The sequence below is a fragment of the Cricetulus griseus genome, assembly GCF_003668045.3.
Source record: "Cricetulus griseus strain 17A/GY chromosome 1 unlocalized genomic scaffold, alternate assembly CriGri-PICRH-1.0 chr1_0, whole genome shotgun sequence".
Taxonomy (NCBI): domain Eukaryota; kingdom Metazoa; phylum Chordata; class Mammalia; order Rodentia; family Cricetidae; genus Cricetulus; species Cricetulus griseus.
Window position 1 is genome coordinate 65,026,181 of NW_023276806.1, and position 276,124 is coordinate 65,302,304.

Here is a 276,124-nt window from a genome sequence, read left to right on the forward strand (position 1 = left end):
TTTATTTCTTTTTTATTCTGGGGAAAATGGAGTGGAGCAGAGAGGGGAGGGAAGGAGGGAAGTAGCAGGAACTGGCAAACACATCAAGGCAGAGTGTAATTAATTGGTGCGTTAAGCTGCTGGGTTATGCTTTAGTACGAGTGAGCCTTGGAGGAAAAAAGGCGATTTCTCAGAAGGGATTCTTTAATGCTCCCTAACACAGAGTCTGCAAATTAGACACACAGTGTATGGGGGATGTCCCTACAAAGGGAAGCAGAGAAGGGATTCTCACAGGACCAAGCAAGAGAACCATGGGAAGTTAGGGTGTTCCATGTAACTAAGCAAAGGAAACCTCTCTCTCTCTCTCTCTCTCTCTCTCTCTCTCTCTCTCTCTCTCTCTCTCTCTCTCTCTCTCTCTCTCTCTCTCTCCTACATACTCCTTTTGTTGAAGGTATAAAGAGAAACCACAGCCCTACCTTTGAGTACAAACCCCAAGACAGTTCGGTCTCTATCACCATAACAACAATTCCAAACATCCCAAAAATCAGAGCATAGTCACTCAGTCGCTTTCTCTTTTCAAACAGGGCCCTCCTGTGTCCCAGCTTATAGCCAATGTTTTGGTTTTTCCGCTTGTTGGCTTTGGGGAAGGTGGTGCTGCCGGCAGTGGTGCCGGCATGCTGGTGGTTGTGGGTAGCGTTGGGGTGATGGAGCAGAGTCTGGTGGGCATGGTTATCCTCCCTGGAGGAGATGACAATCTCTGGGGGGTTGCTGGGACTGAAGAGCTGGAGGGGCTGGCCCTCAGGCTCGGCCTCGATAAGGTTTCTCCGAGAGGCGCTGAGGCGGCTGAGGGGCTTCATGACCCCACCGCTGTATTTGCAGGAGCTCATAGCTATCTCCGTGAAGGGATTGCTATCCCGCCGGTGCACCAGGGGGCTGGCCTGCCGGTGCCGGCTGCCTCCACCAGGCCCACTTGTGGCTGTGGAACTTGGAGAGTGGCCAAGCAAGTGGTCATTGAGATTTAGCTGGCTGCCTTGCCTGGAGGAAGGGTGGAGGATGGCGGTGGAGTTGGCCGAAGTGGGAGCCCTGAAAGCCGTGGGAGAGGAGTGCAACAGACCAGGATGGACAAGCTGGCTCTGGAGTTGGGCAAGCTGAGGCAGGGGATGCAGTGGAGCCTGCTGCTGCTGCTGCTGCTGCTGCTGCTGCGGCTGCTGCTGTTGCTGCTGAAGCTGCGGAGGCTGAGGCTGCAGCAAGGGTCCTGGAGGCTGCTGGGGGACTGCTGGTGGCGCGGACGGTGGTGGCGGTTGCTGTTGCTGCTGTTGCTCATCCCCAGAGGATGGACAGGGACACTTAGGGTCTTCATCCAGGTCCCCCACCCCCGAGTCATGGAAGTGCCCAGAAGTGTCCATCTTGGGGCCTGGCTGGGTTCCCTGCAGCACGACCCTCCACCCCAAAGCCACCCTTGTTCCAAAGATGACCTCAAAGAAAGCCAGGCATCCAAGCTTCCCCACCAGAAGTGTCTTGGCTCCAGTCCTCTCTCTCTCTTTGGTTTGCTTCAGTTCTCTGGGGCTGCCACTCGAGTATGCATTGTATTGGGCGGGTAGAAAGGCCAGGAGAGGAGCTGGGAGAAGGAGGAAGGGGCGAAAAGAACTCTATTCTGGAGGCGGTCCTCTAGGAGTGTATGAGGCAGACTCCGCTTCACTCCTCGCTGGCTCAATAGCTCCGCTCTCCTCCTCCTGACACTGTTATATGGCAAGCCAAGCCCACTTATTAGCCAGCGGTTTCATTGGCTTGGTTTAACTCTCCAACCCTCCTAACTCCGCCTCCCTCCCAGGCTCCGCCTCCTAGAAGGGGCCTGCCATCCTCCGCTCCCCGCAGGGTGGCAGCGCAACGAGGGCTGGGAACTGTAGTTTTTGTTCCAAGACCCCCACCCCCCAACCGCTCCACACCCCCATCCCCGAGCCGAGCAGCTGCCCTCTTTCCTCGGGAGGTATGGCTAGGATCCTGAACCCCCGATCGGGGCTCGACGCTGGCGCTGGGACAGTGGAAAGAAGAAAACAGAGGGTATCCTAAAGGGGAAGCTGTCCCCATGCTTGGGAGACCGGGAACGGAGAACAAACGTTGATTAATGGCCAGGATCTGTGACAGGTTGTTGGATACACAGGATTCCAGGTACACCTTCCCAAAGCCCAAGGGGAGGGGAGCTGTGCTCTCATTTTACAAATAAGAAAATTAACACTCAGAGACGTTGAGTAAGAACCGCCAGAAGTGGAAGGGACCCACTTGTCCTGACAGGGAGAAACTCACCTACCACTGCCAGAGCACCTGCGCTGTGTGCAGGAGCCTCTGTTATTTCTAAACCTCACGTCAACCCTATGAAATGACGTCATCATTCTAAAAAAGAAAAGAAAAAAAAAAAAAGCCCACTCAGGCACAGATAAGAAATATGTGTCTTGTAATTAAAGGCACTAGGGTTTGAACGCAGACCCCACTGCTCCACCGCTGTTACACAGAATGCCTTTCTCCTATGCTGCTCAGCACAACGTGGCTGTTCAATAAATAGTGTCCACATGATGGATGGGAAAGAGCCAAAGAGAATCTGTCAAGGAAGAGCCAACTTCCCCTAAACAGGATGTGTGAAATAACCTGGACCCAGTTTCTTCCGGAACAGCTGGGCCTGGAGTCACCCCAGGGTCTGGAAGGAAGACTGGAGATCCTGGTAGCTCCATGTCTGATCTCTTCAGTGGGTCCCCGAGAGTCAGAGCTGGAAACAGCTGCTGGCTTCCCTGGTTCAGAATCCTCCTCATAAAGTATTTAATAAGGTCCCACTGCGTGCAGAAGAGGTTCCAAAGGGACAAGACCAGAGATGACTTTATCTCCATTGCTAACTGCAGCAGCAGCCTTAGTGGCCAGAGGGGAAGAGAATGCTACAGAATTGCTCTAGGCACACCTGGAGCCTTGAGGGGGAGACGCCTTCCTGTCGATTTCCCAGTTCCCCACCATCCTCGGGCTTCCATCCAGTGCCTTCTCTAGATGAGTATGGAAATAGTAGGAAATCCAGGAACACATAGATGTATATGTGTAGGCATGCCCGTGCACAGGTGTGAGCATACACTAGCCCATGCACACCTGTACACATGCCCAGTGTGCTTCCAACACATTTCTTCTGAATGGTGAGCAGCAAATGGCCAGGTCAGAGAGAGTGGCAGCATTCCCACCAACTGAGCTCAGGGTCCTCCTCTGCATATCAGTTCTCATCTCTGTAGGCTGCTGTCAACCCAGAAGACTGAGAGTTGAACTACTTGCACTATAAGTCACACCCCCAGGGACCTGATAATAACAACCACTCTTGCACAAGATGTCATCAATGATGATGGAGCAATTTGTACACACACATGCACACGCATGCATACAAACACACTGAGTCACAGCATCAGGGCACAAGTGCAAGCCTAGGGTCTCATTCATTTTTCCGTGACCAGATGGGCCTTCAGGATCCAACCTTACCTTCCCGAATGCCCAGCCTGCCCAGTCTGTTCTCACCTTCCTCCTTCATCTTCCTCCCTCCTCAATCCCCAGATAGAGTCACCCGTTTGGCTCAAGGCTCCAGATCATGTGACTGAGTTTAATAACCATTAATAAATGATTGCTAATACAATGTTAGGAGCAAAAATGTGTTGTTAGTCCTGGAGCTTTGTGACAGGTACAGATTCTGTGCTGTGGAAAATTCATTGCTAGGCCTGGAAATTTCTTTGCCTAAGATACCCACACATTGCCTTCTGCCTCCACTAACTTTTCTGAGCCGGTTATTCCGAATGGGACAACAACAGGAGCCAAGTAGAAGCAGCTATGTCACCTTCATGGACAGGGTTTCTCTACAGCCAAAGCTGGGAGTGGTCTAAGATTGGCACCACAGTGACAGCTCCCACCCTGGGTCCAGCAATTCTGTCTGGAAAGAAGCCAGATGAGATGTGCTCGGTGCTGGAGTCCTGACTGCCATGGATGGCCATTTGGCACAAACAAGATGCCATTCTGGTCTTCAGCTTCCTACTCTGTAAAATAGATAAAATAAGGGTCCCTGTCCTGTGAGTCACTAGGATCCTATTCCACCATACATAGTAACCCTTACCCTCCACAGCGTTTTGGAGCTGGCCAGTAGTGGTTGACTGGTTGGTGGGTGGGTTGGTTGGTTTGAGACAGGGTTTCTCTATGTGGCCCTGGCTATCCTGGGTCTTGATATGTAGACCAGGCTGGCCTCAAATTCACAAGACTCCACCTGCCACTACCTCCCAAGTGCTGAGATCAAAGGTGTGTGCCACCATGTCTGGCAGCACTGGTCTCTAAAAGCCACCTCTGACAGCCCTCCCCACTCCAGATCACCAGTGTCACACTGGCAGCTTGAAGTCATTCATAGTGGGAGTGTTTACACCACAGACTAGACAGACCTACTAGCTTCATTCCCACCAAGTAGTAACTTGAAAGTGTGTGAATCAGGCAGGATCTGTGCATCCACAGAGCCTGAGAATAAATAACAGCCTTCCATCTACCCCAGGGCAGCATGGCACACCCCACTGCCTCTCCGAGTATAAGAAGCTCCTAGTGCTTCCCCAGAGCCCCCAGCTCATGTCTACACTCAACAACCCATGAGTTGGGAGCATCATGAGACAATTAAGGCATTAGGCAGGTTTTTTAAACTTGCCTGTAGCTACTAACCAGACAGAAAACAAATGTCAATGAGTACCCAAGAAGTTAGAGTTAAGAGCAGAGGGCAGTCAACAGAGGTTAAGCACACTTGTTGCTTTTATAGAGGATCTGGGTTTAATTCCCAGCACCCACACAGTGGTTCACAAACATCCATAACTCCAATTCCAAGAGATCTAATGCCCTCTTCTGACCTCTGCGTGCACTAAGCACATACAGGGTGCACACACACTCAAATGAAATACTCACACAAAAAGAGAATAAATCTAATAAATAAAATGTTTTAATATGCCGGGCGTTGGTGGCGCACGCCTTTAATCCCAGCACTCGGGAGGCAGAGGCAGGCAGATCTCTGTGAGTTCGAGACCAGCCTGGTCTACAAGAGCTAGTTCCAGGACAGCCTCCAAAGCCACAGAGAAACCCTGTCTCAAAAAAAAAAAAATGTTTTAATAGAGAGGCTTCATAGCGGCTGGAGAGATGTCTCGATGGCCACAAGCACTGGCTGCTTTCCAGAGAATCCAGGTTTGATTCCCAGCACCCACATGGCAACTCACAACTGGCTGTAACTCCAGTTCCTTTGTGTCCGATGCCCTCTTCTGGCCTTCATAGGAACTGCATGCAATTGGTACACAGATAAAAATGCAGGCAAAACACGTGGAGATGATAGATCTGGAGTCACTGAGTCTTTACACTGCCCTAGAACAAAAGGATGGAACATTGGGCCTCTCCTGACTGTAAAGATGAGGGGCAGAGGTGTAATGAAGTATCTTACCTCAAGGAGAGTGAGTGAGGGCCGATTCCCTGAACTCAGGAAGGGTGGCCACAGACCAACAGCTCCACTCCAGGCATGCTTTCTGCCTACGCTGCTCTCTCCACAGACTCTCTCCTCACCACCCCCAACTTGAGCTTCAGCTTTGCCTGAGTCATGGCATTTCACACCTCCATGCCTCAACTCACTCTGCCCCTTCTGCTCGCCCTGCCTTTCCCCCAAATACATTTCTCCTTGACCTTCAAGGCATGGCCCAAAGGCCTTTTCCAGAAAAATCCCTCCTCCCATGAACTCCCCAAATGCAAACCAGGGAGGGCCCTTCTCCTCTACCTTTGGGGACTCCATCAAGCACACTCGTCATCACTGTGTGTCCTTCTTCCTACACTGTAACCTTCTGGAGGGCAGGCTGATGTCTTTGTCTAGGTATCTGCCCTCTTCCACTGAGCTGGGCATACAGCAGAGAGCCAATCGAATGAAGCAATGGCCTCAAAATCAGGGAGAGAGCGTCTGGGGTGAAGAAGAAAGAGTCAAGACACCCTCCTCCAAGAACAAGCAGTTTCCCATGTGGTAAATTGTGTGCAGCAGATAAATGGTTTCCGGGGTAGTCTGGCTTTGGAACCGTCTGCTCTGCAGCCCTCACTGCCTATAAACAGAACTGACTGAAAAGAAATAGGTGACTCGGGGCTCATGTGCATCCCTTCCCTTGGGAGCAAAAGGCTCTAACTTGGTGCTATGTTGCCAGCGCCAAGTAGAGAATCTGATCCTGTATGTGCTTCTTAAACGTTAATTGGCTGGGTGGGTGGGTGGGTGAAAAATACAATGACAAATAATAATGGGATATCTAGAAAAGACAGGGACGTGAGGGATCTTCTTAGGCATCCAGCAAGGGTCAACCACACATTCCTCAGATGGTTGGGTTGGAGACAGCTCTGGACTGAAGAACTTGCTCACTGATCTACCCAGATTCAGTCTGCATTGTATTTGTATCTAAGAACTTTGGTATTAGATTAATTGGCACTGTGATCATCAAAACAGCTGTAATTACATAGCCCTTTATAGTTTTCACTAGACTACTTTATTTACACACCCTGGAAGCCCTAGAGGTGCAAGACCTATTGCTCCCACTCTCATAAACTAAGGTTAGAAAGGTCTCAATGACTCTCTTGAGGTCACCAGTTAGCTATGGAATTATGGGGGATGTCTTTCTGTATACTGTGAATATATGCTTCTCTTGATGAATAAAGCTGTTTTGTCCAATGGACAGGCAGGACCTAGCAAGGCAAGAAATCCAAACAGGGATAGAGAAAGGTAGTAGGCAGAGTCAAGGAGACACCATGTAGCTACCAGAAAGGTAGGATGCTCGGGCATTCTCCAGTAAGATAAGACCACATGGAGATACATAGATTAATAAAATGCATTAACAATTAAGAAAGAACTAGCCTGAGCCACAGCCCAACAGTTTACAATTAATAAGACTCTGTGTGTTTATTTGGAACCAGGAAGGACAGAAAATTCGGTCTACAATGGAACCTTGTCCCTTCTGCTTGTCATGCCTTCCTGCCTCCTCTCGCCCTATGTCCAGCTGTCCTGGATATAAAGAGCAGGGACCTTCTCAGGGTCCTCTGTGTTCTCCCCAACTTGGACACCCTCTCTCACTTCTGAATCCCTTGCCATTTCATTTGTTGTCTCTAGAGACATTTTCCATCTCTTCTTGTCTTGGCTTTGTCAACGAGCATGTCTTTTCTCTACGGCATCTAATTTGTACCATAATTCCTTCAGACTCTGGGATGAGGTGTGTTAAAACTTAACTATACCCTATGTACCACCTAAAGAGTAAGGTTTGACTATAGTGCCTTCCTCTGGCCACCAGGCCACACACTAACAACTCCTAGACACCTATGCATTGCCAAGGGGTCACACAGCATCCTGCTTTGCTGAAGAAAAAAACAGAACTGTTGGTTTAAGTATCACTGTGAAGGGGACAGAGTTCTATAGCCTCCCCACACCTTGAGTACTATTCTGTGCATATGTAGGACCAACGGCCAGGGTTAGATCAGTATACCCATTCTACAGTTAGAAAAATAAGTCAAGTTTCAGTGACAGCAATCAGCTAGCTCGCACTCACAGAGGAGGCAAGAGGCCCAGCCAGTAACCAAAACAGTCATATCATGTCCACTCTGCCTTACCACTGGGCCCCTTCCTCCTGAGGGAAGGTGTCTCTTTATGCTTGCCACTCCTACCTCAGGTCCTCACAGGAGCTGCCCTGGTGACTGGAGAGGCTCTGGGGAGGCAGTGAGTCTGCCCTCGGCTGTGAAAGCCCAGCTGGTCCTTCCCTGGTGAAAAGACAGGACAGGATATCTGGGCAGTGCGCTGGAAGCCACCATGGGCTGGGAGCCCACCCCTCCAGCTGCCATCCTTTTGCCAGTGCTCATGACGAGAACATCTTACCACTTAGCCTGTAAAACCAGGCCCTTCATGTCTCCTTCCACAGCTGGCTAGGGAAAGCTAGAGGCAGTATTAAATGCTTCTCATGACCCCTTCTTAAGGGCTTTGGTGTTGAGAACTTACTGTTCTGGACAGATGAGTCATTCTGGATGGAAACATTTGTCTGGGGGGTCAAGGTCAAATGAAAGGTACCAACACTGTGATGGGAAAGATGCCTGTCTAGGAAAGAAGCAAGGGAAACAGACAGAGTGCCAAGATTCTGTCCCCATGATGCCCTGCTGGGTTCCCAGTGGTAGCACACATACTCTGTAAATGGGGCCACCCGTGTCGACTGGGAAAACATGAGGACAGATGGCTGCTGGAGGACCCACCTAGGCTCTGGACTGGGGGGGCGGAGGGGGGCTTCATCTCAGAACCTAGAACTATCTAAAATGTTGGTTTCTTGAAGACAAAACACAGAGTGAGCCCTTCACCTGCCAGACTGGCTGTTTTGTAGGCAGTGAGGCTTTCCTCACCTAGGCAGCATCTACAATAGTGCCCGCCACAGAGATGCTCTTATTAAAATATATTGAATAAATTGACTTCTTGGCCCTTAACCCAAAATGATTAAAGAAGAAGTCTCTACCTGGACACATGGGGAAGGGCCTAGGCCTGGCCCAGGATGATGTGGTAGACTTTGGGGAGCCCCTTTTGAGGGCTTAACCCTGCCTGGGGAGTGGAGGGTGGATGGCTAGGAGCAGGTGGGATGTTGGGGGGAGGGAAGGGGGAGGGAAAAGGGATTGACATCTGAAGCAAGCTTGTTCCTAATTTGAACTAATAAAATAAAATAAAAATTAAAAGAAAGAAAGAAAAAAGAAGTCTCTAGCAGTTTCCCAACATAAAGCAGGCCCCAGAACCTCCCAAGGTGAGAGCCAGAGCCAGGTATACAAGGCTCTGACAGGAAAAGAGGGCATAGCCACTCCGGAGCCTGGGGAACAAGTCTCCTGCAGGGAGAGTAAGAAGCAACTGTGGAACCTGACTGGGGTTCTGACCTGAACCCACTGAGCCCACCACATCAGACCTGTCAGCTAAAGAGAGAAGGACCTGGGGACCCACACACCGGATACACCTTTGAGACCTGGTCCTATAGGCTCCGATTTGTTCTGCTCATCCACCTAGGGCACAGCAACCTGTGGAGGACTTGTGAGGAGTATGGTGCCCTCTGCTGGTGGCACATGCACATAGTCTTGCACTCAAGGAAGCCTGGGAGACACACACACACACACACACACATACACACACACACACACACACACACACACACACACACAGAGGAACAGAACCTGAACTTGCCAACTCAACATTCAACCTCTTTCCACAAAGACCCAGGAACTAGAGTTGGTGCCATGAACCCTTGTGATACTTTGAAAAGTGATATATTGATATTTGGGAGTGTGGGGGAAGCCCTATGTAGCCCCACTGTGTAGCGCTAGTTGGCTAGAAACTTGCTGTGTAGATAACGTTGGCCTCAAACAGCACAGAGGTGGCTTCTATCTGTCAAGCTTCCCTGGAGTTTCCTGGCACCTGGCAGGAAAGGCACATGCCCTGCTAAGCCTTGTGAGGACAGCACAGTGCTTCTGAGTGCCAAGGCTGGACAAATGCACAGAGCTGCCTCAGGCCCACCCTTATGTGCAAGTAAACAAGCTGGGAGGTGACTTCATAAACTCATACACCTTGAGGACAAGCTGGGTGCCCCAGGTCTCTTTGACATGCCCTGTCCCCCTTTATCGGTTCCAGTTGGACATAGCAGCAGCCTACTTTAGTACCTCCCACTCTGTCACCCTTATAAGCTCAGTCACAGCCTCAGCTCCACAGAGTGCCACTGTCAAGTAAGGAGAGACAACCCGGCCCCCCTCACTGCTTCCAAGGACACACCCAGGACCAAGGCCCCAGACCTAGCGCTTTGCCCAGATGCAGGCCACCCTTTTCCTTGTCTATCCTTTCCCTTGTCTCCTTCCACTCCTGGTAAAGGTGAAAGCCAGAGGGTTGCTATGGACACACGGCTGCGCTCTCCCTCCTCAGCAATAATCCCAAGCTGTCCTCCCTGCAGGAGACCGGGTCTCTAATTGCCAAGCCTGGGAGGCAGCCTGGATGCTTCACAGGAGGGACTGGCCAGCTGAGAGCCTGAGGATGAGATGGGCTGTGGAAGGAACGAGACTGACAAGATGGAAATCACCTGAAATTGGAAGCAACAAGCTTGACCTGTGTCGGGAGACTGACAAAACCAATGTCGATTTAGCTGGAATTAGAAAAGCAGTAGTGTCTAAACAGGCTCCCGTCAAATCGGACACCTATTCACTCACTCGGCCAGGGTCCCACAACAGGACGCTGGGAGGAAGAGAGGGCTGGGAAGCCGTGCAGCGAGGGTCTGAGCAGGGTCTGTAGCAAGACCGTTCATGGCCCTTTTGCTTACGAGGGACAGCGATAGGCCCAAGCGAGGTTTTTGATTCCAGGCCACTATGGGTAGAAGTACCCCAAATCCCCACATGCCCCCTCATTTGTACAACTGAAAATCAGCTCATTATCATCACTGCTAGTCACTCTCCCCCAAACATGGACTCAGAAAATATACCCTGCAGTGGGCCCTCACTGTATGACAAAAGTTGTCACCTTTAATATCGCCACTTACCATGAGACCAGAGCACATCACTATTCTGAAAATCTTCTGTAGGGCATTGGGATGTTGTCACTCTGTTCTGTTCCCTGCATTAAGATCAGAGGTCATTCTCCACAATGACGTCGCCGCAGCTACCACCTATGCTTGGGACCTGGACAACAAGACCTCTCCTGGTCCCATGGCAAGCATCCCACCAGAGACTCCTGCTGCTGGACAGGACCAAGCGGCTTCATGCTTCAGAACCTTTCAGGAGAGGGCATGGAGGAAAACATGTTGACCCTAAAAGTCTCTGGGCATGAATTTCAGAGCGGCCTTGTGGAAGCCACGCTTGTCTCACTCAGAGCCTATGATAAGTGACTCAGCATAGACACAAAGAGTACAAAGCCAGCTTTTTATGCTTACCACCCCTCCCCCATGGCTCCTAGAAGAATGTGACCAGGCTGGGGATCCTTGAGAGGGACAGATAGAAACAGGAGGAAGAACAAGATTATATGTGTGTGCATACAAATAAAAAAAATGTGTATAAAGGAATTGCAACAACATAGAGGAAGGGCCCTAATACTTTTCTGACTGGTCCATTTGCCAGTGTCTCTGCATGAGGTCATTCTGGTCATAGTGACACTGGGACCCAGGCCTGGGAACCTTCTCCAGATTCAGTACTGAGTCCAGTCTCAGGCCTAGCACCCTTGTCTTTCTCCTTCCTGTCTGGCATTCAAAAAGGGTGCACACCTTTAATCCCACCACTCAGGAGGCAGAGGCAAGTAGATCTCACAGGTTCGAGGCCAGTCTGGCCTACAGAACTAATTCTAGGACAGTCAAGGCTACACAAAGAAACCCTGTCTGGGGGATGGGGGGAGTTGCAGAACAGAATGGGTGTAAGTAGGGCTGTGCATCTCAGAAAGAATATTACCAAGTAAAAGCCATTATTCTAGCAGGAGAGGGGAGTTTTTCTCCTATCATTAGGAACCCTTGCCTGCTCTGACTGTTTCCTAAGCTGTGTTCCCAGGCCGGTTTTTATGACAAATTGCTGCTCCCACAATGCTGTGACAACCCCCCCCCCCATCCCAGGAACTCCGAGATAGCCTGCTGAGTGCTAATCCTCTTTTCTTAGTGTGGTGTTTTCTTCCTTCTACACACCTAGTGACTGAGCCTCCTGGTGCCCCCCAGGAACTGGAAAATGTGAGACCCCTAGAGCAAGAGAGGCCAATAATTTGGAGCATCATTCCTTTTTCATTCTAGCCAAAGGAGCTAGAGAAGGGGCAAGAAGAGAACCCTGGGCAAACACCTGCCAGATCCCAGTGCCCATCACCAGTGTCTACTGTAGTCATTCCCGGCAACACCAGCCTTGGCTCTGGCCAGTGGGGTACTTCAATGCCTCCCAATAAGGGCCAGACGGGCCATCAGCTTCCCCATGCCCGTGGAGAGGTTCAGGCTACCCAGTGCCCCAAGCCAGGAAGCTCAGCTGATCAAAACTCTATTGTAGAGAAGAGGCTGGCAAGAGACCCTGAATTTAGGTTTAGGAAGTAGGTTTGGGCGTCACTGGCAGCAGACGCAAGAGAGGAGCAAATGACTCTCAGGCTAGCCAGCCAGAAGAGACTGGCTCCCTAGAAGTAATGAATGTGGTGTTACTAGGGACCTGGTAAGGTTTTGTTTTCTTTCTCACTTTCCATCTCATGCCGCTGGGGATGGAACCCAGAGCCTTGCACAGATGAGGCAGACATTTTCCCACTGAGTTACACTTACCCACCCCTTTTCACTTTCTTCACTAAGTTGCCCAGACTACTCTCAAACTCATGGTCCTCCTGCCTCAGTAACTCCTGAGTAGCTATGATTATACATCGATAGATGTCACCAGGCCTGGCTTCTCATCCCTCTTGTCTGAATCAAAACTTCAAAAGCTCTGCCCCTGTGTGAGAGAAAGATGGGGAGAGGAGTGATTTCTGTTTCCAAGGAATGTGATGTCTATGGAAGGGTCTCAGAACATCTATGTAGTTGACTGTGAGCACCCAAAGAGAGAAGTTGGGCATCTCTGAGCCCATCCCCCTGAGGCTTCCCAACTGACCCTCTAGATTAGCAGTTCTCAACTTCTGGTTTTCAAACCCTTTGGGGGTCAAATGACCCTTTCACAGGGGTCATATATCAGACATCCTCCATATCCGATACTTACATTATGATCCATAACAATTGAGAAATTGCAGTTATGCAGCAGCAACAAAAATAGTTTTAAGTTTGGGGGTCACCACGACATGAGGAACTGTATTACAGGGTCTTGACATTAGGAAGGTTAAGAACCACTGAGCTCAGCCATATAGCCCAACTCAAAGCACATGAAGTTTCCAGGCCTCGTGCTTCTCCTCTGCCACCTTACCCTGGGCCGTTTTAAGGCAAGTCAGTAGCTTTGCCAAGAGACACACAGAGAAGCAGGAGAGGAGAAACGTGCATCCGTGTGGCAGTTTGTCAGCTGCGCTGAAAAAAAAAAAAAAAAAACGACACTGGGGGAGGCAATGGAAGCCAGTGACTCAAAGCAGGTTCGGGGATTATCTGCTGTTTTCAGTTATCCACGGCCCTCGTCACCATAGAGAATGGAGAATCGGGTGTATCCTCCTCCCCCTCAACTCTGTTGCTGGCATTAGAGATGGGATTTGTACTTTGAACAACTGTGGGTAAAGGACTCAGAACGATCTCTGTGTAAAATTTCCCCAGCCCTGAAATGTCATTAAATAGCTCCCTGCACCTGGCACCTCTTGGTCCCTTTAAAAATAGCTAGAAGATAAACACATCTGAGGAGGAGAGAACTGACGATTGCTGAGCATTTGTGTGTACTCGGTACTCGTTCTGAGCCCAGGAAGCATCATCTCAGAGAAAGGTGCTGCTCTCCCACGATTCCTCTCTGTGATGGGCCACAAACCTGGTGCTCCAACATGGAGACCATTAGACTCCAAGGTTTCCTCCTCCCCTCATCCCAGTGAACTTGAGCCTCCCTTATAAATCATGAGGAGGATATCCTGGGCCTCTCTGTATCTGCTAAGATGCTTTTAATTACAGGAAAAAAACAAGAACAATTCAAGTACAGCTGTTGTCGCCCAGCCTGGGAACTAGAAGTCTCATTAATTGGTAGCTTGTATGACCAGAACATGGTTCTTTTTGAGTTTCTGCTCCTCCATTCCCAGGATGCCGACCACAACACATGCAGGCATCCCATCTGGGTTTGGAGACAACCAGGGAATAGCGACCCTGTGTGGATCTCCACTTAATAACAGAGGAAAATGTCCCAGAAGCCCATAGACTTTCTTTCCCATCTCACAAAATGGCTCACATACTCAGACCTAAATCACTCATTGGCAAGGGGTAGGGGTGTCACTGTGTTGCAGGGGGCTGACTTCAAGAGCCGATGTTGGCCCAGAAGTTGGGCTCTAGAACATGGCAGTTATTCCTGGCTCCAGGACAGGCAGGCGCTGGGTCACCAAGGCCACCAGGTGACTTAGTATATACTTCTTTATAGGAGTTCTTCCCCTGGGGCAGCTCTGCAGTCTGGACCTAGAAGACATGCGCAAGCTCAGTGTCCTTGCAGTTCAGATAGGAAGGAGTGAGGCAGCGGCTTGCACCCAAATGAGAGCCTGCCAGCCCTGTGAAATACATAGAGGACACACACGACTGACTTTATTAGAGAGATTTGGGGAAGAAATCTCATTAAAGATTTGTTCTATCACATACCAGGAAAACAAAGCCTTTTGTGAAACAGAAGCAAGCAATACAAACATCTGCATGGTGCTGGGGTCTTTAATATCCTGGAGGAAGCCTGATGATTATCTTCCTGGATGTGTTTCAGCCTGGTAGAGACAAGTGAGTGCAGGGGAAGGAGCCCTCTGTGTTCCTGCATACGAATCCAGACTCTTTAGAAGACCGTGTGGAAGGACAGCAGCCAGGTTCAACAAACCCCAGCTCTGCCCTCTCCGAATGCCCTTAAAGACAAGCTATAGGGACCTTGAGGGTTACCCCCAAGGGGAACAAGAGATATGGGAAAGAAAGCAGGGTGAGGAGAGTCCAAGAAAGATAGATCTGCAGGGCAGTGGTGGCACACACCTTTAGTTGAGTCCCAGGCAGATCTCTGTGAGTTTGAGGCCAACCTGGTCTACACAGTGAGTTCCAGGACAGCCAGGGCTACAGAGAGTCCCTGTCTCAAAAAAGCCAAAAAGACCGACAGATTAGAGTGAGAGCAAGGAGATGGGAGAAAGAAGGAAAAGGCAAGGAATGCAGGAGATGACAAGCAGCTTGGGAAGCAGGACAGAAGGAGGAAACCTGAATGAGGGAAGGAAAGGACAGCAGGGAACAGAAAGTGCCCAACGAGCCCTCCTGTCAAGCTGTCCCTTAACATCTCCTGCTCTGGGTTCCCTCTGGGAGCATCCTTGCTTCGGCATGAGGATGGAAATCCAGGACTCACGCATGTTCTCCTAGCCCAGCAGGATCCAGACATTTCCAGTTCCTGCATCTAGTGGCCCTGCTGGGCAGAGAGGTCATGATACAGATGACTTGCACATTATTTCGAGGCAGAGCAAAAAAAAAGAGCCAGGCCTCAAAGGGGTTTTGTCACTGCAAGCTCAGACCTTTGAACCCCATTCCTCACCCTGATTTCCTGGCTGGGAAGAAAACAGCAGTCTATAAATAATCTACACACTCTGGTTTCCTTATAGAACGTGTGTCTCCAAAACTATTTCCCAGAGGCTCCATCTCTCTCTGTTTCCTGGCTAGCGAACACTGATTCATCCCTCAAGACCCTGTTGAAATGATGCTCATACAGAAGACTTCCCTGGCCTCCACATCCCCAAACTGGGCTGTCCCACATCACATACGGAGTTTATGTACCCCAGCATCTGGGACAGTGCCAGGTGCATAGGAGGAACTCCATAACGTCGGTTAAATGAATGGATACATAAATAAGTAAGTTTGCCTCCCCACTAGATTGAGAAACTGCTCAACTTATATGGAACTAAACTGACTCACAGAACTTCTAAGCAAAGGGATGCTAAGCGCCCACCTTGTATGGTTAATTACACGATGGCCAAAGGTCATTACATTTTCCTTATATCCCTTGAGATACTTTTCTAACTTATGGTGTGGTGGTTTGAAAGAAAATGGCCCCCAAAGGGAGTGGCCCTATTAGGAGGTGTAGGTGCTTTATTGGGGTAGGTGTGGTCTTGTTGGAGGAAGTGTGTCACTATGGGGGTGGGCTTTGAGGTCTCTTTTGCTCAAGCTTCCCTCGGTGTAACACTGTTGCCTTCCGATCAAGATGCTGTCAGCACCATGTCTGCCTGCAGGCCACCATGCCCCACCCCCACCCCACTGATAATGGACTGAACTGCTGAAACTGTAAGTGAGCCACCCTAATTAAATGTTTCCGTGATCATGGTGTCTCTTCCCAGTAATAGAAACCCTAACTAAGACATATGCCAATATACAGATACAAAAGGGGGTTGGTTTTGTTTTGGTGTGGACGTACGTATATGTATGCCTCTGTGTGTGCATTGGGCAGAAGATGGAAATGTTGAGACAATCTCGCTATACATCCCAGGCTAGCCTGGAGCTCACAATGTAGCCCAGGCTGGCTTAAACTCAAGACCCTCCTGCCTCTGCCTCCTGAGTGCTAGCAGCTCTTGTGCCCAGAGGGTTCTAGTGAACTTGCCTCTCTGAGTTTTCATAGAAAATATTTTTTCATTATAAAAATGTTGAAAAGGGAACTGGGCATGGTGTCTCATACCTGTAAGCCTAGCACTCAGGAGGGAGGAAGTTTCGACAAATTCAAGGCCAGCCTGGACTATGCATTAAGTTCCAAGCTAGCAAGATTTTGAGACAGAGAAATAGGCAAAGAAAGAAAGAGCCCAGAGGCCAGCAGATGGCTCTGTGGTGAAGTGATGCTGCAAACGCCCTATGACCTTACTCTGATCCCCAGAGCCACCCTACAACAGTGTCTTCCAACCCCTGTAAGTGCACTATGGCACTCACAAGTAATGATAATTTTTAATTCGTAAAAAGGGAAAATAAGGGAAATAAATACATGGAAGTTCTCTGGAAGCAGCAAGATCAAGTGCAGTGCGACCCCTGCATCCCAAACAGCCTCACCAATGCACTGTGTAACGCGGGGGCTTGCTCCACACGGCACCTCTGGATCTGCGTGCACATGGAGCCTGTGAGTCCAAGGGGCTGTTCTTCATGCAGAGCCAGCAAGGGGCCTGACATGGGACCAGTGCTCAGACACCTCAACACATGACTGCAGCCTCCTTCTTGTGTGTGTTAAATTCCCTGGCTTCAGACCTTTGGGGAAATCTGAGAATTCCCTGTCAGTGTTGGACAAATAGCCCAAGTCCTTGGAAAAAGGTGACACTTGCAGTCACATTATGCCCCCAGGCAAGAGAGAAACATCAATGAATGGTGGTGGACTACTGAGTACACACACCCCTCCCTTCTAGTCAGGCCTCCCCAACCCCCCCAACCTGTGCCCTGACCCCAGTCCCCCACCACACACACACACACACACACACACACACACACACACACACACACACACACACACACACACGTTGACTCTGTACTTGCGTTCCTCTGCTGCTGGGACAGGTGGAGCCACTTGTAAACACCTCAACAGTAGCTCCCTTTCATCACAGACAACAACCCATGTGCTAGCTGCCCAAACTACAGAACACCTCAGAAAGCCCAGATGTCTTGTCCCCACTGTCTCTGCAGACATTGCCAGGCCTCTGCTGTACCCACACAAAAATTACAGGTGGATAGTGTGGGTGTCCACCTTGAGGAGTCACTTTCGTGTCTCAAACACACTTGGTCTGTCTCCACAAACAGGCGAGCCATCAGTCCTCAGTGATGGGTGCCATCCCGGGCACCTGCCACCCCTCTCTGTTGACCCGACCTCCAGAATACTCTTGGATGAAAATACTCTCATTTTCTTCTCATGGCTAGTAGTCCACATCACTGCACAGTTCCCCTCTAACCCTCAAATTCCTGCTCCATGTCAGCTAAGAATCTTCTGGAAATGAAAATCTGGACTCCTCTGCTAAAACCCCACAGTGGCTTTCCAGAGCCATCAGGACAATCCCCTAGGTATCACTCCCCACTCCCCCACCTAACACCCCACCTCCTTCCAGTTCCTCCACCACAGCCTCTGCATCGGTTCCTGCCCTGACTTCCCTCAGTGATGGAGCTTGACCTGAGAGTTGCAAGCTAAAGAAAATTCTTTTCTCCCTGGGTTGCTTTTGGTTGTGGTGTTTTAGCATAGCAACAGGAACTCTCAGACAATGACACTCATCAAGAGCCACAGATAAGACTGACATAAAATGGACTGTCTGCTGCCATAATAAAACACTGACTAAATCCAGCCTAGGGAGGAAAGGGCTTTTGTCAACTTACACAGCTGAGGGAAGAAGCTGGAAGCAGAAACAGAAACATAGAAGTGGGAACTGGAGCAGAGACTGGTGAAGAACGTGCTTACTGGCTTGTTTCCTTGTGACAAAGCACCCTGAAACATAACGGTTTATTCAGCAAGTGTCCATTATCAATCTTCTCTTTTTTTTTAGATTCATTTATTTTTATCTTATGTGTATAAATGTTTTTTAAAGATTTTATTTATTTATTTATTTATTTATTTATTATGTATACAACATTCTGCTTCCATGTATATCTGCACACCAGAAGAGGGCACCAGATCTCATAACGGATGGTTGTGAGCCACCATATAGTTGCTGGGAATTGAACTCAGGACCTCTGGAAGAGCAGTCAGTGCTCTTAACCTCTGAGCCATCTCTCCAGCCCATGTATAAATGTTTTAACTGCGTGTATTTCTGTGCACCATGTGCATGCCTGGCGTCTGAAGAGACCAGAAGAGAGCGTTGGATTCCCTGGAACTGGAGTTACAGATGGTTGGGAACCACCATGTAGGTGCTAGGAATTGAACCCAGGTAATCTGGAAGAGCATGCAGTGCCCCTAACCACTGAGCCACCTCTTTAGCCTATCAACCTTTGGGGGTAAGGAATCAGGGTACAGCATGCCTGGTTGTTCTGGTCCACTGCCTTGTTCAGCTGGAAACCATAGCTCACAGCTGTAATTCCAGCCCTCCAGAGGTAGAGACAGGAAGATCAAGGTCATTCTCAAGTTACAGGATAATAAAGAAATACTTGGGGCCAGTGAAGTGGCTCAACAGACAAAGATGCTGCCAAGCCCGACAACTGAGTTCCAGCCCCAGGATCTGCACGGTGGAAGGCAAGACCTGACCCCTGCAACTTGTCCTCCGACCTCCACATGTGTGCTAATGTACTCACACCACCCCACACACAATAATAAATATATAACTTAGGAAAAACATAAACACTTTTGTGTCAATGAATATATGAAACAGATCTATTTCTTTAAAGATACAAACTACAAGATTGAGGTAGGAGAAGCCATCAACACAGCCTTGAGCCTGAGCAATATCCTAATAGCAAGACCTATCTCAAAAAAAAAAAAAAAAAAAAAAAAAAAAAAAAAAACAGAGCTGGAGAAATGGCTGGGGAGCTGCAAACACTCATTCTTGCAGAGGACCCAGGTTCCATTCTTGGTACCCACACTGTAGCTCACAACTGTCCTTGACTCTAGCTCCAGGGCATCTGTCACCATCTTCTAACCTCCTCCAGCACTGCCCATACATACATGCAGACAAAACACCCATACACATAAAATAAATCAATTTGCCACACTAACAAGCTAAATATATGTCTCCCTGTGTGTGTGTGTGTGTGTGTGTGTGTGTGTGTGTGTGTGTATGATAGATTGATTGATAAAGACATTCAACAAATTCAAAACATATTCCTGATTTTAAAACCTTTAAACTAAGAATAAAATAAACATACTCAACCTGATAAAGAGAAATTATTTAAAAAAAAAAAAAACTATGAGGATGGAGAGATGGCTCAGAGGTTAAGAGCACTGGCCTGCTCTTCCAGAGGTCCTGAGTTCAATTCCCCCAACAATCTGTAATAAGATCCAGTGCCCTCTTCTGGCCTGCAGGGGATACATGCAGACAGAACACTGTATACATAATAAATAAATAAGATCTTTCTTTAAATTTTTTTTAAAAAAAATATGGTAGCTCTTTAATCCTAGCACTGGGAGGCCAAGGCAGGTGGACCTCTGAGTTTGAAGCCAGCCTGGTCTACAGAGAGAGTTTCAGGACAGACAAGGCACACAGAGAAACTCTGTGTCAGAAAAAAAAAAATCAAAAAAGAAAAGAAAAAAAAGGCCACTATCACTGACAACACATTTGAATAAATCATCCTTTAATAGTGATAAAAGCCTGAGGTAAACGCCTTGAGAGGAAAGATTCATTGTGGCTCATGGTTTCAGTCCATTATTCCCAGGGACTGTGGAGAAGTGTGATATGGAAAGCTACACACGTCAGGCAATGGAGAAGCAGAGGGAGAAACTGGAAGAGACAGGGATAAAATGTAGTCTTCAACCGCACATGCACTGGAGAGATGGCTCAGCAGAGAAGAGCACTGGCTGCTCTTCCAGAGGATCCAGGTTCAGTTCCCAGCACCCACATGGCAGCTCACAACTGTCTGTAACTCCAGTCTCAAGGGATCTGATTCCCTATTATGGCCTCTGTGGGCATTGGACACACAAGGTGCACAAACACACGTGCAGGCAAAGCACCATATACATAAAATTTAAAAATTAAATAAAGTACACCTGAAGCCTACAAAAGTATACCCACAGTAACCTGCCTCCTCCAGCTAGACTCCACCTCCTAATAGCCCAGTTGGCTATGAACTCATCAAGGGATCAATTGTTATTGATGAGGTAGTACCCTCATGATCCCGTCACTTCTCAGGATGCCTCCTCCTAAGCCTTCAGTGCATGAATGTTTGGGCTGGGAGAACGCTTCCGAACAAACTACTGCATGAGTAAAACATTAAGTTCTTCCTCCTGAAACTGAGAACAAGTCATGGCCTCTCTGTGTCAATCTGCTGCACTGACGACTTCAGCCAGCCCCTCTCTCTGTCCATCTACTGCACTGACAGTTACAGCCACACAACACAAGAAAAGGCAGCTGAGGATACAGAAGCAGATACATACTACAGAGAGTAAGCACAAGCTGAGTGCGGGAGGCAGAGAAAGAGGACAGGAGGGAAGGAGGAAGAGATGGAGGGAGGAAGGAAAGTAAAATGTCCCCAAAATTCTGTGGAAATTTTACCTATGTGGGAATTTTTATGAAATCGTACAAAAGATTGCTGTGGAATATTTCTATGCAAAGATATGTTACATTTGTTTATGCTGTGGAATATTACTTTAATTGTGTAAAGATGTGTTGCTTTTTTTATGCTGCATTTGTTTTTTTTTATTTTATGGGGTTTTGTTTTGGTTTGGTTTGGTTTGGTTTTGGTTTTCTGAGAAAGGGTTTCTCTGTATTGCTTTGGAGACTGTCCTGGAACTTACTCTGCAGACCAGGCTGGCCTCGAACTCACAGAGATCCACCTGCCTCTGCAGTGCTGGGATTAAAGGTGTGTGCCATCAACGTCCGGCCGCATTTGTTTAATTATTGTTGCTGTTTCACCTTGCCTGCCTGAGGCACATGATTGGTCTAATAAAAAGTTGAACAGTCAATAGCTAGGCAGAAGAGGGATAGGCCGGGCAGAGAGAATAAATAGGAGAAATCTAGGCTCAAAAGATAAGAAGAGAACAAGGGAGAAAGAGAGGGGCAGGCCCCAGGTCAGCCAGGCAGCCCCAGACAAACACTGAAGAAGCAAGAAAAGTAGAACATGCAGAAAGAAAAAGTAAAAGGCTCTGAGGTAAAAGGTAGATAAAGAAAAACCCTGCTACGAAAGATACTAGAATTGATGTGTTAAATTCAGCATGGTTGAAAGATACCAGGTCAATGTACAAAAACTGGAGTAAGACCAAGAACAGTGATACTATATCTGTAATCCCAGGATGCAGGAGGCAGAGGCAGGTGGATCTCTAAGTTCAAGGCCAGTTTGATCTATAGATGGAGTTCCAAATTAGCCAAGAGAGAGAGAGAGAGAGAGAGAGAGAGAGAGAGAGAGAGAGAGAGAGAGAGAGAGAGAGAGGGAGAGAGAGAGAGAGAGAGACCCTGTCTCAAAACTCAAGTAATGTCACAGACAAGAACTTCAAAAATATAAAATGGATAAATTTGATTTTTAAGCACATTAATGTCCCTTTAGGACCATATGTTTAAACACTTGCTCCCCTAATGGTGGCAAAATTTGGAAAAGTTTTAAAACCTTTAGAACAGTGTTTCTTGACCTGTCATGACCCCCCTTGCAAAACCTCTATCTCCAAAAACATTCACATTACAATTCATAACAGTATCCAAATTACAGTTGTGAAGTAGTAATGGAAATAATTTTGTGGTTGGGGGTCACCACAGCAGAAGAAGCTGAATTAAAGGGTCACAGCATCAGGAAGGTTGAGAACCACTGCTCTAGAAGGTGGAGCCAGAAGCACTTCTTCCCACTGTGGTTTCTCTTAGTTAGGGTTTCTATTGCTGTGATAAAACACCATGACCAAAAGCAACTTGGGGAGGAAAGCCATTTCCTTTCATTTCATCTTACATCTTATAGTCATCACCCAGGGAGGTCAGGGCAGGAACCTGGAAGCAGGAGCTGACACAGAGGCATGGAGGAGTGCTGCTTACTGGCTTGCTCATCATAGTTTGCTTTTCGATAGCACCCAGAAACCCTGGTCTAGGGGTGGCACCACCCACTCTGAGCTGAACCCTCCCATATCTATCATCAATCAAGAAGATACACCACAGGCAAGTCCACCAGCCAGTCCGGTGGGTGTGTGTAGGGAGACACCCTAGGCCCGCCCTTATGGACGAGTCCCGGTTCCACCTGGCACCTGTCCGGGTTGCTATTGGGCGGGGCTAGGGTGTCTCCCTACAGGTGTGTCTCCTCATTTGAGGTTCCCTCTTCCTGAACGACTTCAGCTTGTGTCGAGACGACATGAAACTGAGCAGCACAGGTTCTATAACCTGACTGATAGCACTCCTGTTAGCACCCTGCTTCCAGGCTATTGACCTAATGAGACAGTTGGCCTGGTGCTCCTGCTGCCATGTCTTGGGTGCTATGATGGACTATAGCCCTCTGGAACTGTGAGCCAAAATAACCCTTTCTTCCCAAAGTTGCTTTTTGTGTTATTTTATCACAGCAGGAACTAAACTGAAACACATCCTAAGCTGGTCTGTAGATTCAGTGCAATTCTAATTGAAATCTCAATGGACTTTTTTGTGGAAATGCACAAGATTATTCTAAAGACTATATAGAAGTGCAAAGGATTGGGCTGGAGAGATGGCTCAGTGGTTAAGAGCACTGGCTGCTCTTCCAGAGGACCTGAGTTCAATTGCCAGCAACCACATGGTGGCTCACAACCATCTGTAATGATAGCTGGTGCCCTCTTTTGGCCTGCAGGGATCCTTGCAGGCAGAACACTGTATACATAATAAATAAAATTAAAAAAAAAAAAAAAAAAGGCCGAGCGTTGGTGGCGCACGCCTTTAATCCCAGCACTTGGGAGGCAGAGGCAGGCGGATCTCTGTGAGTTTGAGGCCAGCCTGGTCTCCAGAGCGAGTGCAGGATAGATTCCAAAGCTACACAGGTAAACCCTGTCTCAAAAAAAAAATAAATAAATAAAAAATAAAGAGAGAAAGAAATCATGATAAACGTGATTTTATCAACATGAAAAACTGCAGAAACAAACACAGATGCTATGACTTTGGTGCACAAATGTCTTGGAGTACAGTAGGCAAGGGCTGATTGCACTCAACAGCCTTTGCCCTCTTCTTCTGCATAAAAGTATCCCCTGGGGCTGGAGAGCTGGCTCGGTGGTTAAAGTGGGAACTGCTCTTACAGTGCACCCACGTTTAGTTCCCAGCACCCACTTCCTGTGGCTCACAATTACCTGTAACTCCAGCTCCAGGGGATCCAGTGCCACCTTCTGGCCTCTGAAAACACCTGCGCACACGTCCCCATAACACACACATTATACAGAAATAGGAGTAAAAGAAATCTTGTGGGGAGGAGAATCTTCCCTTTGGAGCCACACACGGAAGTCCACCCTGCAACCCCAGAACCCCACAGGCTGAGGTTGGGGGTGGGGGTCATAGCAAGTTCCAGGCTAACATGGTGTACATGTTGCATTCCAGGCCAGCCAGGTTACACACCTGTCTCTAAATAGTTAGTTGGTTAGTTGGTTGGTTAGTTAGTTAGTTAGTTAGTTAGTTAGTTAGTTAGTTAGTTAGGATCCACCTCACTTGCATATGTAGCAGGCTTACGTTTTCATGAGACAGACTCCACCTCTGTTTCAGGGTGAAATCATGCTCCACACAATCTCATCGTTTGTTCCTATACTGGCTGATGATTCAGGAAGGAATGGTGATACCAGCCTAAGCTGTCAGCACATGGATTCCCTGAGGCAGGGCGGATAGTTTCATACTTGAGGCATCTGCTCCTTCTCTATCCATTAACTGCAAGGATGAATGTACTCCCTGTTGCTGGTGGTACTCCTCTGGCCTCCCACATAGAAACCAGCCCAAGGATAAGGTTAACACAGAAGAGAATGGATGTGTTCAAAGGCGCAAGAAAACAGCCAGAAGCCTGGTCCAACCATGTCTGAGCTAATGGCAGTTCTGATACTGTCGGTTGCCTAAGGTATAGATTCTCCTTATTGTTTAAATCCACTTGAATTGATTTTTCTCTGTTCTTTGCAACCAAAACTAACCTATTAATGTAGGAACACAGTGCACCAGCCAAGATGACTCAGCAGGGAAAGGGGCTTGCCACCAAGTCTAACAACCTGAGTTCGGTTCCCAGGACCCAAACGGACATGGCAAGTGAATGTGCAGGCAGGCATACACACACAATAAATTGTTAGACCCCCGAAAACTCAAGTATCCGGGGTCCCAGGCCATGTTCGTGGTCACCCCAATCACCAGGCGGATTCGAGAGCTTGCTGCAAACTGCACGAGGCTTTATTGTAATTTAAGGAGCTAACCCCATGTTAGCTCGGGTCTTTCACCCATCCGCCATGGCGGATGGCTAGAAAAGATGGCTCCTAGGGGCTCCCGAGAGATCTTATAGGGAGCGTAAGGGGAGTGTCTACGGGTACGCACAGGCTTACGCACAGGCTCACGATTGGTGTGCTTCCAGGCTTGGAGGGCTTGCCCTGTGTTGATTGGTCAACTGGTTGTTATGGCCCATAGGCCCTCCCAGGGTGGTTGCTATGCTCTCTACGTCATTGCTGTGCGCTTGTCCGTAAAGCACACCCAGGGTCGTAAAGCATAGCGCCACCAGCTAACTTCCGATTGGCTCCTTGTCACGAGACAGGCATCTGACCTCTAAGTGACCAAGGCAGGTTTATGGCAAGCACGTGTTCGGCTGTTATGGCTGCCAAAAGGGAAGCCGGTTCCTTCAAAATAAATAATGAAAATGATCTTTTTTAAAAGATTTTATTTATTTATTATGTAAACAACATTCTGCTTCCATGTATATCTGCACACCAGAAGAGGGCACCAGATCTCATAATGGATGGTTGTGAGCCACCATGTGGTTGCTGGGAATTGAACTCAGGACCTCTGGAAGAGCAGTCAGTGCTCTTAACTTCTGAGCCATCTCTCCAGCCCCAAATAATGAAAATGATCTTAATGCATGAGCACAGAGGGTCTTGATTGACAGGTAAGAGACCCTCAGTAAGCAAGAGGAATGGGAAAGTGTAGGGAAAATGCCTGTTAGAGGCTGGCTACAGGTGTGCCTGACCACACCTGTCAAGGCGTGGTCAAGGTGAGGTCAGGATGACTCGGCATGGGCTCTTTCTTTTTATTATTCTTTTATTAGTTCAAATTAGGAACAAGCTTGCTTCACATGTCAATCCCTTCTCCCTCCCCCTCCCCTCCCCCCAACATCCCACCTGCCCCTAGCCATCTCCCCTCCACTCCCCAGGCAGGGTAAGGTCCTCAAAAGGGGCTCCCCAAAATCTACCACATCATCTTGGGCCAGGCCTAGGCCCTTCCCCATGTGTCCAGGCCACGGCATGGGCTCTTAAGGGGCCGCAGAGCGCATGGAAGCCCCTTCTCCTACCCTTTCTCCCTGGCCTTGCTGCTCGGCTGCACCTGGCACGCTCTAGTTTGCGTTTGGCTGTTATTTATCTGAATAAAGGTATCTTGAACCTACAAGCTCTCCCTTCAGGAAAAGTCAGAGGTTAGATCTCTCGGGCATCTATCTGGGCAGGCGCTCCATAACCCTGGGGGACTCCCAGGAGGACCCCCAGGCCGGATCATGGCTCCTCTCTCTGGGGCTCTCCCTTCAGCACTTTCTCATCTCTATTACCTGGTGCTTCAGGGAGATACTAAGAACAACGCGTTCTGCCCAGAACTGGACAGAGCCCTGGGGACTTCGCTAGAGCAAACCTGTTAGGCAGCAGAACATACCCAGCTGCCAGGGTCAGCTTTGGCATTTAAATCACACAGTGCCTCCAGAGTGGCATTTCCAGCCTGTGAAGGTGCTCCACTCCACTGGAGCCCTGGACACCAGCAGGTTTGGAATTTTCCCAGCTGGGCAACACCTCATCCCTCCCTCAGGGTGCTGAGATTTTCATAACAATTCCATAACAAAATCCTTATCCTCTGGAAATGGTGTTTGTTCTGAAAGCCGTCCTCTGCTCTTGGGCTCACATGGAATCCGGCCTTTGACGTGACCTGCTGGCTGCCTTCTTTTACAGCCTTTCTTTTCTACACGGCTTGCTCAGTCGTGAGCTAATACCTAGAAGAGGCAAGACTCAAGCACAGACCTTTGAGGCCCATTTCTGGACCCCCGTGCTACCTCTACCTTCATACAAAAGCTGAGAAAACCATCTTTACCCAGCCTTCCCAGCTTCCGTGTGAATGGCAGACCCCAGCACAGGTGTGTTGCCCCCATCTGGGGATGTGATGATCCACCGCCACCAAAGTCATTCATGTGGGCCTCAAAACCCTGCCTGTGAAACGGCCAACAGCTGCCTCACCAGCAACTGAATCAAGTATGAACAGGTTGGCCTTCACTTTCCTGCCAACTGGGAGCCACGTGGTGTGAAACAGCCCTCCCCCATACACACACACACACACACACACACACACACACACACACACACACACTGGGACCAAGTGGAATAGGCATGAGAGCTGAAGGGTCTAGCCAACCCCAGCTGGGACCACAAAAAAAGCTACTCATGGAAGAAAGGGTTCAGGGGAAGTGCAGCTTCCTACCTGCTCCCTGGGAAACAGAGCATAACCTCCCCAGGGTCGAAACCTGTGCACCATACTCAGAGTTTCCATCCTTCTCACAGGCTCACAGTAGCCACACTTCCTTTCCCACGCTGGTATCATGGCCCAACACCTACCACCAGCTTCAACAGAACAATAGAACCAAGAGGCCTCCTAAAATTAGCCAGCCTGCCTCTGATCCTGCCAGGGCAGGTCCAGCTAGGCCCTCGTGCCACTGCCCAGGGCTACCAGAGGACTTCCTGAGCCAGGAGTGAGAAGTCCCTCTCTTGGCCTACCTTCTTCATCTCTGAGTCAGTCCCCACAAAGAGCATAGACATCAGTGAGCAGGAGTGTGGGGGTGGGGAAGGCGGCTTGCCAGAAGAATGGAAGGCATCCTTCCGAGAAAAGCTGGAGATACTCCAAATCTGTCCCCAGTGATGCCACTGCAACCTCTGAGGAACAAACATTTCTCCAGTCCCCAAAGTCTCAAGTCTGTTCCTTCTTCAGAGCGCCTTTGTTTCCCCGACACACCTGACAGTGTCATATTGATGGCCTTGCTTCATAATTATAAGCAGGAGCTCCCCCAACCCTCCCTGCCACCAAACCTTCAATAAACACATATCAAAGCCACCTCTTCAGGCGGCAGGATGTCTCCCTGCACTTGGGTGCCTGAGACTATATAGCAAGTCCCCTAGCAACCTAGGATACAGAGAGAGACCCTATCTCAAACCAACAAGCAAAGCCACTATGATGGTTTGAATGAAACTGTCTCCTCTGTTTGTATCTGAACACTTGATCCCCTGGTGGTGGCACTGTTTGGGGGAGGTTTAGGTAGTACAACCTCGATGGAAGAAGTATGTCACCCAGGGTGGGGTTTATGATTCAAAAAGCCAGGGCTGGAGAGATGGCTCAGCAGTTAAGAGGACTGGCTGCTCTTCCAGAGGACCTGGGTTCAATTCCCAGAAACCATATGGTGACTCACAACCATCCATAATGAGATCCAGTGTCCTCTTCTGGGCAGCAGGCATACAGCCAGGCAGAACAGTGTATACATAATAAATAAATAGATCTTTAAAAAAAATTGTAAACCTTCACCTACTTCCAGTTTGCTCTCTGTACTTCCTGCTTGCAGATCAAGATGTGAGCTTTCACAGTCCTTCTCCTGTCATCATGCCTGCTGCCTGTGAGTCATTTTTGGAATTTAAATCGTACTTTCTGGAACTGTAAGCCAAAATAAACTCTTTCTTCTACAAGAAGATTTTATCATATCAACAGAAAAGCAGCCAATATAGCCTCTCCTTCTGTTCCCTCCTAGGTTAACAGTTCCACTCGGGCCCAGACCCCATCCCTCCCCTTCTCAAGGACATGGCTCCTACCCATGTCCCTTCTCCTGTAATCAAGTGCTCCTACCTCACAAATCTGATATCCGTATGCAAATGCTCACCAGGGTCTTTCTAGCTTCAGAAGCCCTCCCTGAGTGCCAAATCTCCTTCCAGCACCTACCACCACAGCCACCATCACCACCCCCACCATTTCCACCCCCACCACTTCCACCACCACCCACCCCCCACGACCACCACCACCATCACCACATCCACCACCCCTGAGGCTCTCCTCCTGCCCACAGTGAAACCAAAGGAGAGCCAAGAGTCTGGGTTCCCACCTCCATCATCCCAGGCCCTCTCTGCAACACACTCCATCTACTGAGACTGCTCAGTCAGAGAGTTGGGACCCTGTGTCTCAGATCAGAGATGACCCCACCTTCACACCTTGTCTCTCGGTGCCCCTATTCTCTTCTAAGCCCTTCTCTGTCCACAACTCCTGAACACGCCCAATCTCAGCTAGGCCCTTCTTGCTCATTTGACCTTTACAGGTTGGAGGACCTTCACACTCTTCCCAGGACCCTTCTTACCTGTCACTCTCCCCAGGGGATCACCTGTCCCGAGGCCTTAAATGCCCTGTCCTTGCTGGTGGCTCCAGACCTACACTGACAGTGCCAGCCTCTGTGCCTCCTTGGAGTCCTGTGCTTGTCTACCTGGCAGCTACCAGATGTGTGACTGATCTGTCCGCATCTCAGACATCATCTTGGGAGCATCAGAACCCTGGCTTTCCTAAACCCAGACCTCCCTGAGTCTCTCTTGTCTCCAATAATACTCCCATTGACCTAGCTACACCATCCAAAATCTGCCCTGCATTAGCCCTGGCCAGCCACCATGAACTCTCCAAATGGGTCTCTCTGGGCTTCCTCTCTTGTCTGGCTCAGTTCCCTTTCTGTCCAGTGAGAATGCTCTCCTAAAAAGGTAGCCGAAAGTCCATGATTAAATTCTCCAAGCTTCCCAGCTCATGAAAACTCAGCCCTCAGGCCCTGGCTATGCCTCTATTCCCATCCCACTCCACAACACTGCCCTCTCCATCCTACTCGTGCAGTTCAGCCTTTGACTGGTTTACCTTTGCCAATTGTTTGCTTCCTTGAATCCTGGAGGCTCATCACAGGGCTGCATTTGCTCCACAGGAGTTTGTTTTTTTTTTTTTTTTGTTTTTTTTTTTCCTTGACCACCCAACCTCCTGGTAACTACTGTATGTTGCTATTTTAGTTTTCAGAATATCACTTATAATAGTTTGGTGGGATTTTTTTCTTCTTCTTCTTTGTTTCTGGTCTGTTTCCCAGGATGAGACTCAAACTCTGCAACAGCAGAGACATGTCGCTCTTGTTCAGTGCTATGACCCCAGTGCTTAGGACTGCACTGGCACAGCACTAATAGTCACCAACTGTTTGTGGATTGGATAAATAAGAGTCCAGGACCGAGGGGCTGGAGAGATGGCTCAGAGGATAAGAGCACTGCCTGCTCTTCCAGAGATCCTGAGTTCAATTCCCAGCAACCACATGGTGGCTCATAACCATCTGCAATGAGATCTGTGCCCTCTCTGACCTGCAGGCCTACATGTCGGCAGAACACTGTATACATAATAAATAAATAAATCTTTAAAAAAAAAGAGTCCAGGACGGTCAGTTTGTCCAAAGAGTTTATTTGCTTTGTGGTTCTGAGAATCAAACCCAAGACTTGGAACATGCTAGGAAGCTGCTAATGAGCCACCTCCTACAGCACTTAACATTTTTTCGTTGGTTTGTTTGTTTGTTTGTTTAATTGGCAGGATCAAAATTAGAATTTAGTATGGAAATGATAAGCACCTAAAATTAGATAAAATGGTGTGGAGGGAACTTCCAAAAGGTGATCCAGCAAACAGGGATGGAGAGCCTGCTGCTCAGAATAATGAAGATGGCAAAAACCCACCAACCACCAGCACTCTGAGGGTTAGCCCAGCATCCTCAGGAGCCTACGAAAACCCTCTGACCTTCTGGTGAGCCTTTGCATCCACAAATGGGACACCTTCATAGCTATCCTGGGATAAAAGCAGCCAATGGGCTTCAGGTCAGGCACATCTGGCTGTATTACCCTTTTGGAAGGGGATTTAGTACAAGTCAGAAACACGTGAGACTGGAAAGGTTTCCCACACGGTTGCCCACGTAAAATAAAGGTAACCTTAGCTGATAGCTTCACCCAGCTGCCTGTTGTTATTGCTGTTTGAGACAGGGTGTCGCAATCCTGGAACTCACTCTGCAGACCAGGCTGGCCTCGAACTCACAGAGATCTGACCACCTCTGCTGGGATGCAAGATATGTGTTGCCACCACCTGTGTGCTTTGATGGCACCCTGCCCATGAGGTCCATTTGGAATTTTCCGCTTGTGGCATCGTGTTGAGCCTCAAAAGGTTTTGATTTTTGAGTTCTTAGGATTCCGGGTTTTGAGAATGAAGATGCTAAACCTGTAGTTTAGTGTTTGCCAAGCATAGTGTTGCAAGCCTGTGATCCCAGCACTTGGAAGGCTGAGGCAGGATTACAAGTTCAAGGTCAGCCTGCACTATGAACCCCGAGTCAGCTTTGGCTATACAGCAAAGCCCTGTCCTACAAAATCCAAACTAAACTAAAATACTCCACATTTCCACATCTGGAAGTTTATTCTGGAAAGCTCTCCCAGAAGCATGAAGAGATAAGTATACAGAAACACTCTTGCAGCATTCCTTATGAGGGCAGGAACTTGGAAAGGATCCAAATGTCCATAAATAGGGGACTGGTTACATAAACAATTACACAGCCCCACCACAGGCCGTATACTGCCACAGAAGAGAATGCCACAGATGTGCACACATTTCCAGAAAGAAGCCTACTGCACTGGGGGGTCGGAGGAAGAAGCTGCAGAGTGAGAAGCATGCACATCTTTGTTTTAAAACAGAAATAATACGGATGTGTATATAATTTTTCTAGGCAACATGCACCAAACTGTTGATAGTTGCCTCTGGAGGATGTGGTATGGGGGCGAGGCGGGGGGCGGGGGGGAGGGGACACCTCACTTGCAGTGCTTTATATTTCTGCAGTGTTGGTGTTTGTGTGTCTGTGCGTCACTTATGTGATCTGACAGCACAAGGAGCAGACAGGGTAATGAACACTACCAGGTCAAGCAAGAACAGTGGGAAAGGAGCGAGGAGGCAGGTGTAGAGGCTGTGGGTGCTGCAATTCACAAATGTGCACAGAGAGAAGTACAGGCCCCGGCTTGGAGGGGGATGGTGGGTCTACGAGAATGAGTGCCTTGCCATAAAGTGAGGTCCCATCTCATTTCAACCCCCGAACTGTGACAGGTCTTCTCCCTAGTGGCAGGCCCTACTCTGACCCTCTTTCTGGCCTTTCAGCTCCAGGATGACTAAAGCTCCTTTTTGTCATTCCCACTGCATAGCCAAGGTCTGCCGGTGACCCTGTGAGCCGGAGCAAAGGTAAAAGCAAAGCCAAAGTCAAAGAAAGATTAATTTGTGATCCTTTTAAACAGCACGACATATCCCTTTCTGAGGTCATTTTCCTGCCACTCTTGTGGTTGGTCATGGCTGTGTGCATATTGCTGAGTTAGCAGAGTGTGCTCAATAGCTGCTCACGGTGAGTGGACCATCACTGTGCAATCACTGCCTGGTACTCTGGTACTCTTAGGTCTGTGCGCATGCGGGTCTGGATGAAAATGCAAAAAGCCTGGTCCTGCTTCTTCCCACCGACTGCCAGGTGAACTCGAGACACTGAACTCTAGAACTGGGAATAGTTCCAGCCTTGCATGTGGTAAGATTGAAAATCTCATGAAATAAAATTTCAAACATTGGCTCTATGCACAAACTTCGCTCCAACTTTTCTATGCTTAATCATCAGTGATTTGCTTTTTTTTTTTTTTTTTTTTTGAAGAGATAAGTTGATGTCTTAAGCTGGTAACAAAATGCCTTAGATTTACTTTTAAATGGGCAAATTTACCAACTAGGGAAACTGAGGACTCGAGATTGTAGAGGCTGAGATATCCACAAGTAAGGGAATAATGAAGGCTTATTCCTTTGTGTAGTGAAGAGGGACTGCCCGGCAAAGTGCCACTGAGATGTCTGTGTCCCGCCTCTGTCACCTTCATTTGATTTCATTTCTTTCATTCACTCTAGCCTCAGACTCACAGAAATCCACCTGCCTCTGCCTCCCAAATTTTGGGATTAAAGGCATGACACACCATACCCAGCTCTCTCTTCTTTTTAGTGACATTTATTTGTTCGTTTCGTGTGTTTTGGTGTGTGACATCAGAATACAGCTTGCTGGAGCTGGTTTTCTCTTTCCACCATCTGGATCCCTGACTCGAGTTTCATGTTGAGCCCCGTTACCACTGAGCCCTGTCCTGCTGTCTCTTAGACAACTAACACCAACACAACACAAATTAAGTGAACTTTTTTTTACAAGATAATCTGTGTTTTGTTAAAATAATGACAAGAGAAATTAGTTTTATTGAAAACTATATAATTTATTGATGACATTTGTCTTTATTGCTTATCCACTCTTTCCTAGTCCATTAAAAAAACATGCAGCGTGTGTAATAACAATATATCAGTTTTGATATGATGGTTAACTTTATGCTGGTTACTTGATAATTTTGTCATTATAAAAGCATATTTACCAAGGTCAACTTGTTCTATTTAACTATTTGTAGCATATTTATAGCTTTAAGATGTGCAGAAGTCTAGCATGCAAATCTTCAAAAGTGTGAGGCAGGTGCCTTCCACCTTCCCCAAGGGGAAAGAAAGGAAAGCAGTTCAGAGGGAAGCTTCCTTCCACCAGCTGCCAGAGACAGCACCCCTGCCTCCAGGACCGTCTTCCAGCAAGGTGCCAGAACCCTGGAGAAACCTGGGAGAAACCAGGTTCCTGACCCTGCCCACTCTTCCCAGGGCAACCAGTCCTGCTGAAGAAACCTGGCCCTGCCAACAGGGGGCGGTCTTACTCCATGGCCCTAAGCACAGTGTCCGCGCTGTTCATCAGGCCACCCTAGCTGGGAACAGTGTGAAGGAGTCGCTGGACAAGCACCGCCCCACCTCATGCTGCCCAACATTCCTGAGAGACTGAAGCGAGGCAGTACTAAGTCCAGGTGGCTCCCGCATGAGTAGCTCTCCCGGAGTGAGGTGTGGCCTGGGCCTTGGGTCCTGCCAAAGTCAGCTTCCACCTCTATTCCCCACAAACTACTGACTACACAAGAGCACTCAAATCCACAAGTTCAAACAGCTTGGACTCCTCAAAATTCAAAACTTCAGAAATAGTTCTCCTTCACACAATCCCTCAGGTGACACGGTCTGGGAAACAGAACTGTCTCAACTGTACACAGGGTGATGATGTCACCAACACACATCTGGATCAAAACCAAGACACTCAAAGAACTGGGACTGCACTTTCCCAAGAAGAAAGTACAAACGCAGACCTTAGCCATGTGTCATGAAAGGGTCCCTGCTCACTGTTCCCAAAGCAAAGGGACTGCCAGAACTGGAAGGGAATTAAGCACAGCATCTGTTTGTCTGTCTGTTTGGGTGGGTGTTCTTCATGTTTGTTTGTTTGAGACAAGCTCCCATGTAGCCCAGGCTTACCTTAAATACCTGATGAGGCCATCATTTCTAAAGGGACTTGTTTAAAACAATGTGTAGGTGTGTGCATGTCTGCAAACAGGTGTGTGCATCAGTGTAGGTGCCCACAGAGGCCAGAGTCATCAGATCCCCTGGGGCTGACTTTGCAGAGGGTTGTGAGCCTCCTGACATGGGGGCTGGGAACCAAACTCTGGCCTTCTGGGAGAGCAGCAAGTGTTCTTAACCACAGGCCAGCTCTCCAGCCCCATATGCTACCATTTCTAAATTTTAAAAGTTCTTTCCAGTTCACATTTTTTCCTTGTATTTATTATTAGTGGGTGGATGATTGAGGGGGGAGGGAGGAAGGAATGGGGGAGGGAGAAAGTGTATATACAGGCAGAGGACAACTTTTAGGAGTCAGTTCTCTTCTGCATTGCTGGGATAGAGTCTCCCTTCCTGGTTGGGCTACACCCAGTACTCCAGGCTAAAAGGCTCAGGTAATTCTGTCTCCACCACAAATAGCTATTTTTATTTTTTAAATCTATTTTCATTATTATTGGTGTGTGTGTGTGTGTGTGTGTGTGTGTGTGTGTGTGTGTCTGTCTGTCTGTCTGTCTGTCTGTCTGTGTGAGTAATACACACTTTGTGTACTGGAGCCTGGGGAGGTCAGAAGAGGGTGTCTGACCCCTTGGGGCAGAAGTTACAGGCATTTGTGAACCTCCCAATGTGAGTGCTGGGATTCAGATCTGGTCTCATGACAGGAAAACAACTGTTCTTAACCAGAGTGGGCTCTCCAGCCCCAGCAGCCAGCTTTTTAAAAGTGGGTTTTAATTCTGGGCCTGGTGGTGCTCACCTTTAATCCCAGCACTCAGGAGGTAGAGGCAGGTAGATCGCTGAGTTTGAGGCCAGCCTGATCTGCAGAGCGAGTTCCAGGACAGCCAGGGCTACACAGAGAACCCTGTCTCAAAACCCCACTAAATAATAATATGATAATGAACAAAACAGTAAAAATAAAGTGGTTCCAGTGCTGGGCATGGTGGCACACACCTTTAACCCAGCACTCGGAAAACTGAGGCAGGTGGATCTCTATGAGTTTAAGGCCAGCCTGATCTACATAGTGAACGCTAAGCTATCCAGCCAGGATTACATAGTAAAACAATATCTCAGCAACAATAAAAACAATAAAAATCAAATAAGAGAGAGAGACCCTGAACTGGCTGTGCTGACTCATACTTGAAATCCCTGCATTCTGGAAGCTGAGGCAGGAGGATTGCTGAAAGTTTGAGGCTAGTTTTGGTTATATAGAGAACCCCAAGTCATCCAAGCCTGGAGATACACAGCAACAGCTTTCCTAAAATAACAACCCTAATGTGGGGTCTGTAAAGAAAGTCTGATTTAAAGTAGAGAAGGGTGGAGAAACTTGACAGGAGACTGATAGTTGGAGCCAATGCACCGGGAGAGTCAGCCTGGGAGAGCCTGGAGCAGTCTCCACCACAGAGACAGCAGGAGCTGAGGAGGATGGAATTAAGAGGAGAGACAGGGGCATGGGCTGAGGTTTAGCTGCTCTGACTTCTGTCACTTGCCTATGCCGGGACAAGAAATGACATGGTCCCACCATGTACCTGAAAGATCTGAGTGAAGGGGCTCATTTGCCCCAAACAAATGGTCATTTCATGATCATGGGCCTCTGGCCACTCTCTAGTCCACCTACTACCTTCTCAGAACTAAGAGGGCCATGGGAGAAATGCTTAGAGTTTCAGAGAGGTGGTAAGAGTTTAGACAGCTAGTGCCGTGGACTTCCACAGTGAGGAAACTTCATGAGGAAGAAATAAAATCAAAGAAGGAAGTGGTACAAAAGCAGAGAGCCAAAGCCAGATGAAGAGTGGGGCAGAGAACGTCATGGGTGAGAGTGGTTGGAGCAGAGAGTGCAGAGCTACAAGAGAAGGAAGGGAAATAAGAGTTCCAGGAAACAGAACCAAAAAGCTCAGGGTGAGCAGGTCTATAGTCCCGACACCGAGGCAGCACTGAGGTTAGAGGGTGTGGGGGGAAGAGGCAGCAAGAGCATCTGAGCCACAGAGTGAAGGAATTCAGTGAGATTTTTGTCTCAAAAGAACAAACTAGGGCCAATGAAATTTCTCAGCAGGTAAAGACACTTGCTACCAAGCCTGACCTGAGTTCCATCCCTAGGCCCACATGGTAGAGAGAACTGACTCCCAAACATTGTTCTCTGACATATGCTATGAAACATTTGCATGTACACACACACACACACACACACACACACACTTTAAATTAAATATAATTTTAATTTTTTTTTTAAAGAACAAAACTATGGGGCTAGAGAAATGACTCAAAAGTTAAGAGCGCTGGATACTCTTTCCAAAGTTCTAAGTTCAATTGCCAGCACCCACATGGTGGCTCACAACTGTCTATTACTGTAAATGGGATTTGATGCCCTCTTGTGGTGTGTACACATACAGACAAAATGCCCATATACATAAAAATACATTTAAAAAGAAAAACAAACCATAAAGGAGTTCAGGACAGGTAGGGTGCCAAAGTGGTCATCAGGTGGATGGACATATTTCACATCTAAAAGTCTCCCTCCCCCAAACTTGGAAAGTACCTAATTATACCAACAGTCCTCCAGAGGTCATTATATTCTGAGCTGAAAACAACTGACTAGAAGTCATAACCCTTGAAGCAGTTAGCGGGGATCGGCAGGAGTTCCTGAATGCTGTGGTGGATCCCAGGGAATCTCAGTAACAAGATGTGAAAATGACCATTTGTCTAGCCAGGTCTGGGCCTTCCCGAGGACAAAAACAGGTGAGACCCCAGCACCCCGAGGAAGAGGATGGGAGAATCAGGGCATCCACAGAGAGATGCTACTTGGCATGCCAAGCTCCCTGCATCTCCCCTCATGCCTGGAGAAAAATGTCTTCCTACATGGTTTTCAGGAGTCGGAACAGCCAGCTCCATAGGCTGGAAATCATTGTCCCACCACCCATCCTCCAGCTGCTGAAGGCAATGCCATAGGTAAAATCTTTTACATTAGCAGTAGTACACACTCATTGCCTCTCCAGCTTATTTGTAACCTTGACAAAGGGAAGAGCTGGGTTTTGTTCGGATTTACAGATCTTGGTTCATGCCCAGTGGGTGGGTCCTTTAACCATCCATCCATCAATGTAGGGCTGACTCCCAGAGCAGCAGAAGTGCTTGGCCCTGAAAGGCCTGCTTGTGGAGCAAGTCTGGGCTAGAATGCTGAGGGACAAGGGGACGTGAACAGAGGAAGTTGTCCCTGGCAGTGTTACACGGATTTCTCATTACATTGACTACCTTTTCCAGAAAGTACCTACTGTGTTCACATGTATCAAAGAATAAGGCACAAAACACACACTCACACACACACATCTGAGCATAATAGTGTGCATCTGTAATCCCAGGATTTGGGAGGCTAAAGCAAGAGGATGAACTCATATTCCAGACTGAGCTGTGTGACAAGAGGCTGTATCAAAAATAAAGGGGGGTAGGCCTGGAGAAATGACTCAGCAGTTAAGAGCACTGGTCGCTTTTTCAGAGGTCTAGGGTTCAATCCCCAGCATCTGCAGTAACTTCAGTTCCATGAAATCTAATGCCCTCTTCCGGCTTCTTCAAGCACTACACACATGCAAGCAAACACCTATACACATAAAATAAAAATAAATAAATCTCAAAAAAATCAACAAAATAGAGGGAAGAGAGAGCTGGCAAGATGGACCAGTGGGTAAAGGCACATACTGTCAACCTAACAGCCTGAGTTCAATCCCCAGAACCTGCCTAGTGGAAGAAAAGAATGACCTCCCACAAACTGACTTCCACAATGTATGGTAATATGTCATATGCCAAATACACACACACACACACACACACACACACACACACACACACACACACACGTGAAAAAAGAAAACTATGAAAACTGCTCTATGGTCTACTCCCCCAGGTTATCTTCTGACCTGCACACATACACATACACATGCGCACACACACACCATGGCATGCATATACACACATACAAAATAGTTAGAAAAGTACTTAAACTGGAATAGACAAGGAATCCACTTCCAAGTCCAACCCCCTGACTGTATGATTCAACGGGAAAGAAAATGGTCCCATGGAGCAGATGTTTACACTGTACATCATGCCCCATGCGTGGCAATGTCCCTAGTTCATAAGTGGGACCCAAGACTCAATAATTTGCTCAGAATCCTACAAGTACTGACAGGTGACAATCCAGCCCAATTGCACAAGGCCATGAACAAAGCCACTTCACCTGTCTGTGTCCCTATCGATTCAGTTTTAAATGGGAACAAGATTATAGCTATCACTACATATGGAGCAAAGCACATAGGAAAACATAAAGTATGCCATCCATGCCAATGTCTTCTGTGCCCACTGTGCCCCCATCAACCCTGCCAGCAAGGTTCTGAGTCCCTTTCTTTTCTCTGAGAGAGGACAGGTGCTGACAATGACTTTGCCAAAAGGACTCAAGACCTTGGCTTACTGCCCTTGCCTGGCTTGCTTGGCCAATACTCAACAGGATTTATAACACAGTTCCTGGAACATCCAGGATCTGCTAGGACAATGCCAATCAGAGCCAGCTGTCCAGAAGCCTTCCATGCCTGCTGCAAGACCAGCCAGCCCTTGTGGAGACTTGGAGGGGCATTGGCTCTGATCTAGGAGTGCCTGGAAGCTTACCAGAAGCAGACGGACATTGCTGGGAATGTCCCCACTCAGCAGACACTATGCACACCCAGATGGCTGGCAGCCATGGTGAAGGGTGGAACTCCAGCTCAATCATCCTAGCCTCTCCCTCAGAAGAGCAGCAGATCCAAGGCTGTGCCCATCTTTCATGCCAGCCTCCCCCAACACAGTGGCTCATTCCCTTCAGGGAAGTGACTCTGTGAATTCTTCATTTGGGTGCCACTTGATTCATCTAATCAGGACAGGTGGCATGGGTAAGTGGCCTGGGTCTCCTGTGGGAAAACTGGAAAATTCCAGAAAACAAGGATGGCTCCAACTCCCAGAAACTCGGCTTGGGCATTCTCTGCCATCCTCAGAGGCATAGGTTTGTCGCCTCCCCACCCCCAGTGATACCATCATGGCCGAAGGACTCTGAGTGAGGGAGGAGTCAAGAGCCCTGGGGCCAAGCCCTGTCATCACCACTAATTACTGCCTGTCCTTGACCACTTCCCACCCTGGGCTTCGGTTTCATAGCCCAAGGAGCAAGGGGATTGAAGCCAAAAGGTAGAGGTCAGCCATGATGCTTGGGACCAGTGGCCTCATGTCCAGGTGGGGCCAGAAGCTAGTAACTGTTACAGAGAGAATTACAGAGTAGGAAGCAGGTGACAGGGCCACCTCACAGCTGTCACTGCAGTAGACTGAGCTCCCAGGGAACTTACATTGGGCTGGGTGCTCCCAAGACTTACCTGAAAGGAAAGGGTTAAACCAAAAAACTGCAAAGGGAGGCCTCACCAAGACACTTGGCTATCACACAAAAGGGACTATTCAGATCCAGAATTAGGCCATGAAAATGACAGCAACTGATCCCATATAATAAAAGTCGCTAAATGTCTCAAGTGAACAAGACAAATGCCAGCATTCACCAGTGTCACTGCCAGCAGGGTTGCTTCAGTGAGTGCACGAGTTGGTGAGGATCAGGACCCTCAGGTCCTTCAATGCCAGAGAACAGTAACCTGGGCAAAGCAAGCATCTCTCCTGCCCCTTGAGCTGTGACACTTCAAGCAGGGAACTACAGCCAGACACCAAAGCCAGGCATAGAAAGAAAAGCTTGACACCTTGGTCTCTAGACCTTGTAAGATGAGGATTAAAGTAAACATCAGATGTTCACAGGGGTTAAATGCACATTACACAGACTCATGCAGTACGGACAGTAAAAGGTCACCCTGTGAAATAGATAATGGAGTTTTATAGTGGTGGGCTGGGCGAGCTCAAGCTGGCTTCTGTTGTTTGCTAGCACAGGTTTTCAAGTGTTCAGGAATTTTTCTAGCCAGTCGATATCAAGCTGAGAGCTTGAATTTTCCCTCAGTAAACTGAGCCTAGTGCTGTAGACCTATAATTCCAATTACTTGGGTGATTGAGGCAGGAGGATCTCAAATTCAAGGCCTGTCTGGACTAGAATAAACTCAAGGTCAGTCTGAGTCTCTCTCCCTCCTTTCTTCCCTCCCTTAAAAAAAAAAAAAAAAAAAAAAAAAAAAAAAAAAAAGGTAGGGTATCAGTGTCTGAGCACTATCTAGTGAGCACATGGTCCCAGGATCACCAGCAGCACATACATACATACATACATACATACATACATACATACATACATACATACATACATACATACGGGCCCAGGGTGATGGCTTAGTGGCAGAGGCTCTGGCCACCAAGCCTGAAGACCTGAGTCTGATCCTTGAAAGCTACATAGTAAAAGGAGAGAACCCATTCCCACAAACTGTCATCTGGCCTCCACTCCACTCCCCAGAATCAAGAAATAAATGTAATAACAATTTGTTTAAAAAAGAAAGAGAGGCTGGAGAGATGGCTTAATGGTTAAGAGCACTGACTGCTCTCCCAGAGGACCCAGGTTCAATTCCCAGCACCTACAAGGCAGCTTACAACTGTCTGTAATTTTAGTTCCAGGGGACAAAACACCAATGCACATAAAATAAATAATTTTTTAAAAAAGAGAGAGAAAGTTTAGCCTTACTAGCAGTATTTCTATCATACACAAGTCCTGGCTCTAGGGCTTTTGTTGTTTCTTGGAGAGCTGACTGTAAACATTTACAGTGTATACATAAGACATCCAGTCAGCCAGATGTTGCTTCAAACCCCAGAACTTGCTAAGCCCCGTTGAGAGTGGCTTCCATCCTATTGTTTTCCCATTTTGACAAACATTTATTGAGACCTATTATGTACTAGGACCAAAAACTCAAAAGAAAACAAAGACATCCCTTAATTGCTTCCAGGGGGTGCAATGAAGAGGGGGTGTCATTGCTCTCTTTGAGTCATGGGGTTCCAAACCAAAGCCTCCCGGAGGGGCACTACAGTCAGAACAACAGCGATAGTGTGGCATGTGGTGGCTAAGGAGTGGTGCTGTGCTGTGTTCTGCTAAGATAATGAACTGGTAACCCAGACTGGCCTTAAACTCTTTCATGGTGATTCTTCTGCCTCATTTTCCAGAGTGCTCGTATTGCAGGCCTCAACCACACCAGGATAAAGGCAACTTTTTAATTGCCTCTCTATGCCAGGCATGCCATACATGCCTGTTATTCAGGTACTTAGGCAGTATGGCCAGGAGGGTTGAGAGAGTTCAATTGCCAACCTCCTCTACATATCAAGTTAGATGCTAGCCTGGGCCACATTAGACCCTGTCTCAAAAAACTAACTAAATAAAAATCCTTGTCTAAGCCCAACAAGATGGTAAATATAGTTGTAAACCCAGCACTTTGAAAACAGAAGCAGGAAGATTGAGAGTCAAGAGTTAGAAGTCAACTGTGGCTACATAGTGAGATTCTGATGATGATGATGATGATGATGATTAATAATAATAATAATAATAATAATAATAATAATAATAATAATAAAAGACCTTGTTTCAAAAACTTATCACTGGTAAAGCATTTCCCTAACCATATACAGAGCCTCGATTTGATCTCTAGCAAAGAAAGAAAGAGGAAAGAAGGGCTGGGGATAAAGGGGAGGGAAGGGAAGAGAGCCTAGGGATTTAATCGTGTTACATTACAGACAGACCAAAATGTACATCAGCCCTCCCCCTTCACTAGAATTTAGCACCAAATTTCCTTTTGCTTCCAAAGCCCAAACCTACACAAGGGAAAAGGGAACTTGTAACATCACTGAAGCCAAGTTTTCAAGTCAAAACGGAGCTCTCAAAGACATTTGAAGAACGGCCCGAAAAGTCAATGTGACAGATTCCGGGCCATTTAAACTTCCATCTCATTACTCACTAATGCGTTCCTGGGGACACCAAGCAGCCAATGTTTTCCTCCTTTTTTAATACATGCCCATGCTCTTTCTACCGTGGAGAATGCCAGGATTCGAATCTCAAAAATGAAAGAACAAGAAATCCAAAAGCATCCTGGCAGGGAAATGGGGTTACCTTCAAAAGAACAAAAGTCAATGTGTCCTTAGACCCTAAGACATGCATTAGCAGACAATGGAACCAGGTCATGAGTCCCATGCCAGCCAAGTCACCGTGCCCATGCAGATCCAACAGAATGCCATTCTTTCACGTGCATGGGTTATAAAGTCCTGTCACCCCATGCTAGTTGCATCTATTTTTTACGTGTGTGTATGCCCATGAGCACGTAAAGGTTGGAGAACAGCTTGTGGGGGTCCGTTCTCTCCTTCCACTGCATGAGTGCCAGAGAGTGAACTTAGGCCATCAGGCCTGACAAGAGCCTTTACCCTCGGAGACATCTCAATGCCCTATTTTAATTTTCTATTGTTCATTAATAACAAATATAAATACACGGTTTTTTGGAAACAGGGTCTTATGCAGCCTATGCTGCTCTCCATAGAGATCTTCCTGACTCTGGCTCACGGTGTTAGGACATGTGCCCTCTTGCCCAGCTTTATAACTGATTTTTGTTTGTGAGAGAGTTTCAATACGTGGCTCAGGTTGGCCTCAAACACGTGGCAATCCTCCACTTAACTTCCTAAGGGTTCATGTACTGATTCAAGTACCTTCTTTTGGCTATTCCATCAAATTTTCTTTCTTATTTTCTGTATGTGTCTGTAGGCCAGAGGTTGATCTGGGGTATCTTTCTCATTTGCTCTTCATCTTATTGTTTTTCCTGCTGTTATGTGGATAATATGTGCACTTGCCAGATGTGGTGGTGAACACCTTTAACCCCAGGACTCAGGAAACAAAGGCAGGCAAAAAAGGTCTCTGTGAGTTCAAGTCCAGCCTAGTCTACATAGTGAATTTCAGGACAGCAAGAGCTACAAAGTGAGACCCTGTCTTGGTGTGGGGGCAGGGGTGATGAAGAGATGGCTCAGTGGTTAAGAGCACTGGCTGACCATGCAGAGGACCCAGGTTCAATTCAAACCCTACATGGTGGCTCACAACCATCTGTAACTCTAGGGGTCCAACACCCTCTTCATCCTCTTTTGGCACTGCATGTACCAGATGCACAGACACACATGCAGGCAAACATTCACACACATTGAATGAATAAATATTTGGGGGGAGCTTTTTTTTTCAAGACAGGGTTTCTCTGTGTAGCTTTGGAGCCTATCCTGGCACTCGCTCCGTAGACCAGGCTGGCCTCGAACTCACAGAGATCCGCCTGCCTCTGCCTCCCAAGTGCTGGGATTAATCAATGCCCAGCAATTTGTCTTGTCTTACAGCACTATCTAGAGCAGTGGTTCTCAACCTTCCCAATGCTGCTATCCTTTAATACAGATCCTCATGCTGTGATGACCCCAACCATAAAATTATTTTCATTGCTACTTCATAACTGTAATTTTGCTATTGTTGTAATGTAAATATCTGATATGCAGGATATATGATATTCAACCCCTGTGAAAGGGTAGGTTGGCCTGTTATCTGCAGGTTTGGAGATTTTGTCTTTATCTGCTAGAAGTTCTGAGTATTTTTTTAAAGAATTTATTTATTTATTGTGTATACAACATTCTGCTTCCATATATATCTGCACACCAAAAGAGGGCACCAGATCTCATAATGGATGGTTGTGAGCCACCATGTGGTTGCTGGGAATTGAACTCAGGACCTCTGGAAGAGCAGTCAGTGCTCTTAACCTCTGAGCCATCTCTCCAGCCCAAGTTCTAAGTATTTTGTTATTAATTTTTGGGTTTTGTTTTGTCTGGTTTGGGGGGGTTGTTTTTGTTTTGGGTTTTTTGGTTGCTTTTGTGATTGTTGTTGTTGTTGTTGTTGTTGTTTGGGAATATTGTTTTTTTAAGGAGTCCAGGCAGACCTAGAACTCACTGTGTAGCATAGCAGGCATGGTGGCACACATCTTTAATCCTGGCACTTGGCACTCAGGAGGCAGATACAGGTGGATCTCTCTGAGTTCTGGCTAGCTTGATCTACTGAGTGAGTTATCATAAAGAGACCCTGTCTCCTGGAGAGCAGAAAGGGGATGGGATAGGGGGCTGGTGGGAGACAGGGGAGGAGGATTGACATATAAAACAAGTTTGTTTCTAATTTAAGTTTAAAAAAAAAAAAGGAAAAAAAAGGCCCTGTCTCAAAAAAAAAAAAAAAAAAAGCAAAGAAAAGAAAAAACTATGTATCCAAGGCTAACCTTGAACTCCTAACCTTCCTGCTCCACCTCCTGTGTGATGTGTCTGCAGGCATGGGCCATAACACCTAGTATTTCAGTAAAAGGCTATTGTCAGGCTAAGAACATTCCATTCTATATCTAGTTACCCAGAGATTTCATCAAATATGAACATACAAATAAGATGCCAGTGAGGTCCTCTTTTCTGGCTGGAACTATGCAGGCTTCACAGAGGAGAAAAAGAATGTTCCTGCTGTGCCAGGCCTTTAGCAAAAGCAAAAGGATTTTGCAGAGTTGAAGGTCAAGTGCCTGTAAAAGAAATTTCCTCAAAGGTTGCTTCAAAAGACAAGGTGGGAGGGAGTTTACCATGGGGGGAGGGGGAAACCTAAGCACAGGGCTGGAGAGATGGCTCAGTGGTTAAGAGCTCTGGCTGCCCTTCCAGAGGACCTGGGTTCAATTCCCAGCACCCACATGATGACTCACAATTCTGGTTCTAGGGAATCTGATGACTTCTTCTGGCTTCCACAGACACCAGGCACACACATGGTGCACACACACACACACACACACACACACACACACACACACACACACACAGGCAAATTACCCAGGCACACAAATTAAATTAAAAGAAAAAAGAAAAGAAAAGAAAGCCTAAGCGCTATCACAAGGGACACAGACAAGTGTACAGAATTGAGATTTGAAGGGCCAAGATGACAAGAAATGCTGATAGCGTCTACATACCTACTGAACCCAGACTGGCCTCTGTCACCAGAGGGTTAGGGTTACGGTTACGGTTAGGGTACCAGTCACGTGAGCCCAGAGGTCTGAGAAATGTCACAGCTTCTTCATTTGTGTTTGATCATCTTTATCCAGCTCAACAGTGCTCCAATCAAAAAGCTGAGAATTATGGAGCCACCCATTGCATGGGGTACTCCAACTGGAAGTCAGTAAACGAACTCATCTGCAAGCGGGGTTGCGGTAAACTCAATAAGCAAACTGCCTTGACAGATGCATCAGATTGCTTGGTTTCTGGGTAAATGTGCCATGGTCTTCACGGAGGATCTCGTTCATAAGATCTAGCTAGCCTGTTAGAAATGCTTCAAGGAACCAAGGAAATTACTGTGGCCCTGCCAGTTACTTTCTCCAGGAAGTGGAACAAAGAAAAAGGCAACATTGCAGAAGGTGGAGAGGCTGGCAGCCGGGAGGAGCAGGGCAGCAGGCTCCCGGGAAGGATGAACTAAGTATCTCCCACAGTGCTTTTGTAATCTGGTCAGTTAATTAACAATGGAGGAGCATGTCAGTGAAATACCCTACTAGATGCTAGAATGGCTATGGGCATGGCGGTGCATATGTGTAATCCCAGCACCTGAGTGGTAGAGGCAGGAGGAGGGATGGTTAAGGATAGCCTCAGCTATGTAGAAAGGAGGCTCCAGCACACACCTTCACACTGAAGGATGCCCCTGTGATGGGGAATGTACTTCTGTGTATGTTCATCTTATTGATTGTTGAATAAAGTACTGTTTGGCCAATGAGGCAGCAAGTTAGGCAGGACTAGGAGTCAAAGAGGATTCTGGGAAATGTAGTAAAGAAGTGGTGATCCAGGCAGGAAGTGACATAGGAGGGAGACTCATATTTAAGGAAGGACAAGCAGGAAATGGTCCCCTTTCCCCTCCTCTCTTCCTCCAGATTCTCTATGTGATCCTCCAGCAAGGGAGGACGCCAACGGAAGGTGTCAGATAAGATAAGTCCTTTAAAATATATAGATTTATGATAAATAAGACTGAGCTAACAGATGAGAATCCTAGTCATTGGCCAAGCATCATTTGTGCATAACAGAAGTCTCTGTGTACTATTTGGGGCCCTCACTCAGGTGGGCGGCTGTCGTAAAGCGCACACATGGCAGTGGCGCTCAGTGGCTTTTGGTGGAAAAATTTATCTTAACACCCCTGTGGACAGCAGTAAGCATGTGCCTGAGGTCTCTTGGTGCCCAGGTTCTATTCTATCTGCCCTGTCCAATTTGTCTTCCTGGGCTTCACTGGAGAACAAATTTCCTGATGGCAGAGCCCATGCTACGCTAACAGTTGCATCCGAGCTCCTGGATCCACACTGGCCTACGTGGACTCAGGAGAAGTTCACAGAGTAAAATACACAAGGCTGGGCTACACATGCCAGGCTGAGTCAAGTTAATCCGATCGTACAGTAGGTGCTTCTCGCCCCTGACCAATGGGAGGGCCGAATCAGCTACCTCCATCTACTATGCAGACATCTCGGCTCTCCCCAACTTTTACTTCTTGCTTAGAACCTTATGACAGCCTCTTAGCTGGTCAATTGGCATGTGTTCCCTGTACTCATCAAGACCATCAATGCTGCCCCTCCCATCTGTAGTTAGATACTCAGTCTTCCCTCTTAGGTCTACTGCCCCACCCCAACCCCCATCCCGTGCCTTTCTCCCATCCCATCACAATTACTGGCTGGTGCCATCCATGGGAGCCACTCCTCCCCCATATCTCAGACCGTGTTGGAGAGTCAAGCAACTGTGTCATCCCAGAAGCACTGCCCCCTCTGCCTTCCAAAGACCTTTCTGCCTCCCTTAGACGGTGCCCCATGGGAGAGGGGAACTCCTTATGGACAGGAAGTACTACTGACCCATCATGCTAAGAGAACTGACATTTGTGCTGAAAAGACTTTTCTCAATGAAAAGTGCCAGTGTTAAGTCCAATTAAGGGTGTCTGAAGTGGCCGCCCAGGCCAGAGGGTAGGGTATGGACTCCCAAAGAAGGTACCAGGACCTATAGCAATTGCGGGCCTTACAACAGGACACTCCAGCTGGGTGCAAACCCCAGTTCTCACAGTTAGCAAGAGTGGTCCCCATCGTGTGTGGTCTGTTTGCTCATCTTTAAAATGAGGGGAGGGATATAAAAATACCAGTCTGCAGAAAGTAGGTGCCCTTAAGGGGGTCCTTGTTTCAGGCCATGGTTGCAATGGGTGCCCCTGTCAACTCAAGGCTTCTGCTCAAGGGTTCCTCCCAGCCAGATGATGTACCCCTCCACCCTCTGACTGCTTTAGATGGTCCCAGTAGGTGACTCAGAAACTTTACCTCCCACACTGGAGGACCGAACCCTAGGACTCTGGGTCATTTCTGTAGCTGGGACTCTAATGCCAAGCTGCTCCTGATGCCAAGAAAGAGTCCCACACAGTGGGGACCATTCTGGCCTGTCCTCATCAGGCTTCGACAGGCTCTCTGGTGCCTGGCACCCCGGGAGACACATGTCTGTCTTTTAAGCAGAGGACTGTGAAAAGTAGACCCTGTCCTGCTCACCTTCATGGCCTCCCCACTGCTGCCCAGTAAAGGTGGTAGCTGAGGCAGGTAAGATGGAGGCAGGAGTGAGCCAAGGTTATCTGGGTTGAAGCATCAGCTGCTTCTCTCATCTCCTTACTTGTGAGAAACCAATCTATGGGGAAATGAAGCCAGGATGCGCCCAAGGTTGTAGAGCAGTGGTTCTCAACCTTCCTAATGCTGAGACTTTAATACAGCGCCTCATGTTACAGTGACCGCCAACTATAAAGTTCTTTTCCTTGCTACTTCATAACTGATTTTGCTGCCATTATGAATTGTAATGTAAATATGTTTCCAGATAGTTTCAGGTGACAACCAAAAGGGGTCACGACCCACAGGTTGAGAACCACTGATGTAGAAGCTTGACCTGGAGAGAGCAAAGAGCCACAGGACTTCATGTCATTCACAGGATGTGGAGAAGACGTTGGCCAGGCATTAGCCATTTCACATTCTACTGTGAGCCTGGATGCTTACTAACCTGTTAGCCCTGGGCCAGGCATTTCACTTGAGTTCCTGGCATCCAATAAATGTACACGGAGGTTACTTTCCTTTCCCATTTCTTACAGAGCCCGTGAAGAGCCCAGAAGCTAAGAAATCATGAACAGCCGTATAGACGCAAGAGGCTGGTGTACTAGTGTCTACTCCTGGGGAACACTGAGCCTTTCTAAGGGCCATCCCGGGACAAGAACCACAGACCCCAATCTCACCTGTGACACAATCCCACCTGCCCCACTCTGGGTGTTGGTGGCGCACACCTTTAATCTCAGCACTCGGGAGGCAGAGGCAGGCGGATCTCTGTGGGTTTGAGGCCAGCCTGGTCTACAAAGTGAGTTCCAGGACAGCCAGGACTGTCACATAGAGAAACCTGTCAAAAGAGAGGATGGGGAGAGGGAGGGAAAGGAGGGGGGAGATAGAGGAGGGAGAGAGAGCTGCCCCAGGCTTTAGGCTCAGGTCAACCTCTACAGGATTCACTCCAGCCAGGTGCAAGGCAGAGCAAGTACCCACACCTACCCTAACACCCCAACTTCTCTAAGATATCAGGGAAACAAGAGGACTGTAGATTTGAGCTGTGTTCCAAGGAGGTTTATTAGGATTCCAGGGCCGGGAACATACACAGGGACGCAAAACCATCACAGCTCAGCAGACCTGGCCACCCAGGGGCATGGTAATGCTCCTGCCTCAAACAAAACTAATGCACCTTCCTTTGTCCTGTAAGTGTCCTGAAGAGGCAGGGCGTCCTCTCCAGGGAAGACAAGCACACCAGAGGATTCTAAACTTGCCCACTGCCTGTGAGCATCCTCCCTACACCTCTGGAAATCTAGAGCCAGTCCACCTGCTCTGACCTCAGCCAGGACTGGGGAGCCACATCTGACAGAACCAGTATCCGCCCCAGTGAAGCAGTCTCTGCTCAGCCCTGAAGCCTGATCACTAAAGTGTGGCACGAATAAATTCCAGAAGGTTCTCCAACTGATCTTCCAAGCTCTGCTCGTCTCCATGGTTCTCAATGACCCAGTCAAAGTTCCCAAAGTTGTCCAGGCCACACTCTGACTCAGCATCATCCACTCCTGGGAGAAAGAGGAGAGTAGTCAGGCCTCCCCATACCAGGCATCCACCCTGTCCCTCCCCTCTGAGAACCTCTGTGGTGCGGCCGTGGCCTCCCACCACCATCTGAGCTCCCAGGCAGGCCCTGGAGAAATCACTCTGCCCTTGCTATTGCCTACAGAGAGTAGACTAAGTGGACTGAAAGGGTTTTACACTGTTGGGGCAGGCTGGCATGTGCAGGACTGGGGCCTGCTGGGAGGCTGTGTTCCCAGGGATGGAAGCAGGGTGACAGTGTGGCTGCCTCCTCCCACTTCTCATAGCCTTGAGAAAGAGACTTGACCTTTCTGGGCCCTCATCTGCCATGAGTACAGGAATAGCAGCATCCTTATGGCAGTTATAAAGCAATGAGTATGTAAGGGGAAATGTATAAAGCACCAAACATAGCCAGGTGGCGGCGCACGCCTCTAGTCCCAGCACTCGGAAGGCAGAGGCAGGCGGATCTTGTGAGTTCGAGGCCAGCCTGGTCTCCAGAGGGAGTGCCAGGATAGGCTCCACAGAGAAACCCTGTCTCAAAAATAATAATAATAATAATAATAATAATAATAATAATAATAATAAATAAAAAAGGGAGAAAAACAAACAAATGGGGGGGGCTGGAGAGATGGCTCAGCAGTTAAGAGCACTGACTGTTTTTCCAGAGGTCCTGAGTTCAATTCCTAGCAACTACATGGTAGCTCACAACCACCTTGAATGAGATCGGGTGCCCACTGTTGGCATGCAGGCAGAAGACTGTATACATAATAAATAAAATCTTTTTTAAAAAAAAAAAATAAATAAATAAATAAATAATCTGAGTGTATCCAAAAAACCACCCCTGAACTGCACTTCACAAATGCCTGCAAAGCAGGTCCTAAGCTGGCACCACTGAGGCCCTGGAAAACTTCCTGTCTGGTTCCCTGATTTGTCAATCAAACAGTGTTGTTTGGCTTGCTCACAGCCACTGTCAACCCCCACCAGGTTAGACAGCAAAGTCTAAAGGGCCACAAGAATGGAGCCTGGCCAGAGAAGTCCACTGGCCTTAAGACAGTCAAAAAAAAATACCCTAGGAACTTGACCTTCTACCAACCCATCCTTCAGGCCTTAAATCCCCCTTTACAACCTCTCACTCTCTCTCCCTAGGCCTGCTGGGGAACAAGCAGGAGACCTAGTGCACGGAGGTGGCTGAGCTGTGCACTGAGCTTTGGGATGTCATTTGCAGCCTACCTGGTGTGAACACCCAGCCCCGCTGCTGTCGGCTCTGCTCCGAGGCTACTACCCGGACTGTCTGTGTCACAGGCCCATAGGCCTCCTGAAACCACTGGATATCAGACACCCTCCGTGTGTCACTCACCAGCTGCAGAGAAGAGACACAAACAGGTGACTATTAGGACAAAGTGCTATGGGGAAGGGAAGTTGGGAGAGGTGGGGGCAAGTGCTATAGAAGCCAGGGAAATGGAGCAGCTCACTAAACAAACACCTCTAAGTATGGCCACTCAGCTGTGGCGCTAAGTAAGGGATGTTGTGAGCACTTACTGTGCACTGGCACCATGCCAAGCATTGAGGATGGAGTCATAAACAAAACACACCTGGCCCTGCTCTCTTGGTACTGGAATACACCATACAGCAGGAGAGACCCAAGATATACAGCAGCTTCTCCAATAACCAGGGCTACAGTAGGAACTGACAAATGTCAGCCCAGAATGGCCAAAACATAGTTTCTCAGCTCCTGATCTCCCCAATCCTGACCCTTTCTGTCTCAGAAAATGGCTTGTCCAGCTGCTCAGAACTAAATCCTTGTCCTTCTACCCCATAACCAACTCATCACCCACTCAACTTCTGCTGGCTCTATCCTTAAAATCCATGTAAAACTGACTCCTTCCCAAGTCTCTCACAGCCCTGAGCTCCAGCCAGTTGCTGGCCGTCACCTAGGACCCTCCACCAGGTCTCTCTGCTTCAGCTCTTACCTGCCCTCCAGCAGCCAGAGCAAGCTGGTTAAATCCTTTGGTTTTGAGACAAAGTCTCACTCTGTAGCCCTGGCTGGCCTCAAACTTGCTACACAGCTAAGGCTGACCTTCACTAACCCTGCCTTTGACTGCTTAGTGCTGGGATTACAGACATGCATACCACATCTATAATCCCAGGGGTGTGTGTGTGTGTGTGTGTGTGTGTGTGTGAGAGAGAGAGAGAGAGAGAGAGAGAGAGAGAGAGAGAGAGAGAGAGAGGATAATCGAAGGAGTCAGTTTTCTCCTTCACCATATGGGTCCTGGCAATCAAACGCAGGTCTTCGGGTTTGGCAACAAATGCCTTTACCTATTAAGATACTGCCCCAGCTCCTTGCTGGCTTTTTTATGCGGGTTCTGGGGATCAGAACTTCAGGACTTTATACACTGGGCCATCTCCCCAGTCTCAGGTTCTCAACCACACTCCTACCAAGAACTATCTCCAGATTCTAAAACATGCTCAACCATTGGTCTACAGCCCTAGCTGTCTTTTAATTCCTAAGCTGTGTCTGTCCTCTTCTCAGAACTCCCCCAGTGACTTCCAAAACCTTACAAGGTCTGCCCTTAACCTCCCACAGCCACCACAGAAAATGGCTGTTTCTCAAACATCCAGGAACAGGCCCCTCTCCAGCCTTCACATTCTGGCCTCTCTTTCCAGAAAGCTACTTTCCCAACTACCCAGTCAGCTCACGCCTTCATTTCCTTCAGGTCAACCTCACCTGCTGAATGAGGCCTTTTCTGAGGCCTTTAAACCGAAGTCCTTCCCCAGCCTGCCCACACCTCCACCTGTCTTGTTCTGTTCCACCTGGCACCATCTTCGCTTACTCGGTACCTGTCTCCCCTACTCCTAGCCAGAACATTAAATTCCTTGAAGGTAGAGTCTTCATTGCATTTTGCACCAACACATCCTCAGAACCTGGGGAGGTGCCTGGCACAAGGACACACTCAGCAGTTAGCACAAGAATGCATAAGGATGGCCCAGCATGGGGGCTGTGGGATAGTTAAGACCTGGAGAGGTAGAAGCAAGAGGCTCAAGGGCTCAAGGTCATTTTGCTACATGGGAGATTCAAGGCCAGCCTGGGCTACATGAGACATTGTCTGGGGGGGGGTGATGGCTATCCAGGAAGCCTTCCCCATGGAGGTGACATGAAAATTGTTGGAGTAAACCAGATAAAAAGGACAGGAAAGGGCAACCAGGCAGGGCTGGAGAGATGGCTTGGAGGTTAAGAGCACTGACTGCTCTTCCAGAGGTCCTGAGTTCAATTCCCAGCAACCACATGGTGGCTCACAACTATCTGTAATGAGATCTGGTGCCCTCTTCTGGCGTGCAGGCATATATGGAGGCAGAATGTTGTATATATAATAAATAAATAAATAAATCTTAAAAAAAAAAAAGTGTGATCCACCAAGTGCGGTGATACATAAATTTAATCCCAGCACCTGGGAGGCCCAGGCAGGTGGATCTCTGAGTCTGTGGCCATCCTGGTCTACAAAATAAGCTCCAGGCCAGCCAAGACTACAGAGCGAGACCTTGTCTAAACAAAAAAAAAAAAAAAAAAAAAAAGAAGGGGGGGTGGGCGGTGGTGGCACACACCTTCAATCCCAGCACTCAGGAGGCAGAGGCAGGCGGATCTCTGCAAGTTGGAGACCAGCCTGGTCTACAAGAGCTAGTTCCAGGATCGCCTCCAAAGCCACAGAGAAACCCTGTCCCAAAAAACCAAAAAAACAAAACAAGAAGGAGAAAAATAAGCAAAAGCATGACTGCACGATCGATGTAAGAGAAGCTGGTGACTCTAGCTGTTAGGAGGGGAAAGGATGTAGGAGCTGCCTCAAGGCCCCAGAAGTTACATCACAGCATGGACTTTGCTCATGGGAGTGGTGGGGAGCCACCAGTGCACTCCAGATATGCCAGTAATATATGACTTACTTTTTAAAAAGTCACTCTGGCTTCTGAACAGAAATGGCTCACAGAGGCACATCAAGAGGACTACTGAGATGTTAGAGACTTGGACACAAGGTGGCAGTGAAGATGAGAAATGGCCGCAGGAGAGGGCTGGGAAGACAGATTTTGTCAGTCATGGCTGAGCCCTTACCCAGATAGGCTGGGACACGCCTTCCACAATCTTCCGGCAGAAGAAGCCTGGATCGGCACAGCGTTTCTCCTCCCCCCAGCAGATCATGTCCCTCCGATAGGCCTCCTTGTAGGTGCTGGCATCCAGGAGTCTCTGGAAGTCCAAGCCATGCTCCTATCCAAAACACAGTCCATCTATGACACAGTCCTTCCTAAAATGGAAAGTACCAGCCCTGCCTGGCACCACCTCCCTTCATAGGCACTAAGCATTTGGAGCATGGCAAAGGCTGCAAGGAAGAAAGAAGGGCTAGACTTGAGACACACAACGCTGGGAGATCTTTGGATAATTTCAGAAATGGCTTGAAATATGGTTTGTCTTTTCTCTTCTGAGGGTTTCATCTTCCCAATTGTTTCTGGCTTAAACTAATCTTGAAATTAGTTTGTATTCCCTGGGCACAGCCTTAGCCTTCAACCAAAGTGGGAAATTTGAAAAACTAAAGCAAAACTGCATTCCAGTCAGAAGTCCTGTATCCTTCTGGCATCATTTGCCTCCATTGCAAACCCCAGAGATATATCTGCCCCTTCCTTCTCCATCCCCAAGGTCCTGGCACTTGGCTGAAACAGCATCATTTGGCCTGGCATTCCTAGGGCCTTGTACACCCAGAGGACCCCATAGGCAGGAGGGACTACTCTGACCCCCAGGGAAGTGCTTCTAGACATGCCCTTCCCTTTCCAGAGACAATGACAAGCAAATGATCCATCCAGATGGCTCCAGAACAGGAAGGGATTCTCAAAAATTATCACCCATAGCCAGGTGGTGGTGGCATACACCTTTTTTTTTTTTTCTTAGCCATTTCTTAGTTACACCTTTAAGCCCAGTACTCAGGAGGCAGAGGCAGGCAGGTCTCCAAGTTCGAGGCCAGCCTGGTCTTCAGAGCAAGTTCCAGGACAGACAGGGCTACATAAAGAAACCCTGCCTAGGAAAAAAACAGAAGAAGAAAAAAATAAAATGGCCCAGAGGCTGGAGGGATGGTTCAGTCGTTAAGAGCACTAACTGCTCTTGCAGAAGACCTGGGTTCAATTTCTCACTCCCACATGGTGACTCACAAACATCTGTAATTAAAATTCCAGTTAATTCAATGCCCTCTGCTGGCCTCTGAGAACACCAGACACCAAGTGGTACACAGATACACATTAGGAAAAATACTTATACATATAAAATAAATTTTAATTTAAAAAAAATCACCCAGTTCATGTTCTAGTTCCCTACTAACTCGATGAGGAGAAATCTCCTCTCCTGGGCTCTCGGTGTCCTGGCCCTCAGCTGCAGACCCTGTTCAGAGAGCAGATAAGCAGCCCTACTTGTGAGCTGTTTATTCTCCAGGGGCATCCTGGCCCTCATGGACAGTGGTGTTTCCTAACAACCGAAGTAATCAATGTGTCAAGAGATTCCTTTTGGGGTTCAAGTTGCTGAGGTGGGAGGCACCACTGGAATGGTGCTGGACTGTCAAACATCAAGGACCAACAGGCCATCTGGATCCCTGTGGAGGTTTTAAAAACGCCAACTCCTGAGTCTGGCGAAGTGGGTCAGTGGTAGATTACAGCACTTGCCTAGTGTTTCTGGGGTCAAAGGCTCTATCTCTAGCACTAAAGAAAAATAAAATAAAATAAAATAAAATAAACTCCCTCTCCTCCAGCCCCCACTGTCAACAGGACTGGGACAGAGCCTAGCTTGGGAACTTCAGAAGCAGGTGATGGGTTTGAAACTACGCCTCAGGCCCGACTAAGGAGGGCTGCATCCTCCCTCTGCCTTCTTTCCCACCATGGGCTTGAGGAACTCCTCCATGCAGCTTCACTCGGGAAGAAGTCTCCCTAAGAAAATGCAGGGCCTCTGGTCTCCTTACCCCGTGGTCCCTCAGGCTGCTACTCTAAGGCAGATCAGCCAAGCTGGTAGAAATCTGAGGAGCCACCGGGCGCCTTTAATCGTAGCATTCGGGAGGCAGAGGCAGGTGGATCTCTGTGAGTTCGAGGCCAGCCTGGTCTACAGAGTGAGTGCCAGGACAGCCAAAGCTACATAGAGAAACCCTGTCTCGAAAAAGCTGAGAGAGAGAGGAGAGAGAGAGAGAGAGAGAGAGGAGAGAGGAGGAGGAGGAGGAGGAGAAGAAGAAGAAGAAGAAGAAGAAGAAGAAGAAGAAGAAGAAGAGAGAGAGAGAGAAGAAGAAGAGAAGAAGAAGAAGAAGAAGAAGAAGAAGAAGAAGAAGAAGAAGAAGAAGAAGAAGAAGAAGAAGAAGAAGAAGAAGAAGAAGAAGAAGAAGAAATAATCTGAGGGCCAGGGCTAAGGACACCTGAGTGAGAGGAGGTGAGCACAGGCCCTTCCAGGGTGCACTAGGATCAGCAACAAACACGGTGACCAAAGGTGGTTCAGGTGTGAAAACCTGACCTTGCCTCTGTGTTCTTTCCCTGAGTCTAAGATGCTGGGAGTTTCTAGTTATAGTTTTTTAATCCTATTTTAATAGTCAATAATCTTATGTTTTCTATCCATATGATTTAAAATTCAAAAGAGGTCAGACTTGGCGGTGTACATCTTTAATCCCAGCACTTAGGAGGCAGAGGCAAGTGGATTTCTGTGAGTTTGAGACCAGCCTGGTCTTCAAAGAGAGTTCCAGGACAACCAGAGAAATAACAATAATAATAACAATAGTAAAATAACAACAACCCAAATTCAAGAGATGTGTTCATTACAATAAAAATCTTTTCCTCCTTCCCTCCCCTCCCTGAGGCAGCCAACACTACAGTTCCCACGGTGTCTTTTCCAGCAGCCAAGGTTTTCATCCCTCATAGCTGGAACAGTGCCAAAAGGGCAAGCACCTCATATGTACCTGAAGAAGAGCTGGATATGTGAGCACATATACTTACAATGACTGGCTTTCTAAACAGTGTCTCACTCTGTAACCCTGGCTGGCCTAGAACTCTCTCAGTAGAACAGGCTGGCCTCAAATTCACAGAGATCCAGCTGCCTCTGCCTTCCGAGTACTGAGATTAAATGCACGCACCATCATGTATGACTCTAATTCAAAGTCATTAGTATGGTTTGTCCCCAACAAAATCTCCTGTTCAGCCTTGTTCCCAGTATGGTGGCATTAGAATAGGGTGTCCCTGAGGTATTTTGACTCTCAGGGAGGATTAATGAGTTCCCACTCTTGTGGGAATGGATTGGTCACCCTAAATGTAGGTTATTATAAAAGGATTCGGACCTCTCCCCTCAGTCCCTCTTAGTACATGATCTTTCTTTTGTCCACTGTCCTTCCACCATAAAGCTCTTTCCAGAAGCTAAATGGATACCAACACCATGTTCATGGACCTTCAGAATTTGAGTTATAAATCCTTTGTCTGTATAAAGCACCCAGCCTCAGGTACTGTGTTACACCAAAACAAAACTGACTAGGACATTGACATACTGCTCTGCATCTCGGCATCTATCTTGACAAGACACGTGACTAAATTTCTGTGGGAGAAGAGTTATGTGTATGTGCAATCATATGCAGGTCAGATGTAGACCTCAGGTGCTGCTCCATGCACCTTGGGGTTTTATTTTGTTTTTGAGATAAGGTTTCTCACTGGGACCTGGAGCTGACCAATTAAGCTCAGCTGGTTGGCCAGCAAGCCTCAGAGATCTGCCTGTCTCTGCCTTCCCCGTGTTGGGATTACAAGTGTGCATAGCCATGCTTGGCTTTTTATGTAGGTACTAGGGACTCAGGTCACAGCAAGCATTTTACCAACTGTACTATCTCCCCAACCCCTGAGAATTCTAGGGTTGCATCAGGTCAGCTGGGTGGGAGACAATGGTGGCATGTCATAGTTTTGAGTAAGAGGAAGACAATACAGATCCTTATTAGTACGGCAGGCCAGTCTCACAATAGATGACTTGTCTGACTACAGATCCATATTAGTTACGTAGCTCAGCACTGCCAACTCAAGCATCTACGGCTTACCCTGGACCCCTTCTCTTTTCTTTTTTGTTCGTTCCTTCTAAAGATAGGGCCTCATATCTAGAGTCTTGGGTCACTGGGACCATGCCAGTGACTCAGGCGGCAGCCACAGCTCCAAAAAACCAACAAGAGCAGGTTCCTCCCAGCCCTCCAGATGCCACAAGCCACCACCTACCCGAGCATACTGCTCCTTGAGTGGACCAGAGAGCCGCAGGACAGCACAGATGTTACCTCCAAGTCTATGGGACAGGGAATCAGAACCCAGTTAGCCCTAAGCTGCCAAGAGTCTCCGGTGTCTAGAAGAGGAGTTCAGTGCCTCTGTCACTCATTTTTACTATAGGAATCTAGCTGGCAGGTCTCCCCTTCCCTGATCCTCTTTGCTTAACTATAAAATAAAAATAATGAGATAACTTTGTCTGCCCTATCACTCACACAGGAATAGAGGAGCCCCCAAACAAACAAGTAGAACCCAAAATAAGTATCATGGGAAACCCCATGCCTGTCGATATTCTGGCTGGATCAGGTTACTACTGGGACCCTAAACTCACTCTCTCAGAGCCACAGAGACCTTGGTATAAATTGACCTGGTCACCATAACTTTAATAATCCGCCCTTTCAATTACTCACTGTACTTATCAACCATATACTAGGTGCTATACTTGGACCCAAGTGATACCAACATAAGAGTCACAATTTCCACCTGGCATTGAGATGTAAACAGGTATACATAAGCACCTCCATGGTGAAATAGTGCTTTGCCTCCTCCCTCTTTTTAGTGTGTGTGTGTGTGTGTGTGTGTGTGTGTGTGTGTGTGTAGGTCAAAGGGCAACTTTCAAAAGTCGGTTCCCTTCTTCCATCGTGTGAGTACCAAATCAGGCTTGACAGCAAGGGCCTTTCCCTGCTAAACCACCTCACTAGCCCACGTTTCATGTTCCAGATGAAGAAACTGAGGTTGAGTGAAGAAAGTTAGCTAAAAGTAACAACTGTTGGTAAGGAAAACGGTAAATAAAAATAGTCAACATTTTAGTCCTGGCTAAGAATCATTCTAATTCATGTATTAATTCATTTAATCCCTCTAAGTATCCTATATAATGTCCATTTAGCATTAGGCAAAATTGGAGTAGACCAGGTAAGAAGTCTGTAGCAGGTCATATACTAATGCCAGCTCCCAGGCTTCTGACTTTCTATCTGACTACGTTTGGAGCTAAGGACTGATGATATTTAGAAGTTTATGGTGATTGTTTAGTGATAAAGGATTTGGGTAATGGCCTCTCAGGGCTCCCCTGAACCTCTTAGAACAACTGGGTCCCTAAAACTTGGTGCCACCACCACATTGGTCTTTGAGAAGAGCCCCACTTTTCTTCTTTCTCCCCATTCTGTACTCTCCTAGCCCAAGCCCCAGCCCCCCCCCAAAAAAAAGCTGAATATCTTACCACTTAAGAAAACTACAGGGCTGGGGAATGGCTAGCCGCATAAGCCTGATGACCTTGGTTCAATCCTCAGAACCCATGTTTTTAAAAAGCTGGATGTGGGCCAGGCATAGTGGCACAGACCTCAAATCCCATCACCTGCTGTTCTTGAAGACCAAGGTTCCATTCCCAGAACCCACACGAAGACTCACAACTGTCTTCCAGTTCTGGGGAATCAGATGCCCTCTTTTGGCCTCCAAGCACACCTGCACACACCATGCAGACACACTCAAGAACAAAAACATACCCATAAAGTAAATACATCTTTAAAAACAAGTAACTAGAAAGGAAGGACAGAGTGAGTGGAAAGGATTATTTGGAGGCAGACAAAACTAAATTTGAACCCTGAATTTGCTACTTTATGACCCTGGTAAATTGTAGCATTTTCTTTTTGTTTGGTTTGTTTGTTTGTTGAGACAATGTTTCTCTGTGTAGTCCTGGCTGTCCTGATACTCAGAAATCCACCTGTGTCTGCCTCCCAAGTGCTGGGATTAAAAGCGTGCACCACCACTACCCAGCTCTTAACATTTTTTTTTTTTTTTTAGTAGTCAAAATCTCATCATGTTGTCCACTCTGGCTTGAACTCCTAGGTTCAAGTGGTCCTCCTGCATCAGCCTTCCCTGGAGCTGGACGACACACACACACACACACACACACACACACACACACACACCAGGCCCCTTCTTCTGCATCTGTGACCTGGAATTGCTAATATATAACACTACTTAACAAAGAAGCTATGTGGGTTAAATAAAATTATATAGATGCACAGTGTCTGGCATAAAACATTCAATAAATCCGTGCTATTACAGAACAGTAACGACACATTGAAGATGCCTGGGTAGTAATCGTAATTCATGTTTCTTGAAGAGAGACCTACAGCTCCAGAGTTCTGCAGAGGCAGTCCCCTTGTTCTCTGAGGAGGTCGTGTGCAGGCTGCTGTTTTACTGGCGGTGAGGATCTACCTTCTCCTGCCCTGAGTCATCCCGCTCTGCCCCTCCTGCTCCCTCCATCAAGCCCACCACTTGCGGTAGCGCTTCCCTGCACCCGCGGACACCTGCTCTGCAGCGCCTCGGTCACGAAGTCCTTCCCGGATTTCCTCTTCCCGCTAAACAGCAGCACCAGCCGCGGGGCGCCTCCGAGTGGGGCCATGGAGCCACCACGCTTCACCAAGCCTAAAGCTGACACCTCGGACTCCTCAATTCCAGCCAAGCACGAAGTGGACGCTTCCAGTAGGAACAGAAAGGAGGAGGGACCCCGCCCCTTCTCCACACCACATAGCGCAAGTCGAAACCAGCGCGCAGAGAAAGGCCGAGAGAAACCGGAAGGCAAAGAGCCTTACATCCTCGTCTCTAAGGAGTCCCCCCACGCCGGCTCGCACTTAGAACAGTCCAGTCCCGCCCAGAAACGACGTCACGACCCCGCCTTCTCGGCTGACACTCTGAGCCGAGATAGACTGCGTGGGAAGACCCGCCTCACGTTCCCCTCCACACAACCCTGCAAAACATAAAGAAAAAGAAAAACAGTAATGTTGAAGGCACTTTCAAATCTGCCTTTTTATTTATGCATTATATATGTATGCTCTAAAGCAAGCATGTGCTTGCCCCACACTAAAAATATCTTTTCCCAAAGTAACCAGACAATGACATGATAGGGTGTGTTTCGTGACGTCATGGCGAGGGAGGGGTTTAGTAGAACTCAAGCTATTTCATTGCAGAACAGGTTTTGTAACTGCAGAGGCCGCCAGCAAGAGCTAAGTAATCTCTTTTTCAGCCACATTCTCCTTTCCAAAGGTTTTTGGAACGTCGTTGACATCAGTGGTATAGGTTAAGAAGGGGCTTTGATGCCACCCTGAACAGATTACTCAATTTCCTCCGGAGACCAACATCCAACCAGGAGTTGAGAGACAGAATAAGAGATGCTCTGACACCCACTTGCTGTTGTCCTGTAGATATAATTTACTGCCCGACATTTTTCTAAGCTTGTCAAAATAGAGCCTGCAACCCATGATTGCCTCCATTTCACGGACTCCGTAAAGTCTTGAGAAGACCGAACCTTCCCAGTGTGTTGGAAAGAGGCACAGAGCTGGAGAGATAAATCAGCAGTTAAGAGCACTGGCTGCTCTTGCAGAGTGCCCTCCTGGCTGCTCATAACCAGCTGTTACTCCAGTTCCAGGGGACCCGACGCCCTCTTCTAGACTCTGGGAACTGGATGCATTTGGTACACAGACACATAAAAATAAACAAATCCCAGCCCTTGGGAGGTAGACGTAGGAGGATCTCAGTGAGTTCGAGGCCAGCCTGATCTATAAAGTGAGTTCTAGGACAGTCAGAACTGTTACACAGAGAAACTGTCTCGAACAAACAAAAACAAAGTAAAAAAAAATCATTTTAAAATAAAGAGGAACGGGAGTAATCAAATGCAGAAAGAACAGATTCAGGATGGTTCGTCAGAGCAGCACTCATGGGCGGGGGATGCCCCTGAGTTGGTGGAGTGCTTGCCTAGTGCTTGCCTAAGTGAGTTGGAAGCCCTGATGCCCAACACTAAATACTGGGTTTGGTGGCATGTGCCTGTAATTGCCACTAGCACTGGAGATGGGAGCAGTCAAGTTCCAGGCCAGACTGGGCACAAACTAAAGTAAAATACAAAAGAGAAGGAAGTGAGAGAGAGGCTAGGGAAGAGGTAAGTGGAAAGACGTGGCACTACAACAAAACACTTTGTAAATTTTTAAGTATCCAATCACTGGTGTGCTGTTTTACTTATTTTAAGCACTTAGTAATTTCAGTTTGTAATTCAACACATTTTGCAGCCCATCTTCAATAAACATTTCTCTGGACCCCACTGAAAGCCAGCTTTTGCCAAGCTAGCAAAGCCTACACAAGGTTAAGTCATTTCTGGTCCTCTGGCTCACTATGTCATCACTCAAAAGAAGTCACAACTTCCACCCAGAGTTCAAATTTGCCTGACATCACGACTTCTTCCTCCAGCCCCACCCTGAAATCAAGCCTCCCATGAATTGTCTGTCCCAATCACCAAACTTCCCACATTGCCTAGCCTCTTCTTTTTTGTTTGTTGTTTTGTTTTTCAAAACAGGGTTCTCTGTGTAGCCTTGGCTGTCCTAGAATTCACTTTGTAGACCAGGCTGGCCTCGAACTCACAAGAGATCCACCTGCCTCTCCACCTGCTCCTCCCTAGTGCTGGGATTAAAGGCGTGAGCCACCACTGCCCAGCAGCCTCTCCCTCATTCTTATCACCCACCCATCCCACAACAAAATTATTACCTCAAGTTAGTGAGTTGCTCTCTTCAATTCCATTCAAATATAATTCCACACGAACGACCCAGGAGGCAAAGCCAGCTAATTCCTCTTAACTGCTTTTGTAAAAGTAGTCCTTCCCTTTCGCTCTTAGGGGTATCCTCCCTCTCTCTGCCTCTCCTCCTCCCTCTCCTCCTTCCTCTCCCCCTCCCCTCTTTCTCCCCCTCCCTCTCCCCATCTCTCCCTCCCTCCCTCCCCCCCCCTCCCTCCCTCCCCCTTGTCTCCCTCTCCCTCTTCCTCCCCTTCCTCTCCCCTCCCCCTTCCTTTTCCCCCTCCTCCTCCCCTTCTCCTCCCCTCCCTCTCCCCCTCCCTCTCCCCATCTCTCTCAAGCTAGCTTGGACTACATAGTAAGACTCTGTCAAAATTTTTATAGCAATTCTGGCCTGGTAAATACTATTTTTCCCCAAGACTTCTCTGTGTAGCCCTGGCTGTCCTGGAACTCATGATGTAGACAAAGCTTGCCTTAAACTCAGAGATCCACCTGCCTCTGACTCCCAAATGCTGAGATTAAAAGCATGGGCTGCTACCCCCACCACAATTTGGTAAATACTTTTATGCCCATGCCTTATACTGGTGGTTCCTACAACAGAATGGTTCACAGAAATGGAGAGGTCTGCTTCAGGTTGAGACAGGGACAGGCCTGTTTAAAGGAGGTCTGGCTATATTCACACACTCTACAGTGTGAACCAGCCGATCTCACTGCACAAAGCCCACAGAATGGAGCAGCTGCATTGTGTTCCCTTGGCCTGAACCACTCTTCCCATCATTCCTGTATGTAACAAACTCCTATCCCTACTACTATACCTGGCATGTCTTCTCTCTGCCTCTCTGAAGTTTACTTCCTAACCTCTCTGACTAACCACTTTGGTTTTTTGTTTCATTTTATTTATTTATTTTGATTTTTGGAGATGGAGTCCTGTCATGGAATTTCTGTCACCATCCACTAGCCAAAGGAGAGGAGCATTTTTGTTCCAAGGGGCAGAGTTTTCTCTGGGAACGGAGGTGAAGGAAAGAAACGGTTGGGCCGAGGGATGCATGACACTTTCGAACCTGGACAAGCAGCAGATGCAGCTGGTGACTCAGCTCAGATTCCCATTTGTCTTGTGATATTTGTGCATGGATTTCCCTTGTTAATAAATGGTAAAGCAATCTGTGTCCCAAGCTGCCCTCCAACTGAAGTCCTCCCATCTCAGTGTTCTGGAATTAAAGGCAGGTGTAACCACACCCAGCTGATACCCTTCATTTCTTCTTTTCTTTTTTTTACATGCATGGCTGTTTTGCCTGCATGTATGTCTGTGCACCATGTGTTTGCCTGGAGTCCTCAGAGAACAGAAGGAGGCATCAGATACCTAGGGTCTGTGGACAGTTGTGAGCCACCATGTGGGTGCTGGGAATTGAACCCAGCCTTTTGGAAGACTAGCCAGTTCTTAACCCCTGATCTCTCTGGTCCCTGATACTCATTTCCCAAATTCCTGATCCATCCTATATTTGCCAACATCACTGTATTTATTTAATAACTATTATTTTACTCATATTCATATTTACTCATATCCAGGCAGCTATTACTTCATATTTATTGAACACTTACTGTGTGCTAGATCATTTATCATCTAATCAAAAGAGGGGCTGAGGACTGGAGAGATGGCTCAGCAGTTAAGAGCACTGAGTTACAGAGGGCCTTGATTGGATTCCTGGCACCCACGTGGTGGTTCACAGCCATCTCTAACTCAGGTCCAGGGACTCTCTCAGCCTCTCTGGCTCCACAGGTATTGTGGACACATGGTGCACAAGCATCCATGCAGACAAAACACTCAGACACGTAAAGTGAAATAAGAGGCTGAGACACGTCTCAAGGTTCTACACCTCTAAATAATGGGACCAGCTCTGTCTGGCTCCAAAGCCAGGTGTTTTCCAAGTCAGGGAAGCCTCCTGGACATACCTGTCCAGGCTTCACAGGCAGGGCCTTCCTCTTCCCTCTGCTTCTTCACCCCAGACCACATTCAATGCTTTCCCCAACTGCTTGAAAACATTTCATGTGGTACCAAGGCAAGGCCTGGCATGATTCAGGGTGGAGCGGCATCGGATGCTAAATGACTGATTAAGAAATAAAGGACCACCAGGCACACGCCTTTAGTCCCAGCACTCAAGAGGCAGAGGTAGGCAGTGAGTTCAGGACTACCTGGTCTACAGAGTTAATTTCAGGACACTCAGAGCTGCTTAGAGATACCCTGTCTCGAAAAACAACAAAACCAAACAAAGAAACGAAGAAGCAAAAGAACAGGTGCTCCATGGAGGAGACTGGGAGGCTCAGCCTTTCTCCCTGAGGTTAGAAGGGACTTCTGTGGATATACCCAAGTAGGACTGCACAACCCCATACTTAATTGCTCAAAATCCTGGAGCAGCCCCATGAGGCCCCTTCTTCCTTCTCTCCCTGCCTCCATCCTAGTCCAGTCCTGAGCAGATCCAGTCTCTAGCCTGTCCTGCTGCTGCCCCGCTGGTCACAACCACACTTCTCTGTAGAGTTAGCTGTGAGGGACAAAGATGAGCAGGAGGCTGACCTGTATGTAGGGCCCAGCTCTTCCTTAGTTCAGAACCGAAATTCAAAGCTCAGTGTGTGTGTGTGTGTGTGTGTGTGTGTGTGTGTGTGTGTGTGTGAGAGAGAGAGAGAGAGAGACAGAGAGACAGAGAGACAGAGAGACAGAGAGAGACAGAGAGACAGAGAGAGAGAGAGAGACAGAGACGGAGACAGAGGCAGAGGCAGAGAGACAGAGAGAATGGTCAGGCAGGAGTGGGAGTGCGCTGAGGGAGGGCAGGAAGGAGGTATAGGAGCACACTCACACCCGGGATCCTGGTCCAACTCTGTCTTAGCAAACTTTGGAAGCCTTCATAAGTTGCTCCTCTCTGGGCCTCACTCCACCTCTGAATGGACGCTTAGTAAAGGCTCTTCCAGAGCTGACCTCTTACCCACAAGCCAGTGAGATGGCAGCTGGTAGACAGAGGTAATGCTTCCTGAATTAGGAGCCCAGGGAGCAGGGAGCAGAATCTCCATTTTCTTCACCAAGTGGCAAATAGGATGCATAGACCTAGGGAGAGGAGCCAGAGACAGCACAGTAGGGCTGAATGAAGCTCGAGAGGAGCAATGGCCTAGAAGGCCAAGGCCCTGGGTTCTAGCCCAGACCCCTGAAAAATAACAGTAATAACCACACAGTGTAAATTCAGATCTGGCTGCATTCTTGACTTTGTGTGAGATGGGGAGGGCCAGCACTGCTGTTTAAATGCTGCCTAGGCCACTGCTCTCCCACTGCCACCCCTGACTCATGTAAAACCATAGCCAACTCTTAATATTCTCTCTCTCTCCCTTATTAAGATAATCTTACCTCCTTCAGCATCAATTTCTTTTTTTGTTGTTTGTTTTTGTTTTTGTTTTTTGAGACAGGGTTTCTCTGTGTAGCTTTGGAGCCTATACTGGCACTCGCTCTGGAGACCAGGCTGGCCTCGAACCCAAAGAGATCCTCCTGCCTCTGCCTCCCGAGTCCTGGGACTAAAGGCATGCGCCACCACCGCCTGGCCAGCATCAATTTCTCAGTGTGTTAAAAAGTACAGAAATGAGCCAGGCGGTGGTTGTGCACTCCTTTAATCCCAGCACTCGGGAGGCAGAGACAGGTGGATCTCTGTGAGTCCGAGACCAGACTGGTCTACAAGAGCTAGTTCCAGGACACAGAGAAACCCTGTCTCGAAAAAAAAAAGTACAGAAATGACTTGACAAGTCAATGGCCTCTGCTAGCCCCTCCCTACAAAGATGCCTGGGTAAGGACCAACAGCCACACTCCAGAGAAGGCAACCCTAGTCAACCTGGCCTTCCAGCACTTTCCTCTCCACCCCAAAGCCATATGGCTTCAGGTTTCTGCCTGTCCTCTTGACTCATAACAGAGTCTCAGGGGGTGGCTCAGTCTGGGTGCCCCCAACCCCGGTCAGTGAAGGTTAGTGTCCTGGGTTGGTAACATTGTCTACCAAGGACATGTCCTCCCACTCCACACCCTCCTAGAGAAATGAAGGGCAGGGTGATGTCATGGTCTACAGGCAGAGCTTCAAAAACTTGGAGGCAGAGCTTGGCCAGCCCTATTCCTAGGCCCATATATCATAAAATCAAGCTGAGTACCACCACACCCATCCCACCCCACCCAACCTACCCCACCAAACCAGCTTTTGCTTTCCCTCCTTTCCCAACTTGCGTAAAGGCATAGTCATCCACTTGTCCCAAGGCTGGGAAACCAAGTGTCCTTGATTTCTCCTTGTCCCCATCCAGGCTAGCCCATGCTAATTCACAGCCTAACACAAGCACTGGTCAGCTCTGCCCATTTCTCATTTCCATACTCATCCTTTAGGTTCCCAACCTCCCTGAATGCTCACCCATCTTTCCTTGCCCTCCAAAGCCTTTGGGGCACCCCTCGACGTTCTTTTTTTTTTTTTTTAATGGAGGGCATCTTGCTGACTGATCTCAATTTAGGTATATGACCACCAACTTAAGAGAGAGGAGTAAAAGAAAGTACACGGACCGGATCTTACCTCATCCACCCATCCATCCAACTGATGTAGCACTTAGTGCAAACGGGGAAAAATTATACAGAAGGTGTAGGTAGGTAGGGGTGTGTGTGTGTGTGTGTGTGTGTGTGTGTGTGTGTGTGTGTGTGTGTGTTGCATGAAGGATTGACAAAAGGCACCATTCCTAAGGGAGAACAATTAGAAAAGTAACCTTTCCCCAAAACTAAAAATGGTCCTAGGACCATTTGCCTGGTGGGTAAAGCATGGACTAGGCTTTAGCTCTCACCAGTCCTACCTCTACTCTGCAGTCCTTGCCGTTCTTATATGGAAGAGTCCCCTTGGACCCACAGACAGGCTTCTGACGCCTCTGCCATAGCATGTTCCTTCCTCCTCCATCACCAAGATCTTACAGTCACCAGCTGGCTCATAAACCACTCTCCAGGCCCTCTCCATGGGTCAGCAGAGGCTTCCTGGCAGCATTAATCAAGTTCTGTTAGCATTTTGCTTCTGTTAAACTAATCCAGTTAGCCTAAAAGGCAAGAACCAAGGGCTGTGGCCGGCTCAACCACTGGCTTTTGTTTTGGGTTTACTTTGAAGTTACAGGTGACTGTGAGGCACCCTGGGAATTGAATCCTGGTCCCCTGGAAGAGCAGCCAGTGCTTTTATCAGCTGAGCCATCTCTCCAGCCCCAACAGCAGTTTAGTTGGCCCTCTTTATCAATCAGTGAGCTCCAATCTATGGAGTCAGCCCACTCCTCAGAAAAATATTTGAACAGTAGGCTTGATGATGTGAACCTATAATCCCATAAGCAGGGCACTGAAGGAAGAGGAGCCTGACTTCCAGGTCAGCCAGCTTGGGCCAATGAGATGGCTCAGCAGGCAAAAGCACTTGCCATCAAGCCTGACAACTGTTCAGCCATCCAAGCCCGCATGGTAGAAGAACCAACTCTTATGCAAGTTGTCCTCTGATGTCTACACACAATGTAGCATCTGTATGCCACACACACAGATAAATAATAAAGAGGGAGGAAGGAAGGGAGGCAGAAAGGACAGGAGGGAGGAAGGGAGAATGTGAGAGAGGGGGAGGGAAGGAGAGGTAAAAATAAAGGAAGGTAACTTTAAAATTAAAAAAAAAAATGAGGCAGAGTGTGGTGGTGCACATCTTTGATCCCAGCACTCAGGAGGCAGATACAAATAGATGTCTATGAGTTCAAGGCCAGCCTGGTCTACATAGTGAGTTCCAGGATAGCCAGGACTATGTAGAGAGAACCTGTCTCAAAAAATAGAAAGAAAAATGGCACAGAGTCAGGTGAATCTCTGTGAGTTTGAGACATAGCAAATTCTAGGACATCCAGGACTACACAGTGAGACACTGTCTCAAAACATCAACAACAAAATAGTGTGTGTGTGTGTGTGTGTGTGTGTGTGTGTGTGTGTGTGTGTGTGTCAGCACATGCCTTTAATCCCAGGTGGATCTCTAAGTTTGAGGCCACTGGTCTAGAGAGTGAGTTCCAGGACAGCCAAGACTGTTACACAGAGAAACCCTGTCTTAACACTTCCCCAAAAAACCAGAATACTCCCCTCAAAAACAAAAAAAAAAAAAAAAAAAAAAAAAAAATGGGAAAGGAAGAAGCAGCAGCCACCCTGTGGCTCATGCTATAACCCAGCAGCTGGGGACAAGGCAACCCAAGGCCAACCTGAACCTGTTGTAAAATAACCACAAAGAGGGGGGCTGGAGAGATGGCTCAGAGGTTAAGAGCACTGGCTGCTCTTCCAGAGGTCCTCAGTTCAATTCCCAGCAACCACATAGTGGCTCACAACCATCCATTATGAGATCTGGTGCCCTCTTCTGGTGTGCAGATATACCTGGAAGCAAAATGTTGTATACATAATAAATAAATAAATAAAATTTAAAAAAAATCAAAAAAGAAAATAAAAGAACAAACAAACAACAAAAACAGAAATGAAGCAGAAGAAAAATGTCTGAGTATATGCAGGCCTTTCCCCCCTGTTATTCCCTAAGCAATGCGGTATAACAAATACTTAGCATTCACAACATTTTGGGTGTCATCATAAGTAATCTAGAGATGTTTTAACTGCACAGGGGGCTATAAGTGGGGAATTTGCAAACACTGCACCCTTTTATACAAGGGCCTGGAGCATCACCCATGGGTCCTAGAAGGAACTCCCAGTATACAGCCACTAATGACTGTACTCTCCAGGTTGAAGAGGCCCTGTCATTGATCTCACGATGACTCACTGAAGTGAGGTACTGCCTTTCGTTCCCACTTTCATGAGCAACTGGCTGAGCCCTAAGGGAGTATGGACGTCTCATCCAGGGCTGTGGCAAATCAAGTCAGAAACCTGACACACTAGGTTTTCTGACCCCAAAATTACTCGGGCCAAAGTTCTAGTTAAGTCACCTGGCCCAGGAGAAGTGTGACAGTGATGGAAAAGGAAGTCATCCCAGAGGGAGGGGCCCAGGTACATGGGAGGGTCTGGTCAGAAATCTAAGTGGGATTCTGTGGCTCGGGCAAGTCAAAAATGAAGCAATAAGGCTGGGAGACACACCTGGTGTGTCTGGATTTAGGACATTTCTGCAGGCCAATGGGGAGCCATCTAGGTCTTTGTTGTAAGCATATGACAGGACCAGACACATCTGTGGCCTAGAACAAGGCTGAATATATAGAGCTCCTGCATTTGGGTGCCTTTGAGGTTCCCATGGCAACAGCTAGCTCATCTGTGGTCTGTCCTTGGACCCAGCCAGCAAAGGAGATTGGGAGCAGCTCTCAAGTGTACTACTTCCCCTAAGTCTGAGGAACTAATAGGGGCATACAGGACCAGAGGTGACTCACTCCACTCCACTTGTCATTCTATCACAAGTGTCGGGTGGAAGAGAGTGGGGCCTGGAGGCCGCAGGAGGCAGAGAGAGAGAGGCAGGCCATAGGCGGTAAAAGGCTGGGCATGAGGGGAACCTGGAAACACAGTGGGAGAAGAATAAGAAATAAGAACAGAAGAGAGAAATGACAGATCGCGGCCCTTGGGGAAGCAGTTTTGGGGACTGGCTAAAGAAAAAAATAAGTTTTCCACTTAAAAGTAGAAGGCCCAGGAAAGAATGTGGTAGTATAGGACTGTAGTCCCAGGACTTGGGCACCAGGGCAGGACTGAAAGTTTGAGGCCAGCCAGGGACATACAGCAATGTTCTGTTTCAAAATAAAAATAGCGAGAGGTGCCACTCAGTGATAAAGCCTCTGCCTAACACACTGGGAGCCTGGGTTAACTCCAAAGAGAAGAAAAGAGGAGATGGGGGAGGGGAGGGGAGAGGAGTGGGTGAGAGGAGGGGTGAGGCCCAAGACCATCCTCAGCTCCAGTGACACCCTCACTCTGAGGGCAGCAAAACCCTCCTGGGAAACTCTGAAAGAAAGGACTGGAAGCCAAGCCAAACACCCAGCCCCTAGAGAGCCAACAGGGACCAGTGGCAGCATAGGATCGGCCCTCGGTGCTGTTCCCAAGTTCTCTAGAGCAGCGGAAAGGGAGCAGGATCATCAGCCCGGCCTCCCCTTCCCAAAGCTTCACCTCCATACACTGGCCCCACAGTCAGAGCAGCTCCCAAGGTCACTCTTCAGTGTTGCTGTGGGTTGTGGAGGTGACAGAGAGATACCCTCCTCCCACGGGGCCCCAATGTACCTGGTTCCCCAGCCTTTCCCAACATGGCCCTTGGGTTAATGGCTCTTCTTTTCTTCCTAACTTGGCGGTTTCAGACCCTGCAGTTCAGTTTACAAAGGCTTGAGTGTGCAGGAAGAGGAAGGGCCTTGAGAGGCCCCCAGACTTCTAAATGTGTTATCCAACAGAAATAAGCCCTTGTCATGGAAACAAGAGGCCAGAGAACCCCATACCAACATTCTCTAGGAAACCAAAGAAGACCTGTGTATCCCCACCGCTAGGCCCAGCACCCTGGCAGACAAGGAACCCTGCCTGCCTCTGGCCTTGAGCTCTCTCCCAGCCACCAGGGTTACCTCAGCTGTTTAGGCAAGTGGTCTTTGAGCACCCACAGGTGAGCAGCATAAGCAGGGCTAAATCTGGCTTCTTCCTGAGGGATAGTGGTCCAGAGAGACACGGAATCTAATTTGCCATTCAAGAAATGGAAGGTTCCTTCCTGAAGGACCAACCTATATTGCTGACCTGTGTAAGGCAAGGCTCCTTCTTAAGTCTAATCAAAATTCTTCCTACTGCAGATCATATTCACACTAAAGGGTCTATGTTCCTAGGACCTCACTGGTTCTGGTACAATATACAATAGACTTTTTCAAAAAATGTATATGGGTGCACTATGTGTTTGCCTGGTGCCCAGGAGGCCAGAAGAGAGCATTGGATCCTTGAGGACTAGAGTTACAGACAGTGGTGAGCCAACATGTGGGTGCTGGAAATCAAACTTGGGTCCTCTGGAAGACCAGCCAATGCTCTCAACAGCTGGGCCGTCTCTCCAGCCCCACACAATAGACTTTACAAATGTTTGTGGAATGAGCCAACCTTGTCTCATTTCTACCTGTCTTGTCTAGCACCAGAATTGAACAAGCCAGTGCACTTCAAAACCTTTACACAGAAGCATAAAAATATTGCTAAATAATACAGAGATCAATCACAACACCGTTCTAGAGTCTATAGTCCCTACTCCCCACTTTAACTGACCTGGCCTGAGTAGCCACTCTACCCACAAGCCTCTGCCCACTGCAGTTCCTGGGAGATTTCCAAGAGTAATCTAGAAGCCCAGTGTGCTGCCAATAAGATAGAGGCTAGAACTCAGGGGGACGTCCTGCAGAATAGCCAGGAGCATTCTGGGAGTACTTGAAGGCTTGTCAGTGGGTAGGGATCTGAGATGGGGGGTGATGACCAGGGGCAAGAGGTAGGCAGTATGAAAAAAATGTGGAGACAGAGTGCCACCTAGTGGCTCCCTCACATCTGCAGACCCAGGCACCAGGCTAGGGTGTTCCCAGGCCTCCATAGCACGCTCCAAAGAAGGAACAACTGTGTAGCAGAAGCAGGGTGTTTGTTTCAGTGCTTTATTTACTCGGTTTCTCAGCCCTCAGTCCTTTCCTAGGATACGATGACCTGGCCTGAGGCCACCCAGCCTGGACTGGAGCCCAGGGCTCCACAGGGGTTCAGTCAGGGCAACTGTGAGATAATTGGTGGATGGCTAGGCTCCTTGGGAAAGGAGGGTGAGGATGGGGGTGGGCCTACAAGACGGAAGGCTGAGATCAGAGGGGAAGGCTGAGTGCAGTGGATAGGTTATATCTAACCACTGGACCACCTCAAAGTGGCAGCTCAGGTGAGGGTGGCAAAAGCCACAAGAGAAGCATGATGAGAGGGGACTTGTTGCTCCAAAGCTAACAAAAGCCCAGGGCAAGTCTGGAGCTGTGTCTCTAACCAGCAGCTCCAGTGAAGGGTTGCAGGTACTGCTGTGGCCCTGGGGCAGCCACTAAAATGGAGAACAGCTCTCTGGCTTCAGAATCAGAATACTCCCCAGCAGGCCCCTACACACTCGGTACCCGGGGCCTTTAGCTTTTGTATGTATTTGCACACAAAGGCGGTTTAGCAGAACCAACTATGGCCTTTTTGTAGCAAAAGTGGTACCAGTGCAGGGCCAAGTGCTTTGCTCTCTTCTGTGAAGTACATTCAAGGACTTGCTGGACAGTGGGAGCACAGCTTCTAAGGTCACATAATTCCAGGGATCTTGAGCTGGGTATGTGCCAAGGCCATTTGTTACAGCAGGGGCAGGGATTAGCCATGGTAGTAGTGGTGGGGATGGCGGTCATGCTCTTCCCTGGGCCCCACAACTCTGTGGTTCCAGGAATGCTTCTCCTTCCTCCTTGATCTGTGGGGAGACAGGGAACAAGGCAGGGAAAGGCCTTTAGGAAATAATACCACTGAGATGGGAAAGCCCTATTCTTCTGAGGTAAGCCAATTCAGGCTGCTGTCACCAAACATGGGGGAGACCTGGGCTTCCAGGAGGGATCCACTGGGGGAGGCAGGAAGGTGGAAAAAGAGGGCCCTAGCTCTAAAGGGGACCCCTCAGGACTACTGTAGCCCTTCATGAGAAGACAGAAAATGTACCCAGATGCCTTCTCTAAGGCCTGGGAATCAGAAATGAAGAGAAGGACTCAAGCTAGGGACCTCTTCCATTCAGGGTCCCAATGCCTTTAAATCCCTCCCAGCTATTAACACCACTCCCCAGATCCCCACCTCTTCTTCAGTGCCTTGTCTCCAAAGAAGTGACTGAAGATGAAATCCTCAAAGTCATCTACTTCATCGTCATCACCCATCTGTTTCAATGCTGCCTCCTCCAGGCTGTCCTCCAGGGCATCCACAAAGTCCCGGAAGCGAAGACGGTCATGCCTGAAGATGCCATCTTCTCCAAAGTAAGCAGGTAAGAGGGGCAGCTCTTTGGTCAGTTGCCCAGCCCAGGGCAGCCTCTCCAAGTATGTTCTCAGCACAGAGGCCAGTTCCTGTAGCCGTACAGGGGCTAGCTCCGTGCCAAAAAAGGTCAGGCCCTCCTGCCTGGCACAGTCATCTACACCTGAGCAGCCCTGAGGGGGCCGGTACTTGCGCTTCAGCAGCTCCTCCCAGGAGGACAGGGGGTCAGGGCTGTTGTCTTTCCCCCAAGAAGGCTTCTGCCTTTCTCCAGAGTGGGAGTCCCCACTTTTCCTAGGGTACACCTTGAAGTCCTGTCGCTTGCCATCCTTTCTGTTCCCCAATTCTTCTACCCTTGGCTTGTCTTCCTTCCACACTCCTGTTGCTTCCCCATTCCCATCCCTCCAGCTCCGCTTCCTCTTCCGGCCAGACTCCTCCTTCCTATGCTTCCAGTGCTCATCCTGGCCAGACTCCTCCTTCCTATGCTTCCAGTGCTCATCCCGGCCAGACTCCTCCTTCCTATGCTTCCAGTGCTCATCCCGGCCAGACTCCTCCTTCCTATGCTTCCAGTGCTCATCCCGGCCAGACTCCTCCTTCCTATGCTTCCAGTGCTCATCCCGGCCAGACTCCTCCTTCCCATGCTTCCAGTGCTCATCCTGGCCAGACTCCTCCTTCCCATGCTTCCAGTGCTCAGCCTTCTGGTGCCTCGGCCCACCATGCCATTTCTCCTTTCTGCTCCACTCCCTGGAATTCTGGAAGTGAGGCTTCTTCTGGTACCAGGCCTCTGAGTCATTGGCAGGAATGCCATTGTTATGACCCCAGTTCTCTAGGCCCTGCAATGTCTGGGCCAACATGTGACCAAGTTCAGCCAGACCAGCATGAGCGGGGGCTCCTTGGCCCGCATTCTGCAAGCCCCTCTGTAAGTCTCGGTGCACAGACCCCAGCAGCTGCCACTGCCTTTGCAACTCCTGCCTTAGGGCCTGTGCTTCAGCCTCTAGCCGCTTATGCTGCTCTAATAAGCTGGGGTCTGGCTCCTGCCCCTTGTGGCCTTGCTCCTTGGTGGCTTTGTCACTTGGGCCTCCACCCCAGTTGAGACACACCCCATCTGCACCCCGGACACAGTTAGCTTCTAGGCCTTGGAGTCGGGCCCTTAGCTGCTGTAGTTCTAACTCTAGGGCCTGATGGGAGGTCTTGCCCTGCTGCAGGGCCTCCCGGAGCCGGGCATTCTCCTCTTCCAGCCCTTGGGGCTGGTGCAAGAGGTTCTGAAGCTCTTCTTTCTGAGCCTAGAATGTAGTTAGGAACAAAAGAAAACAGGAATCCTTGTCAGAGTGGGCACAATGCCTTCTACCCCAACTCTATTGTATTAGAATGGGCAGGGGCTAGTTCTGTTGGTAGAGGGAATGCTGGGTGTATGCAAGGCCCAGGACTTGCGGCCCGGTGCTGCCTTGGACAGCCAGATGGGTTCCCCCTCTTCTTCACCCCTTCATCTGAGCCAGTTCCTGAGATGGTCAATTTCCACCCCAGCATCTATGTCCTTCACAAGCACATACTTTTTAGATCTACCACAGCCAATAGCTAGCTTTCCTATTCCCACTTCCACAGCCTATATCTAGAACAGGCCCTGTCCATTGATCCTAGCACTTGGCATGAGCTGTGGCATGTTCTCCAAATGCTCCAGGAAGATCATAGCCATCAATCAGAGAGGCAACCTGCCATGTAAAGAGGCACACCAGCCCTGACAGTCCTTAGCACGAGGGAGGTAAACAGACCAAGAAGACACCCTGACCACAGTGGTAAAAGGGTCAGATGAATAAGGAAAACTCCTTCTGAGGGAACCCCACTAGGACATATACCTGGAAAAGGTGAGCAGATGAACCCCCTCCCTCTTGCTAGGGCCCACCTGCAGCTGGGCCTGAAGCAGCCGGATATCCTGGTTCTCCTTGGCCAGCTTGTCCAGCAAAAGCCCCATGCTCTGCAGGCTGGGGCCACTGTCTGGTAGTACTGAGGCCTGCAGCTGCTCTAGCTCATCCTGAGGGCAGAAGAGCAGCCACTTCATGCTCCCTCCCAGGAAGTGCAATCCAGCTTCTCCCCACCAGGCCCCACACACCTAGAGAAAACCCATACATACCTTCCTGTTCCCTACAGTATCTACCAACTCAGTCTCCAGCCCAGTATCTGGGAAGACCTGCAACTCTGCTTCTTCCATGGACCCTGTGGGTAAGGGAGCCTCTGAATCCAGCCCCATGATCCATAGAGCCCATCACCCCTCTCCCAGTCACCCCTCCTTCCCCAAACACACCCCATGCCTCATAGGTCTGCCGAGCTAAGGGACAAAAGTCACCCTGAACAGGTGACAATGTCAACAACTGAGAAATAATACGCAACCCTGAACACCTTACCCGAGGACCATGCCCCACACAGACTCCCATCACCACCAACAGAGAAAGCAAGCCAGGGCCTCTACTACTCACCAGTCTCAGGCTCCAGCAACCCACCTGAAGATGAAGACAGTTTGATGAGGCCCTCGGGGAAGCAAGGAGAGCTAAGGACAGGGCAGGGCAGCAAGGCAGTACCAGAGGACAGACTGGAGTCCCTAGCCAGGAATACTACTCACCAGAGAACAGGAGGATCCCCAGGCCGAGAAGAACCAGGGTCCCCAGGAGACACATGTTGAGAGAGATGCCCAGCTCGCCTCCTACACCCTCGCCCTTGGCCTGGTCCTCCGCATCCATGGGTGTGGCGGGCTGGGCGGGGCTGGGCTCCCGGCCCCTCCGTCTCCGCAGACCCTCCACATCCACATCAGTGTCATCGTCACTGCTGGAGCAGTGGCACTCTTTCCATACTGGAGGAAGGGCAGGGGACAGGGCGGGAAGGCAAGGGGAGTCAAGCACAAGAGAGCAGTGATGAGGAGGAAGGCACAAGAAGCTCCAGCCCAGGCCACAGACAAGGCATGTGAGGACTGCCCCATAGCCTGGGTGCTGACTGACTGCCCTGTCCAGTCTAGAAGCAAAAGAACTGTCCTTTGGATGGGGGGGGTGTCCTTCTGTATGCTGTGAATATATGTTTCTTTTATTGGTTGATGAATAAAGCTGTTTCAGCCAATGGACAGGAAGGATTTAGCCAGGTGGGAAGTCCAAACAGGGATAGAGAAAGGTAGTGGGCAGAGTCAGGGATACGCTATGTAGCTGCAGAGGAAGCAAGAGGTCCGGGCATCACCGGTAAACCAAGACCACAGGAAGATACACGGATTAATAGGAATGGGTTAATAATTAAGAGAGAGCTAGCCAGCTGGGCGTTGATGGCGCACGCCTTTAATCCCAGCACTTGGGAGGCAGAGGCAGGTGGATCTCTGTGAGTTCGAGGCCAGCCTGGTCTCCAGAGCGAGTGCCAGGATAGGCTCCAAAGCTACACAGAGAAACTGTGTCTCAAAAAACCAAGAGAGAGAGAGAAAGAGAGAGAGAGAGAGAGAGAGAGAGAGAGAGAGAGAGAGAGAGCACTAGCCAATAGGAAGTCTGAGCTGTTGGGCAAACAGTTTATAATTAATAAAAGCCTCTGTGTGTTTATTTGGGACTAAATGGCTACTGGACCAGGAGGGACAGAAATTTCCATCTACATCCATTCATCAACAAGCACAGAACCACTTCCATTCTAAAGCCATTCTCCTCCTTCCAGTGTGTGCCTCAACTCAAGTTTCCTCACAGGACGCCCCCTCTTGAGTCCCCTTTGAATTCTGTGGCCATCATGCTGCTTTGGCTTTGTCCTGACCTAAAGTTACCAATTTCCCTAGTACCTTCTTTCCCTTCCCACAAGGTCAAAATCTCTCACCCACACCACTGACCTCCCCTCTGTGGCCTCCACGGTGACCCAGGCTTGCCTATCTGACTGTAGGTCCTCTAGCCACATTCTTCTGGGTGCCCCAAGGGGAGGAAAACATTCAACATACTACCCTCCAAATTCATCTTTCCTAGTGTGTCCCCATGCTGCTGCCTTTCTGGTTAACTTCAGTCTTCCCTGTCTGTCCCACATCAGACAGTTGGACAGTTCTCCACGTGACAGCCTCCATAGTTTACTCTCTTCACAGGCTTGTAGTCTCTGCCTTAAGCCCTACCTCTCCCTGACTCCTACAGCTGTCCCCTTAATGGCCCCAGGCCCCAACCTCTTCCTCCCCTGGCCATCTTCAATCGATGGAGAGCAGGAGGAGGTGTGTCACCTCTGCCACTGCCTAGGACAGACCTTGGATTAGCCCCTCTTCTGCTGATGCCAAAGCTTTGTTTTCTCCTGACCTACTCTATGCTCAAGACTCTTCTCAAATGGTACCTCCAACTACATCCCGGCCTGCTGTGGAATAATCCTCTTGAACACTGTAAAGATTTGTCACTGGAATTGGTTAAATAAAAGGATGATTGGCCAGTAGCCAGACAGAAAGTATAGGTGGGGTGACCAAACTAAGGCTGATGGGAAGGAGAAGGGGCCGAGGCTGGAGTCACCAGTCACACACAGAAAGAACAAGATGGGCATGCCATACTGAGAAAAAGGTATCATATGGCACAGCACAAATAAGGAATATGGGTTAATTTAAATGAAAGACCTAGTAACAAGCCTGAGCATTTATAAGTCTCAGTGTGTTTAATTGGAAGTTGCTGGCAGGACGGAAACTTCTACCAATACCTGCCTATCACTCATTCTTTTTTGGGGGAGGGGCGGGGGGTTGAGACAGGGTCTCTTTGTGTAGCCCTGGCTGGCCTGGAACTCACTTTGTAATTTTGCAGTTATGAAATAGCAACAAAATAATTTTATAACCCCATGGTGGTGGATCTCTGTGAGTTCAAGGCCGGCCTGGTCTACAGAGAGAGTTCCAGGACAGCCAGGGCTATACAGAGAAACCCTGTCTTGAAATAACAACAACAACAACAATAATAATAATAATATAATGATTGGAGGTAACCACAACACAAAGAACTGTATTAAAGGGCTGCAGAATTAGGAAGGTTAAGAACCACTGTTCTGGAAGCAAGAAAAGAGTGCACACGGAAGAGAGGACACAATCAACCAGATATAGGCCATCACTCAAGCTACCTAACTCCACTGAGCCTCAGTGTCATCAGGGATGATAATGAGGAAAGAAAGTAGGAGGTGCCTGAAGCTCCTCATAAACTCAGTAGTGAGGCCCACACCTTCTATTTATTTTTTAAATTTTATAGTTATTTATTTTTATTTTATGTGCACTGGTGTTTTGCCTGCATGAATGTCTGTGTGAGGGTATCAGATCTTGGAGTTACAGACAGTTGTAAACCATCATGTGGGTGCTGGGACTGAACCCAGGTCCTCTGGAAGAGCAGCCAATGCTCTCAATTGCTGAGCCATCTTTCCAGTCCCTATTTTTTGTTTTTGTTTTGTTTTGTTGTTTGTTTGTTTGTTTTTGTTTTTCGAGACAGGGTTTCTCTGTGTAGCTTTGGAGCCTATCCTGGCACTAACACTGTAGACCAGGCTGGTCTCGAACTCACAGAGATCCGCCTGCCTCTGCCTCCTGAGTGCTGGGATTAAAGGCGTGCGCCACCAACACCCAGCCAGTCCCAATTTTACACTTGTTTGTATATGTTTATTTATCAAATGTATGAATGTTTTGCCTGCTTGTATGTCTGTACACCATGTGCATGCCCGTGGAGGTCAGAATGGGGCATCAGGTCTGCAGGAACTGGAGTTACAGTGTGAGCTGCCATAAGGGTGCTGGAAATTGAACACAGCCAGTGCTCTCAACTGATGAGCCATCTCTAGACAACACACACACACACACACGCACGCACGCACGCACGTACGCACACACGCACACACGCATGCATCATACTTTCTAAAAGGTGAGAAACAGGAGACAAAAAGGGACCTAACCTGCTTTGGGACTTGAGGGCAGGTTCTGTGGAGGGCTCTCGTTTTCCAGGTCCTGTGTGTCTGGTCCCAGGCTTGTCGCCACAGGAGTCTCTTGCAAATCTTCCTGGATAAATGTGTCTCCAGGGGGCTCCATCCCATGGCCATCACATCCCAGAGTGCCCTGATGTGGATACAGCTATGAGAAGTGCTCTCCCCACTTTCTTCCCTGTACCAGTGAAGCACCTCACCTTGGCCTTCATCTCCTCAGGCAGAGTAGCACTTTCATTCCAGGAACCTTCTGTCTGGAAAAGCTTCCCTGTGGTGGAAGAGAAAGTCCAGGAAAAACCCACAGCCCCAACCTGAACTTCACTGCAGCCCTTTAGCACCCACAGACCCCAACCACTTTGGAGTGCTGCAGCTCATAAACCAAGATTAGCAAGCAAATAGCCTAGGTGATTGCCCTTCCCCCAACTAAAAGGAAGCCCCCAGAGACAAGATAGTGTATGCCCAACCCTCCACAAGGCCCCATTACCTTCTCCATCCAAGGTCCCAGTTAGTTCTTCGCCATCTGCCTTGGAGGGGTCTGAAAGGGCCTGAGAGGCTCCCACAGATTCTGGGTCCATCCTGGGTTCTGGGCCCAGAGTCTCCACAGGCAGGTTCTATGGGAAGGGAGGTGAGCACTAGGATACTTTGTCAGGACATAGGACAAAACCGGGAGCAAGGATCTGGGACCAGGGGATTAGTCTAGCAGTGCCTGGGGGAGGCCAATGGCACCTGGGGTACCCCCCAACCCCCGTCATTAGTGCTGCCCTCCCCACGAGCCAACAACCCAATCTGGACACAGACCCAGGTCACAGTTATGTTCTGTCTTCTGCCCAGCCACACATCCATCTTCTGAGTTCTCTGGCCTTTCCCATTGGCCTACACTCCCCTGACAGCCATCTCCCAGCAACTACTGGCAGAAACCCAACTACCCCTAGCCACATGCAGCCTGACCCCCATGGTGCTTGGCTCACAGCCTGGCCCTTTAGCTCTGACTACTCAGCCTGGCCAACTTTTTTCTGCATATAACTCCTTGGCAGCCTGCCACCTGCCCACCTCATCTAGGATTCCACTCTTCCTCTCTAGGTTTTTTTTTTTTTTTTTTTTTTTTTTTTTTTTTTTTTTTTTTTTTTTTGGTTTTTTGAGACAGGGTTTCTCTGTGTAGCTTTGGAGCCTGTCCTGGCACTCGCTCTGGAGACCAGGCTGGCCTCAAACTCACAGAGATCCGCCTGCCTCTGCCTCTGCCTCTGCCTCCCGAGTGCTGGGATTAAAGGCATGCGCCACCAATGCCCAGCTCTCTCTTGGTTTTAATCTCACTCTGTCTCTTAATCTCTGTGTGTGCTCACACACACCTATGCAGGCAAACGCACATACCACAGTATGAGCATGGGGGCACGAAGTCAGCCTCAGCTAGGTGTGGTGGTGCAGGCCTTTAATTCCGGCACTCAGGAGGCGGAGGCAGATGAATTTCTGCAAATTTCAGGCCAGCCTGATCTATATAGCAAGTTCCAGGTCAGTCAGGGCTACATGGCAAGACTTTTTCTCGAAGAGAAAGGCTAACTTCGATGTCAGCCCTCCCCTACCACCTCTTTTGAGATGAATCTTTTTACTTTCTCTCTATTTGCAGACTAGCTAGCCCTCAGACTCTAAGGATTCTCCTGTTTCCAACTCCTATCTCATCATAGGAGCACCAAGATTACAAAACTGTACTACCAGCGTTAGTAGGTTTGGGGGGGTCTGAACTCAGGGCCTCATGTTTATGTGACAAGTGCTTTACTCACTGAACCATCTCCCCTAACCCTCCAAAAATGAATAGATGATAGACAGATACACAGACAGACAGATAGATGGGAGCAGGGCATCTCTACATAGCCCTGGGCTGTCCTGGAACTCACTCTGTAGACCAGGTTGGCCTCAGCCTCACAGAGAGCCACCTGCTTGTACCTCCTGAGAACTGGGATTAAAGGTATACACCACCATACCCAGCTCAAGAATAATTTTAATCTCAATATATTTCTTTGCAATTTACAAATCACATTTTCTCAGAGTCACCCCTGCAAGGCAAGGATTACAATTCTGGTTTATAATGAAGGATGGACAGACAGATGAAACACTTGGCCCAGGTCCCCAGCTGTCAACAAAGGCACCATGACAGGAGACTGGGACTGACTGAGCACAGATCCTATTTGAATCCCTGCCAGTGAGCAATGGTCCACGGTCATTGCTGAGGTCAACCCCTCACCCCCAGCTGGGCTCCTAAAAAGCAACTCAAATTCAACATGTCTAAATGGAGTTCTGTGACCTCTCTACTGTTTTTTATTTAATTCATTGATTTGTTGATACCAGGTTTTATGTATCCTGAACTCCTGATCCTCCTGCCTCCATCTCCCAAGTAGCAGGATCATAGCTTGTTCCACCATGTCCAGTCCTTCTAAGGAAGTCCCTTTGACACACCCTCATCATACCTCTCTAGCTATTAGTTCCAGTTTACAGTCCTCCTTCTTGGTGGCATCAGGAGCCCTCTGGTTTCCTGTCCTACCAAATGCCACCTGGTAGGCTGCAAAAGTTTTGGAAACACTATCCCTGTTCCCACCCTGCCACACAGAGGCTTGGTCCCCTGCTAACAACATTGAGTGTTGGGCTACTCTCCAACTCAGCAGCTCTGCACTGTTTCCTCATCAGATGACACCTGTGCTGGCTAACTTTATCTCAACTTGACATAGGTTAGAGTTATTAAGGAGGAGAGAACCCCAACTGAGAATATGCCTCCATAAGAGCAGACTGTAGGCAAGCCTGTAGAGCATTGTCTAAACTAGTGATTGACGGGAGGGCCCAGCCCATCATGGGTGGTGCCATCCCTGGGCTGGTGGTTGTAGGTTCTATAAGAAATGGTCTGAGAAGTCATGGAAAGCAAGCCAGTAAGCAGCATGCCTCCATGGCCTCTGCATCAGCTCCTGCTTCCGAGTTCCTGCCCTGTTTGAGTTCCTACCCTGACTTCCTCAATGACCTACTTATACCTGCAGTATAAGCTGAAACATAAACCCTTTTGTCCCCAAGTTGCTTTCTTTGGTCATGGTGTTTCATCACAGCAATAGTAACTCTAAAGCAACACCTGATGTCTCCTCAGGTCCTTCGAGGTTCTTCTGAGGTTCCTAGGCTCTAGCTTGCAGCATTCCAATATGGATTCTAGCAGGTCTCCACCATACCCTAAGGCTCTTCAGTCTCCTCAAGATGGCTCTCCTTTGTCACCTCATGACCTTGCTCTTGCTGGTCTCACACCTGAAGTCCCTCTCTTCTCTCAGCTTACCCAACTGGTCCCTTCTTCCCATGTATGGCCTAAGCCCTAACACAGAGCTCTGTGCCAGGTCTCCTCCCTGCCATGGGAACCCCATAAAAGCCAACAGAAGCAATTCAGGTGACCATCAGGACCAAGAGAACAGGACAGATCCAGAAAACAGTGCTGGGAGCCAGACCAACCCAAGACTTTCTCAGAGGCCCTCATGAAAGAACAAAGGGAGCTTTAGTTCTATGTCCTTGTCCATGAGCAGACTAGGAAAGGTTGGTCTAGGGCTAGAGCCAGTTCCTCGAAGGAGTCAAGGTTGTATTCTTGTGACATGACTCTTCCCCCTGGACTATGGTTATCAATCCTAAGGCTGAGGTATTCTGTATTCTTTGCCAATGTTGTCTGATATAGCTCTCTGCTGACTTTGGCCATTTTCCCTTGTAGATAGTATGTAAGATGCTGTACTTCCTAATAAATTTATTTGGCATAAGTCATCAGCTTGTACAAGACCTCCTAGTCCCAGCTATTGCTTTTGTCTTCTTTATCCCTCAATCCCTGACACTCCCACTAAACACCTCACCATTTGGGACCCTTATTCCTGCAGGTTCCGGTTCAAAGCAGTCCACTCCTGTGGAAGTCCCCCCTCCCACGTAGTTCCCAGGCCCACTGTTCCTACCTCAGAGCCAGCAAGCACCCAGCTATTATCTGAGTCTGGGCAGGAGGAGGTCATAGTTGTGGCAGTCCAGGGTTGCTAGAGTGGCCACCTGCAGGGAAAAGCTCTCTTAAGAATTGGAGTCCCTGGGCTGGAGAGATGGCTCAGCAGTTAACAGCACTGGCTAAGGTTCAATTCCCAGCACCCACATGGCAGCTCACAACTGTCTGTAACTCCAGTTCCAGAGGATCTGACACCCTCACTCAGACACACATGCAGGCAAAACACGACACCAATCTACATAAAATAAAAATAAATCTTAAAAATAAATAAATAAAAATTTTTATAGAGGAGGAAGAGGGGAGGGAACTCCCATCAGGGGAGGCAGACAGCAGAAGTAGGACTCCAGGCATCAAAAGCAGGGCAGTAATCTCCAAAACCCAGGCCAGTTCAGTCCTTCTGCCCTAATCCCATGCTTTCCTGGAAGTATTCTTGCTAGAAGCCACAGGGAAGCTGCCTCTTCCAAGGATCCACAGGGCCTTGGGAAACTGCACTGACCTTGAAAGGTCAAAGAGGCCAAAGGCTGAAAAGTCCAACCCCCTGGTGTTCTGGTCAGTGGGGAGGCATCACAGAGAGGCTGACTGACTGGAGAGAGGGAAATAACCTGGGTCCCTTTCACAATACCTGGGTCCTCCATAGTCCCTAGCGTCCTCCCACAGAACCCAAAGAGAAGACCCACCAGTCTCCTTAAGGCCCAAGTGTCCCAGCACCCATCTGTCCATCAACCCTCCACTCTTGGTTTAGGCGAGTGGTTCTCAACCCGTGGGCCACACCCCTCTGTCAGCTATTTATATTACATTCATACAGTAGTAAAATTACACTTAAGAAGTAGCAACAAAATAACTTTATGGCTGGGGGTCACCACAACATGAGGAACTGTATGTATTAAAGGGTCACAGCGTTAGGAAGGTTGAGAACTTCTGGTTTACTGGTTCTCAGCACTGGCTTTGCAAGGCTCAGTTAAGACTGCCATTGACGTGAGTGGAATCAGGCCAGGCAGGAAGCTTTCTGATACTGCAGGGCCCAGCAGGCCTGGGAGAGTTAAGTCCTCCTGGGTGTACATTTAGTCAGGCTCCTTTTCGCTTTCTCTCCACTGTAAATTCTACAGAGTTTGATCTCAGGGATCTTGATCTCAGGGACTGGAGAGAAGGATTTGTGGCGATTACCATCCATAAATCACATTACAATTTACAACAAAAAGGGGTGGGGGACTGGGACTCTGGTCCTGTCCCTTGCTAATCAGCTTGAAGGACAACCAGGGTTAAGGTATGACTCCCCCCCCCCCACACACACACACATTAAGCAAGGCTGTGCCCTTGGGCTATGGAGTTGCATCTGGGATCAGGCATGAGGATGGAGTGACAGACAAGCTGACCCACAGAGTCTTGGACTGTGGTCAGAGACAGAAAAGTCACTGCCTTCCCCGGTAGCAGAAAAGGCAGAAGGTGAAGATGACTGAAGAACACTGAGAAGGGAAAATGGGGTGGGGGAGTCTGGAAGTTCTACCTTCAAAACCAGCCAATGCTTCCTATCTATCTACTCCAGCTAGGGTTAAGCCCTTCATGGTTACCTTATAAACTTCTGTGGCTCTGGCCAGTCAAGATTCAAGTCCAAGATAGGTGATAAAGGACGTCTAATGGTGTCTTTCTGAGTGCCAGTGAGACACCAGCACCCAACCCACAGGGAGACAGAATGATTTCGGTAAGTTCTCTATACCAGGTCCCAAAAAACCTCCCTACGCCCCCCTTCCTCTAGTGACACACACACACACACACACACACACACACACACACACACACAGCCATCCTTGTCCAGCTCTCTGGTCTCACCCCTCCCTCTACTGCCCTGTCCCAATCCCAGCTGCTGTGTGTGACTGTTAACAGGTGACAGGAGGAAGGAAGCAGCAGCAGCTTGAGCAGAAGTCCCCGGTTCATCCCTGGCTGTTTACAGCCTGCTCAGGTCCTCCAGAACTAAGCACCATGGCAACCAGGGTGATGTCAGACCTACTGTCTCCATGGAAACCAGCAATGGTACGGTATTTGGGTCAACAAGACAAACCTTCTGAAACCTAAGCAGCGGACTTCCTGGAACTCCTGCACTCAGGGTCCCAAACCCTGCTACCAGAACGCATCCCTGCTCTCCTAGGCTAGCACATCGATGCCTTATTAGGAAGCCCTCTAAGAAATTGTGCCGCTGCTTAGCTGCCATCCTTCTCAGCTGTGTTTTCAGGACTCTTTGACCTCTAGGAAGAAAACCAGCTCCCTACGCTCCCCTTTTCACTCAAACGGGGTACAACATCTTGTCAGGATTGTCTCTGACTCCTGCTGTTTCTAAAAAACAGTGCTCCTACTCTGCACAAAGCTGTGAAGTCTGGTTTGGTGCACACTTCCCTCTAACAGACTTCTCTGACCTTTAAAGGGAAGGACCTGGGACCACAAGAACTTGCCTGAGTTCCTGCTTCGGATTCATCCGTCTCCCTCCTTCCCCGCCCTTAGGTCCTGTGTTAGGCAGTGTGTGGACCCGGGGCGGGGGCGGGGGGGGGGTGCCCACTCCTTTTATACAGCTCTGCCCTCCTTTTTTATAGGGGGATAAAGTGGGGGTCTGCCGGCCCATTCCAGCTAGGGATTTACCTGACCCAGCTCTCGCTTCTGTCTTCAGTTTAACTTCTTGCAACCTCCCCAGGTTTCCAGCCCAGGAAGGGGAAAAAAAGGGGGGGGAGTCACGTGGCTGGTGTTTGACCAGTGAAAAGTCGCCTTCTCCGCACGGGTGGGAGGGTAGGGGGAACTTTTGACCAATAAAAGGTGGACTTGATCTCCTGGGCGGGGCGCGGGTAGGGGTAGAAGATGTAAGCAGTACTTTCCCTCTTGGTTTATCTCTTGGTGGGCGAATGTGATCCCCAACAAACTAATTTTTTTTTGAGGTGGGGAACCTCGCTCCTTTTCGAAATGTTTAGTGTCTAATAGGAAGATCTAAAACTGAAAGGTGCTGTCTGATGAGATAGCAAGGACCAGGTGCCATGTTGGCCCCAGGATAGACAGAGACAGCTGTAGTATGGGGGATGGGTCCGGTGCTAGTTGTGGGTTTAGAAATAGCACTCCTGCCTTCCTGCGGGCAGACTGAAGGTGCCACTGCTTTGAAAATGGAATGGAGGGCGGCCAAACGTGGTGGTGCACGCCCTTAACTCCAGCTCTTGGGAGGCCGAGACAGGTGTATCTCTATAGTTCGAGATCAGCCAGTTCTACATAGTGAGTTCCGGACCAGCTAGGGCTATATAGTGAGACTCCGCCTCACAAACAAACAGCAACAACAACAAAGAGAGGCCAGCCAGTGGGATGGCTCGGTGCGGTGAAACCTCCACAGGTGCACTGTGCACGTGCCTGCCTTCAACACATTAAAAAAAAAAAAAAAAAAAAGGAGGTGCTATAATCCCTGTGCTAAGAGACTGAAACAAGAGGGTGATTAAGGCCAGTGTTGTGATCTTGTTTAAAGACTCGAGCTAGGGAACGTGAACCAGGAGATACATTAACCATGGAGTTTATTAAGGGGGGGGGAGCGAGAGAGCGAGAGAGAGACAGAGACAGAGAGGAGAGAGAGACAGAGAGACACACACAGAGAGAGAGAGAGAGAGAGAGAGAGAGAGAGAGAGAGAGAGAGAGAGAGAGAGAGAGAGAGAGAGAGAGCGCCAAGAGGGTGTAGTAGAAGAGAGCATAAGTGAGCAGGGGGTCTGTCTTTTAAAGGGGTCCTTTACACCTCCCTGCAGACTTAGTTCTCATGGAACCCTGGGCTGACCAGAGTACTGCCTGAGTGGATTCTGCCAGGTAGCCAGGCCAGCTTTATGCCTGCACCTTTCATTCCCACCTTTTCTTATTATTAAAAAGGTGGGGTGTTAGACATGGCAGGTTAGGGAATAAGGGCGTAGAGTTCTTTTTTTTTTTTTTTTTTTTTTTTTTTTTTTGGTTTTACAAGACAGGGTTTCTCTGTGGCTTTGGAGGCTGTCCTGGAACTAGCTCTTGTAGACCAGGCTGGTCTTGAACTCACAGAGATCCGCCTGCCTCTGCCTCCCGAATGCTGGGATTAAAGGTGTGCACCACCACCGCCGGGCAGGGCATAGAGTTCTTAAGAATGCTTTCTGCTGACCTAGTGGGCGTTGACCATCTTTGGGGGACCTGAGAAAGCTGGGGTGCTGCCATGTCCTGGGCTTCCTGGGGTAACTGTTGCTTCATCACAGCCCAGGCTGTATGGAACTCTGGTGCCTCTGAGACCTGGCAAGATGTTGGCAGAGCAGAGGATAAGGTTAAGTTTAGGAAAAACTTTTTTCTTAGGTCCTGATACTTGAGGGGAGGATTGTAAGATGAGGGAGGGGTTCCCGAGGGGTCCCAAGATGAGGGAAGGGGATTCTCCTACTCTCATGCCCTCTTCTCTTTGCTCTCCTCTCTTCTCTTACACACTCCTCTCTTTGCTCTCTCTTGCCCTCTCTCTCTTCTCTTACTCTCTTTGCTTGCTCTCTCGAGCTTTAATAAACTCCATGGTTAATATATCTCCTGGTTCATGTCCCATAGCTCTCATCTTTAAGAAAGGTCACAACAGCCAGCCTAGGCTACAAAGCAAGACTTTCAACAAATCCCAAACCAAAACCAAACTAAACCAAACAAAAATGTTAGAACCGAGGCAGAAAAGCATCCACAAATGAAAATTCTGGGCTGGATGTGACTCACTGGAGAAGCACTGTTATCTCCAACATGCAAAGTGAAACATTTAAACATATTTTTAAGATTATTTATTATGTTTACAATGTTCTGCCTACATGTAGGCCTACAGGTCAGAGAGGGCACCAGATCTCATTACAGATAGTTGTAAGCCACCACGTGGTTGCTGGGAATTGAACTCAGGACCTCTGGAGGAGCAGACAGTGATCTTATTCTCTGAGCCATCTCTCCAGGCCCCATTTAAACATTTAAAAGTTTTTATGTATATGGGTGTTTTGCCTGCATGTCTGTAGTATTTAATCCTCTGGTACTAGAGTTACAGATGGTTGCAAGTTGCCATTGAGTGCTGGGAATTGAATCTGGGTCCTTGGCAAGAACAGCAAGTGCTCTTAACTGCTGGGCATCTCTCCAGCCCCCAAACTCAATTTTTAAAAGTGTATTATTTGTGTGGGGGTGCACACCTGCCTTGGCACATGTGTCATTTAAAGGACAAGTTACCAAGTCAGTTCTCTTATTCCATTACATGGGTTTGGGGGAGTGAACTCAAGTGCCCAGGTTTGGCCAAAAGCATCTTTACCTGCTGATTGATCTGTGTGCCCCCAAAACAAAATTTTGAAAAAAAAAAAAAAAAAACCACTGAAGGTAGGGGAACTGAAAGATGGGGAACACCGGATGAAACCAAGCTCAGCACTGATGCCAGAGGCCTTGGCTCCAACTTTGTCTGGCTTCCAGCCTAGCCCAAGTATTGCTCCAAAAGCAAGGGTTCCCACATCAAGGACACAAGGTGGAGGCGGGAAACTGGGGACTTCTCAGCTTAACAATTTATAGCAGGGGAGCTGGGGGGTGGAGAGCAGGGATGGCCTTGCCCTCTAGGCATCCTCCTAGCAGACACACCACCTGATTAGCCCAATATTGGTTTTGCAGATTAACAAAGGAGTCCTTGTTTGGATTTTCAAGTCATTTTATTAGTCCAACCATATAAAAAAGATCCTGTAACCACATCTCTGCCAACCCACCTTCTTCCAAAAAGTAGCAGAGAGGAACATGGGGATGAACCCTCCCCAGGAGCATTTTACAAACCATGAAGACAACACAAAAGTAGCAACAGGTAATAGGGGTAAACAGAACCACAACACAATACAAAGGTGAGCAAAGGCTGCCACATACAAAGTTTAGGAGTTGGGGACAAAGTAGGAAGCAGGTCCACCCTTCTCCTCAGCTTCAAAGGCTTCAACTTCATCAGTGTCTTGTCTTATCCATGTGCAGGGAGCATAACAAGCAGGGCAGGACAGTATCATGCCTAGTGCTGGGCACTGAGATTTCACCCAAAGGGGCCACACCCAAGCTTGCTTTCCTCACCCATATAAGGAATGGGCACACAGGCTAGCTGGAAAGGTTAAGAGAAGCTAAGGGAGCTAGCTCCTGACGAGGCCCCAGTCTCATCACCGGCAGGGAATGCTACAAAAATAAAAATAAACCAAGCCTAGTTGCTGGATCACCAGGCCCAGATGATAAAAAAAGGGTGAAGCAGTGAAGTTCAGGTTCTAGCTTTTAGTACCATGGCTTTGAGGATCCTGCTGCCCACCCCAACCCCTCAAAGCCACAGCAGGGCCTCACTTGGATCCTTTTATTAGGGAAGGAATGAGGTATAAGGGCTTCATGCCTTTCCAAACTTTCCCGAGGCAGAGAAAGTGGGGCACCAAGAGTTGAAGAACAGCTACCACAATGTGCAGTAGCAGGGGGGAATGAAGGGGTTAATATCTCCAGTCCAGACTTCCAGGGGGAGCCCAAACTTCAAATATTCTGGTCAGACCGACCACATATCCCAAACTTTTGGCAAAAACATGGTCACTGAGAGAAAAGCACAGAGAAGCTGAGAAAGGACCAGTGACTTTGGTGTGAGGAAGATGTATTCTCAGCATCTTGTATCTACAGTCTTGACCCCCAGACAAGCAACTGCCAAGTCAGGAATGCTGCTTCTTCAAGGTATTTGGTGTTGTGAGGAGAAAGCAGTAAGATGGGTCCAGGGGAAGCAAAGAGAGAGATCACCATTTGTTTCCAGAACCCACAAAAAGGACTACATCTCAGGGAGTGAAGAAACCTTGAACATGTGACTCCAAAAGTTACAGTTGTAGCTCTGGAGCTATGTAGGCATCATAGGCACCGGTGTTAGGGTCATCCGTCATCTGCAGGCAGGACATCCTTGCCATCTGGAACTTCCTCTAGTCCCTTTTCTCTTGCAGCCTCCAGCAAGACTCTAGGAATGGCTCCCTGCTCAGCAGGGATTGGGCTTCCTGCATCTCCAAAGGTCTCAATGCACAAGTTCCCAGGAAAAACAAAAACAAAAACAAACAAGCAATCGAGGTTCTTCTGCCTGCCCGCTTCAGTTCCTCTTCTGCTTCCAGGAACCGTGTGTTTCTGCTCCATGTGGATGGGAAGCCAGTGAAAAACGAGGAGTGAGAGCCACGTAATTACTCTGCAAGAGCACAATAAGAAATGTGCACTTCCCCAGGCCACCCCACTGGAGTCACCCATCGTTAGCAGCCACCAACTGCCCCATGCCCTCTCGGATGTAGACAGACTGGATCTCCTTGGTCTTGAGACACAGATCACAGGCCCAGACTGCAGAGGCTTCGGTGGTTAGCAACCCATAGGCGCTTTCTGTCATTCCAGTACACTCTCGGTGAAACCACTTCTGGCAGGAGGCCTCACACAGAATGGCATCCTGGTCATCATTCACCTCACTCCGACAGGCACCACAAGGGTACACCAGGCCTGGGGGAGGCTGGGGCCCTGAGCCTCCACCTGCCTTGCCTGGGGGTGCCAGGCTGTTGGCATCTGGAGTGCCCCCGCCTCGACCACTGCTGCTTGGGGGGAAACTAGGCTGGTTCCCATTAACAGCTGCAGCCGGGGAGCCTGAGTGGGGCTCCTGGGGAAAAGCAGTGGGAGCAGGTGGGTTCAAGGGCTTTCCCCCATCCTCACCGCCAGGGCCTGGAAAACCAGGGTCTGGACCAGGGAAGGGACTTGTGTTAGGAGGCAGGCTGGGGAGTCCCTGACCAGGTCTCTGAAGGGAAGGACCAAAAGGAGCTCCTGGTTGGGCAAAGCGTTGGGGGAGAGGAGGAGGACCCAGCTCCCCTCTAGGAGGCTGTCCCATGGTGGGTGAGATCATGGGACCAAATCCCCCCACTGGGCCCGGCATCATCTGCCCACCAGGTGGGCTAAAGTTTTGGCCCAGAGACTGGTTGAAGGGTTGACTGGGAAAGTTCATGTTGCCTGGGGGTGGATAGCCAGGGCCCTGAGGAGGCATATTAAAAGCTGGGCCCATAGGGTTGGGAGGGAAAGGAGGGGGCTGTCGACGAAGTGGCTGGGGACCCCCTCCTCCTCCAGTGCCATAGCCTGGGGGTACCTGGCCTGCCATGCCCCCCTGTACACGAAAGCCTCCAAAGGGCACAGGACTGCCAAGGAATGGAGGGCCTGCACCCCCCACCTTAGGGGCTCCGAAGTCATCCTCAAAAGGGTTAGAGGCAACCAGATGATCCACCATGGGAGTCGGGGGTGGTGCAAACTCTGTCAGATGTGAGTATGCAGGACCCTGGTAGAAACAGGAAGATGTTATGAGACACAGAACCGAGCTGGGATAACACCATACACTCTTTTGAAGACTGACACAGCTCAGATCGAAAACTGTGACATGACAGCAGTGCAAGGCGGAGCCCACAGTGCAATAGCACTGTTTTTAAAAAACAAAATAAAAACCTGGCAGATAGGGCTGGAGAGTTAGCTCACTAGTTAAGAGCATGAGTTTGATTTCCAGCACCCATGTTAGAGGGCTCAATGGCCTACAACTCCAGAGGTGTAACATCTTTGGCTTCTTTCAGCACTTGCATTCACATGGATATAGAGACCCATATGTATACATATAATTAAACATAATAAAATAATTGAGCATATAAAAATATATAAACCATACCAAAACCCAGGACTGACCCCAAAGCAGTTAATTAATCTTGCCCCCGCCAGACAGTGTCTTATATATAACCCAGACTGCATTCAAGCTCAGTTTGCAGCTGAAGATAACTTTGAAATCGTTATCCCCATCATCCTGCCTCATTCTTTGGAGTACTGGGACAGAAATGAACCACTTCGTCTCGTTTATGAAGTACTGGGGCTAAAACTCAGGGCTTTGTACAAGCTAACTAGGCAAACACTCAGCACTGAATATTTAACTTTTTAAAAGTCTCCTATTTTCTCAACTTTTCTAATAGGAACAACTAATAAAGCACTGTAGCATTATTATGACCCCTAGGAAAGACTCAGCAAGCTGGGGCTGGTGAGACATGCCAACAATGCCAGCATTTCGGAGAGTGAAGCAGGCAAGCTAAGAGATCAAAGCCAAGCCGGGCACCTTGTCTCAAAATAGTGAGAGTACAGGCTGGAGAAATGGCTCACTGGTTTAAGAGCACTTACTGCTCTTACAGAAGCCCTGGGTTCTGTTCCCAGCACCCACGTGGCTGCTCACAACTAACTGACAACTACCTGTACCTCCAGTTCTGGGAACTCTGACCGTCTCTTCTGGCCTCTGAGGGCACCTAGCCCTGGTCCTTGGGTCCCCAGCACTGCAGAAAACAAGTATGGTGATGTACATCTGTAATCTCACCACTTTAGAAGAGAAAGCAGGAGGATCATAGATTCAAAGTCATCCTTGGCTACACAGCAAATATAAAGTCAGTCTGGGATACATGAGACCTTGTCTCAAAAAGGAAGAATGTGAAAGGAGAAAGGCGAGGCTGGGCTGGGCTAAATGCTGTCACAGAACTAGGACCTGAGAGGGAAAGGAGAGAAGAGTATTTCTGCTTTTTCTCACCACTACTCCCTCCACCTGGAGGACAGTACAAGAGGGCAGCCAGGTAGACAAACAAGACAAAGCAGGGAGGGATTCCTAGGAATACTCCCACCACGGTTTCCCATTTACCTGAGTGTTGGACTTTCTTCGTTTCTTTTCAGGGCTCTTCATTTGCAGACCTGGAAGAGCAGCAATAGGCAGACGAGGCAAGTTTTCCTGAGGTTCTACTGTCTCCTTCCTCCCAGCCACTTTCCAGACTCTAACTTCCACGTACACTTGCTTACTTATTTAAGAAACAGGGGTGAAATATGAAAAATGACTAGTAGGGCTGCACTCTAAGCTACATCCTACATCTTCCTTGAAATCAAAGCTACCCGGCTCCAAAACCTGAAGCGATCTGTGACATCTGCCCCCAACCAAACTCTTCTCACCTGAGGCTACCTCCAGCCCCTAGACAACCTCCCCAGCCCCCAACCCTTCCATCCGAGGGTCCAGGATCCTGGGCCTCGACAGCCCCCGCCCCTCTCTGCGCTCTCACCGGCCTTGCCCTGCTTCCTCCCGGTGCTGGGCGGCGCGGGGGGCGGTGCGGGGCCGCTGCCTCCCTCCAGCTTGTCCGGTGGGGGCGGCGCCGAGGCGGCCATGGATTGGGGGACCCGAGTCAGCGTCGGCGGGGGATGGAAGCGTCCTCAGGCCGCACCATCGCCCGGAGGGGAGTCAGGGGCAGCGCAGCACCCCCGAGCTGAAGCAAGCCCTACGCACGCCGAGGAGTCGCAGAGCCAGAGCACCAACTGCACGCCTGCTCCAGACTCACCGCCCGCCCACGGCCACAGCAACCGGAACCGGAACTCCAATGGGTCGCCACCACCAGAGCGGTAGGGAGGGGAAGATGGGAAGGGCCCAGATGCCGCACCCAGGAAGGCTGGGCCTCGCCACGCCACTCCTCCGAAGTGCGGCTAAGGCCGCCCGAGCTGGCCCCGCAGCTGTATGGGGTGCACCACACGACAGCAGGCGCGCGAGCTCCCCGTGAGCCTGGGGGCGGTCCGGACACGCCCCTTCCCACCGCGAACCAATCGCCTTTCAGATACGTCCCTACCGCGCAGTCTCACTGGCCCCCAAATCCTGCCACGGACAGGCGCTGGCTTTGAGCCCAATCGACTTAGCCCAGGTCGGGTCCGTCGCCAACTCCCACTGACGCCCCCATCAATCAGACTTTCCAGAGGCTTTGAGAGGCCGAGGTAGAAGAAATACGAACTTTAATGAAGACTATTTCCCTTTGGTATAAGGCATCCAAACCAAAAGTAGGCGATGGCCAAGATTGAAAACCAGTCTTACACTCCCACCCCTTGTCCACAAGGCCTACAGGTGAGCTTCCAAGGTTTCTTTCTGTCTGGCTTCATAGGCAAGGCCCGCAAGCAGAAGGTAGGGTCTGAAATACAAGCTTTCACATCATGACCCCACAATACTGTTTAACCAAACTTCTGCTCAGGTCTCTTGAGGAAGAAAAAGGAATCCTGTCCTAGTTATTTTTAGGCCAGAGAGAGAGTAAAATCCCAACAGTTGTGTTAAAAAAAAAGTTTGGGAAACTCAACGAGGTGATATATAAATGTAATCGACTATCATAATTTGTGCTCAAAAGTAAGCAACAGAAACAAAACCAGGAAAATAAATCTACAGCCCTAAAATATATTCGTGTTAACAACAACAAAAAGAGTGCAGTTCCAGACCTACAGATGGCATTGGGGATTGTCCACTGCTTCAGTCTCAATGCCTCCGCAAAACCCACCTCGAGGTTAACTCTACACACACTGGAGGCACATGTCAGTCATACACACCCCTCCCAAAAGTGGGAGACAGATGGGGCTGCAGGGAGAAGGGCTATGCTTTGGCTGTAGACTGTAACACACATGCAGACGTGGGAGGGGCAGGCTTAGAAATGTATAGACCCCTTGGAGAATAGAGATCAAGGCCAGGAGGCACTGAGCAAGGCAGGGATCCGATCCTGCCCCCAGGAGCTCTCTCTGTCTCTTTTTGGTTTTTGGAGTCAGGGCCTCTCTACATAGCCCTGGCTGTCCTGGAACTCACTCTGGTGTAGACCAGCCTGGCCTTACAAATCCTCGTCTCTGCCTCCTGAGTGCTGTGATTAAAGGCATGTGCCACCAAGCCCAGCTTGGGACACTCTCTTAAGGGCTGCACAACCAAAAGGCAGAGGAGATAGCTGCCACTCCTGCCCCCATTCTTCCCAAACACAGAGAGAGGTGCTGAGCATGACAGGGTTCCAGAAGCCAAGGTGTCAGCAACCCCTATCCACAATGAAGGGCCTGAGAACTCTGCAGAGAGTACCTACAGACCTAGGAGACAGTCAAAGGCACAAAGTTGCATAGGGAGTAGGATATGTTATGAGGGATCTGGGGTACCCTGCAGACCAGGGGTAAACCAGAGGTATGATTGTTTCCCTTCCCCCAAAGGGCAATTGCTCCACTGGGCCTATCACCCCAGCACATTTCCATTGTAAGAACCTACCCTTTGGGGGAAAGGGCATCAGGTTGGCACAGACAGGGCCCAGGCAAGAGACCACTCTGTACATTAATACTTTGGTGAGGTTTGGGCAGAAGCAGGATGCTACCCCAGGTTCCTAACTAAAACCCCCTCTCTCAGGTGGGCACTAAGCCCAGTGGCCACACTGCTTCCAGCTCCCACCCAAGGCCAGCCCTACAGAACAGAGGTCCCAGGAGTTAGAGAACATGGTAGAAAGGGATGGAAGGCATCCAGGAAAGAAGAGGTCACGCCTTCCGATCCACGGGTTGCTGTAGACACAGTTCGCTGCCCGCAGAGATGATGGGCAAGTGATTGTCCATGTGGTAGCTAATGAGGTGACTGACACTCTCAAAGCGGTGATCCTTTGTCCGAACCTGGGAAGGTGGGAAATAAGAGGATCAGTTCAAGTGAAGAGTTCAGTAAGACCTTAGCCCTCAAGACTAAGGAAGATGGGGGGTAGGGGAGCAGGTCAGCCATGATTATTGAGGCTTCTTTACAGAGAAGATTTTCACACACATGGGAGTCAGTAAACTCAGAGAATGGGAAGCTGATAAACAGTGAAACTTGTGACTTGAAGGAACTGGTATGTCTCAATGGAGGATACATTTCCCACACAGTACAAAAACAGTGTGGGAAAGAGGCTGAGAAAAGAAAAGAAACCAAGGTTGTATGAAGGGCCTGAGAACTGCAGAGAGTTCCTACAGATCTAGGAGACAGTCGAAGGCACAAAGCTGTAAGGGGATGCATAGGGAGTAGGATATGTTATGAGGGATCTGGGGTTAGGGTTAGGTAAGGCAGGTCAGTTGTTTGTTTGTTTGTTTTTGTTTTTTTGTTTTTTCAAGACAGAGTTCCTCTGTGTAGCTTTGGAACCTGTCTGGAACTCACTCTGGAGACTGGCCTCAAACTCACAGAGATCTGCCTGCCTCTGCCTCCCAAGTGCTGGGACTAAAGCTACAGAAAAATCTTGCCTCAAAAAAAAAAAAAAAAAAAATAAGGAGAGGAAAGGTAGCTTTTTCTACCACCCGCCACATACACCTCTGCCACTTACCACACCTTCAGGATCCACCAGAAGCAGGTGCTTGGGCTGCCCACTCTGCAGACCAGTGAGCACATACTGGCCAGGTGTGGTTGTGCTCTCTCGAACCAAGAAGTCACCGTTGAGCTGCAGCAGTGCTTCTGCCTCCCGCCGGCTCAGCTTCCCATGGAACCAGGACTCCCCTTGGAGCTGCTCAGCCATGGACATGGTCTGAGGAGGTGGAGGCACCCGAAGGGCATCTTCAAAGGGCTCTAAGGGTGTAGAGAGATGGCTAGTAGAATTGGCCCAACATACACCCAAGACTCAGACTCTAGGAAGTCAGTAGGTAAGAACAAATAGGCAGAAAAGGAGGAACAAAGGAAGGCAGGGCTACAAGAGACTCACTCACTCATGTCAAAGAGGTCTCGGGGTGCACTGCCATTAATGGAAGGATTGGGAGGCCCAGCCCCAACCCCAGCTTGCCGGGCCTTGTCTAGATTCTGGATGTTGACATAGGAAGGGTCATCGAAGAGTTCTCTGCCTGTTAAGGAAAGACACAGACTACGTCAATCCCAGCCCTACCTTCTGTAATCATCTCTGTCCCATTTAGCAAACTGTTACTACCTGGGCAAGGTGGTGGAGGCAACATCTGTTTACGGACTTCAGGGTCTCCTGCAGCATGCTGCCCTATAGGCTGTAAAAAAAATTATAATGAGGTGAGACCAAGGCCCTAGCCAGCCATCCCCACCCTGGACTGAGATCTCCATCCTCGAAGCTTACCAGTGTAGCTCCCAAGTGGCTGGGCATCTGGCCAGTGGGCAGAGTGGGTCGAGCAGCTCCTTCTCGAAGCCTCATGTCTACCACCCCACCGAGAGGGGGTTCCTTCCCTGGGAAGTCATTATAGTACTGATGGTCAGGTGGTTCTTCTTCCTCCTCATCCCAAGCTGAGCCATCAAAGCCAGCCATCCTGAAAAGGGAAGGATGGAGTGAGATGGGTGTAAATATGTGGTGGCCTAGGGTCCAAGGAAGGGAAAAGAACTAGGCATATATTATGGGTCAGACCTGAGGCTTGGTGTTATAACCCTGTAAGGCTGGTATTCCTTCCAAAATTTTAAAAATAAAAATCAGGGTTGGAGAGATTTACACAAGGTCTCTCAACTGAAAGGAGGTAGAGTTGAGATTTAATTTGGTTTAAAACCAAAAACTCTCACTTTTGACAGCTATGGTATCTCCTAAATAGCTCAGTGGCTAAGGTGTGAGGGTCAGAGTTCAGATCACCAGAACCCATGTACAAGACAGGCCACCTGTACAAGAATGGTGGCCACCTATAACCCCAGGACTCTGGAGGCAGAGACAGGATCCAGAGCAAGCTGGTTGCTCTAGCCGTATCTGGCAAGCTCCAGGTCAGCGAAAGATCCTGACCTTCAATAAACAAAGTATAGAAGAAGACATCTGATATCAATTTCAGACATCTCTATAAGCATACATATGTGAATACATTTGGACACACAACACATGCCCCAACACATGCAAATACATATACACATACAGAAAAAAAAGTATTTTCTCAATCTAGATTATTTTTTTTTCTCTTTTTTTAAAATTTTTTTGAGACAGGGTTTCTCTGAGTAGCCCTGGCTGTCTTGGAATTCATTCTGTAGACTAGACTGGCCTCAAACTCAGGGATCCACCAGCCTCTGCCTCCTGAGTGCTGGAATTAAAGCCATGTGCCACCACCACCTAGCTAAAATCTAAATTCTTAATAATGTTCAGAGGCAGGAAAGCACAGAACAATGAATGGGGGAGTATGGTGCAGAGGACCCAGGTTTGGTTCCCAGCACTCACATGGCAGCTCACAACCACCTTTAATTCCAGTTCCAGGGGATCCAGTGACCTCTTTTGGCTTCCACAGGCACTGTATGCACTTACATACATGCAGTAAAACACACATACACATAAAATAAAAAATCTTTGGGGGCCAGGCATTGGTGGCTCACACCTTTAATCCCAGCACTCAGGAGGCAGAGGCAGGTGGATCTCTGTGAGTTTGACACCAGCCTGATTACAGAGCAAGTTCCAGGACAACTTCCAAAGCAATACAGAGAAACCCATTTCGAAAAAACAAAACAAAAAACCCCCCAAAACAAGGGGGGGAGGGTCCTGTTCCAGGACAGCCAGGGCTGCTACACAGACAAACCCTGTCTCAAAAAACCATAAATAACAATAACAATAATAAACCACAGAGGGATAGGCTAAAAATGAGGAACCTGAGCCAGAGTCCATCAGGCTAGAAAAGGCAAGCTAGTGGGAGGTGCTGGAATATAACCCCACCCTAAGCAAAAAAAAAGGAAGAAACTATCTCTGCAGCAGGCATGGCCCTCACAGATTTCCTGCTGAGCCACTGGAGACCTAACACAGTAGGAAGGAGGAGGCAGGGTCACATAGGTCACTACCTTTTCTGAACCCTGGGAACTCAAACTTGGGAAAAGAAAACTACTCCCAATCCCAGCCTGAGGCTCAAGAGCCGCCTCACACTCTTTATACCAGCTCACCTGTCATGGGGGGTGACCAGCTTAGGTGGATTCCTGAGATACTGTTTGAAGCGCAACTCAAAGGCCTGACCGATGGTGCTGATGACATCCTGAGCAAGCCCTTCAGGACACTCCAGGATATGGCAGGCTGGGGGCACAGTAGAAACTGCCAGTGAGCGCTGAGGTAGGGTGTTGGGAGGACCCAACCCCAATCCTCAGCAGGATAGCCCCATCAAGTATAACTGGTGAGAGTAGGGGAGAGAGGTCCCACTTGCTTCTCAGACAATTGGCCCTACCCAGTGTCACTCAAAAGCCTCACCTCTCTGATTTACGGGGTCTTTGGCAACATAGGCAACATACTCAGCTGTGTCCTATGGATAGATTCAGAAGAGACCGGTTAGCTAAATTCTACAACTCCATCTTATTTGACCCCTAAGACTGTCCTTTTCAGTTATTCCCACAATCCTCTCTCTCCCCCACAGTTTTTTGAAAAAGGATTTCTCTGGCCGTCCTGGAAGTTAGAGGTGCTGGAATTAAAGGCATATGCCACCACGCCCATCCTCTAGCCAATACCACCTTTTTGTTGTTGTTGTTAGTCAGTATCTTCTTAACCCCTAGTCTCTCATTCCCCACCTCCATCCTTTCTGTTCCCCAACTCACCGGATCCCCACCAGACGCGAACGAGATGGACTGCATGTGATGGTTGGCAATGATCTGATGCGGGCAGGGGATGGAGAAGGAAGGGAACAATCAAGGTCAGCAGCCTCAGGGTCCCGTGTACCCTCACCCCAGCTATGACCTTGGCACCCACTCTCATTCTCTCATGTGGGCAGGGGATGGAGAAGGAAGGGAGTGGTCAAGATCCCGCGTGTCCTCACCCCAGCTATGACCTTGGCGCCCAGTCTTTCTCTCGGCTTCTAATCCTACACTCTTCTAATTTTGTTCTATTTGGCGGGGGTGGGGGGAGTGGGGGGGTGTAACAGGGATGCAGGGTCTCACTGTATAGTTGGAACTCAAACACCTGCCTCTGCCTCTGGAGTACTGGGATTAAATTTGTCACTATACCCAAGCCCTCTAATTTCTTCCTTCTCTACTCTCCAGTTGCTCCTGAGGACTCCAGGTTTTTGGCCTCCAGATCCCCCCACCCCATCATCCCATAACTACCCCCGTCCCTTTCAGCAGCCCCACCCACCTGTTTGCAGTCGGCTGCCATGAGGTTAAGGCTGCTGGTAGACACAGTGAGAGTGATTGGCATTCCAGCAAACTTCAGGTTACTCCTCCCCAGGATAGAGCTGAGTGGGCGGCTACAGGGCTAGGAAAGGCCCCAAGTCTCAGAACCTGAGCACTGGCAACACCAGGAGACACTTCTGTCTCCTCCCCTTGTGCCTGCGGTTGCCTTCCCCCTGCCCACCACAACCACACATACCTTTCTCCTCCTTGTGGCTCCTTTGGCACCAGGCACGGCTTCACACACCAAACTGATGGCCTCCCTAGAGAAACAGGGGTACTCAGACCTACTCCTGGCCTCCCACTGCCTGGGGCTGCCACAAAGCTGGGGGAGGGGAAGAGCAGGCCAGATTCTCAGAGCACTCCAGGCTCTTTGTCGTGGTGGATTGAATTAAGGGCCTTTAATATTTGATGACACTGAGGGGCTGCTTCCTGGCTGATTGGGTTAGGGCCTCAATGGTTATAGCCCCACCTCTTCCCAGTTACCAAATTTGCCATTCCCTTCCCAAAAGCAGCCTTTTGTAATCCATCGTCCCACAGTCTCCCAGGCTGCGTGGGTAAGGTGGTGCTCCAGACCAGAGCTGGCTCTTTGCAGTCAGACACACTGGTGTAACTTTCAGGTCTCTTAGCCACCCCATGAGAAGTCACCATCAGCACCACCACCAAATGCCCACCTTTCCTCCTCCTCCATACAAGACTCCAACAATACACCTGCCTCTCCACTAACCTGGTGACCTGAGTCCGGGTATTGAAGTCAAGGGCTCGCATTGACTGCAGGACCTCCACACAACCCATGTACTGTGGGGGAAGGAGGCAAGGATGGATCAGCTGCCCCCTCCCCGCAATACCCCACCCTTTGCAGAAGGTTCTAGGACTGTGCCCTATGTAGTCCCTAAGGGAAGTAAAGGTAAAGTAGCCTTCCTACTTCCTGGGGCCACCACCCCATAGTGAAGAAGGGCCACCAAAGAGGACCTTCATGCACTGTGGAGAGATTGTGAGAGGAGTTGTAGGCACTGGGTGGGATGGAGTGACAGCTATGGAAAAGGGAGGAGTCTAGAGGGAAGAACCCAGAAGTCATTTTTCATTCAACACTTACTAAAAGCCTCTGATGTGCTTGACCATTGTGTAAGCTGGGGGTAGGGATCAAAGGAAAGGGGACCTAGGCAGAAGACTCCCAGGCTAGAACAGAAGGCATAGAACTGGAGAAGGGATGTGGCAGGCAGGGTTAAGAACTAGGGGAATGCCACAGATGTTGGGGGAAGAGCAGGAAGTCCCAGCAAATCTGGAGTGAGCAGAGGAACTGGATGGGGAATGGGAGGGGGCAGAAAGGAGGATGTACACTCACCCGAACCAAGTAGGAAACCCCAGGTCCCATGACTTTGTCGTTGGGATGCAGCCAGCCTCGTGTGGGCTTATTGACAAAGCTCCCGTGTCTGGTCCACTCCTCGCCCCCCAGCTGGCCCCCTTCTACCCGAGTCCTGCGCCCGCCGCCTCCACTCAGCTTGTTCATGTCCTGGAGGAGGGGCAAGAGGCCTGAGTCCCGAAGGGCTGCCCCTGCATTCCCTTCCCCATCTTCAGCAGCCTTTCCTGGCTCTCCCTTAGGCCCCAGGCGCCCCCCAGCAGGATTGGCCAGCTTCAGGTTGCTCATCCGGGGAAAGAAGGAACACAGAGTAGTCGGACTATCATCCCCCGGCAGAGGAGGCAGAATGGGTCCCAGGGATGAGGCTGACGGGGAAGGCAGCTCTTCTGTGGGGGTAGACCCTGAAGCCCCCTCCTCCAGCGATGACAGAGACTCATTTCGAAGTGGGTTGTACTTCGGCTTGGGGGGTAGAAGATCCATGGCTGGGGTGAGAAGGGGGGCTGCTGCCTGGCCCGGCCTGGCCCCCCTGCCAAATTCAGGCAAGGGGGCCAGGCAGGGGGCATCCCCAGGCCCTTAGCCTGGTCTGACCTCTGCAGCCTGGTGATAACAGAGGACCTAGGGAAGCGAAGGACAAGTGGCCTCTGCTCTCCCACGTCAGACCAAGACAGTTTCAGGCCACATCCTTGCCCAGCCCTGCGAGGAAGCCTCTTATGGCTGAGGAGTACAGGCTGGACCCAGAGCTGACTGGCTCCTCCCCAGGGGCGGGGAACCAAGGGGAGAGACCAATCCCAAGGACAATGCTGACTCACAGGCTCAGAGGGGCAGAGACACCTCCTCACACAATGTGTGCTAGCCAGGCCACTCTCCCTTACCCAATACAAACAACTAGGGTCTGTCTGGGGAGGATGAAGGTGCCAGGTAGGAGAGAAAGATGGAAGAATAAGAAAAAGAGGAAAGAAGGAAAGGAAGGAGTTAAGAGGAACTCTGGATTAATCCAAACTGACATGGGCTAGCCAAAGAGAGCAGGAAGCCCGGAAGGTTAGGAGGGATAAAGGAGGAAACAGAAGCTGCTGAGGGAGGAAAGGGGGGGGGGTGATCTAGAGTTTAGTATTTCTCTTACAGCCTAGACCATCCCCACCCCCCACCATACAGTAAGTGAGGTGGCAGCCCCAGGGAACCTGGGCCATTAGCATCCTCAGCCACAACAGCTGTGGACAAGAGCAAGGAACCAGGAAGAGAAAGTTGTCCCAGTGGGTGTAGATCGAGGCCAAGAGGGAAGCAAAGCTGAAACAGGAGGAATAAGGCCAATTTGGGCGGTGGTCTGGGAGCTACTAGGCAAGAGCTAGAGCAAGCCTGTCCCTTAGGCTTGTTACCTACCAAGGACCAATGGACTTCCTGGACCCCTTTCCAGAGGATGTAGAGACAATCAGGCTACCTTTAGACCTACAGACATATTTCTCTCCTTACAGGCTGTAAGGTCCACCCAACAGTGTCCCTCACACTAGTAGAGGAGTTGGCCTTGGAGGTCTGAAAATGAAACAAACAGAACTGGTGCCTACAAGCCACAAAGGGATAATAGGGCCATAAACAAATCAGTGTTAATAAAGACAGGAAGAAGAAAGGGATACCAGAGGTTGGGATCTGGCCATAAGTGCATAATAACACCAAGCCCATATTCCTTTGCCCACAGCTTCCTGCCACAGCTCTGCTAAAGGCCATCAGGAAGTTAAAGAAAGTGACCAATCAGCATTACTCCAGAATAAACTATCACTTATTTCCTTTAAAAAAAGAAAAAGGGGGGGGGGGAGAGGCAAATACAAGAAGTAAAAGGTAGTTTCTTTACAGGCTCACCTCCAAACTACCTTTAGGTTTAGTTTGGAGAATTAAAAACTGTATGATTGTGATTAACAATACCGGAACTTAAAACGGGTTAAATATCATTCTTCCGATTTTTCACCTGCCCTTAGTCCCCATCCCAGGAGAGCTGTTACTGAATATCGAACTTCTTCCTGAAAAGAAACTCTGTCATCCCGTCTACTAAGTAAGACCTCAGCTCTTAGAGGAGGAAAAATTCTGCCACAGCCATACACTTCCAAACACACACAATGATTCTTCATCTTGAGAGATGGCTTTCTCTAGGAGCGTTCATATCCAGAGGCAAGGAATGACCAAGAGTATGCACATTTGGAAGAAAAGGAAGCATGAGCCTTTAAATCTGCTTAAAGAGATGGGAGATTATCTACCGGACCAAAGCTAGGTAGTGGCAGCTGGGGGAGAGCCGTGTTTTGTACCTCAGCCCAGCAGGGAGGAAGCTGGAAGGGTAGGAAATAGCAGGAAATGGCGAAAGCCTCAGGAATGTTTCCAGCAGGGAAGGTTGGGCAAGTGGGGTCAGGATGAAGGCCAAACAGGAGTTATCTGGTTAGGGGGAGGGGTCTTTTAAAAACAACGGGAAAGGCACTAACCCCTACTCCTGACTCCAAAACAAGTTTTTCTTCTGATGGCAACAAACTTTCACTCCTGTTAGGTTCACACAAATCCAAACTTAGTGCAGTCCAGCCACAGGAAGGTACCACCTATGGCTGTCTCAGGAATAGGGGCTGACCCAGGAAGGAGTGGGATCAAGCCACTCTCTAAGCCACTCTCTCATCCATTCTACGGCCGAAAAACGAAAGCCAGCCGCTTCAACTTAATTCACAGTCAGAGAAGGTTACAGGGGAAAGAAACCACGCTGCCAATAATCTCCTTACAATCACAAATTTCAACCCCCCCCCCCCGATGGAGCACGACAGCTCAGGAAAACTAACCCCAAGGCTTAAAGAAAGGAGAGGGATATAAAAGCAGATGAAGCGTCCGGAACTTAAGATCGGGGCTTTGAGGCACTAGACCCAAGCTCGGCATGGAAAAGTCTCCTGAGGGGACCTGGTCCCTTACGAGGAATGCGCCACATTCCGGGACCAGACGTGGACAGTGGAAGGGGCGGGGCTCAGAAGGGGCGGGCCCCCAGAGAGGCGTCGCTTCTACAAAGCCGAACCGTTCTTTCAAAAGCAAGGTTTGGCCCGTTTTGGAAGCCAGGCTTTTGAGAAACTAGGTTTAGTCGGGAGTCCTGAGAAGGCGGTTTCAGAGAGATGAAACGACTGATCTTCCAGAGCTAGGAAAGCCTATCTGGGGGTAGGAATTCCAGGGAAGGGACGACAGGGTGTGGTCGCCACATTAAGAGACTAGGGGTTCGGGGAGCCCCTTGAAGTTGGAAGGTGGGACTTCCGGGGAGAGGGTCTCGGGGGCGGGACTTCTACAACACGACCGGAAGTGGGGTCCAGGGAGAGGGTTCCGGGGTGGAGGAGGATTGGGTCAGCCGCAGAGAGAAAGTCTACACTCACCAGGGTCGCATGGAGTCTCCGCACCGGACCGCGGGCCGATCTGGTTCCGGATCACGTAACTGTCGGCTTAAGTCACCGCCCCAACTTTCTGCCCCGGCCCCAGCCTCCCCAGACAAACTTTATTACACTCACTTCCGGCCTCACTAACCCCTGACCCCCTACCTCGCCGTCCCTCCTTTACCCGTCTGCTTTCCGAAGCCGGCCAATGGCTGCACGAGCAGACGCACGGGCTCAGGGGGAGCCAATGAGAGTCCTAGCTTTGATCCAGCTCATTCTTCAGAAACCTGAGCACGGCACTCCATTTACCACTCGCGGAGACACCAACGCGAGCCAATCGGGGGCTTCAAAATGGAGCTGTCCCGCCCCCTGCCGGGGAGACCAATCGGAGGTGCGGGCGGTGTGTTTGAAAGCGAGGCCAAAGAGGGTGGGAGCGCGTGCTGCTGGGAGTCGTCGGGAGGCCGGCGGCGCGGGGCTGAGGGCCCTCGGGCTGAGCAGTCATGTCGCACAAACAGATTTACTATTCGGACAAATACGACGACGAGGAGTTCGAGTACCGGTTAGTACCGGCGCGGGGACTACAGCCGAGTTGTGCGCCTCGACAAATGGAGCACACAAGGAGTTAGTGACCGAGGCCGGGGGCGGCAGGGGCTGGGGGGCAGGGAGCAGAGCCGGCGCGTGCGCAAGAGGTTTGTTATTTTTTTTTGAAGGCGGGGGGGGGGGGAGATGCACTACCAAGGCGCATGCGCGAAAGGTAGACGGAGTCCGTAAAACAATGAAAGGGAATTTGGAGTTGGCTGGTTGTTAAATAGAAGCGTGTTAGGAGTTTTGATCGGTTCTACCGTTGGGAATTTTCACATCACTCGCATAACGTTGTTGGTGCAGGTTAATTTTCCTAATTAGAACTGCTCGCTTTACTGAAATTCCAAAGTCTACTGAAGAAAGAAGGTAGCCAAAGCAGAGCTGAAAGTTTCGTGTTCTCAGTGAAAGGACAGTTCCGTAAGACCTTCAGTGTTGGTTATTAGTTTATGAAAAAATAACAGGAGCGTGGTTGTCAGCCCTGTGTTAGAGGGCTTACAGGACTTGGAGTGGCATGAAGACTGGGCGTAGGTAGATACCCTTCAAATACTTGAGCATTTATGGCGTGCACACAGGTTTCGAATGTTCTTATTAAGGTACAAGGTAAGCTGGTACGGTAGCGCACACCTTTAATCTCAGCATTCTAGAAAGTGAGGCTACAGGATTATCGCAAGTTCCAGCCAGCCTGGACCCTATCTCGAGACAACAAAGTACAAAGTAATACATGGCGGACTTAAAAATCCATGGACTACGCTGAGACTCCATAGAAAAGTAACTTCTGTTGTGCTAGAGCTGAGTACAGGTGTGAGGAGAGCATGATATAGATGAAGGGGAAGGCTGAAATAACATGAGAGTCTAAAATACTGGTTGTCTGCTAAGGATTGTAAAGACATCCCTTGCCCTGAATGGGCAAGCATTTGGATGTGATAGTACCAAGTCCGTTAATTTAAATTGAAAATGAGAGAAGATGAAGTTCTACAAAGGTTGGTATTACACTGGTCTGTATCATTACACTGGTCTGTATCGGTTGTAATACTTAAAGCAACTTTCTAATTTGTATCATCGCTCCTTAACTAGAGAACATACAATGAAAATTAGCTTTCCTGTATCTCATCACTTGTCCTACAAGGCTTCTGAGCAGTCTGGAAAATTGGTGTATATTGATAAATATATATAACTTTTTTTTTTTTTTTTGGTCAAGAAAAACCCCACACCATTTTACTGGGTCTCAGGAACTAAGCAGGGTCCAACTGGCTTGTTACTTGGATGGAATAAACACCCCATCTTTCTTGGATCCAATTAACTTTTGTTCTCAGCTGTTCCCCATGGCTGTAAATAAAACATCTTTCCTTTTTTAAAAGATTTATGTATGTATAGGAGTGTTCTGTCTTGTATTTCTGCATGACAGAAGAGGGCATCAGACCCATAGATGGTTGTGCTTGCTGGGAATTGAATTCAAGACCTCTGGAAGAGCAGCCAGTGCTCTTAACTAATGAGCTACCTCTCCAGACCATTAAACATCTTTCTTACATTTTCATGCCTGGGAAGAAATCAGTGGCTTCATTCCCAAGAAGATGTAACTTTTAGCTTAGTGGTAGCATTTTTGTTGGGGGGGGGGTTGGTCCTATGCATTGAAGTTACAGTTTTGTGCCCGGGACTTACTAGAGTGTGAATTCTTTTCAGACATGGCTTAGAATTATGGGGCCAGGGCTCTTGATATTACTACAAAGGGAGCATTTAGTAAATTTTCATTGAGCTTGATAAACTTCCTGAGGTGGTCTTGAGTCAAGTCAGATGACTTTTTTGCCATTGGCCTTTGGTTAGGGAAGCATGGGATTTCCCAAGTGTCATATACTACATCTTTTAAGGGTTGGAAAACTAGCCATGCAGTGGTGGTGCACGCCTTTAATCCCAGCACCCTGGAGGCCGAGGCAGACAGATAGATTTCTGTGAGTTCGAGTCCAACCTGGTCTCTACAAATTTAAGTTACAGGACTGTTACACAGAAAAAAGGGGGAGAAAAAAAAAAGGTTAGAAAACAAATTCAGTATAAACATTTAAAAGTTTTCTTTTATACCTGTTCCATACCCCACTCTATAATAGACCTTCCCTCTCCACAAAGTGACTTCTTCCTTAATCAGTCCTAGAGTGGGTAAAATGGGTAATCAGCTAGAAGATGGTAAGGCCTGTAAAATCAGAAAATACAAATATCATCAGTGTCTTGATATCCAGGAATTCATTCAAATTGTTCATTTGTATTTTTATTCTCACACAAATTCATAAAAACCCATGTTTCTAGCTGCCTCTGTTGTACAATATTCCACAGTAAGGTTATACAAATCCCAGATATTAGGAACTAGTTGCTGCTTAAGTTTTCTTTCTTTTGGTTTTGTTGTTGTTTGTTGTTGTTGTTGTTGTTGCTGGTTGGTTTTTTGCTTTTCCCCTGAGACAGGGTTTCTGTGTAGCCTGGAACATGTAGACCAAGCTGGCGTAGAGCTCAAGAGATCCACCTAACTCAGCCTTCCAAGTGCTGGGATTAAAGGCTTGCATCACCATGCCCAGCTACTTGCTTGTTTTCAGATTCTCTGTAGCCCAGAATAGCCTCAAACTCCTGTAATCTTCCAGCCAGACCCCTGTGAGTGTCAGCATTACACGTGTGAGCCACCACACTCAGCATGTTTCTCCTCTGCTTGTCTTTGTATGTAGGTCAGTGTCCCCCCTATTAACACAAATTCTTCACATCCCCATGTTTCTGTTACAGGCATGTCATGTTGCCCAAGGACATAGCCAAGCTGGTCCCTAAAACGCATTTGATGTCTGAATCTGAATGGAGAAATCTTGGCGTTCAGCAGAGTCAGGGATGGGTCCATTATATGATCCATGAACCAGGTCAGTGCAACGTAAGGAAGCTTCATTCTGTCTGAAGGAAGAAGATTACAAACCAAAGCAACAGAGGAAGGGGGGCATCATTTATAGGATTCTGTCCCCCGTTCACTATGCAAAGAAACTAGAGTGACAAAAATTAGAGTTAAAAACATCTAGGAAGATCAGGGACAACCTTACTCAAAACAAAACAAAAAACCCGGCAGTCTTTAATTGAGCTGAAGGGTACTCTTCAAGACCACATACACCCTGATTATGACCTCTGCAAGTAACTGGATGTATTCCAAGCAAACATACGCAATTCTGTTTCTTGTTAAGACACCAGACACCCAGCTGCCAGGCAGAACTAATAAAGGACACCCCAGGGCTGTACAGACAACAGAAGAAAAAAATTCTGTCCATGGCAAAAAGGCCAGACTTCAGGGGTGCTTCTAAGGCAGTATGCTTATGTCTAATTTGGTTATGAAGCTTGAATGGGTATGGCTGGGGTGGGTGACACTGGTAGAATACACTACAGACTGCTTGAATGGTGTGAGTTTCCTTCTTAGATTTCACTAATTCTTTCAGAACCTCACATCTTACTCTTCCGGCGGCCACTACCCAAGAAGCCAAAGAAATGAAGCTGTTGACCCACCTTTCAGCCTCAAGCTTTACACAGCTGTCCTTCCTACACCTTCTGATAGCATGATTATGTTGCTTTCTTATTTCTCACTTTGATATTTAAAGGATGTTTGTTCAAAACACTGTTTGAATGTGTTGGTACCTGCTTTGCTTCTTGAGCTGAGCCACCAATGCCACAACCTGTCAGATGAGTGTGACCTCAAAGACCTAGTGTGCTCTTTATCCAGCAGGCATATCCATACTTGCCATCTCTGGGAAGCATGTGAAAATCAGATCATGGCTGTTACAGGGATAGTGTGAATTTGCTGTTGTAGTTTTTACTATTGGGTATTGTATTTATGGTGACTTACCGATTTATGTTTCAATATATTGGAAACTTTCCATTTTATATGACAAATCTCTTCTATGTTACAAGCCTTGATTAAAGGAAGTTTTTATAATCTAAAGCTGTGGTTGGTTATAAGGTTGTCCTATCCCTATGACATTGTGTGTGCCCCACCCACCCACCCTCCATCGCCTCCCAACCACCCGCCCATCCTGGAACCATTCTGATTCTGGGCCTTTCTGGTGGATGGCGGAAACTTGGCTCTTTGCAGTAATGAGGTTTAGTTGGATATTGCAATAACTAATTTATAATCTATTTTAATTGGACTTACTGTAAAGACATTTGTTGAGGGGCTGGGGAGATGGCTCAGCAATTAAGAGCACTGGCTGCTCTTCCAAAATACCCAGGTTCACTTCCCAACACCCACATGGTGGCTCAGCTGTCTATAACCCCAGTTCCAAGGGATCTGACACCCTCGAACAGACATACATGCAGGCAAAACCCCTACAATGTACATTAAATAAATAAAACTTTTAAAAAAAATTTTGCTGAAGTGTAATTCACTCTTGATTACTAGCCTGAGATAATGGTTTTACTGGGACAACCTTGTCTGTCTCATCAGAGGAAATTAACTGTTTCCTACAGTCAGAAGTTGTCATTTACATATTTATAACATTTGAAGAGCTTGTGAAGATGGGGACAGGGGTGGAGTGTTAATGCTGTTCCGTTGCTATAGTACCTGCATAGGACTCCTGCTCCTGTGGCTTGTCAGCTGAGGCTAATGGCTGGAGCCGCATTTCAAATATGGTTGAGTATTAGAACTATCTGAACAGTTTCAAGTACTGATACCCAACAAAGTAATTCTTTGGAGTAGCTGAAACATGTCCCAGCTCTTGGGGAGGTGGGTCTCCAAAGTTCAAGGCCAGCCTGGTCTGCAGAGTAAGTTCCAGGACAGCCAGGGCAACACTGAGAAACCCTGCCTGGAAAAAAACAAGAGGCAATGTCTTTTGATGCCAATACCAGCCCCTGACCCTTTAGTCTAGAATTAGCCTTAGCTAAAGAAAACAGTAATGAGCCTACAAAAGTGAGAATGTTGGTAAGGTGTGGTAGCATACGCCTTGAATCCCAGCACTCCGTAGGAAGAGGCAGAGTTCGAGGCCAGACTGATCTATATAAATTAGTTCCAGGCCTATACAGTGAGATCCTGCCTAAATGTTTTTATTATTTGAACGAAACAGAATCAGACTTTAATTTCCTTCCAGTACTAGAAAGCAGCACCCAACAATCCTTAAAGAATCTCCCAGTAAGATCCATTCCCGTCTCAAACGCTAAGTCCCGCCCTCCATGGGCAAAGGCCGGCCCCTATTTTTATTTCCGGGCAGTGATGACCACGTGGTGTTGCCAATAACAACTTAGCGTTTCCTTCAGCGCCTAGCTAAAACCCGTAAACGACAGCCAGAATAACCAATCAGCATGAGGTATTGTAAGGCGGGACTGTGACTACGGAAGCTGCCGTAGGACACGCGGAAAGGAACGAGAAGGACCCTGTGAAGGGGCAAAATAGGCAGGTGGGATGACACGAGGTCAATGATTGAATCCTGTTGAGATAAACAGACTTCGGGCAAGAAAGGGTGCAGAGGTAGGTTGAGTTCTAGCCGGTGGCGGGCGCGGGGAAGGAATGCATTTAAAGGGGCCCGAGGCCCAGAATAAGACATTTAAAGGGACAGGTGACCTGAAGACAAGAGACATTTAAAGGTGCAGATACTACAGACAGAGAAAATTCCAGACCTGCTGGGCAGACGGAGATATCTAAAGTGGTAGGTTTTGAAAGAACATGGCACTTCCAGGGAATAGGAATCGAGACGCTTTTAGGAGCCTGGGGCTTGGGAATACGTTAAGGATGCTGGAGTGAAGGAAACATTTCTAAAGGTGATGACTAGAGAAGACAGCCTTCCTCTAAGGGAGGTACGTTCCTGCCCTCTCCCATTGTCTTTTCTGGCTCTTCCAGGTTCCCTTGACCCCCGACTCTGTACTCAGGCTATGGCCCCCAGTATCCTGTAGACCTGGCGGCCCCTCAGTGCTTACGGCCCCTGTTTGGGGGACTGAGAGGGTACTGGAGAGCCTTACAAAAGAGCAGACAGGGCAAGACCATGGCGTCTAGGGCCTCTGAACTTCCTCCAGGACGCAGTGTGACGGCGGGCATCATCATTGTTGGAGATGAGATCCTTAAGGTGTGTCTAGAACTAGAGGGGAAGGGCGTGTTATTCTTTTACTGTGGGCATTCTTGCCGGTGAAAGGTGGTGAACCGGGGTGGGAATCCTCTTGCTTGCCGAAGTAGGACCCTATAGCGAGTCCCAACATTCTGGAGGAAAAGTGACCCTCCTGTTATTAAGTGTTTCTGTTGAAAGATGGGTAGCAATTCATACAACAATTACACAAGAAACAGTAAGTAGAGGAAGCACAGGTGTAATTAATGTGTACCCAGCCTATTTGGAAGTTATTTGAGGAGCTCAGCAGACTGGATAGGCAAGCTAGAAGGAAGGTACTAGAAGAGAGGACTCTATTCTAGATGATCACGGATGTTACTAGAGGATATGGCAGGCATAGGTTTGTAACAGTAATTTTGACCCTGGTCTTTTTTAGTGTTTAAGGAGACTGGCTGTACATTATTATATCACATGTGGCCTTACAAATTCTAAGTCCATGAAGTTGGGGTTTTTTATTACAAATCTCAATAGATTATGAAACAGCCTCAAAAAGAAGTTTGCCCAAGGTCACAAGCCTACAAAGTGCTAGGAACATGATGGTGCACACCTACAGTCCCAGCACTTGGAAAACAGAAGCAGGTGGATTTCTGTGAGTTTGAGGCCAGCCTGATCTACGGAGTGAGTTCCAGGACAGCAGGACTACACAGAGAAACCCCACCTCAAAATAAATAAAAGGAAGAAAATGGTAGAGATGGAATTCTAGCCCAACCCTTCCTTACTCCAGAGCACAAACTTTCTGAGACAGGAACTGACTGAGTAGCCCTGGCTGTCCTGGAACTTAGTAGACCAGGCTGGCCTTGAACTCACAAAGGTCCACCTGCCTCTGCCTCCTGAGGGCTGGGATTAAAGATGTGTGTCACCATGCCAGGCTTAAAGGTTTTTTATTTTATGTTTATGTGTCTGTGTGTGTATCTGGGAATGCCCACAGAGACCAAAGGAAGGTATAAAATTCCCTAGAGTGGGACTTAAGGTTATTGTGAGCTGCCCAGTGCCAATACTAAAAACCAGACTCTGGAAAAGCAGCAAGCATTCTTCAACTCTAGAACACAAATGTTTTCATTTATTTTATTTTGAGACAGGTTCCAACACAAATTCTTTTTCTTTTTTTTTCCAACACAAATTCTTAACTACTCATCCCTCCATAAAGAAGTAGAAGTTAAAGGTAGGAGAGAAGACAAAGAACACAACATAGCCAGCCTTTAATGATTGCAAAAGAATTTGAACTTTATCCTGTATGCATTTGGAACCAGAACACATGTTTTTGAGCACAGAGTGATTTAGTGATCACAGTGACACATTAGAAAGGTTACATAGAAGACAGGGAGCAGAGCATAGTGGCTGGAGGCTGGGAGCTGCCCAAGAGTTTGTCAGCATTGTCCAGGTGAAAGGCATTAAGACCTATCCTAAAGGAAGTGAAAATAGTAAAGAGAAGATGGTGAGATTTTTCAGAAGTGGAGCTAAGAAAATTAAAGGTCTAACTGACCATGGACAGGTCTGGAGTGCCCCTGAGCAAAATGACAATAACCAGGGATGTGGTGAGACTGCGCAATGGGTACTTGTAGCCAGGGACTAAAATTGAAACTGCTGGGGTTGGTGACAAGTCAAAGAGCCACAATGAGTTAATGATTGAGTCTATAAATATAGGTGAGGTCGAGATCAAACTGCAGACTTGACAACCAAATCCATAAATGCAAGTGAGGTCGGGATGAATGGGTAGCAAAGCAGCCCCAAGGAGGATCCCCTCTTCTCTTCATTCAGATGGGTATTCCCATTCCAGGCTCTTGGCAGCCTAAGGTACCCCCCAAAACAGGACACCCCATCACTAACAAAATGTAGCTATCTCCCCCTCTCCCTTCATCCCCCCAGCACTGACAGTCTTGTCCTTCCTCCAATTCCTAGGGACACACTCAAGACACCAACACTTACTTTCTCTGCCGGACACTGCGGTCCCTGGGGGTCCAGGTTTGCCGAGTCTCTGTTGTACCTGATGAGGTAGCCACCATTGCAGCTGAGGTCACCTCATTCTCCAGCCGCTTCACTCATGTCCTCACTGCAGGGGGCATCGGCCCCACTCATGACGATGTAACATTTGAGGCAGTGGCACAGGCCTTTGGGGAGGAGCTCAAACCACACCCTGAGCTCCAAGCAGCCATCAAAACCCTAGGAGGGGTGGGTTGGGAGAAGCTGTCTCTGGTGCCCTCCTCTGCCAGCCTGCATTATGGCACAGATCCTCGCACTGGCCAGCCCTTCACGTTCCCGCTGGTCTCTGTCCGAAATGTCTACCTCTTCCCAGGGATCCCGGAGCTGCTGCGGCGAGCGATGGAGGGACTGAAAGGACTGTTCCAAAACACAGCTGTGCAATTCCACGTGAAGGAGTTGTATGTGGCAGCTCCTGAGGGTTCTATTGCCTCCATCCTAACTGAGGCCCAGGCTCACTTTGGGCGTAGGCTTAGCCTGGGTTCCTACCCTGATTGGGGCAGCAACTACTATCAGGTGAAGCTGATTCTAGACTCTGAGGAAAAAGAGCCCTTGGAGGAATGTCTGGCTTACCTAACTGCTCGTCTGCCTCAGGGATCATTGGTCCCCTACCTGCCCAATGCTGTTGAGCAGGCTGGTGAGGCTGTATACAAACTCGCTCAGTCAGGTAGGAATCTCCTTGGAGAAGGCAATGTGGGCCAAAGTCTGGGTTCTCCTCTAGATGTGGTAATGCTGCAGAGGGTTCCCCATAGATGCAGGGAAAGTACAAGAGATTTGCTACTGAGCGATTCATTCTTCCAATAACTACTGACCACCTCCGTTCAGCAGCACTGTGCTGGGACTGGGGTAGTTATCACTTATCAGAACAGATGTACTCTACCTTGAGAAGGAATGGGTTAGCTGCTAAACAGATGACCATGGATGAGATGTGAGTCTGAAGTGGATTTCACCCCAAGATAGCAGCTTTGATCTGGGGTCAGAGAAAGGTTCTCTGAACAAATGACAAAACCTGAGCGATAAAGATTTGGTTGGACCCGGAGGTGACTGGAAGGAAGCAGATGGAGCTGCAGAGGATGGAAGGAAACCCAAGCACCCCATACTCCCACCCCCCAATCCCTGCCCCAGAGAAGAGATTACAACCAAGTTCGTGTGAGGTGGGGTTGGGTAGCAGGCGGGGAGACAGACAGTGCAGGGCAGCTTGAAAGAGTGGACTTAGCTGGGCGTTGGTGGCGCACACCTTTAATCCCAGCACTTGGGAGGCAGGAGTAGGTGGATCTCTGTGAGTTCGAGACCAGCCTGGTCTACAAGAGCTAGTTCTAGGACAGCCTCCAAAGCCACAGAGAAACCATGTCTTGAAAAAAACCAAAAAAAAAAAAAAAAAAAAAAAAAGAGTGGACTTAATTCCAGAACACAGGGGAGATAGTGAAAAGTTTTAAGCAAGGGTATCATGACTTCTTTGACAGCCATATATACCTAGTTGACATTCTCTTCCCTGCCTGCATGGCAGGATCTTGTCTGGGGAAAAAGGTAGCAAGCGCCCTACAGACCATTGAGACTGCCCTCGATCAGTACCACCTCTCCAAGCTCTGTGTGGGCTTCAATGGTGGCAAGGACTGCACTGCCCTCCTACACCTCTTCCATGCAGCTGTGCAGAGGTAAGCCTACCCCCAGAAGAAGCTACTCAAAACCTCTCCATCTCCCAGTCTCAGAAAGGGTGCATAGTGGGCTTGGAAGGAAGGTAGCTGGGTGGTCAAGCAGTGCCGTCCCCACCATATTTATTGAACATCTGTATAGTCCACCATCCCCCACCACAGGGAAGTCAGTCCAGCTGTTCAGGTGAGATTTACCAGAAATCATATGAGCTGGCATGGTAACAGTCCCAGCAGTCAGAGGAGGGGGAATGACGATGCCTCATCTGAACTCAGGAACTAGAGGCTTGCCTAGGGAGTGTTTGGTATGGTATGCACCTCATTTGAGCCTTGGTCAGAAGAGTGTTGGATTCTCAGGGCTGGGAGTTACAGATGGGTTGTGGGTTACTGTGTGGGTTCTGGGAATGGAACCCAGGTCCTCTCCAAGAGCAATAAGTGCTTTTAATTGCTGGCCTAATTTTTTTTTTCTTTTTCTTTCTTTTTTTTTTTTTTTTTTTTTTGGTTTTTCAAGACAGGGTTTCTTGGTGTAGCTTTGGAGCCTATCCTGGCACTCCCTTTGGAGACCAGGCTGGCCTTGAACTCTTAAAGATCCGCCTGCCTCTGCCTCTGCCTCCCTAGTGCTAGGATTAAAGGTGTGCACCACCAACGCCCGGCTTTTTGTTTGTTTGTTTGTTTGTTTTTTGAGACAGAGTTTCTCTGTGGCTTTGGAGGTCGTCCTGGAACTCGATCTATAGACTAGGCTGGTCTCAAACTCACAGAGATCCGCCTGCCTCTGCCTCCTGAGTGCTGGGATTAAAGGCATGCACCACCACCGCCGCCGGGCAGCCCTTGAGTTTTTTAAACCTCTGTCTTAAAAACAGTCTCAGCTGGGTGTGGTGGTGAATGTCTTTAATCACAACAGAGAGGCAGTGGGGACTGCTATGATTTGAGGCTAGCCTGGTCTATAAAGTGAGTTCCAGGCCAATCTGTGAAACCCAGTTTTTTGTTTGTTTTTTTGTTTTGTTTTTTTTTTTTAAGATTTTATTTATTTATTATGTATACAACATTCTGCTTCCATGTATATCTGCACACCAGAAGAGGGCACCAGATCTCATAAGGGATGGTTGTGAGTCACCATGTGGTTGCTAGGAATTGAACTCAGGACCTCTGGAAGAGCAGTAAGTGCTCTTAACCTCTGAGTCATCTCTCCAGCCCCTAAACCCAGTTTTTTTTGTTGTTGTTTTGCATGCTTAGTTTGAGAATGGAATGAAACAGGCAAACTGGCACATACCTGTAACCCCAGCCCTCGGGATGTTAAAAGCAGGGTTGCAAAGCTTAAGGCCAGCTGCTACATAGTGAATTATAGGACAGCCTGGGCTACACAGAAAGACCCTGTCTCAAAACAAGGATAAGAGATCAGAGTGAGCTTCTCAGAGGAAGTGGGTCTGGGTTTGCTGAAAGGGTTAAGAGTGTCTGGCAGTGGTGACACACAGCTTGATCCCAGCACTCAGGAGGCAGAAGTAGGCAGATCTCTGTGAGTTCAGGTCTGAGTACCAGTACAGCCAGGGCTACACAGAGAAACCCTGTCTGGAAAAAAACAAAACAAAAAAAGTGTGTGTGTGGGGGAAGTGTGGGTGTTGATTCTAGTAGCCAAACAGAATACTGAGCTCTCTGGAGAGCAGTTTTCCTGTCCACCCTGGCAAGTCTGGATCCTTACTCTCCCCAGGAAATTTCCTGATGTTCCAAAACCTCTCCAGATCCTGTACATCCGTAGCATCTCACCTTTCCCTGAGTTGGAACAGTTTCTACAAGACACCATCAAGAGGTATTGGGACCTGAAGATTTGGGCTCCACGAGGGTCTGGGCAGAACTTGCCCTGATGCTCATCTCTGTTCTCTTCCTCCCTAAGGTATAATCTGCAGGTATTAGAAGCTGAGGGCAACATGAAGCAGGCCCTGGGTGAGCTTCAGGAAAAGCACCCTCAGCTGGAGGCTGTCCTAATGGGCACCCGTCGGACTGACCCCTACTCCTGTAGCCTTAGCCATTTCAGTCCCACCGACCCTGGCTGGCCTTCATTCATGCGCATCAACCCGCTGCTGGTAATGCAACAGAATCGTCTGCCTCAGTTCCCTGTACCTTCCCCTTGCCCACTGGGAGGAGGCTAGAGCCCAGAGGCTCTGTCTCTCAAGGGAGGCAGTGCTATTTGTTCATTCATCCTTTTAACCAATATTGAGCACTAATTCAGTGACAGGCATTGTGCTTTTCACTGTGGTCAAAACAGTGACCTGGACCTATGATAGCAGTCAGGCTGGAGACACGACTCAGTGGTTAAGTGCACTGGCTGCTCATCCCCAGAACCCGGGTTAAATTCCTAACACCCACATGGCAGCTCACAGCTATCTGTAACTCCAGTTCCAGGGGATCTGACACCCTCACACCAATATGATAGTAGTCATGTGTTCATACTTGAATTGAAATTGAAGTGAAATATAGGGCTGGAGAGGTGGCTCAGAGGTTAAGAGCACTGACTGCTCTTCCAGAGAACCCAGATTCAGTTCCCAGCACTCATATGACAACTCCTAGATCTGACACCCTCACACATACATGCAGGCAAAGCACCAATGCACATAAAATAAATTATTTAAAAGAAAGAAAGGAAATATAGATCATGGGGCTGAGGATGTAGCTCATTTGATACAGTGCTCGCCCAGCACACCTGAAAATCATGAACAGTGGCTCATGCCTGTGATTCCAGCCTCAGGAGAGTTACAAGTTCAAGGCCAGAGCTGGCAAGATGGCTCCGACATTAAAGGCACTTGCTGCCAAATCTGATCAAAGATGACCTCACTTTGATCTCCAGGACACAGATGGTAGAAGAAAAGAACTGACTCCCACAGCTTGCCCTTTGACCTCACACATTCCCTGTGTGGGCGAGTACACAAAGACACTCACACAAATACATACAATTTTTTTAAGGTTCAAGGTAAGCCTTGACTACATTGTGAATTTGAGACCAGACTAGGCATATCAGACTCTGTTTCAAAAATAGAAAAGAAAAAGATACTAATGATTAAGACTAAGAGGCTGAGGAAAAAGGGTTATGTGACTTCAAACCCAGCCTGGCCTACACAGTGTCTTCTAGGCCAGCCTGGGTGAAATCCTGTCTAAAGAAAACAAAAGCCCTGGACTATTTACTTTCAAAGGGTGAAATTTATGGCATGTGATTCATAATGTCTTTTTTTTTTACTTAAATAAAATTTAAAAATAAGTTAATAGGGCTGGGGAAGAGCTCAGTTGGTAGAGTACTTGCCTAGCTTGTACAAAGTTCTAGGTTCAATCCCCAGTACCACATAAAAGCAGTGTGGAGCTCAGTTGGTAGTGTGCTCCCCTGGATACACAGAGTCCTGGGTTCAGTCTGTAGCACCATACTTACACAAGCCTGCCCATTCCCCACTTGCCCTGTTTCACCAATCTAGGTGCATATCACTGGGGACTTGGGAGTGGCAGGAGGAACAGAAGTTCAAGGTCATTCCCAGCTGTATAGAAAGAGCCTAAGATGTGTAAGACATACCTAGTGGTGAATACCTCAGCTCCCAGCAGGTGGAGAGATAAGGCAGGAGGATGGCCATCTTGAGAACTGCATGAGCTAGCTACATAGTAAGACTCTGCCAGGAGGAAAGGAAAGAAAAAAAAAAACAAAACACTTTTTAAACAAATAGTTTATGCGTATGGGTGTTTTGCCTGAATGTATGTTTGAGTACCATGTGCACACCAGGTGCTTGAGGAAGTTAAAAGAGGATGTCAGAGTCCCTGGAACTAGAGTTACATATGGTTGTGAGCTGCCATGTGGATGCTAGGAATTGAACCTGGGTCCTCTGGAAGAACAATCAGTGCTTTTAATCCCTAAGCCATTTCTCCAGCCCTAAAAGTCACTTCTTAAGTTATACTAGCCACATTTCAAATGCCCATGGGGATAGACACTTCCACCATGGCAGAAAGCTCTAGACTTAAACACATAGTCGGTCATTCCCCATCCTCCTGAAGCTTCTACCACAGGGGCAGTGGCTGGGGAGTGGAAGCTGACAGGGGTAAGGACTTTCCCTACCTCTCTATTTAGCCCACACAGGGCAAGGTACAGCAGCCATCCAGATAGCAGCAAGCCTTCCCCAAGGCCAGGGGAACAAAAGTACCTCTGATGGGTCTATCCCCAGGATGGCAGTGGTGGGTGTGGTGAGGAGACTTCTAGTGACTGATTGTCATTTCCCAGGACTGGACCTACAGAAACATCTGGGATTTTCTTCGTCAGCTGTTTGTCCCCTACTGTATACTATATGACCGAGGGTAAGGTTGGTGTGTGTGTGTGGGGGGAGGTGGGGTGAGAGGATGCTGGAGATATAAGGAGGGATAACGAGAGCCCAGCTATCATTTACATGCTCCTGTTTCAACCCTCCAGGTACACATCACTGGGGAGTCGGGAGAACACGATGCAGAACCCAGCCCTGAAGTGCCTGAGCCCAGGAGGACACCCTGTCTACCGTCCAGCATACCTACTGGAGAATGAAGATGAGGAAAGGAACTCCCGCACATGATCTCACACACTCTGGACAAGACTGAGGGACGGGGCTGGCATGGGGTGTAACCTGTCACGTCAGTAAACTGTACCTCACACACCATTGTTGGTGCCTGTTGCTCTGGCCATGCCTTCCTGCTTTAAGGTCAAGGGAAGCAGAAGTGGACCAAGGCTGCCAGCTCTGAGCCAGCAGCGCTCACTCGGGGGCCCAGGGATGGGCTAGAACATACTAGACAGGGAACTAGGGATGCTCTCTGTCAGCCTTAGCCAGAGCCACCAAACGGGAGGAGGCAACCAGACAGAACTTCTGCTTTGAAGGGAAGTTAAGCTCTCTTGGCTGTAGAGGGTGAAAGATGGAGTGGCCACGCCCTCCCTTCTAACCACCAGCACCCCTGTCTATAGGGCTGACTCAGCCTGTTCCAAGGCCCAGAACCTTCTTTTGCTAGACCCTAGAGCCTTTGTCTTTAGTCATGAGGCCTGGTGGGGTGGGGACAGTAGATAAAAGGCCCCAAAGGCAGCATCCACACCCTTCCACTGAACTGCTGTCCACATGAAGCCACCAATGCAACCCCTAGCCCAGGCCCTGCCCTTCTCTCTTGGAAATGTTCTTCGAGGTGCAGGTCTCCAGGTGCCTGTCATTAAGATGGGCACGCGGTGGGAGAGCTTACAGCAAACTCTGAAGGAAGTTGCCTACATGGCCCTGTGCTGCTGGTGTATCAAGGAACTGCTGGATTAGTGGTGACAGGGAAACCTGTCACCCACACCAAGACCTGAATCACTCAGGTGGGGTGGGGTGGGGTGGGGTGGGGAGGGCAGGGCAGATATCAGGAGGTGTGGCTACAGCTTCTGTGGTGGAACCTGCAGCCTAGCTCTCCCATCTTTTCTATAGCTCTAAGATTCCCAGAGGCAGCTGGCCTTCACCAAGGATGGACCACCAACACGTGAAGAGTAAATTATGGACCCTGCTTTGAGTTGTCCATCTGTCTGACTTGCCTCATCCTAGGGCATCCTGTCTCTGGTGTACTTCTGGTAGGCATGAGCTTGGCTTGCTGGCTAAGACTCCAATGAAACTGCAGCAGGATGTAGTACTCCTCCAAAATTGGCACCGTGAGCCTCTACCAACCCAGATGACTGATCTGGCCATGTACTTGAAGAACCAGGAATGGACTGGCCCTAAAATCTCTGGTAATCATTGAACTACACATATAATAAATAGGCCTTGAGGCCAGAATTTCTAAATGTCTAAAGGGGACTGAGGACATGTGTGCTTGGAAAGGGCTTTAGAGCAAGAGTACAGGCAGGCCAAGGAAGGATAGATCTCTGGAGAAGTGAAACTGAAAACCAAGTTTGTTGACTGGTGCTGGGATAGAAGAGCAAAACAGAAAGGCCAGGTTCCTCCCAGACTCTGTGTTAATATGGACAGAATGGATAAAAGTGTAGAGCCATACTCTGTGAGGCCCAGGGTGCTAGGACAGGGATCCAAAGACTCAACCTTTTTCCAAATAGGAGATGTGACCTGGGAAGCTCCCTGTCTCTAAGGAACATGGGGAGCATACTGAGCCAGTCCCCAGCTTGCGGGAAGAGTCCCAGTTCAGACACAGCTATATGGTCACAGCAGCCCTTCCAGCCTATCACAGCACACCTCTATCAGGACACACAGTCTGAGTGAGAAGATGGGCTCCTCACTTCCCCTTGGCAGCTACCAACATACACTTTCCTTGAATCAACAGCATTATATGTGTATCAACTTGTTCATACATATCACACCCTCACCCAAGCCCCAAGCCCCAAGCCCCCCCTTCCTCTTGATTATCACTCTGGCCTAGCCATTGCCCACCTCTTTCTACAACACTGACCTGGAGGTAGGGTTTTTTTTTTTTTTTTTGGTTTTTCGAGACAGGGTTTCCCTGTGGCTTTGGAGGCTGTCCTGGAACTAGCTCTTGTAGACTAGGCTGGTCTCGAACTCACAGAGATCCTCTGCCTCTGCCTCTGCCTCTGCCTCAAGTGCTGAAATTAAAGACGTGCATCACCAGTCTGGGTGCTTTGGATAAACAGGAAACCCTATTCCTACCAGTGGAGCTTGTATTCTAATAGGCAGGAAGGAAACCTCATCAAACTGTGAAGTATGTGGATATTCTTTGCTGATGGAGAAACAAGAAAATGATTTGGAGGTAAATATATGTCAGGTCTTGCAGGGTAAGTTAGAGCTTGGGCCTTTGCTTGTTTGTTCTGTTTTTTTTTTAAGATTAATTTATTTATTTATTGTGTATGCAGTATTCTGTCTGCACGGAGGCCAGAAGAGGGCACCAGATGTCATTATAGATGGCTGTGAGCCATCACGTGGCTCCTGGGAATTGAACTCAAGACCTCTGGAAGACCATCTGGTGTTCTTAACTACTGAGCCACATCTCTCTAGCTCCTTGTTTTTGTTTTTAATTATGTGTATTCAGTCTTGTGTGTGGGTATATGGTACAGAGGCTAGAAGAACTGGATCCCCAGGGAAGTGGACCTGCAGGCAGAACTGCCCAATATAAGTGCTGGGAATCAAACTCAGATCCTCTTCAAGAGTATGTAGCTGGGGAGTGGTGGGGCACGCCTTTAATCCTAACATGTAGGAGGCAGAGGCAGTCGGATCTCTGTGAGTTTGAGGCCAGCCTGGTCTACAGATCAAGCTCCATAACAGCCAGGGCTACAGAGAAAAACCCTGTCTTGAGAAAAAAAAAAAAATCAGAACAGAATTAACAACACACACCATGCTGTATGTGCTTTTGACCACTGAGCCTTGTAACTTGAGCTTTTATGCTGGTTAGAATGAAGGAGAGCAAGGTGAACATGAGCCGATTTGAGAATAGACTTTATGGAGTAAGGGCACAATATGAGCCCCGTTAGGAAGTAATCAGTAGAAGAATGTAGGTCATCCATATTGGTGGCTCAGGTCAGACCTGAAATGAGAAAAGTAGGCTGGATTCTCTGTGTGGTTTAGGTTTGGTTTGGTTTGGTTCTTTTGAGACAGGGTCTTACTATGTAGCCCAGACTGGCCTTGAATGTAACAGCCATCCCCTCTGCCTCAGCCTCCTGTAAACTGGAACTACAGGCGTGTCCACCATGACTGGCTTTTGAACTGACATATTTATATGGTTGGTTGACATACTAGATGTGTGAGCTTTGTACAGGACATCTTAACATTTAGTGCTTCCTTCCTTTTTCTTTTTGAAACTTCCAGAGTGCTGGGATTACAGATACGTGCTTCCCCCCCCCCCCTTTTTCTTTTTCAAAAAGAAAGGATTATTTACTAGTGTACTGTGGCGCCAGCAGCGATCGTAGAGCAGGCAATAACAGAACAGCCTGCTGCCCATCTGCTGCAGTGGGCCTGGAACTCTGCATTATTAGAAATCACCACTGCTTTTTATGGCTTGCCGAACAGTGCCCTTTTCTTGCTTTCTTTCTTTGGTTTGATTTGTGAGTCAAGCTCTCACTCTGTAATCCTAGTTGCCCTCAAACTTGTGGCAATCCTCCTGCCTCAGCCTCCCCAGTCCTGGGATTGGAAGAGAAGGATAAGCCACCATACCTGCTCAGTACCTCTCTAAACACCCAAACATGAAGGTCAGAACTGCTGCCTGCTTCCTTCCAAGTCTTCCCTCTCCACCCCAGCCCTGCAGAAAGAGAAATTTCTGGTGCATGGAGAAATTTCTGGTGCGTGCTTGCATGTGGGCAGGCAGCGTACACCTTCCCATTGAACCTAGGGCTCTCCTTTCTCTAGAGCCTGTACTCTGCCTAGGTAGCTCCTACCCTCCCTAATTCAGCCCTGGCCTGCTGCCTTTTTTTTTTTTTTTTTTTTTTTTTTTTTTTTTTTTTTTTTTCTTTCGAGACAGGGCTTCTGGGTAGCTTTGAAGCTTATCCTGGAACTCGCAGAGATCCAACTGCCTCTGCTTCCGGAATGTGGGACTAAAGGTGTGCACCACCCAGCCCTGCTGCCTTCTTTTTCCTTAAGTCCTACTCAGATTAAGCTGGGCAGAGTGCCTAGAAGTGGACCCCAGAGTCTGGCAACAGAGCACAAAGACTTTTGCCAGAGCGGAGGATACTTGGCAAAGACTACTAGGGAAGTGGCAGATAGAGGAAGTAGAGGCCAACCAGGGCTGTGCACTGTGGTGGGATAGGTAGTGGATTGCTGCTCGAAGGAAATCAGAATAAAGACTGACAGAGGCCCAAGGAGAGCAGTAACTCATGCTTTTAATCCAGTACCTGGGAGGTGAAAACAAGAGGATTGCCTCCAGTTTGGGACTAGCCTGTGTTACATAGTAAATTCAAAACCAGCTTGGGCTAAAGAGTAACCCACCCTGTCTCAAAACAAAATAATTGTTTGTTGCTGTTGTTGTTTGTATCTTGGTTTCTCAAGACAGCGTTTCTCTAGGTAGCCCTGGCTGTCCTGGAACTTACTCTATAGACCAGGCTGGCCTTGAACTCACAAAGATCCACCTGCCTCTGCCTCCTGAGTGCTAGGAATGAAGGCGTGCACCACTACTGCCCGGCTGACAAAATAATTAAAAAAAAATTTCAATATGTAGCTTTGTCTAGCCTGGAATTCACTATGTAGATGAGGCTGACCTCAAACTCAGAGATCCTCTTTGCCTCCTGAGTGCCTGGCTCAAGTATTTTTTTAAAGTATACTTTAGGGCTCAGTGGATAAAGGTACTTGCTGTCAAGCCTGATATATTCAATCCCCAGGACTCACATGATGGAAGGAGAGAACGAACTCCTGCTAGCTGTCCTCCGACTTCCCACGTGTGTCTGTGTGCTCTGGAGCAAAAATACACCAAAAAGTAAGCAGGCTTGAGTGAGGTGAAACCCTATCTCAGAACCAAACAACAAACAAAACATGCACACATACACACACACAACAAAAGTAGGCAAGATAGTGATAAAGGTAACTGTATCACATGAATTTGAATAAACAGGCCCAAAGAGGTGAAGTGATTCATCCCAAGGTCAGAAGGACAATGTTCATCTTCAGTGTACCCACATTTTTGGATCTCAACTTTAGGGCTTGCCAAGCTGGTGGCACACATCTATTTCCCCCTAGCTGTTCTGGAGGCTGACTCTGGAGCTGATTGTTTGATCCTAGGAGTTGGAGTACAGCATGGGCAATATAAAGACTCCTGTCTAAGTAAAAAAGAAAAGAGAATCAAAACCAGGGCTCCTTGTTAACCTGCCTTCCTCTTCTGATAGAAATGGTTTAATTGCTCTAGGAGGCAGAGCCAGTGGTATGGAGGCATCCCTCCTAAGCTGCACCTGTTTCCCATTGAAGCTCTAGGCGCACTGTGTCCTTTGCTCCTTGGATCAACCTAAGGTTCCATCTAAATGCCTGTTGTTTAATTCATCCAAACTAGAATAGTTTTCCTGACGGAAAGCGTCTCCATTCTTCTAGAAGGGAAAAGGAAATGTGGCAACTTCTCTCTCCCAAAAAGAGCTGCTCAGGCCGGGCATTGGTGGCACTCGCCTTTAATCCCAGCACTCGGGAGGCAGAGGCAGGCGGATCTTTGTGAGTTCGAGGCCAGCCTGGTCTCCAGAGCAAGTGCCAGGATAGGCTCCAAAGATACACAGGGAAACCCTGTCTCGAAAAAAAAAAAACAAACAAAAAAACAAGCAAACAAACAAAAAGCTACTCAGGTCTTGAACACTCAAACTATTGCTTCAAGAGCTCATGCCAGGATTAGGGTGGGGGGGGGGAAGCAAGAAAGATACCAAGACAGAGAGGGGAATTACCGCTTATCCCTGGGCTCCTTGGGGCCCTCTAGCAGCCATAAGGAGTAGGGGATAGTTGGAGTTGAAACGGAACAGACCAGACCAATAAGCTAAAAGTGACCTTCAAGTATCACAGCAAGAGAAAAGCTCTTCTGTAGATTACATCCCATTTGGAACCTTGGGTGGAGGGTGAGAGACAGAGATGGAGCCGGGACACACAGAGGTAACAAAGGGGTTACAATAAAATGAGTTTGAGGGCTGAGGGGGCTAGTTCCACATTTTCACAGCAGACAAAAGAGACACCTGGAAAGGAGAAGCTGGCAATCACTGGAGGCACCAGGGCACTGACACCTCTCCGGAGGAGTAATGACATTCTCATTTGCATTTCGTTTACATATGAGTTATTTCTGCATCCATATGCAGAAGCCCTCTGACCCCTTTTCTAGGTAGCCATCCACAGCTCCTTATCCACCCCATCTGGCTTTCAGGGTCGCTACCTACACCCTTAGCTGGCTGGGATTTGAGAGCCTTGCGCCACCTGGTGGCGAATAGGAAGCAGGCTGCGCGCAGAGGGGTTCTGTTTTGCCTGCTCTGGGACAAGGAGTTTTGGAAAATGTTCCCCGGAGCTTCCTGAAGCTAAATTTACCTTCCTCGGCCCTGGGGGGCGCAGAGATCCCAGCGGCGATTAGCACAGCGCTGCTGCGGGCTCCAGTCGAGAGGCCCAGAATAGGCGCGCAGTTATAAATAGTGCTACCCGCAGGTGTGGGGGGAGTCGGCGGGAGGGAGTACCCCTGGCAGCCACCGCCCCTTCAGGTGGGTTGGGCGGTCGCGGCAGAGGTTCTGGGGGGCGGCGGCAGGGAGGGGGCTGCGGTCTGAGCGCCCCCAGTGGTTTCCTGGGCGGCGGGTTTTTCGAGGGAAGCGGAGGCAGCCGCGGGAAAGGGGCGGGGGAGCAGAGAACTAGGTGGGCGCCTGATGCTGGCGGAGGAGCTGCTTTCAGCTCAACCCCCCACGACCAGAAACGGGCCCCCAGACTCACTGCAGGACCCTGCCAAGAAGAGCCTCCAGCAGCCAACTGCACCCTTCCTCCAGGACTCTGCAAGCTTTGCAACTGCTCAGCAACCACACTCTTCAGTGAACTTGGACCAGTCTCGTAACCAGGCCGCCACTCAAGAGTCGCTGTCCCCAGCCTTAGGTATAAAGTCCTTCTTGCTAGGGCTTTTATCCTCGTCAGGACAAACACCTCACTCTCGGGGTATTTACTCACTACTTTCCTCATACATTAAACTCTAGAATCTAGAAAGTTGCTTGAAGATTTAAGTCTGGGAGTGAGGACGGAGTATGTGTGTGTGTGTGGGGGGGGGTGACGCTCACCAGGAGACCCTGCAGGCCCCACACTTGTCCTCCAGTTCCCAGGACCAGTTCAGGTGTATGGGAGATTGGGATGGGGGCAGGCTCCATACAAGGGGGCGGGGTCCCACAGCTCTTCTCGGCCTTCTCTTATCCCTGGTTTGGCAGTTAGGACCCAAAGTCGGTGCCCCCACAACATGAAAGAGAACTATTTGTACCACAAGAAAAAAAAAAAAACATGGAAAAGAGCCACCGAGGAACTAACAGATTTCCCAGGACGGCTGGAGAGCGGCAATCCCGCCACAGAAAGATCCGGGTTGTGTCCAGTCAGACGCAACTCCAGTGGCAGAGGAGGGGGACAGCAGAGATGTGTTGCGTCTGGGTTCCGAGAAGCTGGCGACAAGACCCTCGCCCTTCTGGAGACCTGGGCCACTTTCCCACCCTCTCCCAAACCCTTTCCCTAGGTCTTGTACCCCCTCTCGTGAAGGCAGTTTCCCCTCCATTTTACTTAGGCATCTTAGCCGCCTTGCCCCTGCCACGGCCCATTCCCTGGTCAGCGAGACCCTGACAGCAAGGCAGGGGAAAAAACCCAGTCCAGACACATCTTGCTCGGAATCCTCCCGACTAGAAACAGTACGGCGGGCCGCTAAGAAAACCTGGAGCAAAGATCAGACTTGACGGGGGGTGGGGGGGGTGAACACAGGGGCGACAAGACAGAAACGATAGGAAAACCCGGAACGGATTACTTGAGCCAGAGCTCCAAGCCTACTGCCATCCACTGGTCCCTATTGCCCCCCTAATTCTCCAGTGAGATAATGTCTGGGATGGGGGGCTGTTTGGTTTGGCCTCGGCGCTCCGGGGCGCCTCACACTTTCCGCCCCTGGCTGAGGGGCAGAGCAGCGGCCTCGAGGCTGAGTCACGTCAGGGGGAGAGCGAGAAAGAGGGAGGGAAGGACGGACTCCGCCCCTCCCCCTGCTCGGGGATCCCGGGTCAGCCCGGGTGAGGGCCAGGGGCCCCCTGGCGCCGCCCATTGTGGTCCAACAGGTTGAGCTGGTGTCCTGCGGAGCCACCTGCTGGAAAGGGAGGGCGGCCCCCTGCGGAGGGGGCTGGGAAGGGAGAACAAGTCCGGCCCGGTTCGGCCTGGCCCGCTGATGAGAAGCCGAACCTGGCCCTAAAGAGCGGGATTTGATTCCGTTTGAAACCAGTGGGAGGGGCCCTTCTGGGGTACGCAGCACCGCCGGGCCTGCTGGAAGCGTCCCTGAGAGGCTACCTTTCTCTGTTGACACTGAAATACGAATGCTGATCCTTCCCGAATACTCACAGGCAGACATCCTAAGACACTCAGGCCTCTATCGCCACCTGGATGTCTGAGAGAAACTGCGTCAAGGCATCCCCTGCACTACGGGGGTCTCGGTTTCTCCGCTAAAAGAACAAACAGGACGGAGGCAGAGAGCCGGAGCCCCGGAGGGAGCGCACCTCCCCCTTCCCCTTCCCAGACTCGGTCCCTCCCCTCTGAAAATGCCAAGGCAGCAACGCGCACTGGCGAGAGCGCAGAGGCTCCTTGCCCCGGGCACTGTTCCCTCCCCGCGGGGCGCCGTCACGCGTGGGGAGGGACACAGAGTGCCAGCAACCTCAACTCCTCTGCTCCCTCTGAGGCGGGGGATGGGCCCAGGGGCCGCAGCGCAACGTCTAGTGGCCTTCTCCCCTTCCCTCCTGGGGCCCTGACCTGATTAAAGGCCCTAGCGGGACCCCACTATTTCTAAATCCTAGGTCTTCGTCCCCACGCAGCCTATCCGTAACCTCTTATACCCTTCCTCTCCCAGGTGCTGACCCCACAGAAGCCCCTCTCGAAGGAGAGGAAGTCCCCGAGGGGGCTGCTCCATTCCCTGGCCACTGCGGACACTGTCTTCGGCCTCCCTCCCCTTCTGGTTTCAGGCCAGCCCCAAGCTCCACCCCCTCCCTGGATGAACCCTAGGCGCGTCCCAAATGGGATAGGCGGGCGTTCAGGCCAATGGGCGGGCAGGGCGGTGGCGTGCAGGGGGTGGAGCTGGACAGCAGCAGAGGGCTGGCCGGGGGTCGGAGGCGGAGCTCCAGTTAAGGTGGACTGGAGGAGATATTGGTAGAAAGCAGAGAGGGAGAGGGATCGCGGCAGGTGAAGGGAGAGAGAAGGAAAGAAGGGAAAGGAAAAGGGTGGGAAAGGCTCTGGGAGCGAAGTAGGAGCTCGGAGGAAGGGGGCGAAAAGGAGGGAGGGACCCATATGCTCCCTGCTGGAACCAGCTGTTGGAAGAGGTGGAAGTTTATGTCCTTATTGGGCGGAGGGAGGGGGTGCCTGGGGGGGGGCGGATGAAAAACCAGGAAGTGACAGAGGGTGTTGCTAAGGGTGGGGGGGAGTTTGGGGGTGGCAGGGGCGGGGAGGGAGGGGAGGGATGGGGGGAAAGCAAGCGGGAGGACAGGTGAGACAGCAGGACAGGTGAGGCGGGCCCTGGGGGGGCGGGTGGGAGCCAGGTGAATGTACGGCTCTCCGCGGCCAAGGGGGGGGCGGGCAGCAGGAGGAGGCAAAGGGTGGCGGAGGAGGAGCCCCCCAGCAACGAGCGGCGAGCCACTGACCGCGGCCTTCTGACCAGGACCGGAGCAGGGCCCCAAGCCCCCGGGCCTGGCGGGGGACGCGCTACTTCCCACACCCTGTGCCTCTGCAGCTCCAGCGAGCTGACCCGACGGCTGAGAGGTAAGTGAACCCCACTTTTTGTCCCTTGGCTCGGGGTCCACTAGACTCGAGCCTACTGCAGTGTCCTTCGTGCGTCCTGGGAGACCCCTGTACACACACACACACACACACACACACACACACACACACACACACACACACACACATGCCGACCAGGTTTCAACCAGTCGCATTCCCTGTAGCTTCCCTGGGTCTTTGGTTTTAACTTGGAGGAAAGGTAGAGAACTACGGCCTCCCCCCAACTCTGGGCGAAGGGTCTCCAGAAACTTTCTTTGCACTTCCAATATAAGACTGTGAGCTACGGGATGGAGAGGGGGTGAGCTGCGCTGAACTTCCCTCCCAGCCGCCTTCGTGACTTAGGGGGAAGACCCCAAGCCCGACCCAATGGAGGGAATGGAAACGCTGACGGACTCTAACTAGGACAACGCGTGTCCGTCCCCCCTCCCTTGCTCCGCGCCCCCCTGGCGCGGTGGGCTGGACCCAGGCCAGTGGCATGGGGGCTGGGGGGCGGCAGGAGGAACCGCGGCTTGGGGGAAAGTTACCGGCTGGACTATTCGGTTTCTTGCGCTCCCAGAGCCGCGTCGTCTCTCCAGCGGTAGCGCGGCTCAGCAGAACGACTCTCTGCCCCTCCCGCTCCGCAATCACATTCCCTTCTCTCAAGCTGCAGCCCCACCGCCACCTTTTCAAAGTCAGCTCTCACAACTCCAGTGCGAGGGTGGGTGATAAGAACTCTACCTACCACCGGTCTTGCCGCCGGCGCCGGCGCACCTGCCCTAACCGGAGCGGGGGTCGCCGAGTGGTGGAAACCTAGTGCGCGCCGCTGCCAGAGGCAGAGGGTGGCCATTCAAATGGGGTGGGGGGCGCTGCTTTCCAGTCCCAGCTTTCTCTCCCCTCCTCCCACCCCACCCAAGTCAGAGAGCGACGTGTCCTGGCCAGAGCGAGGGGGGGTGGGAGTGGGGGGGCAGCGTGGGCAGCGGGTTGTGCCCGGACACGTGCCTGCCCAGGCGCCCCGGCCCTGCTAGTGTTTGGAGAGAGGGCGGGTCCCCTGCCCCCCACCCCGCACAACCCCCATGTATCAAAGGGCGGCTGAGACGTGGTGAGACCTCGGGGCGCCCTGGGGGGGCGGGGGGTAAGGCGGGGAGCCTGGGTCCGGAGCAGGGGAGGGGCAGAGGCGCCGGTGCTAGATGACCCACAGGAAACGAGCACTGCTGACCTAGTTTGGGACACCGGAAGTGGGTGCTGGGGAGAGGGGGAGACCGGCAAGCTGTCCTGGCTTCCGGGCCAGGTGGAGGGCGTTCTTGAATTGACCCCCGCCTGAATGCCTTGGAGACCCCCCTAACTGCAGCTGAGACTGGGAATGAGTCAGCGCAGCTATTTCTCCTTCCCCCAACTTATTCCTAGAGGAGGGGACCGTTTATCAAGGGTTAGGGGAGCCAGATTGGGAAGTAAGGAGTTAAACCAAGATATGAACTCTCTGTTCCCCAAGGGAGTGTGTGTTTTGGGGGGGGGCGCTAAGGCCTGGAGAATTATGGGGTTGCGTTTTGCTACCCCCCACACACCAACTGGTTTGGTCACCCCTGTACCCTCCTGGCACTGTTTATAGAGCTGGCATAGAGTGGACATTAGATTGGGAGGAGATACTGGGCATAGGAAGTATTGTGCTGGGCTGGAGAAGGGCATATTTGTGACTGGGTTTGGATGGTAGTTAGTGTTCCTCCTTAGTGGTAACTGGGGAGAAGGACAGGGGGCTCCCCCTGGAGCAGCTGATGAAACAAGGAGAAATCTCTGCCAGTGCCTCCTGTCCCTGGCCCCCGGGACCCCAGCTCCCCCAGCGTGCTTCTGTTAACATGGTTGCTGTAGGCACGCTGCTGCCTGCTGACACCCCCAGACACTGTCCCCTCCCTCGGGTACCACCACCCTCAGCTTGGGGTCAGGAAGGGGTTAATACCACCAGAAAGGGGCTCTGGGGAAGAAAGAAAGCAGTGCCCACTAAGCTCAGGTGTCAAGGAGACAGGCCTGCTCTAATGGGGCCCTGTCACCACTACTCAGCCCAGGTGATATGACCCCAGTGTCTGGGAGACAGGTGCTGGCCTCTCCCGCTTCCCCATGGTGCCCCCTGGCACCCACCGCCCCCAGCTCCTCCTTGGCCTAGTGCCTGCCCCAGGAGGGCGCGGCGGGCAGCGGGGGCTGGGCTAACAATGCACCATCGGGCCCTTTGTGTGCTTGCACTTGGCACCCTGGGGAAGAGTGGGGGAGGGGACCCAGCAGGCAGGGGGGGTGGAGCACCTCTGGGGTGGGGACAGTGAAGGCTTGGGGAGAGAAGCGAAGAGTGAAAACAGGTGGGGAGGAAAGGGAAGTAGGTCAGATAGAGTGCTGGCCCCCCATTCCAAGCCAAGGCTAAGATGAATGGGATCCTGAATGGCATCATGGTGGTACCCGAGGCCCAGCCCAGGAGTGGACATTTGGGGTCAGAAGTTACTAGACCAGCAGACTGCTCAGGTGGGGGAGGCAAGGCCCTCTTTTAGATGGCTGAGAGACACAGTTCTTTTGGCCCAAGGCCAAGGACCTAAGATGGAGAATAAATGGGCTCCAGGCAGGGCAGTGCCCTCTGATAGAAGCCTCTGGGCCTGCTTCAGGGCTTCCTGCCTCCAGCCTGCTTGGCTCTCTGACCTTCCTGAGAGTTAAGACAGCCCTGCCACCAGGCCTTGGGGCTTGTGCCTGTTTTGGCCTAGGGCTGAAAAGGAGGGTGGGGGAGGAAGGTGGAGACAGGCAGATGGATAGGACCCTGGCATGGGGTGTGCCTGCTCTGGCCTCTCCCCCTCCTTCTCCTGAGTAAACTCGTGAGTAAACTTGACGTTTTGCCCGGACAGTTTGAAGTTGCCTTGCTGCCCCCCCCTCCAGTCCTGCCAACACAGAAGCGGCCAGGTGCCAATGCAGGCCTGGGGGACTGGGGAGAAGGATAGAATAACTGATCCACCGTCAAGGACTGGCGGGTCAAGAGAGACCCCACTGCCACCACCACTTAGCCAAGCTCAGGTCTTGGCAGTAATCTTGTGGCCTGTCAGCATTTGTCACAGGACTTTAGGAAACCTAGGGAAAAAGTGTCCTCAGAACTGTTCTCTTGCCCATCTCTGACCTCCATCTCTACCAGGGAAAGACACCCAATTGCCATCTGGCTCCCTGAGAAGCCATCTTTTATGTTCACAGGCCACTAGTCTAGGAGGAAATCTACCTTTAGAAATGCCTCCACGAGGCCAGAGAAGGTTTCCCTCTTTTGGCCCACAGCCTGAGATGGGTGGGAAGCAGGTGGCCCAGAGACATGATCTCTGTCTTCCCTGAGCCTTCTGGCCTCTGTGGTCTGTCCTGCCCTTACCCTGACTTCACACCTGGACCCGACCCCACACCCCCACAGCAGCCTTCACTGTGCTAATCATCAATCCCTTCCTTACCCCAACTCTTCCTCTGCATTTTAGCTTTCCTAGAACCTTCGGGGGTTCCTAACTAGCAAATACCTATACCACATCCATAGTTTGAGTGTGCCCATGGCAAAAGAGGACTGATGGCAGGCAAATGGAACCAGTGATTCCCCACACACACATACATTAATTTGATACCATTTAACATCACTAATTCCTCTTATGCCTTCCCAGGTCACCAAAATGGTAGGAGAAATGTCTTCCCAGTCTCTGCCACGCCTCAGAGTGGGGCTCCCCCAAGACCTTGCTTTCGACTTCATGTCTCTGGCTTCAGTTTCCTTCCTGTTTCCACCCGCCCCCCCAGCTCCTCCCCACCCATACGCCCCTTTCAACAGACATCCTCTCCTCCTTCCTTCCTCCTTTCTTCCCCCTTGGCCTGGAGCAAGGGGGTCTTCTCTCCCCACTATGGACCTCCTAGCCTGCCTTACTCTTCTTAAATAGTGTTGCACTTAGAGATTTCTGTGATCAGTCTCTCCCTAACCTATCAGCTAAACCCTTGGGAAGAGAACCCAGGGCCTCTTAAGGGAACTACAACTCCCAAGGTACATGCAAAGCAGTTGTGGTGCACACTGGGAGTTGTAGTCCTCCTTGAGCTCTCAATTTCGTGGAGTCTAAAAGTGTTTGTGAGTAAGGGTAAAAGTCAGTACTGGCATGGGTTGCAACATAGAGACCATCTGTATTCTCCTTACTTTGTTCTTGCCATTACATTCCCATATGACACCATGTATTGACATCCATCTGTCATGCTAAGACATACTACCCATCCTCACCTTAGGGTGAGCCCCACCCAAGAGATGCCCACACCCTGCCCTGATGCCCCTGGCAGGGGAAATGAGGGGCCCCATGAACTTCTTCCCTACCCCCTGCCCTCCAGGCTAGTTCCCTCCCTTTATGGGGATCAAAGGGCAGGGAGCAGCCTCACCCTACTCCCTCACAAGCTATAGGCATTAGACTGGGGCTCTTAGGAATTGCGGGGACTTTGGTGCCCGAGCATTTGCAGGGGGAATGCTGGGAGATTGGCGCCTGGTGACAGGAGAGACATTGGTCCCACCTTGGGCGTGGATCTTTCAGTAACTGCTCATAGGTCTATCCGTGCTCTGTATCAGCCCTGAGCAATGTGCTTGCTTCCTCTTAAGGAGGTGGCTTAAGGACAGGGTCTTGGGGCTTATCTATAGGACCTCAGGGGCCTGGGCCCGCCTGCCTGGCACCAGGCATAGAAGTGACCCTCCCCCACCCCAGGCCCACAGTTGGCATAGGGCACTGCGAGCAGGGGGTAGGAGGGAGAGGCGGGCAGGACTGCCAGCATCCTGGTGGGTAGCTGCCAGCCAGGCCGGGAGCCGGTGAGGAGCAGCAGGCCAGCGGCACTGAGCCAGCAGCTGTTGGGGGTAACAGGGAGGGGGTATCTTAGGGGACATTTCTGTGATTCTTCCTGAGCCTAGCAGGACCTGGGATGGTCTACTGTCTGGAGGACACTGGGGTACCTTTCACTCCAAGAATAAGAAATCCCAGGAGTTTCATGAGATTTTGTAGCCACTCATCTCAGAGCCTTCCTGAGTTGCCCCTCAGGCCCAGGCGGGTCCCACCCAACCAGCCAGGGTAGCAGTAGTTTGCGCAAGGGGTGGGGCTAGGAGCTTCCCAGCAGATGCCCCCCTCCCAGCTCCTTCCTCTTTCGGTGCCTACAGCTCCCCCAGTATGTCTACCCCTCCTCAGCCAGCTCTGTCCCCCTGGTCACTGGGGTCTGGCATGAGTGCTGCCCCCTGGCCTGGTTGGCAGGGCTGGCGCCCTGGCGAAGAACTGTGGTATGTGAGTGGGTTTGGGGTGAGGCTATGAGGAGGGCGGGTGCCGCCTTGCCCAGCCCCTGAGGGCCCCAGCCTGATACAAGGTGAAGAGAATCCGGACAGCTCCCAGCAAGGGGCAAAGGCTTACTAGGGTCTCCTTAAGTTCCCTTAATTCTACATACCCTGAGGGGCTGGGACCTGGGCACCTGTCACCCCTGGCATTGACTGTCCAGAGTTCCCCTCCTCCCAATTTGGCCACTGCTGTCTTCTGTCCCCTCCCCTCCCTTCTTCCTTCTCCTGGTCCCACCTCCAACAACCTCTCCCGTTGCTCCTCCTCACCTCTGTCCTCCTGGACTGGCCTAGCTCCTACCTTTCCTACCCTCACCTTTTTCCCCTTTTAGGACTGAGTAAGGACAGGCGGGGGTGGGGACAGCTGGGACTTTGGGCACTGAAGGCTCTGGGCCCTCTCCCACGCTGCCAGCCCTTCTGTAACCCCTCCCTCCAAGCTGGGGGAAGGGGGCAGCACCCAGAGGGTTAAGGCTGTAGGGGGAGGGACTGGGCCAGGTCGTAGGCGGCCCCTTTGAAGGAGGGAGCTAGAGTGGGGAACAGTCACCCCCCCCCAGTTATCCCTCCCCCACCCCTTCCAACGTGCTGCCCCCAGGGGCCAGGAGGAGTTGCCGGCAAGGCCCCTCAGCGTTCAGGTGAGTAGGCCCTGCTCTGGCTCAGGAGGTCAGGCCCCAGGGGAGGCTCCGAGGCCTAGAATTGGCTAAGGGTCAGAGGAGGACTGAAAAACAGGCTAGGAAGAGGGTGCCCAGATTTCACTGGAGGCTTTAGGGAGCGGAGGAGCTGAGGCACTGGAGTGTGGGGAGGTTTCAGAGTCTTAGGATCCAAGAGGACCAAGAAAGGCAGAAGAAGGGTCCTACGGAAGCTGTGCTTGCTGGGCCAGGCCAGGAGGTTGGACAGGCTGGCAGGGAGCTGGGCTCTGGGGACCCGGCTGGGGTGTCTTCTGGGGCTTGGGGGGGGCTCAGGTTTCTGCCTGCGGCTAAGCGGGTGTGGGGTTACCAGCCAGCTTGGTTACCCAGCCAAAGATATGGCTGGGGGGGAGGGGGTACAGGGTAGACCCTGGTACTTTGGGCAGTCTCCTTAGCCTTAAGAAGAGCTGGCACTGCCCAGCCAGACTCTGCTGGGAACCCTGATGACCAGGGTCTGTATGAGTGAATGGTTACCTGGCTCAGGGTGGGCACTCTCTGGGGAAAGTCCAGTAGCTTCAAGGCTGGAAACTCTGACGCCTGGGCAGAGAGGCGCCCGCTGTCCCCCTTTCCCCACATCCGCTCTCACTGCACACCCTACCTCTCCCACCTCTTTTCTCCAAGTGGCTCCCAAAATTTGGTCTTCTCCGATTCCTCCAGAAGGCAGGTATGGGTACCCAAAACTAAGCCATTTCTTCATAAGACGAGCCTTTGTAGGTAGAACAAGCCCTGGTCTTGATTTGGGTCCTCTGCTATGTCTACCCGACTCAGACCTGGAAGGATACTTGGAGCACGGCAGATGTTGGGCTCAGGAGAGGGTTCAGTGAGAGAAGTGATAGGAAGAGGGAAAGGAGATCTCTGAGGATGGTTCCTAGCAGCAGGCCTAGGGACAGGCATGATAGATGAGAAAGCTCGTAAAAGCTAAGGAAGGGAACCAAAGTTCAGTATTGTGCTGGGAAGACAAGGGCCACAGGCATAGGAAGAGAGCGGAAAGAGTAAAAGAGAAGTCCAAGCAAGAAAGACTGGGAGTGAGGGGCTGCTGATTAGCTAGGGTTCCCAGAGGTGGAGAAGCTGGGCTGGGAAAGCGTTGCCCCATTCCTTCCTCCGCCATCTTTATCTCCTTCCATTTTCCTTGATGGGCTAAAGGGTTGTGTGCTGGAGCTGATGTTACAGAAAGAAAAGGAACACTTCAGTGTCCCTCCATCAGGAGCCCCTGCACTGATCAGGAGCCCCTGCACCAGGATCACAACCTGGTGGGAGCTTAACCCCCACAGCACCGGGAAGCAGCCAACTCCCCTCGCCTCCTTCCCCCTTCGTGGCTTGCGGTCTCTCTTCCCCGCCTCGGCCCCCAGGAAGTGTGAGTGCTGGGGGTGGTGAGGTTAGGAGGGGGGAAGCGTCACATGGGGGATGGGAAGGCATGTTCAAGTTTGGAGGGGCTGGAGGGGAGAGCTCCGCAAGTGTCTGGCATTCCTGGCCTCGGACCTGTCTTTTGGCCCTCTCTGTGGTAGTTCTTCCAATCCTCCAGTGTGGCCTGCCACCTCACCTGCCTGAAACTGGGCAGTTCAGATGTCAGTGGCCCTTTGGCCCCAGAAGGATGGAGGGAACCATGGAATAAGGATTCCTGGGTCTCTAAGTACTTTGGACTGGCTGTCCAATTTTTCCCTACCCCTCTGGTCCAGCCACAGGCCAAAGCCCTAGCTTCGTGCAAACTGGGTTCCAAAAAAACAGGAAGAGAACCTGAGGCTGGAGCTGGGGTTGGGGGTGGGGGCAGAAAGGAGAAAGAAGGGGGAGGGGTGGCCAGTCCAGGCACTAGGAACACTGGGCAGAGCCTTGGGTCTCAGTCATCCCTAGCAGGAAGGTGTTTCAGCCTGATCCTTACCCTCTTGGCCTCTGAGCTGCTGCTCCAGAAAAAGCCAAGCCAGGCCCCTCTCTGGTTCCCTGGCAGAGCTGGGAGAAGGGGCCTTGGAATGGGTGTGTGTGTGTGTGTGTGTGTGTGATGCTCTGTGCTCCTGTGTATCAGCCCACATCTATTTTCTACGACACTAATCCTGGTTCTGCTGGCTGCCCCCAACACTAAGCCTCGGTCCCCTAATCCCCAAGGTGGGGAGAAGGGGGGCCAGCGTTACTCAGCTGCCCCGTTCAGGGCCTCCTATGCCTGCCCTTCAGCTGGCTCAGACCAGCATGGAGCCCCTCAGCTGGAAGCCGCCACCGTCAGCACCTGGAAGATCCTAGTTGCCTTTGTCTTCCTCAGTCGGCCAGTACCCTCTGCCTTTTGGTTGTTTGGTAGACAGACTCTGGCAGGTGCCTCTAGTAGGTACTGATGGGTAGGTGATAGGGACTCCCAACTTTGTCACCCCTTACCATTGTCACCCTGGAGTTTTCCCCCACCAGAGATGGTGCAGGCTTGACACAGGGCCCGGTTTCAAGAAAGCTGCCCACTGGCTTGGCCGGTCTAGCAGGCCTGACAATGAGGGGAGCCTGGGGGGGTGGCAAGAAAGAGGGGAGTGATGGGGCGGGGCCCCCAGTTCTTTCCCCTACCAGGCAAACAGACCAAACAGACCTTGCCTGGTTCCCTGGCACAGCTGCCCCCCCAACCACCACACACACCCATGCCCACAAGGTCTTAGCAAGAGGGGGCATGCCAGGCTGGGTGGGGATGGGCTGCCTACATGGGGCGTCAAGGGGACTGGGCCCTCTGGGATACAGGTGTGGGAAGGGTGCCCAAGGTGGGGTGGGCATACTGGCACCAGTGCTCCACCCTGTTAGAAAGAAGGGGAGGCCTCCACCCCACCAACTCCTCCCATATGATAGAGCTAGGAGTGCCCCCTTGGCCTGGTTGGCATCAACATAGTTCCAGGTGGCACCTCAGTTGGTATGGGTGCCAGGGCTAGGGGATTTCCCAGAACACCCTCTCCTCCCCTGTATGCCATCTGCTTCTCTAGTCCTTCCTCGGTACCTTGTGGCCATAGGCATTGGATTTGGGCCTAAGGAGTTAAACACCCAACCTTGCCCAAGCCCTGTGTGAGTTGGTGGTGAACCACTCTGAGCCTGTGACCTGACAGCAAGCTCAGCCAATCAGTACACCTGCCATACCAAGTTGCCACAGAGATCAGCCCTGGGGTGGGAGAAAGGAGGCAGGTTTACCAACGGGAATGGGTGGGGTGGGGAGGGAAGGAGGGTGAAGGATGGGGTGAGCCCTGAGCCTCCAGGTGCCCAGCTACCAGCCAATGGACAGCAAGGCTAGCTCCACCCGTGCCCCTTAGGAGGAACATGATGCACTCGGGCCCGGGAGGGTGCCCGCTGCTGTTTAAGTGGCAGCCACTGCTGCTGCTTCTACTCCTGCTGCCCACCTGATTTTTGTTTGTTCTTAAGTCCTGGGGCCATTTGCCTCTCAACCAGACATAAAGTACTTGGGGAGGAGGAAAAGTGATTTGGGAACTTAAGGTGGGAACAGGTGAGCTATCCAAGGATTCCCAGGTGTAGCTTCCAAAGAGACAAGTGGGTGCCACTCACTCAGCGCTCCCATGCAGGCGCTCAGACTTTGCAGTGAAGGTGGCCAGCAAATAGGCCATTGAGACAGTGCAATTGCTGTGTCCTAAAGAGGAAATGTGTAGCCCCTGACACCCCCACCCCCCAAACTCTCATAGATGGCTAGGTTTGATCAGCTGTTGGAGAATCAAAGAGGACACAGAAAATGCCAGTAGGACTTGCTCTGCGGATGTCAGGATTCATCTTTACTAGTACAGATAGGAGGAATAGGCCTCCTCAGAAAGGAAGTGACTTGTCCAAGGTCAGGTAGCTCCCTAGTAACCTGGCTCCCTCAGGGTACATTCAGGGAGGAAAGAGGCAGACCTGTCTTGCAGTAGTTCTCTCAGCAGAGGCCATGTGTGCACTGGAATCTGCCCTGAGGCCAGACTACTGACTGAGCCCCTACTGTGCGTTAGGCATTATGCCACACCTGGCTTCACTTACCCCTCACCACAACCCCTGGAGTCAGCTGGAATTATCCAGTGTTACAGATGAGGAAAGAGGTGCAGAGATAAAAATCACTTGCTTAAGCTGAGACTTCAAAATCAAGCCTGGTTGAGCACAGTTCTGTCCAAGCCTAGCACTGTCCCAGTCTCTATTAGGTCTAGACCACTGGTTCTCAACCTTCCTAATGCTGCATTCGTCCCTTTAAAAGTTCCTCATGTTGCTGGGCAGTGGTGGCACCCACCTTTAATCCCAGCACTCAGGAGGCAGGCAGATCTTTGTGAGTTCGAGTCCAGCATGGTCTACAGAGCAAATTCCAGGACAGGCTCCAGAGAAACCCTGGCCTGAAAAACAAAACACATAAACAAAAAGTTCCTCATGTTGCGGTGACCCTCAACCATAAAATTATTTTCATCGCTACTTCACAACTGTAATTTTGCTGCTGTTAATGAATCATGGCAAATGTCTGTGTTTTCCCATGGTCTTAGGTGACCCCTGTGAAAGGGTCATTCACACCCAGAGAGGTCAAGACCCACAGGTTGAGAACCGATATTCTTGACTGACAATGTCAGGGCTGATGGGTGGAGCTTTTGTAGCTTTTCTTCCCAGCCCGTTTGTTTTTTTTGTTTTGTTTTGTTTTGAAACAGGGTCTCTCTACAGAGCCCTGGCTTTCCTGGAGCGTAACTCTCTCTCTCTCTCTCTATATATATATATATATATATATCAGGCTGACCTTGAACTCAGAGATCCACCTGCCTCTGCCAAGTGTTGGTATTTAAGGCATGTGCCACCACTCCCAGTGTCCCCAACCCCTTCTTGTCTAACAGGACAGTATAGACCACTGACTGAGCCCTTACTGTGTGTTAGGCACTGTCGGTGCCACACCTGGCTTCTTCCACCCCTCACCACAATGACTTGTTCAAGGTCATTCAACTAGGCCACTCTTCAATTCTTGCCCTCCCCGCCCCTGCAGAAACAAACACTAAGGATGCTTCTGGAGAGGCAGGGTCCTCTGGAATGGGGAGAGAAAGATGGTATAGTTTAAGGGGGAAGGCAGAGGTGGGACTTGGTTGGCCTTTCGGCAGTAGGGGTGATGCTTATCTGTGGAGGGGGGCAGGAAGTAACTACATCAGTGACACCCCAGCATCAGGTAGCTGCTCCTTGGCCCATGAAGGGAGGAGGATGTGGGGAGTGGGGATCTTGAAGGAAAGATGAACTTTGGGTGGCTTTGGGGGTAGTGGCGCTTTTTCTTTCTATCTTTTTTCTTTCTTTTTTTTTGTTTTTGTTTTGTTTTGTTTTATAAGACAATTTCTCTGTAGCCCTGGCTGTCCTAGAACTTACTCTGTAGACCATGCTGGCCTTGAACTCACAGAGATCTGCCTGCCTCCACCTCCTAGGATTAAAGGTGTGCTGGAATTAAACAGGTGACAGGTGACACCACCACCTGTCAAGGACGGCTCCTTTTGTTTGTAGAATATACTATACTTGTGACAGAAAGAAGACATACCTGACTTGCCAACTTTGGTCTGATGTCAGTCTGAAGTCTCCTTGGCCTCTACCAGAGCTATGGAGAGGCTCTGTCATAGACCATTACTCAAGTTTTCAGTTGTCTGAAGCCGAAACCAGGACTCTGGTATCTTATCTCCCAGTGCAGTGCTTCTAAAGAGATAGGGAGTGGGAAGGTGAAGTGCAAGTGTGTTTGGAAACTAACAGAGAGGCAGGAACTCCAACAGAAGCAGACCAGAGCAGTACCAGTACTGGGAAGGGGAAGGTGGCTCTGGGCCTGGCGGGAGGCCCTGCTCACTTGGGACTTCACCTGGAAAGCAGGTTGCTTCATCTCTTCCAACTGCAGTTCCTTTGTACTTGACATGGAAGGACACTTTGGAAGGGTATGGAACACTAACTAACTAACATAAAGCACTTAGAAAAGTGTCCAGAAGGCTGGGTGATGATGGTGGCACATGCCTTTGATCCCAGCACTCGGGAGGCAGAGGCAGGCAGATCTTTGTGAGTTCGAGGCCAGCCTGGTCTACAAAGCAAGTTCCAGGACAGGGTCAAAAAAAAGTGTCCAGCCGGGCGTTGGTGGTGCACGCCTTTAATCCCAGCACTCAGGAGGCAGAGGCAGGTGGATCTTTGTGAGTTCAAGGCCAGCCTGGTCTACAGTACGAGTGCCAGGACAGGCTCCCGGCATGTGACCCTCCTTCAGTAAGTGAGCCAACATTGGAAGGGGTCCTCAGCCCCTCTTACAAGAGTAAGTGTCCTAACTTCACCTTCTACTTGACTCTGCAGGAGAAGATGGGGAGCCCTGAGGATGACCTGATTGGAATTCCATTCCCAGACCACAGCAGTGAGCTTCTGAGTTGCCTCAATGAGCAGCGCCAGCTGGGCCATCTATGTGACCTTACCATCAGGACGCAGGGTCTTGAGTACCGCACCCACAGGGCTGTGCTAGCTGCCTGCAGCCACTACTTCAAGAAGCTCTTCACCGAGGGTGGGGGGGGTGCTGTTATGGGAACAGGGGGTGGCGGGACAGCTGCTGGAGGAGCAGGGGCCGGTGTGTGTGAGCTGGACTTTGTAGGGCCAGAGGCCCTGGGTGCCCTGCTCGAATTTGCCTACACAGCCACACTGACCACCAGCAGCGCCAACATGCCGGCTGTACTCCAAGCTGCCCGGCTATTGGAAATCCCCTGTGTTATTGCTGCCTGCATGGAGATTCTACAAGGCAGTGGGCTAGAAGCCCCTAGCCCAGATGAGGATGACTGTGAGCGAGCCCGACAATACCTGGAGGCTTTTGCTACTGCCACCACCTCAGCCTCAACCTCAGGAGTGCCCAATGGTGAAGATAGCCCTCCACAGGTGCCCCTCCTCCTACCACCACCACCACCACCTCGACCCGTCGCCCGCCGCAGCCGCAAGCCCCGAAAAGCTTTTCTTCAAACCAAGGGGGCCCGGGCAAACCATCTGGTCCCTGAGGCACCCACGGTACTCTCCCATCCTCTGACCTTCGAAGAAGAAGGGATGGTTGCTAGAGTGGGCAACAGTGGAGGCAGTGGGCTTGGGGACAACTACAGTCCTCCCACAAGCGCTGCCTCACCTCCTGAGGGGCCCCTGAACTATGAGGTCTGTGAGGGTGAGGAAGAAGAGGAGGAGCTGGCATATCCCCCAGCTTATGGGTTAGCACAGAGCAACGAGCCCTCACTGTCACCAGAGGAGCTGGGTTCAGATGAAGACACCATCGATCCCGACCTGATGGCCTACCTAAGTTCCCTGCACCAGGACGCCCTGGCACCAGGCCTGGATGGCCAAGACAAGCTGGTGCGTAAACGCCGTTCACAGATGCCCCAAGAGTGCCCAGTCTGTCACAAGATAATCCATGGGGCAGGCAAACTGCCACGCCACATGAGGACCCATACCGGTGAGAAGCCCTTTGCCTGTGAGGTTTGCGGCGTCCGCTTCACCAGGTGAGCACCATGTGGGCCAGGGCCCAGAATGGACTGAGGGTGGGTGAGTGTGAGACGTGAGGTCTGAGTGAAAGCAGGTGGTTCTAGTGGGGACCAGCTCTCTTGTGGGTTCCTGGGAGGCCAAAAGGCAACCAAGGGGGGCTGAGTGTAAATGGTCTAAAGGCAACCAAGGGGGGCTGAGTGTAAATGGTCTAAAGGCAACCAAGGGGGACTGAGTGTAAATGGTCTAGAGCCTAAGAAGAGAGAGGAGCAGATGGTGGCAGGGCCCGTTAAGCTGAAGGCCAATCAAAAAGGGCACCCTGGGGCTGTAATGGGGACATAATGAGGAGTGAGAGGGGGACAAGGCCTGGGGGTGGCCAGGAGTCCTGAATGTTTACGCCTTTCCCCCTGCCTGTCTCCAGGAATGACAAGCTGAAGATCCATATGCGGAAACACACAGGAGAGCGCCCCTATTCGTGCCCACACTGCCCAGCCCGCTTCCTGCATAGCTATGACCTCAAGAACCACATGCACCTGCACACTGGGGACCGGCCCTATGAGTGCCACCTGTGCCACAAGGCTTTCGCCAAGGAGGACCACCTGCAGCGCCATCTCAAAGGCCAGAACTGCCTGGAGGTGCGCACCCGAAGGCGCCGCAAGGATGATGCACCACCTCACTACCCCCCACCCCCGACCTCCGCCCCGTCCCCTGCTGGCCTTGACCTCTCCAATGGCCACCTGGACACCTTCCGCCTCACTCTGGCCCGATTCTGGGAGCAGTCAGCTCCCACAGGACCCCCAGTCACTACTCAAGGGCCCCCTGAGGAGGAGGAGGAGGAGGGGACACCTGCCACACCACAGGCTGAAGGTGCCATGGAGTCCTCTTAAAAGAGGGATGAATGGCCAGGCTGGAGCAGCACAAGTCCCGGGATGCCATGCCAAGCAATGGGGAGCACATAAGACAAGTGGATACTGAGCCTTGTTGGCTTCAGACTCAACCCCTTTCCCCAGAGCCTTCATTCCAATTCCAAGCTGAGGTTTTGGGGCACAAGCTCTCTAGATTGGTGTGATCGCCCAAGGAGTTATATATGAAATATGTGTGTGTGTGTGTGTGTGTGTGTGTGTGTGTGTCACACACGTTGCACATACATACATACATACATATATATATATATATATATATATATATATACACACACACACACACACACACAGCAAAGGTGGGGTCCCTGTCTCCAGCTGCTACTGGGGAATTGAAGCAATAATCTATCTCTGATTTGTGGGGTCCCACTTCGGCTATGCGGGTTTCTAGGAGACTGGGGCTTGGGACCAAAGCCTTGCCCCACTCCCATGCCCCCTGGGTTTTGGCTGTGTGTGAGGGGGTGGACTGCCCCTCCCTTCCGAGACCCCTTCCTGGTTTCTGTTCCCTTTTCCTGGCAGTAAATTATGCAAAGGGGGGTGGCAAAGGAAGGGTAAGTGAGGGGAAACAAGGTGGAAGCTTGAAAGCCTGGAGGGGGGGACTGGGCCTGTAAGGACGGAGCCATCCCAGTCCCCCCTCCACCCAGTTCCAATGCTGAGTCATGGGGTCCTGGAGAAGGGGGCAGGGTGGCTTGATTGGCTCGCCCGCCCCTGGGGGTAGCAGAAGGGCTCCGCCCAACTAAGGGAGCTCTCCACCTCTCCCCTCCCGCGTCCTGGGGCAGGGAATGTCTTGTTCCTGGCGCTCCCTCCCTGAGGCCAGAGGGCAGGGCGGGCCGGGCGTCTTACCCTCTTCTCCTCCCTACCTCCCCGCCCAGGTGCAAGCCAGAGCCGCCTCTGCCGCATGCTGCCCCTGACTCACGCCGCCCCCGGGCTGGCGGGTGCTGGGTGTGGGATGGGGTGACGGGTTGAGGTAGCCTTGCGGGGAGCGGGCGAGCCAGCGCCATCTGGTGGCCATGCCCTGAAAGGGCGAGCGCCCCCCAGTGACCACTTTAGTGAGTTAGTGTCACACCCAGCCATCCTGGCCTGTGAACGGGTGCCCCCACTTGTCCCTGGGAAAAGTGAGCTGCGGAGCGGATCTAGAGGAAAGGACTCTTTTTTCCTGAGACCTTGCTTGTCACTCTTAAGGACTGAGTCCACCCCCATTCTGTACATAGCCTCTTCTGATGGTCTTGTTGAAATCCAATTTCACATTTTAAACTACCAATTCTCCTGGGGTGGAGAAGAATCTTCAATCCTACCCCTTCCTCGCTGGGTGCTGGACCCCCATTGCGGCCTGGGCTCTGCCTTGCACTATTTTCCCCCTTTGGCCTGGTGGCCCTTCCCCCTCCTTAAAAGGGGCAGGTTCAGGGGCCCGGTGCTCTCCTCTCCCCATGCACCTCCATGCCCATTTGCACAGCTGCCCAGGTACCCCCAACAGTGGGGAGGGGTCAAACAGGGAGGGGTGGCGGGACCAGTCCCTGTATCTATTTAAAAGTGATGATGTAATATATTAGGAGGGAGGTCGGGTGCCTTGGGCCTCATCTTAGCATTTCAGGTGATAGGGGAGCCCAGGGCTGGAGAAACCTGGGGCTTAGTCCCAGAAAGTGGGGACAGTGTGGCCTCCATCTCTACTTGTGGCTCTCCCACTCAGTGCCTTAGTGGGGGAAAGCATTTCCCCCCTCTCCCGTTCCCTTCATCTACCCCTGCCCCCACCTCGGGTGTAAGTGACAGGAAGAAATAATAATAATTTAAGATTAATACTTGTGTCCACTTTTGGCTCCTTTATTTTGGGGGTGAGTGGGAGGGACCAGGAGGTTCGGAGGTTGCTTTGGGGGGACAGTGGATTTCTGAGGTCACTGGGTTTCAGGTGGTGCAAGAAGGCCTGATGAGCTGGGAAATGCTGCCGGAGCTTCCTTTAAGGCGTCCTGGTCCCTGGGAGGAGAGGAAAGCCAGTTAAGCTCAAAAATCCCTGGTGGGCAACCATCATCCCTGCTCAGCTTGGCCACTGCCCTCTTGTCCATCTACGTATTTGTTATTGGTTTTATTTTATTTGGTTTTTCCAGACAGGGTTTCTCTGTATTGCTTTTGGAGCCTGTCCTGGAACTCACTCTGCAGACCAGGCTGGCCTTGAACTCACAGAGATCCGCCTGCCTCTGCCTCCCAAGTGCTGGGATTAAAGGTGTGCACCACCACCACCCGGCTCTGGCCTATCTCTTAACAACCTCTCTTCTCTGGAACCCTAGTCCAGGGCTAGGGATTGACCCCAGGGCCTTGTGCATGTTAAACAGGTGCTCTACCACGGCTCTACATTCCCAGGCCTTAATGCTCTGGTTTCCATGTCCTAAATGTGCTAGAATGTAGAAACATCTGGTACTATGTCCCTTGTGTGTAAAACCAATTCTTTATCATCAAGCTTCCTTTCTTAGAGCCAAGCATGGTGAAACATACCTTTCCTTCTATGGAGACTGAGGTAGAAGGGTTACAAGTTCAAGGCCAGCTTAGACGATATAGTAAAATCATTCTAAAAATAAGTAAATGAATAAAGCTGGATGGCACACACCTTTCATCCCAGCACTCCTGGGATGAAAGTTCAAGGTCAGCCTGGTACACACAAATGCCAGGTCAGCCAGGCTTAGTGAGACCCTGTCACAGAAATAGATAATATAATTAAATAAGCCCTCTATTTTTAGTCACAAAAGTTATATTAAAGGGATCTTAAACCATCTCCCTCATACAGAACCCACATACCCCATTTCTGAGTTGTCTTTGTCAGTTGCTACCTGATCTGGTTTTAGCCATCCTGACGCCATGAAAAATGTTCCCGCAAACCACACCATATAAATATATATGAGTGTTGTGCTTGTTTGTATGTACAAGTGCTGCATGCATGTCTGGTAGCCAGAGTCCAGACGAGGATGTTGGATCCCCTGAAACAGGAGTTATAGATCTCTGTGAGCTGCCACGTGGGTACTGGGAACTGAACCTGGGTCCCCTAAAAGAACAGCTAGTGTTCTTTTTGTTTGTTTGTTTTTGTTTTTCAAGACAGAGTTTCTCTGTGTAGCCCTGGCTGTCCTGGAACTCACTCTGCTTGAACACCTCCCAAATTCTGGGATTAAAGGCTTGCACCACCACTGCCTGGTTTGTAAGTGTTCTTAACCGCAAAGCTGTCTGTCTAGCCCTGCTCCTTCCTTTTGTCTTTCTGGTGTTGCCAAAATGACCTGGTTAGCATGGAACTCACTCACTCTGTAGCCTTCAATGTGTGTGTTTGTTGAGACAGGGTCTCACTGTGTAGTCCTGACTGGCCTGGAATTCATTATGTAGATCAAACTGGCCTCACTTCCCCATACACACATCTTTGAAGACCACAAGGTTTATGAACCAACTAGGTAATCCCAGCCCTAGGGAATGGGGTTCAAGGCCATCCTTGGCAACATAGAAAAATCCTATTTCAACAAAAAGAACTCAAGCTGTGGTGTGTGGAGAGAGAGAGAGAATATGGTCTGGTGATAAAGAGTGAACACCTTTAATTTCAGCATTCCAGGTAAACCAGGGCTACATAGTGAGACCCTGTCTCAAAGAAGAAAAAAGCTATTCCCTGCATGTGCCAGGCTCCAGGTTAGACTCCAACACCACAAAGGAAAAAGAAGAGGAAGAAAAAGTAAGGGAGGGGAATGAAGAAAAGAAAGAAATAGGCACAGTAGCATATGTCTGTAATCTCAGCACTCTAAAGGAAGGACTGTAAACAGCCAAGGCCAGGGAGGTTCTGCACACCTTTACAACTCAGCACTCAGGAGGCAGAGGCAGATGACTTCTCTGTAAATTGGAGGCCAGCCTGGTCTACAGAGCTCAAGGACTGCAAGAACTACATATCAAGAGTCTGGCTCAAAACAAACAAACAGATAAATGTGAATGCATCCATCCTTTACCACCTGAGATCTTCAGATGGCCAATGCCGCCCCCCCCCCTCGACTCTACCTCTAACATTCTCTGAGGTCCACACTCAAGCACACACACACACACTCTCTCTCTCTCTCATACACACACACACACACACACACACACACACACACACACACACACACTTAGGTTTTATTTACCCTCCTGAATGTTTTACATTCTCCAAACTCACACAGGCCACAGCTTCCTCACCCCCGCCCAGTATGTGCCTAACAAACCCCCAACACCCAGCTCATTCTTCCCCCTTTCAGTGAAACTTTTGTTTTGTTTTTCCCTCTAGACAGGGTTTCTAGCCCTGGCTGTTCTGGAATTCGCCCTAATTCACAGATCTGCCTGCCTCTGCCTCCGAGTGTGGGGACTAATGGCATGCTACACCATGCCCGACTGTGAAGTGTGTTTTACTATCTTCTCATCACAGCAGTATCACCCCTTTATCAGGAGCTCTGCACAGGACTGCTTGTGACAGACAGTCTGTCTTGTGACAGCACTCGCCCCCACCATCACCACACTGCATGCTGGGTTGGGCAGGCACTGGGCAAGGCAAACCTCAGTTTCTCTGCCTCCAGTCCCTGCAGAGGGGCAGGCACTTGGAGAGCCTGTGAGGTGTGACACAACACACTCCCAGTTCCCAGATGCCATCCCCACTGCTTCCTGCTCACCTGAACTCTGAGTGGGACGAGTCTGATGTGTCTGAGAGGCTCTTGTCCAGTGCTTCCTGGAGCTGTTGTCTAAGTTCCAGCTCCTGCTCAGGGGACCTTCTGTGAACTGCAGCCAGCCATAGCTGAGGACCCTCCTCATCATCACTGGAGTCCCTGGAGAAGCCTACTATCTCAGTGGTCCACAGATATCCTAGGATAAGGGCATTATTCCCACTGCTCACACATTCTTCAGCCTTCCCCATCACAGAAAGACTCACAGCTCCAGGTCCAGGTGTCCCGGGATGGAGAGGGGGGATGCACACAGAGTACAGGTGTTATCCAGGAGACTGAAACAGGCAGGGCAATAGAGACCTAGAGAAGGCCAGGAAGGAGAGGAAGCTTGAGCTAAGCCTTCACATCCTGTGGTCCCTAGTTTTGGGCCTTGCCTCCCCACCCTTCCCCTGGAAGAAGTATGCACATTAGGGAACTGCTGCAGTACCCCCCTTGCACCCAGGAGAATCAAGGAGATTCTGGGGAAGGAGCTATGTGAGAAGATGGGTAGTAATGGAGGGGTACGGACATACAGAGGCACAGGAAAATTCCCTAAAGGAAGAACCATGGTTGATTGTCAAGTGCAAACATCACGAGTCCTTCAGGGAGAGGGGTACTCACCTTTGCAGCCTGGGGTACTGCAGGACACAAAGTTCTCCATGCTCCCTGTGTCTTCAGGCTGCCCACAGCCCAGGCAGTAGCGCGGATGCAGCAAAAATTGGCTGAGCCAAGGACTTAGGCAAGAGCACCTTATAAGAAAGGTCACGGATGTCAAGCTCAGTTCGCCTAAGCTTTCCTATCCACACCAACCTCCAAATTCAAGGGAGACCTTCCAGTGCCCTAGCCTCATCTTTCTGACTGTAACAACTCTTACTTCATTGTCCTACTCCCCTCCCTTCGTCTCTCCTCACTCCCCACTCTCAAGGATCTTTAGTGGGGCTGGAGAAATGGCTCAGTGATTAAAATCACTTGTTGCTCTTGCAGAGAACCTGGGCTTGGTTCCCAAGACCTACGACCGTGATGACTCAAATCATCCATAGCTCCAATTTATCCAGGGGATCCAATATTTTCTTTTGGTCTCCACAGGCACCAGGCATGTACTTGGTATATATACATCCATGTAGGTAAAACACTCTTTCACATAAATCAATCTTTAAAAAAAATTTTATCCTTGAAGCTGGAAAGATGGCTCAAGCAGTTAAGACCACAGGCTGCTCTTTGAGAGGACCTAGCTTCAATTCCTAGGACCCACATAGCTGTTCACAGCATCTGGAACGCCAGTCCAAAGGGATCTGACACCCCCTTCTGGCCTCTGTGGGCACTGCATGCACACAGTGCACAGATGTGTGCGCAGGCAGAGATCACCTATACACATAATAAAAATAAATAAAACTTTTTTAAATAAAATCTTTAGCCAGGCATGGTGGCGCACATCTTTAATCTCAGCCCTTGGGGGGGCAGAGGCAAGTGGATCTCTATGATTTTGAGGACAGCCTTGACTATAAAGCGAATTCCAGGACAGTCAGGACACAGAGAAATGTTGTCTTGAAAAAACAATAATAATAATAATAAAATTCTTGTCCTTAATTCTTCCTCCAGGACATAAAAGGTATGAGTTGGATACCCTCTTCAACCAAACTTGTCTTTTGGGAAGCACAGGGATCCATTCCTGGCCTCTGGCTCTTTCTCTGTCCATTCTCACCCCATCCCTATAGGGAGACACCATAGACTCACCTGATGGCCAGCACTTGGAGGACACTCATGTGGCCCTGGTCAGCCGCCCGTCGAGTCACCGCACGATGAACTGCAGCCAGAATGTTGGTTCGACGACTCAGAAGCACGTTGTAGAGGTAAGAGATCCTTTCCTGGAGGGGTGGAACGGATGGGAACAGGTGATCCTGGTCCATCTGTCTTGGCATGCCTTACACTACCCCCACTCCTCTCCTGCCTTTTCCTTCTAACTCCTGCAAACTCTTCAAGGCTTAGCTCAGACGACTGTTCCTCCAGGAAGCCTCGGGACCTCCCCAAGCAAAGTAAGCCGTTCCTCCTCTGGCTTTCCATATCTCTTTATTGATCCCTTAGTAAGACTTTTTTTTTAATTTTTATTTTATATACATTGGTGTTTTGCCTGCATGTATGTCTGGGTAGGGGTGTTGGGACCCCTGGAACTGGAGTTACAAACAGCTGTGAGCCATCATGCGGGTGCTAGGAATTGAACCCAGGTCCTCTGGTAGGGCAGTCAGTGCTCTCAACTACTCAGCCATCTCTCCAGCCCCTCTGTTTTTTTTTTTTTTAAGTTATGAAGTTTCATTAAAAGCCTTTCTTCTGCTGGGTTGTAGTAGTGCACACCTTTAATCCTAGCACTCAGGAGGCAGAGGCAGGAGGAGCTCTGTGAGTTCGAGGCCAGTCTGGTCTACAGAGCTAGTTCCAGGCCAGGGCTACACAAAAAAACCCTGTCTCAAAGAAAAAAAAAAAAAAGCCCTTCTTCCTGGGGCAGGAGAGATGGCTTAGCAGTTAAGAATCTATATTACTCTTCTAGAGGACCACAGTTCAATTCCCAGCACCCACATCAGGCAGCTCACAACTGGTTGTAACTCTCGTTCTAGGGGATCCAAGACCTCTGGCCTCTGTGGGCGCCTACAAATACATGGAATATACTTACACAGACAAAAAGAATATAGGAATGATTAAAAATTTAAAAAACAAACTGGGCGTTGTTTTAATCCCAGCACTCGGGAGGCAGAGGCAGGTGGATTTCTGTGAGTTCGAGACCAGCCTGGTCTACAAGAGCAAGTTCCAGGACAGCCTCCAAAGCCACAGAGTAACAAAAGAAGTAGCCAGTGGTGGCATACGCCTTTAATCCCAGCACTTGGGAGGCAGAGGCAGGTGGATCTCTGTGAGTTTGAGGCCAGCCTGGCCTACAGAGTGAGTTCCAGGCCTGTTATACAGAGAAACCCTGTCTGGGGGGGGGGGCAGGGAGAAGTTAATCTACTTTAAGTGCCTGTCAGTCTAACTAGACCATCTCATCTTGCCTCCTAGGAGAGTCCTTGCACCGCAGCTGTCATACGGTACAGCTCAGTGTGTCACACTACCCTACCACAGGTTTTGGAAAAGCCTTGGAGGCCACATATGCCTCAGGAAGCCTTGGCTAAAAGGACCTTGTTCCTCCTGGCTCCACCTGAGGGCCAGGTCTATGCTCTAGGCTCCAGCAGGACTAGGCCACCAAAGGCTTCAGTATCCTTAAAACTGTGGGCACACAGCTTAGCATCAGGGCCGTAGCAAAGAGCTACAGGATATGGCCCCCCTCACCTGTTCTCTGAATGGGTAATAGGAGGCACAAATGACTCGCCGCAGCCTACTGACATAGCTGCCAAACAGAGTGACGAAGAAGCACAGGCCATACATGGTACCTGGAAACACAGCACACAGTCAGCACTGCCTGCCACCCAAGGCACTAGCCACACTCCTGGTCCACAAGCTCCCCTCACTCTTAGGGGACATGAATACCGATAACAATGTAACCAGTAGCGTCTGGTTCGGAGGGATGCAGGAGGCAGCGCCGGGACAATATACTGATGTTGCCTTGTTGCAGAATGTCAAAAGCTGACACCAGGTCTCGGAAAATACTCCCCGAATAGCCGGTCCCTTCCACCGTTATAGACACTAGCACAGGGCCTGGCACAAAGACACTGTGAGGGTTATGGATGGCGATGGCCCAGTTTCCACCACCTTCTGTGCAGGGTGCAAAGTAGAGTCAGGCAAGTCATAGGCATGAGCCACACACTTATCCAGGACCTTTGATGCTCAAGTACCTCTCAAGGTACACTGAGGCCTGGCCTCTGTCCCAACACCATGATCCAGCTGGCTGGCACTGCCATAATCTCCATGACCATCCTGGAAGCATTTAGTATTGGCGAAAGGCTGATAATTTCTTCCTTGGTTTTTAGCGACAAGGTCTCACTGTGTGGTCTAGTCACCTAATCTTACTGTCTCAGCCTCCCAAGCGCTGGGGTCACAGGTGAGTACCGCCACTCCCTGGTTTATTGTTGTGTTTTAACTGTCTTGAGTTTTCTTTTCTTTTTCATTTATTTATTATTAGTGTGTGCACGTGTGTATGTGTGGTTGGGCGGGGACATGTACCACAGCACGTGTGTGGAGGAGGTCAGAGGACAACTTGGTGGAGTCAGTTCTCTCCTTGCACATTTTCAAGGGTTTTGAGGATTGAGCTCATGTCAAACCTTCGTGACAAGCACTTTACTCCCTGAGCAATCTGTCTCTGTTTTTTGTTTTGTTTGTTTGTTTCTCTTCTGTTCTTTGTGTCCTGACTCACAAATTAATAAATTCAAGTTAATTATATTCCTTGGCTTGTAACACAGTCTCAATCATGGGTCACTGAGGAGCTAAACAAAACTAGTTTCACTTCTTACAGTGACCCAGAGAACAGCCATTGCTCCATTATTCAGATGAGCAAACTGAAACTGTGAGAAGTTAAGCAATTTGTCTTTGTGTATATGGGTTGTGTGTGTGCTTGGCGCTGATCCTGGGGCACTTTGCATGGGGCTCTGACCCCAGCCCCCAAGAAACTTACTTAAAATCATCTCCTGACAAAGGACATGGCTGGATTTGAACCAAGCCAGTTTGGCTTACAGCTTGTGCCTTAGCTATCCTGCCATGCTGTATCCTTAGCCCAGCTAGGAGGCAGAGGCTAGTGAATGATGGTGACACGAAGCTATCCAAAGAGTTCCCCAGGAGAAGGTCCCAGGGAGGATGGTGATGCATGGGATGGGTGGGCACAGGTCGGGGTGGGGCACACTCACTGCGGGCTACAATCTCGCCCTGGAGGTGGTACCGGGCCAGGTCAAGTACCCAGAAGACAGCATAGTCCAGAAAGACCAGCAGGAACATGAGGAGGAGGTGACGAGCGAAGCCAAAGGTCTCCAACATATAAAAAAATTGCTCCCATCGAGATAGGAAGATGGAACCTGAAGGAGTAGGTGGCCAGGAGTGTGTTCCCCACTTCTCCTGCCCTCAGATCCCAACTCTTGAGAAGATGCCCATGCTTATCAAGTTCAGCTTAACTGCTCACCCAGAGGGCAAAAAGAGGCTATGAGGACTGTGGCAAAGGCAGGGAGCACTCTCAGGGTAGGGGCTTGGTGGAAAAGCCTTGCAGCTTTACCTGGAACCAGTGGTTCATCCCTGGGCCCCCTCTGCCCTTGCCTGACTCCTACCTCCTAGGCAGTCTTCATTCCCTATTAACACTGATCCACCCTCTTGCCCTCACAATAGAAAGCCTCCCCAACCTCTCAGCCCTTGTTCCATGTTGCTCCCTTTGTCTGCCACTCAGCCTGAGGTTATCTCTCTTCCCTCTAGTCCCTATGCTTCAAAACAGGGTCAGGGATTTGGGACTGAGGAAGGCTCCCGCTGCCCCAGAGCCCTTCTTTTCCATCCTCAGGACCCTCACCTGGTTGGATGTAGTGTCTGGCCTCGTAAGAACTGAGGGGAAGCACTGTGGGCAGCCCTGCCTTGGAGCGTACTGCCTCCATGCGCAAGAAGCGGCTGGTGATATAGATGTTGTCAAAATTGTCCCGGTACAGGTAACAGTATCGATACCACAGGGCTCTGAGGAGAAGCGCTGTGAGATTCCTTGGCTCTCTTTACCAGACCCCCAGGCACCCCGGGCAATGTTGCCCTGCCAGCTCCCCCTCCCAAGACTCCATAGATGGACAGCCCCAAAGCAGCCCATCTATCCCACAGGCCCTGTAGCCCCTCACTGGAGGTAGAGGAGTGCAAACAGAAGAGGCATGGTGTAGCCCATCAGAGCCAGGACCTCCCTGACACTGTGTAGCTTTGTGCTGACGGCCTCATGAAGGTCCAAAGCCACCTGGGACAGGCTCCGAGAGGCATTGAGGTCCACAGAGAAGTAATGGGTGGCTGTCACGTTGAACTCAAACTCACGACGCACCTTGTTAAGCAGCTTCATCACAGCTGGGGCCAGCGGGGCCAGGGGAGACATGAGCCAGGATAGTTAGGAGGGCAGAGCTGCATGGGGTGGGGGCTGTCCTGGCCCAGGAATTGTGCAACTCACCAATGAGCCAGAGCTCCCAGGGCCCAGATCTAGACTAGGAAGCAGTGACACCTCCCTGACACACAGCATTAGACTTGGCCTGGGGCTTCTGCTCCATCACGAGTGAGGAGAGAGCTGTGACGACGCTCTGGTGGGAGGCCCTGTCCCTCCCAGCTCTCGTGACCCATGCTCAGGCAGGAGGCTCTGTCCCTCCCAGATTCTGCTCTGAAGCCTGACTTTGATGAGACACCTCCCCCGCTCACTGGGCCTCAGTTTCTCAATCAGCTCAGCTTAGACATTAGTCTGGGTGACCCTGCAAAGTCCTCCCCTGCTCTTGCAGGAGACTTCAGTTGCCAGTGGCCGCAGTAAGATGAGGAGAACCCGGTGGCTGGGGTTGAAGGGGTCACTCACGGGTGCTGATGGTCTTTCGCAGGAAGAACTGGATGTATGAAGGGATGACACAGAACATCTGGACCACTGAGAGTCAGGGAGCTCAGTGTGAGGATGAGGAGCAGAGATGTATCCTGTCTGCCCACCTCTAGAACCTTCCTCTCACGGGACTGTCTGGACTTTCTACTTTTCCCTTTGGTCTCTATATATGCTACTGGTTTTTAGCCTTTCTCTGCTGTGATTTCCTGAACATCAATTTTTCTTTATTGTCCACCTTTGCCTCACCGAACCCCCGGGGCTCCACGTTCAATGTCCCTTATGTGATCCCTGTGCACACCCTTCTGACAGACCCTGCATTCTCAGGCCACATTCCAGCCCTATGTTCATGCCTCCCCACAGGGAACCCCTGGTTCTCTCACAGCTGGCGAGTCCACATAGCACCAATTTGAAGGGCATGAGCACATAACACAGATGATGGACGTGTGGCATGATCTTCATACAGTTGTCCTTGGCGTCATCAAATACCCCAGAACATTTTGTGAAAGGGTTGCCCAGCTCTGAGTTGCACACGTCACCAATGTGAAGGAGCCAATACCACACATTCCGCAGGGACCTGGCTGGGGATAGCTGTTCAGTTCAGTCCCCCAGCCCTTTCCTTTCTTTTTCTTCCTTCCTTTCTTTCTTTCTTTCTTTCTTTCTTTCTTTCTTTCTTTTCTTTTCTTTTTTCTTTTGGTTTTTAAGACAGAGTTTCTCTGTAGCTTTGGAGGCTGTCCTGGAACTAGCTCTTGTAGACCAGGCTGGTCTCAAACTCACAGAGATCCGCCTGCCTCTGCCTCCCGAGTGCTGAGATTAAAGGTGTGCGCCACCAACGCCCGGCTCCCCCATACTTTTTCAATGACTTGGGTAACACCAACCACCACCTCCCCACCTCCCATCCCCCAACCCCACCGCCGGAACTGGTCAGTGGTCAGATATGCTGTGTGGAGTGAGACCTAAGCAGGCCTGGAGAGACACTAGGATAAGGAGACTGAGGTATTTTGACCTCCCAAACCAGACATGAAACACACCTACCTACATGCTTCACACCATCCATGATGGACCGGAAGAACCTGCGGACCTGGTCAGCCACCATTTTGGCCCTCTGGGCAATAGCTTTAATCTTGGTCAGAGCACCTGAGGGACAAAGGGTAACATTGGTGTGGGCCTCTTCCAGGAGCTGATTCTCACCATTTCCTAGGGGGAAGGAGTAGGCAGGGGCTATCAGAGAGGTTAGGGAACCTAGGTGCTGGGGTGAGAAAACAATCAGGTGAAGGAGGCTGGAAGGGATGAGGAGGAGGGTTTAGCTGGACTGGAAAGGGCCTTCCCAGGCCCAGGCACTCAGCTTAGGGCACAGTTCCAACCGAGAGGAGTTAAACAGAAGAATGAAGGATCTTACAGGATAGAGGTCAGTGGTAGGCTGGGGTGGACCTTACTGACAAGGGGCTGCTTGGCCCGCTCTAGCACTTCAGCAGTCTGGTTCAGGGCCAGCTCTGCCCCACAGGCCACAGCTTCACTGGCCCTGGTGAAGTTGCGGAGGGTATTGGTACAAGGCCCTTGAAGCACGAGCCCAAAGGCAGCCACCAGCAGCAGCATCCGGCCCTGACCTAGGGAGACAGCTCAGTTAGTCACAGCCCAGGACCCCAGCCCCAAGGCAGCAGTTACTCCTTCATAGTAGTTTTTAGAATACACCCACCCCACCCCACCCCGCTCCAGCCCAGCCCTGCCTTGTTCCCAGGGTGCCAGGCTCACGGGAGAAGGCTTGGGGAAGCAGCAGGAAGACAGTGACGCGGACCTGGCGGGAGAACCCCATGCCCAGGCTAAGGAAGGCAGCCAAAGTGACAGTGGCCACCAGGCAGGCATAGGGACTGTGTCCCTCCACCAGAAGTTCCAGAAGCCCATAGGCTGTGGCCAAAGACAAACCCAGAGTAAAGCCACCCATGCTTCGGACCACAGCCCTCGCCATGCTTTGCCCCTCCTCCAGGGAGGGCCACTTTACATCATCAATTTTGGACATGGCTGCTGGGACCAAATGCCAGTGTGTCTCTACAAGAGGCCCCCAGATTCTACAGACCCGGAATTCTTCATCTAATTCTAAGGTTCCGCCAGAACCCATTACCCAGTTCTGAGGGCTCACAGAGCTGGGCAGCTGAAGGACACAGACCACAGTCATGGGCTGTGAGTGAAGCCAAGGACACACACACAGCACTTCGTACCTCTCATCAGAATTTCACAGCCTGGGAATCTTTGAAGAGACTTCTAGGATGAAAAGACTGATGGACATTACACAGCATCAGAACGGAACAGGAAGGCAACAAAGGAAACTACCCCACACCAGTGAGACAGCCAGCTCTCAGCCTCCTGCCCTTCCCAGCACCCCTCAGACTTCTTTGTTCTCTCTCCTCCATTTTGGGGTCCTCCCTACAGCCTAGTCCTCTTCTTTTTTCCACTCCTGCCTTCCTCTTGAGGATCAGTAGCTCTTCCAGTGTACTCCAAGTCTCTGCCACTGTCTTTCCCCAGCATCTGATCCTCCTAAAATCTCAAACCTTAGGTGGATGGTGGTGGCGCACGCCTTTAATCCCAGCACTCAGGAGGCAGAGGCAGGTGGATCTCTGTGAGTTTGAGGCCAGCCTGGTCTCCAGAGCTAGTTCTAGGACAGCCAGGGCTACACAGAGAAACCTTGTCTCAAAAAAAGAAAAAAGAAAAAAAGAAAAACAAAAAAACTAAAAACCAAACCCAAACCAAAAGACCCTCAAATCTCGGGGCTGGAGATATGGCTCAGTGAGTGGTTAAGAACTCTCCCAGAAGACCTGACCCCCTCACCCACAGCAGGCAGCTTCTTGTAACTGTAGTACCTGCAGCTCCAGGGGATCCACCACCCCCTGGCCACCTGCATACCCAAGGTGCACATAAACTCAGGCAGGCGCATACATATTCATGAATAAAATAAAGTGTTTCTAACCTTAATGCACTTCATTCAGCCAGAAACAGAGGCTATGAACTGAATTGTCCCCTTTTCAGCCATGCAGAGACTCCTACAATGGGGTCTTCCAGTTTCCTGGAACCGGTTCCTATGGCGCCAGCCAGGGGAGTTCCCTGCCACTGCTTTCCTGCTGGGAGCAGGCACTGGTGGGCTCCTGGCCATAGGCAAGTGAGGGAGCAGAGGGCAGGGCTGGGGCAGGGCTGGGGCAGGGCTGGGGCAGGGCTGGAGCTATCAGTTGATTTTTGGCTTTGCCCTGTTTCTTCAGGTCTCTTTCAGCTCCTGGTGAACCCCATGAACATCTACGAGGAGCAGAAGATGGCGGCGTTGTACGGCCTGGCCAGTTAGTAGTGGGTAGAGGCTGGGCATTGGGGGCATGGAGGAAACTGGAGCTTGCTCCTTCTGTGCCCCAACGTCCATGACTTCAGCCTCCTCTTACTCGTTAGAAAAGAGGGAAGGGAAGCTCAAAGGAAAGAGAATCTCAAAGTGAGAAGACCCAACCCCTGCCTTAAGTCTTGTTAGTCTATGAGAGTCCCACTGCTCACACATCATAGGCCAACCCGACACTTTATAACTGCACACCTCTTCCTCTTCTTGGATACCCAGTTCGTCCGTTCCTTTCTTCCTTCCCTCCCTCCCTCCCTCCTTCCCTTCGTTCCTTCCTTCGTTCCTTCCTTCCTTAAGATTCAGAAGTAAACAAAGTTGACAAGCACTAGCCCTTTTGGAGTTTACAGTTAAAAAAAAAAGTCAGGCACAGGTGGGTGTGGTGACTCACACCTACAATCCCAGAATTCATAAGGCTAAGGCAGGAGGATCGCCTTAATTCAAGATCAGCCTGGCATACACAGTATGTTCCAGGATAGTCTAGATTGCCAAGTAACGTCCTACCTCAAAAACTAGAAACTAACCAACCTCCAGTGTGAGACAATGAAGAAAAAGTAAGAAAACAAAGGAGGCTGTGGAGGAGGAAGGAAGGGGCTGGGCGCAACCCCAGCCCTGTCAGGGAAGATTCTAGTGGTGACATTGAATGGAGACATTTGCTTTGGGAGGTGTTGAGCCACAGGAAAGGGATGGCTGAGAAAGGCTATGTAAAAGTGGCTTAACCTAGAGACAGTTTATCATCCCACAGAAAAGTCCCATGAGAGAAGAGAGTGTTGGCTTATGTCTGGGGTTCCGGGACAGCTTGGGCTTACAGAGTAAGACTTTGTCTCAAAAAAAAACTAGATAAAAGAAAAAGACACAAATAAGACAAAAAGAAAGAGAGAAATAAAAAAGAAAAAGAAAGTGGCTTTAGAGTTTGAGGAACCTAACAGGTCCAGCTGCCAGCCTGGAGGCATGTATTTAGAATCCCAGCACTCAGAAGGCCGAGGCAGGAGGATTGTGTATGTGAGGCCAACCTGGACTATGTGTCAAACGTTTATCTCAAAGGGCTGGAGGGATGGTTCAGGAGTTAAGAGCACTTGAGGCTCTTGCAAAGGACCTGGATTTGATTCCAACACCCACATGACACCTCACAACCACCTAAAACTCAACTTCCAGGGCATCTGACATGTTCTTCCAACCTCCAAAGGCACCAGGCACACACATGGTATACATACATACATGCAAGCAAAACATATGTATGTATATATATCAAAATAAATATACTTAATTTTTGTTGTTACTGTTTTTCCAGACAGGGTTTCTCTGTGTAGCCCTAGCTGTCCTGGAACTCACTCTGTAGGACCAGGCTGACCTTGAACTCACAGAGATCCGCCTGCCTCTGCCTCCTGAGTGCTGCTGGAACTAAAGGCATGCACCACCACCACCAGTAACCAATTTTTTAAAAATAATTTTTTAAAAAAATTTTTATTTAAAAGATTTTTTAAAAAAAGACTTTATTTCCAACAAAATAAAACACCAACCAGAGTCCTTCAGTCTTTTCACTGTCTTTGGCTAGAAGCTTTTTGTTGTTGTTATTGTTAGGCTTTTTTGTTGTTGTTTTGTTTTGTTTTGTTTTGTTTTTGAGACCGTTTCTCTGTGTAGCCTTGACTGTCCTGAAACTCTATAGACCATGCTGGCCTCACACTCAGATCCACAGCCTCCTGAGTGCTGGCATTACAGGAGTGCACTGCCACTGTCCAGTTGCCTAGAGGTTTTTCTGTTACAGAGTCCCCACCCTGACCCCGGGCATCACACCTCTATCCGGTAATCTCGAAAACTAGGGAAGGAGCATTTCGTCCCCCTGCCCCACTCCAGCAGGCTTTTCACAGCTCTTTGGTCAGTACAGAAACTGATGCCCTTCTCTAACCCCGTCCCAGCCCAGGGCAACGGAATGAATGTCACTGGCTTATTGAACACATAAACTAGAGTCTTTAACCATAAGGCCAAGACCACAGTAAACTGTCCCCTCTCTGACCGCTGTATTCACGTATGTTCTGTAGATGACCTTTCACTCAGACAAGTCGGAAGCCCCAGGCGTGACGACGAGTTAGGACTTATTTTGAGAGGTTAAAGGGTCCTGTCTACTCTACATCTGGACTTCAGGTCCCACACTTCTTAAATGTCACCTCTTCTTGCTGCTCCAATCCACCCCCAGCCAGCCCCTTAGCCCCAGGTCCTGGACTCACTTCTCCCCACTCTTTGGTTTCTGTTGCTGCTGCTGCCTCATTTTAAAACATTCTCTTGACAGTTTCATATACACATATAATGAATATTAGCCATTTTGTCATCTTGAACCCCCTTACTTCTCCCACCCAGCCCTCCTCCTGAAACCTTTCTACCCAATAAGGCCCCTCCCCCTCCTTTCATGGCTTCCTTTTGTATGTGACTTACTGTGTTTAATTAGAATTGCATGAGTAGGAAGTTATTTGCAGGAGCTGGGGCAACCTCTCAGGAGACATTCCACCATGCCAGGCCCCTTCCCCCAGCCCCCACTCCTCTCACCACACCATCCTGCACCCTCCTCTACCTAGAAAAGGCTTTGGGTAGCCCAGGCGAGGCTTGAACTCCTGATCCTCCTGTCGCCACTTCTCAAGGGCTGGAGTGACAGGTGTGCACCACCATACCTGGCCTCCTTTCTGTTTCTTCTGATGTCAGAGAGAGGAAGAATTAGAGGGAAAGGTACAAAATCTTTATTATTTTTTTTTTAATGACAGGGAGAAGGACAAAGTCTTAAGTGATGAATGCTGTTATAACTCACCAGGTGCCCTCAGTGTGACAGGCTCGGTGATGGGCTCTGGGGTTCCTCGTGGTATGAACTTTGGCAGATTCTTTTGGCTGGTCTCAAATGGAGCCTCTCAGCTTCTGTGAGCCAGCCACAGACAGGCTGCTTGTGGATGGAGAACTCCAGGCCTGCTGTCTTTAGGAATTGCTATGTACCTTGTAGTTGCCCTCCCTCCTGCCTAAAGACAGCAGTTCCACACTCTGGGATCTGCAGAGGGCAGGGCCTGGAGCAGCCTGGCCAGCTGCTACCATTCTGCAGGAGCCCAGCCCACGAGGGACAAGGCAGAGTCCCTTCCTGTGATAGTCCCTAGAGGGTCTTGAACTGCCTACACTAAATGCTACCCTTCACTTCCAGAACACTAACATTTTCAGTTTATTTTCATTGATTGACTGGCTGCTCTTGTAGCTCTGGCTGTCCTGGAACTATGTAGACCAGGGTGGCCTTGAACTCACAGAGATCCGCCTGACTCCCACGTTCTAGTGTTAAAGGTGTGTACCATCATACTCAGCCTTTCATTTCCTTCTCTCTTTCTGTCTTTCTCTTTATTTTTTGGACAGGGTCTCATATATTCCAGCCTGGCCTCAAACCTGACATGTAGCTAAGGATGGCTTTGAACTTTTGCTTCTTCTGCCTCCACCTCTGTGTGCTAGGATTGAGGGTATATGCCACCAGGACACCTTGTTCTTTGGGTGCTGGGGATCAAACCCAGGGCATCATGCATGCCAGGCAAGCACTCTTGTCAACTGGGCTGCACCCCCAGTCCTTCTGACTTGTTGAAACAGTCTCATGGTCAGACTGACTGTGAACATAGAGCAGGGAGGCCTTACACTTTTCCATCCTCCTGCCTCAGCCTCCTGAGTAGCTGGGGTTAGAGGCATGTGACACTGGACCCCGACCCTCTTTTTAGAATTATTTACCTACTTAGTGATAGCCCAGCCCTGTTCTCCTTCTATAAACTGGGTCAGGTAGAGGAGTGCAAGACTAGTTCTGCCCTTATTGAGAAGCTGAAAGAGCTACTAGGACATAGAGAAGAGCTCTGTCAGCTGTTGTCGCAGCTGGAGTCTAATCGGAGACTACAGAACAAGTCTCTTTCACTGCCCTGTAACTCATAGATTGGTTTAGGCAAACCCAGACTCAACCCCCAGGGGCCAGGGCAGAACCAGGCTATTGTCCTTGAATAAAATCCAAGTTGTGTTAACAAGTGAGAAGGCAGGAAAAAAAAAAAATCCAAACTGTTGGTTGGCATCCAGGGTCTGCCACAAACCTGTATGTCTAGGTGGAGCCATGGGGGAGGAGAGCAGCTGGCAGGGCAGAGGGCAGCAACCACTTGAAGTCCTGGGGAGAAGCAGGCAGCAGCCAGGACCCTGTGGATTTATGGGCAAAAGACTCAGTGGCATGGGATCGCCCAGAAGGTTGGAGGAGCTGATCACTAGGGTCTAACAAGCATGTCAAAGTAATCTATCTGCCAAGTGTAGTAAAAAGACAGAGAATTGAAGGAGGGAAGGGCCACAAACTGCTTATGCTTTGATAAGATCATTTTGGCCACTGACATGGAAGGTAGGGAGAGAAAGGAATGAAGACAGGTTGGAAAATTTCAGTCCATGGGGCTGGAGAAATGGCTCAGAGGTTAAGCACTGGCTGTTCTTCCAGAGGGCCCGGGTTCAATTCCCAGCACCCACACTGAGCAGCTCACAACTGTCTATAACTCTAATTCCAGGGATCCAACATGGGTTAGGCATGTACATGGTGTATATATACAGGCAAAAACAGTCCTACACACAAAATAAAAAATATAGGAAGTTTCAGGCCAGGAGCTAGGGGTAGAGCAATGGTAGAACACTGACTGCGCATGTGCAAGCTTGTACCCTAGCGTTGCAGCAAGCTACAAGCGTTGCATCATCACTCCCCAGTGAGTGATGATGGGGACTGCAGGAGGACAGTGGGAATGGTGGGAGTATAAGTACTTGGGGTTTGCTGTGGCCATCACTGGGCAAAGACTCCATCTACACGGGGATCTTCTTGTTCCCTGACTAGCTCATGCTGTTCCTTTGTCCCGGGCTGCCATCTGTGCCTCTAACAACAGTTACTCATCTCCCAGGCCCAGCTGACACATCATCTCCTTTGTCCAGCCTTCCCAGCCCCACCCCTCCCTGCAGAAATACCCACACCCTCCTTGGCTCCACAACTCTCTCCATAAGCCCCTCCCTGGTGCACTGAGCACGTCTGTCCCATGGGAGTCATTTGTTTACTTGTCTGTCTTTCTCTCTGGGTTATGAGCTTCACCAGCTCACTGTCTCCTTGAAGACACCACATGTGCAACTGTGACTGCTGTAACCTGCCAACCACACATGATTAAGAGCTCCTGCATGGGAAGGGTGGGGATGTGGGTGCTGTGTGCGCCAGTGCACTGGACTGTCCAGGTGGGCTCGAGCTGCTCCTCTGGCCACCTTGGGCACCAGCGCCCATTTCCTCAGTGTCTCCTTTGCCTGCTCTGCTCCTGCATTGCCTAACATAAACGTGTATCCGGCCTGGGTGTGGAAAGTGTGGGCCTCTGACACCCACATGCACTTTTGTGACCATGACTTTTCTATCCCTAACCATCTCCCCCGGACCTTCCAGAAACAGATATACAGGTACACTCTATAGATGGCTGGTAGAGAGGAAGGAAGGAAGGAAGGAAGGAAGGAAGGAAGGAAGGAAGCCTGAGAAGTGTATCAAAGCAGGTGTAAATGGGGGTGAGGGCAGGGTAGATCCAGGAGAGGGTCTAGTCAATGCGAGGCTGCTTCCTTACTTCATCACCCCATCTTCTGGATTTCCCAATAGGCTTGGGGGCCATAGGCTGGGGGACCTCCCCTCATACTCGCTGTGCCAGTGTCCTGTTGGTACCCAAGATGCTGGGCAAAGAAGGCAGACTCTTTGTCCTGGGATATGCTTTGGCTGCCATCTACAAAGGTGAGAAGTGGCTGTCCCAGAGTACCAGTTGGTGACACCAAAGCAGTGACCCTGGGCAGATCATCTAGTGGGGACCATGTTGAAAGAGGGGAGTGTGTGGTTGTGGTGGTGGTGGCTGTGGTGGCTGTGGTGGCTGTGGTGGCTGTGGTGGCTGTGGTGGCTGTGGTGGCTGTGGTGGCTGTGGTGGTGGCTGTGGTGGCTGTGGTGGCTGTGGTGTGGTGGCTGTGGTGGTGGTGGTGGTGGGTGGTGGCTGTGGTGGTGGTGGCGTGGCTGGGTGGTGGGGTGGTGCTGTGGTGGTGGTGGCTGGGGTGGTTGGGGTGGTGGCTGTGGTGGTGTGGCTGGGGTGGTTGGGTGGCTGTGGTAGTGGCTGTGGTGGCTGTGGTGGCTGTGGTGGCTGTGGTGGCTTTGGTGGCTGTGGTGGTGGCTGTGGTGGTGGTTGTGGTGGTGGTAGGGTGTCATGTCTTACTGTTCTGACTTGCTGCATTTCCCTGAGAGTGCCTTCCCACTTCTGGGCCTCCTTAGTTTATGGGGCTGAAAAGACAAGGTTGAACGAGATCTCTCATAGACTCGTTCAAGGCCCATCATGACACAGTCCTAGAAAGTGGCCTATGGGCTTGCAGATGGTCTACATGCAGAGAAGGTGCCAGGGGTATCTCTAAGAAGGGACTGATTCAGCAGAGAGGTGACCTACTGGATCTCTTCTGCTAGGGCCAGCAGCCAACCTGAAGTACAACATCAATGAAGTCATAGCATCCCTGGGCTGCACCGTGGAGCTGCAAATCAACAATGCCCGAGCAGCCTGGCGCGTCTCCACAGCCCCTTTGCGGGCCGTGTTCAAGGACCTGCTGGTCAGAAGCCTGTACAGTCCCTGTCCCCAGGTTGACCTAGGAACATGACCTTGGATCTATGGTCTCCTAGTGGAGATGTTCCTAGTATATTTTGAATCGCTATCCCCAAACATCACAGAGCCCTTGCTGATCTTGGGGTGCTAAAAGCCAGGAGAACATCCTACCATTGGGACATACATACATCACGCCTCCAGATACCTGCGTGGGCAGCTGAATTAGAATGTAGGGAAACTGGGGACATTGGCCTCTGAAGACCAGAGGATCAGAGAATGGGAAATTCAGGAGCTAGCAGCTAGGCGGTTGGGATGTTGGAGGGGAGAGGACTGGGAGAGGGAAGGCCACAGGGGTATGGGAGGTTAGGACTGAAGGGCTAAAGTTCAAAATTATGGGCACCACTGAGCAATAAGGATGGACGAAGGGAGGTCCAAGGGAAAGTTGAAGGTCTGGGAATAAGAAGAGCCCCAAGGGAGGCAAGGCTGCCAAGGGGACCTGCAGGGAGGTTTTGTCTCAGGCCTAGATCCCTGTGGGCCAAAGTCAGAGCCCTAAGCATGGCATTGCTAGAAGACACACTGGGAAGCCACAGTCTGTAAAGCCCTCCCCTGCTTCTTCCTGCCTTTCTAACCCCAGGGCAGCAAAGAATCACTAAAAGCAGAGACTTGGAACATCTCTTCCTCCTTTGAGGACCTGGATGCTCAGGTGAGGAGTGAGATTGGCTACTTACCTAAGGATGCCACAGACACTCGGGGCACAGAGGCCCACAAAGCCGCCCGAGGCAGACTCCGCCTGTCCACACAGAAGATGTATGAGCTGAAGACCAAGCTGCGCTGCTCCTGTGAGGACTGTTCCTGAGCAGGGCAGGGTGGGGCGGACTTCGGGGCCAAGCTCCAGGCCAGGGCCGGGAACCCCAGACACCTCTGTCTCTTTGCTACAGATGTGGTAAATAAGGCCATAATCACCTGCCGTCGCTGGTTCGAAAAAAAGCATCAACAGTGCATGCAACGCCTCCAGGTCCCACTCCTGAACCACCTGCTTTGCCTGCCAATGACGTTCAAGTTCTTCTGTAACATTGCCAAGGGTTAGTGGCAGGATGGTGAGGGGGTCCAAGGCTGGAGGGTCGGCAGGTATAGGGGATGTGGGCTCTGTGGGTACATGGGTTCTTGCAGTGGACATGACTTTCAGCCTCTCTGTTGGAAAGACTGATATAATAATAGTTCTCATCCCCGTAAGGGTTTTGAAATTTAACCGGCTAATGCATGCCAAGTGCTAACAGAAGTGGTACCCAGAGGAACTGCTCTAGAAATGTTAGATGCCATTATTAGTATTTGGTGTGGTTAGAGACAGATGCAAAAATGGGAGTGAAGCACCAGGCAGTTTATCTTAGCACCTGGGAAGCAGAGGCAGACGGATCTCTGTGAGTTCGAGGCCAGCCTGGTCTCCAGAGCTAGTTCCAGAACAGCCAGGGCTACACAGAGAAACCCTGTCTCAAAAAAAAAAAAAAAAAAAAGAAGAAGAAGAAGAAGAAGAAGAAGAAGAACAACAACAACAACAGCAACAATAACAACAACAACATCATCAACAACTGATCAAAGCAACAACAAAGCATCAGGCCTTGTTGCTGGGTGGGAGAATATTGGCCTCCGGCCCAGTGAGGCCCTGACTTGGCCCCACTGTCCACCAGTGATGGATATTTGGTGTCAAAAGCGAATCCCAGTGGAAGGCAACTTTGGGCAAACCTATGACTCTCTCAACCAGTCTATTCATCGTCTGTCTGGAGAATTTTCAGCCCATATTGACATTAAGGTAGGAGGCAGAGGCATGGGAGAGGGAGAAGAGCAGATAGGGAGCAGGAGGGGAGGAAGGAAGGCGGCAGGATGGACATGTGAGAGGCCCGGGGAAGAGGTGTCTGAGTGTGGAGGAGGGGCGGGAGAGAGCCAGTGCTGGGGAGATCATGCCAGCCTGTGGAAGGTATGTATCCAGCTTGGGGATGGAATGGTCAGTCAGGCACAAGACGGTGTCAGCTAAGGTGGGTGCAGGAAAGCCGGGCTCATCCCAGAGACTGGTGAGCAGGTGAAGTGACCCCTCCTAGAGGTCCTGGGAGGAGCAGGGGCTTAAGGGGAAATGTGCCACTGAGAGGTGGTGCAGCAGGCTGTCTCTGCACGTGTCCCCTTCCCAGGAAGAGAGGCAGTCTGCAGTGCTGGGTGCCGACATAAGCTGGGAGCACATAAGCGTCGAGGTGCGGGACTTCGTGCAACAGCAGGAAGCTCACCTGCAATGGGCAGCGGGGCTGCTGCATGTGCTCCTGTCCTGCACCTTCCTGCTGGTCTTCCAAGCGTGAGCCACAATCCCCACCTGTTGTCCCTTCCTCCACCCCGGATGGGGACCCTGGGAGAAGAGATGCAGAGCTGAACCCCTAATTGGGAATCTAATTCTTATTTGCCTGTTTTTGTTTGTTTGTTTGTTTACAGTAATGGGCATGGAGATATTTTAAGGGATGCTGTTACCCATGTTGCTACTGTCTTTAAAAAAGTGACTGTCTTCATTATCTGCCTCCTCCTGGCATCTATCCCAACACTGCCCCTCACCCCCCCCCCCCGCACACACACACACACACTTAGCTTTCACTGTGGACTTTTTTCCCTTGCCCTTCATGTTCCCCTTGGCTCTGACTTTGTGCCGTTTTTTTTATCATCCAGTTTTGCTTTCATTCTCTCCTGCCTGCTGTGTTGGCAGCTCCTTTCCTTCAGTTTAGAACAAAGTCCTTAACCCTACCCAGCCCAGTGTCTACCTAGGCTGCCCTGGCTTCCTCACTGACTTCTGGACTTCTCCTTTTCCCCACCCTCAAGTGTCTGGACTGGGCAGGAGCTGGGTGATGGTAGTCATAGGGGCCCTTGCTGTCTGTCCCTGTTCTTCAGGCTAGAGTGGCCCCAGGTAAATGATTATATGCATACCCAGGGCCCTATGGAAGGACAAAGATGAACAAGCCATATTGCTACCCTGGAGACATTGCTGGTCTAGTTGAGGTGGTGGGAGAGACACCCTCGAGACACAGATGGCTCAAGGGCAATGCTTCAGACTCTGTGGGGAGCGAAGGAGGTGACACAGGGGTGGTCATATCTGGGCTCCAGAGGCTGCACGTGGGATCTGTGGTCAAGGGAAGGTAGGGTAGTGTCTTGAGCAGACGTACGTGGGCATCGGCACAGTTTATGGGGGCAGTGACTGGGGTGGGGGCCTGAGCTGAGGACAGCTTGGCTAGGAGAGTCTGGAAAGCCCCTACAGGAAGGCCCTGAATGGAGTGGGAGGTAGGGAGGTGGCCACAAGATGGATGAGGGTGGAGGCCAGGCTAGGTCGGAGGAGATTGAGACAGGGCAGGAAGATGGCCTAAAATGGAAGGAAGTGGAAAGGCACAGAAGTTCTCAAAGTCAAGCTTGGGGCGGGAAGGGAGGAAGCTTAGAGTCTAAAGTCACTGCCAGGCTTTCAACCTGGGTGAGATCACTCAGGAACAGGACAGAGCTGGGGGGAAGGGTTGTCCCCAGCCTGGGAAACCCAATATTGCAGTGATAGGTCTGTCCACAAGGGGGTGCCCCAGTCTATCTTTGCATTTCTTTGAAGCCCTCAGTGGCATTGTTCTTTAAAAGTGGGATTTATGTTTCATATTTTACAGTTTAACATATTTCTGCAAATTTAATGTGTTTTCACAATTAGAATTTTTCCTTAAGAAACAAGCATTAAATGGGACTTTGGGAGTTACACAGAGAACACCTATGTCTGTACACACTTAAAGCTCAGGGCGAGTCAGAAAGGGCTGGAAAGACAGGCGACGTCTGGATAGGAGTTTTGTTTGAGGAGTTCAGCAGGCAAAGCTGAAAGGCATGATGGCGCACACCTTTAATGCCAGCACTCAGGAGGCAGAGGCAGGCAGATCTCTGAATCCCAGGCCAGCCTGGTCTACATTGTGAGACCTTGTCTCAAGGATAGAAAATAAAGGTGAATATGGGAGCCGTGGTACTGAGGGATTCTTGCAGTCCGGAGGGTTTTCTGCTTCTGTGGATCTGCTTCTTTCGCCCTGCAAGATAAACATGTGCCCTAACTCACAGACTGCGCCTCCCTCCTCTGTTGGGTCCCCACAGTCCCACAGGTGGACATCCTCTACTGTAAAACCAGAAGACAGGGTGGAGCCAGCTTCCTTCACACCAGGTCACCTGGCCCTGGCTTTCCACATGGGGTGCTCAGGGACTGCCAGTTGATCTGACGAGTGACTAGGTCTCTAAGAAGCCCATGGTTGGGTGTATGGGAGACACCCCTACCTGTCTTCCATAGGTCCTTCTCCTACATGGACAGCTATAATTGGGACATCCGCTTTGACAACATCTACATAACCACCTACTTCTACCAGATCGATGAGCGCAGGAAGCAGCTGGTGAGGGAACTCGGCCTCACCAGAGGATACCTTAACGTCCCCTGTATTGCCTCCCCCAGGAGAGCGAAGGCCCTTAGGGTTTTTACCTATAGAGGCATGTTTTTTTTATGTGTACATGCCTGCTTGTCTGTATGTGTGCCATATGCATATATGGAGTGCCCTCAGAGGCCAGCAGTGGGTGCTATATTTCCTGTATCTGGAGTTCCAGGCAGTTGTGAGCCACCTGACGTGAGTGCTGGGTACTGAACATGACCTCTCAAAGAGCAGCAAGCACGCTTAAGCTGAGCCACCCCTGCAGTCCCTGTTTTTTGTTTGTTTGTTTGTTTGTTTTCTTTTTCAGGGCAAATCGAGTCTGTTGCCACTCCGAAAGGCAGAAAAGAAATCCGTTATCTTCCCCTTCAAGCCCTCTATCCAGGCCTCAGAGATGAGCAATCTGGTGAGACTGGACCAGGGAGTTGTAGGTCTGGGGATGGGCGGCCACTTGCAGGTGGGACTCTAAGGGTCGAGGCGCAAAGGGCAGAGAACACTCGAAGCCACAAGCCAGGGCGGGGGCACTCAACCCTACCTACCTACCTGGGCTCCCCGCAGGCAAGGGAACTCCTAGAGACACTGCCTATCCTGCTCCTGCTGCTGGTGCTGTGCGGGCTCGACTGGGCACTCTACTCTGTCTTTGACACCATCCGCCGGCACTCTTTCCTGCAGTACTCCTTCCGCAGTGAGCCTGGGCCCAGGCCGTGGCCCAAGTGACAGTCCCCTCCTGCATAACATCTCCTCTACCTCCTCGTTCCTTTTCCCTCCTCCTCCCAAGTCCAACCTCAGTCCCTTAATTCCAGCCTTTATCTGAAGCCTCTCTCTCCACTCTGGCCAGGCAGTCACAAACTGGAGGTGAAGGTTGAGGGAGACTCCATGCTGGCCAGGCTTCTACGAAAAACCATTGGAGCTCTGAACACCTCCTCAGATACAGGAGTGGAATCAGACAACATGCGTGAGTGATTCGGAAGCTGAGTCTGTGGGATCTAGGTTGGGCGGGGGGGAATGGCGCAAGCAGAAGACAAGAGGGTAGAGCTGAAGATGGCTTTGGAAGGGGAGAGGTTTGGTATGCTCAAACTGGAGACGTCACAGCCCTGAAGAGCTTGGCTCAGAGAAAACGGGTTGCCAGCATTTTGAGGCCCTGCCTCCTTGTCCAACAGACCTTTCTGCCATAATGAAATTGAGATTAAGCAGCCTTCAGAGGAGGTGGGGTGAGGGCAGATAGTAAGTAGCTGTGATATTAAAAGAGAAGCTATGCAAGATGGAGAAGAGTAGGAGGGCGTGTGTGTGTGTGTGTGTGTGTGTGTGTGTGTGTGTGTGTGTGTGTGTCAAACTGGAGGCCCATCCTGCACCTTCTGCATCAACTAGCTGGGATCCCTTGACCTTTTTTGTGAAGTAAACTGAGCCTGAATAGCTAGATGAAGTCAGAGGGATACGTATTCCAAGCTAAAGGAACAGGCTGTGGAAAAACTCAGAGACCAAAGGGAATGCCAAGACCAAAGGCTAACTAAGAAAAAGCCCCCCCCCCACACACACAGCAGGACGGGGGAGGCATAGCAAGGCTACAAAGAAACAGCTCCTGGAGGGCTGGGGTGCAGGGATCAACTCAGTGCTGGCCTGTCCCTCAGCTGGCCCTGACCAGATTGCTGACCACCTGCCTCTTCCCCCAGCTTGCCTGCCTCAACCCGTAGGCATGGATGCCAGGGCCTACTGGAGTGCTTCACTGCCAACCATCCTGCTTGTGTGTCTCTGCCTAGCCCAAGCCTTCGGCTACAGGCTCCGGAGAGTCATTGCAGCCTTCTACTTCCCCAAGGTGAGCTCTCAGACAGCTCCACCCTGAATGTGCACACAGCTTCCTGCCAGCCCTGTGTCCCTCTCCTGCTCTGTCACTATCGCTGAGTTCCTCTTGCTCCCCACCCAACCCCTCAGCGAGAGAAGAAGCGGGTTCTGTTCCTCTACAATGAGTTACTGAGGAAGAGAGCAGCTTTCACTAAGCTGAGAAGGGCTACCATTGTTCGTCGGGCACGTCAGCAGAGGGCTCCGGTAAGTGCAGTCCCCAGCATCCCTTTCCAGTCCACTCAGCACCCTCAGGGTCCCAGGCCTGTTGCAGCTGAGTGGGTCTGGCAGGATGCGGGTTCCAGTTCCTTCTGGAGGTCAGGACTGTGTCTGTCTCTAAACCTCAGGACTCAGCACAGCTTGAGACTTGTAGTGGCCCTTTAGGGAGTGGCAGAAAGGGGAAGTCAATCGAATGGTCTGTTTGGAGGAAAGCAATACTGATCAGAAAGAAGCCGCTGACAAGCCCAAGGCCGTTCCGGTTCCGGAAAAGGGAGAGGGAGAGGAGGCAGGTGGTCGGGGCATTAGGAGGGCTTGGTGAAGGAGCATGCGATCTCTGAAGACACCGAGTCAGAACCTCCACAAGCTGTGTCTGTTTCTTGCTTGGAAGAATGGGTTATTTAGACAGAGCTGTGAGGCCATTCTTCAGAGTTGTAAGAAGGGGAATTGGGGGGCAAAGAAGCCTTGGTTTAAATCCAACTCCATCTCTGCCATCCTCTGACTGTTGTGTGACCTTGAGTACCTTACTTTCTCCTTTCTGTAAGATGGTGTTAACTACTTATTTGTTCGGTCGCTGTGATGACTGTTTTACTTCCTTGACGCTGGTATGAGAGAGAACATTCTATATGTGTGTTAGTTGCCACTGTACTTCACTGTATACCTGGAGCAAATAACTTTTTTTCATCAGTCCTCTCAGCTGATGGAGAGATGGTAAATAGTACAGTAAACACAGTTGGGTGATGGTAGCACACACTTTTAATCCCAGCATTCAGGAGGCAGAGGCAGGTTGATCTCTGAGTTCAAGGCCAGCTTGGTCTACAGAGCAAGTTCCAGAACCACCAGGGCTACACAGAGAAACTGTATCTTGAAAAACAAAACAACAAAGTAACAGTAAATGAACATGCACACATAGGTATTGGTGCACGTGCGCAGGCACGCGCGCGCGCGCGCGCGCGCACACGCGCACACACACACACACACACACACACACACACACACACACACACAGAGGGTGCTGGGGATGGAACAGAAATCATGAGCTCTATCACTGGGTTAGTGATTTACTTTGCTGTAGTCTCTTTTTATAGGCACCAACACCATCAGCAGAACAATGGGTTTAGTAAGATAGCTAAGTGGGTAAAGGTACCTGCCTACCTGCCACCAAATCTGATGTTCTGAGATCAACCCCACAGACATGGTAGAAGGAAAGGACTCCCACAAGTTGTCCTCTGACTGCCACACATGCCTCATGACACACATAAACATGGCATCAACTAGCTGGGATCCCTTGACCTTTTTTGTGAAGTAAACTGAGCCTGAATAGCTAGATGAAGTTAGAGGGTTATGTATTCTAAGCTAAAGGAACAGGCTGTGGAAAAACTCAGAGACCAAAGGGAATGCCAAGACCAAAGGCTAACTAAGGAAAAGCCCCCCCCCACACACACACAGCAGGACAGGGGAGGCATAGCAAGGCTACAAAGAAACAGCTCTTGGAGGGCTCTGAAGACCAAGCCCAGATCTGCTTTTATCTGACAAGGAGTGGGGCCCTGGAATTTTTTTTTTTTTTTTGAGACAGGGTTTCTCTGTGTAGCCTTGGCCATTCTGGAACTCACTCTGTAGACCAGGCTGGCCTTGAACTCCAAGAGATCCACCTGCCTCTGCCTCCCCTGGGATTTCTTAAGCAATGATCAATGAAGGATTCCTGGCAGTCATAAGAAGAGGGTATTTGGAAAATGGGATAGTGAACCTAGTGATTGCAAAGTTTGTGATTTGCAGGTTTGACTGAGATGTGACTATGAAAGTTACACCATCTTTCTAAGATTTTTTGTTTGTTTGTTTTTGTTTTTTTGAGACAGGGTTTCTTTGTGTAGCTTTGGAAACTATCTTGGCACTCGCTCTGGAGACCAGGCTGGCCTCGAACTCACAGAGATCTGCCTGCCTCTGCCTCCCGAGTGCTGGGGTTGAAGGCGTGCACCACCAACGCCTGGCCTCTTAAGATTTTTTTTTAAGATTTAAAAACTTTCATTTACTTATTGCAGATGGGTGTTTTGCCCACACGTATGTCTGTGTACCTCGTGAGTGGCCCAGGAGATCATCATACCCCTTGGGACTCGAGTTACAGACAATTATTAGCTACTGTGTGGGTGCTGGGACTCAAACCTGGGCCCTCTGGAAGAGAGGTCAGGGTTCTGAACCACTGAGCCATCTCTCCAGCCTTCCTGGAAGGCGTAAATGATTGCCACTGTAACAATCAAATTAAGCTGCTCTGCAGGGGCACACGATAGGCGTTGAGGGTTATCCTCCGGGAGTTTCCGCCTTCCATCATGTGGGAAAAGGAGGCTCTTAAGACTCACTTGCACTCGGCAATGGTGGCGAGTGACTTTGACCCCAGCACTCGGGAAGGCAGAGGCAGGAGGATCTCTGTGAGTTCGAGGCCAGCCTGGTCTAAAGAGCGAGTTTCCAGGACAGACTCCAAAGACACAGAGAAACCCTGTCTGGGGGGGGGGGGACGACTCACTTTCAAAGCCCCCTTGCTGTCTTCTGGTCCACCCCAGCTTCCTCCAACAAACCACTGTCAGGCCTTGGGACTCGAGACATTAAGAGCTGCCCAGTGCTCCTGACAACCCTTCCCGCTCAACCCACCTCTCCCCAAACAGCGCCCCCACCTGGTGGACACTCTGTACCGCCTGTGCCCTCTTCTGCGCCGCTTGATACGTCGGCGCTGCGTAGTGTGCCAGGCCCCGGAGACGCCCGAGTCCTACGTGTGCCCCACGCCGGACTGCCAGGCTGTGTACTGCCGTTCGTGCTGGGACGACATGCAACGGCAGTGCCCGGCGTGCACGCCCCGCGAGGAGCTCTCTTCCTCCGCCTACAGCGACAGCAACGACGACGCCGTCTATGGCGAGTGAAGAAGGGATGCTGTCCGCCTTCTTGCTTAATAAAAGTGTGATGCATGCTCCTGCGGCTGGCGCTTCGCTGGGGTCGGGGACTGGGTAAGCCGGAAGCCACGGCCCGCACGACCCGCACGACCCGCACGAAGCCGGGTCACAGAGCCGAGGCCGGACCGCGGCGAAGAGAGTCGGCGAAGGCTCGAGACCCGCCGAGCTCACGCCGATCCCGGTAGCTGCCGGAAGGAGGCTGCGCTGGGCGGCGGGGGCGGGGCCCCGGGGGCGGGGCGGGGCCTGGGGGCCGGCTGCGCTTTGCCCATCTAGTGTCGGACGCGGCTGCTGCTCCACGCGGGGCCCGCACCTGCTGCCCTCGCCCGGCCTGGAGCTCCGCGGCTATGCGGCTGGCGCTGCTCTGGGCCCTGGGACTCCTGGGCGCGGGCAGCCCTCGGCCCTCCCCGCCGCTCCCAAATATAGGTGAGTTCCCAGGCGGGGGTGGGTCCAAGGGGTGACGGGGAAGAGGTACAAGGAAACCCGGAGGCGTTGGGGTGCTAGGGTCTGCTGGAGCCTAACTGGCGCGCAGCCAGCCTGGTTTGCTGACCAAGGCCTAGGGCTGCTTATTTGGTCAGCGCATGGAGAAGGGAGGAGGAGGATGCTGCTGCTGCTGGCGTCCCTGTCCAGAAGTCCTGAGTTACCCCCGCTGACGCTCTCATACTCCGGCACTCAGGGGCCTGCCCAGCGCCGCTCAGAATCATGGAAAGAGTCCGTTTCCAGGACTGACGTCTTCGTCTCTCTAGGGCCTAGCTGACAGTTCCACTCTGTGCAGTGCCCGGAATAGGCACGGCTCGTGGGCTTTTAGTGAAAAGGATTATTTCCAGCCGTTCATTCCATCCACATCTGGGCGGCCAACGCCGCTCACCCTAGTGCGGTGGCCACCAGAAGCCTGGAGGAGCGGGAGGGGCCCCGGAGGAGCCAGGGGAGGGAGCACTTGCCAGGAAAGAGGCTGGGACACCAACTCCTCCTTGGAACTTTCACTTCCCGCTGCTGTCTTGGGCTGGGGGCCGAGAGGGTAGGCGGGGGTGGAGTGTCCGGAGGGGCGAGGGCCATTGTTGGGGGGTGCTGGCGGAGGAAGCGGAGGCTGTTGGGTGCGCCTAACTGGGCATCAAGGCTGTTTAGGGAGGTCGGAGTGTTTGCACTGCTCACCCAGAAATGGGCGTTCCCAGCATCTCTTCTGTGAGGGAAAGGAAGGGCAAGTGGGCACCCCGCCATAAGGCTTCTCCCAGTCCTAAGAAAGCGCATTCCTGATTGGGTGGGGGGTGTGATTGAGAAGGGATGGGAACAGGGAGGGTTCCAGCGAGAATCTGGGATTGGCCAGAGGGAGACAAGGAGGGGCTGCAAACTGGCTAAGCTGAACTTTCTTTAGAGACTTGTGGATGAAACGGGATTTTCAGTATCATCCTTCAAATCCCAGCATGCAGTGCAGGAGCCCTTAAGTCACTGTTAGGCCTTGATGTGCTGGTGGTTGGTGGACACCAGTCACCGCAGCTTTGCCAAGGATTCCCTCAGCAATCTCTTAGGATGTTCTGGGACCCTGCAGGAGGCTCTGAGGAGGAGCAGCAAGCCAAACCAGAGAGGCCCCTGAATGGATCCTTGGAGAGGCAGGTCGTTCAGGACAGCCCCACGGTTAGCCTAGCAGAAGTGCTTCAGGTGAGTTCCATCCTGCTAATAATATTTTCTCACACTTCACGTTGTCTTGAGGCCAAAGTTTACCTATACAGCCAGTGAACAGACCTTGTAATAGGTCCATCAGGGTCCAGCTGCTTTCTCTCAGCACCTGGCTACATTAACCCCTTTCCCCTCTACTCATACATCTGTCTGCCTCTGTCCCAGCCAGTCCATCCATGCCCACTGGGAGAGTGACACCAAACCTCCTCCTTTCATCTCATGCTGTTTGTTTTCTCAGTAGGGAAAGATTCAGAAAGAGACACATAGACAGACAGACAGACAGACAGACATCCCCCCAACACACACACATACACACACATTCTGCAGCTGAGTCAGAGGAAGGGCTGGGGCCTGTGCCGGGTCCTTCATGGTGCTTCCTCTCTGGGCAGGAAGCCGAGAAGGGGTGGCTTCGATGCCTTCCTTGACCTCCCCACACAAGCCCCTAGAACAATGCCCCAGTCCAGGCAGGGCTTCCTGGTCCCTCCCTTGGGATCCCCCAACCAGTGACCTAATCATTGGTACTCTCCTGAGAGCCTGAGGTTTTCTAGTTATAAAAGGTAGGAACTGTGGGTAGAGCTGGTGGAGGTGACATGCCTCTGGTGTCCACAGACTGGTCTGCCTGAGACCCTGAGGATCAAACTGGAGCTGGATGGTGAGAGTCATATCTCGGAGCTTATACAGAACAGGTAAGGTGGCAGACATGAATAATTTACATACATTTATTATGGAAAATAATTTACATACATTTATTATGCACCAGGTACTAAGTATGGACTCCTTCATAACAATCCTACATATAGATACTATATGTAGTTATCCTTATTTAACATATAAAGAAGTTAAAGCCCAGAGAAATCAAATTAACTTTCCTGTGTTCAATCATATATCTCAAAAATCATATTGGAACACAGAAAGGCTGAAGGAGACAATAGCCCAACCTTTAGACTCTGTGGCCTTAGAGGAACTAAGGAGTTTGGTGGCGTTACCTGGTTCCTAACAGCTTCACTCACCTCACTAGCTTGTCACTGCAATACCCTAGGAAGTGGCTCAGACACTGCCTTCCTTTTGTCACAGAGATCTAGTCCCTGGCCGCCCAACTCTGGTGTGGTACCAGCCTGATGGCACTCGGGTAGTCAGTGAGGGACACAATCTGGTAAGTCGGGCCCTCTTATGTTGTTTTAGGCCTGGGCAAAGGAGGGAAGGATGATGGTAGGGTGGCAGTCCTGGAGGAACTGGGGGATACCTTGCTAGCAAGTATCCACGGTTATCTGGTCTTCTCTGTGAGCTGGTGCTAGCTAACATGGCTTCCCTGCTGTAGGAAAACTGCTGCTACCAAGGAGGAGTGCAGGGTCACCCTGGCTCGTTGGTCTCCCTCTGTACCTGCTCCGGGATCAGGTACTGTGGGTGGGTTTATTATCAGAGGAGAGGATACACAGGCAGGGACCTGAAATGCTCTCTGATTCCCTGTCTTTTGCCTTAGGGGTTTGGTGGTCCTGTCCCCAGAGAGAAGCTATACACTGGAGCTGGGACCTGGAGACCTTCAGGGTCCTCTCATTGTTTCTCGGATCCAAGACCTTCTCCTGCCAGGCCTCACCTGTGCTCCAAGTTGGCATGCACTTGTGCCCACTCAGGATGGACCAGACCTTCTGGGATGGCACCGCATTCACAGGGTGAGGAGGCACGGCCGGAGCACTGGGCTCACTCAGACCCAGCTTACAGAGACAGCAGCTCCTTCCTCATTTGCTCTTCCTGGCAACCTAAGAAGGCAGATGCTGCCAAGAGCTCTATTTTCAAATGAAGAAACAGAGTGGTTAGATAGCTTGCCTAAGGCCATACACTAGTAATAGTATATGAAAGACTACAATCAGGGTTCAATCCAGTACCTCCCCTATCTTCTAGGCCCTTTGCAGACAGCAGTCACTGGAGTGGAAACTTCCAACTAGAAAGCAGTACAAACATAATTTCTTAATTGACGAAAGTGGAAATTACGTGTGAAGATGAATGTCAATTAATATATGTCAAGTGCGTAAAACTATGCCTGGAATGGTGTATTTGATAGTGTCCACTATTATTTAGTTGGGTTTTTTGTTTTTGTTTTGAGACAAGGTCTTACTGTGTAAGTTCTCTGGATGGCTGGGAACTTGCTCTGTAGACCAGACTGGCCTTGAACTTACAAGATCCACGTGTCTCTGTCTCCCAAGTGCTGGGATCGAAGGTGTGTGCCATTATGCCTGGCTTTAGTTAATATTTTTAAACATTGAAAGAAGCCAGGTGCACAGCTCTATCCAGCGGTTGTTTGGGAAGTGGGGAAGGAGGGTACTGTGTTCACTGCCAGCCTGAGTTATACAAGACACTGTCTCAAAAAGCCTAAAGTGTCTCAAGCCGGGCGTTGGTGGCGCACACCTTTAATCCCAGCACTCGGGAGGCAGAGGCAGGCAGATCTCTGTGAGTTTGAGGCCAGTCTGGTCTACAGAGCAAGTTCCAGGACAGGCTCCAAAACAATACAGAGAAACCCTGTCTCAAAATACCAAAACCAAAACAAACAAACAAACAAAAAACCCTAAAGCTTGGGCTGGAGAGAAGGCTCAGAGGTTAAGAACACTAGCTGCTCTTCCCGAGGTTCTGAGTTCAATTCCCAGCACTGACATGGTGGCTCACAACCATCCGTAATGAGATCTGGTGCCCTCTTCTGGTGTGCAGGGTACATGCAGGCAGAACACTCTATACATAATAAGTAAATATATCTTAAAAAAAAAAAAAAAAAAAAAAACCTAAAGCTTGGTTTTGTTTTTAATCAGAAGAAGCAGAGTTGGGAGTGGGAACAGTAGAGTCCTATTATCAGCTTCATCTATCTTTGGTCCACTATGGGCAGGTCTCTGGCCTCGAATGCTTCACATGAGGTCTTCACTCTGACTACTCAAAGTGGGCATGAACAGGGCTGGAGAGATGGCTCAGAGGTTAAGAGCACGGTCTGCTCTTCCAGGGGTCCTGAGTTCAATTCCCAGCAACCACATTCTCACAACCATCTCGTTATGAGATCTGGTGCCCTCTTCTGGTGTGCAGATATACATGGAAGCAGAATGTTGTATACATAATAAATATAAATAAAATCTTAAAAAAAAAGTGGGCATGAACACAGCTGGCACAGCCTGAGGCCAAGGCCCTGAGGGGGGATTTGCTTGACATACCCCACTTCTTATCTGCAGCTTAAGCGGGATGTTGTAACAGAGACCAAAATTATTGAGCTGGTGATTGTGGCTGATAATTCAGAGGTGAGTGTACTGACACCATAGCCCTCTCCTGCTCACCCCACCCCCATTTTCCTACCATATTTCAAGGTAACACCTCTTGAACCCCCAGGTCAGAAGGTACCCCGACTTCCAACAGCTGCTGAACCGGACACTAGAGGTGGCGCTCCTGCTAGACACAGTAAGTGAGGGGCTGGGTAGGAGTCCCCCGGCTCCCTAGCTGCAGGCCCAGCCGCTCTTCTGAGCCTCAGTTTTTTCAGTTCTTCCAGCCCTTGAATGTCCGGGTAGCACTTGTGGGCCTAGAGGCATGGACCCACCACGACCTGATAGAGATGAGCTCCAACCCGGCTGTCCTGTTAGACAACTTCCTCCACTGGCGCCGGACAGACCTGCTGCCTCGACTGCCCCATGATAGTGCCCAGCTGGTGATGTAAGGACCCCAAGTTCAGCTCCTGGGACCTGGAGCTAGCTCTGACAATGGCTTTAGACCCTGGTCCTTCACCTCTATCCCACAGTGGTACTTCCTTCTCTGGGCCCATGGTGGGCATGGCCATTCAGAACTCCATCTGTTCTCCTGACTTCTCAGGAGGTGTGAATATGGTAAGTTATCTGCAGGTCTCCTCACGACCGGTTACACTTCTCCCGTGTATGGAACCTTTAACCACTCAAAGTTCCCTTTAAACTTCACCAGACTCAAAGCTGTGCCAAAAGAGGGTAGAGTCCATGAAGTGGCCTTTACTTGTCAGGGAACTTGTGTGTGGCTAGTTCATCATAGTATACAGAGTATACGTATACATATGTATGCATGTATGACACCTTTGCATTTCTTGGGGACCCTGAGGCCCGAAATTAAAGGTGATATCTAGGGGTTATACAGTGTGTGTGTGTGTGTGTGTGTGTGTGTGTGTGTGTGTGCAGAGCTGAGCTAGAACTTAAGATTTCCCGTCAGCCAAGCTTGGACTCACCTACTTTAGAAGCCTAATAGGAGGAAAACAGTATCCAGAAGAGTCAGGGTCAGCTGTCCATTGTGTTGAGTCCAGGCTGGGGTTGGACCTGGGATATCTCCCTCCCCAATGATAGGACCACTCCACAAGCATCTTAGGAGTTGCTTCCTCAATCGCCCATGAGTTGGGCCACAGCTTGGGTCTAGACCACGATTCACCTGGGAGCAGTTGTCCTTGTCCAGGTCCAGCCCCAGCCAAGAGCTGCATCATGGAGGCCTCCACAGAGTGAGTAAATGGGGGGTGGGGAGGTGGGGGACGGAGTGGGTTAGGAGGCATGAGGGTAAGGCGAGCTAGGAGAGCTCCTAGCCCAACCCTCCTTGACACTCTCCCCAGTTTCCTACCAGGTTTGAACTTCAGCAACTGCAGCCGACAGGCCCTGGAGAAAGCCCTCCTAGATGGGATAGGCAGCTGTCTCTTTGAACGGCTGTCCACCCTGGCCCCTATGTCCCCGTTGTGTGGAAATATGTTTGTGGACCCCGGCGAGCAGTGTGACTGTGGCTTCCCAAATGTGAGCCCCTGACCCCAAAGCCTTGCCCACTCCTATCTGTGCCCTCATCTTGATTATTCAGCCCTTTCTAAGTCTCCTGAGTAGCTTTCTGGCTCTGAGGGGACCTTTCTGTCTTCTCTGGTTCTCACTGACCATGTGACTTTGACACCTGGGTCTGCTCCCTGGGAGGATGGGAGGGCTTGAGCACTGGTGCTGCTCTGAGACCCAGCTTGCTCTATCCCCTTGCCTGCAGGAATGCACTGACCCTTGCTGTGACTACTTCACCTGCCAACTGAGGCCAGGAGCACAGTGTGCATCTGATGGACCCTGTTGTCAGAACTGCAAGGTGGGCATAGACCTGAGGCTGGCCACCCCAGAGCTCACCTGCCAGGTAACAGGGTCTCTGTGACCCTGAGCTCCTGGCTGAATTTGCCCAGTACTTACTTTGATGCTCACCACCCTCCACAGTTGCACCCAGCAAGTTGGCAGTGCCGCCCTCGCAGGGACGATTGTGACTTGCCTGAGTTCTGCCCAGGAGATAGTTCCCAGTGCCCCCCTGACCTCAGGCTGGGGGACGGTGAGCCCTGTGCTAGTGGAGAGGCTGTGTGTATGCATGGGCGCTGTGCCTCTTATGCCCAGCAGTGCCAGTCGCTTTGGGGACCGGGGGCCCAGCCTGCTGCACCACTGTGCCTCCAAACAGCCAACACTCGGGGTAATGCCTTTGGGAGCTGTGGGCGCAGCCCCAATGGCAGTTACGTGCCCTGCACTCCTGGGTAAGTGGAGAAAACAAGCTCCTCCTGCGTTGTGGGACCCTTGGTGCTGCTTCTGCCAACCCTGCTTGCCTTTCTCCCTGCCCTTAGAGATGCCATTTGTGGACAGTTACAGTGCCAGAGGGGCAGGAGCCAGCCTCTGCTGGGCTCAGTCCAAGACCTGCTCTCAGAGGTCCTGGGAGCCGATGGGACGCAGCTGGACTGCAGCTGGGTGCACCTGGACCTGGGCAATGACGTGGCCCAGCCCCTCCTGGCTCTGCCTGGCACTGCCTGTGGCCCCGGCCTGGTGAGTAGCCTGGGTGGTTGAGACCAGGTGGTAAGGAACACCTCAAATACAGCAAGCTGTGTCCAGGCTTCACCCCACCAGTTGTAAAAGGCATAGGTTCCACAGGAGGGCAGAATCCTTCAGCTCAGGCTTGTTTTCCCACCCGGCTACAGTTTCACATCTGTAAAGGACAGTTAGTCTCTCAGCCTTGCAGGCCCAGTCCCCGGAAGGCTCTGTGAGAACGCAATCTTTGCTCTTCTCTCTATGGAGCAGGTGTGCATTGACCGTCGCTGCCAGCCCGTGGATCTCCTGGGAGCACAGGAATGCCGAAGCAAATGCCATGGCCATGGGGTGAGTCGCTGTGGAGGAGATGCAGAGGGGAGAGGGAGCCCGCTGAAGGAAAAGGGGACCTTGGAAGCAGATGTACCTTGGTTTCAGTCTTTGCTACTCCCTAGGCATGTTATTAACCTTTCTGAAGTGTTTCCTCATTCAAGTGGACATAATAATGGTACCCATATCCTGGAGGGCATGAAATGGGTGTGGAAGCTGCCAACTAGTGACCAGCATGCTAGATATGAGCTTGCTGTCGTTTCCCCTGGCATGAATGAAGAATTGCTCTCTCCAGGATTGTCTACCCTTTAGCCACAGCATTGCCGTCAGTCTGAGAAGTCTAAGCTCTTGAAAAGAGCTGGTGATGGTGGTGAACTACAAGGAAACGGTCCCATCTTACAGATTCCTTCATTGCTTGCTTTGTACCTCTAGGTCTGTGACAGCAGCAGGCACTGCCACTGTGAGGAGGGCTGGGCACCTCCTGACTGCATGACTCAGCTCAAAGGTAGCTAGGCGATGGGCCCAGGGCACTGGGGAGGGTGAAATGGCTTCATCCATTACCTTTCTCTTTGGTCCTCTTCCTGGCCCCTTCACACTAGTTCCTTGACTCTGTGACCCCTGATACTGTCTTTGGTCTCTGAGCACTTCACATGCTCCCTGCTTCTCCCTCAGCAGAGAATCCTTAGCCGTACCCATCCTCAGTGTTGACCTCTTTCCATAGCAACCAGCTCCCTGACCACGGGCCTGCTCCTCAGCCTCCTGTTGTTATTGGTCCTAGTCCTCCTTGGTGCCAGCTACTGGCACCGTGCCCGCCTGCATCAGCGACTCTGCCAGCTCAAGGGATCCAGCTGCCAATATAGGTATGAACATCCCTTCCCTGCTGTTATTTCCTTCAATTAAGGACAGTTCTGAAGCCCCTTCTTCTTCTTTTTTTTTTTTTTTTTTTTTGGTTTTTCCAGACAGGGTTTCTCTGTGTAGCTTTGGAGCCTATCCTGGTACTTGCTCTGGAGACCAGGCTGGCCTCGAACTCACAGAGATCCACCTGCCTCTGCCTCCTGAGTGCTGGGATTAAAGGTGTGCGCCCAGCCCGAAGCCCCTGCTTCCAAAGGCCCAAGCCATGCAGTCCTTACCACCTGTGTCTAAATCCCAAAGTCTCAGACCCTGGGTTTTTGACCATCATTCCTATATGCCTGTCTACCATGTTTATGTGTATCCCTAAACTTCACTCACAGGTATCCCCCAGGCGCTAGGGCCACTTCACTCAGGACCCCAAAGCAGGGGAAAGGTGGTTTTCTTCCAGGCTGTCCAACGGCACCCCTGGCCTAAACCACACAAAGCTACCCTCCAAAGACTAAAGGGTTCATTTATCCTGGATCAGCAGGTCCCATTCTCTCTTTGGCTTTCTCAGGGCAGCCCAACCAAATCCTCCTGAACGGCCAGGACCTCCACAGAGGGCACAGCAGATGCCAGGCACTAAGGTAAGCCCTGGATGCCAGAGCAAACAGAGTCCACAGTACAGGGTACCTACCTCGGGCCTAGAGGTGGCACTAGAGTTTCAAGAGGAGTGCTCAGTCAGTCCAAGGAGTCAGGACCAGCAGGAGGCAGAGAAACGGCCAGAGTACAGCAAGATGGCTGAGCGAGTCTCTTGCAGAGCTCTTTCAGCTGGCCAAATTGGTAGCTTGGAGAGGTGGTTCTATCCATACCCATCAGCAACCAGTAACATGGGATAATGGGGTGGTGTGCTCAAGGGCCTCCTGTGTGCTAAGATCTGACAAGGCACAGGACATCATGTGTGAAAGGATGCCGCGTGCCCAGGGCCTAAGCCCTCCACCTTCAATGTGTGTGTGGAGTCAGCCTGCATGTCCCCTCCATTACATGTCACGCCCCTGCATGTGGCTGAGTAACTTCCCACTGCCTCTGGGCCCCTGCTGCCCTTGTCTGAACACTAACCCCTTTCTGCCCACATCTGTCTGTTTCTCCTGCCCACTCTGCCTGCTCCTCCTGCCCTCTCAGCCAGCTAGTACGTGCATCTTTCCGGTGCCCCCCTCCAGGCCGCTGCCACCTAACCCTGTGCCCAAGAAACTCCAGGTAAATCTGGGCTGGGCCTTGCCCTGGCTCAGGACAGGTGGGAGGCTAGGTGCCCAATCCCAGTTCTCACCCCTGCTTCCCCCCAGTGGAGACGAGGGTGCCCCCTCAGCCTTCAAAGTCCCAGACACAGCAAAGGGTGAGCCTCCTGCCGTGGTCTCTACTACCACCTGGTGGTCAATAGTAGGACTACATCCATCCAGGGACTTGATTGATCTGCATCTTCCTTCCCCGAGGCTCCTGTCTATTGGCAAGCACCCAAAGCCCCCTGAGCATGCTCCCTGGCTCCCTTCACCCCCTGGCTGACTTTGCATGCTGACCCCTGGGGAGCCTCTGCACGCCCACCACCTCTGACTGTGCTTTCAGAGCCACCACTGCTCTCTTTGTTCAGGCTGAGCTGGCTGACAGATCCAATCCCCCCACTCGCCCTCTGCCCGCTGACCCTGTGGTGAGGCACCCAAAGGTAACAGTGAGGGGAAACAGGACATTGCCTCTCCCACCTAGAGCCATGGTGGCAATGGCAAGATGCCTCCCTCTGTGCCTGAGGGCATGTAGCCCAAAGGCACCTTAGGGAGTGACAGATTTGTTTGGAGACAAAGGTGAACATTAGCACTGCTCCTTCAACCCCTCCATTGAGGGTGGGAACCATGACATTCTTCTACACTGGCCTTCTTCCTTAGTCTCAGGGGCCTACCAAACCCCCACCTCCAAGAAAGCCACTGCCTGCCAACCCACAGGGCCGGCACCCATCAGGTGACCTGCCTGGCCCAGGAGATGGAAGCATGCAGCTGGTGGTGCCCTCCAGGTAGGTGAGGAGGGCGTTGCTGGGGATCAGTGGGTGTCTTACTGTCAGTGAGGAGGCACCTAGGGCGAGAGTTGTAACTTTTTTTCTTGACTTTCTAAACTCCAGGCCAGCTCCACCACCCCCAGCAGTATCCTCGCTCTACCTCTGACCTCTCTGGAGGTTTGGTTGCCTCCTGCCCAGATTTAAGGCTTAAGGAAGTGAAATCTCTGTCCGACCTCGCACCCCAATGACTAGAGGAGCAGGAGCCTAGACAATGCAGTGTCCAGCCCTGAGGAACCATCCGCCATCAGGCGCTGCACCTGGCTGTTGGGGAGGGGTTGGGGTTGGAGTAGGTGGCGGGGGACTTGCCCACAGTCTGTCTCTGCTCTTTTGTAATAAATGTGAGGAATGTGACTCCTGGAAGCTGTGTAGTTCTGCTGTGTTTCCAGACCTGGCCACTAGGAGACGCTGCTGGGTCAGACCAGGACATGTTGGGGAGGATGACATCCCAGAAAGGGTCAACTAGAATTTGTCACTGGGGATACCTGTAGCTTGCTTCTGCCCAGTCTGGGATGGATGGCCTCTAGTTTCCAAGCTCCCTGCCAATGCTGTTCAGCCCCCACCGCAGCTATAGACACATGACCTAAGTCGTCAGACCTGCATCCCCACCCTCTGACCAGTGGCTGGGAAAATGGATCTAACTGGCTTTCTCAGAGCCCTGAGCCTGGGCGGAGCAGGGCAGCAGATGCTTGGATTCCAAGGCTTCACACCTGCCTCCTCCACCTCCCTGCCCCCACCTGAAGGCTCTAGAACAAAGGTGCTTTGTGCTTTGTACAGATCGCTACTACCTCATCACTTGGTCCTCGGGACTGAGGCCTCCTGGGAGAGAAGTGTGTGGGGATAAGGGGCAGGCTCTACTGCAAAGTGGTCACCCAGTATGGCACCTAAGGCGCTACAGGAATGGGGCTGTCCCCAGAGGCACTCCATGCCCTTCCTCTTGCAGCATCGTCTGGATGTGCAAAAAAAAAAAAAAAATTAAAAAAAATAAATAAAAGAGCAATGCATGGAAGATAATTCTGCTTCAGCCTCCAAAAATACCCGGGGTTTTAGGGACTGGACATTGTGTATGTGTGTGTGCGCGCCGGTGTGAACTATCTTGTGTATCAAGCTGGCTGGAACTCAGGGTTCTCCCAGTGCTGAGATTGTGGATGGAATTGCATATGCAGTCCAGATTTGGCTTCCCAGGCGTTCAATAAGGCTTTACCTTGAACTAACGCAGACACAAAAGATCTGAACAAAACAAAACCCAACCCTCTCAGGTGGTGGAGCATGAGTGTATGGCTGTATGTAATCCCAGCACTGGGGAGGTTGGGGCAGGAGGATTACTGCCAGTTAGAGGCCATCTTGGGTTACAATATAAAGCTAGCCAGGCTTTAGGGTTAAGACCCTGTTTCAAACAAAGCACAATAAGGGCTTGGAGAGAGTGGTAAAGTGGTAAAACCTTGGTAAAGTGCTTACCTGAGTTAAGATCCCCAGCACGCAAGTAAAAAGCCCGCAGGTGTAGTGGTTTGTTTCTGTAACCCAACCGCGTGTGGGAGAGGGCAGGGTGGGGCAAGGAAACAGGAGGATCCCCCCCACCCCAAGCTTACAGGACTGCAAGCCTAGCCAATCAGCGAGCTCCGGGCTCAGTGAGAGACCCTGTCTCAAAAGAATAAGGTGGAAAGGGACAGAAGTGAGACCTCCGCCCCATGACAACTCGCACGAACACATACACACACATATAAAACAGAAACCAAAGACCTCAAAAAAAAAAAAAAAACTCCTTAGTGAAATAGGTCCTTCTGCCACTCTCAGCGCAGTGAGATACAAAGGAAGCTTTGGTTAACCTGGCGCGCACTGGAACGCGCAAAGGGTTAACAGGAGTTGGCCCTGGGTGGAGAGGCGGAGACGAGTTTTCATTGGTGGAAAGTTATCCAGGGGCGTGGTCTTAAGAGTCTCCACACCCCACCTCCTTTCCGTAACCCCCCCGCCCCCTCCACTTTTGTACCTTTCTCGCCCGGACAGAGAAGCGGGCCGGGACCAGCCGGGCCAGACCAGACTGGACCCCAGGGGCGATGCGGCTGCTGCCCCTGCTGCGGACTGTCCTCTGGGCCGCGCTGCTCGGCTCGCGCCTCCGGGGGTGCTCCAGCCTCCGCCACCCTGTCTACTGGAACTCCACTAACCCCAGGTAGCCCGGCCGGACGATGCGAGCGCCAAGCTGGGCCCGCGCGCTTCTAAGCTGTGCGCGCGCTCGCCACTCGCCTTTTGCAAGGCGCTGTCTGAGCCCTGCCCAGCCGCGCGCCGGGGCTCCTTTGTTTGAGCCGGCGGGGGAGGGGCGAGGCGTGCCCGGGGTCCCCCCGCCCGAACGTGTTGGGGGGCGGGCGGAGGACCCTGGTCCTGAGGGTGATCGGATAGAGTCTGGAAGCAGGGAGCTGGGGGGCCTGGGCCCGTATTCCGGCCCCGCCCCCCTTTTCTGGAGCCCCAACCTCCGGCGGGCAGAAGCTGGGGCGGACCGCTGAGAACCCTGGAGGGGTCTTTACCCTAGTGAAAGAACCTGAGTTCCTCTCAGGTTCTCAGGTCCCCTCGGCCCCTGATTTCGTGTGATATCTCTGCTTCCATCTTGATTTTATTTCTGTCCAATCCTAGCCCTGCCCCTCCAGCTGATTCACCTGTGGGTCAGTCATTTGACCTTGCTAACCTCAGTTATGTCATCTACAAAATGGGCTAATAATACCTAGCACCCTGGGAAGCAAGTGGACTGAGGTCAGGCTTGTGAAAAGCAGTACAGCTGTACAGATTTAAACGCGTATTTTTTCCTCTCTGCTGAGCTGGCTGCCTTTGAACCTCGGATTTTTTTTTTTTTTTTCTGTTTGCATCCTGCCTTCCATTTCTCCCTGCCTTTCTGCCTTCCCATCTGTTTTCCTTTCTGATTTTCTACTTCAGACAATCTGTGGCTCTGTTCATTTATTCACTAACGTTTGATAAGCACATACTGTGTGTCAAGACTAGTGCTGATCTGCTGGGCATTGCCAATATGAGAGGCAGAGACGCAGCCCTGTGGGAGGCCAAAGACCCCCAGGAGGGCAGGCCTACAATAGTCATTCCAATACCAGGGCTGAATGATAAGAACTATTGTTGGCCTGAACTCTGGCTTCTTCTATCTCAGTTCCAGACCAGTGCCTCAGCCCCCAGCTCTTGAGTTTCTGGCTCATTCACCAAGTCCACAAGTATTTACTGGGCTCTGGCTTTGTAGGAGTGCTTTTCCACACCCAGTACAATGAAACATACAAAGATGCTATCTTCCCTCAGCTTGTCTTCTAGTGGTCTGAGCTAAACTCGGGAATCCTAATCAAGAGTTCCTACAGCAGGTGGTTCTCAGATAACAACTGAAGGACGTTTTTAAATGCTTTACCATGTGCATGGTGTTGGAGGCAGGATTCGTGCTGTGGGATGGCCTGTTCCAGCTCTTCTCTCCTGTACTGGCTCCCCCAGCCTGCTTCGGAGAGTTGAGGAAGAGGAACTCGATTTTGTGTGTGTGTGTGTGTGTGTGTGTGTGTGTGTGTGTGTGTGTGTGTGGTGGGGTTCTCTTTTATACCTGGTATTTACTTGTCTGGTCAAAAAGGAAGTTGGGATTGTGTGTGGTGGTACGTGCCTGTAATCCCAGTCATGAAATGGCACATGGGGCCTCACAACCTCTCTAACCCCAGCTCCAGGGCCCCACCACCTCTGGCTTCCTCCCCCACCTGTGCCGCTCACATGCACATATATAACCATATACACACATAACTAAAAATAATAATAAAGACTGAGATGAGGCAGGAGGATCATGAGTTCAAGGCCAGTTTAGGCCACACAGGAGCTCCTAAAAAGAAAAAAGAGCCTATACTGTCTCTGTCTCTCTTCTTTGTGTCTCTCTCTCTCTCTCTCTCTCTCTCTCTCTCTCTTTTGAGATAGGGTTTCTTTGTGTGACAGCCTTGGCTGCCCTAGAACTCACTCTGTAGACCGAGCTGGCCTTGAACTCACAGAGATCTGCCTGCCTCTGTCTGCCTCCCCAGTGCTGGGATTAAAGGTGGTGCCACCACCACCTGGCTCACTCATTCTCTTTTACCCTCCCTCTTTCCCCCTGATTGTGGTACTGAAGACCCTAAGAGCTCCAACTTCCTCTTTCAAACTGTTCTGTGGGCATATATGTGTCCCCCTGCCTTGGCCTTGGCCTCCTGGCAACATTCATCCTCTCAAAATTTACCAGGCACAGATGGTAGGCCAGGCCCCATGTGGGGCAATGGGCTGCAGGGTCTGTGTCTGAAAGACAGGGGAGAACGACGGCCTCCTCACCAATAGGGAAGCCTTAGGGGCTAGGCACTACAGCCCCTGAACCTCCTCCCTAAAACTGACTTGATCGTCACATTTATTACCTATACATTGTCTCTCAGGGAGGTATTCAGTCTAGGAATTGGCACAGGCCTGTAATCTCAGCTACTTAGAAGGAGTGAGTTCAAGGCCAGCCTGGGCAACTTAGGCTGGAATAGCAAGACCCTATTCCAAAAGGAAAAGTTAAAAGTCTAGTCATAGCTCAGTAGTAGAGCACTTAGCATGTGGGCCTTAGATTCTGTCCCAGCTACCAAAAAAAAGGGAGAAAAACAAAATTGAAAAGGGGTGGGTCATTCTTGGAAACGCATGCATTCCTGAGCTATTCCATCTCTAGTGGGTGTGAGTGAGGCTGGCTCAGACCCCATACCTCTCCCAGTTGTGCAATGCTATAACCCATGGGCTCACACTCCCTTGTACCCACAGGCTGCTTCGAGGGGATGCTGTGGTGGAGCTGGGCCTCAACGATTACCTAGACATCTTCTGCCCACATTATGAAAGCCCAGGGCCCCCGGAGGGACCTGAAACCTTTGCTTTATACATGGTGGACTGGTCAGGCTATGAGGCCTGCAAGGCAGAGGGGGCAAATGCCTTCCAGCGATGGAAGTGCTCGCTGCCTTTCGCCCCTTTTGGCCCTGTTCGATTCTCAGAAAAGATTCAGCGATTCACACCCTTCTCCCTGGGCTTCGAGTTCTTGCCGGGAGAGACTTACTACTACATCTGTGAGTGAGCAGGACATACTGCATGCCTCCCGGGGGAAGTGGGGGACGGGTGGAGAACAGGCTTTGCCTTTACTCTGTGTCAAAGTAAGGAGGAAAGAAAGGCCATGGGAAAAGGGAGCTGTGGTTCCTAAGGCTCAGGGGTTTGGTTGGGTTGAACCTGCACGGAGAAGAGAGTGCAGAAGCCATCAAGGAGGACTAGAGAGATGTGTGAGGTATGGATGAGCTGGTCCTTGGTGTGACCCCCCAAAGGAAGGTAAGCCAAGAAGGCCTGACATAGTCGGACTCCAAAGGATGGCTTTCTGTGCTAACTTCTTCCTCCCAATTTCCCATCAGCGGTGCCAACCCCAGAGAGTTCTGGCCGGTGCTTGAGACTCCAGGTGTCTGTCTGCTGCAAGGAGAGCAGTAAGTGGGCCAGGGTCTCACAAGCCCTTCTAGCCAGTCCGGGGCCCTTGAGAGAAGAGAAGGAGTGGGGAAAAACAGGAACATCAGCCCTAAGGCGTCCAGGCTAGGTGTCAAGCACAGCCTCTTCTCCTCATCCCCATGGGAGCTTCCACCACACCCTTTTTAAAGCTGGGCACAAAGAAATGGGGTTCCCAAGGGGCAAGGTCCTTCAAAGCTTTAAGATGGACTTGAAGACTATTGATGGGTAAGACTTGGACTTGGGTTTGGGAAGGATGAGGGTGATCGTGGGAAGGCAGTGGCTGCTCTGGAAGACCCTAGAGAATGAAAACAGAATGAGAAGGGCAGGGAGGAGGCTGCCGAGGAAGCGGACAGACCCAGCAGTACCATTCCTTCTCCTTCACAGGGTCCGAGTCCGCCCATCCTGTTGGGAGCCCTGAAGAAAGTGGCACATCTGGGTGGCGGGGAGAGCATGCTCCCAGCCCCCTGTGTCTCTTGCTGCTGCTGCTGCTCCCAATACTCCGTCTCCTTCGAGTTCTGTGAGCCAAGTACACCTTCTCGTCACCCTAAGAAACCAGAGCCATCCTCTAACCAGCTAAGCTCCTCTATTGAAGGGGTTCCTGCCACCATACCCATGATGCCACACCAGGCAGACACGATGAAGCTTTGATGTGGAAAGTCAGAGGATCTGAGGTGACCCTTGTAGGTGACTGCCCCCTCACCACAGGCTGAAGAGGAACTGTGAGGGAACAGCAGACAGTCCAGGGCACCCTGGAACGTAGCTGCTTTGATGGTCTTGTCTCCTCCCCCTAGAAGACCGGGATTTGATGGGATCAAATCCTTGAGCCACTGGGGGCCAAAGCCAAAGACATGGGAACAAGTGGGCTCCTGGCCAAGAGCAAAGGGGAAGCCATGTCATCTGTGCCCTCTAGGACTCTTCCCAGGGGCAATTGTTGCCCTCCCAGGGGGCCATTCACTTGTCTTCTATGAAGACGGACTTGCCATGAGGTTGAATTTCATGCTGGTTTGTATTTTTGTAAGTGTTTGGACCAAACCTTCAATAAATCACCCATTCTCATGGGGCATGGTAGCTCACACTTGTAATCCCAGCACTGGGGGGTGGGGGTGAAGGTGGTGAGCAGGAAGTCGGCTTGGGTAAGGGAGACCCTGTCTCAAAAAAACAAACAAACAAACAAACAAACAAACAAAAAAAAAAACAGAGGCCAGTGAGAAGGCTCAGCAAGCTAAAGCCTTGACCACCAGAGTTCAGTCCTTGGAACCCACACGGTGGAAAGAGAGAACAGATTCCTGGAAGTTGTCCTTTAAACATGCCACATGGCGTGTCAATGAACATGACACATGAAAAGACACACTCGCACACACATGAATAATAAACTTATGTTAAAAATCACCCATCTTTGTGTTACCCTCCCTTCTGGCTTCTTCCATGACACCTGAACTCCCTGGGGCCTCAGCTCTTAGCTTGACTTGGCCTGACCTCCATGCCAGCTGTGCCCAGGCCATCCATGCCAGACATCAGTGGGCACCCTTCTGGGCAGTTTGGGATAGGTGCCAGCAGCAGCTGTGGAGCTTGGCACCCTCTCGCACCTCCCCAGCCATCTTCCTGTGCTAGGTGGCAGATGCTGCTGACAACCCACTCTGGCAGTGCCTACTCCGGGTGCTGGGGTAAAACCCAGGGGAAACAGACAGGCACCTGGGTTTCAGAATGCCGGCGTCGAAGGAAGGCTTGAGGCCCTCCCCCTCCCCAAGGGCACACTGGGCGGTGCCTGGCCTAGAACTGGGAAGGTGGGGTCAGATCAAAGCCTTCTTCCCCAGCGGCCTCTTTGTTCTGAGCTTTTATATGGAGAAGGAGGTGGGGCCCCAGGAGAGAGGGCTCCTTCAGCCCTTAGTCCCGATATGCCGTTTCCTCTCTCAGATAAGATAGACACCCCCAACCCCGAAAGGTCCCTCTTTTTGAACTGTGCCCTAGGTAGAAGCAAGGGAGGGAACACCCCTTCCCCTGTACCTGCGCTCTGCCATCCCTGGTGCCCCGCAGGCTCCTCTGGCTAGGTGCCCGCCTGCCTGGCATGGAGCCAGCGATCGATAGGTGGATGTTGTGCTGATTAGCCCGACCCGGCTGCGGCAGCAAAAGGCAGCGTGTGAACATTATGGGGCGGAGGAGCAGGCACCAAGATGCTGGGGATGGCGAAGCCTTCCCTGTCTGCTTGCACACCTATGTCAGACCGGTTCCTCTCTCTGAGGGAATGGAATCTGGCTATTACACGACTTTGGCCCTCACAGTTCTTGGTAATTCTGTGGCCCTGCTGAAGGCCCAGAGTTTAGGAGAGTGGGGGGAAGGCAGAGCAGATTTTGAGTTATTAATCTCTTCATTCGAGGCCGGTTTCAGAAAATGCCGCGTTACCGGTGTATGGGTTAAGGTCCTGACCCTAAACGTTGATCTTTAGCAGTTAAAAAGACGTTTATGTGTGAAAGAGAAGGCGGACTGAGAACTGTGGGAGGAGCTGTGGGCTGTCTTTTGGTCCAGCGTTGGAGTTCCATAGCTGCCATCTTCCTGCAGGGCGTCTATGTGTTGCCATGGAAACCAAAGATACTGTTACCTCGGTCCCTCGTCAGAGAAACCATAAGCAGGGCAAGTCCAGGGCAACTGTTTAGCGGCCCCTGCCTTGGATACAGAAATATGGGGTTCTTTCCCAGCTTCCCCCCCCCCCCCAGTTTTCATATACCTCTTCGCGGACCCAGCAGGAGCTCTGACTGGCAGCCAATGTGCAAAAGGGACCGGGACCTAGTCGGCTTTTCTCGAGTTCAGACACATGGTCTCAGTCTCAGACTGCGCTTGTCACAGACTCGTGCATTTTCTAACAGCCCAGGCCTTTGCAGGTGCAAGGGCGGATGCTGGGGTGGGCACAGGATACCGACTTTAGAGGATTGCAAACTAGCGCCCTCAGGCTGTAGGCCTTCAGGCCAAGCCACCGCCACCACCCCCCTCTTTTCTGTTCCCTTCCTCTCAGCGTGGGCCCTGCACGCATGGCAGTTGCCGAGTCCTCACTGGTGGAAAGCTCTGATGGAGTCGGCTCTTAGGACCAATACAGGCTGGAGTCTTTGGGCGGCCCTCCCGCGCCTGGCCCTACCCACGAGAAGTCTTCGCGGCGTGTTCAGGGGCATAGTTCCAAGAGGTTAAACAGGCCTGCAAGTTTGGGGTGTCACCGGTCTCCCCTAAATTCAGCGGCGCTAGACATCTGAGGTTGGGGCCCTCAGTTTACTAAACCAACCCTCGTCCCAGCGGTACAGATGGGAAAACTTAATCTCCTCTGTCTCCCAGGCTTGAGAGAACCTTTGCCTGGACCCTGCTCCACACTTACTACGTTGCAAATTGCCCTTCAAATCCCGAAGTTGCCTTTTTCTGTGACTCTCTCTCTCTTCTCTCTCTGCTCCTTCTTTTTCTTCTTGTTTTTCCATATTTTCTTCCTCCATTCATTCATCCAGCGCTCTGTGAGCTGGGCTGCCATTCTTTTAGTTAGCCACACTAGCTAGGGTCGTCGGGGGATCCCCGCAGTGACGCAGTTCAAAAGTGAGCACTCTGGCTTTCGAGCAGCCAATAGAATCCCTGAACCTGGGGCATGAGGTCATCAGTGGCAGTCTGCATTGGTTCAGGCCTGGAAACGAAGGTCCCCATAGCAACCGACGGTGCGTCCAAGCATAACCTTGAGAGTGGTCATTGCTCCAGCTGTTGTGATCCATCTCCTGTAGCTGCTTTAATAAAGTGTTGGGAAATGGAATGGAGAAGCTGGAGTGGAGTTCAATGTCCCAGGTTCTGTAGCCTTCACCCAACCAAGCTCTTGTCCTACTCAAAATTCTTTTTTTCACTCAAAGCAAAGGTCAGTGTCACTTAACCCAGAAAGTTTAGGCAGGGGTTATTTGCCACAGTCATGGTGCCCTGGGTGCAGAGCTACTGCCATGGGGAATGTCAATTCTGAGATCCTTGTGTTCATCTGCATATCGTCTGCATCTCATTTGCATTCTGTTCATTTAAGGTCAAATTGGGCAGACATCTCCACCTCCCTATCTCTGTCACTTGTCTGTATCTGCAATCTATCCCTTGGTGGCTCTGTATTCCTCCACTGTCCAATTCCATGCTCCCCACCCTCCTCCCACTCTCCAAAGTCTCCTGGGGGTGGGAAGTGGCAAAGACTACTAAAGGAGAAAGAATAAGGAGTGTGCCTCTCCTCTAGATGTTGGTGACAGATGGGGAGTGCTGGTCGGTACTGCCTGGAGACTAAATTGGCAAAGCAAGTAGAGGGGGGAGGTGCCCCGGCTGGGTTGAAGGTCTCTAGGGCCAAATCACCCACATGCCTGGTGAGATGCTGGGGCTAGGGATGCCTGGTTCCAGCAAGGAGCAGGCTTGCCCACCTGTCTGGTGCCAAGGCAGCTTCCTTCCCTCAATTAAACACTAATGAGGTGTCATTTAACCCTTACCTTGCCTAGCTATCAGGCATGTGGAACTGAAATTCATGGTCTCACACTGATAAAAGGGAGGAAAAAGACAGCCTCTGAGGAAACAGAGGCAGCGAGATCAAGGTACCCAAACACAAGAAAGGAGGGGCCACATACAGGGTATCTCTCAAGGGATTCTAAGAATGGTGGCACTGTCCAAATGCATTTTTTTCTCTCATGGATTTACAATTATCTATTAAACACCTCTACTAACTAAATACCAGACTGTATTTGGGTGCTGAGTACACACACTGGCATGAGACAAGAACCTTTCTCTTCAGAGACATGGCAGGCTGAGTTCCAGGCCAGCCTGATCTACAGAGTGAGTTCCAGAACAGCAGGGTCTACAGAGAAAACCTGTCTCAAAAAAAAAAAAAAAATAGGAAGAAAGAAAAAAAGAAATCTTCAGAAACAGACCAGCCATTAAATAAGCATGATGCCAAGTGTAAGCATTAATATAGAGCTACATACAAGTGATTGGGAACACAGGGGAGAATGGGCTCTGAGAAGGCTTTGATTGAGAAGAACAAAATTTATGGCAGGGAGACAGGCAGAATTAATGATATTCATGTGTTTTGACCACAAGTAAAGGTCCATGTTGAAATGTATTTTAAGGACTGTTGGTATATACCTTTACAGCATGTTTTTGTCTACATGAATGTATGAGTGTGTGTGTGTGTGTGTGTGTGAGAGAGAGAGAGAGAGAGAGAGAGAGAGAGAGAGAGAGAGAGAGGATCTCTGAGTATCTTGAGCTCTTCTTCTGAACTCATATTGTGGTTTTATTACAGATCAATGCTGCGAAGCTCTTGTGCAGATTGGCCTGAACCTGCACAGCCCAGGGGAGAGAAATGGAGAACTGATGTTGGCTCCATGGGAAAAGGTGGGCAGACATTATCTTCCCATCAGGGAGCCTAGCTCCTAAAACAGCAGCAGTCTGGCCAAGGGAGACAAGGGGCTGGGCTCCAGGCTATAGGGTACTACTGGGCATGGTGGACCACTCTGCCTCTTCCCAAGTGACATGGGTGTTACATCCACCACTCCCCACCAAGTCCCCTCCCCCACCAGTTCCTCTGTGTAAAAGAGTAGGCTAGCTCAGACCTGTCTGCTGGCTCTCTCCCTGGGGAGCTGATCCTTTCCAGGGGACAGGCGAGGGCTGGGGAATGCTAGGGCTTGCTGAGAAGTTGCCAGATACTCCACCCTGACTCAACAAGGCTCTCTACGGCCTGGGTTCTCTCCACCCACTCTGGTCTTTGCCCAGGCATAGACTTCATTGCCAGGGATGCCCTTGATGGTTGGCCAGAGGGTGGGGGCCTGGGCTCCAACAGTGGAGATGTGGTCTAGGTAGTGATACCCAACTCAAAGACCTCTCTATACCAGGTCTTTCTGTCTCCTCACAGGCACTTTCTAGGAAGCAAAACTTTAGTGAGCATCAGATCTAGGAAGCATTTGAGATTAAGAAGTGGCCGTGGGGGATCTGAGATGGTAAAGAGCTCTTCCTCCCACAGTCTGAAGACAGGAGCTTTCTTATTTACTTATTTATTTATTTATTTAGCCACTCTGTAGCCCTGACCACCCTTGAACTCACAGAGATCTACCTGCCTCTGCCTCCTCCTGAATGCCAGGATTAAAGGTGTGCGCCACCATGCCCGGCTAGACTTCTTTTAAAAATGTGTCTCTCCATTCAACCTATTTAATCTTTTCCTACTTTCCAAGCCCTAGGTTATCTTTATCTCTGTGATGGTTGTCAGGCAAGCTCTAAAATTAGGGTAAGCAAGTGGAAAGGGATTCTGGGCTGGTCTAGGTGGGCAGAGCAAGGAGGTAAGCTCTTAATAAGGACTCTGATGAAGCCTCCATTAATCAAGCATCTCTTGGGCCCTAAGCACTGTGCTAAGTGCTTCCCAGAGAGTGTGGATCTTGATCTTTGCAACAAGCAACTTCTCAAGTAGGGAGGGTATTATTAGCCCCACCGGAGAGATGAGAAAAGCAGTCCAGGAGAAGCTAAGTGACAGGCATGCCATTGAATAGTAGGTTCGAGCTGAGACTGTACATGCTTCCTCCTTCAAGGACCAGCAGAGGTACATACAATAATGTAACACCCCAGAGATGTCACCTACTACAGTCCGCCCCACCCCCAACCAGGTACATACAATTCTAATGTAACACCCCAGAGATGTCACCTACTACAGCTCCCCCCTCCACCAGAGGTACATACAATTCTAATGTAACACCCCAGAGATGTCACCAGGCCCCTTCTAGGCCCAGTAGAGGGATCAGGGCATGTTGTAGGATTGAGGTTGTTATACTTTGACCCCACCAACCAAGCCTTGCATACTAATTTTCTGTATCCTAGACAAAGTTGAGGGTACTATGTTTCCTGCTGTCATTCATACTTTTTTATCCCATGTGTCAGTCATATGGGTGACTTCATGTCACCTCAGGTAGTCCAGCATACCACAGGACCACTTGCATGCACACACACACACACACACACACACACACTCAGAAGATGAAGGCACACACCTGGCCCCACCCCACAGTACCCAGGTGTCTACAGTACATGCACAGCACAACACTCATGACCCTGTGAAAGGTGCAGAGCCTGTGAATATTTCATGTCAGGAGCTGGCGGCGGCGGCGGCTGCTCACACCAAGCCCAAGCTTCCCTCTCACAGGCTCCTTGTTTATTTGTTTAATGAATTATTTATCCAGCCCCCTCCCCTCCCAGCCTTCCCCTCCCCCAGGCCCTAGCCTCCATGATTTATTGAAACGAACTCAGCTCTGTGGTTGCTACCCTATGTCCTGGGAGCTGCCTTGGGCTACACAGCCTGAGTGCTCCCTGTGCCCCAGACCTGCTCAGCTTCCTGATTCCTTTGACCCCAGGGATGGAGAGAATGGAGCAGCTTGTCAGAATTTTCTGGGAGTCTGGGTTCAGCGCTCCTAGGGAGATCATGGCAGCCAGCCCCAAGGCCAGGGGGACTAGAAGGCAAAGCCTCCATGTGAGAGGAGCCTGAGGCCCAGAAAGAGGACCAGGCCCGTGGAGAAAACTCCAGCTTCACCGACAACAGATTAGAGTCAGGTCTGATGTTTCTGCGTTTCACACTTAAGTCTGTGTGATGGCCAGCTGTGGAAGAGGAAACCAAGGAACTGATTTTCTTAGTCTCAGGCAGCTTAATCATTATTATTGAGACATGGTCTCGTTTAGCCTGTTAGCCTCAAATGCATTTTTGTAGCTGAGGATGACCTTGAACTTTTGTTATATGCCTTCAATTCCAGCACTCAGGAGGCAGAAGTTGTTGGATCTCTGTGAGTTCAAGGCCTTGTCTTCATAGGAGTTCTAGGACAGCCAGGGCTACATAGTAAGACCCATCTCAAACAAACAAAACCCTTATTTCATAATTTCATGTAGGTAGGTGTTTTACCTACATGTGTGTCTATGCACCATGTGTATACCTGGTCCCTGAAGAGACCAGAAGAAGGGTAGGATCCCATGGAACTGCAATCAGAGGTGGTTATAAGCTACCATGTGGGTGCTGAGAATTGAACCCAGGCCCTTTGCGAGGGTAAAAAATGTTCTGAACTTCTGAGCCATCTCTTCAGCCGCGAGCACATTTTAAAAGAATGAAACAGAGGAAGACTGAGGATACAGCCTCTGTAGCAGGGTAAGTATTACTTTAAGAATCTCTCTGCTATTACTCCATGCTGTATCCAGCGGTGCTGTAGGTGCGGCGTGCACGCGCATGCTGGACTGCAGTGCTGTATCCAGCAGTGGTGTAGGTGCGGCGTGCACACACATGCCAGACTGCAGTGCTGCATCCAGCAGTGCTCTAGGTGCGGCATGCACACACATGCCGGACTTCAATGCTGTATCCTGTAGATGCGGCATGCACACGTATGCTGGACTGCAGTGCTGTATCCAGCAGTACTATAGATGCGGCGTGCACACATCCATGCCAGACTGCAGTGCTGTATCCAGCGTTGCTGTAGATGCGGCGTGCACACGCATGCCAGACTGCAGTGCTGTATCCAGCAGTGGTGTAGGTGCGGCGTGCACACGCATGCTGGACTGCAGTGCTGTATCCAGCAGTGCTGTAGGTGTGGCGTGCACACACATGCCAGACTGCAGTGCTGCATCCGGCGGTGCTGTAGGTGCGGCGTGCACACACATGCCAGACTGCAGTGCTGTATCCAGCAGTGCTGTAGGTGTGGCGTGCACACACATGCCAGACTGCAGTGCTGCATCCGGCGGTGCTGTAGGTGCGGCGTGCACACACATGCCAGACTGCAGTGCTGTATCCAGCAGTGCTGTAGGTGTGGCGTGCACACACATGCTGGACTGCAGTGCTGTATCCGGCGGTGCTGTAGGTGCGGCGTGCACACACATGCCGGACTGCAGTGCTGCATCCAGCAGTGCTGTAGGTGCGGCATGCACACACATGCCGGACTTCAATGCTGTATCCTGTAGATGCGGCGTGCACACGTATGCTGGACTGCAGTGCTGTATCCAGCAGTACTATAGATGCGGCGTGCACACACATGCCGGACTGCAGTGCTGCATCCGGCGGTGCTGTAGGTGTGGTGTGCACATCCATGCCGGACTGCAGTGCTGTATCCAGCGTTGCTGTAGATGCGGCGTGCACACGCATGCCGGACTGCAGTGCTGTATCCAGCAGTGCTGTAGGTGCGGCGTGCACACGCATGCTGGACTGCAGTGCTGTATCCAGCAGTGCTGTAGGTGTGGCGTGCACACACATGCCAGACTGCAGTGCTGCATCCGGCGGTGCTGTAGGTGCGGCGTGCACACACATGCCAGACTGCAGTGCTGCATCCGGCGGTGCTGTAGGTGCGGCGTGCACACACATGCCGGACTGCAGTGCTGTATTCAGCAGTGCTGTAGGTGTGGCGTGCACACGCATGCTGGATGACAGTGCTGTATCCAGCGGTGCTGTAGATGCGGCGTGCATGCGCATGCTGGACTGCAGTGCTGTATCCAGCGGTGCTGTAGATGCGGCGTGCACACGCATGCCGGACTGCAGTGCTGTATCCAGCAGTGCTGTAGGTGCGGCGTGCACACGCATGCCGGACTGCAGTGCTGTATCCAGCAGTGCTCTAGGTGTGGCGTGCACACACATGCCAGACTGCAGTGCTGCATCCGGCGGTGCTGTAGGTGCGGCGTGCACACACATGCCAGACTGCAGTGCTGCATCCGGCGGTGCTGTAGGTGCGGCGTGCACACACATGCCGGACTGCAGTGCTGTATTCAGCAGTGCTGTAGGTGTGGCGTGCACACACATGCTGGACTGCAGTGCTGTATCCAGCAGTGCTGTAGGTGCGGCGTGCACGCGCATGCTGGACTGCAGTGCTGTATCCAGTGGTGCTGTAGATGCGGCGTGCACGCGCATGCTGGATGACAGTGCTGTATCCAGCGGTGCTGTAGATGCGGCGTGCATGCGCATGCTGGACTGCAGTGCTGTATCCAGCGGTGCTGTAGATGTGGCGTGCACGCGCATGCTGGACTGCAGTGCCAGATAACCCATCCCTACTCTGGGTCAGTCAATAATGAAATGATTGAAGTCACAGATATAAACAAAAGCCTACTCCCCACTGATAGATAGGGGACTTCTGATCCCGATGCCACAGGTCCTAGGCATAACTGCAGCTCAGATCTCATATACAGAGACCTAGTCCTTCAAGAATCCCAGTCCCAGCCAGGCTTAGTGGCACATGCCTTTAATCACAGCGCTGGAGTAAGAGGCAGTTGTTTGAGGCTAGCCTGATCTACCTACTGAGTTCAGCCAGGGATACAAAGAGACCCTGTTTCAAATAAATAACAAAAAATGAGCAAAAATAAATAGATAGATAGATAGATAGATAGATAGATAGATAGATAGATAGACTCTCAGTTCCCGTGAGGCTTTTGAATAGCACTGTAGCTGGAGGTGCATATACAGCACATTCTGTAGATAGAACTGCCACATACAGTTATAAAGTTTATACTTGCTACAAAAATTACAACAAAGGGCAAAAGACGAGGCTGACATTAGCTCATTCTCCCTAATAAAATGGAGAGACAAATAGTCCATTTCCTACCAAAGGAAGTTGCACCTTTGCTTTTGCACAAAGGCACCACTTGCCAAGGGGTACTTTTTGTGATCCACACAAAAGCCCAAATCAGCCAGCAGCTACACGGACAAAAGCCTAGGTACCAGAGAACCAGATCCCATGGACACAGACCCCACACAGTGTCTGAACTTGAAAGTCAGATTTTGGCCAGTGAGAGAAGGATGATCTTAAACTCAGGCTTAAACAGAGAAGGCCCCCAGTTCAGAGGAAAAGGCTCTTTTTTTTTCTTCTATTTATTTTTAATTATGTGGGTGTGGGATTCCAGAAGAGGGTATCAGATCCACTGAGACTGGAGTTACAGGCATTTGTGAGCCATCTGATGTGGGTGCTGGGAACCAAACATGGATCCTCTGGAAGACTAACAAATGCTCTCAACCTCTGAGCCACCTCTCCCACTATGAAGCTTTATGATTTATTGGAGGGCGAAGCTGGAGTGGTACATTCTAAAGAGAAACATCTGGGCTCTAGAGTATGGGGCTCAAATCACCCAAATCTTTAAATAAAGGCCAGGTTTTATTATTCATTTATTTTTTACCATAATAGGGATTGAACCTAGGATTGGATACAAATCCTCTAGCAATAAATACATTCCCAGCTTGGATTATAGATTCTAGAACCAGGAATCTAAGTTTTCAAAACTGGAATTCAAAGTCCTGGACCAATCCAGCCAGCCTGCACTTCCTGTGCCCATGAAAGGCTCCCTGGCTACTCTCCCTACAGAGAGAAGCTTACCACTGTGGATCAGAGGCATGGCATGGAGGGGCTAGAACTTGTGGTCTCTGGGGTATGCAGGTTAGCATTATTGGGGTGAAGTAAACCTCTTTGGGAATGAAGAGAGCTGTTTGCAGAGTCCCTCACTCCCATCCCAAGGGCCTCATTTATTTTCTGGCTCCCAAGAAGAGTGAAGATATCTCCCGGGAGTGGAGAGGTGCCCAGAGAGGAGAGCACCCACTCTTGCCTAGCAGCAGGGAGTCATAGAGCCTACTGTGCATGCAATGCTCCTCCTCCAAACTTAACACCCAAGGCAGGCTTGTGGTCAAGGTCTTGTCCTGCCAAAGGTAAACAGAAGCACAACAAAATAGCATCATGCCTGCCTCCCTGGGCACAGCTGCTATGGGTCCTGAGAACCCAGTCAGGCCTGGTTCTGCTTTGCTTTTCAGTATAGGCTTCTAGGAAAGAGAAGAGATAAGGGCTGAATGCCTACTAGGTCTGGATTCTGGACCCTTTGTGAGAGGGGTAGGCCAGTTTGCTAGGGAGAAGTGTGTAGTGTGGTGTGTGTGTGTGTGTGTGTGTGTGTGCGTGTACTTTGAAGTCTCTGTGTGTGTGTCTATAGGCCTATGTTTCTACCAGTCTCTGCTCTTGTTATGGTAGCACCTTGTGTGTGTATGTCAGTCTGGGTGTCCGTGTTTCTATGCTCCCTGCTTCTGAGCATACACACCTTTCTTTGCCCCCTCGCTGTGTGTATGCCATGTCTGTGCTTGGACTATGGCTGTGGTGAATGCTGGAACACAAGGTGCCCTCTGTCCTTAGAGAAAGCATTTATGGGAGCAGGAGCGAGCATGCCCGAGGACATCGCTGAGGGAATTGGAGGCAGTGAGGGCCCTTTGTGGGCTGCCAAGAAGACCACTCTATTCCCACTTGGCTCCAACTGGCTTCTACCTTGTTCCATCACCACTACCACCAAACACCTTTGCCCTGGATTACCAAAGCAGGTCATTTTGTTTGTTTTTAGGACTACACAGGTCTCACTGTGTAGTCCTATACACACGTATGCAGCTAGCTGGCCTCGAACTCACAGAGACTCTCTCTGCCTCCAGAGAGCCAGGATTAAAGAGCGAGTTGCTGTGCCCAGCTCCCAGAAGATAACATTCTTTGGGCTGAACTTCTCTGCTTTGGCTCCAGGAAAAACAAGCCCTCATGCTCAGCATGAGGGCCTTCAGGCAGCCAGCTGTTAGCTCCCGGGTGCCACCTGAGGGCTTCCCCATCATGCGTCCATTTAACTCCTCGTGCACATGGGAAGGTTGTGGAAGAAGTAGAGGTCCAACCTCGTCCAGATAGGGGTCTAGTCCTGCTTATTCAGAGGCTGACCTTCGCTCCTCAGCACTCCTACACTCCATGGAGAAAGGTGTGGATCTACACAGGATGCATATCCCGGTCTTGGATCCCAAGTCTTTCTGGGAACTCCAGCCTGGGGGAGCAAAAGACCAAGCCGTAGCAGCAAATCACCTAGGAGAGAGGAGAGGTGCCTTGTTCCTAGAGGGGCAACACAGTTCCCGTCGCCCACGCGCGGCGCGCTCTGGGCTCAAGTGGGGCGGAGCCCGGCGTGAGCGCGCCAGGGGCGGGGCCCCGGGGGCGCGCCCAGAAGGGCGGGGGGAAGAGTTGTGGGCGTGGCTAAGGTTGGGGGCTGGCGGCGGCGGCAGCAGGGAGCTGGGAAGCTGAGAAGCCGGGAGCGCGGGGCTCAGTCGGGGGGCGGCGGCGGCGGCGGCTCCGGGGATGGCGGCGGCTCCGCTGCTGCTGCTGCTGCTGCTCGTGCCCGTGCCGCTGCTGCCGCTGCTGGCCCAGGGGCCTGGGGGCGCGCTGGGAAACAGGCATGCGGTATATTGGAACAGCTCCAACCAGCAGTGAGTCGGGGACCCGGAGAGCCCGTGCGTCCCGCGTCAGTGATGGGGGAGCCGGTGGGCCCTAGAAGTCCTGGGGGAACCTGGCGGCAGTCGTGGGAGACAGGCTGGGTGCTGGGAGGCGAGGGAGAGGGGACGCACTACGTGGGCGTCTGTGAAACTAGGGGGTGTCTGAGAGAAGCTGTTGGGGCATAGTGAGGAGCGCGCTGGCCGTGCGGAGGAGGCTGCTGGGGGACCCCAACCCCATCTTGGTTTCTTTCCACACTCGCCTCTGGAATAGTGTTCCCTGTCCCATAGTCCCCCTACCACCCACACTCCTTTCGGCCTGGTTGAAGTCTGGGGGTACCGGTGTACCGGGGATAGGCCGCTGCATTTGGGAGCCCAAGGATGACCTGTTTTCAGCCTATAAACGTTGATGGGGTTTTGCCTAAGACTCTTGCCTTTAAAAGTGGGGTTCGGCATTCAGGCAGGAAGTACGAGTCGCCACCTCCCCCAGAACGAAGGGGAATGGGTTGCTCTGGTTGTGTGGATAAACCCTGCTGGGATGAGCCGGAGCAGGGTCGCCGAGTTGGGGGGCCCTGGGAACGGAGGGTGCTAGTGAGAGAAGGCAGAGACGTCGGCGTGTGTCACACACACACACACACACACACACACACACACACACACACACACACTGGGGACGGCGTGTGGCACCGAGTGTGAACGGGCGTGCGCGGCTGTCAGTGTGTGTGTCTGTGTGTGATTTGTGTGTCTGCGTCGGCGGCCGTCTAGGGGTGGGAGCGGGCGGCGGGTCGGGCCGGGGAGGGGGCTGCGGTCGGTGTCCGCGTGGTCCGGCTTGTCTGGCCTGGGGTGGCTCGTGGCGCCGCCGCGGTCTGGGCGGGTGTCAGGGCGGCCGTGCGGTTTCCTCCGGTGTGTGGCGCGGCGGCCCGGTGCCGGCTGCCGGACCGGGCTATCATTCTGCACAGTCCTTGCTGCCCTTGTCTTCTCCCTGCCGAGCTGTCTGTCGCTCGTGTGTATCACTCTGGCCACCTCGGTGTGTTGGTAGGGGGATCCCTGGGGACACGGGGATCACTGTCACACCTGCCCGGGCGGTGGCGGCAGCTTTGCTTTTGACTCCCCGCCCTGGGGGCAGACTAGGGAACAAATGGTGAGACCCCAGGGGAGGGGACCTGAAGGGCCTGGACCACGACCCCCAACCTTCCGGGGGAGGGGCTCCTGCTTGCCGCTCTGCTCTTTGTTGTTTGGGGCTCTGCGCCTCCCCCTCTTCCTCCTCGCGCCCAGAGTGTCAGACTGGGGGTGGGGATGAGCTAATGACGCCCCCCTTTTGCTTCCCATGGAAACCTCGGGGGTGGGGTTGCAGCCCCTCCCCCCCGGAGCGGGACTCCAACCTTCCCGGGGGGCGCTGAGGGCTTGACTATACCCTGCTTTTGCTATATCTAGCTCGCCCCCCTCCCTGAGATTCTCACGCCCGACCCCCGCCCCGCTACAGTCTGGCACGAGCCGTGTGAGCTCGCAGGTGAGAGACCCCGGGTTCCCCGCCACCCTTGGGGAACTCCCCTGGCCGTGGATGCCAAAGCCGAGTGGGTGTGGGAATAGCCTTGAGGGGAGCGTTGATCAGGTTCCCCTCCCCCGCATACACCTGGGCGCAGGTGAAAGCTTCGGAACGGGATGGGAGAGCCGGGTTCCCAGAACCTCCTTTCGCCCTCTCCACTCCGGTTCGGGCAGGGACCGACGGAGGTAGGAGGCGGCGCACACTCGGCCAGGAGGCCGCTGCCGCCCCCGCCCCGCTTCCCGGGCCTTTGTTGCTGCTGCGCCCGGGCTCCCCGGCTCTCACTGCGGCATCCGCGGCCCCATAAATCGTGAGAGCGACGTGCTCCAGAGCCGGGAGTGGAGAGGGCCGGGGAGCTGGGGGCGGGGCCGGGCCGAGCCACAGGCTCCCAGGCCCCCCCTCCCCAGTCACATGATCTGGACTCCTGGCTCCCACCTCCCGTCACGTGCAGAGGGTCTCTGCCCCTTGGGGTCACGTGGGGGAGGGTCTGCGACCCCGCCTCTTGGGGTCACGTGGGAGGGTGCTGGTGGGACACGTGCAGTAACCTCTTTTGACAGACCTGCAGTAGCCTCGGTTGACGGACCTGGGGCGGGTGGCTGGGTCCTGGGTACCTAGCCTTCTTCACCCCTTCCCCCACTCGGCCCCTTGAGTTAGTCCATGGGAACAGGCCAGACCTTTACCTAACCTGGCCCAGAAACTAGGACGCGGTGGGAGCAGCCTTATCGGAGGGAGTGTGGAGTCGGGGGTCTCCCGAGCCGGGTCCTGGATGGGGCGGAGTAGAGGGCCAGACATGTATGTCCCCCTTGCCAGCGCTTCATTTCTTTGAACTAAAGGAAGGTGCTGGTACTCGCCTCAAGAGCATCTTTTTTCTGGTGATCGCCCTACCTATCTTGGAAACGTTGCTGTTGCTGATCGCGTTCATTCACACATTCATTAACAAATATTTATTGAGATCTCTACTACGTCCGCGGTGGTCTGTTTTCGTCCGGTCGCCAATGTGCCCCGATTTCTCTTCTTTTCCACCTTGTCTTCTTCTCTGCTGTGGGCCTCTCTGGATCGGATGCTGAGTCTTGCGGTTCTCCAAGTCTTGCTTGGTTCTCATTCCTTTCCTCCCTCGCCTGGTTTCTGGCTTTCCCCGCTCCGCTGTGGCTCCCTCCCTCTCCCCTCTCGGGCGAATCCGTCTGTGTGTTCGCCTCCCCTCGGTGTATGGCAGACTCTTCCCATCTCTGTATGTCTCGCTTTCGGCGGGTCCTCGCTCTTCTCCGCCGCTGCAGATCAATAAACCTTCGCCGCCGCCGCCGCCGCCGCTACTGTCGCTACTGTCGCAGGGTCGAGGGGCGGGGGTGACCGGCGCGCTGTTTCTCCACCAGACCGGAGCTGGCGGGGCGCGGGGGTGTCAGTGTGCACGCGCCGCCCTGGGAGCGTTCCCGCCGCCGCTGCCCACCCCCACCTCCCAGCCCCCGCGCGCGGACTCCACGCCGCGCACACGTGGTTGGGCCTCGCCTGCTGGAACGGGCGGCGCGCAGCCTCGGGGGCGCGCACTAGAGGGAAGAACCTAGTCTCTGCATTTTTCCTCCACTCCCTTGACTCTGCATCTTGGCTCCTAAAGCCGAGGATAGAGGTTTAACAAGTTCAGGATCTCTTGGGAGCCTTTCCCTTCTCCCAGGTCTTGTTAGACACCCTGTTTACCTGCCCCTAATTGCCCCAGGGGGAGACGTTTGCTCCTTCCCCGCTACCCCACCTCCTGTCCTGTCCCCTGCAGACACTGAAGGCTGAGTTCCACAGACCTGGGGAGCCGGGGCGCTGTAGAAGTGAGAAGATTTGGGATGCACCCACCGGGAGGGTCGAGTTAGGGGGTAATAACTGTAGAAGAACTGTGAGGACCTTTCTGCGAGGGAAGTGAGAAGCAACAAGGGAATACAATGGAGGGAAGAATGGAGAACTCCCTGAAGGAGCAGGGCACGACCCAGTCCCCAGATGTTAGTCCACCCTCCCCTCCCCGGGAGCGGAGCGCAGGAGGGGTTGGGGGTAGCCCTGGAGGCGGGGTTAGCTGTGATTCTCTGCTGGGGCCTATGTGCACCTCCCCTTCACTGCTGGGCTAAGTAGGATGACAGATTCAATTAAAGAGGCTGTGCCTAACAGACAGGTCGGGTCTCCTAGGAGTTATGGTTTGGGATTCCTGGCACCCAGCCTTCGGCTCTCTATCCACCAGATACAAATGGACACAGCTAACTTGCCATCAGGCTTTGACCTACATGACCAGGTTGGGGAGTGGGCATTTCTGAAGCTTTTCTGCCACCAATCACAGGGATAGGTAAGAGGTGGCTTCTTTTCCTGTGGTCACACAGCAACCACTTAATATGCTCAACCCACCCTCGTGAGGAAACTGAGGTACCACCTGTGGGAATACCTCTGGAGTTGACTTGCTCCCTGTCGTAATGGGGTGTGTGGCTGGAGGAATGGGGCAGCTACAGGGAGGGGCTGCTTCAAAATCAGACTGGGTACCTGGGTGAGTGAGTTTGAAGGAACAAGGCTCCAGGGTAGCTACCCGGCTGCTCTAGGCCTGGCACCCTGTGCTGGCTGGCTGGCTGGCTGGCTGGCTGGCGGCCCCTTCCCCAAGACCTTAGGGGAGGAACAGGAGTCTGTGGGGTTGGGATGGACATACAATGCATGGGTGGTGACTGGAAGCAACCAGGCCTTGTCTAACCCGTTTTCCTGCTCTCGGCGCTCGTCGAGACTCCTGCCCACCTGAGTGCCAGGGACAGGGAGGGGCCCGAGTGACCCATCACTCCCATGGGAACCAAGTGGGACTGGTGGCATTCCTGATGACTCAAGAAGGCTGTGCCCGTTCTTACTGGAGCGTCCTAACACCAGCTGTTACCCGTCTGCCTCATTGGTAGTTCTGAGGAGGGGGCAACACAAGTATATCCAGTGATGTTAGGTAATGTCAGGAGGACCCTCCCGGCCTCATCCAATGGAGAGGTCTCCAAGCTCATTTCCCTGATATGTCTGATTGCTGTTTGTGGAACAGGACAGTGCCTGGTGACATGGAGAGCCAGTTCCTCCCCTCAGGGGGTTCCCAGGGACCCCAGTGGTTTGTTGTTTCACCAGGTAACCCATTGTACTTCTGCATCACTGCATACTTGCCCTAAGAAGTTAAAGGAAACTTCTGCCAGCTCCTGCACACTTCTACACTGAGGCGTCTCTGTCATCCCACACCATTCTGTGTTACTGCTCAGGATGTTCAGGTCAACACTTAGATGGGGACTAACAGGCAGGTTGGGGGGGGAGTCCTGGGGACCCAGTATCTGCTTCCCTGTCCCAGAAACTCCTCTGGAAAGTGACAGACACAGTTGGCTTGTCTGGCCCTATGCTCCCAATGCTGTCTAGCATTATCACTGTGTGTGTGTGTGTGTGTGTGTGTGTGTGTGTGTGTGTGTGTGTGTGTGTGTGTGTGTAGTGGTATCTAAGAGGAGACAGGCATTGTGAAATGAGACAGAAATCTTAGCATGATCACAGGTAGGGCCTTGATGATGAACTCTTCAGTCCCCTGATCTGTGTCAGATTACTAGGGACTTAATGGTCCATGGTCTCAGGGTGGAGGTAAGTGGGACTTAAAAGCACAAAGGCAGAGGTCCTGCCTTGTAGGGAATACAGGGGGGAGCTCTGAGATTATTGGGGCCGGCTAATACTGGCATAGGCTCAGCACACATGCAATCTAGCTTTTGTGAGTATCTGCCGCCCATGAGTGGGCGGTGGACATTTTTGTGTTTGTGCCATAGAACCTGTGCATGTATGTGCATGAAGCTGCCATACATGCGTGTATGAGGGCAAGTCCTGTCGGACTGGCCTGGGGGGGTGGACCTGCCGCAGCAAGAGGCATTCTGGGAGAATCGATCAGAGGGTTTGTGTTCCAAGGAAGGGGTCTCTCTACTTTCGCTCTTCGTTTCTATTCCTCGGGCCTGGTGTATTATGGGGAATGGACTGAGGAAATCCGGGCCTGGGTCTTGGAGTCGTTGGGGCCTGCGCTGTTTCTGTGGCAACCAGAGCTAGGTTCCTTCTTTCCTCCGCCCCTCTCCCTCTCTTCCTTAGGAGGTAGGCCAGCCTTCCTTGTGCCTTTGCTACCCTCTGGTGGCCACCAGGAGAAGGACGGGCCAGAAAGGAGAGGACACAGTAAAGGGGACTGGTACACAGGACTCTGGGGACAGAAGGGGGCCTGAGAAAAGATTGTAGAAAAAGCCAAGAGTCTGGGGACTGAATTCTTATGATTTTTATGGTCAAAACACACTATGTATATGAACTAAAATGTCCTGATGAAGGTCTGCGAAGTGGTGACACGGGAAAGCCTTGGAGCATTGGGGTTTCTTCTTTGACCCGCTGCATTTGTTTACAGCCTTCGGCGAGAGGGCTACACGGTGCAGGTGAACGTGAACGACTATCTCGATATTTACTGTCCGCACTACAACAGCTCAGGGCCTGGCGGCGGGGCGGAGCAGTACGTGCTGTACATGGTGAACCTGAGCGGCTACCGCACCTGCAACGCCAGCCAAGGCTCCAAGCGTTGGGAATGCAACCGGCAGCATGCCTCGCACAGCCCCATCAAGTTCTCCGAGAAGTTCCAGCGCTACAGCGCCTTCTCGCTGGGATATGAATTCCATGCCGGCCAAGAATACTACTATATCTGTGAGTGCCGGGTCCTCGGTCTTGTGAGTGACAGGGTAGGGTTCCGGGGATCCCCGGCCGGTCACCAGGGATAAGGAAGGCTTCGGAGTTTCCTCTCTAAGGGGTTGTAAGGATGGAGCATAGGGGTTGGTGACAGCCGTAGATTTGGGCTTCAGAGCATTTTTCTTACGGGCACTTTGAGTTGGACTGGCTACAGAGCCGTGGTGACCACCGTCCGAAGAATGGAGCAGTTACTCCAGGACATACCTGGATGCGGGCAGTCTGGGGGGGGGGGGGAAGCGGGAGTCTATGCGTAAGGTCTCGAGGGAACCAAGTGAGTGAAAGCCACTCAGGCCCAGTCTCCTCCCCAGCCACGCCCACTCACAACCTGCACTGGAAGTGTCTGAGGATGAAGGTGTTCGTCTGCTGCGCCTCCAGTGAGTAGCGTCGGCTTCCAGCCACGTCCGCATCCTCGCCTCCCTGCTTTGGGGCTCCCTTGGCTTCCTGGGGATGGGGGCGGAGGGCACAGGCGACCGGGATTAGCTGCCCAGCTGTAGCAGGGGGAGGGGGTCCTGGCCCTGACTTTCCCCTCCTCTCTCCCCACCCGCACCCCACCCCGCAGCATCGCACTCCGGGGAGAAGCCGGTCCCCACTCTCCCCCAGTTCACCATGGGCCCCAATGTGAAGATCAACGTGTTGGGTGAGTCTGCGCAGCGCCCTCTGGTGGCCACTGCCGGAACCGCAGCCCCCTTCCTGGTGCCTGCTTTTTTCGCATGCTTTCGCTTGGGACACCAGTCCTTCCTGTCCCTCCCGCCCCCATGGGTGGTCACATCCCTGGCTCCACTGCTGCTGCTGCTGCCGCCGCCGCGTGCCCCCCGCCCCAGCGCACAGCCCAGCCCTTACCAGTCGGCCTATTTCTCTTTCCACAGAAGACTTTGAGGGAGAGAGCCCCCAGGTGCCCAAGCTTGAGAAGAGCATCAGCGGAACCAGCCCCAAGCGGGAACACCTGCCTCTGGCCGTGGGCATCGCCTTCTTCCTCATGACACTCTTGGCCTCCTAGCTCTGCTCTTGCTATGACAGAGAGAGGTGGGGCAGGGCTGAGAAGGAGCAGGGAGTCAGCTGTGGGGCCTACATCCTTCTTTCCATGGTTGGGAGTGGGGCCTGCACGGTACATCTGTCTGTCTATCTGTACCTGCCCTCTTTGCCCACTCTCTCTAGGGCAGGCACCGCGGTGGATCAGGCACAGGGACAGCCATAGGTCCCAGGTGGCCTGTGGCTTTGGTAATGTTTGGTACCAAACCTGAGGCCTTTAAAAGGCAGCGCTCAGGACTCCCTGACCCCGGTGCCCTCCCTCTTTGTCCCCCCAAGAGGCACATATGCCCCAGAGAGACCACATGAAGCCGGGAGGTGCCCCCTGTCACTCTCCTCGGGGCAGAACATGGGGAAGGGACTAGATGGGTGATGGGCGGAGCCTCAGGCTACCCCCTTCCCCTGTTTACAGCAATAAGCATCTTCTCCCTCCACTCCCACACAGAGGACTGTGGTTTGGATTGAATCCAAGTTTACAAATAGACACCCCTGGGGGGAGCAGGCAGTGGACAGGGGTGGGCATTGGGGTGCCAGACAGGCATGTACAGACACTATATCTCTATATATAATGTACAGACAGACTGAGTCCCTTCCCTCCTTAACCTTGATCTTTCTTGACTACCCCTTCCAGATTCAGACCCCTTCCCCACCAGGTTAGGCCCCCCTTGGGACCCCCCTGGCCCCTCTTTTGTCTTCTGTGAAGACAGGACCTATGCAACGCACAGACACTTTTGGAGACCGTAACAACAATGCCCCCTCCCTTCCAGCCCTGAGCCGGGGAACCAACTCCCAGGACCTTGCCCTTCCCACCCCATGTGGTCCCCACCCATCCTGGGCCTTTTTCAAGTGCTTTGGCTGTGACTTTCATACTCTGCTCTTAGTCTAAAAAAATAAACTGGAGATAAAAATAACTGAGTGTGTGTGGTTTCAAGGCTCATGTCCCTCTGTTTCACTGGCGGAACCCTATAGGGCTCAGGTCCTGGGTGAGCAGGGCATTCTAGCTCAGAGTCCATGGAGTACCTGGCCCTAGGGTACAGCTCTGTGTGGAGAGAGGGACAGAGCTTCAACTTGAGCCTGGGTGACTTTGGACAGACTCCTTAACCTTTCTAGGCTCAGGCTGGCGTTCTCGAAACTGTAGTCAGAGGCTTTTGGCTGGGTCCAAGGATTTCAGGGGATTTGTGAACCTAGATAGGAAAAAAAATGGCATCTTTATTTTCACTTACGTGTGACAAATTTAGCATTCCCTATGTACTTGGGCAACAGGCCACAATAGCGTTAACAGTACCTGTGACTTTGTAGCCAACAGAAATCCCGGATGTTTTCAGACTGCTTTATATCTCAGAATACCATTTATTCCTCACTACTTTGATCATAGTTGTTAGACTTTCCTTGTTTTTAACATGTTAATAAAGAAACATATATATTACATACCAAAAATGTCTGTTAACTGTGTTTCAATATAACTGGGCTCCTTCAAGACCCTTTGAGATTTTATTCATTTAAAAATATGTTCCCTGCTGGGGCCTGGGCACCCTGTGTCAGGAGATCAGAAAAGACAGAAGCATGGGTGGGACAATGGAAGGAGCTTCTCAGGAGCCCTGGAGGGGGCTTTCTCATACCCAGGGACTTTACCCCACACCGAATCTCTTACTGGCACTGAGGACAGACCAGATCCCAAGCAAGCATCTGTCCTATGTGCTCCTGTGGCTGTTAGTTGCATATGACAGCCCTCACCAAGTATGGTGGCATGTACCTGTAATCCCAGAACTCAGTGGAGCTGAGTCAGGAAGTCTGTTGCAAGTTCAAAGGCAGACTAGGCTATGGAGTGAGACCCTATCTGAGAGTGTGGTATTGGGAAGTGTTTACTGTCACCTAACAGAAATGCCTGGAGTAGAGGGCAGGCAGGGAAAGAACCAGGGGCACACAGTGGGTCAGGCTAACACCACTATACCAAAAGACTGGGAAGGCTGGCTTAGCTATTCAATTTTCCATGTTGTCAGTTGATACTCAGTGAACACCTGTCGTCAAGTGCCAGATACTGGTGGGACAAAGAAGACACTGTCTATACTCTCAGATACGCTAATTTCCAGGTGTGGTGATGCACACTTGTAATCTTGGCACTTGGGAGACTGAAGCAAGAAGACTGAGAGTTCAAGGATAGTATGGGCCAGTCCAGTGGCTTGTGATAAATCACTTGTGAAGGCCACGTGACCTGGATTTGATCCCCAGAAGCCACATAAAGGCAGGAGGAGAGGGGATAGAGAGTTGGCTCAGTAGTTAAGAATACTTGTTCTTTTGAAGGGCTTTGGTTTAATTCCTAGCACCCAGATGGAGGCTCACCACTTCCTCAGGCACCAGACATTGATGTGGTACAGACACACATGCAGGTGCAAACACTCATATGAATAAAATAAATCTTTAAAAAAAAAGACTCTTGCCGGGTGTTGAGGTGGCGCACGCCTTTAATCCCAGCACTTGGGAGGCAGAGGCAGGCAGATCTCTGTGAGTTCAAGACCAACCTGGTCTATAAGAGCTAGTTCCAGGATAGTCTCCAAAGCCACAGAGAAAGCCTGTCTCGACTCCCCCCCCCAAAAAAAAGACTCTGAGCTCAACACAGTTTACTTGCCGGACAGTGGTGGTGCACACTTTTAGTCCCAGTACTCAGGAGGCAGAGGCAGGTGGATCTCTGAGAGTTCAAGGCCAGCTTGGTCTACAGAGGGAGTTCCAGGACAGACAGGGCTACATAGAGAAACCCTGTCTTGAAAAACAAAAACAAACAACAAAAATAGATTGGGCCATAGACCGTTTTCTTAATTAGTTATTGATGGGAGAGGGCCCAGCCCATTGTAGGAGGGGCCATCACTGGGCGGTGGTCTTGGGGCCTATAATAAAGTAGGTGAACAAGATGTGATGAGAAATCCAGTAAGCAGCACCCCTCTGTGGCCTCTGCATCAGCTCCTGTCTCCAGGTTCTTGTCCTGTTTGAGCTCCTACCCTGACTTCTTCAGTGATGGACTAGGATGGGAAGTACAAGCCAAATAAACCCTTTCCTCTCGAATATGCTTTTGGTCTGGTATTTCATCTCAGCAAGAGTAACCCTAACTAGGACATGGTGTATGATCAAAAATCAGTAATACACACACACACACACACACACACACACACACACACACACACACACACACACACACGACAAAGGGGAACACACAGTATAATATGGTTAAATGCCAGGGTTAAATCACACCTTTGCCTGGGTTGAAGGAAACCTGCTTCAGGGAGGAAGTACCCAATGCTGTCTCTACTAAGCAGTATTGGAGGCCTTGCCAGAGTGGAGATCATTCATGATGCAACAGGACACAGCTACAGATAGATCCCTGAATTGTGTATGCCAGAAAAGGCTGGTGCCTGGGATGGGGTTACTTGTGGCTTCAAAAATTTAGAATAGGTGTCTTAGTCAGCTGTGAAGAGACACCATGACCAAGGCAACTCTTATAAGAGAAAACAATTAACTGGTGGTGTGCTCACAGTTTCAGAGGTTAGTCCCACGGTCATGACCCGGAGCAATGTAGCAGGCAGGTGAGGTATCGAATGAAGAGGTAACCTGATGTAATCCTGATGTACAGGCAGAAAAGGAGAGAGACTGGGCCTGGTATGGGATTGTGAAACCTCAGAGTCCACCCCCAGTGGCACACCTTCTAATCCTTTTAAACAGGTCCACTCCCTGGTGATTCAAATACGTGAGCTTGTGGGAGCCATTCTGATGGGGAATGTACTGTGTATGTTTATCTTATTGATTGTTAAATAAAATACTGTTTGGCCAATGAGACAGCAAGTTAGACGGGACTAGGAGTCAAAGAGGATTCTGGGAAATGTAGTAGAGAAGTGGTGATCCAGGAAGGAAGTGACATAGCAAGGAGACTCATATTTAAGCAAAGGAGAAACAGGAAGGGTCCCTTTTTTCCCTTTGCCTCCTCCAGCGGCAGGATGTGATCCACCGGCAAGGGAGGACGCCAACAAGGCGTCCAATAAGTCTTATAAAATATATAGATTTATGATAATTAAGACTGAGCTAACAGATGAGGAATCCTAGTCATTGGCCAAGCAGCTTTGAACCTAATACAATTCTCTGTGTATTCATTTGGGCCCTAACTCAGGTGGGCATCTGGGCGGTTTTGGTGGAAAGATTTATTGTAACACCATTCCCATTCAAATCACAGCAGAGTTAGTAAGAGGGTAAAGGTGCTTGCCACCAAGCTTGACGACTAAGTTTTGTCCCTAAATCACAAGTGGAAAAAGCAGAGGACTATATTCTGGAAGCTGTCCTCTGACCACCCGCAACACCCTGGACAAAATCAGTAAAAGAAAAACAGTCAGACCATGAAGTGGATTCAGGGGTGGTGAAATAAGCAAATGTTTGCCCCCTTAGCACTGTGTGTGGCCTCCTGGGCCTTACTACTGCAGTAACACACACAGCGTCTAAGAGGCTGTGTCCTTTGACTAGGGTCATACCATAGGGTAGGTGGTAGGGCTGACAATCAAAGAGGGTCTCAAGAGCTAAGGATAGACCAGTGATAGAATGCTTGCTTAGGATGCATGAGGTCCTGGGTTTGATACCCGGCATCACAAAAACAACAGAAAGAAAAAGTGGTTTAACTGCTCTGACCACCTCTATCAACAACACCTGGAGTCTTTCTCATCAATGCTCACTACCTTCCTTGTGCCCACAGCCGTTACCTCTTCCTCCTGTGGTGGGAAAGATTTATGAAGGCCTCAAGCCTGCACAAGGTGGGCTCCTTCATTTTTCAGGCTGGTTAACTGGAGCTCAGAGACAGCAGTCTGTGTCAGAGCTGGGACCAGAACTCTGCACTGAGCCCTCATCTTCTCTTATTTCAGATATAGCACTCAAAGGGGAAATGCACACCCTTGTCACACAAACAGTGACAAGAAGGCGGTGGTCGCTCCTTCAGAGAACATTTCCATTCCCTGACACCCTCCCTCTCAGCCAAGGCCTCTTCTAGTTTCATTTCTTTGGCTTTGACAAAAAAAAAAAAAAAAAAAAAAAAAAACCTTAAAATCCAGGTGGTGGTGGCGCATGCCTTTAATCCAAGCACTCTGGAGGCAGAGGCAGGAGGATCTCTGTGAGTTCCAGACCAGCCTGGTCTACAGAGCGAGTGCCAGGACAGCCTCCAAAGCTTCACAGAGAAACCCTGTCTCAAAAAAATACAAAAACAAAAACAAAAAACACAAAACCTGAAAAAGCCAGGCGGTAGTGGCACACGTCTTTAATCCCAGCACAGAGGCAGAGGCGGAGGCGGAGGCAGAGGCAGAGGCAGGCGCATCTCTGAGTTTGAGGCCAGCCTGGTCTATATAGTGAGTTCTAGGACAGCCTTCAAAACTACAAAGAAACCCTGTCTCGGAAAACCAACCAACCAACCAACCAAACAAACAAAACCCAAAACAAAAACTTGATAAAAAGAAAGGCATTTATTTCAGTCCATCAGAGCAGAGAAGTCACAGTGGCAGGAGGGTGAAGCCCCTCGTCACATCACACCACAGTCAAGAGCAGAGAGGAGCCAAGTGTGAGGCCAGGAATGATGCTTCACACCTTTAATCCCAGCACTGGGGAGGCAGAGGCAGGTGGATTTCTGTGAGTTCAAGGCCAGTCTGTTGTACTTAGTGGGTTCCAGGCCAGCCAGAGCCACATGGTGAGATCTTATTTCAAAAAGAGGGGAGAGCTGAGACATAGCTCAGTGGTTAAGAGCACTGGCTGTTCTTCCAAGAGACCTGGGTTCAATTCCCAGCACCTACATGGCAGCTCATAACTGTCTGTAACTCTAGTTCCCTAGGATCTGATGCCTTTATACCAGTGTATATAAAACAAAGTTAAAGTAAATTATCCTTTTAAAAAGGAGGGGAAAAAGAAAGAAAAGAGAAATAAAATACCATCACTCTTGTTTCATTTACGTTTTTGAAACAAAGTCTCATTATGTAGCCCTGGTTGGCCTCTAAATCTCAGAGTTCCATGTGCCTCCTGAGTTCTGGTCTTCAAGGCATGTGCCACCACACCCAGACTGGTTGCTACTCCTAGTTAGCTTTCTCCTCCCTTGCACTGTTCAGAGCCCCTGCCTTGGAAGCACCAGGCACAATGAGCTAGGTCTTCCTCTGTCAGGTAACAATCAAGACAACACCACACAGACACATCCCCAGGCCAACATGATGGGATTAATACTTCATGAAAGCGTTCTTCCCAGGTTGTGTGGAGTTGACAGTTAAATTAACCAACATGGAGCATTAACCTACAGGATATGACGGAGGATGAAGGACAGGGCTCAGCACTTAGATGAACACAGACCAGGGCCTTCCAGGTATTGCCCTAGGGCCTGAGCTTTGGCTAATTTTGCTGTCCCTACCCTGAAGCCCAGCCTGCAGATGAGGAAGGCAAGCTCCAGAAGGGCAGCCCCCAGAGAGGAGTCTTCCTTCTTTTTTCTTTCTTTCTTTCTTTCTTTCTTTCTTTCTTTCTTTCTTTCTTTCTTTTTTTTTTTTCCTTTTGGTTTTTCGAGACAGGGTTTCTCTGTGTAGCTTTGGAGCCTATCCTGGCACTCGCTCTGGAGACCAGGCTGGCCTCGAGCTCACAGAGATCCGCCTGCCTCTGCCTCCCGAGTGCTGGGATTAAAGGCGTGCGCCACCAACGCCCGGCTGAGTCTTCCTTCTTTGGCTTCATCTCAACAAGGACACCAAGAGGGTCCGAAGTGACTTTCCCCAATGCAGCATTGCTGCATCCCTCCCATGGGGACAGGCAGCCACAGCAAACACCAAGCTGGCAATGGACTGTGAGGCTTGTTTCAAAGTAGCCATATCCTCTCCTTCTGAGTGAGACATGCTCCAGTCAGCTATGCTCAGGGAAGGAGATAACCAGGGCTGTTTGTAACACAGGCTGGGGTCTGTTTGTGCCTGGGTGACCACTCAGAGCCCGAAGTTCTGCTTAATATCCACCAGGTGGCGCAACATTTGGACTGAGGCGTCAGCGGTGATATATGTGCAGAGTTTGAGAAGCGTTTTGATGCTGTGTTTTTAAGGGTTCTTCTTCTCCTTCTGTTTGTTTATTTTTGTTGTTTGTTTGTTTTAAGACAAGGTCTCTCAATGTAGTCCTAACTGTCTTAGAGCTGGCCTCGAACTCACAGATCCACCTGCCTCTGCCTCCCGAATGCAGAATTAAAGGTGTGTGCTACCAAACTTGGCTTTTTTCTTTTTTAAGTTGAGACAGTCTCATGAATCCCAGGCTGACCTTGAACTCACTATGTTTTGGAGGGTGACCTTAAGCTCCCAACAATCCTGTCTCCTGAAATTCTAGGTATTACACTACCATATCCAAGTTTTTCTATGTATTTATTTACTTATTTATTTGGCTTTTCAAGACAGGATTTCTTTGTAGCCCTGGATATCCTGGAACTCTCTCTGTAAACCAGGCTGGCCTCCAACTCACAGAGATCTGACTGCCTCTGCTTTTGACTACTGGGACTAAAGTCATGTGCCACCACTAACATCACCAGGTTCTTAAATTAATTTTTTATTTGTATCTTAATTTTATATGTATAAGTTTCTGCCTCAATATCTATATCTATGTGTGTGTGTGTGTGTGTGTGTGTGTGTGTGTGTGTGTGTGTGTCTAGTACCTGTGGAAGTCTGAAGAGGGTGCCAGATTACCTGGAATTGGAGTTTCAGACAGTTGTGAGCCACTGTGTGGGTCCTTAGAACCAAATCTAGGTCCTCTGCAAGTCAGCAAGTGCTCTTAACCGACGAGACATCTCTCTAGCCACAGTCTTCTTATTTATTTATCTATCTGTCTATTTATTTTTGAAGCAGGGTCTTGCACTATATTCCAGGCTAGATGTGATCTCTCTGCCTTAACCTCCCGTGTGCTGGCATTACAGACAGGTACCACCAAGCCTGGCTCTTTTGCCATATCTGGTTTGAATCTCCTCATACTGTAGTCCACTGAGCCACCTCTGCTGGATTGGGAAGGGTTTGTGAACTGAGAAAGGGTGAAGGAGTGTTGGTCATTGAGAAGCAGGGATGTCAAAACCCTCTCTACCAGCAGGACAGTGGTGGCACACGCCTTTAATCCCAACACTCAGGAGGCAGAGGCAGGTGGATCTCTCTGAGTTCAAGGCCAACCTGGTCTAAAGAGGGAGTTCCAGGACAGGCTCGAAAACTACAGAGAGAAATCCTGTCTTGAAAAACAAACAAACAACCCCCCCCCATGTCTCTTACTGTCTTTCCCTGATGCAGTTGTACTTCTCATTGGGACCACCAGCCCACAAATAATGACAGAGACTTACTATTAATTATGAAAGCTCAGCCTTAGCTGAGGCTTGTTCCTAACTAGTTCTTATAATGTAAATTAATCCACATTTCAGTCTACTTCTTTCTTGAGACTCGTTACCTCATCTCCGTACTGTCCATCCTGCTCTTCCATGTCGAGCTGGAGACCGGCCCTTCTTCTTCCCAGAGTCCTCTCTCTGCCCAGAAGTTCCACCTATACCTCCTGCCTAGCTATTGGCTTTTCAGCTTTTTATTACACCAATCACAGCAACACACCTTCACACAATATACAAATATCCCACAGCACCCTCTGGGCTCGGGGATAGACTTGGGCCAGTCCACACCTGTCCATCCCAGGGCTACTCAGCCCCTCTATTATTCATCCTCTCTCACACTGTTGTAGGGAATCTCGGTTGAATGTGCTGGTGATTTGTGGCGGCTAGGATGGACACCGGCTGGGACCAAGGGATGAGGACTGTGGTGAGAAGATGAAGGAAGTGAATTTGATGAGGACTGTGTGTTGGCATGGGGAACATAGTGGGAAGTATAAGGACACTAGCCAGAGGGCTGCAGCCCGGGACAAAAGACTGAGAAAGTGTGACGCTGTCCCAAGGGAGGGCCAAGGTGTGCTGGAGCCACGGCAGCCAGAGACAGGCAATCCAGGCTGAGCCGAGAGCTGTGGATCTGCAACCTGATCGTGGAGTCCAGCTTCCTGGAGTCTCCTCCAGCTTGGCCAGTGGGGACAGATATAACCCCTCCCCTGAGGGTCAATACCAATCTCTTGGCCTTAATCTCAGCTTCTGGCCCCAGGTAATCACAGAGCTGTAGTCAAGCCTGGCTATAAAAGAGTAGATAGGCCGGCCCAGGAACCTGGAAGAGCTAGGCTCATCTTGCTGTGAGAGGCTGGGGTTGTCCAGGGAACACTCAACTTTATCCACATTGTAACTCACAACTTTACACACTTGGACTCACATTCACTCAACGTAATTTCACAGCTTTGCAACCCCCACACAGTCAAACTCACTGTTCAGTGGGGAGGATGGAGTGACAACCCTGCAAGGGCCTTAGGAAGGAAAACATGGGCTTGTTTACACAGCTGGGGTGCAAGGGACCTCACACTGCCAGGGGGACTACCTCAGGTCCCCACAGACAGACTCAGTCCCATAGAGCATGGACATATGGCACACACAGGTGTGCATGCTCAACCCACTTCCAATCCTTCAAACACACAGAAGCACAAGCTTACATCACACTACATAACACATGCCTACAACTCCAGCTCACACACAAAGAAAGGGTTTACGGGCAGCCCAAGGCACGTTTATACCCAGGGTCACGCAGGGTGACACAGAAAAATGACACAGTTGTCCAACACAGATCAGCTGACAGTCCCAACAAAACAAACAGTGTTTGGTGCCAAGAAGGGCAGTGGCCAAACAAACTGGGCAATGTCAGGAGTCTGGGAAAGTACAGACAGGGAAGTGGGTGTCGGGACCATGGTCACATTCCTGGGATCTGCAGAGCACACCAAGAGCCACACACAAGACCCCAAAACAACTCTAAAGGCAGACACAGACACATTTTACAAACCCCTAGAGACACAAGGCCATGCCCAGCTTTACTCTTGGTGCCCATACACCTTCCCCCAGACACTTGAACACCCCACTCCCATACCACCTTGCAGATGGAGAAGACAATGAAGGACTATTTGGGAAGAGTTTAGCCTGAGGTCAGAGAGACCTTTCTGCCCACACCACAGACAGGTACACACAGAGACAGGTAAACACACATACAGACCTTAAGCCTTAGGGAAGGGCCTATGGAGACTAACTGGCTGTCTCACCCATACGGGGTCATGCCCATGTCTGCCTACCTGGGCCCCAGAATGGCCCCAGAGGAAACAGCCCACACAGATCACTGGCCACGAAAGATGATCCTGGCACCTCTCTGGCACACTAAGGCCAGTTTCTGAGGCAGTCTTCCAGGAGTGAGAAAAGGGAGTGACCGCCTCCCAGAAAGTGATCCTTAGAAAGGCCACCACAATGGGTCTGGAGAACATTCCTTACTCCTTTAGTGCCAGTTACACACGCAGGCAGGAGCTAATGCACAGCTGAGCTTCATGGTGCAAGCCTGTGAGCTCAGCACGTAGGAGCTGACAGCAGAAAGAGCAAATGATCAAGGTCAGCCTCAGCTATGTAGAGAGGGCAACCTAGAGTGTGTGAGATCCCATCAAAAGAAACAAAGCAAACCTTTGGACACGGAACCCAGAATGGGTGACTGTGTGCCTTGTTAGAAGAGGCTTTGAGAGGGATCGGATGCCTTGGGCATGGTTGCCAGCTTGCCAGCTGTGTGTGTATGGGGGGGGGGCGTTGACGACACAGACAGTGGGGACTCACCCTACTGCAGGGAGACTGAACAGACAAAACAAGCTGGACCAAAAGGGCAGAGGCTGCTGTTTCGAAGCATCAACAGTCACAAAAACATTGACACGCAGAGCAGAGCATGCCCTTTTTACAGAATGCCTCTATGGCCAGCCCTCCTTGAGCAAGAGCCTCTCTCCCTGGCCCAGCACGCTGGTCCTCAGTCCTAGGGTGCTATTGTGCTGGAGCCACAGGAATGGCTGGAGATTCTCTCATGTATCTGTGACCCGTTGTCTTTTGGGGTGGTTGGTGTCTGTTAGAGCCCACAGTTAGTGAACCTTTTTCTCTGAGGCTGCTGTCAGTGGAGCCCCATAGCAGTTCTCTGAGCTTTCCAGATATGGGGAAAGCAGAGAAGCCAGGGAGAGTGTGCCCCCGCCCATCACCCCCAATCCCCCCCCCCTTGCTCCCAGCCCCAGCATTTTGGAAGCACTGTCTTAAGCACAGGCCAGAGTTTAAAATAGACTAGATTACCATCAGAAGGTGGCAGGAGAGGGACTCCACAGGTTTAGGAGCCCCGCCCCACCACCCTGCGAGGTGGGCAGCCGCCAGCCCTGGTAGGCTCCCTATGATCATAACTCCATTTCGTACCCTGGCTCATTTCAGCTTTACTTAACAGGTTCTCTTTAGAGGGCACCTTCAAACCACACTCAGTCTTCAGATACTTCAGACCACTTTGCTCAGTGTAAAGCGCTCTTCCAACCTCTGCTCCCTGTGACTGTCCTCACATCCTGTGAGTCCCACAGTATACATAACGTGTGTACTGTGTGTGGATGTGGGCATTTTGACTACTTGTATGTCTGTGCACACCCGAGTGAGTGGTGCCTGGGTCCTCTGCAAGCACAGCCAACGTTTTTAACCCCTGAGCCATCTCTCGTGCCCCCATCAACTTTTTTTTTTTTTTTTTTTGGTTTTTCGAGACAGGGTTTCTCCGTGTAGCTCTGGGCTGTCCTGGCACTCGCTCTAGAGACCAGGCTAGCCTCGAACTCACAGAGATCTGCCTGCCTCTGCCTCCCAAGTGCTGGGATTAAAGGCATGTGCTACCAATGCCCGGCTCTCCGGTCAACTTTTTAAAAAAGAGTTCTTTATTTTTTGGGGGGGCGGGGTTGAGACAGGGTTTCTCTGTGTAACAACAGTCCTGGCTGTCCTGGAACTCACTCTGTAGACCAGTGTGGCCTTGAACTCACCAATATCCCACCTGCCTCTGCCTCCCAAGTGCTGGAACTAATGGTATTCGCCACCACTGTCCTGCTCATTGTTGTTATTATTATTATTTTGGTCTTTTGTCTGCGTGTATGTCTGTATGAGGGTATTAGATCCTGGAGTTACAGACAGTTGTGAGCTGCCATGTGGGTGCTGGGAATGGAACCAGGGTCCTCTGAAGAGCAGTCAGTGCTCTTAACTGCTGAGTCATCTCTCCAGCCCATCTTCCTTTCTTTTAATTCTCTAAAAATCAAATAAAATGGCCAGGCAGTGGTGCCGCTCTCCTTTAATCCCAGCACTCAGGAGGCAGAGGCAGTAGGATCTCTGTGAGTTCTAGGCCAGCCTGGTCTACAAAACTAGTCCCAGGCCAGCTAGGGTTATAAAGTGAGATATTGTCTCAAAAAAATCAAACAAATAAACAAACAAAAAACAAACAAAAAAACACGGCCTGGCGTTGGTGGTGCATGTCTTTAATCTCAGCACTCAGGAGGCAGAGGCAGGCGGATCTCTGTGAGTTGGAGGCCAGCCTGGTCTCCAGAGCGAGTGCTAGGATAGACTCCAAAGCTACACAGAGAAACCCTGTCTCGGGGAAAAAAAAAAAAAAAAAGTTGATGGGGGCATGAGAGATGGCTCAGGGGTTAAGAACGTTGGCTGTGATTGCAGAGGACCCAGGCACCACTCACTCGGGTGGTGATTGAATACTAGACATTGGCATTTAATGTTGTTTGATGCTAGACTTTTATAAACACTCCTTTCATTTTTTTTTTTTTTGTCTTCCTTAGAAACTTAACTGAGTTACTTAGAACAGATAAAACAGTTTGACTTTGTGTGGGTGCAGGGTCCCATGCTAGCCTTGAACTCACTATGAAGCTGACTGTGAACTCCCGATCATCTTGATTTCACTTTCCCAGGTGTGCGCCACCACAGCCAGCTGGATTGACCCTTCAAAGGTTCACTTCTAAGTGACATTTGGCCAGACGAGAGCAGCCTTTGTTCTAGGGCTAATCTAAAGAGGCAGTGTCATTCTGTTGCTGCAAGTATCCAGTCAGGAGACAGAAACCACACAGTACTTTGAACAGGGGGAGTTTAGTGTGAAGACTTATTAACCACACAAAGGAATTAGGGCAGGGAGGGATTGGCTAGCAAGAAGTCAACAGAACTCTAAAAGAATACAGTAACTGTCAAGTACACCTGTGGTTCCAGGAACTCAGGAAGCTAAAGCAGAAAGATTGCTTAATCCCACCTAGGTAACATAGTAAGTCTCCATTGTCTAAGATGATGATGATGATGATGATGATGATGAATGTTTGAGTGGACGATATAAGGGCAGCCACTTTTCCTAGGGTTGAGACCACCTCTGAGGAGCCGCGCTCCCTCAGCTGTAGCTGCAGAGTTGCTGTTGCTGCAGAAATCACTGGGAATACGGCAGTCAGACCGCTTTTCCATTTTTGCTGAGCCGGCTGTGAAGGATCAGTGTAGAGCTAAGAGGCAATGCAGCCAGAACCAGCCAACAGTGGCCATTGCAAGACTGCCTTTCCAGGCTGGCTTGTGGGAAGATGAGGTGCCGGTGGCCCTGGGGTGAGCGCTGATGCACTGTGCTTTTCCTCTCAGGGTTCTTACACACCAGAGCAGCTTTCTCACTGGCTGCATTCCTCACACAGCTGAAGAGGGGCACTCTGGGTCTCGAGTCCCTTCCCTGTGCCACTCTCCTCTCAACCAGAGCTGCCGTGGTCTCTCTGGGCTTCACTCAGAGAGACCAGCAGGCTGTGCTTCCCACTTGGAGCCTGGAATTCCCCCACGAAACCAGGCATCTTGGGGCTCATGTAATCACTTTTGCCCTCTCCTGTGTCTGATGATCAGTGCTTCACAGAGTCTGCAACTTATTTTTCAATATTTTTAGGTTTTTTTGAGATAGGGTTTCTCTGTGTAGCCCTGGCTGTCCTGAACTCACTCTGTAGACCAGGCTGGCCTCAAACAGCGACTTGCCTGCCTCTGCCAGGTGTTCGCACCACCACTGCCAAGTGACTATTTTTAGTTACTTAAGGCAGTAGAGAAGAAAATGGTCCCTGTACTCCATCAAGCCAGAATCCAAAGAGCATGAGGCCTGAGGCAAAACCCTTAGTGTCAACAACTAAACAAAACAACAAATATGGGGCTGCATAAATGGCTTAGTGGCTAAGAACAATGACTACTCTTGCAGAAGACCTGGGCTCAATTCCCAGCAGCCAGGTGGCGGCTCACCAGCATCTGTAACTCTGATGCCCCCTTCTGACTTTTGCAAGCTCATACATACACATGGTATACATATACACACTCAGGCTCACACACATACACATAACATCAGTAAATACTTCCTTTGAAGAAAACTCTAGTCTAGATATGGTGGGGCACACCTTCAATCCTAGCATTCAGGAGCAGAAGCACATGGATCTCTGTGAGTTAAAGGCCACCTTGAGTCGGGTGGTGGTGGTGCCCTAGGGGCTAGAGCTATGTCTCAGCCATTAAGAGCAACTGCTATATGTCAGGCATGGTGGCACACACATGTAATTCCAGCGCTTGGGAGGCAGAGCAGACAGATCTCTGTTAGTTCAAGGCCAGCCTGGTCTACAAAGAAAGTTCCAGGACAGCCAGAGCTGTTACACAGAGAAACCCTGTTTCAAAAAAACAAAACAAACAAAAAGGAGCTCTGGCTGCTCTTCCAAAGGACCTGAGTTCAGTTCCCAACACCCACATCAGGCAGCTCCTGTAGCCACCTGTAACTCCATCTCCAGGGTATTCAATACGTCTGGCTTTTGCAGGTACCTGAATTCATGAGCATATACCCAAATGCAGACACACATCTACACATAATTTAAATAATAAAATCAAGTCTTTAAAAAAAAAAGAAAGAAAAAAGTAAGAAGGAAATCGGGTGTGGTAGCACATGTCCTTAGTCCCAGCACTCAGGAGGCAAAGGCAGGTGGATTTGGGCCATCCTGGTATACAAAGCAAGTTCCAGGACAGCCAGGGGTAAACAGCAAGACCCTTTCTGGAAAAAAAAGAAAAAAAGGGAAAAGAAAGGAGACTTTGTGGGCTTCTTTTACTTCTTCGCTTTGGTTACTACACAAAGACCCCTTGTAGAACCTAGGATGTGGCTCAGTGGTAAAAATGGTTGCCTAGCACATGCTAGGCTCTGGATTCCATCCCCAGAACCACAAAAACCAAAACCCCAAACCCACTCCTATAGATCAAATTTTATGACATCCCCCTCTTTAAAACATGGAGGCCCTATATTGTAACATCATCCTGTTTAATTGTCTGTAGTTAATTTTATTAGACCACAGTGATAGTTTTACAAAGTTAAATGGGACTAAACAACTTTGATGAGAAACCATAGCTCCTGGTTTGAGGGTGTTACTCAGTGGAGAGTACTGCTTAGGATGTGTGTGTGTGTGGGGGGGCTCTGTTCAGTGCTCAGAACTGCTAAACAAAACTAAACAAACACAGCTCCGGTGACTCCGGTGACATCTTTTCACAGCTCCCAAGCCCGCTTCAGAGGCACCCACAGGCACCACCAGTGGGATTGCCTTCTATGCACCTTCATATTTCAGAAGCCACACTCTAGAGGGATGCTGTTTGTGTTGTTAGATCGTATGTCTCTCCCCACAGAAGGTGAAGGTTTGGTTTTCTAGGTCTTACCCTGATCTAGTGCAAGGACACATACGCCCTCCCAAGAGAATTGAAGGGAAAATTTGGGTTAAATCAACATTTAGCATTTAGTTGGTTATGAAACTGTAACCACTATTCACAACTGAGCCATGTGTTATTCTATGATTCATTCTATTTCTTTCCCAGCATTTTCTTTTGCTTGGAGCTAGTAATTAACCGGAAGGACCAGCAACCCAAGAGAGACATGGCCAGAGACTACGCACAGTTCACAGAAAGGAAATGCAAATGGCTTTTAAATTTTTAAAAAGATGCTCAACCTCACACAGATGATAAGTGAAAATTAAAACTACATCGAGACAGCATTTCTCATTTATCAGCTTGGCAAAAATCCAAAAGTTTACAACACAGTCTGTTGATGTGGCATTGGGGAACAGGCATTTTCCTGCATTGCCAGTGGGGAAAGCAAAGCAGTCAAATTCACAGGAAGAGAGACAGGGAGACAGATAGCAAGCACAATTACCAGTGCATCCACCCTCAAGCCCAGCACTCCCGCTCCGGAGAGGCTGCCCTTCAGCTGTGCTCGAGCACATGGGCGATGATGACGTGTGCCTTTACTTATTCATTGTGACACTCGTGCATAATAGGAAGGCACACCCCAGTGTCCTTCTCTAGAGGGCTGCTTAAATGAACCACTGTATGTCTGTACGGTGAAGCACGAAGTCACAGAGGAAGTGCTCCAAAGAAAGACCCGAGGAGAGACTTTGAAAACAGTACACCGGAGAACAATGTATGAAATGTGTAAGAAAAACAAGGTGGCTTATCCCTGAGGGCCAACAGTGTGGATGCAGTCAACTCTGCTAAACTTCATGCTTTAGTTCAAAGGGTGAAGAAGATACGTTTGGTTATAATTTCTTCTAGTCTCTCTCTCTCTCCCATCCTCTCTCTCTCTCTCTCTCTCTCTCTCTCTCTCTCTCTCTCTCTCCTCTCCTCCCTCCCTCCCTCCACCCTCCCCCATCCCTCTCTCTCTCTCTGCACACACACACACACACACACACACACACACACACACCCTCACCAGAAGTATATATAAGAAACTAATTTAAAAAAAAATGACTGCTTGTTTTGGAGGAGGTGAAGTATGTACAGTTGCTTTACTTTTAAAAATACTTTTGGATCTTTTGTTCTGTATTGTTTGGTTGGTTTTTTTTTTAATTTAGGTGTTTTTGTTTTTGTTTTTCTGTGTATGGGTGTTTTGCCTGCATGTATGTCTGTGAACCACAAGCATGCCTGATGCCTGTGCAGGCCAGAAGAGGGCATTGGATCCTGGAGATCCGAAGTTACTGACAATTGTGAGCCACCATGTGGGTGCTGACCCATCTCTCCACTACCACCATCCCTTTTTAATTGAGACATGATCTCACTGTGTATGGGTGGCTATCCTGGAACTCATTATGTAGAGCAGGCTAACCTCAAACTCACAGATGAGCTTGCCTCTGCCTCCTGAGGGCTAGGATTAAAGGCATGTGCCACACAGGGCCTAGTTTTGGTTTTTGAACCATGTGAATATATTACCTATTTAGAAGCCAGACCTTGTGGCTCAAGACTGTTGTCCCTGTTATTCAGGAGGCTGAAGCAGGAGGATTTCAAGTTACTGGGGCAGAATGAATTCAAGGACAGTCTGGGTGACTTTGCTGAGATCCTGTTGCAACATAAAAGGAAAAACAAAACAAAACAAAACACAAAAATGAAGTTGGAGTTGTACCATGGTGGCAGAGCCCTTACCTGTCAATCAATCCCCTTGGTCCCCAGTATCCCCCACCACACACACTCACATAGGGACTGAAGACATGGCTGAGTGGTAGAGCATTTACCCAGCATGTGCAGGGTACTTGGTTCAGACTCCAGTCCCAGGGGTTAAAAAAACAGAAATTTAGGTTTGTAATTTGTCTGGATTATTTCATATGTTTAAAACTTACTATTAAGCTGGTGAGTTATCAGTGGGTAAAGGTGCTTGCTTAAAGGTTTGGCAACCTGAGTTTAATCCCCATGACCCACATGGTAGATGGAGAGAACTGACTCCCACAAATTGCTCTTTGACGTCCACACACTTGCTGTAGAGAATGTGCCATCCCTCAAATAAAATGCAACAAAAATTTAAATAAACAAAAATTAAGTTTAAAAAAAAAGACTTATTAGTTAGTCCTTACATTCTGCAACATGGTCAAGTTCATCCAACTGTCTAGAGTGCAAAAGGCACTCTGGTGCCTTTTGCACCGGAGGCTCTCTTCTGGAACCATTCATGTCTTTGCTTAGATTTGGACTGGCTGTTTTCTGTTCTGCCACGGAGGTGTGGCCTAGAGCGTCCCTTCAGAATTTCTCTAGGAATCCTGTCCCCTTTTCCATGTCTCCTGCTTTACCACCTTGTGGGGCCCATCTTATGAAAGGAGAGAGGGCTTCCAACCACACAGAGACGCTCAGACATTGACCCTCCGTGCAATGCCTCTCATTCTGTTTTTCTTTTCTGTTTAATGTGCATGTATATGCATGTATGTGTGTTTCTACGTGTATGCAGTGCAGAGGCCCAAAGCTGATGTCATAGCCTTCCTCCATCCCTCTCCATCCTATTCATTTAGGCAAGGTCTCTTCACTGAGCAGAGCTTGACAATACAGTTAGTCTCCAGCCAGTTTACCGCAGGGATCCCTGCCTCTGCTTTCTAAAAGCATTGAATTACAGGTGGGCGGCCATACCCATCTACTATTTAAGCATGTTCTAGGGATCTGAACTTGGGTCCTCATGAATTATCCACTGAGTCATCTCCCCAGTCCAAACCCAACTCATCCCCAGCTCAAGCCTGGGCTATACCCCATCTTGAGACACCCCATTCCTCTGAAGCCTTTAGCCTTCCCTGGCATCAGAGGAAGCTGGCAAACTCTCCGTTGGCTGAACTCCACTTTTCAGCTTAGAGCTACTTCCTCTCTCCAAAAAAGGTTTCCACCCACATCTGCTGTCAGTCTTCTAGGACTGGTGGAAGCTGGGTGTACTGTGCACTCTTCTCCCATCCTTTGGTGAGCTGCGCTGCTGTCCACAGGGTGATTTTCAGTCATGTTCTGGTGGTTTCGAGAACATGCTTGTGTGGTTAACCCCATCCTGTTCCCCTGAGTCTTTGAAGACCAAGATCTGAATGTCGCCACACACACCTGAAGATTCAAAGTCCGCAGACCCACACTCAGAGCAAAGCGCCACTTACAACAAGGAAGGCCTGCAAAGGCTTTTAGCCAGGAGGTCCCCTCTCTGGGAAGTGGTACAAAAGGTTCAGTAAGGACAGGCTGGTCCCCTTTAACTCCTTTAAGACCAGTTCCTCAGAAACAGATAAATTAGGGTGGGAGCCCACAGAAAGGGGGAGGGAGAGAACTAACTCCACAAACTTGTTCTCTGCCTTCTAAATGTGTGCTGTGTCACCATCCTCCACGTCACACACACACACACACACACACACACACACACACACACACACACACACACGAGTAACAAAATAAAAATTTTTAAATTGAGCCTGATGGTGCTGGTGCACACCTCTAATCCCAGTGCTGGGGAGGCAGAGGCAGGAGGGTCTCTGAGTTCAAGGGCAGCCTGATCTACAGAGTGAGGTCCAGGACACCCAGGGCTACACAGGGAAATGTTGTGAGATAATCTTTTTGTACACTGTGAAGATGTGTCTCTGCCAAGGTGCCAAGGCACCTTCTGACTGGTTTAATAAAAAGCTGAGCAGCCAATTGCTAGGCAGGAGAGAATGGGTGGGACTTCTGGGGAGAGACAGAAACTCTGGAATAAGAGAGGCAGAGGTTTTGCCTGCAAGACATGGAGCAAGTCAGACGTACAGTATGGAGGAGAAGTAATGAGCCACGTGGGAGAGTGTAGACTAATACATACGGGTTCATTTACATTATAAGAGCTAGTTGGGAACAAGCCTATGCTAAGGCCAAGCTTTTATTATTAGTAAGATGTCTCTGTCATTATTTAGGAACTGTCGGTCCAAAGGAAGTCTGCCTACAGAGAAACCCTATCTTGAAAAAAGACAAAATCAGCCAGGTGTTGGTGATGCACACCTTTAATCTCAGCACTCAGGAGGCAGAGGCAGGAGGATCTCTGTGAGTTTGAGACCAGCCTGGTCTACAAGAGCTAATTCCAGGACAGCCTCCAAAGCCACAGAGAAACCCTGTTTTTTCGAAAACAAAACAAAACAAACAAACAAACAAACAAACAAAAATGAGTATCAGGCGCTCAGGGTTATCCTCCACTACACAGCAACTTTGAGACCAGCCTGGGCTATAGGAATCACTGTCCTAAAACACAACAAAAACAAAACAGTCAAAAAACAGAGGTGCAGCACAGCAGTAGAGCATTTGTCTAGCAAGTGAGATTTTAGGTTCAATCCCAGCACAGAGAAATAGAAGAGGGATTTAAGAAGCAGCCAGACCCCAGAAGAAAACTGCCCCCAAACTCTGGCATCTCCACAGCTGTAACCCTGTCCTACTCAGCTGTGTAACTTCTGTCTGTCCTGGGAACTAACAGTATCTGAGCATGCCTCCTTTGTCTAACTCCCATGCATAATCAGAAAGTAACAGGACAGCTGAGGTCCAGACTACAGAAGGGACCAAATTCCCATTTGGTAATGATACACCTTCTCCCAGTCCGGGATGTATAAGCACCCCCATGCCTACGTCCTTTGTGACAGGGTGACATCAGATAGACACTGGCTAAAGACTGGGATTAGGCCTGCCAAGGTGGCCCAGACCTGTAATCCCTTCGGCTAAAAGCTAAAGAGCATCACAAGGTGGAGGTCAGCTTGGGCAACTTAGAAAGAACTTGTTTTAAAATTAAAAAAAAAAAAAATTAGCCGGGCGTTGGTGGCACACGCCTTTAATCCCAGCACTTGGGAGGCAGAGGCAGGTGGATCTCTGTGAGTTCGAGGCCAGCCTGGTCTACAGAGCCAGTGCCAGGATAGGCTCCAAAGCTACACAGAGAAACCCTGTCTCAAAAACAAAAACAAAAACAAAAATAAAATTAAGGGGCTAAGAACACAGCTAGAATAGATTTCTTGCCTAGCTTTCTTAAGGGTCTGCATCATCCCCAACACCATGGAAAGAAAGAAAAGCAGGGGCAAAAATGAAGGGAGGGAGGGAGAGGAGGGGAAAGGAAAAAGAAAAAAAACAAAAACAAAAACACGATGGCTCACTCCTATAATCCTAACACTTACCAGGCTGAGGCAGGAGGATTGAGTTGGAGGCCAGCTTGACCTACATAGTGAGTTTCATGTGAGCCTGAACTATAGAATATGACCCTGTGTAGAACAAAGCAGGATGAAAAGGTGCCAGAAAGGGCTGCTTATATCTCACAATGCCCTAGGTGCTCATCCGAACAACTCCCGATCTTAAACCAGCAAAGCCCATAGGAACACGTGTGCAGCTCTGCCATGCACCATGGGCACACTCTACGTCACACATCATACCATGTCCAGGAGGACTTTGTCCGGGCCCAGTTTCACAAGACTTTGAGCAACAGTGCCAGAGTTCACAAGAGAAAGCAAACAAGCTCCAGAAATTTCTACAGCTTACAAACTTCCTTGTTGTCTGAAACCCATGGTTTAGGACTTGAGGAAGAGATCTCAATGTCACAGCCCCCAAGCCAATTCTGATGCTAGGATTTCTTTTCTGGAAAAGAACACCTTCCAGTGTCACTCTCCAGTCAGACTACATGGCCACAGACCACGGCAGATGCCACTGTGTGGGCACTGGCAGAAGCCAGCAGAGTCCCTGCCTGCCAGGAGCCACTCTGTAGACTCTGGGATCTTGTCCTGAAGCCTTGAGCCTGGAGGATGATGCCAACTGCATGACATTGACCCTCCAGTGTCTCCATGACAACATTAACTCTAGCCACTGAGGTCACTTCAAGGACTGAACTGAAAGGCTGTATAAAGTGCCTACGTGCCCTCCAGAGCACTGATGATCAACAATCAGTCATAGTTATTGTCACTAATAAGTAAAAGTGCTCCTGCTTCCTGGAGGAGTGTTGAGTCATGAAGGCCACAGGAGTTCAGGCACTCTGGCTATCATCAAGCTGTCCTTTGTAGAGGACAAACTGCAGAACTTCTGGTGGGATTTCAAGTAAACAATGTTTGTTTATTTGTTTTAATGAAACTAAGGGTGCCAGTGAGATGGCTCAGCAAGAAGGAGCTTGACACCAAACCCAAAGACCTGAACTGATGCCTCAAAGTTGTCTTTTGTTCTGATTTTTGGTTTTTTTGAGACAGCGTTTCTCTGTGTAGCCCTGACTGTCCTGGAACTTACTCTGTAGACCAGGCTGGCCTTGAACTCAGAAATCCACCTGCCTCTGCCTTCCCTTGAGTGCTGGGATTAAAGGCATGCCCACCACTGCCCCTTTTTTGTTTTGTTTTGTTTTTGCTTTTTGCGACAGAGTTTCTATATCCAGCCCTGGCTAGCCTGGAACTCTCTTTCTAGACCAGGTTGGCCTCAAAATCAGAGATCCACCTCCCTCTTCCTCCCTAGTGCTGGGATCAAAGCTGTGTGCCACCAGGCCCAACCAGAAAGTTGTCCTTTAACACCCACATACATACCCCGACACAAATAAATAAATAAATAAATAAATAAATAAATAAATAAATAAATAAAATGTGAAATATTTAAATATATTGGGTTTATATTCTAAATATTAGACAAGACGTATTTATACTAGATAATTCTTCATTGTTTATCTGAAATTCAGATTCAACTGCGTGCCCCTCAATTCTATATGTCAGTGCAGGCTAAACTTAAAGTACAGGCTTCATGGGTAGACCAGCAGGAGAGGGCAGTGGGAACTCCAGGCTGAGCCAGAGCTAATGCTGTGTGTACACAGCTGCTGGCTGCCAAGCTGGGCAGTTTATGAGAGCCTCTGAAACCTCCTGAGGGAACCAGCCGTTCCTTACACTTTACAGATGAGGGAGCTGATTCGGGACTTGGTTTCCCTGAACACCTGCTTCTTCTGCTACCCACAACCCCGAGAACAAGGCAAAGAGGGCATGAGTGTCCATGGGCACGGGGTAGCCTGGTCCAGGTCCCTGTCAGCACAGGTTCACTGAAACAATGCCACGACCACACTTTTCTCTTTTCTTCTGTCCTTCCTTCCTTCCCCCTCTTTGGAACTTGTTCTCAAAAGCTACGCTTACAGAGGGACACTCTTTAACATTCCCACTTAAGCAGGCTGCATTTTGGGTAACTTTGGATTATTCATCTGCATCAGTATTTTTCTACATTTTGGTGTCGTGTTCCACAGCTATAGGAAGAGGACCCGGCTGCCAGAGGGTCACCATCCGTCATTAACCAAGGGCTAGGAAAGTTCACAACCAACACAGATTTCCCTATCCCACACAAATGTGGTCCACAAGCAGACAACACAAGTTGTGTGTGTGTTTGTGTGGTGCATGTGCGTGCATGCATGCATGTGAGTGTGTTGGCATTGGCAGGGGGAGTAAATGGACAACTTAGAGTCAGTTCTGTCCTCCTACCATGTGGGTTCCAAGGTCTGGGTGACAAGTGCCTTTTTCTTGCTGAACCATCTTGCCAGCCCAGTTTCACCAGTTGTAAATCTAAAGTAATTACATGAAACAATGCAAAGTTAAGAGCATGAAATTGTTTTAAAAACAATTTTAAAACCCTCAATGTGATGGCTTTTACCAAACAGGAAACACAACCACCAAGAAAAGGCCTGTTTCTGCTCCTCAGAGGCCTGGTCATAGGAAGGGACTTGTTCAGTGGCATTTCAGATGAGAAGGGAGGGACAAAGTGTCGAAGGAGCCCAGAAAGGGGGTGATTCCCACTGTGTGGGGTGGTAGGAAGCCACGTGGGAGGGACAGCTGTGTTTTTATCTCTGGGGAAGACATTCCAGGCAAAACTGGATGGACATAGGTCTATGTGACAGGGACCACACATCTCCTTATCTAACTTGTCAAATTGCATGTTGCCACACTCTAGTTAGGATGTGTTGTTGAACAGTATCTCACAAAATAACAGACCTGGATCATTGTCCCTCCGGGCCATTAACTAATGATTTATAATATGGTGGTTTTTCAAAGATGCTAATTTCTCAGACTAACTAAACCACCCCCCTGAGGCTAGAGACCCTTTATAGGCATTCCAACACTACGGAGGCACACCCTGGCCAACAACAGGTCTCCCCCACCCCATGTTTGGATGTTTGGGGCCTCTCAGCATCTATACCTCTCTCTCTCTCTCTCTCATTAACAGGACCTCCAGGCCACACAGACACATGTATTACCAATGCTTGTATACAGCGCCAGACAGGAAACACACTGGAGGATTTGAAACAATTTTAAAACGCACCTTCAAATTTTACAGCAGACTTTACTTGCCCCAGGGAGGAACATAGCTTCTTATATAAATATCACCCCAACAGGCTTGTGCTATATCCCACCCAACTTGGGAAGCTGGGTTTTTCTGTTGAGGCTGGGATGGGGGGTGGGGTGGGAAGAGGGAGGTTTTGTTATGTTTGATTTAGTTGTTCCATGTCTTCAGTGTCTTGGTGGTCACTGACTTTTCTAATCATGTTTATTTTATAGGCACTGCCAGTAGCCAAAATGGGGTGGTATGTTCTTTGTTTCTCAGACTCACAGCCACCCAGTCAGCCTGAGACAAAAATCCAGGAGATTCTTGGTGGACCTGTGGGGTAGGAATTTAAAGACAGGATTTCCCACCCTCGGAGTCAGAGTAAACAGAGGGGCAGCCCTGGGCTGAGATGAACTAAACTTTAGGCCCTGGTCTGTGGCCAGAACTGTTATGTCAAGAAAGCTCTGTCAAACTGTGCAATTCTCACTTACTGTCCTGACACTCATAAACCTGGGCCCTGCAAGCTATATTTCTGGTTGTTTGTAGTGTTTATCACTGAAATATGATTTTCATGCAATAATATTCCCAAATTTTCTTGTTCTTGTTTTGCTCTGTTTCTGGGTAATGGGAATTGAACCTAGGACTTGCAAACACTAGGCAAGATTCTATCTCCAGGCCAATCCCTCAGCCCCCTTACTCATGTAGTTTAAACCTCCACATCTGTGGGCTCTTTCTCTATGCAGTCAGCATGGAGGAAAATTTTCAGAAAAAAATGTGTCTTACTGAACATACACAAACTTTTCTTCTTGTTGACATTTCATTTTAAAGAGTAATTTTTAGGGAAAATTTTTAACAGTTTTTATTTATGTGTTATGTATGAGTGCAGGTAACCAAGGAAGCCACAGGAGGGCATCCAATGCCCTGGAGCTGGAGCTCAGGTGTTTGTGAGCCTCCTGCTAAGGGTACTGGGAACTGAACCCAGGTCCTCTGGAAGAACAGCAAACGCTCTTAACCACTGAACTGTCTCTCCAGCCCATTGTTGTTTCTTTCATGGTTGCTTTTGCTTCTGCTTCTGTTTGTTTGTTTGACACAGGGTCTCTGTGAAATCCTGGCTATTCTGGAGCTGGATACATAGACCAGGTTGGCCTAGAACTCACAGAAATCCACCTGCCTCTGCCTCCTGAGTGCTAGGATTAGAGGTATGTGCCTGTAGTGACAACTTGCCTTGTCAGTGAACTTGTAGTAATGACCACACCCTTTGGGCGTGGTTTCAGGTGCAGCTGTGACCCCTTAAGATAGAGGAGGAGGGGGTGTGCACTCGCTTGGGTCCCAGAGAGCACTGGAAAAACATCTTCTGGTTATTTACTTTTATTTATGTAAGTGCTTCTCTAATAAATACCTATTTATAATTTATCTTAAGTCTGGTGAACTCATTTAAACTCCCGCCTTCAATGGGCCACTACTGCTTGGCCTCCTGTTGTTATTTCTTAAACACATAATATAATGTTCCTGATCCTTCTTCTTTCATTCCCTGTCCTCCTAGGAGCATTCTACACATGCCAGTAATGACTTTGGCAAATGTATACACTTCTGTAACCACTTCCCAAAGAACTCCTCTGCGACCCCTTTCCATCACTCTCCACCAGATTTACTCCTGGTCCAATCTATCAGCCACTGAGCTGTCTTCTATCCCTGCAGATTAGACGAGCTGTTCTACCATCAAGTCTCCTTCTCCTGTGGGGCAACAGATGTGTACTACCCTTCCCTCACCACCTGCCTTGCCAGCTTCTAACCTTACAGAGCATTCCGGTGAACCTAATGACACACGGGGATCATGACTATCAGAAGGAGAGAGTTCTGTGAAACAAGAGTCTCAAGAGAAGGAGTGAGGCCTCGAGAGGAGGGTCCTGAGTTTGTCCCCAGCCTGGCAGAGGTTGGAGGAGAGTCCTGAGTTTGTCTCCAGCCTGGCAGAGGTTGGAGGAGGGTCTTGAGTTTGTCCCCAGCCTGGCAGAGGTTGGAGGAGAGTCCTGAGTTTGTCTCCAGCCTGGCAGAGGTTGGGAGCAAAAGTCAGATCATCAGGTAACTGACAGTGATGAGGACCTGGGCCTACAGTCGGAGAGAGGTTTCACTTCAACCTGTGCAAGGGGTCTGGCTTCTGATGCTGACAGATTGTGCCCTGGGTCTTTAGCCCCGCCCCTTTAGCTTGCCCAGGGCAGAGCTTTTCACTTTGTCCAAGCTTTATACAGGAGTGAATTGTTGTGTGAAGTCACCACTGTGAGCCTGGTAGCTTGTGTACATGCTGGGGTCAGAAGTCCCTGAGCAGTCAGGAGTGATGGCCAGACAGGCTGAGGAAGTTTCCAAGTGACTCACTGGAAAGATTTTGCCCTCAGAAAGAACCAGAATCCTAGTATTACAGCAAAGAGGCAACCAGCCAAAGCCACTGTCTGTCCAGTCCCTCAGAAGGTGACAGGGCTGTGAATGAAAGCCGACACGTGGGAACACAAATGGCTTTCCTGGGAACTTCCCAACAGATGTGACACAAGACAAGAAGGTTCCTGCCAGCAGCAGGAACACACTGTACTACACCACAGTGAAAATAGCTGCAGCCCTCAGCAAGCACAGAAACATTATAAACCCACATGAAACAGCCTCTGGCCAGGCAGTGGTGGCTCACGCCTTTAATCCCAGCACTTGAAAGGCAGAGGCAGGAGGATCTATGTAGAGTTTGAGGCCAGCCTGGTCTACAGAGCTAGTTCCAGGGCAGGCTCCAAAGCTACACAGAGAAATCCTGTCTCAGAAAGATAAATAAAAAGAAAGGAAGGAAGGGAGACAGACAGACAGACAGATCCTCTGGGGAACATGGCAGGATTTGAGTGGGACCCTCCAGGAAAATGGAAGGCCTATGTATCAGTAGGTGGTGGAGAGGGCCCATTGGGTTGGAACCTGCTACTGTCATTGTAAGAGTCACCATGAAACAGCTCATGTAAGGTCTCTCTGTGTACCGGATGCACCAATCCCCAAACACATTAAAATACTCTATCTCATTTAATACTAAGCACGGGCAGCTATGTCCTTTTTCCTAGGTTAGGAAGTAGACATGGCTGTGACTTGCCCAGGGTCAGGGGTATAATGGGATGGGGATTTGTATTCCTGAAGCCTGCCTCTAGGGCCCACGCTCACCTGGGTAAGGCCTAAAGAAACAGGTGACCTGAGAACTGGTGCTACATACTCCCTTCCTCTCTTTCCTCCCACTCTGAGAAATAGCCACACTCCCTTGAAAAGATAAACTCTCATCTTCTGCATCCCTTGCTATTCTTCCTTGGGCTTGTATCCTCAGTTTCCCCATGCATCTCCTGGCTGTGTGGCTTCTTCCCTCCTAATCTACAGCTTGGCCCAGATTTCCCCAATACAAAAGGAAATCCTAAAAACTGAGCCTATTGATACAGGCCGGTAACCCAGACACTAAGGAGGCAGGGGACTGCATTTTCCTTGGGGTCCCCAAGTACACATGGGGACTTAGGTAGGGAATGCCCTGTCTCTTAGGAACCATAGACGTCCTAAGTGTCCTGAGCCTGCCTAGTCTCTATACAGCAGCTTTTGGTCACAGTGGTAGGTTGGGGAATTACCTTATAGGCCAGGACAGGTCAATATGGGTCTCCTTTGGCACTGGCTGAACCCTGAGAGGGGCCTCTTCCTTGAGGACACCAGCCAGAAACTTGTCATTTACCTCCCTAACAGTGTGCTTGTCTTGCCTTCCCTCTTATGACATCTGCCTGGCTCCTCTAGGCAGGGTGCTGCCAGCTCTCCACCCTTTCACATGGTGATTGCAGGTTGCACAGTCAAATCCTATGCTCCTCCACACCCTGAACTCAAGGAGTGTTCCCAGGTCTGGGCCCCAGTTTGTAGCTTCTTTACAATTCATCCTTCGGGAAATGCCAAGCACTGAAATGTGGCCTGCTAAAAGAGAACTCTGTCCTTACTGCAAACCCAGGTCTGCTTTTGATTTGTCCAGCTGTGTGCATGAGATGGTTACCATCTTGACAGACCCTTATAGACACTACCTATTCCCTCTCTGGTGGTTCAGGTACTGGCTTGTCAGCGACAGAACCTGATCTAGGTCTCCCTTGAAACACAAAAAGAACTCACTGGAAGGAAATGGAAGTGTAGTTCATAGAATGGAAAGAAAGGCTCAATCCTAACTTGACTGATGGGAACCAAAGTACAGAGTGCAGTCAAAACTATAATCAGGACCATGACCAGGGAAAAATGAATTCTAAGCTCAGTGTCTGAGCACGTCATTTGCATCGGGAGTCCTGGGTGAGTGTCTGATTGGCTGGGCACTGACAGATTAGACCTGGGTGATAAAACAGTGAATCTTTCAATTTTCCTAACAGTGCCTCCCACCACAGCTCCTCATGCTGAAAAGACAGCTCCACTTCTACACACACACACACACACACACACACACACACACAGATACACACACAAATACACACAGACATAGATACACACACAGTCACACACACACAGACAGATACACAAAGACACACACACATAGACATAGATACACACACACACAGAGACACACACACAGAGACACACAGATACACATATATACACCCAGAGAAACTCACACAAATACACACAGACATAGATACACACACATACACATACACATACACACACACACACACACACACAGTCACACATACAGATACACACACACAGAGACACACACAAATACATACATAGATAAACACACACAGATACACATACAGAGAGACACACACAAATATATACATAAACACACACACACACACACAGATACACACAGACATAGATACACACACACAGATACACATACAGAGAGACACACACAAATATATACATAAACACACACACACACACACACAGATACACACAGACATAGATACACACACACAGACACACACAGAGACATACACAGATATACAGATATACACACAGAGAGACACACACAAATACACACAGACATAGATACACACAGTCACACACACACAGATACACACACAGAAAGACACACACAAATACACACAGAGAGACACACACACACAAATACACAGAGAGAGAGAGACACACACACACAGATACACACACAGAGAGACATACACAGAGACACACACACAGATACACACACAGATACACACAAAGAGAGACACACACAGATACACACAGACATAGAGACACACACAGAGACATACACAGATACACATACAGGGAGACACACACAGATACACACAGAGACATAGATACACACACACACACAAAAAAAAAAAAAAAAGCTGCAGCATTCTGAGAAGGTTGTTTCTAGAATGGTCTTGCGTCTCTCTCTATTCCTAGTGGGCTGCCCCGGGCCTCAGTGTTTCTCTCTAGGAATGGGTCACGCAGGGCTCTCAAGATAATTGCCTCGTTACACATTCTGCTTTCAACACTTTGTGGCTGTGTGTTCTCAAAGACATTGCCAGTTTCTCTATGTTTCCATTTGCTGCTGTGCAAAAGGAGGACACCAATGCAATCTACCTCTTAAACTGACTCTAACGCTGGTGTGCTTTACTGAGTGCAAAGTGCCTCAGATGAGCCCGGACTGGAAAATGCTTCTATAAACACAAGCTAACGCTGCCATTATTCCCAGGCCACTCTGGCCACTCTACTCTTCAAACCTTTCCCAGTTTTCCGTTTCCTTTCTGCTTAGGGATCTCCAGTCAAATCCACCCTGTGGCTTGCTTCTGAGGCCTACCTGGGGGAGCTCTAGGGCCCTTCTCAAGTCCAACTTAAAATATCCCAGCTCATTTGAACTCAGACTATTTGTAAGTCTTTTACTAAAGGACCTCCCCAGGCTCTGTCTGGCATACACCCTGACACAGACAACGCCCCCCCAACCCTGCTGTTTATCACCCTGTGTTCCAGCTATTTGTACCCTTCTGCCCCAACCTCTCTGCGGAGTCCTGGTCCCTTCCTTGCACCACCCAAGCTGTGGTTTCCATCTATGTCTCTTGTGCTGTCCTCACTGTTAAGGAGTCCATTCACACTCCGGTAACACCTAGATCATAATAACACCTAGAGTAGTACCCCACATGCTGTTAGTGCCAACGCCATGAGCAGAATATGGATGGACAACTAGGGAGCAGCTAGAAAGGACAAACAGGGAGGAGGCAAGAATGGGCTCCAAGGGACAGGCACTCTCTCCATCTTTCTCCTCTTGCAGGTGCCAGGCAGGGGAGCCACTAGCATTTCTCTTGCCTTGGGCTGTCTCTACCCATAGCACCGTCTTTCGCAAGTTTTTCTGCCACCCACTGTCTGCCCCACTATAACTCCGATCTCTTGGCTGTCTTGGCCCTTGGAAATCTGTCACATCCTTCCTAATACAACAAATATTTATACTCTCCTCTTGCCACCATACCTATGTTCTGGAGACTTGCCCTTCTCCTCCAGTATTAGCACATTTACTTCCAATAAGCCTGTGAAAGCTAGGACTACACACTGCTATGAAAAGCCTACTCACACAGGCCTAACAACAGGCCTCCTTCCAGCCAATATATGGTTCAGTTGCTGTCTTTCCAGGGAGGAAGTGTTCTTGCCTCCCTTTCACAAACTGGGGGAGTGGGGAGACAAAAGCGGCCAGTGAGGCTCAGAATATACCTGTCTTAGGTTTCCACAGCCAGGACACAAGCCGGACTTGTTGGCACCGTCTTCTGACTCACAGGTGGCCTTGTCTAGCATCCTCTGAATCATGTCTCCTAGTAAGTGCTTGATCCACAGATGAGGACTACTGGGACCTCTGCTGGCTTCAGCTGCCGGCCAGGCCGGCTTATGCTCTGGGGACAGCATCTCAGAGCCTGTCTCAAGAAGGTCTTCCTAGCTGGGCGATGGTGGCACACGCCTTTAATCCCAGCACTCGAGAGGCAGAGGCAGGCAGATCTCTGTGAGTTTGAGACCAACCTGGTCTACAAGAGCTGGTTCCAGGACAGGCTCCAAAGCCACAGAGAAACCCTGTCTTGGAAAAAATAAAAAATAAAAAGAAGGGCTTCCTGACCTTCTAAAAGCCCCCACCCCACCCAGCTCCCTCTCCTAGCCCTTTCTTTTTCCTTCTCTGCACATAGCTCTCCATTTTCGCACAGCAAACAGCACTTTGAAACCTTTCTTTTATCCCCAGGACTATGGCTATCAGGCAGTCCGTAAGTCCTAAGCCCCACCAAGGACACCAATCTAAGACCCCCGATACCACCTGTCCTGTCTGAGCCTCAGTCTTCTCCATTGCTCAGGGGCTCTGCCTGAATCAGTGTTTGCAGGAACCCATGAAGACCAGAGAGTGCATGAACAAAGGCGTAGAAGAACAATGCTATCATAAACCCTACAGCAAATACAAGAGATTCTGCCCGGGGCCCCTTAGCACCAAGCCATCACCTCTCAGAGGTATTTGCCATAAGAACTACAGAGTCTGGGGAAAGAACCGCAAAGCACATACGTTTTAAGGACAGCTTTCATGGTAATGTTGGTCTCTGTTTTGTTTTGTTTTTTTTCCAAAATTTCTGCAGTGATCATCTCATTCATAATTAGAAAAATATTAAATTTTAATATAATTCTTTTGTTGTTGTTGTTGTTTTTGTTTTGTTTTGTTTTTCGAGACAAGGTTTCTCTGTGGCTTTGGAGGCTGTCCTGGAACTAGCTCTTGTAGACCAGGCTGGTCTCGAACTCACAGAGATCCGCCTGCCTCTGCCTCCCGAATGCTAGGATTAAAGGTGTGCGCCACCAACGCCCAGCTCTAATATAATTCTTAAAATAACCTGCAGTCACAGCTACTCCAGAAACTGAAACAGGACGATTGGAAGTGCAAAGCTAGTTTGGGCTACATAAAATCAAATCCAGCTTGGGCAATTTAGCAAGATCCTTGGTCTCAAACAAAGTAGCAAAAGGACTACAGCTTTATCTTGGTGGTAGAATGCTTGCCTGGTGTGTACACACAAGGTCCTGCTTGGTCCAGCACTACAGAAAAAAAGAACCAAGGCCAGCCTGAGCCCCACAGCAAAACCCTGGGAAGTGTCCTGGGAGACCTTCTGCCAATCTTTCCTTCCTGTGGCTCCTGAAGCTTGAAGGTGGCTCTGTGAGGCAGTGTTGTGTGACTTTTCCTTGGGCGATGCGAACACCTCTCTATTGACACCAGATTGAACACCAGTGACAGACCAAGAAATGGCTGCATGCAAGGCTGGGTTGGTGAACCAAGTTTACTGAACTTACGTACAGCAGCACAAGAAGAGAACTAGAAGACAGACGGAAGCCCTAAAAGGGCTGCACCCCAACGTGAGTAACCACCTCACAAAGGCTGCACAGATGGTGCCCCTCCTTCAGGTAGCTTTCTCTCTCCTGTATACTTCACTCACACACACACCTGCAGACCAGTGACCATAGCTGTGGCAGGTTTACCAGCACAGGGGCGGGGGTGGGGTGGGGGAAAGGGGGTGTGCAGGAGGGAGCCCCTGGAATCTCAGGTGAGGGGCTAATGAGCCTTCCTTTCCTCCCCTGACCTCAGGGGGGAATCTCACCAACCCCCAGAGTCACACCTGGGTGGGAGGCGAGAGCAGCAGATGCATTAGACTCTGCTGCCTTTGACCCTTGTTAGCCAAAAGATTCTACTTGGCTTGCAATATCAAAAGCATTATTTTGCAGCTGGTTATGGTGGCTCATGCCTGTAATCTCCAAAATTAGGAGGCTGAGGCAAGTAGATCATGAGTTTAAAGCTACCCTAGAAAACATAATGAGATACTGTCTTTAAAAAAAAAAAATCCTTCATGGACACTAGGGACTGTAGGTCAGTATTAGAGGGATTGCCTCCAAAGCATGGGTCTTAGGCTTGAAAAATAAATCAATTCCAGAGCTGGGGTGTGGTCCCATGGTAGGTAGAACTCATGCCTAGCATGTTATGACAGCATCTTATACCCAGAATTAAAATGTGTGGTATGTGAGTTTGTGTGCTCTGGGAAAGGACTCTATTGTAGAATTAATGAGGGAAAGTCCTGTATTAATTACTCTTCTCACACTGAGACAAAAATACCCAACAGCAGCAATGTAATGGAGATTTTACTTTGGCTCAGGGTTAGAGCACTGTGTGCCACAGCAGAGGACTTCATGGCAGGAACAGGAGGTGGGTGGTCACAGGGCAGCTAGACTCAGAAAGCGTCAGGAGACAAGAGTGTCTCTTGTTCGATTTTTCCTTCTCTTTCAGTGCAGGCTCCGGTTCGTGGTGTGGTGTTGCTGACATCCAGAGCAAATCTTCCTCTTCCCACCTTGCTTAACCCAAACCCTCACAGGCAATCCCAGAATTGTCTCCCGATGATGATCAAATATTAGCATCACATTCCTAATAGAAATGAGTCAATTTATAATTTGATCAAAAGAAAGTGCTGGCCCTGGTGGCACATGACTGTTTGGCGTTTGTTTTAATTTTTAACTTTTTTTAATGCATGTTTTTGCCTGCATGAAGGTCTCTGCAACACCTACATGCCCCTGCCTTCAGAAACCAGAAGAGGGCCCCAGTCCCTGGGACTGGAGTTACAGATGGTTGTGAGCCACCATGTAGGTGCTGAGACTAGAGTTCTGGTCCTCTGGATGCCGATGACCTTAAACTGCTATGCCACATCTCCAGCCCCCTAACACACACCTTTAATCCCAGCACTTAGGAGGCAGAGGAAGGCAGATCTCTGTGAGTTTGAGGCCAGCCTGGTCTATATAATGACTTCCAGGACACCCGTGGCTACATATTAGTGATAACCAATCTCAAAAAAAAAAAAAAAAAAAAAAGGAAAGAAAGAGAGAAGAGAAGAGAAGAGAAAAGCAAGTCAGCACCCTTATCAGAACCTTTCTTTCCCCCTTTATTTTCCAAACTGATACATTTTCTCACAGTACTAACAAAGTAAAAATGGTACCCTGCACTTTTCAAAATCGCCTTCAGAGAGTAAGGCAGAAACGGCTCCAAGTTCAGGGCCCACTGTGCCAGTGCCGCACACATTACCTAGAGATGCCCCATGGCAGCGGCTCTGGCCTCCCTACTCTGAAACGTCAGACAAGCTGCTGAGTGGCTGTGGCTGCTTCAGTCTGGAAAAGTTGCCTGCGGGTGAGCAGTGCCCTCTGTGGAAGCAGGATCTTCCCACCCCCACCCAACACACCCAGAGTTAACCTTGGCCCTCAAAAATTTCCCAGAAGGGATTCATAAAGGGGTTTTCCCCAGACAAACAGACACCTCATACATACTTGCCACTGAGCACAGATGTTTGCCTGGGGGTGGGAGTGCTGAGAGACAACAAAGGTACACAACTTTAGGGTAGCAGGTAGTCCCAAACAAAGCCAGACAGGCCAGGGCGGGCTAGAACTGGGATGCCCAGAAGGCCTGGATTTATTCTGTATTCTGGTGTCCCTTCTGTCGTCCGCGTCCGCGTCGCACAGAACCTGAAACTCTCCTCTCCGCCCAGCAGGCGGCGCAGCGGCTCCAGGAGCAAGGGGTTAGTGAGATTGTGCTGCGGGGTCTGAGTTTCAGCAAGACTGTTTTGCTCGGTATTTTCCCTATTACCCAATTCCAGGAAAACGTATGCCCAAACACAAGTCCCCTGCCTCCTGCGGGACTCCATGTGGGCAGTGACTTTATCTTAGCAAAGACTTTATCTCAGCCTCATCTCTGCGCTCCAGCCAAAACAGATGAGCCACCTCTCTCTAAAGGCCTGAGTGGCAATGCTGGAGCAGGTCCCGTCGGAGCCGAGGTTCCCGCCACCCTCTCCACCCAGCTCATCCCTGATAGACGCGGGCAGTCAGGAGGCGGACGTGTCCCTGCCAGGCTGGGACCAGGGAGCTGCGCAGCGCGGGATCCCTGTGGCGGCCGCCGGAGGCGATCTGGCCCGAAGCCGTCTCCCCTAGAGACAATCCTGGGCTATTTTCTCTAAAGATGCACTACGGCCGAAGCCCTCTGCGAGCTTCCCAGCAGTCACGTGTTCACACCTTTATAGTGGGTGGCCTCACTCGCCAAACACTGGCTGGCTACTGTTCACGCTGGCGCCGGCAGCGCGACACGGAACAAAACAAAACCCTAGGAAGCAAAGGAACTAGGAGAGGCACTCGCACCACGAGGAGCGAGCGCGTGGGGGACCTTCACCTAGGTGCCCTCCAGATGAGCAAGAGGCGCGTGAGGCGCGCCTCGGGGCTGCCGATAAACTTCGGACCCGGCGGGAGGGGCGGGCCGCACCTAGGATCTGCGTGGGGCTCTGGCACGTCGGTCGCGTAGGGCAGGTGTGCTCTCGGTGGCATGTGCTTGTGCAAAGTCGGACCCTGACCCAGGAGCGGGGTTACGGGGCGCGGCACCTAGTTGGAGCTCAGTAAATATTTATGGTGAGAGCGACAAGTAGGGCCCACCTCCCGGAGGAGGAGGAGGAGGAGGAGGAGGAGGAGGAGGAGGAGGAGGAGGAGGAGGAGGAGGAGAGGAGGAGGAGGAGGAGGAGGAGGAGGAGGAGGAGGAGGGCGGCGGCCAAAGCCCCAGGCTCCTCCCCAGCAGGGTCAGCACCGGACTGGCCGCGGCGTCCTGGCCCCGGCGTAATTACAGGTTCTGCCTCCAGGCCTGGCCGTAAAAAGCCAGGATGAAACGGCATGGAAGCCCAGAAAGCTGGGCCAGAGTCGGCAAAGAGCCCCGGGTCCGCGGCTTGCCCTGATGCGCAGCCGCAGAGAAGGGGTGGGGGCGCACTAAACCGCGGCCCCATCAAACCCTGCAGGCACACAGTCACACACGCAAACTACCAAGCACTCAGCTTCCAACTTTGCAGCTCCAGGAACGCACTCGAGCCTAATCAAACACCTGCCCGCCAGCTCCAACTCAGGCGCAGACGCCGCCAACCCCTCTCCAGACAGCTGCTGATTCTAGAGGTGAATTCCTTCCTGCAAGGTTGTTTACACGGAGCGGGGGAGGGGGTCTGAGCCTGGTACTGGAGTCCTGACGACTGGAGACCCAAGTCAGACGGCTGAGCCAAACACAGCGGCCCAAGCTACCCCTACTCCAGCCCAGCCACCCCCCCTGCACGCCCCAACACGTTTCTCCTCTTCTTCACGCTGTTCACAAGCATTAGCATACGTATGCCCGGCGTTTCGCACGCTTCCGCACACACTCGCAAGTGTCTTTACACCCACCCGCCACCACACGCATTTACACGCGCCATATGTACATGTGTCGGTCCGTTTGTCACCCTTCATGACCGTATCCCCACAGCCCATTTGCAGGGGCGCTTTCTCTCGAGACACACTAGAGACGAATAGACAGGTCATTAGTGTACTTTGGGGCTGTTAAAAAAAAAAAAAAAAAAGAACAGATCCCCTCCTGAGCCCCAGGGTCCTTCCTATCTGTTCCCCTCGCACAAAGTACTGTCGCACTGAGGCACCCTTAGTCCTGGCCGCACACGTTACACACTTGATCACACACAGCGTCGCACTTTATTCCCGGCATCTAAGCGATGACACAATCTCTTGAACAAAGACAACATTGACAAACCCAACAAAAACAAACAGCCGCGTCTGTGTGGGGAGGGGCAGCCAAGCGCAGAGTCTGGGCGGGGGGGGGGGCGGTCGCGAGTGAGAGAGCGTGAGAAGGCGAGCGTGCGGGTCTGGGTGTGAATCCCGGGAAGGTGTGGGTATACCCCCCACTTCGCACCCTGGCACGATCGGCGCCCCGCGCTGCAAAGCGGGGTCCTGCAGCCGCTGGTTCCCAGGCCCACACGTGTGAGTTCTTCCCTTTTCCAGCTTGCGACTGCGCCCAGTCCCACAAAGCCTACAGAGCCTCACACAGACGTCTCCCCCTCTCCCCCCGTAAGCGAACTGCAGCTATGGGGAGATCTGTGCAGACCCCGGAGCGCGCTCGGCCCCTGGGACACGGGAGCGCCCCCCTTCCCGAGCGTCCTCCCTTCCTCCACCTCCCTAGCCACCCAGCCCTGGGGCAGCGCGCGCCGGGCGGGGCGGGGGCGGGGCGGGTGTCGGGCGGCGCCGGCCCAAAAGGCGGAGTCGAGCCGCCCAGAGGCCAGATTTGTGATCGCGGTGCCTACCGTGGAGAGAAGCCAGTGGGAACCCTACACTGCAGAGCTCTCGTCCCGGCCCGGCCCGGCCCGGCCCCACGCTATGGAGTTTCTTTGGGCCCCTCTCTTGGGTCTGTGCTGCAGTCTGGCCGCTGCTGACCGTCACATCGTCTTCTGGAACAGTTCAAATCCCAAGTAAGCCCCAAGACTCCCTCTGGCAGCCTGGGCGCCTGGTTGGCAATGCCTTTCCTCTGGGTAACTGTCCCGGCCACCCCCTGGCCTGAGCCTGGGAGAGGTGGCCAGGGGTGGGAAGGATTCTGTAGCGCCCCACCTCCGTCTTTACCTCCCTTGGTAACTGGCAACACCCGACTCTGGCAGAAACCTGCTCATGCCTGCTTGCACAGGCGCTATTTCAGCCCTTCTCTTCCTGCCCTCTGGCATCCCATCACTCTAAAGTAAGGATCTCATGCCGAGTGTTCTTGCCTTGAGACTTAACATTGGCCCTGTCCTCCAGGGCTGTTTAAGACCCCTCACGAAACTTCTGTGTCCTCTTGTGGTGTGCCCCTTGAGCATTTGTGCCCTAACAGGCACCTATTGACATCAAGAGTAAACACAGTGCTCAGACTCGCCCTGGGAAGACCCTTAGTAAGGGTCTAGATTTCGGGTATTAGGTATTTATTCTGTATTTACGATGACTCTGGAGAGTGCCCCCAAAGACTTTTTGGGGGGTGGCATAAATTAGGTACACGCTGTGCATGGATAGACCGAGGGCGTGGCCAAGGTGGTCACACTAAAGAACTGGTGAGGAGTGTCACTGGGAAGCTAGGGGAGGAGCAGAGGGGGGTTCACAGGGCTACAAAGGGCTAACAGGAAGGAGGTAATTTCTCCAGGGCAGGTTTTAGGGCTATGAAGCAAATGGTATTGGAAGGAAGACACTGTCAGACCCTTTGTTCTTGCCCTTGAGTTTTCTCAAGTTGTGAGAACAGTATTTGGGCAAAACCTAAGGGGGGGTATGGTGGGACAAGGAGAAAAGAGCCTGGTCCCTAAGGGGGGGCAAAACATCACTAAACCACTCCCAGATCCAGTGTGCCCACCTCCCCCTTCCCGAGACAGATGCAATGCCAGTTTCCTCTGGCATTGTGGCACTGCCTCTTGAGGGTCTGTTGTCTAGAGCATGTTGGAGGCAGCACAGAGCCAGCTGCCAACCCTAAGGGCAATGTCTTCCTGGCCCTGAGGTACCACGGCAGCCCAGCCAGCCCTTGAGCCTACCCCTTGCCACCCTGACCCAGTCCTGTGGAAAAGAGCAAAGTCCCTGTTTATGTCCATGCCAGGTGTTGGCTGAAGGAGGAGGAGGGGACAGGAAGCCATGAGTAGGGAGGGGGGAACTCTGGCCTTTTCCGTTCCCAAGCTCCCAGGTTTCCTCTCTTTCAGGAAGGAGCCTCTTCCTTGCCCCCTCCCTGTCTTCTCCACCACTAATGTAGCCCCCCTTTCCAGATGAAGACTAAGTGTCACAAGCAAGCTAAGTGGAGGAGATAGTACCCTTAGAAGTATACCCCACTAAGTATGGCTTCAGCCCTGTCTCTCTGGACGAACACAAGCCCTGTCTTATTTACAGCTACAGGAAAGCCGGTCTAGAGTGGAGGTCATGGGCAGTCTAGCCAGGCCCAGCTTGGGGGAAGAGATGAGTTGGCAATGAGCAGGGCGGGTGTTGGGTTGGCATAGGTGACTCAGGGTAGTGGGCATTAGCCCTGGGATCTCCAGGCAGAGGCAGTGTCAGAGAAGGGTGCCACTGTGAGCTGGGCCCTGGGCTCCCATGGTCCTGGAGAGACAGGCACCCTGGCTATTCAGACTTCTCAGCACCTAGAGGCCAGCGCTGGGGCAAAACCAGTACTGGGCTGTCCCGGGGTCTTGGGGGCTGCTTACAGTTGACAAGTCGAATGTTCCCAGGCTCTCAAGATTGTGTCTGGGCGGGTAGCAGAGGTAGATGAGGCATGAGTCAGTGCCCATCACGGGAATGGGGGAAAGACGCCAGGCCCAGAGCTGAAATACCTGTTCTGAAATGGCTCCTATGTTTATCTCTCTGGAGAGGAATTTTAAAAGCCTCCCTCTGCTTCTCTCTCTTTTCCCCAGGGTGGGGGAGGGGCCTGCTAAGCCTGGTTCTAGAGGCTGCAAGCTGTTGCAAGGCCAGGCCTCTAAAGGGTCACGATGACTGGGTGGTGGGTGGCCACCATGGAACCCCACCATCACCATGGGCACCACCCATGCCAAGGACTTGGATTTAAGGCAAATTGGCAGCCAGCTCTGCTGAGCCTCTCACTGGCAGTGCTTGGGAGATTTCCGAGAGGCTGACTGGCTTTCAGCGGGTGGGGGAAGCACTTCCCCACTGCTAAGACCCTACCCAGGCTGGAGCCAGGTGTCTGGAGCTAAGGGGGAGGGGCTGGTGGGCAGTCAGGCTGGAGCCTGCACGGCTTGAGGGGGAACCGCCTGGGGGAGGGGAGCTGGCTCCACCTGGGGAGAAGGGAAAGGCAGAAGCAGGCTTGAGTCTAAGAATTGTAGCATTTCATCGGGGAAGGTGGAATTATGACTCTTGGAGATAAAAAAAAAAAAAAGACAGGGATGTTTGGAGGTGCTCTGAGGAAATGGGACAAGGAGATCAGGACATAAGTTTGAGTAACAAGAAAGGGAGAGTTGAGTAAACTGATAAGAATGGTTTTACTATCTGTGAGTCTGGGTTTGGACCAGGGATTGGGTGCTGAAGGGTAATGGAAATCTGAGAGAGACTCTTTGAGGGGCAGGACAAGATGAGATAAGCAAAGCAAAGGGTGTGTGTGATGAGGGCGCCACTCCGAGGTAGAGAGAGAGAGACCTTGGCTCCAGAATCCAGAATGGCCCAGATTGAAGTCTACTGGCATTTAAAAAAAGCACCTGGGGAAACACAGCAGGGGGTGAGATGCAGAAATACTTAGAACTGCCGATCCTTGGGCAAATACTGGGTATTCTAGAAGGCACTTTGGTACCTGAATGATACTTAGTGGATGTTATTTGGAGAATGAGTAGGAGGTGATGGTGGTGAAAGAATGGTTGAAGATGCAGGAGGAAGATGAAAGAAATCAAGATCAGTAAATACACTAGTTAAGATTTTGGAAAACGCCGCGCGTTGGTGGCGCACGCACTCGGGAGGCAGAGGCAGAGGCAGGTGGATCTCTGTGAGTTCGAGGCCAGCCTGGTCTCCAAAGCGAGTGCCAGGATAGGCTCCAAAGCTACACAGAGAAACCCTGTCTCAAAAAAAAAAAAAAAAAAAAAATTAAAAAAGATTTTGGAAAAAATCTTTGGGTATGCAGGTGAGATGTGAGGGATGCTGAGACCAGTGGGAAGCTCCAGGCTCTGGCCTGATTTCTGAGTAATCTGCTTCCTCCTGCTTTACATGGGCCCAGGTTCCGGGAGGAGGACTACACTGTACACGTGAGGCTGAATGATTACCTAGACATCATCTGCCCACATTACGAGGATGACTCTGTGGCAGATGCTGCCATGGAGCGGTATACACTGTACATGGTGGAGCACCAGGAGTATGTGGCATGCCAGCCCCAGTCAAAGGACCAGGTCCGCTGGAAGTGCAACCAGCCTGGTGCCAAGCACGGCCCAGAGAAGCTGTCTGAGAAATTCCAGCGCTTCACACCTTTCACCTTGGGCAAGGAGTTCAAGGAAGGACACAGCTACTACTACATCTGTGAGTACATAAGGTCACTGGTGGCCGCAGCATGGGCCTGGGTGCTTGCTTCGTGGGGAGTCAAGTAGCATAGAGCCCACCCCTTAACAATATCGCAGATGTGGAACAAGCTTCAGGTGTGTCCTAGGCACTCTGTCTGACACATGGGCAGAAAGTTACTAAAACACTCCTAGGCCCTGTCTTCAAGGAAGCTGGGAAGGAACCCATATAAAGCATCAGGCCAGTAGAAGAGTGTGATGTGATAGACATGAACACAAGGCACTTGGGAAAATGACCTGTGTACCTGCCAAGGTCAAAGACAGAAATGACTGAGTATGACAAGGACAAGAGGCACAAAGAGAGGGTGACGCTTCTGGAGCTCCTGGAATGACAGGCATACAAGAAGTAGCGATGGGCTTGGAAAGTGGGTAGGACAGAATACTAGTAAGAGACTAAACTTCCTCCTGAGGGTGGCAGAACCCCACTGATGAATCCTGAGAGTTACAAGGTCCAGGCTTTGAGAAGGCTAGATCCGGGGCTTATTCTCTGGCTGAGTCTAGGCCAGCATGGAAAATATTGGTCCAAGGAAAGGGAAGTTACACATTTCTGAACACTTCACCCAATTTCAGGCTGGGAGTCATGAAAGATGGAATGTGTATATGGAAGAGACATTGTCCACGTTCCTGTCACTCGACTGCTAAAGTTGAGTGTTATTACAGAGAATGAGAGATGGAACTGAACACTGATCAGAAAGTAGGCAAAAAACCTGAAAATAAATATCAAGGTTAGGCGAAGCGTGGTGGCTCACACCAGTAATCTAGGCACTCCGGAGAATGAGTGAATTCAAGGGCAGCCTAGGCTACAGTCAAGGTTTCAGGTCATTGTGGGCTAGAGTGAGACTGTCCCTAAAAAAAAAAAAAAAGAACAGAGGCTGGACAGTGGTGACACATGCCTTTAATTCCATCACTCAGGAGGCAGAGGCAGATGGATCTCTGAGTTCAAGGCCAGCCTGGTCTACAGAGTGAGTTGCAGGACAGCCAGGGCTATACAGTGAAACTCTGTATTGAAAAACCATAATTAATAAATAATAAAAAATAAAAATCAGCTAACATTGGAGAATATTATTTTAAGGTGTGTTACTTTTGTTTATGTTGCATTTGTTTAACTCTGAAGCTATGGTACTTTGCCTGTCTAAAATGCTTGATGGTCTAATAAAGAGCTAAATGGACAATAGAGAGGGAGGAGAGAGACAATAGAGAGGATAGGTGGGGCTGGCAGGCAGAGAGGTAAATATGAGGAGAAATCTGGGAGAAAAAAAGGATCAGGGAACGAGAGAGTTAGGAGGAGAACTTCAGGGGCCAGCCACCCAGCTACAGAGGTATACAGCCAGACACGGAGTAAGAAGGAGAGAAAGGTACACAGGAATAAAGAAAAATAAAAGCCTCAAGATATCCCAAAGATAGATGGGATAATTTCAGAAAAGCTGGCAAGAAACAAGCCAAGCTAAGGCTAGGCATTTATAACTAAGAATAAGCCTCTGTGTGTGATTTATTTGGGAGCAAGGTGGTGGGCCCCCCAAAGAGTCCAAAGAGCCTAAGAGCAAAAGAGCAAAAACAACCAACTACAAACTTCTGCATAAGCCCAGCAATCTAAATTCTGCCCAGAACCCACACAAGTCAGCTGTGGTGGCCCAGATCCCACATAAAAGTTCAGATGCAGTGGTGTACATTGGTAATCCCAGCATTCCTATAGGGTGATAGAAGGCAGGGACAAGAAAATTAGCCTTGGTGGGCATGGTGGTCCTAACCTTTAATTCCAACACTTGGGAGGCATAGGCATGTGTCAGTCAATCTTAGGACTGCAAGGGCTTTGTAGAGAGACCCTATCCCCCCTCCCCCCCCCAAAAAAAAACAAAGAAAAGAAAATCGGCCTTATTGAGTATGCAGTGTAGAAGCAAGGTGGAAGGCAAGAACTGACTCCCATTATTTATGGTCTGTCTTTCACACATGTTTCGTGACATACGCTGAAGAGGAAGAAAAAAAAAACTTTAAAATAATAATAAAGGTTGGGTATGGTATTGAGTGCTTTTATGCAGCACTCAGGAGACAGAGGCAGGTAGATTTTTGTGAGTTTGAAGCTAGCCTGGTCTACATAACAAATTCTAGGGTAGCCAATGGTACATAGTGAAATCTTGTCTTAAATAATTAATTAATTACTTAAAGTGAGCAGAGTCAAATTTGAGCTCATCTTCTTCTAGCAAAGGTTCTTTTTTTTTTTTTTTTTTTTTGATGCAAACTGCATGAGGCTTTATTATAGTTGTTTAACGAGCTAACCCTATGTTAGCTCGGGTCTTTTCATCCACCCGCCATGTCGGATGGCTAGAAAGACAGCTCGAAGCGTCTGCATAGAGATCTTATAGGGCAGCATAAGGGGAGTGTCTAGGGGTATGCACTGGCTCAGGATTGGTGTGCCTCCAGGCTTGGAGGGTTCTAGCAAAGGTTCTTTCCTTAACATCCTATTGACTTACTTTACAGCCAAACCTATCCACCATCAAGAAAACCAGTGCTTGAAGTTGAAGGTGACTGTCAATGGCAAAATCAGTGAGTGTCAAAGCCTGTAGATGCCTCCTTCCACCCGTGCTGAGCTTGTCTAGTGGAAGGGATGGGGAGGTAGTTGTTTCTCTGCCTCCTGTTGCAATACCTGATCTACTGTTATTCTTATCTTTCAGCCCATAGTCCTCAGGCCCATGCCAATTCTCAGGAGAAGAGACTTCCAGCAGGTAGGGAGCTAGAGCCAGTTGGGCCTGGGTCACAGGAAGGGGTTTGCTAAAAGAAGCTGGGGCTAGAAGTGGCTCCTTTGCCACAGGGGGCAGGCCACATCCTGTTTGGCTAGAAGCCGGTGCGAATAGTAGAGTTGCTTACCTTGTGGGTCTTTACCTTCTCACCCCACAGATGACCCAGAGGTTCAAGTTCTGCACAGCATTGGTCAGAGCGCTGCTCCCCGACTCTTCCCATTGGTCTGGGCTGTGCTGCTCCTGCCACTGCTGCTACTGCAAACTCAGTGAAGTCGGATGCTTCACCTGGCTTACGGATTGGAACTGGGCTAAGGGCAGGGAAAAGCACCCCAAAGTTCCAGCCCTGGGAACCACTCCCACTACATGCACAAGCTGCCACCCTGAAGCCTCAGAGGGTTCAGTATTAAGGGTTTCGACCCAAAGGAGTTCAACCAGCCTGACTGTGCCATTCCTGCCTCCACTTCAGAGGGATGGAGAAAGAAGTGGGGACAGTCCTTTCCCTGCGATTTCTACCTTTAAGCCAAAGAAACAAGCTGTGCAGTCCTGGCCCGTTTTAAGGGCCCAGTGGGAGATGAGCTGGAAGGGCCTGAGGTCATGCAGTTGGACACTAAAGACACCCTTCCCCGAGGAAGCCATGATGTCCAGATGAACTGACTGAAGGAAAAGCTTGAGACAGCTTCCTGCGTGGGAGCCAGGTACAGGAGAGGCAGCATGCTTGGGCTGACCCAGCATCTCTGCAAGGTTTCCACCTGCTGAGCTGCCAGAGAGGTTTGTAGCCAGGCACTGACTGTATCCTCCCCATCCTTCAGGCAGCATTCCCTGGAGCTGTGCCAATACGAGGACTATACTGGTTTTAGAGTATAGCTGTAAGGGCAGTGCCCGTGTGTACAGTCTGTGTAGAATGTATCTTAAAGGGCAGGGCCCACATGTACAGTGTCTGTATATAAACATCTGTGTCTGCTCATTTCTACAACTGGAGTTTTTTTATACAGTGTTCTTGGATTCATAATAAAGAAATGTTTTTGGTTTTTTGGATATGTTCTTCTGCCCTTCTGTATTGATTTATGACCACATAGTCCCTTCTGTGTGTTGGGCTCAGTTCGACACCAGAAGCAACTGGGGCTGGTGGTACACACCTATAATCCCAGCTACTTGCTAGATGGTGGTGGTGGCCTATGCCTTTAAACCCAGTTCTCAGGAGGCAGAGGCAGGAGGATCTCTGTGAGTTCAAGGCCAGCCTGTTCTACAAATCGAGTTCCAGGACAGGCTCCAAAGCTACTTGGAGAAAAATCTGTCTTGAAAAAACAAAAGAAAAAAAAAAAAAAGTAGAGTGCTAACCTACTATGTGTAAACCCTGGGTTAAATTCTCAGCAGCAGAGAGCATAAGCACAGGCTCATACCTATAATCCCAGCACTCAGAAGGTTGAGCAAGAAGATTGCCAACATTTCAGTGCCAGCCTGTGCTACAGTGAGACCTTGTCTCACAAATAATAAAATAAATAAGTAAATAAATAAAAGACAAAATAAGTAAGTGGCTAGGATCAAGGGAAAAAGATATAAGACACAACTTGGCTTAATTTCTTTCTCTTTCTGAAAAACACATGTTCTTACCAGGTCAGAGGGAGGGTATTTCCTCCAGGGGTTCTCCAGGAGAATTCCCTATAGTAGTTTGCTGGATTCCTCTCCGCACCCCATTCTGTTAAGTTCTTCCTGTCCAACTCTAAACCCACTCTCATCAGCCTCAAGCGCAGGGCTTTGGCATACCACACAGGTACTCATGCTGTCTGAGTGAGTCAGGGAGCTGGATGCCAGCTGAAGCATGTGCACAGCCCCACCAGCAGAGCTGCGTGGGAGGCTGGGAGGGAAAGTTCCCAGCAGCAAGTATGTAGGAACAGGGGGCCAGGGTAGGGTTGCCCATGGAGAGGGCAGGTTGTGTAAGGGAGGGCATCTGAAGAAAGATGGCAACGCCTGGCAATTTAAGGAACAGGCTAAAAAGATTTCAGTAACCTTCAGGGGAAACCTCCCAAGGTTCTGATATGTCTTCTGGCATACAAGGACATATAGGAGCACAGAAGTTGAGGCTAATGGCCTAGATGACCCAAGGGTGGGCAGAGTGTGAGGAGGGACCCTGTTGGGGACAAATGCATGGTCCCTACTAAAAGCATTAAAGCACAATCCGAAGGCGAAACTCAGGAACACATAACAGCAAACCACCCAGCCAGCATGCAGCGCTGGTGTGGCAGAGGCCCCAGTTCCGGTGCAGTTCTGGCGAGGGCGGGTTCCGGCGCCGGTCCGCGGGGAGGGGCGTGGCTTCGCGGGCGCCAGCTCTGGGCCTAAACAGCCGGAGCACAGCCCTGGGCGAGGGAACCGACTCCGGTGGGATGGAGGCGGGCGGCGTGGCAGACTCTTTTCTTTCCGGTGCCTGCGTGCTCTTCACCCTGGGCATGTTCTCCACTGGCCTGTGAGAGCGCGGATGGACTGGGCTGGGAATAGGACCAGGAAATCAGGAAAGCAAAGTGGTCAAGAGACGTGGCTACAATTTCTAGCCAGAATGAAAGTGGAATAGGGTTGGGTGATCTGGGGTGCTAGAGCAAGGCTGGCCCCTCGGCCTGAGCGGGGAGATCTGCTTGTTGTTCAGGGTGGGTGACAAGCCCCGAGGAATCTGCTACCCATTCCTAACAATTCCCTTTGGGTCCCCTTCCAGCTCGGACCTCAGGCACATGCAGAGGACACGGAGCGTGGACAGCATCCAGTTCCTGCCTTTTCTCACCACGGATGTCAAGTGAGAGTATTGTTGACTGTGACGGGAAAGGCTGAGGGAGGCACAAGAGGTCTCTGGGGACCCCCTGCCACATAACCCCCCTCCCCTCACAGTAACCTGGGCTGGCTGAGTTATGGAGTCTTGAAGGGAGATGGGACCCTCATCATCGTCAATATCGTGGGTGCTGTCCTTCAGACGCTCTATATCCTGGCATATCTGCACTACAGTCCTCAGAAGGTAGAGGCCCTCCCTCGCGCCCACCTCGGCTGCACTCCCTGCCACGTTAGCAGAGCAGACACTGGTTCCTGGAAGACTAGTAGGATGTCAGTACTTCCTTTTCCTAGAATGCCCTTCTGGTTCTCCTTCCCATGAAGCCAACCCTACAAATCACACACACACACAGCCACCCATTGTCCCCTTGCTCACAGGGCTGGTGGCTTACCTAGCCCAGTGGTGTCAGTGCTAACCTATTCTCTCCAACAGGCCCGGGAGAAAGAGCTATACTGTCTCTGATAGTTCCTTTAGGGTTAGGACCAGGGCCAGTGGCTAAGAATGGCCATTAGCTATGCTTTCCCATTCAATCACAAAAAACATTCATTAGTCTCTTACTGTAAGTGTGAGAGACTCATGTGAAAAGATACTTTTCCCTTCCCTGGAGACCTCCAGTGTTGTGTGGATGAGACTTCCTTCAAGTAATTGGTGAAATAGAGACTGACATGAATGAAGGCTGGGATAAAAGTTGATTTCCCCATTAGAGCATGGACGAAGACAGGATGAAGCAATCCCAGCAGAGAAATCAGTGTTCTGGTACAGATGCAAGTAAGACGCTTCTCCCCTGCAGCATGCTGTGCTCCTGCAGACTGCAGCCCTGCTGGGGGTCCTTCTCCTGGGTTATGGCTACTTTTGGCTTCTGGTGCCAGACCTTGAGGCCCGGCTTCAGCAGCTAGGCCTCTTCTGCAGTGTCTTTACCATCAGCATGTACCTCTCACCACTGGCTGACTTGGTGAGTGGGGGTGGCCACAAGGTAGGGGAGATCAGAAGGGCTAGGCTGCCTTAGCCAGAGACTGGCTAATACTCCAGAGGAAAAGAAGACCCCAGCTCCTGGAAGAAGGCCAGGCAGGAGTGGTGGGTAAGGGAGATGCAGGAGAGAGCTGGGTCAAAGATCAGAGGGATTTGGGTCTTTTTTTTTTTTTTTTTTTTTTCCACAAGGAAATTCTTAGGCTAGGGCTCAGGAATGGTACTATAAGCCTGAACCAGGAGTACTTTTGCCACAGGCCAAGATCATTCAGACTAAGTCTACCCAGCGTCTCTCCTTCTCACTCACCATCGCCACCTTCCTTTCTTCTACCTCCTGGTCCATCTACGGGTTTCGACTCAGAGACCCATATATCACGGTAAGATCCTGGATGGGAAGAGGAGTCTACAAAGCAGAAACTAGTTCCTGTCTTACAGCAGCCTTTTGATTGCAGGTGCCCAACCTTCCAGGGATCATTACCAGCCTGATCCGACTTGGGCTTTTCTGCAAGTATCCCCCAGAACATGACAGAAAATACCGCCTTCTGCAAACCTGACCACAGCCACCTTAGGGCCAATATGATACCAAAGAGCTCCTGTTTCTGCTGGTCCTCCTGACCACTTCCATGGGTGCAATAGGTTGTGAGAAAAAGGCTGATTTTGAAAATAGAGGGATCAAAGAAGGACTTTTACGTAGATCAGATGGGACCTATGGGATGAAATCGAATTTTTGAAGAGAGATTATCTTTTCTCATTTTGGAGGCTGAGGTGGTATCTTTAGAATGTGCCTTAAAATAAAGTGTTCTCCACCCCTGCCTGTAGGGTTTGTGCTTTCTTCATGATTCTCAACCTTCCTGGTGGGCCTAGTGACTGGGCTCCTAAGACTGGCTCAGAAAAGGTATCTGAAAGAACTAGAAGGCACAAAGACCCAGAAGGCCTTCTAAAAAGAAAAAAAACTTGAAAGTTATAAAAAAAAAAAATGGAAGTTAGGTATACATACTTCCTAGCCCTGTGTGGGAAGCCTGGAATCCCAGCATTTAAAAGGTTGAGGCAGAGCTTGGTGATGGCGCACGCCTTTAATCCCAGCACTCAGGAGGCAGAGGCAGGCAGATCTCTGACTTGAGGCTAGCCTGGTCTACAGAGGAGTTCCAGGACAGTCAGGGTTGCACAGAGACACTCTGTCTTGAACAAAACAAACTCAAAGGTTGGGGCAGGAGGACAAGGTTGGGGGCAGCCTGGGCAACACTGCAAGTTGTAAGCCAAGTTGGACTACTTAGTAAAACCACCGAAACAAATAAAACAAATTTGGGGAAGTAGCTCAGTTGAGGGCTTCCATATTTGAAGCCCAGTAGGTAATCAATTCCCCAGCACCACATAAGCTAGTCATGGTGGTTTTGGCCTGTAATTAGAGGAGATGAGAGACAGACAATCAAAATCATCCAAGGCCATATGTCTGGGTTCGAGACCAGTCTGGGATACATGAGATCCTATTAAAAAAAAATCTGAGAAGGGGACAGAATGCCACCAAAAGGCAAAGGCAAAGCCTGGGAAGTTGGCTCTCCTGCCTTGCACTTTTTGACTTCTGGTATACAGAACCCCCAATACCCGTCGTCCACACTCAAAACTAAACCAGGTTAGAAAATAAACTTCACTTTAATAGGGAATGAGGAAGGATGTCCGGGCAGGAATGGGTGACGGTGTCAGAAGCGAAGCCCCCTGCGGGCTAAATCTGCTCGCGCCTCCAGGATCTGGCTCTGCAGCTCTCGGGCGGCGTCTTCGCAGTCGTGAAATGTGGCCACTCGATAGCCCACAGTGCCGAGGGCATAGCAGCCAGCGGACACCAGCAGGTAGGCAGGCAGAGGCCATAGGACCTCCTGGCAGGGGAAAGGCAGTTCCAGGCCCAGAGCTCCCATGGTCAGGGCAGCCCAGGCAGAGCCTAAGAGCGCCAGTCCCCAAAGCCACTGGGTTAACTTCGTCATGGTCCCTGCAAGGAGAGAAATCAAGGCTAGCGATCCTTTCTACCATTACCCGCTTTGCATCTGGCCAGTCACTTCCACCCTTTCACCTTTCCACTAAGCCCGCCACCTAAGAGTACCTCTGAGCGTCGCGCTGACAAGGTCCGCATCAGCGTCCGGAAATCCTCTTCTACTCCCTCCCTTCCTCCGCACTGCCTTCTGGGAACTGTAGTTCTCATGACAACACCTGGGGAACTTCCGGCCGCGCTCAGGTCCGGGAAAGTTACAGACCGCTTTTCGAAAATCGCAGGCTAAGTCCAGAGGAGATTTTGCTCTAGACTGGCTGGAATTTGTGGAAAGTCTGAGGATACGCCAAAAAGTTGCAGTAAGATGGGAGTGTAATATCGTCGCCTTAAACTCAGCTCTCCAGCGCACAAACCCCACTCATTCAATTATTCAAGCCCTCTTCCCAACACTGAAGATGAACGCGCCTCCTCACACCTGCTAGGCAATACTCTACCACTGAGCCCTTTTTATTTTGAAACAGAATTTTACTAAATACTCAGAATGATCTTGAACTCCAATTTGAGGCTCCGTCTGAAATAAACAGGCTGGTCATGGTCAGAATGGAACATACCTATGATTCCAGGGCAACTCAACAAAAGAAGATCATTGCAAGATAAGATAAAGGGTTGGCTTCAGAATTCCAATTTAAATAAAACATGAGGGTTTTTCGTTTGGTTTTTGCTTTGTTTGGCTTTAAAGTTTTTATTTATGTGTCTCTGTGTGAGCATATGCTATGTACATCATTCAGGTACTTGCAGAGGCCAGAAGAGGTTATCAGATGCCCTGAGCAGCAGCTACTGGCAGTTGTGAGCTGTGTGCCATTGGTGCTAGGAACCAAACTCTGATCCTTTGGAAGAGCAGCAAGTACACTTTACTGAGCCATCTTTGCAGCCTGGGTTTGGTTTTGTGTTGTTTTGCTCTGGTTTGAGGCAGAATCTCATGTACTCCAGGCTGTCGGGGAGCATGACACATTCTGAGAAGGACCCTGAACTCTTGATACTCCAGCTTCTGCTTTCCAAGTGCACGGATCACAGGCATGTGTCATCAAACCCAGCCTGAAGCAATTCTGTTGGGCTCAAGGTAAGCAGAAGAGTAACTAAAGGAATCAAGAAGTCCTGACTAAACCAGGAAAGATGGTCTATACCTAAAGTACTAGGACTCAGGAGGCAGGAGGATTACTCCAAGTTCAAGGCCAATGTGAGCTGCATAAGGAAGATCCTAATTTAAAATTTTAAAAAATCTGGTCTGAGTGGATTCTACTTAGAAACAACAAAGTGAAGATAAAAGTAGAATGTAATGTTAAATGATCCACTGTCCAGAGCTTTGGGTCTGGATTTGGAAATCTAGACTACTTTGGTATGTCAAAAAGTAATCTATAGGGCTGTAGAGATAGCTCAGCAGTAAAGAGCACTGGCTGCTCTTCCCGAGGACCCCCTGGGCTCTATTCAGAGTCCCCACATGATGCCCTCAACAGTCTTTAACTCCAGTTCCAGGGATCTGGTGCCCTCTTAGAACACAGGCATACATGAGGCAAAACACCCATACATATAAAATAGAAACTGTTAAGGAATATTCCTTTACACTGTGTGAGGATGTGTCACTATGATTGGTTTAAAAAAATAAATGGCCAATAGCTAGACAGAAGATATGGCAGGGACTTCTGGACAGAGAGAGCTCTGGGAAGAAGAAAGTGGCTGGGTCTCTTGCTCTCTTTCTGCTCTTTCCATCTCCTCTCTCTCCCCGCTCTCCTCTCTTTCTGCTCCTGTCCCCTTCCTTCTCTTCTGTCCTCTCTGTGTCTCTGCACCTCTTTTATCTTTCCTTCCCCTCCTTGCCCTTTCTAATAAAACTTCTCACTCAGAAGAAGAAGAAGAAGAAGAAGAAGAAGAAGAAGAAGAAGAAGAAGAAGAAGGCTCTGCTCTTCTCTTCACCCACCTACGCACGCACGTGCGCTCTCTCTCTCTATGGTGACTGGCCATGGCGGTCAGCCATTAACCCTGTTTCTCTTCTTTCCTACTCTCTCTACTCTGCCGGGCCTATAATAAACTGGAGAAGAAGAAGAAGAAGAAGAAGAAGAAGAAGAAGAAGAAGAAGAAGAAGAAGAAGAAGAAGAAGAAGAAGAAGAAGAAGAAGGGTGGGTCATCAGCTGAACACTTAGAGAGAGCAAGACATGCAGGAAGTGAGGAACTGCCAACATGTGAATGAATAGGAATGGGTTAATTTAAATTATAAGAGCTAGTGGGACAAGCCTATGCTTAGTTCTCATAATTAATAATAAGTCTCCATGTCATTTTTTTTTGTGAGCTGGCAACCCAAAGGAAAACCTGTCTACATATGGTGCCCAATGAGGGACTGGAATATCCAAACATAGGGCCTCAGATAGCTAAGAAAAGTTCTGGACAAAGAGCCAGATGTAGTTTCCTAACCCTACAGTTTCTCAGGTTAGCCAGTGCCTAGTGGTATATAGAGGCACAGTTACCGTTGCTACCCATGGGTTTGAGCCAGCTGCCAGTGCCATGCGCTAAGCTGAGCTTTGAAGACATCTGACAGAGCAGTTTAAGATTTGTCTCACACAATCAGAGAATGCTACAAATGCTCTGTAAAGACAGACCCAGACAGAAAAAAACCTCTAAACAGGTTACAGTGGGCTTAAAACATGTTCATAGGCTTAAAACTAAAGAAAATTGATATAGTCAGTCATATAAAAAATAGTGTATAAATAACAAGATAAAATCTTTTTTTTAAAGATTTATTTATTATGAATAGTGTTCTGCTTGCATGTATCCCCGCAGGCCAGAAGGGGACACCAGATCTCATTACAGATGGTTGTGAGCCATCATGTGGTTGCTGGGAATTGAACTCAGGATCTCTGGAAGAGCAGGAAGTGCTCCTAATCTCTGAGACATCTCTCCAGTCCCCAAGATAAAGTCTTTAAAAATAAATAATATCGGGGCATGGTGGTGCACACCTTTAATCCCAGGACTCGGAGGTAGAGGCAGGTGAATCTCTGTGAGTTCAAGCCCAGTCTGGTCTACAGAGTGAGTTCCAGGACAGCCAGCACTACACAAAGAAACCCTGTCTTGAAAAACAAAACAAAACAAAAAAAGATATTGTACTTTTACAGCTCATTTAAAAATGTAATGTAGTTTTAGTCCTTGAAAGGTATTTAGGGGGCTGGAGAGATGGCTCAGAGGCTAAGAGCACTGACTGCTCTTCCAGAGGTCCTGAGTTCAATTCAGCAACCACATGGTGGCTCACAACCATCCGTTATGAGATCTGGTGCCCTCTTCTGATGTGCAGATATGCATGGAAGCAGAATGTGTATACATAATAAATAAAATCTTTTAAAAAAAAGAAAGGTATTTAGGATAATAAAGAAACACAGATTAATAGTTAATCATCTATAACAATCAAACTTATAGTCATGTTAGGTATATTTTCAAAGTCATACAAAGATATATTTTAGATAGGTGATCTCCAAACATTTCAAAGACCTACAGAATGTGGCATTTAAAATGTTTCAATAACATAAGGCTTTTATGATAATGAGATATGTCTGCAACACCAATTTACTTTTTTAAAAAAAGGATGATGGGCATTGAAGAACCTCCATATGGAGTCAGCCACTAAGCAAAGAAACTACCCTTGCCTCAACTCCTGACAGCATGCTGTCCAAACTGGACAAGCAGGACACAAAAGAACATGTCTGCCAAACTTTGCCAAGACAAGCTAGGATCGTCCTTCAAAATTCCTGCTTCACAGAAAAGTTTGTCAGATATTGGAGACCTATAGGCTAAAGATAGATGTCCCAACATCGCAGAAGAACCTTGGGTGATTGTCCAGCCGGCCAGCTGTTTCTGTCATTTCTATAGTTTTGGAAGTTGTTTGCTCTGCACTTCCAGCTTATTCAAGTAATATTTTACCCTTACTGGGTCTCTGATAGAGACTGAGAACTAGATAGTTATAGTTTTATGGTTTTCCTTGTTACCAAATTCAGAAAAGAAATTTACATAAGAAATGTAAAGTTTACAAGGTTGAGAAACATGAACGCTTAAATTGTTTACCTAAGAAAATATTTTAAGGTCTAAAAAGATAGTTTTAAGATGGTAATACAAGTTATTATAGAAAATGATTTAAGTATAAAACTTTGGACTCATCAAGAGAGAATAGATAATGAAATATTTTCTCTAAACATGCCAAATACAAATGGCCTGGATATTGTATATGTAATTCTTACCTGATAATTGTTCCTATTGTACTGTAGTTTTACTGTGTTAGAGTAAAAATCTTTTTTTTTCCCAAAAGGGGGAAATTCCTTTATACTGTGTGAAGATGTGTCACTGTAATGGGTTTAATAAAAAGCTAAACAGCCATGGAGCCCCTTCTATATGGAGAGATACCTTGCCCAGCCTAGACACTGGGTGTGGGGGTAGAGAGATGCCTTGGTCCTGCCTTAACTAGATGATGGGACAGACTTGGTAGACTTCCTATGGGAGGCCTTACCCTCTCTGTGGAGCAGATGGTGGGGGGATTGGGAGGGGTGAGAGGAAAGGAAGGAGGGGGAACTGGGATTGGAATGTAAAAAAATACATTAATTTAAAAAGGAAAAAAAAAAAAGCTAAGCTGCCAATAGCTAGGCAGGAGGTATAGGTGGGACTTCTGGGCAGAGAGAGCTCTTCGGGAAGAGAGGCAAAGTCACCAGCCAGATGCACAGGAAGAAAGACATGCAGGAGGAGAGGTGAAAGCCACAAGCCATGCGGCAGATGTCCATGAATAGAAATGTGTTAATTTAAGTTATGAGCTATCGGGACAAGCCTGAGCTATAGGCTGTGCTTTCTCAACTAATAAGTCTCTATGTTATTATTTGTGAGCTGGTGGCCCAAAGAAAAATATATCTACAAGAAACAAAGCCCGCCCCCCAAAAAAGTACCTTATTTTCTCAAAGCCTTCACTGTTTATCAGCAATTGTTATTAAAAAAAAATAATCTACATTACTCGACTACCAGGCAAGAGTAGGATGTGCCATTTTTTCCACCAACTGATTTCAAATAGCAAAGTTGTAGTTTGTGTCTAACATTTTAGAAAAGGGAGCTTCTTAGCCCTGTGTCCTTGATGTTGATTAACAAAGCATATTTTACAGAGTAATAGGCCTGGCACAAACTCCTGATTCGTCCTCAAAAGTTTTTGTTTCTGTCTTTTGAGACTGGGTTTCTCTGTGTAGCCTTGACTGTCCTAGACAAGGCTAGCCTCGAAATCTAGAATTCTACCTGCCTCTGCCTACGAAGTGTGCTACCACCACCTGGCCTCAAAACTTTTATTTTTGGGTGGGCTAGGTGGGGTTTGAGGTATGGTCTTACTGTGTGGCTCTGAATGTCCTAGAATTCCCTCTGTGAACTGGGCTGACCTCGCACTCACAGAGATCCACCTGTCTCTGCCTCCCGATTGCTGGGATTAAAGGGTGGCATGCCGCTGCCACCACCTGGCTAATTTTTTAAGTTTTGAGAGTATAATTATATTACTCCCCCTTCCATTTCCTTCCTACAACCCCTCCCTTGCTCTCTTTCAGCTACATGGCCTCTTTAATTCTTTTACATTTATATTCTATGTGTATCAATGTTATGCCTGCATGTACTTATACACCGTGTGTGTGTGTGTGTGTGTGTGTGTGTGTGTGTGTGTGTGTGTGTGTGTGATGGCTATGAGCAAAACATGTGGGTGACAGTAACAGAACCCTGGTCCTCTACAAGAACAGTACATGATCTTAACCTCTAAGCTATCGCTCTAGCCCCAGCCTCTTTTTCTTTTTCTTTTTTTTTTTTTTTTTTTTTGGTTTTTCGAGATAGGCACTTGCTTTGGAGGCCAACCTGGCCTCGAACTCACAGAGATCCACCTGCCTCTGCCTCCGGAGTGCTGGGATTAAAGGTGTACACCACCAACGCCCGACCCAGCCTCTTTTTCTTTAAATGTATGTGTGTGTACATTCCTAAATATACAAATACAACCTGTTCAGTCAGTATTATGTCACTTGTATATATTTTGGGGCCTGGCCATTTGGTGTGATCTTCTGGGGAAGACTATTTCTCCTGCTCTAAGATTCCTTAGTTGCCTGTAATTCTTTGTCTAGGGTTGAGGCCTGCTAACATGGAAACAGGAAAGCTCATGAGTTCTCCAGACTGCCGGGATTAAAGGTGTGCACCACCATCGGTACCTCCCCACCCCCGGCAGTGATGACCTCCCAATTGGGGCATGTCTCTCACAGAGTCTCTCCCTTATCCTTCTCCAGAAGGAAAGAGGGAATAGAAGAAGCAGTACGGTGTACAGCCCCATTCCTATGTCATGGATGTGAAATGCCCAGGGTTCTTCTAACCCCATGGTCTTTGTCCACACACACCTAAATGCTAGCTTGCACGTCGGCTGCTCATGGTCCTCTGTCAGCCTTTAGGAGGGAAAGCGATGCTGACAGAAGGGACCTGAGGTCTACTCAGGAAGGAAGCAGACACAGGCCTGGTTAGACCCCTGCTAGGTCAGAACTAGAGAAATAAGCTTGGTGGTCTGCATTTTTTCAACCTCCCAGTTTTAGCTCTTCAGAAATAAAACAACTCAACAATGATCATTCACTCAGAGGCTTGTGTGTGTCTTGGCCTGTGTGGCACTACACACTTTGATGTTCACAACATTATACAATTAAGTTTTTAAATAAAATTAAGTCTATTTTTATTTGTTTGTATATGTGTGTGTGTCACCTGTGTTCTGGTACCTGCAGAGTCCAGAAGAGTGTGTCGGCTCCCTTGGAGCTGGAATGCCAGGCAGTTGTGAGCTCCTTGACATGGGTTCTGGGAACCAAACTCAGGTCCTCTGCAAGTGCAGCAGCTGCCCTAACCACTCCAGACCCTTCAGCAGGTACTTTTTAGTTAATATTTTTATAGAATTCATAGAATGTATTCTAATCCACTCATTCCTCCCTCATGCAGTGAGCATTTTTATATCTCCATAAATGAATAAAGAAACTGAGACCCAGAGAATATAAAAAGGGAGGTAGTTTGCCCAAGGTCATGAACTAGTAATGCTATGCATTCTGGGAGATCTCCCTGTTCTGTTTTGCTGGCACAGGGATGGGCAGATAGGGCTCATTGGAGCAGGAGACATTCACCAGTGGATTGCTAGGTGCCAAGTGCCATGGAGAGCGCTGAGCCTGCATTAGCTGATCCAGTCATCACAACAGCCACACAAATCACATGCTATTATTGCCTCTGTTAAGCACACGGGGGAAAAACGAAACAGACACAGGCAATTTGACTCCAGAGGTCACCACTAAAATACAGCACCTCCTTCACCAAATCAATAAAAGAGAACAAGAAGGGGAAAAATTATAAACTGGGTGTGGTGGTACATGCCAGTAATTCCAGCACTAGGAAGGAGGAAGTAGGAAAGTCAGAAGTTCAAGGTCATCCTCAGATATACAAGGAGGTTTCAGCTGGCTTAAGACACATGAAACCCTGCCAGAGAAAGTGGGAGGAGGAAGTGCTGGAGAAATCGCTCAGTGGTTAGTAGCACTTAGGCTCTTGTGGAGGGCCAGGGTTCAGTTTCCAGCACCCACATGTGTTATGATGGTTTTTTCCGCCAGCTGGGTCCCACATACTCGTCAGCCCCAAATGAACACACGGACACTATATTAATTATGATACTGTTGGCCAGTGGCTTGGGCTCCTTATTGGATAGCTCTGTCTTAATTATTAACCCATAATTACTAATCTATATATTTCTACATGGTCTTATCTTACCGGAGACCACCTGACTCAAGTCCTCTCTTCCTGGGCTCACATGACGTTTTGCCTCCACTTCCCAGAATTCTCCTCATCTCCTAGCCCTGCTTATCTTCCTGCCTGGCCAATCAGTGTTTTATTCCTCAACCAATAAGAGAAACATATACAGAATAACATCTCCTATCACTCACGGTGACTAACAACTATCTGTAACTCCATTTTCAGATCTAATGTTCTCTTCTGGTTTCTGAAGACACACTTAGAGGTAGGTGAAGCTCAGACACATACAAGCAAAACACTCATAACCATATAAAAATAAATCTTCAAAAAGGGGCAAGAGGGCTGGAGAGGGTTAAAGAGCACTGGCTGCTCTTCCAAAGGTCTGGGTTAAATTCCCAGCATCTACATTGTTAGGAATAACACTGGCGGATTCCATGGCAGGCAAGGGTGACCAAGGGGCAGGGGGACAAACATGCCAGGCAGACAGAGCTTTGTAGGGCCCCTACGTCCCCTGACCACGCCCTCGAAAGCTTGTGAGGGCGTGGTCAGTCACACCTGTAGCCAGCCCCTAAGTAGGCGTGGCTACAGCTTCCCCTACAGAGCTTAGTGAAAAGTTTTATTAGAAAGGGCAAGGGGAGAAAGGAATGAGATAAAGAGACACAGAGAGGACAGGAGAGAAGAGGGAGACAGGGAAAATCCTGTCTGCCCCAGGGGAACGGCAGGAAAGAGACGGGGAAATAGGGTGTAAGTGGATAGAGGTCTGTCTTTTAAAGGGGTCCTTTGCACCTGCGTGCAGACTAGTACTCATGGAACCCTGGGTGCTGCCTGAGTGCATTCTGCCAGGTGACAGGGGCAGGCCAGCCTAAATGCCTGAATCCTTACACACATGGCAGTTCACAACTGTCTATAACTCCAGTCCCAGGAGATCGTTCACCCTCAGACAGACATACATGCAGGCAAAACACTAATGCATATTAAATAAATAACTAAATCTTTAAAATAAAAGCAACACTTGGAAGTAATTGAATGAACAGTGAAAGGTTCAGGCATTATGCTGGCCCCCCACGTCAGCAGGAAGCAGTCTTGAGAATTCGACGCCCTTATTCCTTAACCTGCCATGTCTAAACACCCCACCTTTTTTTAATAATAAGTAGAGGTGGGAAAGAAAGGTTCAGGCATTATGCTGGCCTGCCCCTGTTACCTGGTGGAACAGGCAGTACCCTGGTCAGCCCAAGGTTCCATGGGAACTAAGTCTGCACGCAGGTGCAGAAGACCACTTTAAAAAGACAACACCCTGCCCATTTACGCTCTCTGTTCCCTCTCTCTGTTCCCCTCTCTCTGTTCCCTCTCTCTGTTTCCTCTCAGCTTCCTCTCTACTCTCTCTCTCACCTATGCGCTCTCTCTATGGCGACCCGCCATGGCGGTCAGCCATTTACCCCTGTTCCTCTTCTTAGTCTCCTTACTCTGCCGGGCCTTATAATAAACTTATAGTCTTATGTCTCATGTCTCAGCATTTCTCTTTTCTATTCTTTTTAAATAAAAGAATAACAAACAGCATCCCATTTTATCACATTAGAGGTGGAATCTGGTTAAGAAGGCTTGTTGGGGAAGCTGCCACAGGGAGTACTAGTGTGACAGGCCCTGGTTCACTCCTTAGCACCAAAAACATAACAGATACATCTGAAACTAGTGTACTATTTAAAAAAGAAAGGTAAATTAGATTTCAATCTCATATCTTTTTTTAAAAGAGAAAATTAACATTTAGAGTCTCCCTTTGGAGGAGGGGCTACTCAGAAGTAACAGGACTGGTTGGTTCCCATGCAGGCAACAAGTCAGGTACAAACAGCCAGGCCATCTGGGCTGGGATTTTTTTCACATAACAATAACAATAAAATTTCTTTCTCTTCTTTTTGTTTTATGTATTTTTCTGGATTTCTTCTTCTTTTTTTGTTAGAAAAAAAAGGGAGGAGGAAGGGAAGAAAAAAATAAAATCAGAGAAAAATGCCAAAAAAAAAAAAAGCAAAAGAAAACCTAAAACCCATTTTCCATGATATCTAAAAACAGAACCAGAGTTCTTATCAAGACAGTATGAATTCTGGATGAATCATTTTTTCCAATTTTCAATATCAATAAAGATTTTTGCAAAAGCCACTACCATCAAAACACTCATCTTGCCGATCAAATAACTCCTCCCCCTTTGCCTTCAAGTGCCACTTTTCATAAGAGGGTAAAAGCATGTGCTGTCCTGGCAAACAGTAAGTGCGATCAAGAGCTCTTCCAATACTGTGGGAGTGAGGCGTTCAGCACAGCTGAAGGCCTGAGATTTGCTTCTTTCAACGTAAAACACTACTGGTAAAAATTCTTCTTTCCTTTTCCCTTTCTTAAAAGTAAATGTCCATCTCCCCCCCCCCCTTTTTTTTTTGCTCTAGACACCTGACCATTTGTTCTGCTCAGGCAGAAGTACCACTGCTGGGACATGCTTGAGGCCAGTGCCTAAACTGAATCCCAGTGTCAAACTTGGTCAGGCCCAAGAGAACACGGTGATGCAGCAACAGGGTTTTCACTAAGCTGAGTAGCCCTGCCCCGGCCCCCCATTCCCCTAAGTTATTTAGTGCTGTTTTAAAGTCTGGGTCATGGTGCAGTCTTTCTCCTGACACAGATTGCGCAGTCTACCTGGTGGTCAATGGCAGCACCGGTGGCTGCTGCTTCCAGAAGATAAATGGACTCTCAGAACTGGCAGGATCTTAGGACTGCTTCAGGTGTTTGCATGGGTTTCCCTTCAGGAAAGGGAACTGTGCTGAAACCAGAGAGCGGTATGCTTCAGCCACTAAGTGGGGATGTGACACCACCATTGGCTTCCACCCAGAGGTCTCCAAGACTCCAAAGCATGGTAGTTGATGAAATTCACTATCTGAGTTTTTGGTTGATCTGCGCTGTGGAGGTCAGCCAGGATGAGAATTTCTGCAGCCTTCTCCACGGACAGGTCCCTGCAGAGGGCATCCTCGCACGTGACCTTCAAATGCTCCAGGGTGTATCTGTAAACCAAGCTGGCCTCAAATTTAGAGATCCACCTGAGTGCTAGGATTAAAATCAACCTCATATCTTATACCAAACACCCAGTACAAGGCCTGGAAAGATAGCTCAGCAGGTACAAGCTCTTGCTGCTCTTCCAGAGGACCTAAATTCAGTTCCGTTCCCAAGTCTAGAAGTTTCATAACCTATTATAGCTTCAGTTCCAGGGGATTTCATATGTTCCTCTGTGACCGGAGGTGGTGGCACAGGCCTTTAATCCCAGCCCTTGGGAGGCAGAAGCAGGTGAATCTATGTGAGTTTGAATCCAACCTGATCTACAAAGCTACACAGAAAAACCCTGTCTCCAACAACAAAAGGCTATATCTTCCTCTAACCTTAGAAAGCACCTGTATATTATACGTGGTATAGACATAAACACAAATACAAATAAAACCTTAAAAAAAATCTAGTAGGCTGGCTGGGCGGTGGTGGTGCATGCCTTTAATCCCAGCACTCGGGAAGCAGAGGCAGGTGGATCTCTGTGAGTTCGAGACCAGCCTGGTCTACAAGAGCTAGTTCCAGGACAGCCTCCAAGCCACAGAAAAACCCTGTCTTGAAAAACAAAAAACAAACAAACAAAAAAATCTAGTAGGCTGGCTGGGCTGTGGTGGCACATACCTTTAATCCCAGCACTTGGGAGGCAGACGCAGGTGGATCTCTATGAGTTTGAGGCTAGCCTGATCTACATATCGAGTTCCAGGGCAGCCCTGACTTTACACAGAGAAACACTGTCTCAAAAACAAACAAACAAACAAACAAAAAACCCCAAACAACAACAACAAAAAACCCTACATTTTTAAGTCAATATAAGAACCAGATATGGTGACTCAGGCTTGTGTTCTCAGCATTTGGGAAGCTGAATGGAGAGGACTGGCGTGAAGTCAAGGCCAGTCTGTACTGCAGACTATGTTTGAGGCAAGCTTGGAGGCCTTGTCTGAAAAAAATTAAAATAGCTTTTTTATATAAGTGGCATCCAAGCCGGACAGTGGTGGCACACTCCTTTAATCCCAGCACTCGGGTGTCAGAGGCAGGAGGATCTCTGTGAATTCCAGGGAGTGTGGCCTACAGAGTTCCAGGACAGGCTCCAAAGCTACACAGAAAAACACTTCTAGACAAACAAACAAACGAAAGTTCTGTGGGGGCTGGAGAGATGGCTCAGTGGTTAAGAGCACTGGCTGCTCTCCCAGAGGATTTAGATTTAATTCCCAACATTCACATGGCAACTGACAACCATCAGTAACTCCAGTTCCAGAGGATTCAACCCCTCTGGCCTCCAAGGGCTCCAGGCATGCCCATAGTACACAGACATACATGCAGACAAAACACCCATCCACATAAAATGATACCTGCTAAGGAGTCAGCATGAACTCACACTACTCCTCCCCATGTATCATCCAAACTGTCTGGTGGAAGCTACTTCTGCACACGGCTAAGCACATGGATGTTGGCTCTCTCCACATTTCTAGCTTAGGTCTTAGAAGAAACCAAATCCTAAACCAGGCGGCTCCTCACTCTAGCCACTGAGGAGGGAGAAATGTGCACTATTATCCAGAACAGCGAGAGGAAGGCTTGATGCCTCGGAGGAAGACTTCCTGGAGGCCCAGGAACCCGATCCGACTGTAGAAAGATGAGTGCGAGGTACGAAGCCAAAGAACAGCCTGAACAAAGGCACGGAGGTATGACAGTTCATGCTGAGTAATTCTCTGTGGCTGTCTCCAAGACAAAGAAGGCCATGGGGTAGAAATAGCAGGAGACAAGGCTGGGAAAACTGGCCAGGATTGGGTGATTAGAGACCCCTGAAAAGTGGCTGTGTTATGTCAGGGGACTGGGGCTGGAGAGATGGCTCAGTGGTTAAAAGTACATACTGCCCTTACAGAGGATCCGAGTTCAGTTCCCAGCACTTACATCAGCCAGTTCATAATTGCTTATAATTTCACCCCACAGGAGCGACAGTCCTATGTACATATCACTCATCATAAAAACAAATCTTATTTTTCTGGTTTTTTTTTGTTTGTTTGTTTTTGAAACAGAGTCTCTCTATATAGTCCTTGCTGCCTTGAGGCTCTCTATGTAAACCAGGCTGGCCTCAAACTCATGGAGCTCTGCCTGCCTTTGCCTCCCCCATGCTAGGATTAAAGGCATGTGCTATCATACTTGGTTTAATAAAAATAAATTGTTTTTTAAAAAATTGTTTTAAAAGTATTCTTGGAGCTGGAGAGATGGCTCAGTGGTCAAGAGCAGTAAGGGTCCAAGTTTAGTTCCTACTACCTGCATGGGGGCTTACAACCATCTATAACTCCAGAGGGTCTAGTGACTGCTTTTGTCCTCTATAGGCATTAGACTGCATACAGACAGGCAAAGGACAGACATAAAAATAGATAAATACTTTCAAAATGTATTTGTATTAGCTTGCCTAGCATGCACGAGGCCCTCAGGTCAAACTCCAGTAGGTTGGGGGAAAAGTGTGTTTATGTTGGAGGGAAGGGCTTAGTCAGTGGTTCACCCTATGACCTGCATACAGGTACCCACAGGTGCCACAGAGATTAGCAAGTCCCTAAGGAGGGTTCCAGGTAGTCAGACTGAGTCTGCCTCTGCCCTGCCCTCAAGGTGCCCACAGTTTCCTAGGGGCAACAGCCATACATATAATCAACAAAAACACATACTGGGAAGATTACAGACAGGGTTTACGGGGAAAGACGACGGATCAAAGATGTGGCACTGATTGGGGAGAGAGCTCAGGTGAATCAGGGTTCCAGGGAATTTAACCTAAAGCACCCAGATAGGAAGACATGACAGCCTCAGGGAGAAGGGGCCCAGAGACAGACCTGGGCCTCATCTGAGTTCAGTCTTCTCAAGTTGACTCAAGGCAGAAGCCGAGTTTCAACAAAGCCCAGTGTGCCATGGTATGCTACTGCTGTCTCAATTGTCCTTTCAAGGCACCTATAGGGGTCTCTGCACATGCCACAGTCAGCAGAGTAATGATCTGTGATGTGCACAAGGCAGGAAGGAAGCCAGGTTCAACACAACTTAGTTAGCTGGTGCTGATTCTAACTTCTAGGTCTGATACTGCGCAGTTTATTTTAGACATAGTTAAATACAGTATAATTTTGGGGAAAGATTCCTGGTAGCAATTATCTCAATCCTGTGTGCGCAATAAAGCTCAGTGTGACTACATCAAAATTCTTGCAAAGTACATGTGACCTCTTCCATAAAGATGGGTTCTATAGCTTAAGGGCCTAGGATCTAGTGTGGTCTCTGTCATACAGATAGCACAGAGGTCACCAGCCTATAAAGCACATGTAACATCTTCCCTAAGGATGGGTTCTATTGACTGAGAAACAGATAAAGGTCTAGGGAGGGAGAGTCTGGGACAGTGTAGGGGATTTGGGTGTACCCTGGCCCTACAGTCTGCACAGATCACCAGGCTATTAACCACACCACTCCCAGCCTTCTGTGTGGAAAACAGATATACATCTCCTCCATTGAGGAGACAGCCCTGCATGTTTAACACTCCTGGTTTCCCTGGTGCTTGCTTATCTGTGAGCACCAGGACCTTGTGCTGGCTACAGTCATCTGTTAGCTGGTGCAATAGTGTCACTTAGTCTCAGACACTTAAGAAGCTGAAGCAAGAGGCTATCATGAGTTTGAGTTTGATAGCAGCAGAGACAACACAGTGAGACTCTGCCATAAAATGCAAAAACCTCTGAGCAGAGGTGTGGATCAGTGGCAGAGTACTTGCTTAGTATTCATGAGCCCTCACTTCTGCAAACAAGAAAAAAATTATCCAGGACTTACTACTAAACAGACAAATCACCTCCATTCCATTAAATGGATGGCGGTAGGACAGAGACAAGAAACAAATAGTGGGAAGCCAGGTGGGTATATATTCCCAGAACATCCATCACATCGGAGGCTGAGGACGAAGGAGTGGCATGTTTGAGACCATCCTGGGCTAGACAGCAAGCGTCAAGCCAGATAGTACTATAGAGTAAGACTCTAATCTCAGGAAAGTCCAAAAAGGGCTGGTGAGATAGCTCAGTAAGTAAAAGTACTTGTCCCCAAGCCTGATGACCCACATAGTGGCAGGAGAGAAGTAACTCCCGCAGTTAGTTCCCTGTTCTCCACAGGCATGCCATAGTACACACAAATAAATTTAATTAAAAATGTTTAGGGAGCTAGAGAGATAGCTCAATGATTAAGAGTACTGGCTGTTCTTCTAGAAGACCCAGGTTCAATTCCCAGTACCTACAATGGCAGCTCACAACTGTCTATAACTCCAAGATCTGACACCCTCATACAGACATACATGAAGGCAAAACATCAAGCACATAAAATAAAAGCAAATAAATTTAAATCAATGTAATTCAAATTTTTTTAAAAAATGTTTAAGCTGGGGGTGGGGGAGCCTGGCATGGGAACAGCAAGTGTGAGTGTTGACTGTATGCTGCCCTGCCAGTCCCAAGATTGTGTAGTCTTGAGCAGATTACTTTAGCCTTTCCTTCCTTTTGTGAAAACAGTGTATGAGTCAGGGTTCTCCCACAAAACAGAACCAGTGGCAGACAGAAAGGGACTGATAGACTGATTTTAAAGAATTGGCTCAGAAATTAATGGAATTAGCCAAGTCCAAAGCCTGAGGGTGGGTCAGCAGGGGGAGACCAGGAGATCCAGTATCTCGGTTCAAGAGTGAGGGCTATGCGGTGCTCGGTTCCCTCTTGCTAAGGCAGATGAATCTTTTGTTCTAACCATCTGACCTTCAGCTTTTGGATGAAGTTTATCCACACCATAAACAGCAATCTTCTTTATTCAAAATCTACCAACCTAATTTTTTTTTTTTATCCAGCTGGGGTTGAACCCAGTATTTTTGTGTGTGTGCTAGGTAAGTGTTCTTTATTTTTCCTCTTTCCATTTTCTTTTCTTTCTTTTATTTATTTATTTATTTATTTTGGTTTTTGGAGACAGGGTTTCTCTCTGTGGCTTTGGAGGCTGTCCTGGAACAAGCTCTTGTAGACCAGACTGGTCTTGAACTCACAGAGATCTGCCTGCCTCTGCCTCCCGAGTGCTGGGATTAAAGGCGTGCACCACCACCGCTAGCTCCTCTTTCCATTTTCATGTATGTGTGTGCATGTATGGTGTACATGGATCAGAAGTTGATCATTCCTAGCAACACAGGAATTCAAAGCCAGCCTGGATATATGAGAGTGTCCCCCAAAACAACAGGGGCTGGAAAAATTGGCACAGCTCAGGTTAACAGAACTTGTTGTTCTTACAGAGGACCTGGGTTAGGTTCCCAGCACCCATATGGTG

At 50.1% G+C, this 276,124-nt stretch overlaps 16 protein-coding genes and 2 long non-coding RNA genes across 46 annotated transcripts; 10 read left to right on the plus strand and 8 right to left on the minus strand.

Annotated features, from left to right (window-relative positions):
• Positions 1-48,510: 48,510 nt before the first annotated feature.
• On the minus strand, positions 48,511-59,896 carry Pmvk (phosphomevalonate kinase). Of its 2 annotated transcripts, XM_027393263.2 has the most exons (5): positions 59,610-59,896; positions 57,259-57,322; positions 53,117-53,269; positions 50,248-50,377; positions 48,511-49,007 (listed from the first exon to the last, which is right to left on the minus strand). In XM_027393263.2, the coding sequence occupies exons 1-5, from the start codon at positions 59,702-59,704 to the stop codon at positions 48,871-48,873; spliced, it is 579 nt and encodes a 192-aa protein (XP_027249064.1). In that variant the 5' UTR covers positions 59,705-59,896; the 3' UTR covers positions 48,511-48,870. The 2 variants fall into 2 exon arrangements, with proteins under 2 accessions (XP_027249064.1, XP_027249065.1); XM_027393264.2 differs by lacking the exon at positions 57,259-57,322 and having other exon boundaries at positions 59,610-59,894.
• An 11,550-nt stretch (positions 59,897-71,446) lies between these two features.
• On the minus strand, positions 71,447-85,442 carry Pbxip1 (PBX homeobox interacting protein 1). 6 transcript variants are annotated; one of them, XM_027393258.2, is made up of 12 exons: positions 85,348-85,412; positions 84,288-84,364; positions 82,682-82,769; positions 79,213-79,339; positions 78,929-78,996; positions 78,702-78,861; positions 75,430-75,657; positions 75,287-75,310; positions 74,944-75,026; positions 74,716-74,844; positions 72,648-74,098; positions 71,447-72,279 (listed from the first exon to the last, which is right to left on the minus strand). In XM_027393258.2, exons 3-12 carry the CDS (start codon positions 82,733-82,735, stop codon positions 72,186-72,188), a joined length of 2,418 nt encoding a protein of 805 aa, XP_027249059.1. In that variant the 5' UTR covers positions 82,736-82,769; positions 84,288-84,364; positions 85,348-85,412; the 3' UTR covers positions 71,447-72,185. The 6 variants fall into 6 exon arrangements, with proteins under 6 accessions (XP_027249059.1, XP_027249058.1, XP_027249060.1 ...); XM_027393257.2 differs by lacking the exon at positions 84,288-84,364 and having other exon boundaries at positions 85,348-85,442; XM_027393259.2 differs by lacking the exons at positions 75,287-75,310; positions 84,288-84,364 and having other exon boundaries at positions 85,348-85,442.
• Positions 85,443-88,366: 2,924 nt separating this feature from the next.
• Pygo2 (pygopus family PHD finger 2) lies at positions 88,367-93,356 on the minus strand. Of its 5 annotated transcripts, none has more exons than XM_027393253.2 (3): positions 93,078-93,356; positions 92,396-92,445; positions 88,367-91,015 (listed from the first exon to the last, which is right to left on the minus strand). In XM_027393253.2, the coding sequence occupies exons 2-3, from the start codon at positions 92,435-92,437 to the stop codon at positions 89,951-89,953; spliced, it is 1,107 nt and encodes a 368-aa protein (XP_027249054.1). In that variant the 5' UTR covers positions 92,438-92,445; positions 93,078-93,356; the 3' UTR covers positions 88,367-89,950. The 5 variants fall into 5 exon arrangements, with proteins under 5 accessions (XP_027249054.1, XP_027249053.1, XP_027249051.1 ...); XM_027393252.2 differs by having other exon boundaries at positions 92,809-93,356; XM_027393250.2 differs by having other exon boundaries at positions 92,805-93,356.
• Positions 93,357-93,502: 146 nt separating this feature from the next.
• Shc1 (SHC adaptor protein 1) lies at positions 93,503-104,450 on the minus strand. Of its 2 annotated transcripts, XM_027393242.2 has the most exons (13): positions 104,312-104,450; positions 100,920-101,087; positions 100,302-100,372; positions 99,774-99,837; positions 99,540-99,659; positions 99,008-99,061; positions 98,667-98,718; positions 98,369-98,495; positions 96,597-96,783; positions 96,441-96,510; positions 96,226-96,357; positions 95,850-96,088; positions 93,503-95,175 (listed from the first exon to the last, which is right to left on the minus strand). In XM_027393242.2, the coding sequence occupies exons 2-13, from the start codon at positions 101,082-101,084 to the stop codon at positions 95,047-95,049; spliced, it is 1,410 nt and encodes a 469-aa protein (XP_027249043.1). In that variant the 5' UTR covers positions 101,085-101,087; positions 104,312-104,450; the 3' UTR covers positions 93,503-95,046. The 2 variants fall into 2 exon arrangements, with proteins under 2 accessions (XP_027249043.1, XP_027249042.1); XM_027393241.2 differs by lacking the exon at positions 104,312-104,450 and having other exon boundaries at positions 100,920-101,823.
• A 23-nt stretch (positions 104,451-104,473) lies between these two features.
• Positions 104,474-108,836, plus strand: LOC118237705 (cyclin-dependent kinases regulatory subunit 1). Of its 3 annotated transcripts, none has more exons than XM_035451867.1 (3): positions 104,474-104,929; positions 107,648-107,775; positions 108,318-108,836. In XM_035451867.1, exons 1-3 carry the CDS (start codon positions 104,517-104,519, stop codon positions 108,455-108,457), a joined length of 681 nt encoding a protein of 226 aa, XP_035307758.1. In that variant the 5' UTR covers positions 104,474-104,516; the 3' UTR covers positions 108,458-108,836. The 3 variants fall into 3 exon arrangements, with proteins under 3 accessions (XP_035307758.1, XP_035307759.1, XP_027249055.1); XM_035451868.1 differs by having other exon boundaries at positions 104,710-104,867; XM_027393254.2 differs by having other exon boundaries at positions 104,794-104,867; positions 108,337-108,836.
• A 1,288-nt stretch (positions 108,837-110,124) lies between these two features.
• Flad1 (flavin adenine dinucleotide synthetase 1) lies at positions 110,125-119,257 on the plus strand. Of its 3 annotated transcripts, none has more exons than XM_027393248.2 (8): positions 110,125-110,354; positions 110,724-110,946; positions 112,882-113,626; positions 114,467-114,614; positions 116,314-116,412; positions 116,497-116,686; positions 118,855-118,928; positions 119,041-119,257. In XM_027393248.2, the coding sequence occupies exons 2-8, from the start codon at positions 110,866-110,868 to the stop codon at positions 119,174-119,176; spliced, it is 1,473 nt and encodes a 490-aa protein (XP_027249049.1). In that variant the 5' UTR covers positions 110,125-110,354; positions 110,724-110,865; the 3' UTR covers positions 119,177-119,257. The 3 variants fall into 3 exon arrangements, with proteins under 3 accessions (XP_027249049.1, XP_035307756.1, XP_027249050.1); XM_035451865.1 differs by having other exon boundaries at positions 110,128-110,283; XM_027393249.2 differs by lacking the exon at positions 110,125-110,354 and adding an exon at positions 110,380-110,532.
• On the minus strand, positions 116,681-130,152 carry LOC103160036. Of its 4 annotated transcripts, none has more exons than XR_004772093.1 (3): positions 124,178-124,677; positions 123,890-123,954; positions 116,681-118,252 (listed from the first exon to the last, which is right to left on the minus strand). It is a non-coding gene; the product is annotated as an uncharacterized LOC103160036 (long non-coding RNA). The 4 variants fall into 4 exon arrangements; XR_004772092.1 differs by lacking the exon at positions 116,681-118,252 and adding exons at positions 121,994-122,810; positions 129,711-130,152 and having other exon boundaries at positions 123,890-124,317; XR_003480673.1 differs by lacking the exon at positions 116,681-118,252 and adding an exon at positions 121,994-122,810.
• Positions 119,398-120,388, plus strand: Lenep (lens epithelial protein). The gene is made up of 2 exons (XM_027393255.2): positions 119,398-119,940; positions 120,047-120,388. Exon 1 carries the CDS (start codon positions 119,708-119,710, stop codon positions 119,891-119,893), a length of 186 nt encoding a protein of 61 aa, XP_027249056.1. The 5' UTR covers positions 119,398-119,707; the 3' UTR covers positions 119,894-119,940; positions 120,047-120,388.
• On the plus strand, positions 128,631-145,103 carry Zbtb7b (zinc finger and BTB domain containing 7B). 4 transcript variants are annotated; one of them, XM_027393244.2, is made up of 4 exons: positions 128,631-128,716; positions 128,871-128,971; positions 141,236-142,407; positions 142,809-143,274. In XM_027393244.2, exons 3-4 carry the CDS (start codon positions 141,242-141,244, stop codon positions 143,272-143,274), a joined length of 1,632 nt encoding a protein of 543 aa, XP_027249045.1. In that variant the 5' UTR covers positions 128,631-128,716; positions 128,871-128,971; positions 141,236-141,241. The 4 variants fall into 4 exon arrangements, with proteins under 4 accessions (XP_027249045.1, XP_027249046.1, XP_027249044.1 ...); XM_027393245.2 differs by having other exon boundaries at positions 128,654-128,699; XM_027393243.2 differs by lacking the exon at positions 128,631-128,716 and having other exon boundaries at positions 128,761-128,971.
• Positions 145,104-145,110: 7 nt separating this feature from the next.
• Positions 145,111-157,152, minus strand: Dcst2 (DC-STAMP domain containing 2). The gene is made up of 15 exons (XM_035451869.1): positions 156,232-157,152; positions 155,916-156,086; positions 155,515-155,616; positions 154,863-155,060; positions 154,465-154,530; positions 153,761-153,974; positions 153,451-153,608; positions 152,807-152,971; positions 151,497-151,664; positions 151,299-151,399; positions 149,724-149,854; positions 148,611-148,738; positions 148,217-148,310; positions 147,960-148,112; positions 145,111-145,275 (listed from the first exon to the last, which is right to left on the minus strand). Exons 1-15 carry the CDS (start codon positions 156,650-156,652, stop codon positions 145,197-145,199), a joined length of 2,349 nt encoding a protein of 782 aa, XP_035307760.1. The 5' UTR covers positions 156,653-157,152; the 3' UTR covers positions 145,111-145,196.
• On the plus strand, positions 156,741-173,919 carry Dcst1 (DC-STAMP domain containing 1). Its single transcript, XM_027393256.2, has 16 exons — positions 156,741-156,816; positions 157,501-157,626; positions 157,728-157,802; positions 163,488-163,616; positions 164,325-164,464; positions 165,092-165,296; positions 165,396-165,539; positions 166,143-166,264; positions 166,638-166,795; positions 168,782-168,881; positions 169,222-169,317; positions 169,470-169,596; positions 169,750-169,866; positions 170,582-170,724; positions 170,841-170,954; positions 173,621-173,919. The coding sequence occupies exons 1-16, from the start codon at positions 156,744-156,746 to the stop codon at positions 173,870-173,872; spliced, it is 2,121 nt and encodes a 706-aa protein (XP_027249057.1). The 5' UTR covers positions 156,741-156,743; the 3' UTR covers positions 173,873-173,919.
• On the minus strand, positions 164,021-173,768 carry LOC113833118. The gene is made up of 3 exons (XR_004772094.1): positions 173,630-173,768; positions 166,731-166,846; positions 164,021-165,660 (listed from the first exon to the last, which is right to left on the minus strand). It is a non-coding gene; the product is annotated as an uncharacterized LOC113833118 (long non-coding RNA).
• A 245-nt stretch (positions 173,920-174,164) lies between the features above and the next one.
• Adam15 (ADAM metallopeptidase domain 15) lies at positions 174,165-184,969 on the plus strand. Of its 6 annotated transcripts, none has more exons than XM_027393236.2 (23): positions 174,166-174,325; positions 175,446-175,555; positions 176,183-176,259; positions 176,648-176,726; positions 176,892-176,968; positions 177,054-177,243; positions 178,780-178,845; positions 178,934-179,002; positions 179,082-179,251; positions 179,337-179,421; positions 179,902-180,050; positions 180,159-180,333; positions 180,566-180,658; positions 180,781-181,085; positions 181,173-181,368; positions 181,621-181,698; positions 182,110-182,182; positions 182,399-182,537; positions 183,086-183,155; positions 183,691-183,765; positions 184,154-184,225; positions 184,443-184,567; positions 184,673-184,969. In XM_027393236.2, the coding sequence occupies exons 1-23, from the start codon at positions 174,247-174,249 to the stop codon at positions 184,713-184,715; spliced, it is 2,595 nt and encodes an 864-aa protein (XP_027249037.1). In that variant the 5' UTR covers positions 174,166-174,246; the 3' UTR covers positions 184,716-184,969. The 6 variants fall into 6 exon arrangements, with proteins under 6 accessions (XP_035307753.1, XP_027249037.1, XP_027249039.1 ...); XM_027393238.2 differs by lacking the exon at positions 184,673-184,969 and adding an exon at positions 183,852-183,901 and having other exon boundaries at positions 184,443-184,568; XM_027393237.2 differs by lacking the exon at positions 183,691-183,765.
• A 1,599-nt stretch (positions 184,970-186,568) lies between these two features.
• On the plus strand, positions 186,569-191,485 carry Efna4 (ephrin A4). The gene is made up of 4 exons (XM_027393235.2): positions 186,569-186,773; positions 189,380-189,675; positions 190,009-190,077; positions 190,481-191,485. The coding sequence occupies exons 1-4, from the start codon at positions 186,661-186,663 to the stop codon at positions 190,615-190,617; spliced, it is 615 nt and encodes a 204-aa protein (XP_027249036.1). The 5' UTR covers positions 186,569-186,660; the 3' UTR covers positions 190,618-191,485.
• An 11,635-nt stretch (positions 191,486-203,120) lies between these two features.
• Efna3 (ephrin A3) lies at positions 203,121-212,052 on the plus strand. Of its 2 annotated transcripts, XM_027393233.2 has the most exons (5): positions 203,131-203,327; positions 209,267-209,556; positions 209,907-209,972; positions 210,158-210,235; positions 210,465-212,052. In XM_027393233.2, the coding sequence occupies exons 1-5, from the start codon at positions 203,200-203,202 to the stop codon at positions 210,593-210,595; spliced, it is 693 nt and encodes a 230-aa protein (XP_027249034.1). In that variant the 5' UTR covers positions 203,131-203,199; the 3' UTR covers positions 210,596-212,052. The 2 variants fall into 2 exon arrangements, with proteins under 2 accessions (XP_027249035.1, XP_027249034.1); XM_027393234.2 differs by lacking the exon at positions 210,158-210,235 and having other exon boundaries at positions 203,121-203,327.
• A 35,633-nt stretch (positions 212,053-247,685) lies between these two features.
• On the plus strand, positions 247,686-255,229 carry Efna1 (ephrin A1). The gene is made up of 5 exons (XM_027393232.2): positions 247,686-247,884; positions 251,124-251,419; positions 253,933-253,998; positions 254,127-254,177; positions 254,350-255,229. Exons 1-5 carry the CDS (start codon positions 247,793-247,795, stop codon positions 254,460-254,462), a joined length of 618 nt encoding a protein of 205 aa, XP_027249033.1. The 5' UTR covers positions 247,686-247,792; the 3' UTR covers positions 254,463-255,229.
• A 1,263-nt stretch (positions 255,230-256,492) lies between these two features.
• Positions 256,493-258,784, plus strand: Slc50a1 (solute carrier family 50 member 1). Of its 2 annotated transcripts, XM_027393227.2 has the most exons (6): positions 256,493-256,653; positions 256,897-256,974; positions 257,067-257,190; positions 257,795-257,956; positions 258,228-258,347; positions 258,423-258,784. In XM_027393227.2, exons 1-6 carry the CDS (start codon positions 256,574-256,576, stop codon positions 258,522-258,524), a joined length of 666 nt encoding a protein of 221 aa, XP_027249028.1. In that variant the 5' UTR covers positions 256,493-256,573; the 3' UTR covers positions 258,525-258,784. The 2 variants fall into 2 exon arrangements, with proteins under 2 accessions (XP_027249028.1, XP_027249029.1); XM_027393228.2 differs by lacking the exon at positions 257,795-257,956.
• Positions 258,785-259,605: 821 nt separating this feature from the next.
• Positions 259,606-260,117, minus strand: Dpm3 (dolichyl-phosphate mannosyltransferase subunit 3, regulatory). The gene is given in 2 exon segments (NM_001246710.2): positions 259,606-259,951; positions 260,063-260,117. A coding segment is annotated over 1 exon segment (279 nt). The 5' UTR covers positions 259,947-259,951; positions 260,063-260,117; the 3' UTR covers positions 259,606-259,667.
• Between the last annotated feature and the right edge of the window lie 16,007 nt (positions 260,118-276,124).

Excerpts from the sequence above, each read along its gene's own strand:
- Pmvk (XM_027393263.2), bottom strand. The coding sequence starts at position 59,704 with ATGGCCCCACTCGGAGGCGCCCCGCGGCTGGTGCTGCTGTTTAGCGGG. Across the intron at positions 50,378-53,116 it reads GCGTGTCCCAGCCTATCTGG|CTGGTGAGTGACACACGGAG; the intron begins GTAAGGGCTCAG and ends TCTTCTCTGCAG. Across the intron at positions 49,008-50,247 it reads GGGCTGGGTGTTCACACCAG|GAGTGGATGATGCTGAGTCA; the intron begins GTAGGCTGCAAA and ends TCTTTCTCCCAG.
- Pbxip1 (XM_027393257.2), bottom strand. The coding sequence starts at position 82,735 with ATGACCTCCTCCTGCCCAGACTCAGATAATAGCTGGGTGCTTGCTGGC. Across the intron at positions 78,997-79,212 it reads TGGGACCTTGGATGGAGAAG|GGAAGCTTTTCCAGACAGAA; the intron begins GTAATGGGGCCT and ends CTTCCACCACAG. Across the intron at positions 74,845-74,943 it reads ATACTGTAGGGAACAGGAAG|GATGAGCTAGAGCAGCTGCA; the intron begins GTATGTATGGGT and ends TTCTGCCCTCAG.
- Pygo2 (XM_027393250.2), bottom strand. The coding sequence starts at position 92,907 with ATGGCCGCCTCGGCGCCGCCCCCACCGGACAAGCTGGAGGGAGGCAGC. Across the intron at positions 92,446-92,804 it reads GAGGAAGCAGGGCAAGGCCG|GTCTGCAAATGAAGAGCCCT; the intron begins GTGAGAGCGCAG and ends CTGCTCTTCCAG. Across the intron at positions 91,016-92,395 it reads GAAGAAAGTCCAACACTCAG|GGTCCTGCATACTCACATCT; the intron begins GTAAATGGGAAA and ends TGTTTCTACCAG.
- Shc1 (XM_027393241.2), bottom strand. The coding sequence starts at position 101,414 with ATGGATCTTCTACCCCCCAAGCCGAAGTACAACCCACTTCGAAATGAG. Across the intron at positions 96,784-98,368 it reads CTGGTCACCCCCCATGACAG|GATGGCTGGCTTTGATGGCT; the intron begins GTGAGCTGGTAT and ends TTCCCTTTTCAG. Across the intron at positions 95,176-95,849 it reads TGGTGGATCCTGAAGGTGTG|GTTCGGACAAAGGATCACCG; the intron begins GTAAGTGGCAGA and ends CCACCTTCCCAG.
- LOC118237705 (XM_035451867.1), top strand. The coding sequence starts at position 104,517 with ATGGCTGCACGAGCAGACGCACGGGCTCAGGGGGAGCCAATGAGAGTC. Across the intron at positions 104,930-107,647 it reads ACAAATGGAGCACACAAGGA|GCATGTCATGTTGCCCAAGG; the intron begins GTTAGTGACCGA and ends TTTCTGTTACAG. Across the intron at positions 107,776-108,317 it reads TTATATGATCCATGAACCAG|ATTTCACTAATTCTTTCAGA; the intron begins GTCAGTGCAACG and ends TTTCCTTCTTAG.
- Flad1 (XM_027393248.2), top strand. The coding sequence starts at position 110,866 with ATGGCGTCTAGGGCCTCTGAACTTCCTCCAGGACGCAGTGTGACGGCG. Across the intron at positions 114,615-116,313 it reads TTCCATGCAGCTGTGCAGAG|GAAATTTCCTGATGTTCCAA; the intron begins GTAAGCCTACCC and ends TACTCTCCCCAG. Across the intron at positions 118,929-119,040 it reads TGTATACTATATGACCGAGG|GTACACATCACTGGGGAGTC; the intron begins GTAAGGTTGGTG and ends TCAACCCTCCAG.
- Lenep (XM_027393255.2), top strand. The coding sequence starts at position 119,708 with ATGAAGCCACCAATGCAACCCCTAGCCCAGGCCCTGCCCTTCTCTCTT.
- Zbtb7b (XM_027393244.2), top strand. The coding sequence starts at position 141,242 with ATGGGGAGCCCTGAGGATGACCTGATTGGAATTCCATTCCCAGACCAC. Across the intron at positions 142,408-142,808 it reads TGCGGCGTCCGCTTCACCAG|GAATGACAAGCTGAAGATCC; the intron begins GTGAGCACCATG and ends GCCTGTCTCCAG.
- Dcst2 (XM_035451869.1), bottom strand. The coding sequence starts at position 156,652 with ATGACTGTGGTCTGTGTCCTTCAGCTGCCCAGCTCTGTGAGCCCTCAG. Across the intron at positions 153,975-154,464 it reads GCGAAAGACCATCAGCACCC|CTGTGATGAAGCTGCTTAAC; the intron begins GTGAGTGACCCC and ends CGCTGGCCCCAG. Across the intron at positions 148,739-149,723 it reads CTCCAAGTGCTGGCCATCAG|GTGCTCTTGCCTAAGTCCTT; the intron begins GTGAGTCTATGG and ends CTTTCTTATAAG.
- Dcst1 (XM_027393256.2), top strand. The coding sequence starts at position 156,744 with ATGAAAAGACTGATGGACATTACACAGCATCAGAACGGAACAGGAAGG. Across the intron at positions 163,617-164,324 it reads TTTGGCTGCCATCTACAAAG|GGCCAGCAGCCAACCTGAAG; the intron begins GTGAGAAGTGGC and ends CTCTTCTGCTAG. Across the intron at positions 169,318-169,469 it reads CCTCAGAGATGAGCAATCTG|GCAAGGGAACTCCTAGAGAC; the intron begins GTGAGACTGGAC and ends GGCTCCCCGCAG.
- Adam15 (XM_035451862.1), top strand. The coding sequence starts at position 174,247 with ATGCGGCTGGCGCTGCTCTGGGCCCTGGGACTCCTGGGCGCGGGCAGC. Across the intron at positions 179,003-179,081 it reads TGGCGCTCCTGCTAGACACA|TTCTTCCAGCCCTTGAATGT; the intron begins GTAAGTGAGGGG and ends CAGTTTTTTCAG. Across the intron at positions 180,659-180,780 it reads CCTGTTGTCAGAACTGCAAG|TTGCACCCAGCAAGTTGGCA; the intron begins GTGGGCATAGAC and ends CACCCTCCACAG.
- Efna4 (XM_027393235.2), top strand. The coding sequence starts at position 186,661 with ATGCGGCTGCTGCCCCTGCTGCGGACTGTCCTCTGGGCCGCGCTGCTC. Across the intron at positions 186,774-189,379 it reads TGGAACTCCACTAACCCCAG|GCTGCTTCGAGGGGATGCTG; the intron begins GTAGCCCGGCCG and ends TTGTACCCACAG. Across the intron at positions 189,676-190,008 it reads AGAGACTTACTACTACATCT|CGGTGCCAACCCCAGAGAGT; the intron begins GTGAGTGAGCAG and ends ATTTCCCATCAG.
- Efna3 (XM_027393233.2), top strand. The coding sequence starts at position 203,200 with ATGGCGGCGGCTCCGCTGCTGCTGCTGCTGCTGCTCGTGCCCGTGCCG. Across the intron at positions 209,557-209,906 it reads CCAAGAATACTACTATATCT|CCACGCCCACTCACAACCTG; the intron begins GTGAGTGCCGGG and ends TCTCCTCCCCAG. Across the intron at positions 209,973-210,157 it reads GTTCGTCTGCTGCGCCTCCA|CATCGCACTCCGGGGAGAAG; the intron begins GTGAGTAGCGTC and ends CCCACCCCGCAG.
- Efna1 (XM_027393232.2), top strand. The coding sequence starts at position 247,793 with ATGGAGTTTCTTTGGGCCCCTCTCTTGGGTCTGTGCTGCAGTCTGGCC. Across the intron at positions 253,999-254,126 it reads GACTGTCAATGGCAAAATCA|CCCATAGTCCTCAGGCCCAT; the intron begins GTGAGTGTCAAA and ends CTTATCTTTCAG. Across the intron at positions 254,178-254,349 it reads GGAGAAGAGACTTCCAGCAG|ATGACCCAGAGGTTCAAGTT; the intron begins GTAGGGAGCTAG and ends CTCACCCCACAG.
- Slc50a1 (XM_027393227.2), top strand. The coding sequence starts at position 256,574 with ATGGAGGCGGGCGGCGTGGCAGACTCTTTTCTTTCCGGTGCCTGCGTG. Across the intron at positions 256,975-257,066 it reads TTTCTCACCACGGATGTCAA|TAACCTGGGCTGGCTGAGTT; the intron begins GTGAGAGTATTG and ends CTCCCCTCACAG. Across the intron at positions 257,957-258,227 it reads TCTCACCACTGGCTGACTTG|GCCAAGATCATTCAGACTAA; the intron begins GTGAGTGGGGGT and ends CTTTTGCCACAG.